Source organism: Lacerta agilis, chromosome 18 (assembly GCF_009819535.1).
Source record: "Lacerta agilis isolate rLacAgi1 chromosome 18, rLacAgi1.pri, whole genome shotgun sequence".
Classification (NCBI taxonomy): Eukaryota; Metazoa; Chordata; class Lepidosauria; order Squamata; family Lacertidae; genus Lacerta; species Lacerta agilis.
Window position 1 is genome coordinate 8801784 of NC_046329.1, and position 252488 is coordinate 9054271.

General features: G+C 48.8%; 11 protein-coding genes across 18 annotated transcripts in view; 9 read left to right on the forward strand and 2 right to left on the reverse strand.

The window, feature by feature from the left end:
* The window catches only part of APC2 (APC regulator of WNT signaling pathway 2), a 31527-nt gene extending 7452 nt beyond the window's left edge, over nt 1-24075 (forward strand). The window contains exons 7-14 of the mRNA XM_033136689.1: nt 5473-5562; nt 8316-8703; nt 10300-10395; nt 11584-11723; nt 12824-12901; nt 14522-14638; nt 16094-16308; nt 18459-24075. Coding sequence (XP_032992580.1) covers nt 5473-5562; nt 8316-8703; nt 10300-10395; nt 11584-11723; nt 12824-12901; nt 14522-14638; nt 16094-16308; nt 18459-24006 — 6672 coding nt within the window. The 3' untranslated portion in view covers nt 24007-24075. The remainder of the gene's footprint in view (nt 1-5472; nt 5563-8315; nt 8704-10299; nt 10396-11583; nt 11724-12823; nt 12902-14521; nt 14639-16093; nt 16309-18458) is intronic.
* Nucleotides 24076-29101: 5026 nt separating this feature from the next.
* On the forward strand, nt 29102-76525 carry TJP3 (tight junction protein 3). The gene is made up of 20 exons (XM_033136911.1): nt 29102-29194; nt 42220-42276; nt 43731-43855; nt 44597-44699; nt 47681-48149; nt 49148-49251; nt 51511-51673; nt 51886-51979; nt 52756-52820; nt 54464-54539; nt 54662-54818; nt 57238-57346; nt 59840-60059; nt 61087-61283; nt 63288-63383; nt 65042-65112; nt 66724-67035; nt 74821-75078; nt 75222-75274; nt 76193-76525. Exons 2-20 carry the CDS (start codon nt 42229-42231, stop codon nt 76299-76301), a joined length of 2829 nt encoding a protein of 942 aa, XP_032992802.1. The 5' UTR covers nt 29102-29194; nt 42220-42228; the 3' UTR covers nt 76302-76525.
* A 1754-nt stretch (nt 76526-78279) lies between these two features.
* APBA3 (amyloid beta precursor protein binding family A member 3) lies at nt 78280-97224 on the reverse strand. Its single transcript, XM_033136912.1, has 12 exons — nt 97005-97224; nt 94136-94509; nt 91199-91992; nt 90537-90656; nt 87894-88039; nt 85739-85825; nt 85425-85583; nt 83547-83744; nt 82487-82699; nt 81195-81314; nt 80349-80489; nt 78280-78512 (listed from the first exon to the last, which is right to left on the reverse strand). Exons 1-12 carry the CDS (start codon nt 97113-97115, stop codon nt 78441-78443), a joined length of 2535 nt encoding a protein of 844 aa, XP_032992803.1. The 5' UTR covers nt 97116-97224; the 3' UTR covers nt 78280-78440.
* A 2930-nt stretch (nt 97225-100154) lies between these two features.
* MRPL54 (mitochondrial ribosomal protein L54) lies at nt 100155-103645 on the forward strand. The gene is made up of 3 exons (XM_033136662.1): nt 100155-100292; nt 101868-102024; nt 103405-103645. The coding sequence occupies exons 1-3, from the start codon at nt 100187-100189 to the stop codon at nt 103535-103537; spliced, it is 396 nt and encodes a 131-aa protein (XP_032992553.1). The 5' UTR covers nt 100155-100186; the 3' UTR covers nt 103538-103645.
* A 4611-nt stretch (nt 103646-108256) lies between these two features.
* Nucleotides 108257-110722, forward strand: C18H19orf25 (chromosome 18 C19orf25 homolog). The gene is given in 3 exon segments (XM_033136823.1): nt 108257-108343; nt 108345-108432; nt 110494-110722. Coding segments are annotated over 3 exon segments (333 nt in total). The 5' UTR covers nt 108257-108295; the 3' UTR covers nt 110691-110722.
* Nucleotides 110723-114330: 3608 nt separating this feature from the next.
* PIP5K1C (phosphatidylinositol-4-phosphate 5-kinase type 1 gamma) lies at nt 114331-154615 on the forward strand. Of its 6 annotated transcripts, XM_033136653.1 has the most exons (19): nt 114331-114557; nt 125621-125652; nt 126473-126565; nt 127469-127599; nt 128987-129104; nt 129281-129433; nt 131493-131792; nt 133623-133828; nt 136072-136155; nt 137752-137800; nt 138154-138238; nt 140061-140222; nt 142098-142236; nt 143161-143193; nt 144949-145053; nt 146694-146826; nt 149940-150014; nt 152623-152709; nt 154495-154584. In XM_033136653.1, exons 1-19 carry the CDS (start codon nt 114416-114418, stop codon nt 154495-154497), a joined length of 2130 nt encoding a protein of 709 aa, XP_032992544.1. In that variant the 5' UTR covers nt 114331-114415; the 3' UTR covers nt 154498-154584. The 6 variants fall into 6 exon arrangements, with proteins under 6 accessions (XP_032992544.1, XP_032992545.1, XP_032992546.1 ...); XM_033136654.1 differs by lacking the exon at nt 149940-150014 and having other exon boundaries at nt 144949-145059; XM_033136655.1 differs by lacking the exon at nt 149940-150014 and having other exon boundaries at nt 144949-145059; nt 152626-152709.
* Nucleotides 154616-160209: 5594 nt separating this feature from the next.
* LOC117039730 (serine protease 57-like) lies at nt 160210-166911 on the forward strand. The gene is made up of 5 exons (XM_033136913.1): nt 160210-160243; nt 163063-163237; nt 164013-164157; nt 165132-165392; nt 166724-166911. Exons 1-5 carry the CDS (start codon nt 160210-160212, stop codon nt 166874-166876), a joined length of 768 nt encoding a protein of 255 aa, XP_032992804.1. The 3' UTR covers nt 166877-166911.
* A 7185-nt stretch (nt 166912-174096) lies between these two features.
* On the forward strand, nt 174097-185694 carry FSTL3 (follistatin like 3). Its single transcript, XM_033136583.1, has 5 exons — nt 174097-174364; nt 180413-180598; nt 183490-183705; nt 184293-184520; nt 185476-185694. Exons 1-5 carry the CDS (start codon nt 174304-174306, stop codon nt 185526-185528), a joined length of 744 nt encoding a protein of 247 aa, XP_032992474.1. The 5' UTR covers nt 174097-174303; the 3' UTR covers nt 185529-185694.
* Nucleotides 185695-190079: 4385 nt separating this feature from the next.
* On the forward strand, nt 190080-195714 carry UBA52 (ubiquitin A-52 residue ribosomal protein fusion product 1). Of its 2 annotated transcripts, none has more exons than XM_033136786.1 (5): nt 190080-190156; nt 191732-191853; nt 193382-193468; nt 193726-193828; nt 195454-195714. In XM_033136786.1, exons 2-5 carry the CDS (start codon nt 191751-191753, stop codon nt 195545-195547), a joined length of 387 nt encoding a protein of 128 aa, XP_032992677.1. In that variant the 5' UTR covers nt 190080-190156; nt 191732-191750; the 3' UTR covers nt 195548-195714. The 2 variants fall into 2 exon arrangements, with proteins under 2 accessions (XP_032992677.1, XP_032992679.1); XM_033136788.1 differs by having other exon boundaries at nt 190080-190128.
* Nucleotides 195715-198515: 2801 nt separating this feature from the next.
* On the forward strand, nt 198516-210714 carry REX1BD (required for excision 1-B domain containing). The gene is made up of 5 exons (XM_033136646.1): nt 198516-198595; nt 205389-205471; nt 207833-208037; nt 208931-209019; nt 210613-210714. Exons 1-5 carry the CDS (start codon nt 198593-198595, stop codon nt 210683-210685), a joined length of 453 nt encoding a protein of 150 aa, XP_032992537.1. The 5' UTR covers nt 198516-198592; the 3' UTR covers nt 210686-210714.
* A 1323-nt stretch (nt 210715-212037) lies between these two features.
* CRLF1 (cytokine receptor like factor 1) lies at nt 212038-240142 on the reverse strand. 2 transcript variants are annotated; one of them, XM_033136832.1, is made up of 8 exons: nt 240055-240142; nt 225220-225501; nt 222565-222694; nt 221268-221437; nt 217892-218049; nt 216923-217091; nt 214636-214811; nt 212038-212117 (listed from the first exon to the last, which is right to left on the reverse strand). In XM_033136832.1, the coding sequence occupies exons 1-8, from the start codon at nt 240122-240124 to the stop codon at nt 212094-212096; spliced, it is 1179 nt and encodes a 392-aa protein (XP_032992723.1). In that variant the 5' UTR covers nt 240125-240142; the 3' UTR covers nt 212038-212093. The 2 variants fall into 2 exon arrangements, with proteins under 2 accessions (XP_032992723.1, XP_032992724.1); XM_033136833.1 differs by having other exon boundaries at nt 214632-214811.
* Nucleotides 240143-252488: the final 12346 nt, after the last annotated feature.

Sequence of the window (252488 nt, forward strand, 5' to 3'; positions counted from 1 at the left end):
GAACAGATTTTCCTGAGCACTTTGGGCTCCAAAGAAAGCGATTTGAAACAACCGCTGTGGAGACACTTCGTTCTGAATCGGCTAGACGGAAACGGACAGAGGAGGGTGGCAGCTGGGTTTCCTGCCCCCCCCAAAAAAATCCTGGGTACACCCATGACCCCTGCACCTTCCCCAAAGCTGCTCTGTTGCAGAGGGAGAGGGTGGGGGTCTCATTGCAACCCCTTCCCCCGTCTTCCCCCTTGTCCCCCGAGGTGGAGATTTGGTGCCGGTGATGCTAAGCTGTCACGGCAGCCATGCGGAGATGTCCACTCGCCGCAACAAACGCTGTGACAGCCACAGCTTGTCCCGCAGAGTGGGGCAGGAGACTTTCCGCTGCCTGTGAATTCGAATCCTCGTATCTGCAGGGCAGGCAGATCAAATCAGCCGTCCCTGCAGCGACTACATCAGACAGTGCCAGATTTATGTATAAGTTAAGCGAGCTATCAAAAGCACGTCAAACCACAGAGCCTCTTGGGCTTGCCGATCAGAAGGTCAGCGGTTCGAATCCCCGCAATGACGGGGCGAGCTCCCGTTGCTCGGTCCCTGCTCCTGCCCACCTAGCAGTTCAAAAGCACGTCAAAGTGCAAGTAGATAAATAGGTACCGCTCCGGCGGGAAGGCAAACGGCATTTCCATGCGCTGCTATGGTTCACCAAAGCGGCTTTGTCATGCTGGCCACATGACCCGGAAGCTGGACGCCGGGTCCCTCGGCCAGTAAAGCGAGATGAGCGCCGCAACCCCAGAGTCAGACACGACCGGACCTAACGGTCAGGGGGTCCCTTTACCTTTATTTTTTTTTTTTTTTAATTTTAAAAATTTTTTATTAAACAACAAAAGACAAAATATACAGTAGTTTCGAAACACACATAAAGAAAAAGATACAGCCCACACATGATTTGATGGTATTTAAAAAGAAAAACTAATCCTAAAAGGGTTCAGAAGACAAACGGAAAAAGATTATAAAGAAAGTAGAAAGAGGGGAAGGGGGAAAGATAGATTGGGAAAAGAACAAAAAGAAGAAAAAGAAAAAGGAGAAAAGAAAAGTAGAAAGTCTAGATTGAGGTTACTATTTACAACATTGTTACAATACAATTACATACGCTTGACTTCCGTTTGCACTCTTTGTTTCTTTATCTTAACCCTTCTTCTCACACAGGTCTTGTTACATCCAACTTGATCTTCTATTACTTTCTAATAATATATTGATATTCAATACGTATATATAGATTTCACCTTTCTATTGCCAGGAAATTTTGATGTTATTGTACTGGTTTAAATAGTCAATAAAGCCTTCCCATTCCTTTTGTGTCTTTTGATTGAATTGACCTCTCATTCTTCCCGTCATTACCGCTAACTGCATATATTCTATCATTAAAGCTTGCCAATCATATATTGTGGGATTATTTTCGTTCTTCCAATTTCTTGCTAAGAGAATTCTGGCCGCTGTAAGGGCATACATTGTTAACGTTCTTTTCTCTGGTTTAATTTCTGGAGGTAGTATTCCCAAGAGGAAGGTTTCTGGTTTCTTCTTAATAGAGATTTTCAAAAGTTTTTTTAATTCATTATGAACCTTTCCCCAATATTCCTTAATTATATCACATTCCCACCACATGTGGAAGTACGTTCCCATGCCACTTTTACATTTCCAACACAAGGGTGACTGGTTTTTAAACATTTTAGATAGTTTAATTGGGCTATAGTGCCACCTATATGTCATTTTCATGACATTTTCCCTTAAGTTGATACAAGCTGTGAATCTCATATCTTCCTTCCACAGCCTCTCCCATTGTGTCATGAAAATATTGTGCCCAATATCTTGGGCCCACTTTATCATGGCACTTTTTACCAGTTCTTCTTTGGTCTCCCACTCTAGTATCAGATCATACATTTTGGAGATATATTTCCCTTTGGATTGAATTAGCTGCGTCTCGAATTTGGATGTTTCGTTGGCTATCCCCTCCTTTCTATCTATCTTAAACCTTTCATTCAACTGGAAGTATTGTAACCATCCTGTCAGCTGGTTGCTTATCTCTTTGTATTCCCTTAATACAATATTTCCATTTTCCTCTTTTATTAGTGTCCTATATCTTGCCCATTTGCCCTGCATATTCTTTCTCTTGGCCGTGATTATTTCAATTGGCGATGTCCATAGTGGGATTTTGGGTTCCAACATCCATCTGTATTTTGTCCAGGTTTTAAACAAAGACTTTCTTATGATATGATTTAAAAATCCTTTATGGGCACTTACCTTCCCATACAACAGGTAGGAGTGCCACCCGAAGCGGTTATCGAACCCCTCCAATTCTAATATTTCAGAGTTCTCCAGATTTATCCATTCTTTTAGCCATGTTAAGGCGGCAGCTGCATGGTATATCTCTAATTCTGGGAGAGCAAAACCACCTCTCTCTTTTTTGTCTATAAGGATCTGGTGTTTTATTCTTGGTTTTCTTCCACTCCAGATGAATTTGGATATATCTCTCCTCCATAATTTAAAACAATCCATTCCTCCTAATATAGGGATGGTTTGAAATAAGTAACACATCTTAGGTAGAATGTTCATTTTTACCACAGCTATCCTCCCTGTTAACGAGAGGTACAGCTTATTCCATGTTTCCATATTGGTTTTTATTTCATTCCATGCCTTGGTGTAATTATCCTGATATAGATTGATGCATTTTGGTGTGATCCACACGCCCAGATATTTAACCTTATTTTTAATTTCCAGACCAGTCAGTGATTGTAATTTTTTGGCTTCTTCTATTCCCATATTTTTAATTAAAAGGTTTGTTTTTTTTTCATTCAACTTAAATCCAGCTAGCTTCCCAAAGATATTAATCGTTTCCAATGCTGCTGGAATGCTCTCTTGAGGTTCTTCTGTAGAAATTATTATATCATCCGCGAATGCCCGGATTTTATGAGGCGTTGCACCTATTTTAATTCCCTTTACCTTTAAACAAACTATAGCTTTCCCCAAAAAATTGAAGGAAAAGAACAACTGGATGTACATTTCCAAAATATAAGATAAAAAAGAACAAAATAAAACCCTATATATAGAAATGAGCAAACCGGTGATATTTTGGGGAGCAGGCTAGCAGGCGGGGCCCATGACTTACATCCTAGGAGCCTACACAACACAAAACACTGTTGCTGTATGTAGGTTTTATTTTAAATCTTATATTTTGGAAATGTACATCCAGGGTTTTTTTCTTTACATTTTTTGGGGGGCTCCCAAGGGAGTGGGGCCCCAAGCTATAGCTTGTTTAGCTTATAGTAAATCCGGCACTAGAGGGGTGTTGAAAAGGAGAGGTTTTTTTGTTTCTGGTTTTTTTTTTTGCAACCTTCTTTTTCCTGTCCTTGTGGGCATCCCTCGAAGGGCAAATGCCACGGCCGTGATTTGGTCCTGCGCCTCGGAGAGAATAAGGATGGATTTCTGCATCGTTTGAGGGACCAAGCTGCCCGTTTCTTCTCCTTTCCCTGCTCTCTTTCCCCAAGGAGGAAGAAAAGAAAGCCTGGCTTTTTGTTCAGGTGCCCCCCCCTTGGAAAAGGGAGGCAGTTGCCGTGGCGACGAGAAGTAGGTCAGCAAAGCGGGGATGGGGGGGGGAGGACCAGGCTGGCCTGGTGGCCGCAAACAGATTCGGCGCAGCTGCCAACTTGTGTGTGTAAATGGGGGAAAGGTTTGGCTGGCAAAAATAGCTGCCTTCTCCCGCCAACCTGGTGCCACCAAAATTTACCGGGGTGCAAGCCAGCTCTGCGTGCCTTTGTGCATCCTAACCTCGCCCCAAAATTCATTTATTGGTGTGTGTGTGCTTTTCTTTTGGCAAATCCTAGCAAAGAATAAAATAAAATAAAATCAGGATTAAGGTAAGGTCAGCAGACGTCACCGTTCCCCGGATTTACAAATCAGTCCCCTGACAAAATCCATCTATTTAGATAGATAATACTTTATTCGGCCATAAGCCCACAAGGTAAAACAAATCAATAGATAAAAACAGCATTTTACATTCTAAAATATCAACTGAAATATTTCAACGCATAATCTAATAAGTAGGATGTTGAAAATTGTCCCCGGATTCATTGAGAAAAAAATCTGGCAACCTTAGATTAAGGTGGTGGAGGGGACACAACCCTTCTCTCCAAGTGCAAGCAAGATTCCAGTCCTCATTGTTCTTGGCTTAAAAAGGGAATTGTGGATTGTGGAGAGGTCATATAATAAATAATAATAATAATAATAATAATAATAATAATAGTAGTAGTAGTAGTAGTAGTAATAGTAATAATAATAATAATTTATTTATACCCCACCCATCTGGCTGGGTTTCCCCAGCCACTCTGGGCAGCTTCCAACAGAACATTATAAACAGAATAAAACATCAAACATTAAAAGCCTTTCCTAAACAGGGCTGCCTTCAGAGGTCTTCTAAAAGTCAAATATTTGTTTATTTCCTTGACATCTGATGGGAGGGCGTTCCACAGGGCGGGCGCCACCACCAAGAAGGCCCTCCGCCTGGTTCCCTGTAACCTCACTTCTCGCAGGGAAGGAACCGCCAGAAGGCCCTCAGAGCTGGACCTCAGTGTCAGGGTGGCGGTTGAAATTGTTCCCTTTTGTATTGATATATTCAGTGCTTTTTTCCTGGGTGGGTGGGATGCATACCCCTAAACATTTTGTAAATCTTAACAGAAGAAACTAAAAAATTTTTTTTTTAAAGTTTCTTATCTAGCACAGTGAATTGTCAGTTCCGTTGCTACCCCCAAATGGCGGCCTTTTGTCCATTTACTGTATTTAATTCCCCTCAATTTGAACTATAAAATGGTGATTTTTTTTTAGTCAAAATGAGAGCACCCCTAAACATATTTTTTTTTAGAAAAAAAAGCACTGGGTATATTTATTTACAGTGCTGCATTTCTATGCCATAATGAGGCACACATTTTATCCTTCTAGGCTGGCTCCAGGTTGATTTATTATGATGGTTATTAACCAGTATACAAATGTAAAATACTACTACTACTACTACTACTACTAATAATAATAATAATAATAATAATAATAATAATAATATACAATCCTTCATCCATTGATTTCATGGCGGTTCACAACATAAACTTGCAACATAATTGATTGATCAATCAATTGCATTTTTTGTTATTGTTATGGTTTTTAAAATTTATATCCCGTCTTCTGGGGAGCTCAAGGCGGCGTATGTGGGCTCTCCTCCTCTCTGTTTTGTTTTCTTTTTCTTTTGGCTCCTCTCGACAACCCTATGAGGTAGGCAACGGCTGCTCCAAAACCATCCCGGTTGTTGCATGGCCGAAGTGGGGATTCGAACCCCGGCCTCCTGGGGATTTCTCTGCCGGCCTGGTGAATCCTGGCAGATTTGGTTTAAGAAAACAAAACAAAACAAAACTATTATTTTAAACATTTTTTCTTTTTCCCTAGCTCTGCGGGAAACTCTCCGGCCTGGAAGAGGATGGTAGCTTTGAGATTCCCACCCACCCTGAAGATGGGAATCACCAGGGCCAAAACAAGGTAAGTTGGTTTTTACCTTGGTTCTCAAGCGCCTTGTTTCTCAGACAACTTGGAACCCAAACACTGCAAACCCGGAAGCAACTGTTCCGGTTTGCAAACTTTAATTCACAGTTATTGCCAACTGATCCCCATATTACTTTTTCTCCTTCTCACATTTCCCCACTCTTTTACTAAATACTCATTCGCCTTGTTGTTGTTGTTCAGTCGTTCAGTCGTGTCCGACTCTTCGTGACCCCATGGACCAGAGCACTCCAGGCACGCCTATCCTTCACTGCCTCTCGCAGTTTGGCCAAACTCATGTTAGTAGCTTCGAGAACACTGTCCCACCATCTCATCCTCTGTCGTCCCCTTCTCCTTGTGCCCTCCATCTTTCCCAACATCAGGGTCTTTTCTAGGGAGTCTTCTCTTCTCATGAGGTGGCCAAAGTACTGGAGCCTCAACTTCAGGATCTGTCCTTCCAGTGAGCACTCAGGGCTGATTTCTTTGAGAATGGATAGCTTTGATCTTCTTGCAGTCCATGGGACTCTCAAGAGTCTCCTCCAGCACCATAATTCAAAAGCATCCATTCTTCGGCGATCAGCCTTCTTTATGGTCCAGCTCTCACTTCCGTACATTACTACTGGGAAAACCATCGCTTTAACTATACGGACCTTTGTCGGCAAGGTGATGTCTCTGCTTTTTAAGATGCTGTCTAGGTTTGTCATTGCTTTTCTCCCAAGAAGCAGGCGTCTTCTAATTTCGTGACTGCTGTCACCATCTGCAGTGATCATGGACCCCAAGAAAGTGAAATCTCTCACTGCCTCCATTTCTTCCCCTTCTATTTGCCAGGAGGTAATGGGACCAGTGGCCATGATCTTAGTTTTTTTAATGTTGAGCTTCAGACCATATCTTGCACTTTCCTCTTTCACCCTCATTAAAAGGTTCTTTAATTCCTCCTCACTTTCTGCCATCAAGGTAGTATCATCAGCATATCTGAGGTTGTTGATATTTTTTCCAGCAATGTTAATTCCGGTTTGGGATTCATCCAGTCCAGCCTTTCGCATGATGAATTCTGCATATAAGTTAAATAAGCAGGGAGACAATATACAGCCTTGTCGTACTCCTTTCCCAATTTTGAACCAATCAGTTGTTCCATATCCAGTTCTAACTGTAGCTTCTTGTCCCCCATAGAGATTTCTCAGGAGACAAATGAGGTGATCCGGCACTCCAATTTCTTTAAGAACTTGCCATAGTTTGCTGTGGTTGACACAGTCAAATGCTTTTGCGTAGTCAATGAAGCAGAAGTAGATGTTTTTCTGGAACTCTCTAGCTTTCTCCATAATCCAGCGCATATTTGCAATTTGGTCTCTGGTTCCTCTGCCCCTTCGAAATCCAGCTTGCACTTCTGGGAGTTCTCGGTCCACATACTGCTTAAGCCTGCCTTGTAGAATTTTAAGCATAACCTTGCTAGCGTGTGAAATGAGTGCAATTGTGCGGTAGTTGGAGCATTCTTTGGCACTGCCCTTCTTTGGGATTGGGATGTAGACTGATCTTCTCCAATCCTCTGGCCACTGCTGAGTTTTCCAAACTTGCTGGCATATTGAGTGTAGCACCTTAACAGCATCATCTTTTAAAATTTTAAATAGTTCAGCTGGTATATCATCACTTCCACTGGCCTTGTTGTTAGCGAGGCTTTCTAAGGCCCATTTGACTTCACTCTCCAGGATGTCTGGCTCAAGGTCAGCAACCACATTACCTGGGGTGTATGAGACCTCCATATCTTTCTGGTATAATTCTTCTGTGTATTCTTGCCACCTCTTCTTGATGTCTTCTGCTTCTGTTAGATCCTTTCCACTTTTGTCCTTAATTGTGGTAATCTTTGTACGAAATGTTCCTTTCATATCTCCAATTTTCTTGAACAAATCTCTGGTTTTTCCCATTCTGTTATTTTCCTCTATTTCTTTGCATTGCTCGTTTAGAAAGGCCCTCTTGTCTCTCCTTGCTATTCTTTGGAAATCTGCATTCAATTTCCTGTATCTTTCACGATCTCCCTCGCATTTTGCTTGCCTTCTCTCCCCCGCTTACACATTTTATTTATCATTTTAACCTATCCTCTGCATTCACTGTATTCCTGAACCTCCCTTACTTAATTCCAAATTTCATTACAACATCCCATTTGAAATTAATTTCATTCAAACTCTTCCCCCCCCTTCCCCTCCTACACTCCCTAAAATTGAATTCTTATTCTATAACCTTTATCCATGACCCAACCCTATGTCTATACCATGACAAAGAGAATTTCCATAAAAAAAATTCTGTTTTTTTTAAAAAATAATTTTTTATTATTTTTCAAAATACATCAAATTACAGCCAATTTAAATCTAACATAAAATACATTCACCATTGCTCTGCCGAGCTGCGACTCCCCTCCATCACGCCAGCAGGTTTTCTAGTCCAATCTCAACACGCAGTTGTTATTATTACTCCTATTAAACTATGTCAAAGGTTTATTCCAATCCTACTAGTGTTTTTTTAAGCTTCCACGATTCAATCTTAAGTATTCCACAAATTTACTCCGGTCTCTCCGAAACCTCGAGTCATCCTGGTTTCTGACCCTACTACCGGTCAGTTTCGCCAATTCTGCATATTCCGCCATCTTCGTCTGCCACTCGTCAATCGTTGGTAATTCCTGTAATTTCCAATTTTGGGCATAAAAAATTTCTGGTGGCTGCCTCTGACACCTGCACCTGATTCTTCCCTTCCCTTTCCTGCAGGTGGAGGTGGTGTTCTGGCTCCTCTCCATGCTTGCCACCCGGGATAAGGAAGACATGTCCCGTACCCTGCTGGCGATGTCCAGCTCCCAGGAGAGCTGCCTGGCCATGCGGAAGTCAGGCTGCCTGCCCCTCCTCGTTCAGATCCTCCACGACACCGACCGGGAGCCGGGGGCCCCTGAGAGCCCCGGAGCCGCCGGCAAGGACTGCCGCATGAGGGCCAACGCAGCCCTGCACAACATCGTCTTCTCGCAGCCCGACGAAGGGCAGGCCAAGAAGGAGATGCGGGTGCTGCACGTTCTGGAGCAGATCCGTTCCTACTCGGAGACCTGCTGGGACTGGCTGAAGGCGCACAGCAAGGAGGGAGCCAAGATCCCCGAGGGGGGAGCAGGTAAAACCAGCCGGGTCTTGCAAACCCCCTTCACGCTCTCCGGGTAAAAGGTAAAGGACCCCCTGCACGGTTAAGTCCAGTCAAAGGCAGCTATGGGGTTGCGGCGCTCATCTCGCTTTCAGGCCGAGGGAGCTGGCGTTTGTCCGCAGACACTTTCCAGGTCATGTGGCCGGCAGGACTAAACCGCTTCTGGCGCATGACGGAAACCAGAGCGCATGGAAACGCCGTCTACCTTCCCGCCACAGTGGTATCTATTTATCTACTTGCCCTGGTGTGCTTTCGAACTGCTAGGTATCTACCGTATTATTCGCTCCATAAGATGCACTTTTTTCCTCCTAAAAAGTAAGGGGAAATATCTGTGCGTCTTATGGAGCGAATGGTGGTCCCTGGAGCTGAATTGCCCAGGGGCCAAAAGAGGACCATGCTTTTTATTTTACAAAGAGAAAAGGGGGTGTTGAAAGGACCCCGCTCAGCAGCTGATCAGCAAGAGATCGGGAGAGAGATAAGAGTCCCGGCTCCCTTTCAGCCCCACCCTCCATTGTTGAATGTGCTGCAGAGGGAGGTTGTTTGTTTTCCCAGCGACATGTGACTGGCTGATTAGATTATCTGTCTGGAAACTGTAGAAAAGGCTCCCTTTCCTTTAGAAGCTGCAGAAATGTGAGTTGAACCCCATTAAAACGAAGCTTTTCCTCTTTGCTTTTCTCCCTTTGCAAAAAAAGCTGCAAAACTTTTAGCTGATCCTCAAAAAAACAGGGCTTTTCCCTTTGGAAAAAAAGCTGCAAAACTTTTAGCTGATCCTCAAAAAAACAGGGCTTTTAGAGGAGGAAAACCAGAAAAAAATTTTTTCTTGTTTCCTCCTCTAAAAACGAGGTGCGCCCTATGGTCCGGTGCGCCCTATGGTGCGAAAAATACGGTATTTTATCTACTTGCCCTGGTCTGCTTTCGAACTGCTAGGTGGGCAGGAGCTGGGGCCGAGCAACGGGAGCTCACCCCGTCATTGCGGGGATTCGATCGGCAAGCCCAAGAGGCTCGGTGGTTTAGACCACAGCGCCACCCGTGTCCCATCAGAGGATGCTCGCCGGCCTGAGCTCTATAGCGCCACCACGGCAGCAGGCCAGAAAGGGTACTGCACAGAGGTTACTTCCAAGGACTGGCAGGGGGGGCCTGACGTTCCTGTGCAGATTGTATTTCTGCTCATAAAGAGTTCGCACCGGAGAGCTTCTGCCGGCCTGTGTGGGTGACACAGACCTAGGCGGAGTGGCGTAGAAAGCTGTTTCCTGTAAACAGCAAGGACTGGAATTGTACTTGATCTTTAGAGGTGGGGCATAGCCTAGGGGGAGAGCATCTGCTTGGTGTGCAGAAGGTTCAGGGAAGGTGGAGAACATTTTCTGCCCCAAACCCTGGAGGGCCTCTACCGGTCAGTGCTGATCGAGATGGCCTGACTCTGCACATAAGCCGATCAACTAGGTTCCTTCGACTGAGTCTCAAGGCAGAGTCCACAGCTGAGAGAGGTCTCTACGCTGTTGTTTTTTTGCAGAGTTGCCCTTCTGAGCGCAACTATCTATAAATACATCTCGTATACGTTTTCCTTGGCAGGGCCCGTCCCCATCGAGCCGCAAATCTGCCAAGCCACATGTGCCATCATGAAACTCTCCTTCGACGAAGACTATCGCCGGGCTATGAACGAGCTGGGTGAGCGGAAATTTAAGTTTCTACCATTCTCCTTCCCTCCCACAAAATATGATAAATAAAATGTGACCGATATCTCCCCCGCCCTGCTTGTCTCTCGCTCTCTGTCCCTTCTCCCCGCTTTTCTGTGATCCCTGCTTTGCCGGGGGTTGAGCTAAATGCCCTTTGGGGTCCCCCTCACTCTTACAATCCCACAGATCTGTTCTAAAAAATTATTCAGGTTTATACATTTCGCTAATTTTACACTCATTCTACCGTCTCCAACCTTGACTTCCTTCCCCCTCTTCCTGCGCGGTTCCTTAAATTCATTTTTAATATCTTCTGCATATCCAAATTGACTTAATTTGCTCATTTATTCATCTAAATATATACTATTATAAAACTGTGGGTCATTGCAATAACCCTGCCAATGTTCTTATCTGCTTACAATTTATCTGTAAATATTCAGTAAACCATTTCCATTCATATATATATGTTTATCATGATTTCTTATTCTTCCGGTAAGTTTTGCGCATTTCTGCGTAGCCCATAAGTTTCTGTATCCGTTCTTCCTTTGCTGGGACTTCTTCTTCCTTCCATTTTTGGGCAAGTAACATTCTTGCCGCTGTGGTCTCATACATCAATAGGTTTCTATAAAGTTTAGGCAGTTCTGGTCCCTAAAATTCCCAAAAGAAAAGCTTCTGGGTTGTTGTTCAATTTCAAACGTTATTTTAAACATCCTTTTCAATTCATTATATATCATTTCCCAGTAAGCTTTAACCTTGCTAGCTAAAGGTAAAGGGACCCCTGACCATTAGGTCCAGTCGCGGACGACTCTGGGGTTGCGGCGCTCATCTCGCTTTACTGGCCAAGGGAGCCGGCGTACAGCTTCCGGGTCATGTGGCCAGCATGACTAAGCCGCTTCTGGCGAACCAGAGCAGCGCACGGAAACGCCGTTTACCTTCCCGCTGGAGCGGGACCTATTTATCTACTTGCACTTTGACGTGCTTTCGAACTGCTAGGTGGGCAGGAGCTGGGACCGAGCAACGGGAGCTCACCCCGTCATTGCGGGGATTCGAACCGCTGACCTTCCGATCGGCAAGCCCTAGGCTCTGTGGTTTAACCTTAAAAAAGAGAGAGAGAGATGCTCTTAAATACGTCCGGGGTCAAACACAGAAGCGCGGTTCGAAGCCTCCCTTTTCTTCTTCCCAGGCGGTCTGCAGGCTGTTGCCGAACTGCTCCAGGTAGACTACGAAATGCACCGAATGACCAGCGACCCCCTCAACCTGGCCCTGCGGCGTTACACTGGCATGGCTCTGACAAACCTCACCTTTGGGGACGTTGTCAACAAGGTATTGTGGGGGGGTAGGAATGGATAAGAAAGCCGGGTTGGAGAGCAGAGGATTCTCCGTTTGCAGAGAATATTTAAAACACGATAAAACACCAAACATTAAAAACTTCCCTAAACAGGTCTGCCTTCAGATATTTTCTAAATGTCATATAGTTTACCTTCCCGCCGCAGCGGTACCTATTTATCTACTTGCCCCGGCATGCTTTCGAACTGCTAGGTTGGCAGGAGCTGGGACAGAGCAACGGGAGCTCAAATAGACATCTGGTGGGAGGGTGCCACCACCGAGAAGGCCCTCCGCCTTCAGATGTCTTCTAAAAGTCAGATAGTTGTTTATTTCCTTGATATCTGATGGGAGGGTGCCACCACCAAGAAGGCCCTCTGCCTGGTTCCCTGTAACCTCGCTTCTCACAGGGAGAGAACCGCCAGAAAACCCTCGGAGCTGGACCTCAGTGTCCGGGCTGGACGATGGGGGTGGAGACGCTCCTTCAGGTCTACAGGGCCGTTTTGGGCTTTCAAGGTCAGCGCCAACACTTTGAATTGTGTTTGGAAACGTCCTGGGAGCCAATGTAGGTCTTTCAGGACCAGTGTAATATGGTCTCCACTCCCAGTCCCCAGTCTGGCTGCCGCATTCTGGATTAGTTGTAGTTTCTGGGTCACCTTGAAAGGCAGCCCCACGGAGAGCGCATTGCAGTAGTCCAAGCGGGAGATAACCAGAGCATGCACCACTCTGGAGAGACAGTCTGCGGGCAGGGAGGGTCTCATCCTGCCTACCAGATTAACCGTCGCTGTTTTGAATTTATGCTTTTCCGCAGTCGGTCTTGCAAACCACTGAACAATGCTCTTTTATATAATGCGGTGGGGGAGCACTGGGGATGAGTTTGTGGGACTGAAGGGGCGCCCCCTGAAAAAGGTTGGGGTACCACCAGTCTACTGTTTATGGGCGGCTCATTGCGCTTTGGAGGCGAAATGCAGAAATGAGGAGCATTTGATGGCAAAGGGGCGAGCTGGTTTTGATGGGAGAGCACAGCAGTTTCTCAGATTTTGACTCTTCTCCCCACCTCTCCTCCCTCGTTTCTCATTTTGCCCCACCCCCCAACCCAGGCGACGCTGTGCTCCCGCCAGAGATGTATGCAGGCCATTGTGGCGCAGTTGGCGTCTGAAAGTGAAGAGCTCCACCAGGTAAGGATGGCTCAAAGGCAAGGGGGGTGTGTGTGTGACCTGCTTGCATCTGCCCACAGCAAGCTTCCCTAGCTGACTTCCACACAGTTCTGTGCAGACTTCCGCAGCAGACTTCCACACTTCCGCAGCAGACCTCTGCAGCAGACTTCCACACACTTCCAGAAAAGACTTTGACACTTCCGCAGCAGACTTTGACACTTCTGCAGAAAACTTCCACATACTTCCACACACTTCCGCAAAAGACTTCCACATACTTCCACACACTTCCGCAAAAGACTTCCACATACTTCAACACACTTCCGCAAAAGACTTCCACACTTCCACAGACTTCGGCAGCAGACTTCCACACTTCCGCAGAAGACTTCCACATACTTCCACACACTTCTGCAAGACTTCCACATACTTCCACACACTTCCGCAAAAGACTTCCACACTTCCACAGACTTTGGCAGCAGACTTCCACACTTCCGCAGAAGACTTCCACACTTCTGCAAAAGACTTCCACATACTTCCACACACTTCCACACTTCTGCAGAAGACTTCCACATACTTCCACACACTTCTGCAGAAGACTTCCACATACTTCTACACACTTCCGCAAAAGACTTCCACACTTCCGTAGAAGACTTCCACACACTTGCGCAAAATACTTCCATACTTCTGCAGAAGACTTCTAATACTTCCACACACTTCCGCAAAAGACTTCCACACACTTCCTCACAGACGTCACCAACCTGGCGCCCCTCTCCAGATGTGTTGGGCTGATGTGCAGGGTTGTCACAATGAGGAACGAGTGTGCAGTCATACCTCATGTTATGGACGCTTCAGGTTACGTGTTTTCAGGTTGCGGACCATGGGAAACCCGGAAGTACCAGAACGGGTTACTTCTGGGTTTCGCCGTTCATGCATGCGCAGAAGCGCTAAATCGTGCCTGCGCAGATGCAGCGCTTCAGGATGCGAATGCTGCGGGTAGTGGACGTGCCTCCATCACGGATTACGTCCGCAACCCGAGGTTCCAATGTATCCGTCCATTTCAACTTTCTCTCCATTTTTGTCAATCCCGCCTCCACTCACCTTCAGTTAACTTCTCCACATTCCCACATTGGTTTTTTTTGGGGGGGGGGAATTATTGGGGGGGGGACATTTGTAGGCATTTAGCATATATTTTCCCCAATTTATATTATTTATTTATCGCATAAGATTTCTACGTCGCCCAGATGCAAAGGCAAAACGACAACACAAAGAATAAAGCGGTGGAATTACCAGCAAAAAGAACCAAACGGCTGGAAAAAAAACCACCGCTGAAAACCTTTAAAAAAAAATGGTAACCTAAAAACCAGATTAAAACACATTCTATACATCTTCTCCGAACGGAGATGTTCTTAGCAGGTGCCGAAAAGAGCTCAGGGAAGGCACCTGCCTGGTGTCAATCGGCAGGGAGTTCCAAAGTTTTGCCCTGGATCAGCAAATCCCTCTGAATTTAGCCAAGTCCCATGAGCACACTGCAGCCTCCTAAAGCCGCTGGCTACCGTCATTTGAACTCTGTGCCCTTCCGAGATCAGTAATCGGCTTCCCTCCCCTCCCTTCCCCTCCTGATCCTCTTCTTCCTCCTCCTCTCAGGTGGTCTCTAGCATTCTCCGCAACCTTTCCTGGCGTGCAGACATGAATAGCAAGAAGGTCCTGAGGGACGTCGGCAGTGTCACGGGCCTGATGCAGTGCGCCCTGCGGGCCAACAAGGTGAGCCGGGAAGCGGCTAATAATAATAATTTATTGTTTGTACCCCGCCCATCTGGCTGGGTCTCCCCAGCCACTCTGGGCAGCTTCCAACACAATATTAAAAACACAGTAAAAGATCAAACATAAAAAAACTTCCCTAAACAGGGCTGCCTTCAGATGTCTTCTAAAAGTCAGACAGTCGCTTATTTCCTTGACATCTGACGGAGGGCGCCACCACCAAGAAGGCCCTCTGCCTGGTTCCCTGTAACATCACATCTCGCAGGGAGGGAACTGCCAGAAGGCCCTCGGAGCTGGACCCCAGTGTCCATGCTAGATGATGAGGATGGAGATACTTCAGGGATACTGGGCCTTTGAGGCCGTTCAGGGATTCCAAGGTCAGCACCAAGACTTTGAATTGTGCTCAGAAACATACTGGGAGCCAATGTAGGTCTTTCAGGACCGGGGTTATGTGGCCTTGGCGGTCCGTTGCCTGTCAATGGCGGAAGCTCGTTGACGCAAATGGGGCAATGGCCTTCCACTCTCTCGGATAATAATAATAATAATTATTATTATAAATCATAATTTATTTGTACCCCGCCCATCTGGCTGGGTTTCCACTCTGGGCAGCTTCCAACAAAGATTAAAATGTCACACATTAAAACCTTCCCTAAACAGGGCTGCCTTCAGATGTCTTCTAAATGTCAGGTAGTTGTTTTATCTCTTTGACATCTGACCGGAGGGCGTTCCACAGGACGGGCGCCACCACCGAGAAGGCCCTCCGCCTGGTTCCCTGTAGCTTTGCTTCTCGCAGCGAGGGAACCGCCAGAAGTCCCTCGGAGCTGAATCTCCGTGTCCGGGCTGAGCGATTGGGGTGGAGACGCTCCTTTAGGGATACTGGGCCATTTAGGGCTTTCAAGGTCAGCGCCAACACTTTGAATTGTGCTTGGAAACGTACTGGGAGCCAATGTAGGTCTTTCAGGACCAGTGTTATATGATCTCTGCAGCCGCTCCCAGTCAACCGTCTTGCAGCCGCATTCTGGATTAGTTGCAGTTTCCGAGTCGCCGAGAAGGCCCCTCTGCCTGGTTCCCTGTAACCTTGCTTCTCGCAGCGAGGGAACCGCCAGAAGGCCCTTGGCGCTGGGCCTCAGTGTCCGGGCAGAACGATGGGGGTGGAGACGTTTCTTCGGGTATACTGGGCCGAGGTCGTTTAGGACAACCCCTTGCCTGCAGCCAAGCAGAAGCCGTGCCTTGGTTTCCGAACGTTTTGGAAGTCGGACGGACTTCCAGAACGGATTCCGTCCGACTTCCGACGTTACTACTGTACTGCCCTTCTTCTGAAGGTCTCAGTGCGTTTCACATCTCCTGGTATCCTCTGGGAGAGGAGCCCACGGTTGCTTTAAAGCGGTCTCTTAGTGCTCCAAACGCCTGGGGTGAACACAGCCTCATTGCCTCCTTCTCTCTGCTGTTTTGCGCCAGGAATCCACCCTCAAGAGCATCCTCAGCGCCCTGTGGAATCTGTCGGCTCACAGTACGGAGAACAAAGCCGCCATCTGCCTGGTGGACGGAGCCCTGGGCTTCCTGGTCAGCACCCTCACCTACAAGTGCCAAAGCAACTCGCTAGCCATCATTGAGAGCGGAGGAGGGATCCTGAGGAATGTCTCCAGCCTCGTGGCTACCAAGGAAGATTACCGGTCAGTGGCTCTCTCCCTCTGCTTTCTCAGCGTCCACTGGGTTCATCTTTCTCTCTCTGTGCCGTTGCAAAACTGAGGGCAGGAGACAGAGACCAGCAGCCCAGATCCTTTTGCACCACACGCAAACCCCTCTCAGAGTCCGCTTGCGTGACCTACCAATTCCAAAATATAGACCTCGCTTTTACCCTCGCAAGATTGAATGTCTCGCCCTCGGCTGTACTCGAAGGGACGATTCCAACAGATTCCACACGAAAAACGCTTACGTCCCTGGGGAGATGGCAGCCCCGAATCTGTGGCGCATGCCCTTCTGGCTTGCCCTCTTGATAAAAGACTTGAGGAACGAGATTATCACCCCTCTTTTATTGTCCATTCCGGGTCGGCCAGCCACTGCCCCAGTGTCCTTTCTCTTTCTCAAACACCTTGGTACTCAAACGCCTTGGTTCCCAAACGCCAAAAACCCGGAAGTAAAGTGTTCCTGTTTTTGAACGTTTTTCGGAAGCCGAATGTCCGATGTGACTGTCGGCTATTGTTTCCGGGTTGCCTTCACCAATCAGAACCTGCGCTTCTGTGCAGCTAAGAAAAAAGTTTAAATTTTAATTTTTATCATCCACAATACTGTCCTATTTATTTTATAGTACAGTACATTGTTTATTGCTTTCGTTTTGTGGATCAAAAGGGTCTCGTTATATAGCAAAATTCATGTTCAATTGCTGTTTTGGGGGTTGTTTTTAAAAGTCCGGAACGGATTAATCCATTTTGCCTTACAGTGGTACCTCTGGTTACGTATTTAATTCGTTCCGGAGGTCCGTTCTTAACCTGAAACTGTTCTTAACCTGAAGCACCACTTTAGCTAATGGGGCCTCCAGCACGATTTTTGTTCTTATCCTGAAGCAAAGTTCTTAACCGGAAGCGTTATTTCTGCGTTAGCGGAGTCTGTAACCTGAAGCATATGTAACCTGAAGCGTACAGGTGAAACTCGAAAAATTAGAATATCGTGGAAAAGTCCATTTATGTAAGCAATTGTCTTCATTAGCTACTGGAGTTTAATGTATGAGATAGACTCATGACATGCAAAGCGAGATACGTCAAGCCTTTCCTTGTTGTAATTGTGATGATTATGGCGTCCAGCGGATGAAAACCCCAAAGTTGAGATTGTTAATTTGGGGTTCTCATCAGCTGTACGCCATAATCATCGCAATTATAACAAATAAAGGCTTGACGTATCTCGCTTTGCATGTCGTGAGTCTATCTCATGTATTAGTTTCACCTTTTAAGTTGAATTACTGAAAGAAACGAACCTTTCCACGATATTCTAATTTTCCGAGTTTCACCTGTATGCAACAACTGCGGCCCATATTTCGTTAGCCCATTTTGCACGACTTTCTATGGGAAAGCACTCCTTGGTTTCGCAACGCTTTGGTATCGGAACGGAATTTCCGGAACGGATTAAGTTTGAGAACCGAGGTACCACTGTACAGTGAAACGCAGGTCCATGCCACTGTTTTTTTTAAAATTTATTCCCCACCCGACTGTCTTTCAGGCAAGTCCTGAGAGACCACAACTGCCTGCAGACCCTCCTCCAGTCTAACAAAAGAGATTAATATTTGTGGTTTTTTTTCCTTTTTCTTTTATTTTCTTCTTTTTTTCTCCTTCTTTTATTACTTTATTATTCTGTCTACTTCTTCTTCCTTTTTTTGTCTCCTCCCCTCTTTCCTTCCCCTCCCCCCTCCCCCCTCTCTTCTTGTTTTTTTTCCTCTTTCCTTCTTTTTTTCCCTTTTTCCCTTCTTTCTTTAGTATTGTATTGTTAAAAAGATATAAAAGAATATATAACATGTGTAGCTTTTACATTTTCATGCTTTTCATTATTAGTAGCATTTTTTTGTCATTATTGTGCACATGAGGAAGCAAGAAAAAACGAGCCAACGAAAGAGAAATTACATATGGGAGAGTACATACATTTTATTCATTTATACAGCGGAATTTAATTTGTAAAACGAGTACAAATGAAAAGTATGTATAAAATGTTTGAGATAATGGCGGATGTAAGAAATCGAAACACAATAAAATATTTATTTATTGAAAGAAAGAAAGAAACGCAGGTCCATGCCACTGTTTTTTTAACATTTATTCCCCGCCCGTCTGTCTTCCAGGCAAGTCCTGAGAGACCACAACTGCCTGCAGACCCTCCTGCAGCACCTCAAGTCACACAGCCTAACCATCGTCAGCAACGCCTGCGGCACCCTCTGGAACCTCTCGGCACGCAGCCCCAAAGACCAGGAGCTCCTGTGGGACCTGGGCGCCGTCAGCATGCTCCGAAACCTCGTGCACTCCAAACACAAGATGATTGCCATGGGCAGTGCAGCGGCCTTGCGGAACCTCCTGGCCAACCGCCCCCCGAAGTACAAAGACGCCCTGGTCATCTCGCCGGGGTCCTGCATGCCGTCGCTGTACATGAGAAAGCAGAAGGCGCTGGAGGCCGAGCTGGACACAAAACACCTGGCCGAGGCCTTTGACAGCCTGGAGAAGCAGACTCTGAAGACGCAGAACGCCAAAAAGCCCATGCGCCACATGGAGAGCTTGGTGAAAGACTACGCCTCCGATTCGGGGTGCTTTGACGACGACGAGGGCCCCAACGCCTCCGAGACGGGGAACCCCTCCGTCCTCTCCGTGTTCCTGAACTCCTCCTTCCTCCAAGGGCAGGCGTTGCCGAGAGCCGGCACACCGCGGAGGTGCCCCGAGCCGGAGAAGGACGGGAGCCGGCAGGCGGAAGCCGCCCAGGTCGCCCCTTCGCGGCTCCGCCCGGACGAGGACGTCTCCGCGGCGGCCGAGGAGCTGGCCAACAAAATCTCCACCGCCGTGGCCAAGATCGACAAGCTGGTGGAGGACATCTCCGTCCTGCACACGTCGTCGGACGACAGCTTCAGCCTCAGCTCCGAGGACCACTGCTTGGACTGGCAACTGGGGCTGGAGGAGGTTCATGAGGCCCGTGCTCAGTCGTGCTCGCCGTGCCGGATGTCGGACGCCAGCGGCTTTGCCAAGAGGGAAGGCCTGTGCCGTGCCCACACCCTCCTGCGGCTCAAGACGGCCTACACCAGCCTGTCCAACGACAGCCTCAACAGCGGGAGCACCAGCGACGGCTATTGCACCAAGGAGCACATGAAACCGTGCACCGGGACGACCTTCTTGGACTTTAAAGACGAGCTCCATCGCTACCAGAAGCGGCCCAGCCGCCTGGACCTGAAAAACATCTTGAGCAACAGGCCAGAGAAAGCGGAGGTGCCGGGGATGAAACGTCAAGGAGCCGGCGAGGTGGCGGAGAAGCCGGAAAACCTCGGGAAGCTCCCGAAAGCAGCTGATGCCGGGGTTCCTGAGAAGGAGCCAGAACCCCAAAAGAAAGTTCCGAGCAATGAGCTAAACGCAGACCCCGAAGTCCACACAATTAAGCTCTCGCCGTCCTACCAGCATGTCCCTCTGGTGGAGAGCATTGGGAAGGGTAGCTCAGCGCCCGAAACGGCAGGGCTGCAGGGAGCCGGTCTTTTCTACCCCAGCTTGTCGCTGAAGGCGATGGAAAACCTGAGCAAAATTCCCGAGAAGCTGTCCGCTCGTCCCCCGGCCCCCACGGGGCAAGAGCAGCTGCAGAAGTACTCCGTGGAAGACACGCCGATCTGCTTCTCCCGCTGCAGCTCGCTCTCGTCGCTCTCCTCGGCCGACAACATCCTGGACGGGCAGAGCCACAGCGAGAACGAGACGGACAGCGACTCCTCGCTGGAGATCATCGAGGTGGAAGAGGTGGCCGAGATGGAGGAGTTGCGGAAGGGAGGGCAAGCGAGGCTGGGAGCGGAGCCTGCCCCAGCCGCCTCGCAGCCCATCGCCATCCCTTTCCCCAAGAAGGAGAAGATCTTCCTCCGCGGAGCTTCGCCCTGCCGGCCGGAAGACCTGACGCCGTCCAGTTCCTCCGAGAACTACATACAGGAGACGCCGCTGGTGATGAGCCGCTGCAGCTCGGTCAGCTCGCTGGGCAGCTTCGAGAGCCCGTCCATCGCCAGCTCTATCCAAAGCGAGCCCTGCAGCGAGATGATCAGCGGCACCATCAGTCCCAGCGAGCTGCCCGACAGTCCCGGGCAGACCATGCCCCCCAGCCGCAGCAAAACGCCCCTGTTCGAGCACAGCGGTCAGCCAGAGAAGGAGGCGAGCCAGTTCAACATCCAGTGGGAGAACAACGTCAAGAAGTTCATGGAGATCACGGATTTCAAGGAGCGGTTCCAGGTGCCCCAAGACCTCGACTCCATGGTCTACTTCACCGTGGAGAAGCCCAACGAGAACTTCTCCTGCGCTTCCAGCTTGAGTGCGCTTCCTCTCCACGAGCACTACGTCCAGAAGGACGTGGAGTTGAAGCTGATGCCACCTTTCCCCGAGAGGAGTGGCGGCGGCCTGGGCTTTGCGGCGCACGAGGAAGAGAGGGCCAACGAGAGCCAGAGGAAGCCGGAGCGCCTCGAGCTGACCTCCGACGAAGACATCGAGATCTTGAAGGAGTGCATCAATTCGGCCATGCCGTCCCGCTTCCGGAAAGTGAGGACGTCTCTCGTCTCCGGGTTTCCGGGCCAGGTTCTGAACCCTCAAACCAAGAAGCCGGTTCACCTCCCAGTTTATATGCTGGTCCCTGCCAGTTCTCACCTGGGTTTCCCTAAGCACAGGCGTACGGCAGCCACCACAAGGCCCAGCAAAGACTATGTCGGCGACGAGGATTCCTTCACTGACTCAGCGGAAGGGACTCCGGTCAACTTCTCCAGCGCGGCTTCCCTGAGCGACGAGACGCTCCAGTACCCGACGAAGGAGGAGGCGGACTTGAGGCGATGCTCTGGGAAGAGGAGGGAGGCTCTGGGCCCACGTGGATTAGGCCTCAAGAGGGAGGTGGCACAGGGTGAGGCGGGAGGCTTCCGGGCCGGAAGGATAACCTCCAGCCATTCCACGCCAACCAGGGTGGCGTCCGCGTACAAGCACAACACGGGTTCGAGCCACACCAGCCCGCTCCGCACAGGCCGGGCCCAGTCGGCCGAGTCCAAGCGAGGACACATCCCCCTCAGGAACCTGGAGCTGACGCTCGTGAGGCAGGGCAGCCTGAGGGCCAGCTCGGAAGGCAGCCGTTCCAGGAAAGATGCCCCTCGGGAAAACGGCAACGGCGACATGGTCTTCCAGTCGCTGTGCCACACCACGCCGACCGAAGAGGCAGTCTATTGCTTCTATGAGAACGACTCAGACGACTTGGCGGAGCTCGGGGCAAGGCGTTCGCCCAGGAGGAAGGCCGGCGCACCCGGCAAAGGCCAAAGAAAGGAAGCTTGGGTCAAGAAAGAGGCCGAGTTTGCTTCCAGGCAGCCGCCGCCGAAAACCAAGATGGCAGCCAAGCTGCGCAGCAACCTCATTGCGGACGAGACACCGCCATGCTATTCCCTCAGCTCCTCCCTGAGTTCCCTGAGTGACGTGGAGCTGTGCCACACAGAAGGGAGGGGGCAGCTATACGGCCGAGCCAAGCTGGCCTTGAGCCGGCGGCAGGAGATGCGGGCAGCGCTGTCCAAGCGGAGGGGCAGCTCGGGGAGCTCCCTCAGCTGCGACTCGGATGACAACTTGCTGCTGCCCAAGGGGGTCGGGTCAGCCGCACCCAAGAGGAGGAGGCACTCCGGGAAAAGGAAGCAGGGCGAGAAGGAGAGGAAGGGGCGGAAGGCCCACGAGCGGAAGTCGGAGGCCACGCCGGACGAAGCCGCCTCCGAAAGAGGCTCAGACCTGGACAGTGTGGACTGGAAGGCAATCCAAGAAGGGGCCGACTCCATTGTCACCTGGCTGCACCAGGCGGCCTCCTCCTTTGCCCGCGACCCGTCCTCGGAATCGGACTCCATCCTCTCTTTCATGTCCGGCCTCTCGTCGGGATCCACGTTGCAGCTGTCTCTGGAGAGGAAGGAGAAGAAGGCGGGCAGGAAGGAGAAGAAAGACCTCCCAAGGGCGTTCCAGGATGGCAAGAAGGTGGTCGCCGCAGGAGGTGCCAGGGCCCAGAACAGCCGGGCGGAGAAAAACATTCAGCAGAAGCCGCTCACCAACTTGCCGGTGGTCTTCCGAGGCCGGACGGTGATCTACATGCCGAACGTGGCAAAGGACTCACAGGCACAGAGCCCCAGAGCCGCCCCAAAGAAGACGGGACCCCCAGCGAAGCAGGAAGCGCCTGTGAAGAACCTCAGCCTGAACCAGCAGAGATCTCGGAGCCTCCACAGGCCGGGGAAGATCTCGGAGATGGTGGACCTCACCTTGCCGAAACGGAGTGCGACTCCGCCGGCCCGGATTACGAAAGCCCCTTCCTCGGGGTCTTCCCGGACGTCCACGCCATCTCAGCCCAACCAGAAGAAGCTGACGTCCCCTTCGCAGCCGCCCGGCCGGCAGATACCGTCTCGGGAAGCTGGGAAGGCAAACGGGAACGCCACATCTCCCGGCCAGAACCCCAAGCCAGTGCAGAAGTCTCCCGTGCCCAAGCAACACAAGACCCAGAAGTCTCCTGTCCGCATCCCCTTCATGCAGAAGCCCGTGAAGAAAACGCTGCCGGCCAGGAGCGCCATGCCTACGTTGGAGGAGCAGGTGGGGAGAGGCAGAGGGACGAGGCCCCAGACCGGCGGGAAGGCCGCCCTGCAAAATAGCCACCTCAGTCTGGTGCGCATGTCCTCGGCGAGGTCCACCGCCAGCGAGTCGGACCGCTCCGGCTTCCTGAGGCAGCTGACGTTCATCAAGGAGTCATCCGGCCTTCTCATGAGGCACCGGGCAGAACTTTCATCAGCACAGCCGAACTCGACGCTCTCCCCAGCCGCTTCGCCTCGGAGAGGCCGCCCCGGCCTTCCGCCCGTTTTCCTCTGCTCCTCCCGGTGCAACGAGCTCAAGGCAGACAAGCCCGTGGGGCTGATGCAGCGGCCTGTCGTCCCGAGGGGGCCTCTGTCGAACCACAGGGTCCCCACGGGCATGAGGCCTCCGAGGCGGACTAGCTCGGAAAGCCCCTGCAGGCTCCCGGTCAAAACGGGCCACGTCCCGCCGGAGCCTTTCAAACGGTACTCGTCGTCCCCTCAGATCAACGTCGTCAAGAGGACGGGCAGCCCGGCCACTCCTGCTTGCCAAGAGCCCGCGAAGAAGAAGAGCGAAGAGGGGCCCAAACTACCCGTGGTGCCTCCTCTGGGAGCTCCAGGAAAGCAGGCCGAAGAGGCACAGCAGGCGATGGTGAGGGGGACTTGGAAGCGTATCCGGGACGAGGACATCCCCCACATCCTAAAGACCACCCTCCCTCCCACGGCCCTGCCGCTGGTCAGCACCTTGGAGGAGGAAGAGGCCCCCCAGGCCCAGAGGAAGACCAGCGACGCTGTCGTGCAGACGGAAGACTTCTCCGCCGCCAAAACCAACTCCAGCACCTCTCCGACGATGGAGACCAAGCCTGCGCTCGCGTTCTCCTCGGAAGCGGGAGAGGCGGCCGGCGGTCCGAATCCAGCCAAGGCCTCCGCGGCGGTGCCCATCTCCTTCACGCACGAAGCGCCCGTCGGCTCCCTCGGGAACTTCCCCCCCAGCAGGCACAGCTCCCCGAGCCGGGCTGCCCGGGTGACCCCTTTCAACTACACGCCCAGCCCCATGGCGGAGCCGGCGGACAACGACAAACAGATCCAAAAAGTGCAGGTCTGAGCAGCCACCGGGCGCGGCCGTCGCACCTCTGTATGAACACAGGAACTTGTCTCCGTTTGCTTTTCTTTCGTTCTTTTTTTCTATTTAAAAAAAAAAGGGAGACTTTGTCCCGGCCTTGCTTCTTAGCAAAGCAAGGATGGATCGGGGAGTGTTTTTTTCCATATTAACTGGCGGAGCTGTTTCTTGGGGCGCAGCTGATTGCTGGGGAGAGATTCCCTTCATGCCCAATGAATCCTCCCTCTCTTTCCAAACGGCTTCTCGGACTTCTTACGCACCAAGAGATGCCCAAAGCCACACCACTCATACTTCGGGGTCGACGTGGCTGTCGGTGGTGGTGCTGCTACGAGGTGGATCGGGGCCCAACCACCCAATCTGCGGGGATGAGGGTGAGCGTTTCGAGAAACGCGAGGCCGGGAGTTCTTCGCCCCCCGTTCGGAATGAAACGTGGCGTTCTCCCGCAGGGGGAAACCCCCCTTCCTGCTTGGATTTACGAGATTACGGGGTCGTCTTTCGGAATAGTATCTCACCGCTTCCTCACGCACCGCCACCCCTTGCCGAATCCGTTATTCCCGGCCTCGTACAGACACGTTTCGAACACAGCTCTTTCCCCCACTCCTGTTCGCCCTTCGCAAGCGGCGTTGTCAAGAGGCGCTTCTGGCTTTCCTTTCGCCAGCGACTTTTTTGGGGGTGGACGGAAAACACCGCTAGACGGATTAGTCCTTCTTTGCCCCCCACCTCTTCGTTCCACGATCCTACCAAGCCGCCTTGGGGGCTAGGGCAGGGGGGGGGGTTGTCTCCTGCCTTCCTTTGCTTTCCTGAAAACCACAGGCGCAAACTTAAGAATCAGATGGCCGGCATATTATTAATTACTGGCCGGGGGTGGCCCAGGTGGTACGCTTGAGATGTTACCTGGGCTCCAGCAACGTACGCCGAATCACAGACCTGGAAAGGGACCCGGAGAGCCATCTAGCCTGACCCCGTGCAATGCAAGAATCGCCGCTCCCCCTGCTGTGCGGGACAACTGTCGCGAGTGAACTCGCCCTGAATGGGACATTGGGCGGTGATTTTTTTGGGGGGGACGACACACACAAAGCGAAGGGGGTTAGGGGAAAGAGAGAGCCTTAACCTCAACTCTCGGTTGCATGTATTAGGCCGCGATCCTGCGCACCTGCTTACCTGGAGGTGAGCATCCATTGGACTCAGTGGGGCTTACGTCGCCCTGCCTAGGACTCCACTTTTAGTCTCCTGTGTTATGGGCACTAATACCGATTGAATTAAAAGCAGAAAAAAACGAGAGAGTTTCCTCTGGTTTATTTGGGGGTGGGGAGACGTTTAAGCAAGGGGAGGGGGGGAAGGATAAGGGGTGGTGGGTGAGAAAATTTTACGTGGCAGAGGGGGTTGAAATAAGCACCCAAGGTCCAAAAAGTGCCCCCCTCTAGTTCTCCCTTACCTGGCCCTTAGGTGCCTCCCCTGGCTACATCCCATTAGCCACGCCCCTTTCCTCGGGCCACGCCCCTTTCCTACAGGCCACACCCCCTTGTCAGCCCTGCTCAGCTCAGTGGTAGAACGTGCGCTCTGGCTGCAAAACTTCCCTGGTATTTCCAGGTAGGGAGAGAGCTGCTGCCTGTCAGTGTGAGTAATACTGAGCAAGATGGGGTGGCTTAGACGCCTTTTTTCATGGAAACTTGAGGACTAGAAACTTGCTTCGTTTCTAAGGAAAGGGCAACAAATCAGCATCATGCAGCAGCTAAAAAAGCCAATGCAATTCTGCATCAATAGGAGTATAGCGTCTAGATCAAGGGAGGTAATAGTACCACTATATTCTGCTCTGGTCAGACCTCACCTGGAATACTGTGTCCAGTTCTGGGCACCCCAGTTCAAGGAGGATACTGACAAGCTGGAACGTGTCCAGAGGAGGGCAACCAAAATGGTCCAAGGCCTGGAAATGATGCCTTAGGAGGAACAGCTTAGGGAGCTGGGTATGTTTAGCCTGGAGAAGAGAAGGTTAAGGGGGGATAGGATAGCCATGTTCAAATATATCAAAGGATTTCATATACAGGAGGGAGAAAGGTTGTTTTCTGCTGCTCCAGAGAAGCGGACGCGGAGCAATGGATTCAAACTACAAGAAAGAAGATTCCACCTAAACGTTAGGAAGAACTTCCTGACAGTGAGAGCTGTTTGGCAGTGGAATTTGCTACCAAGGAGTGTGGTGGAGTCTCCTTCTTTGGAGGTCTTGAAGCGGAGGCTTGACAGCCATCTGTCAGGAATGCTTTGATGGTGTTTCCTGTTTGGCAGGGGGTTGGACTGGATGGCCCTTGGGGTCTCTTCCAACTCTGTGATTCTATGATTCTATGATCATAGGGCTGTAGAGTTTGAGGGCAACCTGAGGGTCATCCAGTCCAACCCCCTGCAAGGCAGGAATCTCAGGACAAGGTCACCCAGGACAAGGTGGCCACAAAACGTCTGCTTAAAAGCCTACAAGGAAGGAGAGTCCGACCGCCACCTTCCATCCCACGGCTGGACAGCTTTGACTGCCAGAAAACCCCTCTTGATGTTGAGTCGGAATCTCCTTTTCTCGCAACTTGAAGCCATGGGTTCGAGTCCTACCCTCCGGAGCAGGAGAAAACCAAGCTCGCTCCCTCTTCCGTTTGACACCCCTTGAGATGGCTTTCATATCTCCTCTTTTCCAGGCGAAACATACCCAGCTCCTTCAACCGTTCCTCATCAGGCTCGGTTTCCAGACCCCCCCCCCCCCCGATAGCAGAGGCAATGCCTTTCCACGCACAGGGCTCCGTTTCAACCCCCCTAAAAAGACCCCCTGCCTGAAACTCCAGAGAGCCGCTGCTGCCGGTCAGTGTACACAAGACTGGGTGGGCCAGGTGGCCGGACAAAGGCCACCCAGCAAGATCCATGTCCAAGTGGCAAGATTTGAACCCTGATCTCCCAAGTCCTAGGAAGGGGACACTCTAATCACTGGCTTTTGCATTTGGAAATTAATGGGGAGGAGAATCCTGTTAGCTGTTCGCAGTCCCCTTCCTAGCCAGCATGACCAATGGTTAGGGAGGATACAAATCAAACTCTGAAATGGCTGGAGAGGGGAAAGCTGACTCCCACAGATAACAGAATTTACTATACCTGGGGGGTGGGGGTGGGCAATGGAAAGGCAAACCTAAGAAAAGGCCTTCCCCCCTCCCCAGCCATTAGTTCCCATGGGAACTTCATTTGCCTTTTACATAACAAAGGCAGGTTTGTTTGCAAGGTTTGAGAGCCATTGTCTGTAAAAGGGAGCCCCTTCTGGGACTCCAGATCCCCTGCCTGTAAGAATTGCCAATAGGGAAGGGGACCTTAACAGGTCATCCAGCTCACCCCCATAATTCCCAGTCTGCAAATTAACCTCCCCCACACACAACCTCTCACACAGCACCGGCCACTTCCTGCGGGGTGGATTTGTTCTCCTTCCTAGCCTGACAACCTCTTCTTCTTTGGGGATCCCTCGTAGCCAAGTAAGATTGTCTTCCATAAACATGGGCTTAACGAAACAAAACAAAATTAAAAATTCCTCCCAGTAGCACCTTAGAGACCAGCTAAGTTTGTTCTTGGTATGAGCTTTCGTGTGCATGCACACTTCTTCAGATACACATACGGTCTTAACAGGGAGTCCGTAAGCGACCGTGGAGGCCAATTCTGGATCCACAAGTCCTTCCACAGTGGGGACATTGGTTTCCGGGCGGGAGTTGATCATGGTGAGGGTTTGCCAAGCATGCCTTCCTCTTAGCACGTTTCTCCCTTGCGTCCTGAGTTCGAGTGTCTCCAAAGCCCACGACACCTTTGGTCAAGGCTGTTCTCGCAGGCCAGTGTTTCCTAGTTGTTGGTGCTGATACTACATTTTTAAAAATATTTGCCCTGAGAGAGTCTTTAAACCTCTTTTGTTGACCACCAGCATTATGCTTTCCATTTTCAAGTTTGGAATAAAGTAGTTGCTTTGGAAGACGATAATCAGGCATCCGCACAACATGACCAGTCCAACGAAGTTGATGTTGAAAAATCATCGCTTTGACACCACGGCGGGGTGAGCTCCCGTTGCTCGGTCCCTGCTCCTGCCCACCTAGCAGTTCGAAAGCACGTCAAAGTGCAAGTAGATAAATAGGTACCGCTCCGGTGGGAAGGTAAACGGCGTTTCTGTGCGCTGCTCTGGTTCGCCAGAAGCGGCTTAGTCCTGCTGGCCACATGACCCGGAAGCTGGACGCTGGCTCCCTCGGCCAGTAAAGCGAGATGAGCGCCGCAACCCCAGAGTCGTCCGCGACTGGACCTAACGGTCAGGGGTCCCTTTACCTTTACCAGCAGAACCCAGGATGATGCCAGCAAGGCTAATGTGCAGCGTCAAGGTGCAAGGTCCGTTTAACAAGGCAGGAGTCACAAAAGAGCACAAGTTATTGCACACAAACCGAAAACCACAAATAAAAATAAAATTAAAAAAGAGCACAAATTCTGACCTAAAAGGCAGCTTGCCAGCTATCGCTTCCCTGGGAGAGACCAGGGTTCGAATCGGCACCAGTCATTCACTCTCAGCCTGGCTAAGTATGAAGTTTCAAAAGGAAGTCAATTGCAAAAGTATATGGTACAGTGAAAGAGTAAATTCCACCATATTCAGCGAGACTTTACTTCTGCCCCATTAAAAAAATGATTTATATGTTTATTTTTTTGGCACTTTTCTCCTACGCCTTTGTTCTGCAAACATGCACTTTCTCAAAGCAGCTCTCCCACTGTCAAACCCTCCCTGCTCCAAACCTGACTTCTTGTGTCTTTCCAGCTGAACTGTGCCGTTTGCTTCGGAGCGGGTGTGCTTACATTTGCTTATTGTTATTCAACTGGATTTATGTACAGCTGTAAGCTCTGGAAAGATGCTGCCAGTCAGTGCAGGCAATACGGAGCTATAGATAGACCAGCGGCCAGACTCCTGCTGCTAACGAGGCTTTTGCGCTCTCCCTGGGCCTGAACAGAAGGGGTTAAAGGCAAGCGGCTCTGCCGCATTCCTGGGCAAAAGGGATTTTACCTGCCTGCCCGGCTTCGAGGAAGGAAGGAAACAGGAGGGGAGGAGGAGGTTGAAAGTCTGCGCTCCGGATCGCCCTGCGCTTCGTTGGGGCTCCTGCGCCCCAGAGCCGTCGCTGAGGAGCCCCCAGCCCGTCAGGTTAGTCTTTTGGGGGGGCAGCAGGGTGCGTCCCCACCTCCCACCCAAACCCGCCTCTCCAGAAAGCGTCTTTGCGCCCTGGGCGCACGCCTTTGGCGAGCGAGCGCAGGTGGCTGAATGCAGAGGGGACGCTGCTTGCGCCCCCCCCCAGCCCGCTTCGGAAAGGATACAGCAAGGAAGGGAGCCCCACCCCCGGGATTGCTTCCCAAGGCCCTGATCCATCAAAGGGTCCTACAGGTGGGGTGAGCCTCTTGCAAGTTTTTCTGGGGTTTTGTTTTGTTTTTTGGAGCGGTTTCGTTTTGGGACTTCGGTGTGCAGTGACTCCTGGGAGGGCGTTCCCTGCTACTCGGGACTTACTCCCGAGTAGCCGAGCACAGTTTCCCGGCTCCTGACTTGCCTCCAACAAAGTTCCTACTCAAGAGTAGACGCGCTGGGATGCATGGGGAAGCGGGGGGAGGGGGCATGACTTTCGCTGGGTTTACTCTGAGAAGGACTTACGTGGAAGACAACCCTATCCGGCGGTGGAAAGGAAAAGGTTTCGGTGTAGCAAAGGCGACTTCCTGGTTTCCTGCACGTGGCTCCTATTTTCGATTCTTTCCCCTCTTTCTCAGCCCTCTCTCACTTTTTAAATTCGCAAATGTGTTTCTTCAACCGCCCCATTTCTCTCCCCCCCCCCCAAACTTGATCGCCGTGGATCTTTGCCAAAGCGCCCGGCAGCGTTTTGTGGAGACGTAAAGTAGATCTTCCTTTATTTTTTGTTCTTTTTGGCGAGATCGCCAAAATCAAAATAATCCCAGTGGCCTCATTTAAATGTCACCCGGCCGCCGGCAGCCTCACTTACCTGGGAGTCAGCGAGAGAAGCCCTATTGAGGGCTGACTCCCGAGTAGGCAGGGATAGGCTTCTTCCGCTGAGTGTTGCACGAATTTCTTCATCCCTGTTGTTGTTTCAAGACACACCTTGCCTCTCCCTCGCGCCCATGCAAGGCCCGAAGGCAATTCAGTTAAATGTATAGCCGCGTTATAAAATCTTCATGCCTTTCATAAGAAACCTCACTTCTCTCTTCACAAAAGCCACTAGGGATTTAACAGAGGTATACTGTATGTGCGTCCCCTTGTATCTTTTTTTAAAAATTGCATTTCTGTCCTACTAGGGTGGCATATTGTCGGTTCTGCCCCCTCGTTTAATATCTGAGAAACTCAAGATATATATCACATTTTTCTGTGTATAAGCAAATGTCTGGGATTTCGCAGTGTAAAGGTAAAGGGACCCCTGACCATTAGGTCCAGTCGCGGATGCTCTGGGGTTGCGGCGCTCATCTCGCTTTACTGGCCGAGGGAGCCGGCGTCCAGCTTCCGGGTCATGTGGCCAGCATGACAAAGCTGCTTTCTGGCGAACCAGAGCAGCGCACGGAAACGCCGTTTACCTTCCCGCCGGAGCGGTCCCTATTTATCTACTTGCACTTTTGACGTGCTTTCAAACTGCTAGGTGGGCAGGAGCAGGGACCGAGCAACGGGAGCTCACCCCGTCATTGCCATTGCGGGGATTCGAACCACCAACCTTCCGATCAGCAAGCCCTAGACTCTGTGGTTTAACCCACAGCGCCACCTGGGTCCCTCAAAGGTAAAGGGACCCCTGACCATTAGGTCCAGTCGTGACCGCCCCCCAAAACAGCTTCCCGCTGCCGCCTCCGATCTTCCGTATTTTCACTTTGGCAACCCTTAAATATTGTTTTCTTAATTTGGGGTTCAAAAAAATAAGGGCCGCCTTATACATTGGGGGTGGGCATCTTATGCCTGGAAAAATACGGTAAGCTAATCGCCAAAATAGCACCTTAAACGTTGGTTAGGGAATGTCTAGGTGCCATTTCCCGACACTGAGATTTAGAAGGCAGGGTGGCGTAGTGGTTAGTCGGACCAGGACTTGGGAGATCAGGGTTCGAATCCCCGCTCCGTCACGAAGCTCATGAAGGATGCTGCTGGACCAGATGGGCGTCCTTTGGCCAGAACCAGCGGACAGGCTCTTCACATGTTCCAATAGAGCCTCCAGGCCCAGAGGCAGTGTATCTGCACTCCGCCATGAAGCGAGTGGCTCCAAGCTTCATGGCCGAGTGAGGATTCGAACCCTGTTCTGCTTAGTACAGTAGTTGGTGTCTGAGACTCTAACCACTACACCACGCTGCCTTTGAATCTGTGCAGGACTGACTCACTGTGCTGGGCCTTGCCTGAGATTCATAATTGGCCAGGATTATGAACCTGGGTTTTGTTTTGTTTTCTTTCAAACTTTGAGCTGTTTGATAATAGTCATCGCACGAAAAACAGGCTTTGGGGACTTTGTGTTGACATTGTTTTGGATGAAGCTGGGCTGGCAGAGTAAGACTAGCTCAGTCGGTAGAGCATGAGACTCCGAACCTTGGGGTTGTGGGTTCGAGCCCCACATTGGGCAAAAAGATCCTTACATTGCAGGGGGTTGGACTAGGGGACCTTTGGGGGTCCCTTCCGACTCTACAGTTCTGTGATGCTGTGAAATCTGTGGGAGGGGATCAGGCTATCGGTGGCAACCACGACCCTGCAGGCAGGCTCTTCACATGGAGCCTCCAGGTTCCAGAGGCAGTCTATCTGAATCCCTCGGTTTGTGGGGAAATTTGGCCCCTGGGAGGACAGGGTGATAGGACCAGACGGGACTCCTTGGGCTAGATCCAGCAGGCAGGCTCTTCACATGTTCCGATGGAGCCTCCAGGTCCAGAGGCAGTCTATCCGAATCCCTCGGTTCGTGGGGAAATTTGGGCCTCCTTTGGCCAGAACCAGCAAACGCTCTTCACATGTTCCGATGGAGCCTCCAGGCCCAGAGGCAGTGTATCTGGACTCCTGGTTTCTTAGGGCTATCCAGCCATTGTGAGAACAGGGTGTTGGACTAGATGTTCCCCCCCACACACACACCCACTTTGGCCAGCATGGACACCTTCCCTTCCAGACTTGAACTCAAGCCCCTCTTCAGCTTCTTGCCCTTCGGGAGCAAACAGACAGCGCTTGCAAGGAGCTCTTTTCCATCTGGGACTGCCAAGGCAAGGGGGACTGTGGCCCATCGGGGTTGGCTTAGGGTGTGGTTGTCCATTTGTGGTTGGCTGTGGTGGTCTTTGTTTTCATGTGTCTGTGGGGTGGGTGGGTGTTTTGGATCAGGTTAGCCATATTGGTGGGTTTTTGTCATTGTCTTTTTGAGCTGTGTGTGTGATGAAGGGGAGCCATACCGGGGTGAAGGAGCGGTCCCTATTTATCTACTTGCACTTTTGACGTGCTTTCGAACTGCTAGGTTGGCAGGAGCAGGGACCGAGCAACGGGAACCCACCCCGTCATCGCGGGGATTCGAACCGCCGACCTTCTGATCGGCTTAGCCCTAGGCTCTGTGGTTTAACCCACAGCACCACCTGTATGGGACAATGTGAAATTGTCCGATTTTTCTTTTAAAGAAGAATAAGGGCCGCCTTATACATTGGGGGGGGGGCATCTTATGCATGGAAAAATACGGTAAGCTAATCGCCAAAATAGCACCTTAAACGTTGGTTAGGGAATGTCTAGGTGCCATTTCCTGACACTGAGATTTAGAAGGCAGGGTGGTGTAGTGGTTAGAGAGTCGGACCAGGACCTGGGAGATCAGGGTTCGAATCCCCGCTCCGTCACGAAGCTCATGAAGGATGCTGGACCAGGTGGGCCTCCTTTGGCCAGAACCAGCGGACAGGCTCTTCACATGTTCCAATGGAGCCTCCAGGCCCAGAGGCAGTCTATCTGGACTCCGCCACGAAGCAAGCCATCTGAGAAAGGTTCAGTCGCATGTGCATTCTCGGGGGAAATGCTTCCCCTGAGGCGTTCCAGAGAGCTGGCTTTTTAAGATCCCTGCCCTGAGGACCTTGCAAATCTGTAAATGGACAGGGACGCCGCCGCCGCCGGGGAAATGAAGGCAGCGGAGCCTAATAGCCCAGGGGGTCAATTTCTGAGCTAGTCCTTTGTTTGTTTGACATCTAGCAGCGATTCTGAGCTCCGAGAAATGGATTTGTAAGATCCTGTGGGATTTTCCTACCCGGCCTGCCCTGGTTCGCTGTTGACCAACCACCGGTCTTGGTGTCTGTTTGAGTTCGCTAACCTCAGATAATCCAGATTTCCCCTTTCGCAGCCGCCTGTCAATATTTGCCGCTTAGAGAAGTGGAATGTGTCTGGGCAAAGGGAGACAGGGAAAGAGGGATAGATGATCGAGGGGCGAAGGTTAACGCTGGATTTTCAGGCTTATGAGAATAAAACTGCTGCATGGAGCCATTGTTTACCTGCTCCTACAGATCCCTTGAGCCCCCGCTGGTGCAGGTTTTGGATTTTATTATTATTGATAATAATAACATTTCTATACACCCTTCGCCCGAGGATCCACAAGGCGGTTTGCAATATAAAACACACAAAAAAATCCATAGCATAATGACAAACAGAACAATAACCCCCCCCCAGCCGACCGGTTTCCAGCTCTCAGACTACAACTCCCATCGTCCACTGCTAAGCTAGCAGTGGACGATGGGCGTTGTAGTCCAAGACGCGTAGAGGGCCCCAAATTGGGGACTACACTCTTGGACCCAAGCCCACGTGTTTTTTAAAATTTATTTTACTCTTTTGTTTTACAAGGGTTCTATTCTGCCTGATTGCAACGGAACCTCAAAGAAGTTCACAAGAAGAAAAAGGCAGGGAAACTATTAAAAAAAGCAGCTTAAAGTGAATATTTAAAACGATCAGAAAACAAAATCAAGGATAAGCTAATAAGCGGATGAAAACACATGCCTACGTTCCGCATGTCTGGATAGGCTTGCCGGAACAAAACAAAACAAAAAAATGTTTTTAGCCAGCTCCGAAAAGGGTGCAGTGAAGGTTCTTCCCTGATATCATGAGGCAGGGAGTTCCAACGGTTTCAAGTAAGAGCGCTGTGCTGATTGAACCATAGGGGGGCAGCTGTACATTCCTGCATTGCAAGGGGTTGGACTAGATGACTTTTGGGGGTCCCTCTAAGATTCTATGCTGACGGGGTTTCACTCCTGTCGGCAACCGTGTCTGCAGCGTCCTGCCCCAAACCTCAGCTTCCCTATCGAGCGGGAGGGAAGCCTAAAAAAAGAGAGCATTGCAGCAGTCCAGCCCGACGGCAGCCGGCGTCTCCCAGCCTTATCTGTTTTCATAGCTCCGTCCTGCAAAATCTCCCGGCCTTGAACCCTGCCCAAGACACCGGCTGCTGGCCTCAAAACCCTGGCCAGCGGCTGCCAGCCAGTGCCGGAAGAGCACACACAGAGAGAGATGGAGCCGACTCCAGATAAGGCCGCTTCCGGTGTCCAGCCCCCGGGTAGGATTTCAGCCTTTGTTCCTTTCTCGGTGTCCTTGCGGTTATCGGAAACCCCCCCCCCCCCGGTCCGTCGCAAGCCGGCCAGAGGCAGATCTAAGTAGGAGATGTGTTCCTTGCGAGAGAGCCGGCCGAGAGATCCCTGTTTCTGGAGTTTCTCTGCACCCAGCGGATTCCCTTGGGGGCCTCTGCCAACCGGCGAGGGAACCGGAGAGTTCTGGCTCCACCTGGAATCTAGGTGTGTCTTTGGGGAGGTTACACCTGTGCGCTGAAAGGAGGTGGCGCCGGGGGGGGGGGGTGCGGAAGAGGAAGGAAAACCAGAGCCGACAAGGGGAGGGGGGGAAGAGAGAGAAAGAGAACCTGGAATATAAATATATATTTTCTGGAAGCCTGGCTTTATTTGGGCCTGAGGAAGTCTCTTTGGGGCGGCGGACAGGTGAGCACACACCTGTTTCCCTCGTTCACCTGCCAAAGATGTGCGGCCCAAGCTGGCTGTGACTGAGCACCATGGCCGTGCGATTTCAGGCAAGTAAGTTTGCGTTGCGCGGTCCCCTTCGCCTCTCGACCTACTTCCAGCGTGCAAAAAAAAATACGGGCTTATCTCTGAGCCAGGGAGAGAAGGAGGCCTGGGATACCCAGCTTAACAACATTCTTGTTTTATTTTTCCCTGGCAAGGCGGTTTGGGCAGGGGGGGGGGCGAACGTGTAACCCGAGCCGCGTTTAGTTGAAAGGGCTGCATTCAAAGCAGAGGCCTGGGAACCGTAGCGTGCCTGTCGCAGGGCCACAGCTGCCGGCACCCTGCGGCACACTACAGTTCCCCAGATTTCCCCCCCGCCCCGGATTGTGTGTGTTTTAAATGTGCACAAGATCCAAGCAGCCTTAATCTCACAGCCGTTTGAGGCAGGTGGGGTGAGGGGCTGGGGCTCTGGACATGCTCTGAGGGTAACCCCCCCTTTTCTTTCCGGGTTAGAGCGTTTAGATTAATGCAGGGGCACGCCGTCCCGCGCTTTTTTGGACACGGGGTTTGAAAGCTGTGCCTCTGGGTGCGTGCAGAGTGCATTTTGCCACGGAGCAAAGAGGACTGGGGTTGTGGGTTTTTTTGGGTGGGGGGGTGGGGGTCCTGGATTTTGAGGATGAAAAAAGCGGGCTGTTTCTTTCTCCTGGGACAAACTGCAGTTTAGGGCATGAGCTATCGTGTGCATGCACACTTCTTCAGATACATGCATGCACACGAAAGCTCATACCAAGAACAAACAAAATAGAAAATTCTTTCCAGTAGCACCTTAGAGACCAACAGAGTTTGTTCTTGGTATGAGCTTTCGTGTGCATGCATGTATCTGAAGAAGTGTGCATGCACACGAAAGCTCATACCAAGAACTACCTTAGTTGGTCTCTTAAGGTGCTACTGGAAGGAATTTTTTTATTTTATTTTGTTTTGACTATGGCAGACCAACAGGGCTACCTACCTGTAACTGCAGTTTAGGGGTCAACCTCTCCCCCCGCCCCAACCTCTGGGGGCAGGTTGGAACCGAAGTTTTCCACCTTGTTTCCTTTTAAAACAGGCAGGAATCCAACAGGTGTGTCTGTCTCCTGGCATGGAGAATCTGCCATGGTAGCCGACTGTGGCCTCTTGGCTCGATATTAACCCTGCTCTGTTTGGGTGTTGGCTACCCTTGAACCATGCCAATCTCTTGGGGACTGGCCTCTCTTGCAAATCGTCCCAGGAATGTGGGCTTGGCCGCCACAATGTGTGCCTTTCTGCGAGAGTGGCTGTTTACCCATTTTTTGGCCTGGCTCCGCAGGTGAGCAATTCAGAATAACCTCTGTTGGCTGCACTCCTCCAGTTACACGGACTTCGAAAGGGACGAGGGGAGTGTCGCCAAGTGGGTAGAGCGCCGGCTTTTGCGAGGTTGCGCCCTCCCCGGTTAAGAACGTGATTGTTGAGGTTGTGATGGTGGTGGTGGTGGAAAGACCCCTCTCTCTGCCAGAGACGCTGGAGAACGGCTGCCGGTCAGAGCAGGCAGTATTGGGGGCAAGGGAGAATGACACATGGGCACCAAAAGAGACCTGTGGATCAGACCACCCAGATACCCCAGTGGCAAACCCGCAAGCTGGATCCGCTCTCCGATCCTTTGTTTCCAGGAACTGGCATTCAGGAGTATTGCTGCCTGCAACCGTAGAAGCCAAACATAGCCATCATGCTTAGTGGTCACCAAAATCCCTCTCCTCCTTTGTGAATTTCCCTCGCCCTCTTTTAAATCTATCCAAATTGAGGACCATCTCCGCCTCCTGCGGCGGGGAGTTCCATAGTTTTAACTACGAGCTGCACGAATCGCAAGAGTCGGAAGGGTGTTGTTGCCTTAGAGTCCTCTGCAAAGAAGGACTTTCTTTTATGGAAGATGCTAGGCCGGGGGGGGGCACGCAGATTAATTTTTGCCCGCGGTTAACCCTCCGCGGAAGTATTTCGTCAACCCTCAGATTGCAACGCTCAGCCGTTAAGAGCGTGAGGCTCTTAATCTCGGGGTCACGAGTTCGAGTTCCGCGTTGGGCGGAAAGATTCCTGCATTGCAGGGGGTTGGTCTAGATGACTCACGGGGGCCCCTTCCAACTCTGCTGTTCTATGATTCTGTTACCTATTTATCGTATTTTTTATATTTTGTTGGGAGCCGCCCAGAGGGTCTGGGGAAACCCAGCCAGATGGGCGGGGGTACAAATAAATTATTATTATTATTATTATTATTATTATTATTAATTACAGATCTTGGGAGGTTTGGACTTACCCTGTTCCCTATCCCTCCAGAGAAAGGAAGAATGCAATGTTAAGCCCCCCACGTTTATTTGTACTCATGGTTTCAGGGGCCATTGGACACAACTTCGCTTTCTGTTTTGCCCCTTGCAAAAGTTCCGGGAGGGCAGGCATACAGCTTCATTTCCAATCAGCAAAAATCACGTAATTTCCTTTCCGGCTAACCCCCCACCCCGCACCCAAAACATGCTCTAACCGCTATACCACACTGCCACTCCACACTGAATGATACTACTTTAAATCTAAAGCGATTGCAGCTGTAATCTTATCGCCCAGCCCTCTGTAAACCCCAGCAGCAGCAGCAGCAGCAGCAGCAGCAGCAGCAGCACCCCCCAGCTGTGGGACTAAATGGCTTGCATGCTCCCCCCTTTTTTGCAAGGCAAAAGGGAACCGCAAATGGGGTGACAAGCTGTTAGATCTCATTGAGGAGCAGGAAAAGGGAAAGAAAAATGAGAGAAACTCATTTTGGGGGGGGGAGTGGGTGTCTGTCTGCTGGGTTGCTCAGCTTGACACACACACGACTTTCTCTCTCTCTCTCCCTCTCTTTTTATCTTTCTCTTTCTTTCTTTCCCTCTCTCTCTTTCTCTCTTTCTTTCCCCCCTCTCTCTTTCTCTCCTCTCTCCCTCTCCCCCCTCTCCTCTCTCCCTCTCTTTCTTTCCCTCTCTCTCTCTCCCCCCCTCTTTCTTTCTCTCCTCTTTTTCTTTCTTTCCCTCTTTCTCTCTCCTCTCTCCCTCTCTTTCTCTCTTTCTTTCCCTCTCTCTTTCTCTCTTTCTTTCCCCCCTCTCTTTCTCTCCTCTCTCCCTCTCTTTCTCCCCCATCTCTCTTTCTCTCCTCTTTCCCTCTCTTTCTTTCCCTCTCTCTCTCCTCTCTCCTCTCTCCCTCTCTTTCTCTCCTCTCTCCCTCTCTTTCTCCCCCATCTCTCTTTCTCTCCTCTCTCCCTCTCTTTCTTTCCCTCTCTCTCTCCTCTCTCCTCTCTCCCTCTCTTTCTCTCCTCTCTCCCTCTCTTTCTCCCCCATCTCTCTTTCTCTCCTCTCTCCCTCTCTTTCTTTCCCTCTCTCTCTTTCTCTCTTTCCCTCTTTCTCTCTCCTCTCTCCCTCTCTTTCTCTCTTTCTTTCCTTCTCTCTCTTTCTCTCTTTCTTTCTTTCTCTCCCTCTCTTTCTCCCCCCTCTCTCTTTCTCTCCTCTTCCCTCTCTTTCTTTCCCTCTCTCTCTCCCTCTCTTTCTCCCCCCCTCTCTCTTTCTCTCCTCTCTCCCCCTCTTTCTTTCCTTCCTTCCCTCTCTCTCTCCCTCTCTTTCTTTCTCCCCCCCCTCCCTCTTCCTCCTCTTTTGGCAACATTCCCCACTTCCTTTCTTCAGCCACCTTGACCTAATTTCACCACGAAGCATCCCCCCCCCCTTCCCAAAACTTCTTGGAATGCTTTATCTGCCTGCCTGCCGGCATTAAGTTATTTCATTCTTTAAAGAGAGTCCGTTTTTTTCAACCAAAAGAGCTTGATCCGCTTATCGAAATACCTCCATGCTTCTGAGTGGCAGATTTGAAGGCGTCCTTATCGCCTTAGACTCCCACCTGAGGTAAGCCAATTATTGCACACCCTATATACCCTCCGGAAAATAAAATAAATTAAATAAATCGGGGCTAGTAAAAAAAAAAAAAAAGCTCGTTTTTAAAAGCAAGCGTAAACAGCTCCCTTCTTCAATTAGAAGTAAAGGGGGTGCTTTAAAAAAAAAAAAAAAAACACCACAATTTTTTTTTTTTTTAAAAAAACCACAATAATCGGTTTGCATCGATTTTGGGGAGGGGGCAGATAGCGTTTTGCTTGCACCCTGCAAGTCAGAAGGATAGTGGTTTGTTTCGCGGCAGCAAATCCCACGCCTAGGGGTCATTTAGGAAAATAAAAAGGGCCGGTTTTATAGAACCCTAGAGTTGGAAAGGGACCCCGAGAGTCATCTTGTCTGACCCCCCGCGATGAAGGCATTGTTACTGCCGTACAAATCTATGGTTGAGGTTGAATCCTGACAAGACGTACTGTTTTTGGGGGGGACGGGGTGGGCAGGTGGGGGGGACGCCCTGGTCCTGAATGGGGTGACTGTGCCCCCGGAGGACCAGGTGTGCAGCCTGGGAGTCATTTTGGACTCCATGGAGGCGCAGGTCCATTCTGTGTCCAGGGCGGCTGTCTCCCAGCTCCGTCTGGTACGCAGGATGAGACCCTCCCTGCCCGCGGACTGTCTGGCCAGAGTGGTGCATGCTCTGGTTATCTCCCGCTTGGACTACTGCCATGCGCTCTCCGTGGGGCTCCCTTTGAAGGTGACCCGGAAACTACAACTAATCCAGAATGCGGCAGCTAGACTGGTGACTGGGAGCGGCCGCTGAGACCACATAATTCCGGTCCTGAAAGACCTACATTGGCTCCCAGTACGTTTCCAAGCACAATTCAAAGTGTTGGTGCTGACCCTGAAAGCCCTAAACGGCCCTGTATCCCTGAAGGAGGGTCTCCACCCTCATCGTTCAGCCCAGACACTGAGGTCCAGCTCCGAGGGCCTTCTGGCGGTTCCCTCCTTGCGAGAAGCGAGGTTACAGGGAACCAGGCAGAAGGCCTTCTCGGTGGTGGCGCCCGCCCATCAGATGTCAAGGAGATAAACAACTACCTGACTTTTAGAGGGCATCTGAAGGCAGCCCTGTTTAGGGAAGTTTTTAGTGTTTGATGTTCTGTTGTGCTTTTAATATTCTGCTGGGAAACCCAGCCAGATGAGCAGGGAATAAATAATAATCTGTTGTTTTTGTGGTGGTGGTGGTGGTGGTTGTCAACGCAGTTGTAGAAATCTATGGTGCATTTGGGTTCTGGTCGCCTCTCCTCAAAGCGGACATTGGAAAAAGTTCAGGAAAGGGGCAACTCAGACGATCGAGGGGATTCAAAGGTTGCGGCGTTCGCGACTATTTAGTTTAAAGAAAAGGGGAGTGAGGAGCAACATGATAGAAGTCTATAAAATTCTGCCTGGCCTGGAGAAAGTGGTGGGAATGTGCCGGCCTTTAGTTATTAGAGTCTGGCTGAGAAAGGAGCAACAAGCAAAATATTTCCTTCCTTGCCACCTCACCTGGTAGCTGCTATTCCCCAGTGCCCAGTGCATCAGCTTGCATAAATAGACAACTCCGAGCTGCGGTTTGCCCTGGAGGGAATCCTCTCAATCCCTTTGCAGGAGAAAAAAAAGCCGCTTTACGGGATTCTAGGCACTGATTGGCTCGTGCTTCTGTGAGGTCACGGAATGCTCCCAAGCGTTCCAAGTTGGCCGGGAAGGCAGAGGAAGAGAAAGAGAGCCGCTGGGAGTTGTTAGTTTGGCTGGGAGCAAACTCTCGTGAACAGGGGGGGGGGGGGTCCCAGGGGGGAGAGCAACTTTGCGGGGGAAATCTTGAGCTTGAGAGGCAACATGATTCCTGCATTGCAAGGGGTTGGACTAGATGACCCTCGTGTTCCTTTCCAACGCTACGATTCTGCGATTCTGTGGCAGAAGGGAAGGGTCGCGGAAGTAAGGTGGCGGTATTGATTATTGATTATATATTTTGTGGTTTTATATTTTGATTTTGATCTGCGAACCGCCCTGAGACCTCCGGGTATAGGATGGTATATAAATAATAATAATAATAATAATAATAATAATAATAATGGCGATGAATTAAGGAAAGGGTATGTGCGGGTGTTTTTTTTTAAAAAAAGATTTAATCTTTATTAAACATCAATCAACATCAATTTACACATAACTCATAATTTTGACTTAGACAGTACTTATAAAACAGACAAAATACACTACCCACATTACAACACTAACACATCTTGGACACTAACTCCCGTTCAGTCGTGTCCGACTCTTCATGACCCTATGGACCAGAGCACGCCAGGCACACCTATCCTCCACTGCCTCCCGCAGTTTGGCCAAACTCATGTTAGTAGCTTTGAGATCACTGTCCAACCATCTCATCCTCTGTCGTCCCCTTCTCCTTGTGCCCTCCATCTTTCCCAACATCAGGGTCTTTTCCAGGGAGTCTTCTCTTCTCATGAGGTGGCCAAAGTACTGGAGCCTCAACTTCAGGATCTGTCCTTCTAGTGAGCACTCAGGGCTGATTTCCTTGAGAATGGATAGGTTTGATCTTCTTGCAGTCCATGGGACTCTCAAGAGTCTCCTCCAGCACCAGAATTCAAAAGCATCCATTCTTCGGCGATCAGCCTTCTTGATGGTCCAGCTCTCACTTCCATCCATCACTACTGGGAAAACCATAGCTTTAACTATATGGACATTTGTCGGCAAGGTGATGTCTCTGCTTTTTAAGATGCTGTCTAGGTTTGTCATTGCTTTTCTCCCAAGAAGCAGGCGTCTTTTAATTTCGTGACTGCTGTCACCGTCTGCAGTGATCATGGAGCCCAAGAAAGTAAATTCTCTCACTGCCTCCGTTTCTTCCCCTTCTATTTGCCAGGAGGTGATGGGATCAGTGGCCAGGATCTTAGTTTTTTTGATGTTGAGCTTCAGACCATATTTCATTATATATGGTACCCCAAAATTCTCGTATTCTCTTACACTTCCACCACATGTGCATAAATGCAGTGGGTGTTAGCTGGCAATGCAGAGTCGAAGGAAAGGGCAGTGCAGATGAGGAAACTGAGGATCATAGAATTATAGAGTTGCAGGGGACCCCCGAGGGGCATCTAGTCCAGCCCCCTCCAATGCATAAAAGGGGCTTTTTAAGGGAGGGGGCAGAAGCTGAATCAGACATTGATTTGACATAAAGGGCTAATTCTCTGGCTGTCTGCCCTCTTTTCTGTTTGCGTATATCCCTGAAGTTGTCTCATAACGTTTTCTCTTTTTCCCCTAGGTTGCAGACATGGAGGAAATGATAATCTGGGAACAGTACACAGTAACGCTAAACAGGGTGAGTGGTTTGAGAAATAAGCAGGAAAAGCCCCAGAAATAAGCAGACGGTTTTCTGATTTTTGTGTGTGTTTTTGCTTTAAAAATAAATAAATAAATAAAAGTTTGAAAGAAGGTAAAGACAGGCAGCAGGCATGTCCAATGTCCGTTTTGGGGAGAGAATCCTGCCCACTGGTAGGTTTAATCCGGCCCCTGCGGCAGATTATCTCAACAATTTTGGTTGGCCCTCACAAATCTGGCCCTCCTTGAAAAAAGTTTGGACACCACAGAAATGAACATCAAATATCAGGCATTTTTTAAACATAGATCACCGGGAGTGATCTGCTGTGCTCATTAGGCATGACTCTCCTGTGCAGATCCTGTTTTTGCTAATAAACTCCAACTTGCACGGTGTCATTTACTGCCAGTTCGCTCCTGACATAAGGTGACCCACTTGTGAAATTGGCCGTTTGCCCTGAGAAGGTTCCCTGCCCTTGGTTTAGCGTGGCCCAAACCCTGGTGAGTTTTCCCTTCCCCTCCCCTGGTACATCCACAAAGAAGTATGTGGAAGCTTCTGCAGCCCTTTTTTTGCTCAACCAACAGACCAACAAACCGTGGTTTGATCTTAAGTCCAGTTTTCTGGAAGCGAGCGAACTTGGAAACCATGGTTGGTGAACCCAGAAACCATGGTTTGATCTTAAGTCCAGTTTTTTTGGAAGCAAGGGAACTAGGAATCATGGTTGGTGAACCCAGAAACCATGGTTTGCTCTTAAGTCCAGTTTTCTGGAAGCGAGAGAACTGGAAACCTTGGTTGGTGAACCCAGAAACCAAGGTTTGATCTTAAGTCCAGTTTTTTGGAAGCAAGGGAACTAGGAACCATGGTTGGTGAACCCACAAACCATGGTTTGCTCTTAAGTCCAGTTTTCTGGAAGCGAGAGAAATGGAAACCATGGTTGGTGAACCCACAAACCATGATTTGATCTGAAGTCAGTTTTCTGGAAACGAGAGAACTGGAAACCTTGGTTGGTGAGCCCACAAACCATTGTTTGATCTTAAGTCCAGTTTGCTGGGAGCAAACAAACAGGAAACCATGGCTGGGCAGACCCAGCATCCTGCCACAGGAGTGTGGGAAGCCTACAAGCGACTCCAAATCTCCCCCCATTGGACCTCCCTGCAGCTGGTGCTCAGGAGCATTTACTGCTTCCGAGTGTGGCGAAGTTGCTGGACTACAACTCCCATCATTCCTGGCATTGTCCGGGGCTGATGGGAGCTGGAATCCAAACAAGTCTGGAGGTCTCCCATTTCCCTGCTTGTGCGACAGGGGACACGTCACTTATTCAAACCCTTCCTGCAGTAACCTCGGAGGCGGACGGCTGACCCCTGTCAGAATCAGGACGCTTGGCTTAGCAGGCCGAATCAAATTAAATTGGAGCGCAGAAGGGAACTGACATCTGCATTGGGTCTCTTTCCGTGCAGGATCCCCGGAGGGGCTTTGGCATTGCAATATCGGGAGGCCGGGATCGCCCCAGCGGCATCGACAGAGACACATCCATCATCATCTCCGACGTGGTGCCTGGGGGCCCTGCTGATGGTCGGCTCCAGTGAGTAGCCTTAAACCAGGCAGCCAGGAAACCATGGTTTGATCCGAAGTCCAGTTTGCTAGAAGCGAGCGAACTGGAAACTGTGGTTGGTGAACTCAGAAACCATGGTTTGATCTTAAGTCCAGTTTGCTGGAAATGAGAGAACTGGAAACCGTGGCTTGGCGAACCCACAAACCATGGTTTGATCTGAAGTCCTGTTTGCTGGAAGCGAGCAAACTGGAAACCGTGGTTGGCGAACCCACAAACCATGGTTTGATCTTAAGTCCAGTTTGCTGGAAGCGAGCAAACTGGAAGATGTGGTTGGTGAACTCAGAAACCATGGTTTGATCTGAAGTCCAGTTTGCTGGAAATGAGAGAACTGGAAACCGTGGCTTGGCGAACCCACAAACCATGGTTTGATCTGAAGTCCTGTTTGCTGGAAGCGAGCAAACTGGAAACCGTGGTTGGCGAACCCACAAACCATGGTTTGATCTTAAGTCCAGTTTGCTGGAAGCGAGCAAACTGGAAGATGTGGTTGGTGAACTCAGAAACCATGGTTTGATCTGAAGTCCAGTTTGCTGGAAGCGAACAAACTGGAAACCGTGGCTTGGCGAACCCACAAACCATGGCAGCCAAGAAAGAGGGAAACGAGGTTTCTATGGAATCCTCGAAAGGTTTTTTTTAATGGTTTGGGAGAGTCGGGATTTTTTTGTTCGCTGATCGCTCTTGGCCCACCTCACAAGGCTTTTGCCTTTTTTTCAGGACCCGGGACAAGATAGCCATGGTGAATGGGATTTCCATGGAGAATGTGTCATCGTCTTTTGCTATCCACACGCTGAAAGGCTGCGGGAAAGTGGCCAATATTGTGAGTAAGAGCAAGTGTCAACTCACTGACGGCAACACTCAGCCAATCACTCCGGAAGAGGCATGCCTTTAAATTAAGTAGTAGCTTAGTGGGTAAAATAGCATGAGACTCTTAATCTCAGGGCCGTGGGTTCGAGTCCCACATGGGGCAAAAGAGTCCTGCTATTGGGTTGTTGTAATGAAATTTGGAATTAGGCAACGGAGGTTCAGGAGTATAGTGAATGCAGAGGATAGGTTAAAATGATAAATAAGATGCTTAAGATGAATAATTATTTAGTAAAAGAATTTAATTAAGGAAAATGTGAGAAGGAGGAAAAGTAATATGGGGATGAATTGGCAATAACTGTGAATTTGGGTCAATCTGGAAATCTACGGGGCGGGGGAATCGGGGAAGTCTGTAAAGGTAAAGATTATATATATATATATATATATATATATATATATATATATATATATATATATATAAAGATGATATGTGCAAAGTAAGTGGTTAAATTCGGAAAGAATTATTGATCACCCCAGTGAGAGGGGGGTTTGTTCTGTATGCTCCCCTTGGTGAGAGAAAGGGGAGTTTGGAAAAATGTAATCATGTATTGTAATTTGGATTTAATTGGGGAAACTCTTAATAAATATTATTTTAAAAAAATAATAATAGAAGGCACCATGGGAAAAAAAGAGTCCTGCTATTTCACAATGGAGTGTTGGAAGGTTGCAGCACCTGTTGTGGTTGTAGAGCATAGAATAATAATAATAATTTTTATTATTATTATTCATTAATTACATTTATAGGCCACCTTTATCTTCCAGGAATCTCAAGGTGGCATTCATGGTTTCCCCATTTCTCATTTAATACCCAACAACAATCCTGCGAGGTAGGTTAGGCTGAGCGACCGGCCCAAGGTCACCCACCGAACTTTGCGGCTGAGTAGGGATTCGAACCCTGCTCTAGCGTCTAGACACCCTAACCATTGCACTGTGCTGCCTCACAGAACCGTGGGGGCCTTTGGTGGGTTTTCTGCAACGGCCCAACTCCAGTTGCGATGTTTCAAGGCGGCCTCCGTCGGGTCGGAGCGACAGCGGCCGCGAGAAGCCCGCAAAAAGTAGAAGTCCCTGAGATTATAAACTTATGTGGGCTTCTCTAGAGACATTTAGCGCAGAAACGGAGGCTTTGGGGAAAATTAGGCCTGTGTTGTCCGAGCTGGGTATTATCAGAAGGAACAGAGTTTCCACTCCTATCTCTGATTCAAGGCTATATAACTCTGACGTTCTCAACACATTCTTAACAAAATCTTGAGTAAGCAGATTCCCCTGACCGCAGTCTGACGCACACTGTTTTTGCGTCTCCTCACAATGTTGGCCAACCGATCGGAGTACCTCGGTTCTCAAACGCAATCCGTTCCAGAAATTCCGTTCCAAAACCAAAGCGATCCAAAACCAAGGCGCGCTTTTCCCATAGAAAGCAATGCAACATGGATTGATCCGCCCCAGACTTTTAAAAACAACAACCTAAAACAGCAAATTTAACATGAATTTTACTATCTCACGAGACCATTGATCCATAAAATGAAAGCTATAATCAATGTACTGTTGTTGTTGTCGTTCAGTCGTGTCCAACTCTTCGTGACCCCATGGACCAGAGCCCGCCAGGCACGCCTATCCTTCACTGCCTCTCGCAGTTTGGCCAAACTCATGCTAGTAGCTTCGAGAACACTGTCCCACCATCTCGTCCTCTGTCGTCCCCTTCTCCTTGTGCCCTCCATCTTTCCCAACATCAGGGTCTTTCCCAGGGAGTCTTCTCTTCTTATGAGGTGGCCAAAGTACTGGAGCCTCAGCTTCAGGATCTGTCCTTCCAGTGAGCATTCAGGGCTGATTTCTTTAAAGATGGATAGGTTTGATCTTCTTGCAGTCCATGGGACTCTCAAGAGTCTCCTCCAGCACCAGAATTCAAAAGCATCAATTCTTCGGCGATCAGCCTTCTTTATGGTCCAGCTCTCACTTCCGTACATTACTACTGGGAAAACCATAGCTTTAACTATACGGACCTTTGTTGGCAAGGTGATGTCTCTGCTTTTGAAGATGCTGTCTAGGTTTGTCATTGCTTTTCTCCCAAGAGGCAGGCGTCTTCTAATTTCGTGACTGCTGTCACCATCTGCAGTGATCATGGAACCCAAGAAAGTGAAATCTCTCACTGCCTCCATTTCTTCCCCTTCTATTTGCCAGGAGGTGATGGGACCAGTGGCCATGATCTTCGTTTTTTTGATGTTGAGCTTCAGACCATATTTTGCGCTCTCTTTATACCAATAAATAAATAAGACAGTATTGCAGATGATAAAAAATTTCCCCCCTCTTCCCTGCACTGATGATAGCCATTGTTTGGATGGGGGGGGGGGCTTTTCTCCATTTCCGCAGTCACACAATCCATCAATCAGTAGCAGAACTGGGTTCCACACGGCCACAAAAACAAAAGAACCGAAAAAGCCTCAAAAACGAAAACGCAAAATATATAGGAAAAACGAAAACGCCAGACTTAATCCGTTCCGGAAGCCCGTTTGACTTCCGAAATGTTCGGAAACCTTGGCGCAGGAGCCCCGGAAACAATAGCCGACAGTCACGTCGGACGTTCGGCTTTTGAAAAACTTCCGAAAACCGGAACACTTACTTCCGGGTTTTCGGTGTTTGGGAACCAAGGCGTTTGAGAACCAAGGGTACCATTGTATTCCAGTGTGGTGTAGTGGTTAAGAGCGGTAGACTTGTAATCTGGTGAACCGTGTTCGCGTCTCCTCTCTTCCACATGCAGCTGCTGGGTGACCTTGGGCTAGTCACACTTCTCTGAAGTCTCTCAGCCCCACTCACCTCACAGAGTGTTTGTTGTGGGGGAGGAAGGGAAAGGAGAATGTGAGCCGCTTTGAGACTCCTTCGGGTAGTGAAAAGCGGGATATCAAATCCAAACTCTTCTTCTTCTTCCACTTTCTCCTCTCGCAGACGATGAAGCGCCCCCGGAAAGTTCACCTCCCCGCGGCCAAGTCCAGCCCGCCCAAAAGTCTCCCGCTCTCCAGCCCCGCTTTACGCAACAGCCGGAATGGCGACTCCGACGATGAGGGTGTCGGCTACCGGGGCGGATTAGCGGCCGGCGGCCGGCGCCAGGCCGAGGCGGAGCACAACCGCGGCTACGACGGCGACTCGTCCAGCGAGAGGAGCTCCGGGCGGTACCGGGACGAGGGAGACGCCCCCCGCAGGCACCCGGTTCGGAGCAGGAGGCGGAGCCAAGACGGCGGGCACCGGAGGCGGAGCCAAGACAGCGGGTCGGACCGGCAGCGCTTCACCAATGGGTACAGCCACAGGGGCAGCGCCAGCGGGCTGACCCTGGTGTCCGGGTTCAAGAGGCTTCCGCAGCAGGACGTGCCGATGAAACCGGTCCGATCCGTTCTGGTAAAGAGCAAGGAGAGCGAAGGTGAGCAGGATTTCCTAACCCCCCCCCCCGATTCCCCCTCTTCTTTTTTCCTTTTATGTAGAGATTTTTCGCTTTTTCAGTAGGATTTTTTAATTAATATTTTTGTTTTACAATTTCAGATAAGCGTTTTGCATCCTTAAGATATATATATATATATATATATATATATATATATATACTTTAAAAATAATTTTTAATTGAGATTTTATTTAATAATACACATAACAATATATTCAATTAACCCAAATTATAAACATAACGTTCATGTATACCATTGGACTTCTTAATTCCTCATTATTGTTTTTTTTCTTATTTAGTAATATTCTTTTATAAAATAAACCATTTTAACACCACAATATCAGCTTTCTTTGTTTAATTTATACGCCTTTGAACTAAAGAAGATATATAAAAGTAGAAAAAACCAATCATTCTTCAGATAATCTGCGAGAATTTTCCACTCTTCCTTAAAAACTCCCATCTTCCACGGTTCCTTATTCCTATTTGTCAATTCTACATGCTCTAAACCACAGAGCCTAGGGCTTGCCGATCGGAAGGTTGGCGGTTCGAATCCCCGCAATGACGGGGTGAGCTCCTGTTGCTCGGTCCCTGCTCCTGCCCACCTAGCAGTCCGAAAGCACGTCAAAAGTGCAAGTAGATAAATAGATACCGCTCCGGCGGGAAGGTAAAGGGCGTTTTCGTGCGCTGCTCTGGTTCGCCAGAAGGGGCTTAGTCATGCTGGCCACGTGACCCGGAAGCTGGACGCCGGCTCCCTCGGCCAGTAAAGCGAGATGAGTGCCGCAACCCCAGAGTCGTCCGCGACTGGACCTAACGGTCAGGGGTCCCTTTACCTTTACATATTCCATTGATTAATCTCCCTTTCCCCCCTTCCCTCCTTCGAAAGCGCTTTAAGAACTCTTCGCAGAATCCGCCGCTCATTTCACTCAAATGTCTTCCTTTTTTTTCTCTCCTCCCTCCCCCAAAACCCGACAACATTGCAGAGTTCGGCTTGAAGCTGGGGAGCCAGATCTTTATAAAACACATCACGGACACAGGATTGGCGGCTAAGGACAGCTCTTTGCAGGAGGGCGACCTCATACTGAAGGTGAGTGGGGCGGGAGGGGTTTTTCCGTACCCCTTCAGTCCACCCTGTTCGAATCACGGAGGAATTGCACCCGTAATTTGTGGGAATGTTCAGGGTGGCAGGAGAGGATATGTTGTTGTTGTTGTTGTTGTTGTTCAGTCGTTCAGTCGTGTCCGACTCTTCGTGACCCCATGGACCAGAGTACGCCAGGCACCCCTATCCTTCACTGCCTCCCGCAGTTTGGCCAAACTCATGCTAGTAGCTTCGAGAACACTGTCCAACCATCTCATCCTCTGTCGTCCCCTTCTCCTTGTGCCCTCCATCTTTCCCAACATCAGGGTCTTTTCCAGGGAGTCTTCTCTTCTCATGAGGTGGCCAAAGTCTTGGAGCCTCAGCTTCAGGATCTGCCCTTCCAGTGAGCACTCAGGGCTGATTTCTTTAAGAATGGATAGGTTTGATCTTCTTGCAGTCCATGGGACTCTCAAGAGTCTCCTCCGGCACCATAATTCAAAAGCATCAATTCTTCAGCGATCAGCCTTCTGAGGATATATTGTTTATTTATATCCTCCGTTTTTATCTTTTTAAATCAAATTTTCATACTACATAAAAATAGCAATCTCAACTTTGGGGTTTTCAAAAGCTGTGCACCATAACCATCACAATTATAACAAGCAAAGGCTTGACGTATCTCGCTTTGCGTGTCATGAGTCTATCTCATATATTAAACTCCAGTAGCTAATGAAAACAATTGCTTACATAAATGGACTTTTCCACGATATTCTAATTTTTTGAGTTTCACCTGTATATAAGCCTATATCCTTCCCACCCCCCCTCGTGAATTCCTACCACTCCACCAAACCTCAATTGTACATTTCCAAAATATAAGATAAAAAAAACACAAATAAAATAAAACCGACATACAGCAACAGTGTTTTGTGTTGTGTAGGCTCCTGTGATGTAAGTTATGGGCCCTGCCTGCTAGCCTGCTCCCTCAAATATCCCTGGTTTGCTCCTTTCTATATATAGGGTGCCTACATTCTGCATGTGCAAATGGCTTCAGATACCTATTGGGTCCATCAAGGACCATATAGCATATATTCAACACAAAAAACAGCAGCAATTTGTTGTTGGCAAAGGATAGCTGGGCATATAAAGGGCCGCATTACCTTCAGTAGCTTAGGGCAGGCATGGGCAAACTCCGGCCCTCCAGATGTTTTTAGACTACAATTCCCATCCTCCCTGACCACTGGTCCTGTTAGCTAGGGATGATGGGAATTGTAGTTCCCAAACATCTGGAGGGCCGGAGTTTGCTTAGGGCCTCATCAAACCTAAATCTGGCATATCTGCACCTAAAATACCTAAAAGAAAGGATTCTGGTCTTTTGACGAAAATTATTTTAAACATTTTTCCCCCAACTCATTATATATTGTTTCCCAGAATTCCGTTATCACTTTACAGTTCCACCACATACGATAAAAAGTAATATACAGGTGAAACTCGAAAAAATTGAATATCGTGGAAAGGTTCATTTCTTTCAGTAATTCAACTTAAAAGGCGTAACTAATATATGAGATGGACTCATGACATGCTTTCAGTTTATGCATCTCGTTTGGTAGTAAAATTCATGTTATAGTGCTGTTTTGCGGGTTGTTTTTAAAAGTCCGGAACGGATTGATCCGTTTTGCCTTACTTTCTATGGGAAAGCGCACCTTGGTTTTGGAACGCTTTGGTTTTGGAACGGGTTCTGTTTGAGAACCAAGGGACCACTGCTTTTACAGGTGAAACTCGAAAAATTAGAATATCGTGGAAAGGTTCGTTTCTTTCAGTAATTCAAGTTAAAAGGTGAAACTAATATGTGAGATAGACTCATGACATGCAAAGCGAGATGTGTGTCAAGCCTTTATTTGTTATAATTGTGATGATTATGGCATACAGCTGATGAGAACCCCAAATTAACAATCTCAATTTTGGGGTTTTCATCGGCTGGACGCCATAATCATCACAATTATAACAAGCAAAGGCTTGACGTATCTCGATTTGCATGTCACGAGTCTATCTCATATATTAAACTCCAGTAGCTAATGAAAACAATTGCTTACATAAATGGACTTTTCTATGATATTCTAATTTTTTGAGTTTCACCTGTATTTCCTTACATTTCCAACAGACGTTTGAGTGAGCCCTATACATTTTCTAACCTTCTAACAACTCTCAGCTCAGTCTGCCGAGCGTGAGATGCCGAATCTCCGGGTTCAAGAGAATACTCTCCTCTCTTTCCAGATCAACGGGGTGTCGAGTGAGAATCTGTCCCTGGAGGAGACTCGGCGGCTGATCGAGCTCTCGGAGGGGAGGTTGACGCTTGTGGTCCTTCGGGATAACAGCCAGTTCCTGGTGAACATCCCCCAAATGAGAGACAGCGAAAGCGAAAGCTCTCATCTGGACGGTGAGTGAAGGCCAGGGAGGCAATGGCACGTCTGGATGCCCTTTGGGGGGCCCGTCATGCGAGGAGCTGGGAAAGATCACTTCCAAACTGCACCCGCAGGCTTGGAGGAAGTGGACCGGCCCCCTGCTGAAAAAGTTTGGTGACCCCTGGCTTAGCACCTGCAGAAGTGACACACCGCAAAATTATTTCTCTTTGTTTTCTTTTTTCCAAAGACATCTCTGACCTCGGCTCGGACATCTCGCCGCCTCCAGCTCCCCCAGTGAGCGTGCCCAACTCCCCAGGGTCTCCAAAGTGGAATCCTGCCCCGTAAGCTTCTCTCCGAGATGCACGTCTAGGTGGCGGGTTTTTCGTTTCCTTTGCCCACCCTGTCCCCCCACCTTCCGTCTCTCTCTCTCTCTCTCTCTCTTTCTATCTCTCTCTCTCTCTCTCTCTCTCTTTATCTCTCTTTCTATCTCTCTCTCTCTCTCTCTCTTTATCTCTCTTTCTATCTCTCTCTCTCTCTCTCCTTCTCTCTCTCTTTATCTCTCTTTCTATCTCTCCTTCTCTTTATCTCTCTTTCTAACTTTCTCTCTCTCTCTCCTTCTCCTTCTCTCTCTCTCTCTCTTTCTCCTCTTTATCTCTCTCTCTCTCTCTTTCTCTTTCACTCTTTCTCTTTCTATCTATCTTTCTATCTCTCCCTCTCCCTCTCCTCTTTCTCTCTCTCTCCTTTCTATCTCTATCTTTATCTCTTTCTATCTCTCTCTCTCTCTCCTCTTTCCCTCTCTCTCCTTTCTATTTCTCTCTCTCTCTCTCTCTCTCTCTTTCACTCTTTCTCTTTCTATCTCTATCTTTATCTCTCTTTCTATCTCTCTATCTCTCTCTTTCTCTCTCTCTTTCACTCTCTCTCTCTCTCTCTCTCTCTCTCTCTTTCACTCTTTCTCTTTCTATCTCTATCTTTCCCACTCCTTTTGGACCACATCGGTTGGTTCATTCCTTAACAATTTCTGTCATTTTTGCAAGTACTCACTTAACTTTAATTCCCATTCTTCTCTAGTGCTTTTTTATTAAAAAAAATAATAATCTCCTTCCCTCCCCCAAAGCAGGACCCTACGGCGCTCCAGCACAGAGCAAACATCACCTGAAAAGTCGATGACGCCCCCACCTCGCGGTGAGCTCCTCTCCTGCCTCTCTGTCAAGGTGGCTGGCTTCTGGTTTCGAAGGCGGGCGATAGGTTTTACGGCAGGGACTCAGGCCCTTGGGGGGGGGGTCGGGGTTCAGATGTGGCCCCCCAGACCTCTCAACCCGGCCCCTGGATCCTTTTCACCTGGCCTTTCCCCGTCAAGTGTTTTTGCCAAGTTGCAAACACGCCCTTGAATCATGACTTTTGTGTGCCTGGGCGGAGGGTTTCGGGGTGTGTGTGTAGATTTTCTATCCAAAGGGGGGGCTTGTTTGTCTATCCCAGTGGTGGAGAACCTCCATTTTGGGGGCTCAATTTCCCCCCCACACACACACACTCCTTTTCGCCCACCTTCCCTGCCCCTGACACCCTCCATAGACATAGCTATGAACTTTCCCCGTTTTTTTAAGGGAAATTCCCTTGTTCCGAATAGGATTCCTCGCGAGAAAAGGGGGGAAAAGTTGACAGCTGTGCTCCATAGAGCAGGTGAAATCTCTGCCTTCCTGTTCTTACTGTGTCTCTCACAGCTACAATAAAACTAAAATTAAAATTATGGACTAGTCATTCCTTTGTCAGAGGGCAAACGGGCAAATTTAGCAGGGGGTCAAATACACCCCCCCTCTGTAATAATAATAATAATAATAATAATAATAATAATAATAATAATAATAATTTTATTATTTGTACCCTGCCCATCTGGCTGCGTTGCCCCAGCCACTCTGGGCGGCTTCCAACAAAGTGTTGGTACTGACCTTGAAAGCCCTAAACGGCCTCGGTCCAGTATCCCTGAAGGAGCGTCTCCACCCCCATCGTCCAGCCCGGACACCAGGGTCCATCTCCGAGGGCCTTCTGGCAGTTCCCTCCCTGCGAGAAGTGAGGTTACAGTGAACCAGGCGGAGGGCCTTCTCGGTAGTGGCACCCTCCCACCAGATGTCAAAGAGAACAACAACTAGCAGACTTTTAGAAGACATCTGAAGGCAGCCCTGTTTAGGGAAGCTTTTAATGTTTAATAGATTATTGTAATGTACGGAAGTGAGAGCTGGACCATAAAGAGGGCTGATCACCGAAGAATTGATGCTTTTGAATTCTGGTGCTGGAGGAGACTCTTGAGAGTCCCATGGACTGCAAGAAGATCAAACCTATCCATTCTCAAAGAAATCAGCCCTGAGTGCTCACTGGAAGGACAGATCCTGAAGCTGAGGCTCCAGTACTTTGGCCACCTCTTGAGAAGGGAAGACTCCCTGGAAAAGACCCTGATGTTGGGAAAGATGGAGGGCGCAAGGAGAAGGGGACGACAGAGGATGAGATGGTTGGACAGTGTTCTCTAAGCGACTAACATGAGTTTGGCCAAACTGCGGGAGGCAGTGGAGGATAGGCGTGCCTGGCGTGCTCTGGTCCATGGGGTCACGAAGAGGCGGACATGACTGAACGACTGAACAACAACAACAGATTATTGCATTTTAATGTTTTGTTGGAAGCTGCCCAGAGTGGCTGGGGAAGCCCAGCCCAGATGGACAGGGTATAAATAAAATTTATTATTATTAGTATTAGTATTAGTATTGGCAGCCTTACCCTAGTCTAGAAATGGAGGTTGTGGTTTTCAGACTCTCCCTGCGTTTCCCCCCCTTTGCCAGAAGTCCAAGGGAGCCCCGAAAACGACTACGATGCCCATGCTGATGCTTTTGCCTCCCAGACCGGCACAAATTATGGGTAAGGAGCATGGCGGGAGTCCTAGCAGCTCCTGTATGTGGCAGCGGGTAAACTCCAGAGTCGGCCACATGCATCCTTGGCGCTGAGAACATCTTCCATCCTCCCCCCCCCCCCCGTTTCAGATACAGCCCCGATTCCAAACTGGTGCGTTTCATAAAAGCCAAGAGCATCGGTCTCCGTCTCGCCGGCGGCAACGATGTCGGCATCTTCGTGGCCGGAGTGCAGGAAGGCAGCCCGGCCGAGATGCAAGGGATCCAGGAAGGAGACCAGATCCTTCAGGTAACCAGATCCTTTGCCCCAAGGACTGCCCGATCCCCGCAAGGTCTTTTGAGGGACGCAGGTGGCACTGTGGTCTAAACCGCTGAACCTCTTGGGCAGGGATAGGCACACTCGGACCTCCAGATGTTTTGAGACTACAATTCCCATCATCCCTGACCACTTGTCCTGTTAGCTAGGGATGATGGGAGCTGTAGTCCCAAAACATCTGGAGGGACGCATTTCCCTATGCCTGCTTGTGGGCTTGCCGATCGGAAGGTGGGCGGTTCGAATCCCCGCAATGACGGAGTGAGCTCCCGTTGCTCCGTCCCAGCTCCTGCCAACCTAGCAGTTCGAAAACACGCCAGGGCAAGTAGATAAATGGGTACCAGAATTCTGCTAGCACAGAAATGGAAATCAATGGATATGCCAACGGTGGAAGAATGGAGAAAGAAATTATGAGAATATTCGGAACTAGCAATATTAACGGGGAGAATAAGAAACCAGAAAGATCAGCAGTTTCAATCTGAGTGGAGTAAATTTGTGGAATATTTAAAAGATTGTAAAAATTTGTAAATCACTTACAGGTGTGACAAAATGCTTGCAGAGTAATAGAAAAATAACGATAGATGGTGACAGTTTGTAAAGGTCAATAAGCATATGAAATTGAGGGAAAGCGCAAGAATGATGAAGGTTAGAAAACTAAGGTAGAGAAGGAAGGAAGTCTGAAAACTCGGCGGAGTTTAGGTTATAATGTAAAAACCATAGTTGACAAATATGTATTTATTTTTATTTGTTGTAGGTTTGTGTTTGTATTTTTGTTCTGTTTTGTTATTTGAAAATAAAAAGCATTAATATATATTAAAAAAAGATAAATAGGTACCGCTCCGGCGGGAAGGTAAACGGCGTTTCCGTGCGTTTCTGGTGCCCCGTTGCGCCAGAAGCGGTTTAGTCCTGCTGGATACATGTCTGCGGACAAACGCCGGCTCCCTCGGCCCTAAAGCGAGATGAGCGCCGCAACCCCAGAGTCGCCTTTGACTGGACTTTAACCGCCCAGGGGTCCTTTACCTTTTTTAACTGTGCGCCGGAAAAGTTGGCACACGGCGAGGGGTTTTTAATTTAGCGAAATTGTATAGATGGCTGAGTTTTGAAAAATAAACCTTTGTGCACCTTCTCTACTGAAGAACAGAATGGGCAATTAAAGAAACATCTGAACTTTTCAGCGTAATGTAGTATAGGACCAAAAGAATAGTTTTTTATTTGCAGAATGTGGATAGGCAGTTTTGCAAATGGATCAGAAACGAAATGGTCAGAACGGAGGAAGGCTTGGTGGGGAGATGAGAGTTTGTTTCTCTCAAATGAGACCTGATATAAATGAGATTTTTTTTGTTTCACACCTCTCCTATGTTAAGGAACATAGGTAAGAGACTCGTTTATTATTGTATTTTGGGAAGGGTCCCTGTTCTTGTGTTGCTGCGTTGTTTTATTGCAGAGTTGGAAGGGACCCGTGGGGTCATCTAGTCCAACCCCCTGCAACGCAGGAGTCACCCAACATGGAGCTTGAACCCACACCCCTGAGATTAAGAGTCTCAAAGTCTCCTGGCCCTGTAAAGTATCTGGGTTCTGTGTTATAAATCAAGAAACGCTAGTTAGTTTTTCTTCTTCTTATCGGTAAAAAAATGTGGTGTGGCACAAGCAGATTTTTATCCTGAAAGTGTGACGCGCAGAGAAAAAAGGGGACCCCGAGGGTCATCTAGCCCAACCCCCTTGCAATGCAGGGAAACTTTTCCCTGTTGCGAGACTCGAACCCACGACCCTGATTTTGAAGACTCTCATGCTGAACTAAGAAGCAGTGCTCAGAGCGGTTTGGAAGAGTCTGTTTCAGAGGTGAAAACTCTTAAGATTTAGTGTCAGAAGTATAACGTATTCCTGGACACCGCAGAGTTAGACGCAGACTTTTCTGGAAGCTTCTGGCTGTTGTGTAATTGACTGGACAGCACAACGCAGGAACTCAGCAACTCACTGCTTAACTATATACAGAATTTATTGAAACAACTAGTATCCATAAAGTTACTATGTACAGACCATACAAATAAAAGAAACAAAACATAAAATCTTTTCCTCTCTGTCTCTCTCTCTCTCTACACTGACCACTTTCTCACACCAACACCTGCACCACACACTAACCACACTAACCACAGAAGTCTCACACAGAGCTCAGTCTTTAGGAACTCATTGACCAATCACAGGTCGTCGCTAAGGGTCTGAGAGAGAGCAGATCTGGGCTTTCTGCCAACTGCTAATTGCTTGGAGATAGACAGCTGAATTTCTGCACGTAGGCAACTCTGAAATCTCTAACGAAAACAAGCGTGCGTACAGACAGAGGTGCGGGATGTTGTTATCTCTGCTTCCTTACTCCTTTCTCCCTGGCTCCTGCCCACAGGTGAACGAGCAAGTTTTTCATAACCTCACCCGCGAAGAGGCCATACAGTACCTCCTGGAGTTGACACCGGGCGAGGAGGTGGCGTTGCACGTTCAGAATAAGCAGGACAGTGAGTATCTCGGCCTTGGCGTGTCCCTCCTTCCCTCATTTGCCATTGCTTAATTTTTATTTTATTTTTTATTTTTAATGGAAGGGAGGAAAAGGGAGCGATAGATCATTGGCAGGACTTTGCAGTCTCGGGGCGCGTCTTTGCAGGCCCTCTAGCCCAGTGTTTTTCAACCACTGTTCCGCAGCACACTAGTGTGCCGCGAGATGTTGCCTGGTGTGCCGTGGGAAAATTTGAAAAATTCGAAAGATTTTTAAAAAACAGCCAAACAGACCCAGGTTGCGCACTGAATAAAGTATTTTATAATTTTTCATATTTCTGTTTACTTACTATTTCATAATAAAGTAATTATAAAATACTTTCTTTGTTTTTATTTGATTCCTATTCAAGAGAATTACTTTATATATAGTCAATATAGGCACAGAGTTAAATTTTTTAACATTTTCTAATGGTGGTGTGCCTCGTGATTTTTTTCATGAAACAAGTGCGCCTTTGCCCAAAAAAGGTTGAAAAACACTGCTCTAGCCTTCCTGAATGCCAACAAGGCTGAACATTGGAGTAACGTGACATCAGTGTTGGAGACTCAGATGTTGTTGTTCAGTCGTTTAGTCGTGTCCGACTCTTCGTGACCCCATGGACCAGAGCACGCCAGGCACGCCTATCCTTGATTTACTGGCTAACCCTTTGGCATAAACTCCCGAACCACTATCTTATTCATTGCATGTGGCGGGATGATTTCACAAATCTGTGGGCTGGAAAAATCCATGCCAAATTGCTGACCTATGAGATCTCACCTTCTGATTTACTCAAATTAGATCTTACAGCAGCAAAAAGGTGTATAAACCAAACTCTGGATGATGTGGAGCTATATCAAAATCTCTTAACTGGTGGGGGAGTTTGTTCGCCGTTAAATATCGGCATTACCCCTATCTACAGAGTCCCATCTTATTTAACATCACTCACGGTTGCTTCACATCGTTATGCCTTCATTAGAGCTAGGTTTAATGTTTTTCCATCGAACGTGCTGAGTCATAGATTTACTAAGGGCCAAGTTTCTCCTATGTGTGCCTGTGAAAACAAATCAACTGAATCTCTACAGCATGTAATGTTCAATTGCCCTATGTACAGATCGATACGTGCCAGTATATTAAATCCGATAATTCAGTCCATTGCTGATAAGCCAGTCGACCTACGTCTTGCTTGGGTTCTCCAAGATGTGGACCCTTATATAACTCTACAGGTTGCTAGATTCCTAACAGCCGTCATCTCGCACAAGAGACAAAATGGGATGTCAGCCGATTACTGATAATTAGATATGTTTTTCAAAAATAGAATTAGACATTGGTTTTAGTTTTGGGTGCCTAAATTTTAACTTTAATTCTTTTTATATATGTTTTATCGAAGTGATAATATTGGTCCCTGTGAGTTGTGTTATTATATCCGCGGCCTGTATTGGGTTATCGTTTTATTTGATTTTATCTGATTTTTGATTGACTGCTTGTTTTGTATTGTATGACTGTATTGTATGACGGGCGCAAATGCCGAATAAACACCTATCTCCCTATCCTCCACTGCCTCCCGCGGTTTGGCCAAACTCATGTTAGTAGCTTCGAGAACACTGTCCAACCATCTCGTCTGGTTTGATCTTAACCACGGTTTGCTGGGAACAAGCAAACCGGAAACTGTGGGTTGGAAAAAAAACAGCTTCCTGGCGGATCGCAAAGGGAAATTGTGTGGGGTGTGATCCATGAGAGGCAGTCAAGTACAACATTCCTTGTAATGCTAGAGAAGACATGCGAGGGAATGTTTGGTCCAGCCAGTCGGAAACCTCCTGTTCCTCCTGGCTGGAGCATCCTTCCTTCTGCATGTGATGGAAGATGAGCACCTGTCCAGGTAACAAAAGGACGAGTCACCCAGCACCCTTCCTTATTTTTTACTTCCTTCTTCGTTTGACCAGCTTTTAGCTAGGACTGCTCTGCTAGATCTCATCTAGCAGAAGCACTGGGATAATTCCCCCATATGGGGTAGATCCGCATGTACTTATTTGTAACTAAGTCTGCCTTCAGGGATCCAGCTGTGAACTGATGTGAGTAAACTTCTTTAATTGACTTTGAATAAGATTGTCGCGTCTTTATTCTTTTAAGAGGGATTCAAGGAAACTTACCTGGAACATACAGTTCAATCTGAGACGGACTGAATTGTATAATAGTGAGAGACTCACACGAGCCTGCAACCAGCTATCTGCTGTGCATGTAAAATAGGGGAATATAACTCTGCTAAGTAAAGGAACTTGCTAGCGTAAGTTAGGAAGGATATTAAGAAACAATCTATCCTCTCCTGCCACCCTGAACATTCCCACACATTGATTGGGCCGGATCCGGCCCCCGGCCCTTAGTTTGCCTACCCATGGGCTACGGAGAGCAGTGTGGCCTGCCTGGGGTTCAAGCCTTTAGTCTGGGAGTGCCACCCCTGTCTCTCTTTCTCTCCTCCTACCAGTCTACAGGAAGATGGTGAAGTCCAATGTGGGCGACTCGTTCTACATCCGCACCCATTTCGATTTCGAGAAGGACGCCCCCTCTGCTCTGAGCTTCACCCGTGGCGAAGTCTTCCACGTCCTGGACACCATGTACCGGGGGAAAGTCGGCAACTGGCTAGCCATTCGGATGGGCAAAGATCTCCAGGAACTCGACAGGGGCATCATCCCAAACCGAAACAGGTATCCTGGGGGGAGATGAGCTGCCTCTGAGTGTCCCTATCGACACCCTCTTTGCCACACATCTATCACGATTTGTGCCCGGGGGTTCACATCCCGGGGGTTTGTGCCCAATCGGTTCACATCCCGTAACTCCCTGCTTAAAAGGTAAAGGGACCCCTGACTGTTAGGTCCAGTCGTGTCCGACTCTGGGGTTGCGGCGCTCATCTCGCTTTACTGGCCGAGGGAGCCGGCGTACAGCTTCCGGGTCATGTGGCCGGCAGGACTAAGCCGCTTCTGGCGAACCAGAGCAGCGCACGGAAACGCCGTTTACCTTCCCGCCGGAGCGGTACCTATTTATCTACTTGCACTTTGACGTGCTTTCGAACTGCTAGGTGGGCAGGAGCAGGGACCGAGCAATGGGAGCTCACCCCATCGTGGGGATTCGAACCTTTACCTTTACCAGTGTGGTGTAGTGGTTAAGAGTGGTAGACTTGTAATCTGGGGAACCGGGTTCGCGTCTCCGCTCCTCCACATGCAGCTGCTGGGTGACCTTGGGCTAGTCACACTTCTCTGAAGTCTCTCAGCCCCACTCACCTCACAGAGTGTTTGTTGTGGGGGAGGAAGGGAAAGGAGAATGTGAGCCGCTTTGAGACTCCATCGGGCGGTGATAAAGCGGGATATCAAATCCAAACTCTTCTTCTTCTTCTTCTTCTTCTTCTTCTTCTTCTTCTTCTTCTTCTTCTTCTTCTACCTTTACTGGGCACCCAAAAGATGCAGCGACAAAACAGCTAGCGCATTTGCAAACCTATGCAGGGCTTGGTGTGGTTTCAAATTGGAGGGGAAACAAAGTGTCGAGATTCCCGAATGTCAGGGGGTTGGTCTAGATGAATTCTGGGGGTCCCTTCGAACTCTACGATTCTGTTGTTGCACCCCACACGGGTCCTGGTTTTTCTTTTTAAGTCTGCTCCCCTTCTGTGGGGGGAAATACAGCTTGGCCTTCCTTTGCCCCCCCACCCAACCCACCCCGTGGTTCCCGTTTGCACCCCAGGGCGGAGCAGATCGCCAGCCTGGAGTCCGTCCTCAAGGCCACGTCGGGAGCCGCCTCTTCGGGGCCGCGGGCCGAGTTCTGGAAACTGCGGGGCCTGCGGGGAGCGAAGAGGAACCTGAGAAAGAGTCGCGAGGACCTGTCCGCCCTCACCAAGCAGGGGCACTATCCACCGTACGAGAGGGTCACTCTGAAGGAAGGTGGGTGGCAGCTTGCCTTGTTTCTGGGGGCTCCGAAAGCGGTGGGCAGTGCCAGATTTACATATAAGCAAAACAAGCTATAGCTTAAAGGGACCCCTGACCGTTGGGTCCAGTCGCGGCTCATCTCGCTTTACTGGCCGAGGGATCCGGCGTACAGCTTCCGGGTCATGTGGCCAGCAGGACTAAGCCGCTTCTGGCGAACCAGAGCAGCGCATGGAAACGCCGTTTACCTTCCCGCCGGAGCGGTCCCTATTTATCTACTTGCACTTTTGACGTGCTTTCGAACTGCTAGGTGGGCAGGAGCTGGGACCGAGCAACGGGAGCTCACCCCGTCATTGCGGGGATTCGAACCGCCGACCTTCCGATCGGCAAGCCCTAGGCTCTGTGGTTTAACCCACAGCGCCACCCGCGTCCCTAAGCTACGGCTTAGGGCCCCACTATTACTATTACTCTATTTATTTATTTATTTATTTATTAACATAACACCGTCAATAATACCAGTTACAGGTAGGTAGCCGTGTTGGTCTGCCATAGTCAAAACAAAATTAAAAATTAAAAAATAAAATCCTTCCAGTAGCACCTTTGTTGTTGTTGTTCAGTCGTGTCCGACTCTTCGTGACCCCATGGACCAGAGCACGCCAGGCACCACTATCCTTCACTGCCTCTCGCAGTTTGGCCAAACTCATGTTAGTAGCTTCGAGAACACTGTCCAACCTTCTCATCCTCTGCCGTCCCCTTCTCCTTGTGCCCTCCATCTTTCCCAACATCAGGGTCTTTTCTAGGGAGTCTTCTCTTCTCATGAGGTGGCCAAAGTACTGGAGCCTTAGAGACCAGCTAAGTTTGTTCTTGGTATGAGCTTTCGTGTGCATGCACACTTATTCAGATACCATGTTAACGACTGCAATCGGTTTTACAGGAAAAAGCAAGGGGTAAGATGGCTAAAGATAGCTTTGCCATGTATAATGAGACAAGAATCCAATGTCTCTATTCAGACTAGGTCTCTCCATAGTTTTCAATTTAGTAATAAGTTGTAATTCAGCAAGTCTATTTCTGAAATTCTTTTGTAATAAGACAGCTGCTTTGAGATCTTGTATAGAATGTCCCGGGAGATTGAAGTGTTCTCCTACTCGTTTCTCTGTCTTGTGATTCCTGATGTCAGATTTATGTCCATTTATCCTTTGGCGCAGGGTTTGGCCTGTTTGCCCAATATAGAGAGCTGAAGGGCACTGTTGGCATTTGATTGCATACATATTTAAGGGTCTGGTGACTTCCGTTTCAGTGTATCTGAAGAAGTGTGCATGCACACGAAAGCTCATAGCTAGAACAAACTTAGTTGGTCTCTAAGGTGCTACTGGAAGGAATTTTTTAATTTTTAATTTTGTTTTAACGCCAATAATAGTATTATCTGGGTATGTTCAGTGCTTTTTGGGGGGGTGGGGGGTACACAGGGGTACACATCTTTGTACTTTTGTTCATTTACTGTACAGTGGACTCTCGGGTAATGTAACTTTCGGGTTGCAAACCCGAAAAGGTGTATTCTTCCGGGTTTCGCCATGCGCACAGGTGCAGAAGCGCTCTATCGCACCGCACTACTTGCGGCTTTTTCAGGGTACGTACGGACCCCTGGAACGAATTACGTTCGTATCCAGAGGTTCCACTGTATTTATTTCCCCCGATTTGAACTATAAAATGGTGGTTTTCTTTAGTCGAAATGAGAGTGCCCCTAAACATTTTATTGTTTTTTAGAAAAACAACAACACTGGGTATGTTTATGCAATGCTATGCACGAGGCTTAACCATTGGCCTTTGAGGACCTGGCGCCTTCCAGTTCTTTTTGGACTACAAGTCCCATGCTGGCCGGCGGTTGATGATGGGATTTGTAGTCCGAAACAGGCACAGAGCATCGCCCTGATCTCCTCCGAGACGGAGGGAGATATGGATGCAATAAATGAGGAAGACCCCTTTGACTTTCCTCCTCTTCCTCTTCCTTCTCCTCCTCGGCAGCAACCTTTAAGCGCCCGGTCGTGATCCTGGGACCCATCGCCGACATTGCCATGCAGAAACTCAGCACCGAATTGCCGGATCAGTTTGAGATTGCAGGTGAGCCTTCTTCCCCTGGGGGAGCAGGGAGGGCACACTGCCAGGTCTTCACATGTCATCCGACTCACTGTGCTTTAACCGACTCTTGTGCGGTCGAAGATGGGAAAACTTTTTTTTAATTTTAATTTTAATTATTCATTTGATTTTTTCAGATTAAAATTTTACATTTGCATAACAACATCGCCAAAAGGAGAGAGGGGTGGGTTTGACGCAGGCTTGCATAAAATTTGAACCGGCTAATTTATATTGTTGTCGGTTTTGGGGTCAGTCTGGATGATGCCCCGAGTCCCCTCCAATTCTATAGATAGATGATAGATAGATAGATAGATAGATAGATAGATAGATAGATAGATAGATAGATATCATAGCTAGATTTAGATAGATAGATAGATGATAGATAGATAGATATAGCTAGATTTAGATAGACAGATAGATATGATAGCTAGATTTAGATAGATAGATAGATAGATAGATAGATAGATAGATATAGCTAGATAGCTAGCTAGCTAGCTAGCTAGATAGATAGATAGATAGATATCATAGCTAGATTTAGATAGATAGATAGATTTAGATAGATAGATAGATATGATAGCTAGATTTAGATAGGTAGATAGATAGATAGATAGACAGACAGATAGATAGATACAGGTGAAACTCGAAAAATTAGAATATCGTGGAAAGGTTCATTTCTTTCAGCAATTCAACTTAAAAGGTGAAACTAATATATGAGATAGACTCACGACATGCAAAGCGAGATATGTCAAGCCTTTATTTGTTATAATTGTGATGATTATGGCGTACAGCTGGTGAGAACCCCAAATTCACAATCTCAACTTTGGGGTTTTCATCAGCCAGAATCATCACAATTATAACAAAAAAGGCTTGACGTATCTCGCTTTGCATGTCATGAGTCTATCTCATATATTAAACTCCAGTAGCTAATGGAAACAATTGCTTACATAAATGGACTTTTCCACGATATTCTAATTTTTCGAGTTTCACCTGTAGATAGGTAGATAGATAGATAGATAGATAGATAGATAGATAGATAGATAGATATTTGATTTTCCAGATTAAAATTTACATTCACGTAACAACGTAATATATAAAAGTGATATTCCGAACAATCTCCTTTGTGGGTTTTCTTGTTAACCCCTTCCTTCTGCACCTTTTATAATAGTCCAAATTTTAAACTCTCCATTATGTCCAAAGTCCATCGTTACACTACAAGCGTTATTCCAATCCCACTAACGACTGTTTACAATGGTTTTTAAGACAGATTATAAATTCCCCCCATTCCTTATTAAAGCTTTGGTCTTCCCGATTTCTGATTCTTCCGGTCATTTCTGCCATTTCGACATAAATCCATCAAACTTCATCTGCCATTCTTCTCTCTGGTCGGGACTTTATCCATCTCCATCAAACCTAAATCTGGCCCTGATTTAAGGGTAGTTAATATTTGTCAGAAAAACACCCAACTTCCTAGACATCTGTCTAAACAAGAATATTTTCAGTAAGTGCGGAAAACAGGGCAGTGTTTTCCGCACTGCCCGGTGTCAATCGGCAGGGAGTTCCAAAGAGGAACTTTTCGTAAATAGGGAAAGCAGTTCCTAAGGAACAATATCCGTCTCTCTCTCCCTTTTCCTCCCCATTTTTAGAGAGCGTGGCGAGAGAAGGAAGCTCGTCCAAGGTCATCAAGCTGGACTCCGTGTGGCATATTGCAAAACAGGTTGGAGGAGTGGGGCGGGTGGGGGGGGGAAACGCCATGAAACTGGGGGTCCAAGGGGGTGGGAAGCAGATGCTCCCTCGGTCTGTAGCCCTTTCCCTTCAAAATAAGATGCTACTCCTCATGGTTCTGAACAGAGGGATTATTTAAACAGGAAGCTGCCCTCTGCCATGATATGATAGCCATGTTCAAATATATAAAAGGATGTCATATAGAGGAGGGAGAAAGGTTGTTTTCTGCTGCTCCAGAGAAGCGGACACGGGGCAATGGATTCAAACTACAAGAAAGAAGATTCCACCTAAACATGAGGAATAACTTCCTGACAGTTAGAGCTGTTCGGCAGTGGAATTTGCTACCAAGGAGTGTGGTGGAGTCTCCTTCTTTGGAGGTCTTGAAGCGGAGGCTTGACAGCCATCTGTCAGGAATGATTTGATGGTGTTTCCTGCTTGGCAGGGGGTTGGACTGGATGGCCCTTGGGGTCTCTTCCAACTCTAGGATTCTATGATTCTATGCCAGGTCAAAGCATCGGTCCCTCTGGCTTAGCATTGTCCACACTGACTGGCAGCAGCTTTCTAGGGAACGTCCCCATCTGTACTCAGAGACACCGGGTGTTGCTCCTTTGCAGCAAAGGGGTCAATTGAGCTTCTTTTGAAACATGTCTTTTAAATCGGATTTAAACATCACACATTATAAATACAGGGTTGCCTTCAGGTGCCCTCTAAAAGTCAGGTAGTTGTTTATCTCCTTGACATCTGCTGGGCGGGCGCCACCACCGAGAAGGCCCCTCTGCGTGGTTCCCTGTAACCTCGCTTTTCGCAGAGGGGGAACTGCCAGAAGGCCCTCGGAGCTGGACCTCAGTGTCCGGGCTGAGCGATTGGGGTGGAGAGGTTCCTTCAGGGATACAGGGCCATTTAGGGCTTTCAAGGTCAGCTCCAACGCTTTGAATTGTGATTGGAAACGTCCTGGGAGCCAATGTAGGTCTTTCAGGACCGGTGTTATATGGTCCCAGCGGCCTCTCCCAGTCCCCAGTCTGGCTGCCGCATTCTGGATTAGTTGTAGTTTCCGGGTCACCTTCAAAGGGAGCCCCACGGAGAGCGCATGGCAGTAGTCTAAGCGGGAGATAACCAGAGCATGCACCACTCTGGCCAGGCAGTCTGCGGGCAGGGAGGGTCTCATCCTGCGTACCAGATGGAGATGGGAGACAGCTGCCCTGGACACAGAATTGACCTGCGCCTCAATGGACAGTTGTGAGTCCAAAATGACTGTGAGTCCCATATCGTCCCGGCGGCCGCTCCCAGTTCGCAGTCTAGCTGCCACATTCTGGATTAGTTGCAGTTTCCGAGTCGCCTTCAAAGGCAGCCCCACGGAGAGCGCATGGCAGTAGTCCAAGCGGGAGATAACCGGAGCGTGGACCACTCTGGCCAGACAGTGCGCAGGCAGGGATGGTCTCAGATGCAGTTGGCAGACAGCTGCCCTGGTTGCAGAATGGACCTGCGCCTCCATGGACAGCTGTGGGTCTCCAAAATGCGCGCCTGGTTTCAGATGGAGCTGATAGACAGCTGCCCCGGATGCACGACTGACGTGCGCCTCGTTTGTTGCTTTCCTGTCTCTCAGGACAAACACGCCCTCTTGGACATCACTCCGGCGGCCGTGGAGAGGCTCAACTACGTCCAGTACTTTCCCATCGTGGTCTTCTGCGAGCCGGACAGCCGGCAGGGCGTCAAAGCCATGCGCCAGTGGCTGGCCCCGGACTCCAAGAAGAGCTCGCGGCGCCTGTACGCCCAGGCTGGAAAGATGAAGAGGGACTGGAGCCACCTCTTCACGGCCACCATCAGCCTGGCCGGGGGTTCCAACACCTGGTACCAGAGCCTCAAGGACATCATCCGGGTGCAGCAAGGCCGACCCGTATGGACGACAGAGGAGCAGGTGGGCATTGTGCATATGTCAGGGGTATCAGAACCTGGATCTCATATCTTACGCTGCGGTTGTGGCACGCTGGCATTTTATTTTTTTATGAAATAATTTTCGTTTGATTTTTTTAAAAACATGAGCTTATAGCAAAATCAGTTTTTTGTTATATATAAAGAGATTGCTCTGAATCTCAAGACTCCCCCACCCCCAAAAAAAATCCCCTCCATGGGTCCCAATGTCAATATTTACAACTGCATATCAATCCGTTATCCACATTTTTTTTAATCCGTCCAAATTGTCCATAGTCTTTGCTACCTAGCAAGCGAGATTAAAATCCTGCTAATGTTTTTAATCTGCTTACAATGATCTCCTAAATAAATTATAAAAATTTCCCATTAGTTATTGTCCTCCTGGTTCCTGAGCTTTCCAGTTAATTTGGCGACTATCTTTGCATACATGAAAAATCCTTTCTGGTCCTTTGGAATCTCGGTACCTATAATTCCTAATTAAAAAACTTTTTTTAAAAAAACTAAAAGTTATTTTAAACATTTTTCCCATTTCATTATATATCATCTCCCAGAATTTTTTTTATTACCTTACACATGATAAAAGGTACCTTGTCTTTTTTTTATAATTTCTGGCAGGTATTTGTTCTTGCTCTATACATTTTTGCTAACTTACTAGGAATCAAATACTACCGACACATCATTTTCATATGCAGTCATACCTCGGAAGTCGAACGGAATCCGTTCCGGAAGTCCGTTCGACTTGCAAAACGTTAGAAAACACATGCAGGAAATTTCCTGTTTTCTTAGATATTTCTCATCTGTGCCCTCAAAGGTCTTACGGCTGAAACTGGTTTTGACTGGGTTTTTAACAAAACGTTATAATTGTTTTTAATCGCTGATGTTTCTCGTTGCGAAATTGCTTCGAGGTGTTTTACGAGAAGCACGTTTCGAACGGAACAAAATAAAACAAGTGCCTGTCTGCTGATTTGCAACAACTTATACCCAAGTGTATACAGTTGGCATGCGTTTTAATAGGTAAATTCTCCTTGTAATGTATATTTTTAACAGCTGGTTTTTATTGTTGTTTTGATTATTATTATTTTTTTAGGTCCGCTTGGTTTTTAACTTCTGGCTTTTAACTGATAATTTTAATGTATCTTCTGTGCAATTTGGACGGCTGCCTGGTCGCTCTGGATTTGAACACCTCTTAGGATATCGTGACCAAACTTTGCATGACAGTTCCTGAGATCTGCTTTTCACCTCTGTTTGGATGCCTAATTTTATCCAGATTTTGCACAATCATTCCTGAGATCAGGGAACTGGTTTTCCTCTATATTTGGATAAAACGGGGGGCTATTTTGAATCAAGATTTTGAACTGAACCTTTTGAAACTGCCCTGATTTTTGTTGGGTGGAAAAGCAAATACATTTCCTTCTTCTGAGCTTCTAGCTAATGCATGAGTTACTTTAAACTACACGAGGGCAATCTAGACATCACCGGGTGCCGAATCATATTCTTCTTCTCTCCCATCGTGTTGAGACAAGAGCTTTGTCTCTTTCATCTTTACTCATCCCATAAATAGTTGTTTCATGAATAAAGTCTCTGAACTCCAGAAACTGTTAAGTGATCAAATAAATCTTTATCGACCCGAGCTGCAAGCACTTCTAACAGGTTATGGGCCCAGGCGTTTATTTGGAACCCCAAAATGGATTTCCCCAAAGTTTCCCTTCCAAAAGCCTTCCCATATCAGCCACATTGCCAGCGAGAAGGGGAGTGGATTTCAAGAGAAGTGAAGAGAAAGGATGGGTGGATTGGACTTAGGAAGAAAGAACCGGCCGCAAGGAACAAAGGAAGGAATCTAAAAAAGCAAAACTCCTAGATGTGCCTCTCCCCAAAGGGTATTGGAAAGCAGAAGGGGAAGGTTTGCATTGCTGAGAACTGGAACATGCAGAGAGATGAACAGTGGCTGGAATGTGGGCAAAGGCAGTAACCCCCAAGTTGAAGGAGCAGATTTTTCTACTGTGGATGTTCAAGATAGAGAATCTCCTAGCCAGCTGCTGATTTTGCGCGATCGGATACCAAAGGGAAGGCAAGCAAAAGGCATTGTCTGTCTTTCGGTGGAAGATTCGCTGGTAATACACATCAGAGGATTGGGGGAAACCGTATTAAAATTAGGCTGAAACAGGATGGAGACATGCAAACTCACCTGAGCGCCACCCTAGAAATTGAGAAATGTCGGTGGTGGTCTTGAGAACAACCGTGCCGTTGCTGTCATGCTATACCGTTCACCGCAATCCTTTCTTCCACTGATGAATGTCCCGGATACCCAAGCAGAAGCAGATTTGACAAGAAGTTGATAAATAAAATTAAAAAATTCCTTCCAGTAGCACCTTAAAGACCAACTAAGTTTGTTCTTGGTATGAGCTTTCGTGTGCGTGCATTCAGATGTGTGTCTCTGAAGAAGTGTGCATGCACACGAAAGCTCATACCAAGAACAAACTTAGTTGCTCTCTAAGGTGCTAATGGAAGGATTTTTTATTTTTTATTTTGTTTTGACTATGGCAGATCAACACGGCTACCTACCTGTAACAGGAATAATGAGAGTTATTGGGGTGGAATGCAGCACAGGCGCTTTGTCGAGCAAAGAGCAAAGAAAGCGTTTTCGTTGTGGGAAAATGGGAATATTCCAAGGGAATATTAGAAGTTTAAATCTACCTGCTACGTTGATTCTGGTGCGGCCAATCACAGGACAAGTTGGGTGAAAGATTCCCGCATTGCAGGGAGCCGGGCTAAATGACCCCCGTGGTCCCTTCCAGCTGGACAGTTCTATGATTCTACAAGTGACACGTCCTCGTTGAACTGCTTGATCCAAACTACAAAGACCGGATTTACTTTGCCGATGGGAACAGCGACATTCCTGAACGGAAAGGCTGAGTCTTTCTCAAGTGCATCCAGCAAAGATCATTCCCCAAGTAACACCCTCCAGCAACGACCACCCCAGTAGAACCGGAACCACCGCAAAGCCGGTGCCACCCACCCCTAGTTTGGAGAGTCGCTCCAGAAAGATACCACGGTCGATGGTATCGAAAGCTGCCAGGAGGTCGGGAAGATTCAACAGGGACATGTTACCCTTGTCTCTCTCTCTTGACAGAGGTCATCAAAGCAGTTTCTGTGCCAAAACCGAGCCTAAACCCCGATTGAAATGGATCCAGAAAATCAGTTTCTTCCAAAAGCGCCCGGATCTGGTCTGCGACCACTCGCTCCAAAACCTTGCCCAGGAAAGGGAGATCAGCAACTGGCCAGTAGTTTAGGTTTTCCAAATCCTGGGAAGAAGAAGAGTTTGGATTTGATATCCCGCTTTATCCCTACCCGAAGGAGTCTCAAAGCGGCTCACATTCTCCTTTTCCCTTCCTCCCCCAACAAACACTCTGTGAGGTGAGTGAAGCTGAGAGACTTCAGAGAAGTGTGACTAGCCCAAAGTCACCCAGCAGCTGCCTGTGGAGGAGAGGAGACGCGAACCCGGTTCACCAGATTACAAGTCTACCACTCTTAACCACTTCACCACACTTGTAGATAGATAGAAAGAAAGAGAGAGAATGAGAGAGAGAGAGAAAGGAGAGAGAAAGAGAAGGATTTCTTAAGAAGTGGTTTTACAGCTGCCTTCTTCAAACAGGCAGGGACCACCCCCTCTCGTAAAAAGGCATTGATCATCTCCCTGGCCCAATCCAGCTGTTCCCTCCCTGCTGGTTTTTCTCAGCCAAGAGTGGCAAATGGTCGCCCTGACCGATCCAAGCTCCTTGTCCACATCCTCCAGCCTTGCCAGCTGAAACTCATCCAACACAACAGGACCAGACTGTGCTCTGGACACCCTGTGAGATTCATCTGCTATCACAGCAGCGTCAAGGTTTTGGCGGCTGCAAGCGATTTCAAGCATAATGCTGAAGGTGGAATTCGCAGATACAGAGCGAGCCTAGTTGCCAAAGGCCGCTTGCAAAGGTTTGGCGAGACCTCGGCGTCCCTTTGCAAAGCGCAAAAGCACCGGTGAAGCAACCGGAAATAAAAACTGCCTTTTGGTATGGTGATCTCAAAGAGGTTTTAAAGAGCCAAACGGCCCCGATCTAGTCTGCCGTGAACTTTGCAAGAGCACCTGTGGTCCTGAGCAAGCTTGCCAGAGCTTGGAGAGACAAAACCAGCAGTGTCTTAACTCGTGGAAGCGTTTTCTCAAAGCAAAGGCGATCCCCGTTTGTACTCCCAAGCTTCGAGGTGACAGGCGGACCTCCCTGCGATATTGTGGCCTGCTAGGACCAAGATGAAGATGCTAGCTCTGTTCTTCACAAACTATCTCAATACCTTGCCAACATCACAAGACCTTGTGTCTTGGGACACAAATCGAGCGTTGAGGCCCCGACGTTTTTCTTCTTAACCCGTCTCAGAAAACTGCAAAAATTGCTTGCTTCTTTGGTGTGTGTTTTTTGAATGCCGGAAGCCAAGGTTTTTGAGACGCCCCTGGTGGTCAAGTTTTTTTGGGGGGAAAATCTTAGTTCTTCTGTTCCTTTACCCAATAAGAAGCAACACAGAAAGGCAATTGGCGTTCTGTTGGGGGCCTTTGTGTTGGCATCCTATGCAGAAAGGCTGTGTTCCCTACTTGAGCTGATTTGAAGTGCTGTCCAGTGACTCATGCACACTTAAAAGGTAAAGGTAAAGGGACCCCTGAACGTTAGGTCCAGTCGCGGACGACTCTGGGGTTGCGGCGCTCATCTCGCTTTACTGGCCGAGGGAGCCGGCGTACAGCTTCCGGGCCATGTGGCCGGCATGACTAAGCCGCTTCTGGCGAACCAGAGCAGCGCACGGAAACGCCGTTTACCTTCCCGCCAGAGCAGTACCTATTTATCTACTTGCGCTTTGACGTGCTTTCGAACTCAATTTATTTATTGCATTAGCCCTATGGCCGTAGCACGTAGTAAAAGACCAGGCAGTGGCCTGGCACGATTATACAAAGAATACAACAGATACAGTTAAAACATTGGCGGTAAAATCGTGATGGAAAATACAAATAAAATAAAAAGCAATAGCAGGGCAAGACGACAGAGTCCATGTCAGGAAGATACATAAGACTAAGGCTAAGGGAAGTTAGCCAAAAAGGTGGTCCTGAGTTTCAGGGCCTGTAATACGCCGATTACCTTCCCGCTGGAGTGGTACCTATTTATCTACTTGCACTTTGATGTGCTTTCGAACTGCTAGGTGGGCAGGAGCTGGGACCAAGCGACGGGAGCTCACCCCGTCATTGCGGGGATTCGAACCGCCGACCTTCTGATCAGCAAGCCCTTGGCTCTGTGGTTTAACCCACAGCTCCACCCGCGTCCCACCTAAAAGGTCTCTTAAACTTCATCTTCGAGCTGACAAGCCAGCTCTGGTTCGGTTACGTTGATGCCCAGTGGGCGGGAGAGGCCACAGGCAGAAAGTCTACCAGCGGTTACCTGTTTCAGTTTGGTCAAGGCACGATCAGCTGGCCAAACAAGAAGCAATCCCCTGTTTCTCCGTCTTCTGCCAACGCTGAATGCCTTATTGCCACCTCTTCCTGCTGAGAAGCACGATGGCTTATTCAACCACTGCGTGGTCCTGGAAACTTCTCCTACCTAGGCTGTTCTCTTTCCACAAGGGCCGACATCGATGCCGAAATCCAGCATCGCCTGAGCTCTGTGAGTGTGGCTTTCTCCCGACTGAAGTGCAGAGTGTTTGAGGACCGGGACATTCGCAGGGAAACCAAAATGCTTGTTTACAAAGCTATTGTACTATCAACCTTACTGTATGCTTGTGAAACATGGACCACGTATAAACGCCATCTCCAAATCCCTGAAAGATTCCATCAACGGTGTCTTCGAAAAATATTACACCTCACTTGGGAAGACAGGCAAACTAACGCCAGTGTACTGGAAGAAGCAAAGATCAGCAGTGTGGAAGCGATGATTCTTCAACATCAACTTTGTTGGACTGGTCATGTTGTGCGGATGCCGTTCTGAAGCAACTACAGTACTCTATTCCGAACTTAAAAATGGAAAGCGTAATGCTAGCGGTCAACAAAAGAGGTTTAAAGACTGTCTCAAGGCAAATCTTAAAAAATGTAGCATAAACACCGACAACTGGGAAACACTGGACTGCGAGCGCTCCAGTTGGAGAACAGCCTTTACCAAAGGTGTCGTGGGCTTTGGAGACACTCGAACTCAGGACGCAAGGGAGAAACGTGCTAAGAGGAAGGCACGCTTGGCAAACCCTCACCGGGATCCACTCCTGCCTGGAAACCTATGCCCCCACTGTGGAAGGACATGTGGATACAGAATTGGTCTCCACAATCACTTACGGACTCACTGTTAAAACCGTGTTTATGGAAGACGATCTTACTCGGCTACGAGGGATCGCCGAAGACAAAAGGCAAGAAGGTCTTGGAAACCGCAGCAGCTAAGCTCTCCGAGGACCGCGGAGGCTGCCACAGCCTGAGAAGATAAACCCAAAGACTAAACACATCGGCGTAAAGTTATCTCCTTTCTCAAGGACGTGCAACGACGAGATGGCGTTGACTGATGGTCTGAACTGTCCACAAATTCCCGCTGCAAATCGCCTGAGAATGCAAATATATTTGAGAAGGCGGCTGGTATTCTTCTGGACTTCTGGCTAATGCATGTGTTGCTTTGAACCCTGCAAAGGTGCTGTTTCGTCTAGAAATGGAGCCGGCACTAGTTTCGTAGACTCTCTGCTTGGCTAAATCCCGCCGTCGCAGGCTCACGGATCCGTTTAGTTGTTCTCTCCCAACGTTTCGAGAGGCAAGAGCTTTCGTCTCTGCTCCATCCTGTAAATAGTTCCCACCCGGAGGAATCATTTCCTGCATAAATAAAAGCCTCTCTGAACTCCGCAAACTGTAAGTGATCGTTTCGGTCTAATTCACCCGAACTGCCATCTCCCCTAACGCTTTTAAAAAACCCCGCTTTCGAAACTGCCCTGATTTTAACAACTGGCTTTGAAACTGCTCTGCGTTTTAAAATGGTTTTTTAAAAAATGGACCGACTTGGGGGTGGGCTCTTAGAATCCCAGTGTGCAATGAGTAAATTTATATTTTGTGTAAACCGCTTTGACGTGGGTTTTTTTATTTTTATTTTTTATAATATTTTATTAATTTCCACATTAAACAACAAATACACAATACATCACACAAATACAATTTAAAAGCACAACAAACACATTAAAAAACAACAAGAAATAAGAAAAAGAAAACTTATACATACCTACACACAAACACTGGAACTATAGATAGTCATTGTTTAATTCTAGTTTCAATCTTCTGGGGGGGGGGGACTTCCCCCGATCTCTCAACTGCGTTCACTATTAATATACTTTGGTAACTTTGTAACTATTTTCTTAACATTCAACACTATTCTTAATAATCTTTAAAATACTAACTAATCATATATAATTCATTACTTAAACAACTTATCCTTAAGCATTTTTTAATATTCTAAACCATTCATAACATTACTTCTTGTATACTATTTTCATCCAACATCAACTAGCAAAAGCCATTTAAACAAGCCAATTCTGCTTCAAATATCTAGCTTTTCACAATTTTTTAAATGGTCCTTAAATTTCTTCCAATCCTGTTGCACCTTCTCCTCCCTCTGGTCTCGGAGTCTCGCGGTCAGTTCGGCGAGTTCCATAAATGACGTGGGTTTTTTTAAATCATTAAGAGATTGATACGCAGGTTATGTTGAAATAAACTCACCCATCTCCCTTTTCCACCCAGGTGGATGTTTCGGCAGAGGAAGGATTGGACTTACTGAACCAGCCCTCGCCCACCAGCCCGGGCTACCTGACCTGCGACAGCCGAGCCAACAGCGACTACGATGAGACGGACGCAGAAGCAGAGGCTTATACCGACCAGGAGCTTGACGAATCCTATCAGGAGCCGGCCCTGGCTCGCTCCTCGGAACCCGCCGAGCAAAGCATGGATCAGGACCTCAGCGAGCGAGTAGCGGCTGCTTTGGCTTACCCGGTTAAGCAGGTAAAGGTAAACGGACCGGCGTTCAGGGATGATGGGAGTTGTAGTCCCAGCAACAGCCGGAGACCCAGCTTTGGGAAACCAACGACAATTTTAAGACCTGCGGTTCTCACCTGCCGACTCCTCTTTGTTCCCCCCCCCCCCAGCACGACAGCGACCAGCAACCTCAAGGGCAATGGAGGGAAGACCACGGAATCAGGTAGCATCTCCGTTTTGTTTTGTTTTTTTGCATTATGGGGTACCGGGAAAGAAGCACACTGACCACCAGGGTGAGAGGGCTGACTCTTGGGTTTCCGAGGGCACGAGATGAAGAGTTTGAGGGTCAAGGAGACGGGTTTAGGGGCTGCAACGAGAAGTTTTAAAAGAGGGCGATTGGCCGGTACAATCCTGTGCACTGGGCTGCGGTTGTAAATGATTGCTTAAGTTACTAGTCCACATTGTCAGTTGTCCGCAGCCCTCTGGCCAGGGCCGGATTTAGGTCTGATTAAGCCTCGAGCTACCGAAGGTAATGGGGCCCTATATATATACAGCTGTCCTTTGTCAACAACAAACTGTCACTTTTTGTGTGTGTGTCGAATATACGCTATATGGTAATTGATGGACCCAATAGGTATCTCAATCCATTTCCACCTGCAGAATGTAGGCACCCTATATATAGAAAGGAGCAAAGCGGTGATATTTTGGGGAGCAGGCTAGCAGGAGGGGACCATGACTTACATCACAGGAGCCTACACAACACAAAACACTCTTGCCGTATGTAGGTTTTATTTTATTCGTTTTTTATCTTATATTTTGGAAATGTACATCCAGGTTTTTTTTCCCTTTACATTTTTTGGGGGAGCCCCCCAAGAGTGCGGGACCCTAAGCTATAGCTTGTGCGTCCAAACGTTTTTCAAAGAGGGCCAGATTTTATGAAGTGAACATGCGTGGGGGCCGGCCAGAGTTGCTGACCTTTTTTTCTAGGATTGAAGTTGTTGAGTTTTTATAAATTGGATTTTACCCCAGGAAATAAACTGCAACAGGGGACGGATTGAACCGACCTAAGGAATGACTTGAAAGAAAGACCCCCTCCTTTGCTTTTAATTTTGCAACCCGGTTTCCCTCCCCCCCCCCACAGGGAATACGAACACGACGCCCTGCGGAAAAAGTTCACCCACGCTCAGACCTATGACTCAGAGTCGGACCAGGACTACGGTTATGACTGGGGGCCTGCCACAGACCTCTAGACTGTTCTCACCCCCCTGCAGAGATTGGGGTTCGCCGACCGGAGGAATACACTGTGTGAATTGTGTTATTTCTCTCCCCCCTCCCCCCGCAATTTGGAAGTTCTGTGCCTTCGACATCCCTGTACGCCCTCTTTCCATCCCTGGGTCCCTGCGGATCAGGGCCTTTCGCCCTCCCCGAGCTCAGGTCCCGATTCCTCGCGGCACCGTCTACCAAGGGTGATTCCCTCTGCTCCGAAAGTCCTGCGATCTGGGGGACGGACGGACGGAGGGTCTGTGCCAATGGCTCACAGCTTTTGAACAAAAGGCCTCAAGGTTCTTTTTTTAAAAAATGAGAAGATGTAAAATAAATAAATTTCCATGCACATCTGCAAAGTTTGGGCCAGTTTTTTTTAATAATAATAATAAACTCCGTTATTGATTTCTCGCTGTCGGAGAAGCACTCAAACACCCCTCTTGGATTTCTGCCTTAATAAATAGCTTGTTTTAAGCTGTGTTTCGCCTGTTTCAGTCCTGGGTTTGTGTGTGTGTGTGTGTGTGTGTCAGGTTTTGGGTTGGGAGTTGGAAACTCCAGACAGCTTTCCTGGAGATCTTTGCTTTACAGAATTCATTTCGTCATTCGTTTCCTAAGACGTTCACATCGTTAAAAAAAACAACAGCACAAATCCAGACGCCTCAACAGAGCTTCGCAGGTCGTTTCTCAGAATAGGGAAATCGGGAAGTTAAAGCAAGTTGTTTGCCGGAATTGTAAATGGAGAAATGAGAATCTCTCAGGTGCTAAGGTAAAGGGACCGCTGACCGTTAGGTCCAGTCGTGTCCGACTCTGGGGTTGCGGCGCTCATCTCGCTTTACTGGCCGAGGGAGCCGGCGTCCAGCTTCCGGGTCATGTGGCCAGCAGGACTAAGCCGCTTCTGGCGAAACCAGAGCAGTGCACGGAAACGCCGTTTACCTTCCCGCCAGAGCGGTACCTATTTATCTACTTGCACTTTGACGTGCTTTCGAACTGCTAGGTGGGCAGGAGCAGGGACCGAGCAACGGGAGCTCACCCCGTCATTGCGGGGATTCGAACCGCCGACCTTCCGATCGGCAAGCCCTAGGCTCAGTGGTTTAACCCACAGGTGCTAAAGGCCATGTTAAAATGAGAAAAATATTTGCATTCTCTCACACCCTTACGAAGTGATAAATCAGTCCAGACATATTTATTCTTCAGCATTTCATCTGGCAACCAGCCAGCAAGGCAGCCCATTCCCCACCTTTTACCCTTTCAAGTTTTGTGGATGCACACCCAGGACAAGGTGTCAAGGAGTGCTCTAGACCAGTTTCTTCTTGTGAAGACCAGTTGCCGAAGTTTTTAACACACAGCAGGACTGTGTGTGTGTGTGTGAGAGAGAGAGAGGGGGTGGTGGTGGTGGAGGAGAAATCTGGTCTATTCAAGAAAGATGATAGAGCAGTCAGCTTGGTGTAGACTGTCCCACTGCAAAGAATTTTGTCTCTTTATCAGATATAATCCAACCTCCCTGCAAGGAGAAATCTAGCACCTCAAGGAAAAAACCTGTTTCCACGCAATCAGGAAATCCAGCACCTCAAGGAAGAAACCGTTCCCACGTAATCCCTTCCCAGCTATGCTCTTTCCCCTTATCTCCAGGACATGCAAATTTTAACAACAAGGGCAGTCTTTATTTCAATATATATATATTTTAAAAATTATTTATCCACCAGCAGTGTGATGGGTCATAGCTTTTCTCCCACTGCTTCTTAGCGGCATCCCATGTCCCAACCCAGAAAACAATTACACACACACACACAAAAACAAACAAACCCACATCTCCGTCACATTCTAGCACCGAAACCGAACTTGCAGGCCCCTGGCTTGAAGACGGACAATTTACCAGCACCCCAAAATAAACCAAGCACACTTCCCAGTTAAAGCAAAATAAAAACCGTTGTTTTTTTCCTACTCCTGTGAGATTCAGGAGGTGGAGGAAAAAGTCCCGATGAGAGGCAGCCGTGCCTGAATTCAGAGAGGAACCCCTTTGGGTGCACAGAGTCTGGTTTGCGAAGCAAGAAGGGGTTGCATGCAACATATTAAACAGATGCAGGAGATTTCCATGCACACACACCTCCCCCCAAAAAATCCTCCCTTCATAGGAAAACGGGTTGCTCCTGGCCAGTCAGAAGACGGTAGGTTGACGCTGGCATGGTTTTGATGTGGACCTGGAATAATAAAGATACGGATTTTTGTGTTAAAGCAATATTCAGCGAGTCCCACCCACCAACAAAAGTTGACTTTGCGAATAAAGGTAAAGGGACCCCTGACCGTTAGGTCCAGTCGCGGACGACTCTGGGGTTGCGGCGCTCATCTCGCTTTACTGGCCAAGGGAGCCGGCGTCCAGCTTCCGGGTCATGTGGCCAGCAGGACTAAGCCGCTTCTGGCGAACCAGAGCAGCGCACGGAAACGCCGTTGACCTTCCCGCCGGAGCAGTACCTATTTATCTACTTGCACTTTGAACGTGCTTTCGAACTGCTAGGTTGGCAGGAGCAGGGACCGAGCGACGGGAGCTCACCCCGTCACTGCGGGGATTCGAACCGCCGACCTTCCGATCGGCAAGCCCTAGGCTCTGTGGTTTAACCCACAGCGCCACCTGCGTCCCTTGACTTTGCGAATAGCCACCTTCAAATATCTGAAAGATGGAGCAAACTCCTTTTCTCCTGCTCCGGAGGGTGGGATTCAAACCCACGGCTTCGAGAGAGAAGGAAGGAGATTCCGACGTCGGGAAGAACTTTCTGGCGGTACTTCCTTGGGGGTTTTTAAGCAGAGGTTGGATGGCCATTGGTTTTGTTGAGATTCCTGCTTTACAAGGGGGTTGGATTAGAGGACCTTCGGGGTGTCCCTCCAAACTTGATGATTCTGAGTCTACTCTTCCAACCCAACGGGCAGGTTCTCGCAACGTGCCAGGGATTGCACCTACAGTCAAAGTTGCACCCAAACTGGCTGTCGTGGTGCCTTCACGTGCTCAAGTCAGGCTTGAGAAAACAAGTTTGCAGGCTGATACCCTCCCTGCCTGAGCACTAAAGGTGTGGGGGACTCCCTTGTCCTGAATGGGGTAACTGTGCCCCCGAAGGACCAGGTGCGCAGCCTGGGAGTCATTTTGGACTCACAGCTGTCCATGGAGGCAAAGGTCAGTTCTGAGTCCAGGGCGGCTGTCTACCAGCTCCATCTGGTACGCAGGATGAGACCCTCCCTGCCCGCAGACTGTCTGGCCAGAGTGGTGCATGCTCTGGTTATCTCCCGCTTGGACTACTGCCATGCCCTCTCCGTGGGGCTCCCTATGAAGGTGACCCGGAAACTACAACTAATCCAGAATGCGGCAGCCAGACTGGGGACTGGGAGGTTGGGACCATATAACACCGGTCCTGAAAGACCTACGTTGGCTCCCAGGATGTTTCCAAGCACAATTCAAAGTGTTGGTGCTGACCTTGAAAGCCCCAAACGGCCCAGTATCCCTGGAGGAGCGTCTCCACCCCCATCGTCCAGCCCGGACACTGAGGTCCAGCTCCGAGGGCCTTCTGGCGGTTCCCTCCCTGCGAGAAGTGAGGTTACAGGGAACCAGGCAGAGGGCCTTCTCGGTGGTGGCGCCCTCCCTGTGGAACGCCCTCCCATCAGATGTCAAGGAGATAAACAACAAGACTTTTATAAGACATCTGGAGACAACCCTGTTTAGGGAAGTTTTAATGTTTGACGTTTTATCGTATTTTTAGTTGTTCTGTTGGGAGCTGCCCAGAGTGGCTGGGGAAAGTCAGCCAGATGGGCGAGGTATTATTATTATTATTATTAATAATAATAATAATAATAATAATAATATTTCCACACAAAAACCCTACACCCCTGCGGATTGCCAAAGTCCCCCACCCCTCCCAGAAGGCCAACAAACTTTTTGCTCTGACCGCGAAGCGAAATGCATGCAATCTTCGGGCTTCCTGTACTTGCGAATTCAGCATCTTGATAAATAATCCGTTGCCGGGGGGGGGGGGGGATGCTTTGATGCCCACCTCGCTGACTGCCTGCGTCAGGATCTGGATGATCTTCTCGTGAGGCATGGCCACCACGCTCTGCCCGTTGATCTCGATGATCCGGTGTCCCACGCGGATCCCGCCCCTCTCGGCGATCCCCCCTCGCATGAGGCTGCAGATCTGGAGCAGGAAGAGGGACAGAGGGACCCTGTTATCAAGAGTTGGGACTTGGCCTCATCCTGCTCCCCTCCAGTGCTTAAAAAAAAAAAAATGTTTAGGGGTATACAGTGGAGTGGGAATTATAGTTTAGCCAGGCAATGGCATGCCACGCATTTATATCAAGATAGAATAATTAATATACAGTGTTGGCAAACCACACTTAATTAGCCAAGCTACAGAGCCTTCAATTGGCACGCCATATGGCTCTGTGGGCACCAAGTTGGGAAACACATGTTTAGGCAGAGCAGGAGAACAAAGGAATAGGTGGGAAAGTACTGGGGGATCATGAGGTGTTCAGCGGGAGGGGGTGAGTAAGTGAGAGGAGAGCACGTATACAATGAAGATGTCATATGGGTGTAGCCAAAGGAGCAACTTCCATATTTGGTATTAGAAGGCACACCATTCCTTATTTGGTCTTTGGAGTTCTCTCTGTATGTTAATGTTTAACCTAGCTGTGAGTTTTCAATAAAAGGAGGAGCCCCCGAGAATGCCTCGTGGTGGCCTTCCCTTCACATCATCCTGTTCATCGCGTCAGTTAATTTCCCACAATCAACAATATCTAATATTAGTTTTAATATCTAATATTTCATAACAACACAGTGGTACCTTGGTTCTCAAACGCCTTGGTACTCAAACAACTTCGCTCCAGCCACCTAAGTTACTCACAATGCCGTTCTCCACGCAGAACCCCAGCGGGTATTTCGCATCAGGTCTCCGCACGATGGCGGTGGTGACGGGCGGGCAGTGGACCACGCTGAGGCTCACCACAGTCTGGCTTTTCAAATCCTGGGAAGGGAGAGCGAGAAAGTTTGAGGAGGTGGCTTACGAAAGCTGGGCACTCGCGGTCCCCACAGGCGAAGAAGAAGAAGAAGAAGAAGAAGAAGAAGAAGAAGAAGAAGAAGAAGAAGAAGAAGAGTTTGGATCTGATATCCCGCTTTTTCACTACCCGAAGGAGTCTCAAAGCGGCTCACATTCTCCTTTCCCTTCCTCCCCCACAACAAACACTCTGTGAGGTGAGTGGGGCTGAGAGACTTCAGAGAAGTGTGACTAGCCCAAGGTCACCCAGCAGCTGCATGTGGAGGAGGGGAGACGCGAACCCGGTTCCCCAGACTATGAGTCCACCACTCTTAACCACTACACCACACTGGCTCTCGCAACGACCTTAGGCCCTTAAAACGACAAGTCCTACTAACGATTTTAACTCTCCTCCGCCCTTTCCATGCCTCTCCTGGTTCTGGGAGACGAGGGAAGAAGGGAGACAGACTCCCATGCCTCTTCCCCAGCCGGACTCCTCTCTGCCTCTGTGCAGTGTGGTTAAAGCGATAAAGCGGGGTATCAAATCCAAACTCTTCTTCTTCTTCTGCCCTGCTTCTGCTTCTGCCTCTGAGTCTGGACTGCTCTCTGCCACAGACTCTCCCCGCTCACTAAGCCCTGTTGCCCCTTCGGTTTCCAAAACCTCCTCCCAGTCTTCTCCCTCTGACCACTCGCCAATCCCCGGGCTCTGAGCCTCTGAGCTTCCCAAACCCCCTCCTCTCCAGGGCTTCCCCCCCAAGCAATCATAGACTGCGCCCGTGTGCAGCCAACCTCCCCTCCGCCCTTTTCATGCCCCTCCTGGTTCTGGGAGACAATGGGATCAGGCTGGAGAGGGAGACCCCCTGTTTTCTTCAGCAGCCTGGCCCCACTGAAAGGAGCTTCCCCTCCTTTGCAGCCTCTGCTTCTGGGTTTCTCTCTGCCACCGACTTCCCCCCGCTCACTAAACCCCGTTACCTCTTCATCTTCTGACAACTCCTCCTCCCAGTCTTCTCCCTCTGAGCCCCTCGTTCCACCACCAATCCCCAGGCTCTGAGCCTTGTTCCCTTGGGGGGGGGGGTCCTCCCAGCCGGCGCTCTGTGTCCCCCCAGTCCGTGACCGGTGTCCTGGGAAGGAAAAAAAGAGTCTTCCCCTCCACCATCGCTCACCCGTATGATGCCCTGGCAGGAAGCCAGCGGTAACCCCACCAGGCTGGTGCCGTTGGCCGACATGATCCGGTCCCCGATGCTCAGCTTGCCCGACCGCTCCGCCGCCCCTTTGTGCATGAGGTTCGCCACCACCACGGTGGGCAGGATGGAACCCCAGCCCGACTCCACGATCACGATGCCCAGGATCTCCCCCTTCTGTTTGTGGATGACGACCTGGAAGGGAAACACAGGGCAGGAATCAGTGCGGCGCCACGTTTGTAGGAACCGGTGATCTTTCAGTGTGTCTATCCAAACATCTTGCCGACAAAGGTCTGTATTGTTAAAGCTATGGTTTTCCCAGTAGTAATGTACGGAAGTGAGAGCCGGACCATAAAGAAGGCTGATTGCCGAAGAATGGATGCTTTTGAATTGTGGTGCTGGAGGAGACTCTTGAGAGTCCCATGGACTGCAAAAAGATCAAACCTATCAATTCTTAAAGAAATCGGCCCTGAGTGCTCACTGGAAGGACAGATCCTGAAGTTGAGGCTCCAGTACTTTGGCCACCTCATGAGAAGAGAAGACTCCCTGGAAAAGACCCTGATGTTGGGAAAGATGGAGGGCACAAGGAGAAGGGGACGACAGAGGATGAGATGGTGGGACAGTGTTCTCGAAGCGACTGGCATGAGTTTGGCCAAACTGCAGAAGGCAGTGGAAGAAAAGGAGGGCCTGGCATGCTGTGGTCCATGGGGTCACGAAGAGTCGGACACGACTGAACGACTGAACAACAACAACAGATTATTGCATTTTAATGTTTTGTTGTGAATCAGTAGTCAAATACAGTAGTCTCTGCTGGTTCTGTTTTCTCGCTCCGAGTTGCAAAAATCCAACCGATGGGAGTCCAACAATGTCTGGACAGCCACTGGCTCCTTGCTTCAAGACGTTAGAGTCGTAGAATCGTAGAAGGGCCCCCCCCCAAGTGTTATCTAGACCAACCCCCTACAACGCAGGTGAGTTGCTCAGCCCGCCAGCTCTCTGCCCGCCCGCCCCCTCCGGGGAGAGGAGGGGAAAGATCCGTCCTTACTTCCTTACAGTTCTCTTGCTTGGAGAAGTGCGCCAAATCGCCATTGTACAGCTCTTCCCCCTGGACGAAGCTTTCGTCGCCCTCGTCGTCGCTGCACCGCCGGGGGTGGAGCTGGTCGGGGTCGATGCCGCTGGCCCTCAGGAACTGCTGGTATGCGACGCTGAAAGCTTGGCCGATAGCTTGGGCTATCAAGGGAGCCTGCGGAAGGAGAAGGCGGGTTTCCGGCGTGGGACTTGAACCCAGGACCCCGGGATTAAGAGTCGCATGCTCTACTGACTCAACAACAATAACATCATCAGCATGGTTGTGGCTACAATTATTATTGTTATACAGAGCGGATAAAAATCAATGATTTTTTTTTTAAATCAGATTTTTAAAATTTGATTTTTTAAAATTTAAATTGTATTTTTTGTTTTAATTTTTTTATTTAAATAGGATTTTTTTATTTATTTAAATCGCATTTTTAAAATAAAATGCTTTTGGAGGAAAAAATCTTTCTAAATATTTTCTGTTTCAGTTACATTGTAGTCCAAAGGCTATTCATCAGGAAATAAGGATTTGCTTTTAAGTTTTCCATGTGTGCCAAAACTCAGTCTGTTTTTTTAAAAAAAATAAAGATTGTTTAACCACATCAGTTAACAAACATGGGATACATATGCTACGATGTCATTGTTTTAGTTAAATATTTTTTTTAAAATTGTTATTAAGGAATAATAATAGTAATAATAATAATTTATTATTTATACCCCGCCCATCTTGAAATGATTGTTTTTCTCCTTCCAATAAAGTACAGCAGAAAAGTTGCCCAAATATAAACAGTTAACTTACTAAACCTCACAATCATTTCATAATTATCTATTTCTAATAGTATTTCTAATAGTAAAACCAAATCAATCATTTTTGATATAGCTAAACTACTCTTCACAATTCATTATTCCAAAAAAAAACCCGAAACCTTCCTCTGGTTGCCAATATTAAGATGATACCAGCAAGAACAAGTCTGTCTGGGGGAGGGGGGGCGAATGATTTGAATCAAGTCTTACCGACTTGTGATTTAAATTGATCTGACTTCCTGTCTTTCCTGATCAGCGTTCATTTTCTACTTGTGAAAGTACTTAACATTTTCATTTATCCTTTATTTGATTCCAAAACCTTCTACAAACCCAAATACAGCTTCATTTTCTGACATACAATATTTTCCTCCAGGATCATTCAAAAGCCGCCACAGATTTTATACCGTTTTTGATGCCTTGCAGGTACTTTCTGTATCTCTCCCATTTTTTCCACAAATACCTGTCTATTGTTTCCTCTCAAACTGTTAGTTAGCTGGGCCATCTCGACATACTCTTGAAATTTATATTGCCAGTCTTTTACTTTTGGAGCGCTCTCCCCTTTCTAATTTGATGCTATCAACATTCGCGCAGCTGCCGTTGCATATAAAAAAATATCTTTTGAACTCTCTGGGATGTCATTCTCGATAATACTTAAAAGGAAGGCCTCTGGCTTTTTAAGGAAATATACTCCTAAAAGTTTCTTAAGTTCTTCATATATTGTATTCCAAAACTCCTTGATCTTTTTGCAAGTCCGCCACATGTGGTACATGTCTCCATTGGCTTCCCCGCATCGCCAACAGTTGTTAGCAAGGTTTTTATACATTTTGGAGAGCCGTGATGGGGTTAGGTACCACCTATACTGCATTTTGAGCATATTTTCTTGAATATTGTAGCATGCAGTGAACTTCATTGTTGGGAAACTTGGTTTCAAAACACAGCTCTCTGCGTTCTCCTTTTCCATTTCTACATGGGACCACACACACACACACACACACACACACGGCCCCGAGGTTCTCCCCCCGGCCCCCAATTTCCCCAAGCTCACATCCGCCGAGTGGAAGACGTGGCAGATCATCTTGTAGAGCTGCTTCTCGGCAGAGGCCTCAGCGCGGCGAGGCAGTTTCCGGCGGGCCATGAGGACCACGATGTTCCCGATGTCGGCGATGTAGGAGATGGTTTGCAGGAGGTGGTCCATCATGGCCTCCTGGTAGCAGAGTGAGGGAAAGGAAGGAGAAGTCACGAGGAACAGGAGCCAGGCTTCGGCCGAGTGTTTTTGGCGCTGCCTCGGAAATTCCTAGCGAACCCTCGAACTCGAGCCCCGCTCCCGTTGGGCTACCCGGAAGCCCGCAAGGGACGCACCTGGGAGTCGGCCGTAAGGACCTTGATCCTCTGCGTGGAGATGAAGAGATCCACCTCCGTCATGGGCTGGGATTCTCCTTCCGGGGCCTGTAGTACGAAGGTAGACGTCTTAAGGCAAGCGATGGCCGGGAAATAAGAGAGACGTGGTGGTCGGGAAATGGAGAGACATGGGGCAAGTGATGGCCGGTAGAGGGAGCAACATGGGGCAAGTGATGGCCGGGAGATTAAGTGACGTGGGGAAATGATGGCCAGCAACATGGGGCAAGTGATGGCTGGGTGATTAAGCGAAGTGGGGCAAGTGATGGCCGGCAGAGGGAGCAACACGGGGCAAGTGAGGGCCGGCAGAGGGAGCAACACGGGGCAAGTGAGGGCCGGCAGAGGGAGCAACACGGGGCAAGTGAGGGCCGGCAGAGGGAGCAACACGGGGCAAGTGAGGGCCGGCAGAGGGAGCAACACGGGGCAAGTGAGGGCCGGCAGAGGGAGCAACACGGGGCAAGTGATGGCTGGCAGAGGGAGCAACACGGGGCAAGTGAGGGCCGGCAGAGGGAGCAACACGGGGCAAGTGATGGCCGGCAGAGGGAGCAACACGGGGCAAGTGAGGGCCGGCAGAGGGAGCAACACGGGGCAAGTGAGGGCCGGCAGAGGGAGCAACACGGGGCAAGTGAGGGCCGGCAGAGGGAGCAACACGGGGCAAGTGAGGGCCGGCAGAGGGAGCAACACGGGGCAAGTGATGGCTGGCAGAGGGAGCAACACGGGGCAAGTGATGGCTGGCAGAGGGAGCAACACGGAGCAAGTGATGGCCGGCAGAGGGAGCAACACGGGGCAAGTGATGGCCGGCAGAGGGAGCAACACGGAGCAAGTGATGGCCGGCAGAGGGAGCAACACGGAGCAAGTGATGGCCGGCAGAGGGAGCAACACGGAGCAAGTGATGGCCGGCAGAGGGAGCAACACGGGGCAAGTGATGGCTGGCAGAGGGAGCAACACGGGGCAAGTGAGGGCCGGCAGAGGGAGCAACACGGGGCAAGTGAGGGCCGGCAGAGGGAGCAACACGGGGCAAGTGATGGCTGGCAGAGGGAGCAACACGGGGCAAGTGAGGGCCGGCAGAGGGAGCAACACGGGGCAAGTGAGGGCCGGCAGAGGGAGCAACACGGGGCAAGTGAGGGCCGGCAGAGGGAGCAACACGGGGCAAGTGAGGGCCGGCAGAGGGAGCAACACGGGGCAAGTGATGGCCAGCAGAGGGAGCAACACGGGGCAAGTGATGGCTGGCAGAGGGAGCAACACGGGGCAAGTGAGGGCCGGCAGAGGGAGCAACACGGAGCAAGTGATGGCCGGCAGAGGGAGCAACACGGGGCAAGTGATGGCTGGCAGAGGGAGCAACACGGGGCAAGTGATGGCTGGCAGAAGGAGCAACATGGGACAAGTGACAGCAAGGAGATTAAGCGAAGTAGGGCAAGTGATGGCTGGCAGAGGGAGCAACACGGAGCAAGTGATGGCCGGCAGAGGGAGCAACATGGGGCAAGTGATGGCTGGCAGAGGGAGCAACACGGGGCAAGTGATGGCTGGCAGAGGGAGCAACACGGGGCAAGTGATGGCTGGCAGAGGGAGCAACACGGGGCAAGTGAGGGCCGGCAGAGGGAGCAACACGGAGCAAGTGATGGCCGGCAGAGGGAGCAACACGGGGCAAGTGAGGGCCGGCAGAGGGAGCAACACGGGGCAAGTGATGGCTGGCAGAGGGAGCAACACGGGGCAAGTGATGGCTGGCAGAAGGAGCAACATGGGACAAGTGACAGCAAGGAGATTAAGCGAAGTAGGGCAAGTGATGGCTGGCATAGGGAGCAACACGGAGCAAGTGATGGCCGGCTAATGGAATAACATGGGGCAAGCAGAGGGAGCAACATGGACCAGACCATAGACCCTTTTAGCCCCCCATCCTGCTTCCAGAGGTGAACAACCAGAGTGCCCCAACGGGAAGGCCACAGAACTCTTTCACTCTGCCCCTGCTGGTAGTTGCCGAGAGAGATATACTGCTCCTGTACCTAGAGGCTCTGCTTAGGCGGAATTAGGAATGCTGCTGGGTCGGACCAAAGCTGCTTCTGCAGCAACACATCGCTGGGGGCAGAGGTTGCAGCAGCTGCCGGCTCCCCTTGGATCTCACCTTGATCCTGTCCACGGCTTTCTGAGCTTGGGCCATGCGGACGTGGGTGGGGGGGTTCCTCTCCGAGACCAGCTGCGTGGAGCCCAGGTACTTGGCCCCGAAGATCACGCCGTCCAGCAGATCTTCGGGCTCGCAGGGGCCTGGGACTGGAGACAACAACGAAAGGGCCGGTTTCTTAACGGAACGTGGAATGGCACAAAGCAAACAAACCTTTCCCTCAGCCCTCAAGTTTCTAGTCCACATGGGGGGAAAGTTCTGCACCTGGAAAAAAGCGACTCCCCTCCTTCCTGTACGAGATCAGTAGGGTTCTCAGAAGCCGAACATGTTATAATTGCGATGATTATGGCGTACAGCTGATGAGAACCCCAAATTAACAATCTCAACTTTGGGGTTTTCATCCGCTGGGCGCCATAATCATCACAATGATAACAAGCAAAGGCTTGGCATATCTCGCTTTGCACGTCATGAGTCTATCTCATCTATTAAACTCCAGTAGCTAATGAAAACGATTGCTTACATAAATGGACTTTTCCACGAGATTCTAATTTTTCGAGTTTCACCTGGACAGCGGTACCTCGGTTCTCAAACGCCTTGGCACTCAAACAACTTGGAACCCAAACACTGCAAAGCGTGCGTTCCGGTTTGCGAACTTTTTTCGGAAGCCGAACGTGCTCCGTTTTGAGTGTTACGCTGAGATCTGCCTGTTTTCGCTATTTATTTCCCGTTCTTGTGGCTCTTTCGTTTTTTTGTGACTGTGTGGAACCCAGCTCAGCTACTGATGGATTGATTGATTGTGTGACTGCATTGTTTGTTGCTTTCATTTTATGGATCAACGGTTTCGTTAGATAGTAAAATCCATGTTCAATTGCTGTTTTAGGGGTTGTTTTTAAAAGTCTGGGTTGGATTAATCCGTTTCGCATTACTTTCTACAGGAAAGCGCGCCTTGGTTTTGGAACGCTTTGGTTTTTCATTGATTTTTAAAAGCAGAGGGTGAGCCCCTCTCCCTGCAGCTGTAGCCGGATCTTTCTTTCTCTTTCCTTCTTTCTTTCTTTCTTTCTTTCTTTCTTTCTTTCTTTCTTTCTTCCCTCTCCTTCCTTCCTTCCTCCCTCTCTCTCCTTCCTTCCTTCCTCCCTCTTCTTTCTTTCTTTCTTTCTTTCTTTCTTTCTTTCTTTCTTTCTTTCTTTCTTTCTTTCTTCACTCCCTCCCTCTCCTTCCTTCCTTCCTTCCTTCCTTCCTCTTCTTTCTTTCTCTTTCTTTATTTCTTTCTTCACTGCCTCCCTCTCCTTCCTTTTCTTTCTTTCTCTTTTTTTCTTTCTTTCTTTCTTCACTCCCTCCCTCCCTCCCTTTCCTTCCTTCCTTCCGTTTTCTCCCTCCCTCCCTTTCCTTCCTTCCTTCCTTCCTCTCCCTCCTTCCGTTTCCTTCCTTCCTTCCCTCCCTCTCCTTCCTTCCTCTCCCTCCTTCCGCTTCCTTCCTTCCTCTTCTTTCTTTCTCTTTCTTTATTTCTTTCTTCACTGCCTCCCTCTCCTTCCTTTTCTTTCTTTCTTCCTTCCTTCCTTCCTTCCCTCCCTCTCCTTCCTCTCTCCCTCCCTCTCCTTCCTTCCTTCCTTCCTTCCTTCCTTCCTCTTCTTTCTTTCTCTTTCTTTATTTCTTTCTTCACTGCCTCCCTCTCCTTCCTTTTCTTTCTTTCTCTTTTTTTCTTTCTTTCTTTCTTCACTCCCTCCCTCCCTCCCTTTCCTTCCTTCCTTCCGTTTTCTCCCTCCCTCCCTTTCCTTCCTTCCTTCCTTCCTCTCCCTCCTTCCGTTTTCTCCCTCCCTCCCTTTCCTTCCTTCCTTCCTTCCTCTCCCTCCTTCCGTTTTCTCCCTCCCTCCCTCCCTTTCCTTCCTTCCTTCCTTCCTTCCTTCCTTCCTTCCTTCCTCTTCTTTCTTTCTCTTTCTTTATTTCTTTCTTCACTGCCTCCCTCTCCTTCCTTTTCTTTCTTTCTTTCTTCCTTCCTTCCTTCCCTCCCTCTCCTTCCTCTCTACCTCCCTCTCCTTCCTTCCTTCCTTCCTTCCTTCCTTCCTTCCTTCCTCTTCTTTCTTTCTCTTTCTTTATTTCTTTCTTCACTGCCTCCCTCTCCTTCCTTTTCTTTCTTTCTCTTTTTTTCTTTCTTTCTTTCTTCACTCCCTCCCTCCCTCCCTTTCCTTCCTTCCTTCCTTCCTTCCTTCCTTCCTTCCTTCCTTCCTCTTCTTTCTTTCTCTTTCTTTATTTCTTTCTTCACTGCCTCCCTCTCCTTCCTTTTCTTTCTTTCTTCCTTCCTTCCTTCCTTCCCTCCCTCTCCTTCCTCTCTCCCTCCCTCTCCTTCCTTCCTTCCTTCCTTCCTTCCTTCCTCTTCTTTCTTTCTCTTTCTTTATTTCTTTCTTCACTGCCTCCCTCTCCTTCCTTTTCTTTCTTTCTCTTTTTTTCTTTCTTTCTTTCTTCACTCCCTCCCTCCCTCCCTTTCCTTCCTTCCTTCCTTCCTCTCCCTCCTTCCGTTTTCTTTCTTCCTTCCTTCCTTCCTTCCTTCCTTTTTTGCACCTGGAGTCCCTATTACCTCCTTGCTACCCCGACCCTTAACACAGAAGCCTCCTCCTGCAAGTGGGACAAAAAAAAACCTCCTTCGCTCACCTTCCTTGTAAGTCGGCAAGGACGACAAATCCGCTTTATCCTGTTCAAAGAGGGAAACAAGAGGGTCGGGGTCGGTTACATCCTCCTTTGAATGTCGCTTTGTAATCCAGAATGCGGCAGCTAGACTGGTGACTGGGATCGGCCGCCGAGACCATATAACACCAGTCCTGAAAGACCTACACTGGCTCCCGGGAAGTTTCCGAGCACAATTCAAAGTGTTGGTGCTGACCTTGAAAGCCCTAAACGGCCCTGTATCCCTGAAGGAGCATCTCCGCCCCCATCGTCCAGCCCGGACACTGAGGTCCAGCTCCAAGGGCCTTCTGGTGGTTCCCTCCCTGCGAGAAGCGAGGTTACAGGGAACCGGGCAGAGGGCCTTCTCGGTGGTGGCACCCGCCCTGTGGAATGCCCTCCCATCAGATGTCAAGGAAATAAACAACTACCTGACTTTTAGAAGACACCTGAAGGCAGCCCTGTTTAGGGAAGCTTTTAATGTTTAATATACTATTGCATTTTAATATTGTGTTGGAAGCTGCCCAGAGTGGCTGGGGAAACCCAGATGGGCGGGGTATAAATAAATTATAATTATTATTATTATTGCTACTAATACGGTGACTGGCGTCGGCGCTTCAACCTGGGACAAGGCGTGCACCCTCGCGAGATACTTACCGCCACATCTGAAGAGCAGGACGCCTCTTCCTCGCGGCCGGATCCCGGTGCCGGCCGCCTCCAGCTCGGCTCCGGGGAAGATCCCCCCAAAACAGAATCAGAGGAGGAGGAGAGGGGCTCCTTGCACCGGCGGGGGCCTTCCCCCTGAGCCCTGTCCGAGGCCAATTCCCCCGGGCCCATTCCCCCGGGGCGGCTGCTCCCGGCCACTGCGTCCGAGCGAGCCAAGGGTGTCTCGGCACCCGCCTCGGCAGGGGGCCCCCGTTCGTAGCGCAGGAGGCTGAGGAGATCTTCGCTCTCGACCTCCACCGACAGCAGCCCTTTTCCCCTCCGCGAGTGCGGCGGGACCCCCAACCCATGCCCTGTGGCGATGTGGAGCGGGCAAGGGGCGCAGGCCCCCGGCGGCCCCCGGCACTCTCCGGGAGACAGAAGAGGGTCACCGTCTCCTTCGGAAACGCGGCCTTCCTCGCCGTCGGAGGCAGGCAGCAGCCCGTCTTCGGAGGTGGGCGACCGGTCCTCGAAACTGGGGCTCAGTCGCTGCAGGCGGGTCAGGAGGCCGTGGAGATGCAGGTGATCGGACTCTCCCTCCTGGGCGATGTCCGCGTCTTCCATTTCTACGAGAAGCTCGGCCGGGTCTGCGCCGGCTGCGGGCTCCGGGTCGCTTCCCCCCAGGGCTTCTTCTTGGGGGCCCGGCGTCCAGCCGGGCTCCCCGGCCACGGGTTCGGGAGACGCCTCCATCAAGCCCCCGCTCTGAGAAACCAGAGGCCTCGTTTCGCAGTCGGTTCTGAACTGTCTGCGGGAAGGAAACGGCCTTTTGAGAGCGGGGCCTTCGGAAACAGACCCCTGCCTAAGTGGCGAGCCCAAATGAATTGAATTGAATTTATTTTTACGGTCACAGACCAGCTCACTAAATCAACAATACAAAAGTAATACGTTAAAATTTGCACAACAAATACCATACACGTATATACACGTATACAGCAGCATTTAAAATATATAGATTAGAATCGGGGCGAGCCCAAATGTATATAAGATCGATTCAAAACATGTGCATAATTACAATGAAAGCATCGAACCCCTAGCACTTTCCTTTAAAAAAAGCCTGTTGTTGTTGTTGTTACTATTATTAAGTGTTTCCATATTTTTAAAAAAAGGGAAAATGCAGACACAAATTTGTTGGTTGGTTGTTGTTTTTTTAACAAAGTTGTTGAGCTTTGTTTTGCAAAATCTCTGAAAGCACTGAAGATTTTTAGCTATTCGCCAAAAAAATCAACACTTCCGTCCAGTGCCGGATTTACGTATAAGCTAAACAAGCTATAGCTTTTTAAAAAATAATAATAATATTTATTAGAAAATTTTTAAACATAACAAATAAAAAAATAACAACAACATACAAACAACAATAACAACTACAAAAATAGGACCCCGCTCTCTTGGGCCCCCCCCCAAAAAAAAATAAGGGGGGGAAAACCACTGGATGTACATTTCCAAAATATAAGATAAAAAAACAAATAAAATACAGCAACAGTGTTTTGTGTTGTGTGGGCTCCTGTGATGTAAGTCATGGGCTCCCTAAAATATCCCTGGTTTGCTCCTTTCTATATATAGGGTGCCTGCATTCTGCATGGACTGGTTGCCTGGCAACATGCGCAAATGGCTTGAGATACCTATTAGGTCCATCAATTACCATATGGCATATATTCAACACACAAAAACAGCCACAATTTGCTGTCGACAAAGGACAGCTGGACATATAAAGGGCCCCATTACCTTCAGTACCCGAGGGCCTCATCAAACCTAAATCCGGCCCCGCTTCCGACATGGGTTGCCCCCAGACATATTTACCGGTTTTGTTTCTGACGGACGGATCCCAGATACGTCTGGGAATTTCCGGTTGTACGGCAACCCTAATTAAACCCTTATACCACCCTTCATCAGAATGTCACAGATAGGTTCCCAAGAGCCTGTTGGTGGAACGGGAAGGTTTCCAGCTGCCGCAGGGAGGACAGCGAGGAGGGAGCCGGCCTGGTTTCCCAAGGCAGGGAGTTCCAAAGTTGCCTGGGAGTTGCCAGCACTGAGACGGCCCTCTCCTGCGTCCCCACCAAACAGGACCGAGAGAGGGGCCTATCTCTTAAGATTTAGTGTCAGGAGTATTCCTGGACACCGCAGAGTTAGACGCAGACTTTTCTGGAAGCTTCTGGCTGTTGTGTAATGGACTGGACAGCACAACGCAGGAACTCAGCAACTCACTTGGATAACTATATACAGTATTTATTGATTGGAACAACTAGCATCCATAAGTTACTATTTGCAGACTTTACAAAATAAAAGAAACAAAACATAAAATCTTTTCCTCTCTCTCTCTCTCTCTCTCTCTCTATACTGACCACTTTCTCACACCAACACATTAACCACACTAACCACAAAGCTCTCACACAGAGCTCAGTTCTTTAGGAACTCATTGACCAATCACAGGTCGTTGCTAAGGGTCTGAGAGAGAGCAGATCTGGGCTTTCTGCCAACTACTAATTGCTTGGAGATAGACAGCTGAATTTCTGCACGTAGGCAACTCTGAAATCTCTAACACTATCCAAAGATCTCCAAACCCCCAGCCTGGTTTCCCTAGGCAGGGAGTTCCAAAGTTGCCTGGGAGTAGCCAGCACCGAGGCGGCCCTCTCCTGCGTCCCCACCAAACAAGACCGAGAGAGGGGCCTCTCCAAAGATCTCCAAACCCAGGCAGGTCCGTATGGTACAATATGAGAACCTGCTCTTGCAGCGTTTTAGGGGCACGGGAGTCTATCCGACTTCTACGGTCCCGGGGGCCCCATGTTTTGCGCCGGAACTGACCCCCCACAGACAGCGCGGTATTTCAGTGAAACGGGAAAGGCAATCCCGATTCCCGGGGACTTGTACGAAGTTTTAAAAACAGTTTTTACCTGCAGCCCTCGTCGACCGCTTGCTTGTAACCTTGGGGGCTGGAATCTGGTGGATTCAAAAGCCAACCGGATCCCTCGGCAATATCTGAGCCGCTCTGGGTCTCGGGCGCCGCCGGATCGCAGATCCTGGAGTCTGCTTTTGGAACGGGGGCTTGCAGACTTCCGGGAGAGGGACTGGGTTGCTCCCAGTCGGAAGGAGTTTCTTTTCGGGGTTTTCCAGGGGCACCCGGGTCTGTCGCCGGGCCCTCCTCTAAGTCCATGGAGAGGGTCTCTGGGGGGTCCGTGCCGGTGCCGGTCACCAAGATCGCCTCCGACTTGAAGTCCATCTCGCTGTCGGTCATGGTGGGTCTTCCGGGGGAAGGAATAGCCCTACACTTGAAGATAAAAGCGAGCATACAGGACCGGCCTCCGGGGGGGAGACCTGAATTCAAATCCCACCACCCACCTGGCCGTGAAGCTCCCTGGGGGTCGGCGCTAGAAATCCCCCAGGTCACCTTGGTAAAATTAGCAAAAGGTCCTCAAATAATAATTTGTTGGAGGTCCCGAGCCACAAGGATGCTGCTAGGTTGGCTTCAACTAGGGCCAGGGCCTTCTCAGTACTGGCCCCGACTTGGTGGAACGGTCTGTCACAAGAGACCAGGGCCCTGCGGGATCTGGCATTTTTTCGCAGGGGCTGCAAGATGGAGCTGTTCCACCTGGCCTTTGGGTTGGTTTCAGTTCAACCCTGATGTTTCGTTCTTTTGGTGTGATTGGTGGGCTACTTAAAAATGAGGCTGCAGTCTAGATTAAATTTTAAATTGCATTTTAATCTGTATTTTAATGAATTGTTCTATGTTTTTGTTGCGATTTTATTGGTGTTAGCCGCCCTGAGCCCGGTTTGGCGGGGAAGGGCGGGGAATAAATAAAAATTATTTATTTATTTATTTATTTATTTATTTATTTATTTATTATTATTATTATTATTATTATTATTATTATTATTATTATTATTATTATTATTAAAAACGTGCAGTGGTCCCTTGGTTCTCAAACGCCTTGGCTCTCAAACAACTTGGAACCCAAACCCTGCAAACCTGGAAGGAAGTGTTCCGTTTTGCGAAATATTTTCGCAAGTCGAACGTGCTTCCGTTTCGAGTGTTTACATGTTTCGAGTGCCCAGACATGTTCACATGTTTTTACTTTTTACTTTACTTCTGATTTTAATTGGTGGGTTTTTTTTGTTTGTTTGTTTTTTGGCCTATTTTAAGAAAGAAAGAAAGAAAGAAAGAAAGAAAGAAAGAAAGAAAGAAAGAAAGAAAGAAAGAAAGAAAGTTGATAGCTAAAAACTGGAAGACAGAAGAATTACTAACGATTGATGAATGGCAGATGAAAATGATGGACTATATGGAGATCGCGGAGATGACCGGAAAACTCTGTGACCTGAGGGAAGACGCGGTGGAAGAAGATTGGGAAGAAATTTAAATCGTACTTAAAAAATTATTGTATGATTGCTAATTAGATATAACTAGGAAGGATAGCTAAACTGTAGGTTTCGAGTAAGATTAAGGGTTTAAGATAGACGAACTGGAGTTAAGAAAATTGGCTAAGTTTTAATAGGTGGATAACTTTTATAGTAAATATGATTTTGCAAAATGTTTAGAAATTACTAAAGATGCTAGACAAGGAACGCAGGAAGAGGGGAAAGGAGGAAGTCTACCGGTAATTGCAATGTGAGAAATAATTACGTCAAGAAACGAGTTATTTATTTTACGTTTTTGGTTTAGGTGTTTTGTTTAGTGTTGTTAGGTTTGTGTTTGTTGTAACTGTGTTTTTGTTTTATAAAATTCAATAAATATATTTTAAAAGAAAGAAAGAAAAAATGTTTCCAATTGTTTTTGAACTCGCCTTTCCAGGCCGTTTCAACCCTTCTCGTAAAACCACTTAGAAGTTTTGCCACGGTGGTCGAATCAATTAAATTCAATTAAATTTGGGAAGTTGCAACTAAAAGAGCAAACACTACGGAACAGAAAGATAATGGTTTTGGGGATGAGAAAAGGAAGGAAACTGCACAGTGCGGTTGCCGTCTGCAGATTTTCTTTCGGACAACAGGATTCGTCTGTTACAGGATTCGATTTAAAATAATATTTGATTTAAGATAATCTATTTGATTTAAAATAATAATAATAATAATAACAACAACAACAACAACAACAACTATGACTTAAATGTTCCCCAGGCATTTGAGAAATTAAGAGATATTTGCAACTATCAATGGTTTTGCAACGCAGAATGCCAAATTCCGGGCATGCTTCACAACGCCAACCCACGCATGTTTACTCCGAAGTAAGTCCCAATGATTCCCACATCCAGTATGCGCCTACAATTGCAGCCTTAGGGTGCAAATCTAACCCTGCCTACTCAGAAGTAAGCCCTACTGAATTCAAGGGCCGAGGGCTTACTCCCAGGTAAATGGAGTCAGAACTGCATTGCAATGCTTTGCAAGCCTTTAAAAAAAAAAAAGCAGTGAATTCTGGGTGTGTGTCATGTGGCTTGTTTACTTAGGAGTAGACAGGGTTATTGTTATTTAAAGTTTTTACAAACCATCCTTGACCCAAAGGACTGAAACGGACAAGGCAGGAAACCCCCCCCCCCAAATTAAACAAAAACACAGAAGTCAACCCGCCCCCCCCTGCACAGCTATAGGAAAGTTGCCAGTGGTTGCCATTAAACCACCCCAAAAAAATTAATTTAATTTTTGCGTGCTTTGATGTGTAACAACAGCTCTATGACTGACAGCTCGCCAGATTATTTCACCCTGTTTTTGTTTCATTTCGGATGGTTTACAAGCAAAACGAAACGGATGCAAACTTTTAAGGGGGTTAAAACTCACTTTCTGGAAAAGTTTTTTGTTGTTGCTGCAGAGGATTAACGACCAGAAGAAGAGGAGCTTTGCAAACTTGCAGGTTTTGGTGCTTTTGCAAGCAGGATCCGGCCCGCTCATTCCGGGTCAGGGCATTGTTTGTTGCTGTTGTTGTTGTCCTACCCCAGCCTGCAAACGTGCAACTTGCAAATCCTTTCTCTGAACTTCTTTTCTTCCTGTTGGGTCCTTTATCTCCCTTTGGATTGAGCATGTGTGGGGAGGAGGGGGGGTGGGGAGGAGGGGAAAAAAAGAGAAAGGAATAAAGGATTCTGGGAGGTGTAGTTTTCTTGGTTGTACGGTGTTCCCATCAGCCCCCAAAACGACTGATCGTCGCTGGGTCAAACAGAGAGCTGAGGTGGCCCTTTTGAGCGCGCTGAAGAATCCTGTGTGACCCAGAAGCTTGCAGATTGCTTTTATCAAAATATATATGCACACACATGCATTTGAAAAGCAAAACCTCCTTGAATCAGCTTGACCCTCCACCGGGTCAAACAAGAGAGCAGTGGAGGCCCTTTTGAGTGTGGAGAAGATTCCTGTGTGACCCAGAAGCTTGCAGATTGCTTTTATTAAAATATATATGCAGACACATGCATTTGAAAAGCAAAACCTCCTTGAATCAGCTTGACCCTCCACCGGGTCAAACACAGAGCAGAGGTGGCCCTTTTGAGCGTGGAGAAGAATCCTGTGTGACCCAGAAGCTTGCAGATTGCTTTGATTAAAATATATATGCGGACACATGCATTTAAAGAGCAAAACCTACTCGGATCAACTTGACCCTCCACCAGGTAAAACAGAGAGCGGTGGTGGCCCTTTTGAGCGCGGAGAAGAATCCTGTGTGACCCAGAAGCTTGCAGATTGCTTTGATTAAAACATATACGCAGGGACATGCATTTGAAAAGCAAAAACCTACCTGGATCAGCTCGACCTTTTTGAAGGGGATAGAAAGATACCCCTACGACGGTTTGGGGTCGAAGAAGCTCCCTCTCTTACGAAATTCCAAACCGGCGAGCGAATCCTCTCTCATGCGCTCTTCCTAGTCGTAATAAGACGCCTCTCCTCTTTAACCTGCTTTCTTTAACTGGGCTTCCGGAAGATCTCTTTGCAAGCAGATCGGGTTGCCTTTTCGGGAGACGGGGGGATCAGGTTCCGTTTAAAAATCCATGACGGGGCATCGTTGTCTTTCATCTGCCCTGGCAGCAAAATGTCGACGAGGGGAAAAAAGCATGGCCGCCTCCTCTCAAACAGGCCTTCCTTTCGGCCGGGATGGAGACCCAGAGCCGAACGTTATCCTTATTATGATTTTTAAAATATTAGAATAAAATGCACCAGACAGGGTCGGGTAGAGGCCCTTTTAAAACCTGAGGGCCAGGTTCCCTTGTTGGAAACTTAATGGGGGGCCGCATGGACCCCTTACCAGGGACGGATTTAGGTTGGATGAGGCCCTCAGCTACTGAAGGTTGTTGTTGTTGTTCAGTCGTTCAGTCGTGTCCGACTCTTCGTGACCCCATGGACCAGAGCACGCCAGGCACGCCTATCATTCACTGCCTCTCGCAGTTTGGCCAAACTCATGCCAGTCGCTTCGAGAACACTGTCCAACCATCTCATCCTCTGTCGTCCCCTTCTCCTTGTGCCCTCCATCTTTCCCAACATCAGGGTCTTTTCTAGGGAGTCTTCTCTTCTCATGAGGTGGCCAAAGTACTGGAGCCTCAACTTCAGGATCTGTCCTTCTAGTGAGCACTCAGGGCTGATTTCTTTGAGAATGGATAGGTTTGATCTTCTTGCAGTCCATGGGACTCTCAAGAGTCTCCTCCAGCACCAGAATTCAAAAGCATCCATTCTTCGGCGATCAGCCTTCTTTTATGGTCCAGCTCTCACTTCCGTACATCACTACTGGGAAAACCATAGCTTTAACTATACGGACCTTTGTCGGCAAGGTGATGTCTCTGCTTTTTAAGATGCTGTCTAGGTTTGTCATTGCTTTTCTCCCAAGAAGCAGGCGTCTTCTAATTTCGTGACTGCTGTCACCATCTGCAGTGATCGTGGAGCCCAAGAAAGTGAAATCTCTCACTGCCTCCATTTCTTCCCCTTCTATTTGCCAGGAGGTGATGGGACCAGTGGCCATGATCTTAGTTTTTTTGGATGTTGAGCTTCGGACCATGTTTTGCGCTCTCCTCTTTCACCCTCATTAAAAGGTTCTTTAATTCTTCCTCACTTTCTGCCATCAAGGTTACTGAAGGTAATGGGGCCCTTTATAGGTCCAGCTGTCCTTTGTCAACAACAAATGGTCTCTGAAGGAAGAAACCTCCGCCAAAGAAGACGAAGAAGATTGGCAAATAAAACTATTGAACTATGCAGGGGGGGAAATTATTTAATTTGAAACCCAAGAAAGGAAGGACTTTAAAGTTTAAGCAAGTGGGCAAATGTTTAATGCATATTTCTTAAGCCTTATGTAATGTATAGATTTCTACATTGGTATAACTCTTAAAAGTCACTTGTCATAAGATGAAGGTGGTTTTAAAATTGGATTGTTAAGAATACGCTATAAGGTGTTTTGAACGTGCATGAACAAGTTCAATATCTGTCAACTTTTCCCTTTTCTTGTGAGGAATCCTATTCGGAGTAAGGGAATTTCCCTTTTAAAAAAAGAGGGAAATTGACAGCTACGGATATAATGAAACCACGATGGGGTGGGGATGGAAGAATGTGGTTTAAAAATTTGTCTATTTGTGTTATCAATAAAATAAGCCCCATCATCAGGAACAGGCGGTCCAACACAACTGCATTCGGCGTTGCAAAAAATAAAATACAGTATAAAAATGTCTTTCTTTTTTAAAAATTTAATTTTTATTAATTCATTTTGTTTAACAAAGAAAGAGAAAAAAAGGTAACCAAGTATTACAACTGCTATTATATAATATTACTGAATAAAATTTAACATCCCACGTAGTCGTATCTGTGTCTTATTGTCTATATCTTAAGAGAAAACTAAAGGTAAAAAAAAAAAAATTAGAAAAAGGAAAAAAAAATTATCACCCAGGCATATATAGCAGTATAAAAATTTCAAAGAGGCAGACTACATTTCCCAGGATGCTCTCCGGCTCCCGCGCAGACTCAGTGCGCCTCCGCGGAGCCCGGGCAGCCTCTCCGCGCTCATGGCTCTCTCCGGTCTGCAGCTGCGGGCCGTGCTCCGCCTTTCCCCGGCCCGCAGCATCCTCTTGCCCGGCCCGGGGCTCCGGAACTACGCTAAGAAGGCCGGGGGTAAGCCAGGCTCCTGGGGGCGGTGGACTGGCAGGGGACGCTTTGCAAAGGGAGGCTGGTGGGGAAAAACTCTGCACATGGTCAGAGGGCAGCGCTTCTCCGGAAAAAATCCCCCAAAGTGGGCCACCCAACCCAGTTTCCTGGCTGGTCAGATCCTCTCCAGGAAGCCCACCTCACCCCCCAAGCTGGCTGGGGGACCCCCCCCCCCAAATCTCCTTGTATTGACCAATCCTGCAGGTAGACTGCACCGCACTGTGGAGGTTCTGCCTCCTTCCTTTTTTTGCTCCCTAGGAAGTACAGGTGAAACTCGAAAAAATTAGCTTTCTTTATTCTCAGGCTGGAACAGAACTGAACAGAAGGGCTCAGCTAGCCTGATTATACAGGTGAAACTCGAAAAATTAGAATATCGCGGAAAGGTTCGTTTCTTTCAGTAGTTCAACTTAAAAGGTGAAACTGATATATGAGATGGACTCATGGCATGCAAATCGAGATATGTGTCAAGCCTTTATTTGTTATAATTGTGATGATTATGGCGCACAGCTGATGAGAACCCCAAATTAACAATCTCAACTTGGGGGTTTTCATCAGCTGTGAGCCATAATCATCACAATTATAACAAGCCAAGGCTTGACATATCTCGCTTTGCATGTCGTGAGTCTATCTCGTATACTAAACTCCAGTAGCTAATGAAAACAATTGCTTACATAAATGGACTTTCCCACGATATTCTAATATTTCGAGTTTCACCTGTAAGCCAGATAAGGGGTGCGTGGGGTGTGTTATAAGAAAAAAAAACCTGCTCCTTTATCCCTTTTAATGCTTGATAGACTATTGTATGTCAGTATTCTGTTGGAAGCTGCCCAGAGTGGCTGGGGAAACCCAGCCAGATGGGTGGGGTATAAATAATAAATTCTAATATTATTATTATTATTTCAACATGGCCAAACTTGGCCCTCCAGCTGTTTTGGGACTACAATTCCCATCATTCGAACCAACGACCTTCTGGTCGGCAAGCCCTAGGCTCTGTGGTTTTAAATACCATATGTAAATCATTTTCTTCTTTTTTTTCTTTTTTCAACATAATCCTTTATTATCAATATTATAAACATTTACATAGTTTACAAATTTACAAGCTTTCCATATCATACCTTTCCATTCCAGATACTAATAAGTCGTTTAAAACCAAAAACAATAATGATAACAATAATAATAACAGTGAATAACAAAATACAAAAAAACTAACATATATATACTAATTAAATAAATAAATAACAAAAAGCAAAAAATAAGAATTAAATTTTCAAGTAGTTCTCCTTCAAGGAATAACATGCTGTAGACTTCAGATCGCTCTTCCAAAGTTCCCCCCTCCCCAGAGATTAAAATCTATATTATATCCTATATCTATTGCCCAGCGTATCATAGACGTCTTTTGTTTCCCAACCAATCTTAAGACCTGTTCCTCTTTGCTCCCTTCCCAGCACGACAGCGACCAGTAACCCCAAGGACAATGGAGGCAACATCTCTCCCCCAATTATAATTACGGATCATTTCCCTTCTCTTGCTGTTTTCACCCAGGTGCAAAGATCAGAGGGAAAGGCGCGGCTAAAGAAAACATGAAGGGTCCCGAAGTCTGCAAAGACGCCACGATTCTCACCACACACGCCGTGGGGGTCAACATCTACAAGGAAGGCCCAGAGGTAGCTTTGAAGCCGGATTCGGAATATCCCGAATGGTGAGTCCGCGGCAGACGAGGAGCCAAAACCTTCTGTAGAAATGTAGACTTAAAAAATAAATAAATTAACAAATCAAGTTTCTAGTCCACAGGATGTGTGCAAAGAGATAGAGATTTGGGGGGCGGTGCATTGTGGAACCTCAGCTCTCCGGTTCCCGTTTTGAATCAGAGGAACAGCTTTTTCGGAAAGGTCTTTTAGACACACACCCCGATGCCTGAAATATATCTGGTAGCCAAAAATATTTTTGACATGAATCCGTAGCATACAAGTAAGGGTTTGGAATCAATAGTCAAAAAGTGGATCTTTTGCTGATTGCCCCACCGAAAAATATTGCAGCCTTTGCTGTCCCCTGCTCATCTTGATCTGCCAAGAGAAAGGACACTGGGGCAGTGGCTGGGCGACCCGGAATGGACAATAAAAGAGGGGTGATAAACTCAGTCCTCAAGTCTTTATAAAGAGTGCAAGCCAGAAGGGCATGTGCCACCAATTTGGGACTGTCATCTCCACAGGGACATTTTTCGTGTGGAATCTGTTGGAATCGTCCTTCAAGTCCAGCCTTCAAGTCCAGCTGAGGGCAAGACATTCAATCTTGCGAGAGTCAATTCCATATTTTGGAATTGCTCGGTTATGCAGATAGGGTGCCAGAGAGTCGAAAGGGGAAGGGGGAAAATAGTTATTCCATGGGCAAAATTTCCTTATTGTGGCCAAGTTGTTCTGGTGCTCGATATCATTTAGGTAAAGGGTAAAGGGACCTCTGACCATTAGGTCCAGTCGCGGACGACTCTGGGGTTGCGGCGCTCATCTTGCTTTACTGGCCGAGGGATCCGGCGTACAGCTTCCCGGTCATGTGGCCAGCATGACAAAGCCGCTTCCGGCGAACCAGAGCAGCGCACGGAAACGCCGTTTGCCTTCCCGCCAGAGCGGTACCTATTTATCTACTTGCACTTTGACGTGCTTTCGAACTGCTAGGTGGGCAGGAGCAGGGTCCGAGCAACGGGAGCTCACCCTGTCATTGCGGGGATTCGAACCACCGATCAGGAAGATATCATTTAGGCGCTGACAAATTAAGACTTGTTTGCTTTACAAAAACCCAAAGTGAGTAGCTGTTGTGGTGACAAGCCACAAGAGTTAAGTGTTTGATAGACAATTTTAGTCCAGGTGATCTTGTGACAATCTTGCAGCGCTAGGGATATTAGACCGGGGAGGATTTGAGTTTAGGCGAAGCCAAGAGTTTAAGTGTCCTGCGCCAGATCCGTAAATTCTGCCGAGGGAAGATTAGCCTCTAGGCGCCATGATGCGCTCTCGACGGTCACACCAGGCTGGCTCTCGCAATTCCCTCTCCCTCTTTCTTGGCTCACCCCTTCGCCTTTCCGTCCCAGGCTTTTCCAGATGTACCTCGGCCCCCCCAAGAAGCTGGAGGAGCTCGACCCGGAGACCCACGAATATTGGCGGAAGCTGCGGAAGCTGAACGTGTGGCAGGAAAACAAACTCAAGAAGGTCCGGTCGTTTTGATGCGGAGAGCTGTGAAAGCATTCGGGTGGCTGCAGGCGAAGGACGTTGTTTTCTATTTTTTATGTCTCGCTTTGGTGTAAAAGTTGGCCAATAAAAACCTCGACCCTGCCGGGTGGTACCTATGATTTTCCACCTCCTCCTCCTCTTTTAAATTATTTTATTTCATTTTTGAGAAATCACAAAAAGGAACATAAATTAATACGTCCAGATATCCATAAATAAAAGAAAAAATACATGGAAAAAGAGAAAATAAAGGTAGGCAAAAAAGAATTTGTCAAATACACTAAGTTAATCAAAATATACAAACACTAATTTAAATATTCCAAAACAAAAGTTGTTTGAGTACCAAGGCGTTTGAGAACCAAGGTATCGCTGTATTTTCTTTCAATTGGGCAGTTGAGATGTAGGGATGTCCGGGACCCAGTTTTTGCACCTACAGACTTTTAATTTTTCTCCGAGATGTGGAAGGGAGAAGAAAAAGGGAAACCGGGAGATTCTGCGATCAGATCAGAAACTCTGTAATCCAGGATCATCCCTGGAAAATCAGGACACTTGGAGGGTAAGCGAGCTCCACGATGGGCAAAAGATCCCTGCATTTCCAGCGGGCTGGACTAGATGATTCTTGGCGGTCCCTTCCAACTCTGCAATTCTAGATGGGGGCGACGATTTGACTGTATAAGGCAGCTTCTAACGTCTGAAACGTTCAGTATATTCTTCTGAACTCATGTTGAGTTAGGCTTGTCGTATTTCAAAAGGTTTGAAGGTGTTGTTTTTTTTTTTTTTTAGGAAATTCGCTCCAAAAATCTTGGCTTTCAACATGGGTTTTCCACAGACATTTCGAATGTGTCAATCAAATATACATATATAGAATACACACGCAGATATACATGCAATATATTTGACATACAGCTGCCATCAAGAATGATCCAAACCCCCGCCCCCCCTTGAAAATCAGGTTTATTATCAAAATGCACAGACTTCCTGCTGTTTGCAAGGAGCAAAGTTGCATTTTCAAGCTGAATTTGGGGGAAACCACATGCGTCGAGCCGTTTCAATTGCTTCTGTTTGATTTGCTGGCTGCAAACAGCTGAAAGTCCGTGCATTTTGATAATAAACCTGATTTGCAATGGATTGCAACTGTACCACAGCAAAGTTCTCATTTGGTCTCCCCGTTCCGCGGTGAGACCTACCCCTCTACACTTTTTCTCTCGTTTCCTATCTCTACGCTCCCGCCTGGCCGCCTTCCGTTCTCAGCTCGCCCGCCCGGCAACAGGCGGTGCGAGAACCATAGAGAGCGACGCCGGAGGAATAGAGCGCCGCTCCATGCCGGCGCTTCGCTCCATAAGGGGAAAATAAAAACACCCAACCACCGGAAGTGAAGCGGCGGCCGGAAAGCGGAAGTCGCTCCCCTCCCCAGGAGGAAGTGGGCGGGGCCCAAAGGAGGGGCGGGGCCAGGAGGGAGGGAGGGAGGGAATCAGGTGAGGAGGAGGAGGGAGGAAGCGCAGGTGAGGAAAGAAGGGGGGCTACCTGGGGGAGGGGGAGGTTTTTGGGGGGGGCTTAACCTGGGGGGGGGTTGAACCTTTGTGGACTTGTGAGGGGGTGGGAGAAAGAGGAAGGAAATGGGTCCTATTTTGGGGGGGGCTATAATATGGTTTTTTGGGGGGTTAAATTATGTGGGGGGTTTAAATTATGTGGGGTGTGGGCTTCTGCCTTGGGGGGGCAGAGAAGGGATGAGGAAAACGGGTCCTATTTGGGGGGAGAGGTAAGTGGGGGTTTTGGGGGGGGAGGCACAAATGTGGGAGTGGTTTTTTGGGGGGGCGCAGGAAAAGTGCTTGGGAACTATTATGGTTATTTGTGTGGGGGGGGGGCGGGACTCGTCTTGGGTGGGGGGTGGGCGACGTGTCAAGTGCCCCCAAAGGGCTACAGGGGTGGAAATTGGTCCTTATGGGGGGGGGGAAGGATAGGCAGAAAACATTTTTTCCCCCTTGTGGGGAGGGCTTTTGTGGTTGCTGCAAATGGTTAGATAACATGGGGGGGTGTTGATAAAAGGAGGGGAAGGATGCTATGGGGTGGAATATTGTTTTTTTGGGGGGGGAGGTGCAAGACGAAATGAACCAGGATAGAAATAACTGAGGTGCTTAGTGATGGTGGGTTGCTTTTTAATTTTTTTAAGGGGGTGTGGAGATGCAGAAAGAGCCCAGAAGATGAAGGGGAGCTTGGAGGGGGGGTTGTATGTGTGCAAAAGGAGGGTGCAGGTGGGACAGTGGAGGAAGAGATCTGTTTGAGGGAAGGTGGGTGGAAACTAATAGGGCCAGGTGTGTGTTTGTTTGTTTTTTAGGTGGGGGGTGCGCACTGAATAAGCTGCAATAGACGTTCCTTGAGAGGCTTAGAGACTGGAGGTGGCGTGTGTGTGTGTGTGTGTGTGTGTGTGTGTGTTTGACGGAGCCTGGGTGGGGTGGCTTGTGTGTATGGGGGGGGGGAGTGGGAGGAATCTGGGGAGAGGGGGAAGAGAAACTTGGAAGGGGGGTCAATTAGGGAGAGAAAATCGGGAGGTAGAAGCAGGAAAAGGTCTTGATGGAGATGGGAGAGGTGAGATGTCATAATCAGGGCTAGGTGGTGGAAATTGAGGGGTTTTTGTGGTAGGTGGGGACCGTTACAGTAAAGAACAGGAAAAATAGCCCCCTGGGGTGTGTGAAGAAAAGCAATGTTGGTTTTTTTTGGGGGGGGGGGTCTTAGTGATGGGGAGGGGGGCGGACAGACGGGCCAGAAAGGAGTCTTGGTTTGTGAAGGACAGAAAAATAGAGGCTGCAATTTTACCCAGAGCTGGAAATTGCAGTAAGGGTGGTGGGTGTGGTATCTGCAGAACTGTTATATTCTCTCTTCTTTTTCTTCCGTGTATATATATATATATATATTCATTCCCCTGATCTCTCCCCCCACCCTGCATGCGTCTTGCATCGAGCCCCTTCTCCGCACAGACGACTGCAGAGCTTAGACTGAATGTTCTCGAACCCCATTCGGATGAATGGCTCTGTCCTTTCTAACCATCCTGTGGGGGGGGGGGACAGGAGTATTTAGAAAAAAGAAAAGAGGATAGGATTTCTCCGTATAACTGTCCTCTCCTTCCTTCCTCCCCCCCCCAAGAAAATCTCTTTCCACCCAAAATATAGCAGCAGGCACAAAGACACACACACACACACCCAACATGAATCCGCAAATTTAATTCAACTGCGGTTCTGCAGAAGGATTATTAGGGCAGCGCGGTGGATTTGCATGCTGAGAGGCTGGTCAGAGAGAAGATAGAGACTGAGAGGAAAGGATTTGCAGGAGGGGAGGGCAGGTTATGGGGAGAAGGTTTGCCAGCGTGAGGATGGGGGGGGGGGCGTGTGATTCGGCAATTTGGTCCAGCTGTTTACCCATCACGCTGATAAGGGGAAAAGTTGAGATTCCTTCAAGTTTTTTTGTTTTTAACGGGCAAGCGCATTGAAATAAAGACCACGGCAGGAAATATTTCTAGGGTTTTTCGTTTGATTTTTCTGGAAACTCTGGTTGACCAGTACAAATTTTGTTGTTTTAATTAAGTGAGCGGGTTATCGGTTATTAAGGGTATGAAAAGCTGACCCCTGCCAAGTCAGACCGTCAACACTGAATGGCAGCGAGATTCTGCACGGTTTCAGGAAGGGGGGTCTCTTTCCCTCTGACCTACAGATGCCATAGCATTTGGGGGGGGGGGTTTAAACCTGCAACTTCCTGCATGTAAAACCGATGTTGTGCCCCCAAGCTATGCATTTTCATTTATTTTTATTTTTTAAAAAAGTAAGATTCCAGTCCTCATGGCTATCCGAATCAGGCGATGGTTTAAACGGGGAGCTGAATCAGATGGTTGATCCTTCTGGCTTGCCTTACACTGACTGGCAGCAGCTCTGCAGCCTTACCTGGAGATCCCGGGCGTGATTTGAATCTGGAACTTTGCAGATGCTCTGCCCCTGAGCTGTAGCCCTTCTAAAAATGAAATAAAAAGAAAAAGAAGCTGGGATAGCTCGGTCGGCAATGCGCCGGACACTGAATTTCAGGGCCGTGGGTTCAAGTTGGGCAAAAGATTCTTGCATTGCAGGGGGTTGGTCTAGATGACCCACGGGTGTCCCTCCGAACTCTGATTCTGTGACTCGGCAGCTCCTGTTCAAATGAGTCCTATTCTATGGCCCTCATGGTTCTCAGTAAAATTAGGACTGTGGGAAGCGGAGAAGAGGCCCTCCCCTCCACCTGCAGCTCCATCTGGAAATACACTACTGGGAGTTGCAGCGCCCAGTTGCTTTAGATTAAATTTGCATTTGATTGAACAATGCAGGGTGACAAAATATCTTTAGATCAGGAATCTGTGGGGCTGTAAATATTGCGGGTGGCGCTGTGGGTTAAATCACAGAGCCTAGGGCTTGCCGATCAGAAGGTCGGCGGTTCGAATCCCCACAATGACTGGGTGAGCTCCCGTTGCTCGGTCCCTGCTCCTTCCAACCTAGCAGTTCGAAAGCACGTCAAAGTACAAGTAGATAAATAGGTACCGCTCCAGCGGGAAGGCAAACGGCCTTGGAGTCTTCCACACCCAAAGGAACAGGTGTTCCACTGGTGAGCTGCGGCCCTGCTCCAACTGGCCATGTGACCCCCTTTTTGACGAAACCCTCGTCCCTCTCCGAGCCCCCCCTCTGATCCCCGTCCCTCCTTTCTCTCCCTCCAGTGCCCCCCGGCACCTGTTTCTGAGCAATGACCTCCAAGGCGAAGAAGCGGGTGGTGCTGCCCACGCGCCCCGACCCCCCCCAGCACGGAGCAGATTCTCGAAGATGTGCAGCGCGCCCAGCCCAACGACCCCGTCTTCGTCCTCCTGGCCGAGCCAAGCGAAGGTAACCAGAGCCCCCTTTCCCCTTTCCTCGTTCACGTGCCTTGCCTCCCCGCTGCCTCCCAGAACCAAGAGAGGCATGAAGCGGTAGGAGCCAAGGCAAGACAACCAGGCTCAGTCTCAGATTGCTTTGGGGGAAACCCGGGAGAGGAGGAGACTTAGACAGCTGTGAGGTGGGCAGCTTTAGTTTTAGCAGCTGATATCGTGGGCATGAAGCCAGTGTGGTGTAGTGGTTAAGAGCAATAGACTCATAATCTGGTGAATCGGGTTCACTTCCCTGCTCCTCCACATGCAGTTGCTGAGTGACCTTGGGCTAGTCACACTTCTCTGAAGTCTCTCAGCCCCACTCACCTCACAGAGTGTTTGTTGTGGGGGAGGAAGGGAAAGGATAATGTGAGCCACTTTGAGACTTCTTCGAGTAGCAATAAAGCGGGATATCAAATCCAAACTCTTCTTCTTCATCATCAGGCCTGACACCCGGCCAAGTCTGGGCAGAACCTCTCCTGGCTAATAAAGAGTTAACTCTTTATTATGCACAGTGTGATTTACAGGTGAATCTCGAAAAATTAGAATATTGTGGAAAGGTTCATTTCTTTCAGTACTTCAGCTTAAAAGGTGAAACTAATATATGAGATAGACTCATGACATGCAAAGCGAGATATGTGAAGCCTTTATTTGTTATAATTGTGATGATTATGGCGTACAGCTGATGAGAACCCTAAATTAACAATCTCAACTTTGGGGTTTTCATCAGCTGCGCGCCATAATCATCACAATTATAACAAGCAAAGGCTTGTCATATCTCGCTTTGCATGTCACGAGTCTATCTCATCTATTAAACTCCAGTAGCTAATGAAAACAATTGCTTACATAAATGGGACTTTTCCACGATATTCTAATTTTTCGAGCTTCACCTGTACTGCCTACACTTGCCGGAAGCAGATCTCCAGGGTTTCAGGTGGGGAGTTCCTGGAGATTGAACCTTGAAGCTTCTGCATGGAAAGCAACAGGTTGGATTTGATTTAAATCACAATTTAAATCACTAGTCTGTAAGACTTAATTTAAATCATTATTATTTTTTTACTGAAAGACTCATTCTAGCTGGTCTAACCTTAATTACTTATAACCAGAGGAAGGTTTTCATTTTTGGAATGATGAATTTTCAGAGTAGTTTTTACAGTTATATCAAAAATTACTGATTTGGTTATACTATTAGAAATGCATAGACCGATAATTACAAAATGATTGTGAGGTTTAATAAGTGAACTGTTTATATTATATAGAACTTTTCTGCTGTACTTTATTAGAAGGAGGGAAAAAATAATTTCCTTAATAACAATTTAAACAATTTATCTAACTATATATTTCAACAATTTATTTAACTATTATTTATTTAATAATAGCATTATAGCATACGTATCCATGTTTGCTAACTGATGTGGTTAAACAATAATAAAAATGACTTTGAGTTTTAGCACACATGAAAAACTTAAATCCTTATTTCCTGATGAGTAGCCTTTGGACTATAATTTGTATCCCGTCTTTCTATCTTACGATACTTAAGTCGGTTTACAAGCTGAAGAAACAAAAAATGTACGCCTTATAACAATCTAATGCAATGCAAAAATGTGATAATAAAGCAAAATTTTAAAATAAATAATATAATGTAACTTAAACAGAAAATCTTCAGAAAGAGTTTTCCTCCAAAAGCCATTTTATTTTAAAAATCCGATTTAAATCCAAAAAAATCTGATTTAAATCCAAAAAAATCTGATTTAAATATTTTTTTTTTTAAAAAAATCATTTTAAATCATTGATTTTTATCTGCCCTGTGTAGCAGGAATAATTGTAGTCACAACCATGCGGATGATATTATTATTGTTGATGGCTCAGTCAGTAGAGCATGTGACTCTTAACCCCAGGGTCGCGGGTTCGAGTCCCACGCAAGAAATCCGCCTTCTCCTTCCTTTCCGTTTTAAAAACCGTTGGATTTTTATCCGCCCTGGAAAAAGCACGCCTCCATTGTTTTATCTCCCCTCCCCTCTCTTTTTCTGCCTGCGCTCAGATTTGCCTTCCCCGACCAAGAACGAAGACCCCGAGGCCAAGCGCGAGCGCCTCTACCGGCTGACCCAATCGTACGTGGAGATGAACCACCGCCTCCAGGTGGCCTGCAGCCTGCTCAAGGAGAAGTGCGAGGAGCTCAAGCTGGCCGGAGCCACCCTCGAGCAGGGCATCCTGGAGATGAAGCAGAGGGCCTTGTGAGATGACGCCCGCTCCGGGAGCCGGGCCAGCGGCGAAGCGCCCCGAGCGGCCGGCCCGTATCGCGCCCCCGCTGCGCACGGCGGCGGCGGCGCCAGCATGCATAAGCTACGCCACTCCAACACTGTCTGTGTGCTCGGTCTTGTGAATGTGTGCCAAAGCAGCAGCCCACTCCGTGCCGCCTCGCCGTGAAATGCCCGACAACGGCGTGGTCTGCCTTCCCAGATTTCATGACATTCGCACTCGCCTCGTTTCTTTCCGTCCGCACAGACTTAAGGCAAGCTGTCCCCGTCAGGCACTCTCACTCCTAAGCTGGGACAGGTGGACTTTTGAGGGTAGGGGCTGGGCGAACAGGGAGGGTTAGCCCGCTTTTTTTTTGGCAATTTTTTATTCGTTTCCCCATGTTTTTGCGTCATTTCGGCCATGACAACCCCCTTGCCCCGTTACGACTTCTCCCTCTGGTACTGCCTGGATGACGACGCCGTCGCCACCGCCATCCGCCAGCTCCTGGAAGACCACGGCTTCCGGGGGTACGTCGAGCACCAGGACCACATGGCGGGGCGGCCGGAGCTCTCCGCGGCGGGCGAGGTCATCCAGGCGAGCCGCGTGGCCATCCTCCTCCTGACGCCCCGCTCGGTGGCCGACCCCTGGTGCCAGCGGGTGGCGGAGTGGAACCTCGCCCACACGGTGCACCAGGAGGGGGCGAAGGTCATCCCTGTCTACGCGGGAGTCTCGCGGGAGGAAATGCCCCTGGCGCTGAGGCACCTGAACGGACTCGAGTACGGCGAGAAGTTCTTCACGCAGAGGCTGCTCTCCAGCCTGCAAAAGGCAGGACCCCGCGGGCGGAACCCGCGCCCCTCCGGTGTGAGCGGCGCGAAGAAGAGGGCCGGCTTCTGACGGACTCGGGGAGGGAGCAGGGTTTGGGGGGGAGCGGTGGCTCGGAGGCTCCGATGCCCAAAACGGCGCCGGATTCATTTTGGTGTTTTGACGTAGCCCCCTTCGTGACTTAGGTTTGGTGACTGTGAGCAGAATTCCCACTAGATTTGTGCCTAGGAAAGTGAAACAGAAGTTGTCCGTGTCTGGGGGTCTGGGTGGGGGGACAGAGAGGAAAGGGAGGGGGGGGATGTCATTCGTTCATTTGTCGGGTTGGGTGTTTCGGTATCGAAAGAGGAAAAGCTAGGTCCCGAGGCTGCTGGTTCTCACCTCTGGTTTAACTTAAGGAACTGTTATTAAAATGCAGTTTTCGGACAACGTTCGGCTCTCTGCGTGTATATACCTAGGCAGTCTCCGTTTTCACAGTGGCTACGCTGTGGTCTAAACCTAATGAGCCTCTTTGGGCTTGCCGATCGGAGGGTCGGCGGTTCAAATCCCTGCGATGGGGTAAGCTCCTGTTGCTCTGTCCCAGCTCCCGCCAACCTAGCAGTTCGAAAGCACGCCAGCGCAAGTAGATAAATAGGTACCGCTGTGGCGGGAAGGTAAACGGCGTTTCCGTGCGCTCTGGTTTCCGTCACGGTGTCCCGTTGCGCCAGAAGCGGTTCAGTCCTGCTGGCCACGTGACCCGGAAAGCTGTCTGCGGACAAATGCCGGCTCCTTCGGCCTGAAAGCGAGATGAGCGCCGCAACCCCATAGTTGCCTTTGACTGGACTTAACCGTCCAGGGCTCCTTTACTTTTTTAAAAAAAACTTTTATGCAGATATCCCTTATAGGAAACCCACAAGCAGGATTTGAGCCCTAGGGCTGCTCCCCTCCTGACATCTCCAGCAGCTGGCATTCAGAAGCACCGCTGGCTCCAACTGTGGAAGGCAGAGCATAGCTAGTAGCTATTGATATTCCTGTCCTCCTCCCATTCATCCCATTTTAAAGCAGTCCGAGATAGCTTGCGAGTGCAAGTTCCGTAGTTTGACTCTTTGCTCCACCAGGAAGTCCTTGGTTTCTTCTTTCCCAAATCTTCACACAATAAGCTTTGTCGGATGCCCAGAAGCTTTTCCGTTACGAGATAATGAGAGAAAAGCTTTTCCCTTGTCATTTTATCACGCTGACTCTCAGTCTCCGTCAGCAGGCAACAGCGGCCACAGCCCCGGAAACGGCTTCGTCTGGACGGGCAAACCAGGTGAGGGGAGCCAATGGGTCTCAGACCCTCGGTAAGTTAGAGGCTTCCCCTGCATATGAAGACAGGCTCCAGCGGATGGAGCGGACGATGCTGTGTGTGTGTGGGGGGGGGGTAGATGGGATTTGTCTACCTGGGAAGGGAGCCCATGAGGGAGAAGGAAAGTTCTGGTCCTAACCTTTGCTGCTTTGCAGGATACACAGTGGTACCTCGGGTTAAGAACTTAATTCATTCCGGAGGTCCGTTCTTAACCTGAAACTGTTCTTAACCTGAAGCACCACTTTAGCTAATAGGGCCTCCCGCTGCGCCGCCAGAGCACCGATTCTTATCCTGATGCAAAGTTCTTAACGTGAAGCGTTATTTCTGGGTTAGCGGAGTACAGGTGAAACTCAAAAAATTAGAATATTGTGGAAAAGTCAATTTATGTAAGCTATTGTTTTCATTAGCTACTGGAGTTTGATATATGAGATAGACCCATGACATGCAAAGCGAGATATGTCAAGCCTTTGCTTGTTATAATTGTGATGATTATGGCGTCCAGCTGATGAAAACCCCAAAGTTGAGATTGTGAATTTGGGGTTCTCATCAGCTGTACGCCATAATCATCACAATCCAGGTGTCGAGGGGAGACACCCCAATTCCTAGCACAAATTAAATTTGTATACCACACTTAACCCGCAGATCTCAGGGCTGTTCACAACTCAAAATTACAACGTAACCCTCCTCCCAACAAAGCACATAATAAAAATAAGAGTGAAGAAAACCCAGTAAAACCCCTTCTTAGAGATTTGCAATGCAGGCAACCAGGTGAGCCTCCCTGGGGATAGCATTCCACAGATGGGGAGCCAGCACCGAAAAGTCCCTGTTCTCCTGTTGCTGCCTCCGGACCTCTAGAGGGGGAGGCACAGGAAGGAGGGCATTGGAAGATGAGTTCAGGGTCTTGGTAGGTTCATATGGGAAGAGGCAGTCCTGGATGAATTGCAGTCCTCAGCTGTTTACGGCTTTATAGTTCAAAACCTGCACTTTCAGTTGGTCCTGGAAACTAATCGGCAGCAAAGATCGGTGTCATCATCATCATCATTATTATTATTATTATTATTACCACCACCCATGCTACGTGCACCCGCTGGCAAGCAGACCAACAACAGCAACAACGATAATGACAATGATAATGAAAATAAAATTTGCACCACGTGCCACAGCAGGCAAGCAGCCTAGGCGCGCATGCGCACAAGGAGCGCCGACGCCGCCAGCGACCCTTCCCAAGCCCTTTCCGAACGTTCCTCTAGCCCCGCCCCTCACGTCCTGCGGCGAGCGCCTGCGCACAAGAAGCGGCCGCCCTTCCGAACATATTCCGCGCCAGCCAGCGATCGGGAACCTCCGGTCGTGCGCCTGCGCAGGAGAACCCGAAGCCGCGAACGAGCGAGCGTGCGGCGGCCAGAGCGGCTCTGTGTCGGGGCCTCCGAGTTTGCGCCTGCGCGTTGCCGCCTCGCTCTTTCTCTCTCTCTCGGCGTCTCCTCAGGAGAGGAAGCGGCGGCGGCTGGTGGGAGCTGAGGAGAGCCGAGGCCCGGCCTGCCTGCCTCCCGGGCTGCCTGCCGCCCTACCTCTCCGCCCGCCGGCCATGGAGCTGGAGGCGCCCGACGAGGCCGGCAGCGCCGCTGGGGCAGAGGCCGGGGCAGGAGCCCTCGACGCCGAGGCAGGAGGAGGAGGAGGGGGCGGCTGGGGGGCGCCGGTGCTGCTGGAGCCTCAGTCGGCCGGAGCAGGTGAGCGGGGCCGGGAGGGGGGAGAGGAAGGGAAGGGCGAGAGGGGGAACACGAAGGGGGGGTTAATAATATTCGGTATTGGTAATTTTATATATATGCACGCAGACACACAAATATATGAAATTTTATGTGTGTGTTTATATATCTATATCTCATAATAGGAGGCGAGGGGGAGGGGGAACCGGGCTCCCCCCTCGGAGTGCATAATAATATTAAATATTCTAAATAATCTAAAGTTTTTTTCTAAAATAATAATAAATATTGGTAATCATTCACACATACATGCACACACAAAATGTGTGTGTGTGTGTATAGATAGATAGTAGGGGGAGGGGGAATCGGGCTCCCGTCCTCAGGGGGATAATCATATACGATATTAGTAATCATTCACACATACATACATATAGACACACAAATATATGTAGAGAGAGAGAGAGAGAAAGTTTAATAATGGGAGGGGAGGGGGAACCTGGGTGATAATCATATTAAATATTGACACACATACACACACACATTTAAATTATATATATAATTTTATTATATATACAATTTATATGTATATAAAGAGAGAGAGAGAGAGAGTTTAATAATAGGAGGGGAGGGGAAATCGAGCTACCCCCTTGTGGGGCTTTCTGCATCGCTATAAACATCGTCCTCCATATTATTATTAAATATTGGGAATATATGTGTATGTCTATCCTCCCTTACTTCATAATATTTTTCATATATATATATATACTGTATTCACACACACATATATCTGTGTGTATATATACATATACATATATATATATATACACAGAGATACAGAGGCACACATGTGCATATACACATACAGAATATTTATGTTTATATATATATAATATAATAATACTACTATAGTGCATGTAGACAATCATAGAATTGTAGAGTGGCAAGGGACCCCGAGGGTCCTCTAGTCCAGCCCCCCCTGCAATGCAGGAATCCTTTGCCTGACGTGCGGCTCGATACTGAGAGTCTTCATTCTCTGCCAACTGAGCTATCCCAGCTATCGAAATGTATACGTTAAAATTTCAATTCTCAATAACCGCGCTGTCGGTATAAATAATACAGTTATCATCGGTATTGTTGTTATTCGCATCGTGACTGTCGTTATCTATTAAAATGCATCAGGGTTGTTAATAATGTTGCCATTGCTCCTCCTATTATTAGTATTAATGTTATATAACGTGCAGTTTATAATATTGTTTATAATGCAGTTTTCAGTCGGCAGGAATCGTGCCTTGGATTAGCCTCATTAATATCGCTATCGTCATTATTGCTATTGACATTATTCTTTTTGGTGTCACTGCTGACGTTAATTGAAATGTATTGGGGTTGTTAATGATAGGAGTTATGGTTGCTGTTGCTTCTGCTGCTGTTACTGGTATTAATATTATTCTCGTTGGCACCAATAAATGAAATGCATTAGGGTTATTAATAATTTGTAGAATCGTAGTGCTGGAAGGCACCCCAGCGGTCATCTAGTCCAGCCCCCTGCAATACAGGAATCTCAGCCATCCTGTTTGAAGCCATACCAGTTATTGATATTGTTGCTGTTGCTGTAATTACTGGTGTTGCTATCGGTATTATTACTGGCGTAGTTAATTGAAATGTATTAGGGTTGTTCTTAATAATATTTTTCCTATTATTATTAGTAGCAGTAGTAGAATCATAGAATCATAGAGTTGGAAGAGACCACAAGGGCCATCCAGTCCAACCCCCTTGCCAAGCAGGAAACAGTAGTAGTAGTATTAATATTTTTATCCATAGCATTAATTAAAATGTATAAGGGGTGTTCTCAATATTGTCAGGCAAGGTGACTGCTAGTTATTAGTCTCAGCTAATGGGTGGGTTTTACCCCAAATTCCCAAAATATTACGGCCTTGCTGCTAATAGTTGTTGTTTTAAACTCCTGTTTAATGCAATGGAAATGATACAACTCCCATCTCCCCAGGGTTGGCACAATCTTTGTTGTCACAGTTGCTACTAATACTATTAATATTGCTTATTATTGTTATTTATTAAAATGTGTTAGGGCCATAGTTCTTATTAATATTATTAACGTTAGTAATGAATATGTGTTGTTATTAATATTAGCCAAGATGATTGCAAATTGTAATGACCAATTACGGATTTAAAAAGTTCCAGTTACAGGTGGGTAGCCGTGTTGGTCTGCCATAGTCAAAACAAAATCGAAAATTCTTTCTAGTAGCACCTTAGAGACCAACTGAATTTGTTCCTGGTATGAGCTTTCGTGTGCATGCACACTTCTTCGGGTATCCGAAGAAGTGTGCATGCACACGAAAGCTCATACCAGGATTAAAAAAGGTAAAGGGACCCCTGACCGTTAGGTCCAATCGCGGACAACTCTGGGGTTGCAGCGCTCATCTTGCTTTGCTGGCCGAGGGATCCGGCGTTTGTCCGCAGACGCTTCCGTGTCATATGGCCAGCATGACTAAGCTGCTTCTGGCGAACCAGAGCAGCGCACGGAAACGCTGTTTACCTTCCCGCCAGAGCGGTACCTATTTATCTACTTGCACTTTGATGTGCTTTTGAACTGCTAGGTGGGCAAGAGCTGGGACCAAGCAACGGGAGCTTACCCTGTTGCGGGGATTCGAACTGCCAGCCTTCTGTTCGGCAAGCCCTAAGCTCTGTGGTTTAACCCACAGCGCCACCTGCTAATTGATGGATTAAGGCACCCAAATACCAGAATTTTGGTTTGTTGCCAGTCGTAGTGGCTAATTATTTTAAAGCACCATAATTCAAAAGCATCCATTCTTCGGTGATCAGCCTTCTTTATGGTCCAGCTCTCACTTCCATACATCACTACTGGGAAAACCATAGCTTTAACTATACGGACCTTTGTCGGCAAGGTGATGTCTCTGCTTTTTAAGATGCTGTCTAGGTTTGTCATTGCTTTCCTCCCAAGAAGCAAGGCATCTTTAAATTTCGTGACTGCTGTCACCATCTGCAGTACCATACTTTTAATTTAATAACATTACTGAGAATATTAATAATAATATGGTGCACTCTGGGTGGCTGAGGGGGAAATCATCCATTATCATAATTCTAGTTTATGCTAACTGTGGATACTAATAAGTAATAGTCATATGGTGTGCTTTGGGGAAGAGGAGGGATGAATCAGCATTGCCAGCCTAATGCTTCGATTCTTGTTTATTAATAATATTATGGGGCCACCCAACGGCTCCTTAAACAAAGGTTGCAGTCACCAAAACGGAACACCTAGTTGCCATTTTTGGGCACAGCAGCTCGTCTCATTTTTCAAATGATGGGCTGACCGTGATTGCTTCTCCGTTAAATTATCTGGCTAGTTCAGATGACAACTTTGAGCTAGGTCAAGAGCATGGGTCGGCAACTGAGGCCCAGGGGCTGGATCCGGCCCAATCGCCTTCAAAATCCGGCCCACAGACGGTCCATGAATCAGCGTGTTTTTACATGACTAGAATGTGTGCTTTTATTTAAAATGCATCTCTGGGTTATTTGTGGGGCATAGGAATTCGTTTAATGCCCCCCCAAAAAATATAGTCCGCCCCCCCACAAGGTCTGAGGGACAGTGGACCGGCCTCCTGCTGAAAAAGTTTGCTGACAACTGGTCAAGAGCTTAGAGAATTTAAAAGACAAAAAGTCGCTAGATCCAGGGACAGTTATATATTTGGCCTATTTTCCAACCTCTTTTCTTTAACTTCTCCTGCTCCTGCATGGAAAAAAGCATTTTGGTTTCTAAAATTCATTGCGATTGTGCAGATAAAAATGCAACTAATTCTACAGGGTTGTGTATTAGTGTGTGGAAACAGTCGAGACCCAATGATCCCCAGATGATGGAGATGCCAGGTCGAAAGTCGCGTGCAAAATGTGTCTGGTCCTTGGCAAATTTCCAACACTGGGTGGGATAGGTTAGAGGGGAATTACCTTCATCATCTTAGGGTGGGAATCAACCCATTGCCTAGCGCATTAGCCGTCATGGGCAGTGTTGAGTTCTTACTCAACGATAGACCCCTTGAAATCTGGATGTTACGGGTCTTAATTATCATTTATTTCACTTGGCCTGCTTGGCCGGTGTGACTCATAGTGGCTGTGACCCAGGTATTACTGACGGGTGACAGGCTGCATCATGCTTGGATTAGAGCCATTAGCCGTCAAGTGTTGCCAAGTCACAGTGCAGGCCAGTAGAGGAGATCGCATCCTTCATGTGTCTACTCAGATGTAAGCCCCATGGAGTCCAATAGGACTGGCACCCAAGTAAAGAGGGTTTGTTCCAGTCCCACCCTTTTCTCTAAGGAGCTGGGGGTGTCGCAACAACACTGAGAGGTAGGCTAGGCTGAGAGGCCATTAACTGGCCCAGGGTCACCCAGTGAGCTTCATGGCTGAGTGGTGGGTTTGAACCCCGGTCATTACTTGATAGCTTCCTATTAGTTTATATTATTTCTTGAAACAAAATAAAATAAAAAATTCCTTCCAGTAGCACCTTAGAGACCAACTAAGTTTGTTCTTGGTATGAGCTTTCGTGTGCATGCACACTTCTATTAATGCTGGCGACTGGGGGTGGTGACCAGGGAAAGGAATGAGCAAATATTATTAACAACGCTTGTTGAGGGGCTATCCCGGAAGCTCTTATTAAGAGCGTTCGTAGAGTCATAGATTTGTAGGGTTGGAAAGGGACCACAAATGTTATCTAGTCCAGCCCCCTGCAATACAGGAATCTCTTGCCCGTGGAGCTTGAACTCATGGGCCCTGAGTTTTAAGAGTCTCATGAGCTTTACCAACTGAGCTATCGAGCTCAGTTTTCATTGGTAAAAGGTAAAGGGACCCCTGACCATTGGGTCCAGTCGTAGCTGACTCTGGGGTTGTGGCGCTTATCTCGCGTTACTGGCCGAGGGAGCCGGCGTACAGCTTCCGGGTCATGCCGTTTGGCAAATAAGATTATATATCTGAGTTTCTGACACTGTCTACTCCTGCTGACTGAGTCTTCAATGGATGCTCTCTCCCCTCCCTCCCTCCTCCCACCCCCGACCGGCCAGGTCAATTTGGAATTATTTTTAAAATCAAGAAAAAAACTAAGCTTGTCCTCTTCCCACCCTCCCCGAGGAGATGTTCCAAAATGCCTGGAGCTCAGAGAACTGTGCATTGATGGCAGCATGCAAGCGTTTTAAAAACCAGGCCCATCAGCAGTTTCAGAAAGATCTCAGCTGCCTCTTGAACCATTTAATCTGGTTGGATTTAAACAAACTTTGAGGCCATCAATACCTCAGTGTAGGGGGCACTTTTTTTTTTTTTGAGTGGAGGGAAGGTATAAATATTTTTTTAAAATATTTTCTTAGATCCAACCCTCATCAGCGGAAAGAAAGCCCATCTTTAATAGCGTCTTGCTTTGCTTTCTCTGTTAACAGCAACACATTAGATGCGAAATATAGCCTCGGGCGATAAAAGAACTCGCAGCAGCCCCCTCCCCAATTAAAAATAGCATGGTTAAAAAGCTGGAAACCCACCCCCCTCCGTGAGTCATTTGTAACACCCTTTAACCAGCATGTGACAAATGAGGCTGTATAAATCAAGATTGTTTATTCTCTTCTCCCCCCACCACCACCTTCACCCTCCTTCAGTCCTTGCGTGTGGGTGATTCTGGGATTCAAATCATGTTCACGGTAATAACAGGATTGGTGTTCGTTACAGGCTTTGAAAACATGCCCTGGTTTGATGTGCACATCTCAAGGCCTCCCCCCCCCCCCCCGGTACACAGATGTCCTTTCGTTCCTCTTCCCCCAGAGCTTTTCCGCTGTGGCACTAACGTTATTTTTTGCTCACCATGAGGTCCCAGGGCCCATTGCCATGCTGGGACACAGTGTTAAAAACAAGTAAGCAACACAAAAAACCATGAAAACCAGGTGGGTCCTCAAGTGTTGAAAGCCAGGGTGAAGAGTTCTCTGAAAGCTGTAGATGCATCTCTGTGCGGAGGGAGTCGCACAGCTTAGGGGGCTGCCACAGAGAAGGCTCTCCTCCCTGGCCCGCCACCCACCTGAGCTTTTGAGGGAGGGTGAGCTACCCAAGAGGGCCCGCTCTGCCAACCTCAGCACCCGAGAGGGTCTTTCAGGAAGTAGGAGGCCTTTCCAGGTGTTTGGGGCCTGAGTCATTTGTGAGCACCGTGAAACAAACTGGTGACCAGCACAGCTTTTTAAAAAATGGGTTGTTTAAGATCCGTGTACCTGAAGGAGCGTCGCCACCCCCATGGTCCAGCCTAGACACTGAGGTCCAGCTCCGAGGGCCTTCTGGTGGTACCCCCTCTGCGAAAAATGAGGTTACAGGGAACCAGGCAGGAGGGCCTTCTCGGTGGTGGCGCCTGCCCTGTGGGACGCCCTTCCGTCAGATGTAAAGGAGATGAAACAACTTTGTGAATTTTAGGAGACGCCATATTTATGTACCCACTTAATCTATAGAGCTGCCCCATAGCAGAAGTACCGGTACTCTAGGAAGGTGTACTAGTTAGAGTGTCGGACGAGGACCCGGGAGATCAGAGTTTGATCGCTGAATGACCTTTGAGTCAGTTGCAGCCTCTTAGCCTACCTCATTGTAGGGATTAACTGAGGAGGGGGTCGAAACATGTTCTCCTTGCGCAAAAAGTTGAGAAATTAATGCAGCGCAAAAGCTCTTCCGCTGAGTAGCTTAAGAAAGCTGGAGGGCCCGGCCAGATGGAGATGTCCGTCGCCAAACTTAGCATCCAGAGATCTCCACATGGTTGCCATCGGACCTGCGCTCGTTGGAGAAATGTGCCTGGCGCCTGGCAGATTTCGGGCACTGGACCTGAGCCTTGGCACCACCTGGTGATGATGGCAGTGGGAGAGCCAAGGTGAAGAGCTCCCTCCATCTGCAGTTCCTTCTATCTGGGAAGGAATTAGATGGCCTTATTTGCCATCACCTCCTGGCAAATAGAAGGGGAAGAAATGGAGGCAGTGAGAGATTTCACTTTCTTGGGCTCCATGATCACTACAGATGGTGACAGCAGTCACGAAATTAGAAGACGCCTGCTTCTTGGGAGGAAACAATGACAAACCTAGACAGCATCTTAAAAAGCAAAGACATCACCTTGCCGACAAAGGTCCGTATAGTTAAAGCTACAGTATGGTTTTCCCAGTAGTAATGTACGGAAGTGAGAGCTGGACCATAAAGAAGGCTGGTTGCCGAAGAATGGATGCTTTTGAATTCTGGTGCTGGAGGAGACTCTTGAGAGTCCCATGGACTGCAAGAAGATCAAACCTATCCATTCTCAAGGAAATCGGCCCTGAGTGCTCACTAGAAGGACAGATCCTAAAGTTGAGGCTCCAGTACTTTGGCCACCTCATGAGAAGAGAAGACTCCCTAGAAAAGACCCTGATGTTGGGAAAGATGGAGGGCACAAGGAGAAGGGGACGACAGAGGATGAGATGGTGGGACAGTGTTCTCGAAGCTACTAACATGAGTTTGGCCAAACTGCGGGAGGCAGTGGAGGATAGGTGTGCCTGGCGTGCTCTGGTCCATGGGGTCACGAAGAGTCAGACACGACTGAACGACTGAACAACAACAACAACAATTTTAATAGATGGTGTGCGTAAGCTGCTCTGGGAACCTTTTTTCTGGCTGAAGAGCCCAGTACAGATGCTCTATTAAAAAAAGAGAAAATGTCCAGGGTTGTCCCCACTCTGCGGGAACACGGCACAGGCTGCTTCAGCGTCTAGGATTAATGGGCAGGGTTTGATGCCCTGGTGGCGCGGCGACATCGTTTAAAGCAGTTGGCCCTAGCCGAGCGAGCACAGTGGGAGCAAATTCTGCTCCAGGCAGGGGAACATCTTCAGCCCACACTGATTCTGGGCCCCGGGGTGGAGTTTGGGACGGTAGGGTGGAACTCTGATCCTTTGCCGCGGTGGTACAGAGGGCTGGGAACGTCAAGCTCCGCCAGCCAGGATGAGTAATGAGAGCGTGATTCAAGGCTGGCCTTACCCTGCGGCAGTGGAGAGCAGTTCCTTTGAGGAGCGGGTTTTGGAGCTTATGCGGAGATATATTTATATGGTGAGAGAGGAAGAGAGAGGTCCATCTAGCCAGTGTTAGGAAACTCAGATATATAAGCCGATCACCAAATTTTAACCTAGGTTAGAGTCACCACAAGGGAATGTCTAGGTGCCACTTTGTTCTCGGCGAAATTTGTTGTTGCTGTTGTCATTTGTTTCGTTTCTATATCGCTTTATATTTTAAAGAAAAACCTCAAAGCGAGGTTTGCAGCACATTGGAACACCCATTGAAACAATCCAGCTTCAAGCAAAACATTTCAGTTCCTTGTCTCAGGGCCATTTTGCTTTCCCCATATTAATTCACCGACCTCGGAGAGGGAGGCAGTCACAGTCTCTTAGCCTAGCCTACTTTGCAGGGCTGTTGTGAAGGCGGGAAGGGGATTGGTGGTGGGGTGAATGACTTGTGCCACCTTGGAAGGAAGGCAGGATGTAAACGCAGTAAGTGGCTATTTAATGATAAATATCGGTAGCTCCACCGCTCGGCAGTAGAAGCGCTACAGATAATGATGGTTTCAGGTTAGAGAAGGTGGGCTGAGTACCCTTTATCCTACGCTTGGAGGAAATGTAGCTTTTAAACATCATAAGCCCTATGCGGCTTAGGACCCTCGTACCTAAGGGACTGCCTCTCCTGGTATGTCCCGTGTAGGACCTTAAGGTCCTCAAATAATAATCTTTTGGAGGTCCTGAGCAACAAGGATGCTAGGTTGGCCTCAACTAGGGCCAGGGCCTTCTCAGTATTGGCCCCGACTTGGTGGAACAGTCTATCACAAGAGACCAGGGCCCTGCGGGATTTGGCATCTTTCCGCAGGGCCTGCAAGACGGAGCTGTTCCACCTGGCCTTTGGGTTGGTTTCTGTTTGATATTTATGCTTCATTCTTTTATTGGTGGGTTATTTGAAAATGAGACTGCCGTTTTAGTATTGAATTTTTAAATTTGTATTTTAATCTGTTATTTTAAATTGATTGTGTTTATGTTTTTTGCTGTGATTTTAATTAGTGTTAGCCGCCCTGAGCCCGGTTTTTTGGCTGGGAAGGGCGGGGTATAAATAAAAATATTATTATTATTATTATTATTATTATTATTATTATTATTATTATTATTATTATTATTATCATCATGGAGGGGAAGGCAGGTTCATGTAAGCCACCCTTTGGCAACCGTTAACCCAGGCCTCAACCCTCCAGGTGTGTGTCCATCTGGGATGCTGGGAATTGCGGCCCCCAACATCTGGAGGGCACCTGGATAGTGACAGGCAAGGTGCTTCTTGGTGCAGTCTTGGGAGACGTGAGCAGGGCTCGATAAGCAAGGCTAGCTTGCAATGGCCCTGGCTTTCCTGGCTCCACAGCATCACCCTAAGGAGTTGTCGTCCTTACTGGCTTCCTCTCTGTATCTTTCAGCAGTCCATCTGTCAGCTGGCTTAAGAGATAAGTGCCCCCTTAATGTTCTGGCAAGTCGCCAGCACAAGGCGTCCCTTTCGGCCCGCGTCGCAAATCGGATTTTTGCCGTTGCGCATTTGAAACGCAATAGCGCGGCGTGGTTTGCGTGTGAGGTTCCTTGGTTTGGTCTCGTCCTCCCAATCCCGCCTCCCAGATTGATTGATTTATTACGCTTATCTATGGGTCTTCTCTCTCCCCCCCTCCCTCTTCCCAACCTGGACTCCGTTCATCCCCGGGGACTTTTTATTAGGTACTTAAATGCGGCAAGGCAAAGCCGATTGTGGTCATTATTGCAAAACTGAAGCTAATCTTCCAGCGCTGGAATTTTGACAGTTGGCAGAGAAGGGATTAGCCAGCCCGGTTTCCCTAGAAGCGGTGTTCTCTGCGGTGTGTTTGTTTGTATGTGTTAAAAGGGTTCGGTTTCCACCCCAGTTTTAAGAGCCCCGCAGCAGCTGAATGAGGCCAAAGGGGGTCCTATCTAGCCCAGATTCCTGTCCCCACAGGATGCCCACTGTGTAAAAGCCCACGCGCAGGAGCTGAGAGCCACAGCTACTCTCTCCCTTACACCCCGTGATTCCCAGCATTTGATACTCAGACTTCCTCCGAAAGAACATAGCCATCACTTCTCTGGAGGGATTTTCCGCCCCAATTTGGCACTGTGAAGTTCCCCACCTGGTATATAAACTGCCTCAGATTGACTGCCTCGATGTGGACTAGGCTCCTGATCAATCCACATAAGGCATTCTTTTTTCCATTTGCTTGGATGTAAATCCCACTGTGTTGAATAGGGGCTTGTTCCCACGTAAATCTGTTCAGCTTCGCAGCAAGTGAAGGAGAACGGAAGGGAAATGTCAGAATACTGGAATACTGTGTCCAGTTCTGGGCACCTCAGTCCAAGAAGGATAAGGACAAGCTGGAACGTGTCCAGAAGAGGGCAACCAAAATGGTCAAAGGCCTGGAAATGATGCCTTATGAGGAACGGCTCAGGGAGCTGGGTATGTTTAGCGTGGAGAAGAGAAGGTTAAGGGGTGATATGATAGCCATGTTCAAATATATAAAAGGATGTCATATAGAGGAGGGAGAAAGGTTGTTTTCTGCTGCTCCAGAGAAGCGGACACGGGGCAGTGGATTCAAACTACAAGAAAGAAGATTCCACCTAAACATTAGGAAGAACTTCCTGACAGTAAGAGCTGTTCGGCAGTGGAATTTGCTACCAAGGAGTGTGGTGGAGTCTCCTCCTTTGGAGGTCTTGAAGCGGAGGCTTGACAGCCATCTGTCAGGAATGCTTTGATGGTGTTTCCTGCTTGGCAGGGGGTTGGACTGGATGGCCCTTGGGGTCTCTTCCAACTCTAGGATTCTATGAAATGTCAATCGGTTTAATTTGGAGGAAGATGGATGGTTTTTTTGTTTTGGCAATGGGGTTAAAGGCCCTGTTCTCTCTGCCAGGGTTAGGTGGGTCCCCCTCCCCACCACGATGGGCTCTGCAGCAGGTACCTGTTGGGGTTCTGAGACATTCCTGCTTACCTTGACTCTCTCCTTCTCTCCTCAGGGCTGGCGGTGAGCAAGGCTGTCCTAACAGAGGTGAGCTCAGGTGCTTTCCTTCTGTTCTGACTTTTTCCTGAGACTCAGGATCAGCATCAGGGGTCCCACTCTGTCTCCCATTGTCATCTGAGCCAAGGGCAGGTGGTTCCAAGAAAGAATCAGGGTACCGGGGGGGGGGCTTCTTGTTCTCTCCATATAGTTTTTGGGGGAGTGATTTGTGGCCTGAGCTCAGCTGCAGGTGAAACTCGAAAAATTAGAATATCGTGGAAAGGTTCATTTCTTTCAGTAATTCAACTTAAAAGGTAAACTAATATATGAGATAGACTCATGACATGCAAAGCGAGATACGTCAAGCCTTTATTTGTTATAATTGTGATGATTATGGCGTACAGCTGATGAGAACCCCAAATTAACAATCTCAACTTTGGGGTTTTCATCAGATGCGCGCCATAACCATCACAATTATAACAAGCAAAGGCTTGACATATCTCGCTTTGCATGTCATGAGTCTATCTCATATATTAAACTCCAGTAGCTAATGAAAACAATTGCTTAACATAAATGGACTTGTTCCACGATATTCTAATTTTTCGAGTTTCACCTGTAAGTGGCTAACAGTCCCAGAGGCTTCGCTCCTGAATCAGCAGAAGGTGTTGTTTTAAAAAATTATTATTTGTTAGATTTCTATGCTGCCCTTCATCAAAATATCTCCGGGGCGGTTTGCAAGATAAAAGCGCAAGATAGAATCAGACAACAGCAAACCCTCGATTTCTTTAGGAAAGGTTCTTAAGGCCCTGGGCCACCTTTCCCCCACCCCTTGGCGATGTTTTGGCTGACCTCGAAATCCTTCCTGCCTCAGGCACCTTCGTTGACAGGGCAGCCAGGAGCCGGCCAGGGGAAGAAGATCGGCCACCGCGGGGTTGATGCATCAGGCGAGACGACCTACAAGAAGGTATCCTTACTTAATAAATTATTATTATAATTGCTGCCCAGAGTGGCTGGGGAAACCCAGCCAGATGGGCGGGGTACAAATAATAAATTATATTATTATTATTACTGTTTCTTTTATGTGTTTCCTGCCCTTCACCTAAGGTCTCCAGGGGTGGGTTGCAGTATTAAAACATGGTATTAGAAGCCGCGTTTCTCAATCTTGGGGTCCCCAGCTTGTTGTTGGACTACAACTCCCATCATCCCTAGCGAGCAGGACCGGTGGTCGGGGATGACGGGAGTTGTACTCCAGCCGGGGACCCAGGTTTGAGAAACGCTGGTTTAAAACAACTTAACAGACGTGAAAATAAGATGAGTCCTAAAATATATGTGCACCTCAAGGGTAAAGAGGAGGTGTGTCTTCAACATTCTCCAGAAGCAGTATAATGAAGGTGCCAAACACAGCTGTGCGATGAGGCGGTTCCGAAACATAGGGGCTGCCACAGAGAAGGCCCCGCTCTCGGGCCACCACATACTCGCGCCCTGAGCCTCTTGAGGGCGGAGGAATTACCAGGACCATGTCAATCTCAGCACCTGAGGGGGCCTGTAGAGAAGGAGGTGATCTTTCAGGTATTTGGGACCTGAGCACGAGCACCTTGAATCAGGCCCGGAAGTGCAGCTGTTTTGAAATAGGAGGTCTAACCTCAGCCAGTAATTTAGCAGCTGCATTTTCGACCAGCTGAAGTTTCAGCTGTCTCCAAGGGCAGCCCCACGTACAGCATGTTAGCAGAGCACCGGGTACGGTGGTGGGTTCTCCTGGCAGATAGATGGTGGGGTGAGCCAGAAACAGATGCCCCCAACCCCGCTTGGGGGGGGGATCATGCCATAACCTCCCCCCCCCCCCCGCTTTGACCCTGTCTGTCCTCAGACCACGTCCACCACGCTCAAGGGAGCCATCCAGCTCGGAATCGGCTACACGGTGGGGAACCTGAGCTCCAAGCCCGAGCGGGATGTCTTGATGCAAGATTTCTACGTAGTGGAGAGCATTTTCTTCCCCAGGTAAGTTGGCTGCTGGCAAATGGGGTGTGGGGGGAGGCGGCAGAGTGAAGCCCAATTTGAACAGCAGCTCTTGGCCACAAACACGACGGGAGGGTTCTCAAAAGAGATGGCTGGAGGAGGTGTAGCAGTGAGAGCAAGGCAAGGGCCTTATTCTCTCCTAGTCAGCTTCCTGGGGGCTGTGTGTCAGTAGTGGCTGGGGCGGGGGCAGTAAGCTACATTCGCCGTTCCCACCCCGCATGCAAAAAACAGTTAATCCCTACAATGACCCTGTGAGGTAGGTTAAGAGGCTGCAACAGACTCCAAGGTCATTCAGCAAGCTTCCTGACTGAGTGGGGACTCGAACCCGGTTCTCCCAGGTCCTTGTCCAACATTCTGACCACTGCACCCCACTGGCTTCCTAGAGTCCTGCTGCTATGGGGCAGCTGTATAAATTAAGTCGGTAAAAAAATATGGGGAAATCAAAATGCCCCTTAGAGAAGGATCTGAGATGTGTTCCTTGAAGCTTGAATTTGTTTTATTCTGGGTTGTTGTATATACAGTGGTACCTTGGTTCTCAAACCCGGAAGTAAGTGTTCCGGTCTGCGAACTTTTTTCAGAAGCCGAACGTGCTCCGTTTTGAGCGTTAGTTACGCTTCTGATTTGAGTGCCACCCTTCCGTTTTGAGTGTTACACTGAGGCCTATCTGCTTTTTTCTATTTATTTTGCATTTTTGTGGCTCTTTTTTTGTTTTTGTGACTGTGTGGAACCCAGTTCAGCTACTTTTTGATCGTGCGACTGCAGCACATTGTTTATTGCTTTCATTTTATGGATCAGTGGCCTCGTTAGGTAGTAAAATTCATGTTAAATTGCTGTTTTAGGGGTTGTTTTTAAAAGACTGGATTGGATTGATGCATTTTGTGTTAATTTCTGTAGGATAGCGCGCCTTGGTTTTGGAACGCTTTGTTTTGGAATAGACTTCCGGAATGGATTAAGTTTGAGAACCAAGGTACCACTGTACATGAAATTAACAACAACAAACACTGTTGGATGGAAAAATACTGCCTAGACATACCTTTATGGTAACTGTAGCCTAGGTTTAAGGTGCCATTGGCCATTAGCTTATAAATCTGAGTTTCTAACACCGGTATTGAGGGCTGGGCAGAGAGGGCTTCCCGGCCCCCCACCTGGCCTAATGTTTACCACCTCTGGGGGTCATTAGGTTTTAAGTACAGACCCGTTTAAGGACAGGTCTGTTTCTGCCACCTCGCACTTCCTAAAGATGGGGACAAACGCTAGCCGGCTCTGCTGCGCTGTAACAAGAGCTCTGTAAGCGGAAACCGTTTTGGGTGAGAGAAGAGGGAGTTTGAGCTGTTCTCTGTGTCTTCTGCTTCTCCCTCCCGTGCCGCAGCGAAGGCAGCAACCTCACCCCAGCTCACCACTACCCCGACTTCAGGTTCAAGACGTACGCTCCCGTCGCTTTCCGATACTTCCGAGAGCTGTTCGGCATCCGCCCGGATGACTACTTGGTGAGGACGGATCCTTTCCCCTCTTCCAAAGGGCAAAAAGAACCAGGCTTGGGCATCTTCGCGGTGGGTCTCAAAAGGCCCCTCGGTTTTGCCCGCCTATTAGTTGCTATTAACACCTGCCGCATCCTTGAACGCCTTTTTCCTTCTCTCTCTCTCTTTCCTCCCCGCCCGCCCAGTATTCCCTGTGCAACGAGCCCCTGATCGAGCTGTCCAACCCCGGGGCCAGCGGCTCCCTCTTCTACGTCACCAGCGACGACGAGTTCATCATCAAGACGGTCATGCACAAGGAGGCGGAGTTCCTCCAGAAGCTGCTTCCTGGCTACTACATGGTACGTCCCAGCAGAAGATGCTCAGCGGGAATCTGCAGATTTGTAGTGACTCGCCTGGGGCAGATGCAGTTGGCCGGAGGGGGCAGAACTTGGGGGCGACCCAGACCTAGGAGTGGCTGGACTTCACGCTTGCGGGATCTACGTGGGGCATGTGGCTGGGGGCTTGGCTTGGGGTTTCCCCCCCCCATAATATTTATTGAAAAGTTTTTACTAAAAACATACAAAAAGAAAACACAACTACATTAATAACAAACATAACAAAAACAACAACTTATACAATTATTAAAACTAATATTCCTTCCTCACATCGTATTGGGACTTCCTCCTGTCTCCTCCTCCTGCGTCCCTTGTAGATATTTTTTTTTGTAACTTCCAAAATTTCCTAAAATACTATTCTATTCCCCAATAACAAAAATCATAGATATTTTATCTCTCTTACTCTATATTATACCATTGCCTAAATAATTCCTCATATGTCATATCTCAATCCTAATCACCCTCTATCTTAATCATTTATCTTCTATTCTACAACCTAACTTATACTCAGATTATATCTACGGTAACTTTCAATCATACAATGATTTTTTAAATACAGTTTAGAATTTTTCCATTCTTTGTCCACTGTGTCGTCCCTCTGGTCACGGAGTTTCCCAGTCATTTCTGCGAGCTCCATATAGTCCATCATTTTCATCTGCCATTCTTCTATATTTGGTGGGGGCTTTGCTTGGGGTTGATGGGGCGGAGCTTGTTCCAACTTGTGTCTGTTCTGAGCATGCTCAACTGGGCTCTTCCATGCCGGACAGGCAGAAGTGGTGTTAGCTCACAGCCTAAAAGCAAGCTGTGGTGTCACTTCCCTGCGGAGAGCATCCCATGCACCACTGAGAAGTCCCGTTCTTGTGTCACAGAATCATAAGTGTTGGAAGGGACCCTGAGTGTCATCTGTTCCATACATCCTGCAAAGCAGGCATCTCAAACTAAAGCATCTCTGACAGGTGGCCACCCAGTTTCTGATTTGAAACCTCCAAGGAAGGCGAGTCCGCCACCTTCCATCCCACGGTCGAACAGCTCTGACCGTCAGAAAGTTCTTCCTGATGTTGAGTCGGAATCTCCTTTCTTGTAACTTGAAGCCATTGGTTTCGGGTCCTACCCTCTAGAGCAGGAGAAGACAAGCTTGCTCCATCTTCCTTTAGATCAGGGGTCCCCAAACTAAGGCCCCGGGGCCGGATCTGGCCCAATCGCCCTCTAAATCCGGCCCACGGACGGTCCCACCCTCTCACTATATATAAGGGTATGGTGACTTCTGTTTCAGTGTACAGTGGTGCCCCGCTAGACGAAAAACTCGCTAGACGAAAAACTCGCTAGACGAAGGCATTCGTCTAGCGCAGGGGTGTCCAACTCCCAAGAGATTGCGGTCTACTCACAGAGTTAAAAACTGGCAGTGATCTACCCCCAGTTCAGGTCAAAGTTGTTGAGCTTTTTTTTTTTTTAAAGAAAAGCAGCAAGGCCCATTTTTGGGGGGTTCAGGTCAAAGTTTCAGGGAGGTGAAATATTCAACTTTTTTTTAGGGGAAACACAGTTGTTCAGTTTGTTTGGGGGGAGTCAGTGATCTACCACAGACGTCCAGTGATCTACTGGTAGATCACGATCTACCTGTTGGACATGCCTGGTCTAGCGGGAGGCTGCCCCGCAAGACGAAAAAGTCTATGGGGCTGCCTCGCAAGACAAATTTTTTCGTCTAGCGAAAACCGCGGTTACATTGCCGCTTTGCTAGACGAAAAACCCGCTAGACGAAAATACTCGCAGAGCGAATTATTTCCATCTAGCGGGGCACCACTGTATCTGAAGAAGTGTGCATGCACGCGAAAGCTCATACCAAGAACAAACTGAGTTGGTCTCTAAGGTGCTACTGGAAGGAATTTTTTCATTTCATTTCGTTTTGTTTTGACTATGGCAGACCAACACGGCTACCTCCCCGGAACCTGACATGCTGTGTCCTGCTTCTCATTTTAAAATTATTATTATTATTATTATTATTATTTATTTTGAAAACCTTCTCTAGAACTTGAACCAGAATCCCCGGACGCTGCTGCCCAAATTCTACGGCCTCTACTGCGTCCAGTCCGGGGGCAAGAACATCCGGGTGGTGGTGATGAACAACATCCTGCCCCGCGTGGTGAAGATGCACCTGAAGTACGACCTGAAGGGCTCGACCTACAAGCGCCGGGCCTCCAAGAAGGAGAAGGAGAAGTCCAGCCCCACCTACAAGGACTTGGACTTCATGCAGGACATGCCCGACGGGATCTTGCTGGACACGGACACCTTCAGCGCTGTGGTCAAGACACTGCAGAGGGACTGCTTGGTAGGTTGTGCGGGGGACGCGGGTGGCACTGTGGTCCAAAACAATGAGCCTCTTGGGATTGCCGATTGGAAGGTCGGCGGTTCGAATCCCCGCAATGACGGGTTGAGCTCCCGTTGCTCAGTCCCTGCTCCTGCCAACCTAACAGTTCGAAAGCACGTCAGAGTGCAAGTAGATAAATAGGTACCTCTCCGGCGGGAAGGTAAAGGGCGTTTCCGTGCACTGCTCTGGTTCGCCAGAAGCGGCTTAGTCATGCTCACCACATGACCCAGAAGGCTGTCTGCGGACAAATGCCGGCTCCCTCGGCCTGAATGCGAAACGAGCGCCGCAACCCCATAGTCGCCTTTGACTGGATTTAACCGTCCAGGGGTCCTTTAGTTTTACCTTGTGCGGAGGCCAGCCAGATCAGGCTGGAAGAACCTTGGAACAGGGGCTGATGATGGACCTCAGGACCTGTCATACCCCTTTTCCGGTTTTACTCTGCACCCTTTTCAAGGGTGTTTGCCTCACTGGCAATGTGGGTGGCTGGGTGGGACCTTATTTCTTTCATTTCCCGGTATTTCCAGCCCTCTCTTCCTTGGGTTTGCAGTAGAAACACACAGCGAAAAATGGAAATGTTATTCATTTTATTTATCCATAGTTCTCGGGGGGGGGGGTAGCTCACAATGTAAAAACACAGCATAAAAACAAGATACAGTGGTACCTCGGGTTACATACGCTTCAGGTTACAGACTCCGTTAACCCAGAAATAACGCTTAAGGTTAAGAACTTTGCTTCAGGATAAGAACAGAAATCGTGCTCTGGTGGCGCAGTAGCAGCAGGAGGCCCATTAGCTAAAGTGGTGCTTCAGGTTAAGAACAGTTTCAGGTTAAGAATGGACGTCCAGAATTAATTAAGTACGTAACCAGAGGTACCACTGTACAGTGGTACCTTGGTTGTCGAACTTAATCCCTTTCGGGGGTCTGTTCGACTCCTGGAACGGTTCAGATACCAAGGTGCTGCTTCTGGTTGGCTTCAGGAGCTTTTGGCACTCAACCGGAAGCAGCATCGGATGTTCGGCTTCCAAAAACCGTTCGCTAACCGGAACACTCGCTTCCGGGTTTGCAGCGTTCGGGAGCCAAAACACCCGAGTAACAAGGTGTTCGACAACCAAGGTATGACTGTACACAATAAAAACAAGAGCAACCCCCACCCACGGACCAGTGAACCCCTCATCCCTTCCCACAAACACAGTTAAAAGAGGTATAAGTTGTTAATCAGCCCAAAGGCCTGGTTGAAAAGGAACATTTCCAACCCTGGCGCCTGAAGGTGTATAATGAAGGTGCCAGGCGAGCTTCCTTGGGGAGAGCGTTCCACAGACGGGGAGCCAGCACAGAAAAGGCCCGTTGCCACCTTTCGGACCTCCTGGAGGAGGCACACAAAGAAGGGCCTCAAGTTGCGATCTCAAAGAGTCCAGGTAGGCCTGAACTGAGAAGCCAAAACCTTGGCTTATGAGCAGTGCCCAAGCAGGGAAAGACACACACACACCCCGTGTGGAGTCTCCTTCTGCCTCTTCCCACTTCAGTCCTCGCCTGGCCCTGGGAGACGGTGCAACAGGAGAGGTGGGGGGGGGCACCTATTCTTCATTCCGCAATCGTGCAGCTTCTCCTGCCCCTGCCTCTCGTCTCCTGGCTGCTGCAGGCTCCCCCGGATCACTGGTCCTTTCCTCCACGTCAGCCACCTGGTGCCAACTCATCGCGTTCCAGCGTCCTGCCAGTTCCTGGTCTTGTATGCTTAGCTTGTGGAGCAAAACCAGGGCCGTGCCACTGGTCAAGCCACCCTCTCCTTTCCCAGGTGCTGGAAAGCTTCAAGATAATGGACTACAGCTTGCTTCTGGGAGTGCACAACATGGACCAGCAAGAGCGGGAGCGGCAAGCGGACGGGGCCCAGAGCACCTCCGACGAGAAGCGGCCCATGGGGCAGAAGGCCCTGTACTCCACCGCTATGGAGTCCATCCAAGGCGGGGCAGCCCGCGGGGAGTCCATCGACACGGACGACACGTGAGTGGAGCAGGGGGTGGGGGTGGGGGTCTGCCTCTGCCCCTCTTCCCTTGCAGGGGGTGTCAGAGAAGCTGTCAGAGCTGCCCGCCTTGAAGAAGGTGCTGAGGATTGATGTATAGGTGGTACTTGACTCCAGTGAAATTGTCAAAAATGTATAGAATGCATGATAAATTGTGTTGGAAATGTAGGCAAGAGGAAGGGGACTTTTATCACACGTGGTGGGCTTGTAATAAGGTCAAGGCGTTTTGGGAATCAATTTACAACGAACTTAAGAAGATGTTTAAATATACTTTTCCCCAAAAAAAGCCTGAGGCCTTTTTGTTGGGTTTGATGGGAGAAGAAATATCTAAGAAGTGAGTGGCAGACGAAGATGGTGGAATATGCTGAACTTGCAAAACTGACCGGCAGGGTCAGAAACCAGGATGACTCGAGGTTTCGAAGAGATTGGAGTAAATTTGTGGAATACTTAAGATTGAACCGAGGAAGTTTAAAAACACTAGTAGGACTGGAATAAACCTTTGACATAGTTTAATAGGGAAATGGTAAAAACTGCGCGATGAGAATGGACTAGAAAACCTGCTGACGAGAGGGAGGGGAGTCGCAGCTCGGCAGAGCAATGGTTGATGTAATTTGTGTTAGATGTTAAATTGGCTGTAATTTGATATATTTGAAAAAATAATAAAAAATGTATTACCAAAAAAAGAAGAAGGTGCTGAGGATTGGCAGGGGGGCACCGCTGCTGTGCCAGGGCTGGGGAGAGGCTCGTCCTGAACCTAGGATTGAGCCAACCTGGGCAGGTCAATGGCTACCAGCCATTATTATTATGGTTATTACTATTTATTAATTGCTTATACCCTGTCCATCTATCTGGGTTGCAACAACAACAACAACAACAACAACAACAACAACTTATTACTCATACCCCGTCCACCTGACTGGGTGGCACAACAAAACATCCAGCATTAAAAAGCTTCCCTATACAGGGCTGCCTGTGTAACTTACTCATCTCCTTGACATCTGATGGTAGGGCGCTACCACCAAGAAGGCCCTCTGCCTGGTTCCTTGTAACTTCACTACTTGCAATGAGGGAACCGCCAGAAGGCCCTTGGAGCTGGACCTCAGTGTCCAGGCTGGGCGATGGGGGTGGAGATGCTGCTTCAGGTATAAGGGGCCGGAGCCGTTTACGGCTTTCAAGGTCAGCACCAACACTTTGAATTCTGTCCGGAAACGTCTTGGGAGCCAATGTAGGTCTTTCAGGACCAGTGTTGTATGGTCCTGGCAGCTGCTCCCAGTCCCCAGTCTAGCTGCCGCATTCTGGATTAATTGCCGTTTCCGGGTCACCTTCAAAGGTAGCCCCACGGAGAGCGCATGGCAGTAGTCCAAGCGGGAGATAACCAGAGCATACGTCACTCTGGCGAGACAGTCTGTGAGCAGGGAGGGTCTCATCCTGCGTACCAGATGGAGCTGGGAGACAGCTGCCCTGGACCCAGAATTGACCTGCGCCTCCATGGACAGCTGTGAGTCCAAAATGACTCCCAGGCTGTGCACCTCGTCCTTCAGGGGCACAGTTACCCCATTCAGAACCAGGGAGTCCCCACAAACAGTACTTTCATCTTGGTAGTATTCAACCTCAATCCGTTAACCACCATCTACAGGTGAAACTCGAAAAATTAGAATATTGTGGAAAAGTCCATTTATGTAAGCAATTGTTTTCATTAGCTACTGGAGTTTAATATATGAGATAGGCTCATGGCATGCAAAGCGAGATATGCCAAGCCTTTGCTTGTTATAATTGTGATGATTATGGGGCAAAGCTGATGAAAACCCCAAAGTTGAAATTGTTAATTTGGGGTTCTCATCAGCTGTGCGCCATAATCATCACAATTATAACAAATAAAGGCTTGACACACATCTCGCTTTGCATGTCATGAGTCTGTCTCATATATTAGTTTCACCTTTTAAGTTGAATTACTGAAAGAAACGAACCTTTCCACGATATTCTAATTTTTCGAGTTTCACCTGTACCTTCCAACTGCCTCCGGACACACACAAGACATTCACTGCCTTCGCTGGTTCTGATCTAAAGGAGAGGTAGAGCTGGGAATCACCCACCTATTAGGGAACCCCCAGCCCAAACCCCCTGATGATCTTCATTATAAATGAACAAAGCATTGAGCGTGTTTCTGGTTGCAGCCAGTGGATGTTGACAGGTCTGGTATCTCTCTCCCTCTTCTCCCCCTTAGAATGGGTGGCATTCCAGCCGTGAACGGCAAAGGCGAACGCCTTCTTCTCCATGTGGGAATCATCGATATCCTCCAGTCCTACAGGTAGGCATCATTATCACCATCAGTATTATTATTATTATTATTATTATTAATTGTATCTGAAGAAGTGTGCATGCACACGAAAGCTCATACCAAGAACAAACTCAGTTGGTCTCTAAGGTGCTACTGGAAAGAATTTTATATTTTGCTTCGATTATTAATTGAATTTATGTACCACCCTATACCCGGGGCGGTTCACAGAACAATTCCCTCCATCTCTCCTCCATTTGTGGGCTATGAAATATTTTGCCACAAAAACTTGCAAACTACCCGCTCAGTTCTTACAGATGCTTGGCTCAGTTTTTTGTTACCTTTATTTTTTAGGTAAGTTCATAAGGATTCCAGAATTAGGTAAGCTCGATGTTATTCACAGTAGTCACGAGGTGCTGTTGAAGTTGTACACAAGACAGGGTGCCGGCGTTCTACCCCTGTTTTGCCCTAGCAGTCCAAGTAATTAATAGGACGCTGTTTCGCCCCAGATGGGGCCAGCTTGCTGGGGTTGGCATATAGCGCACTCCCTAGGTGGTTTTCTGGGCTTCATCAGTGGTCTAGTCTCGAAGCAATCCTAAGAGGCTGGATTGTCCTTCTGTACAACTTCAACAGCACCCCATGATTGGATGATTGGAGAATGAAATTAATGGAGTATTCGGAACTAGCGAGACTGACTGCGAGGATAAGAGACCAGAGAGACCAACAGGTTCAAGCTGATTGGAGTAAATTTCTGAAATATTTAGAAGCCTGTAATTATGTAAATCACTAACAGGTGTGATGAAATACTTGCAACTTGGTAGAAAGAATGACTAAAGATGAAGGTATTGTAATATGGAAAATAGAATTTGGGGCTTAAGGGAAAGCGGATGAATGATGGAATTTAAGAAAACTAAAGTAGAGAAGGAAGGAAGTCAGAAAACTCGGCGGAGTTTAGGTATCATTGTAAAAATTGTATCCGACAAATGCGTGTTAAGTTTTGTTTGTTCTTGGAAAATAAAATATATATTTGCAAAAAAAACAACAGCACCCCATGGCTACTGTGAACAACATCGAACTTACCTAATTCTGGAATCCTTATGAACTTACCTAAAAAATAAAGAAAACAAAAAACTGAGCCAAGCATCTGTAAGAACTGAGCTAAATCAGTCATCTTAGTGTGGGTAGTTTGCAAGTTTTTGTGCCATCTTGCTAGTAATTGTCTCTTGTTTACAAAATTGATAAATGCTGTTAAAGTACTTTTAAACGATTGTACGCGTATATATATTTCTCGCCAATGTGCTGCATGTGTCGTATGACTTGTACGAACAGCACACAAGTTGTATTTTTCTAGTATGGAAATATTTTGGGCGACCACGTAGCTTGCAATCTTGGGGTCCTGGCAGCAGCTGTTTCAGGAAGAAACCATGGCCGGCCACGGTGGCAGGGAGAGATAACGGATTAGAAATGTTCCCATTGGAGAAAATAGAAACGATTGGTTTATTGCACAAACACTCGCCTAACATGCTTTCCTGGGAACGCGTTGTGCTCGGTAAGCAGGACTTGCATGTGTGTATCCGCTCCCCCCCCAAAAAAAATTTCTAACACTCCTTTCTTCCTTTCGCAACCCAGATTCATCAAGAAGCTAGAGCACACGTGGAAGGCTCTCGTCCACGACGGGGTGAGTTTCAGCCCAACAGGCTGCTCGGTTCGCAGAGCTGCTTAGCACTTAACCTGACGAGCTGTGTTTTATGTTAAAAGTTTTTTTAAAAAACTGCTCCCAGCAGTCACTGCCTTAGATCCGAGATGATAATGAAACGGCCAACTGCCAAAACCAAAACAGGAAGCTTTAATCAGGAGTGCAATTAGGCGGGCACCGGAAACAAACCCCATCCCTCCCCCCAAAAAGCGTTTAATTTATAGCTTTGCGAAGGTGAATCGCAGCTGGGACTTGACTCCGGTTTCGTTCCACCTCGGAGGCCCCATTGGCAATTGCGGGTGATGACTCCTCCATCTCCCTCCCTGTTTCCCTAGGACACAGTGTCGGTGCACAGGCCCAGCTTCTATGCAGAGAGGTTCTTCAAATTCATGACCAACACGGTCTTCAGGAAGAGTACCAGTAAGTGAGTGTGTGTGTGCTCTGTTTGCTTTCGCTGGGGAGAAAAACTTCGCGAGCCGAAACCGACTTTGCATCTCCTCCACGTTCCCTTTGGGGTTACAAATGCTAGGAGATTGCTCTCCTTGCATTTATTACATTTGCGTTGTTCCTTGGCCCCGCCGTCCCCAGATATTTCAAGGGCAGCATGCGTTATTTTTATTGCGAAAGCGATTTTAACAATAAAAACACAACGTATATACAGACCGGCTTATCCACACCTTCCCTTGTTCTGCTGCTTCCGTCACTCTCCTGGGGGGAAAACTGCTCTTTAGTGCTCAATGGGAGCTAACAGGAATCTGGGTTTTCCCTAGGATTGACATTCGTTCTGATACATCACTAAAGAGCGGGTTTTCCCTTGGAAAGGAGCAGGGCAAGGGGAAAACGTCTTGGACCCATGCTTAGAAAGTGTGGGCCAGTGGGAAACTGCCAGAACTTGTGCTTTCTAGGCACAGCATTTGCGGAAGTGTGAATGAGCCCAAATTGCAGTCACCTGCGTATGACAGTTATGTACATTTTACAATTTTTAATGTGCTGTACACCGCCCAGAGATGAGTGGGGTATAAATAATAAAATTCTTCTTCTTCTTCTTCTTCTTCTTCTCCTCCTCCCCTTCCCACCCACTTTACCCTCACAAACAACACTGGGGACATTGAGAAACCCTGCCTTAGAAGTTGTATATAGGGACCACTGAGGCTCTTGGGTTTGCCGATCGGATAATAATAATAATAATAATAATAATAATAATAATAATAGTAATAATAATTTATTATTTATATCCCGTCCATCTGGCTGGGTTTCCCTAGCCACTCTGGGCGGCTTCCAATGAAAGTTTAAAAGTACATTAAAACGCCAGTCATTAAAAACTTCCCTAAACAGGACTCACTTCAGATGTCTTCTAAAAGTCAGATAGCTTTTTATTTCCTTGACATCTGACGGGAGGGCGTTCCACAGGGCGGGCGCCACCACCGAGAAGGCCCTCTGCCTGGTTCCCTGTAACTTGGCTTCTCGCAGGAAGGGAACTGCCAGAAGGCCCTCAGAGCTGGACCCCGGTGTCCGGGGTGAAGATGCTCCTTCGGGTATACTGGGCCGAGGCCATTTAGGGCTTTCAATTCAACACTTTGAATTGTGCTCAGAAACGTCCTGGGAGCCAATGTAGGTCTTTCAGAACTGGTGTTATATGGTCTCGGCGGCCACTCCCAGTCACCAGTCTGGCTGGTCTCTAAGGTGCTACTGGAAGGAATTTTTTATTTCATTTTGTTTTGACTATGGCAGACCAACACGGCTACCTACCTGTAACATTCTGGATTAGTTGTCGTTTCCGGGTCACCTTCAAAGGCAGCCCCAAGTAGAGTGCATAAACTGGTGGAGGGAGAGTGGTCCCCCGTTGCTCCAACTGCTTTGTAAACTGAGAACATGGGAATATGTGCCTAGACCAGGCGTCCTCAACCTCCGTCCTCCAGATGCTTTTGGCCTACAACTCCCATGATCCCTAGCTAGCAGGACCAGTGGTTAGGGATGATGGGAGTTGTAGTCTCAAAACATCTGGAGGGCTGAGGTTGAGGAAGCCTGGCCTAGACGCTAAATTGAACCCTGTAGGTCTCCAGAGCTGCAAGTCTTAACTTTTGACAATAAATATCTGCCGTGTGCATTCCTTGGGCTGGGAAACGCTCTTGACACAAGCCAGGGGATCCGTCCCTGCACGTCTTTCCTCTCCAAACGCTGAGCCAAACTGACGTTGCTGTTGCTCTCCATCTCCCCACCCCCACCCCCACCCCAATTGCAGCTCTGAGGGTCTCTCCCTCGAAGAAAGGGCGGAGTGCCTTGCTAGCCATCAAGCCCTCTGGCCCTCTGGCCGCCTTTTCAGCAAGCCAGCTCCCCTCGGAGAAGGATGAAGCCCAGTACGACCTCCGGGGGGCCAGGAGCTACCCCACCCTAGACGACGAAGGTAACGCACGTCGCCTGCTGGCTCTCCTCTGTCCCTCACCTGCAGCTATTCCTTAGCGGTTGACCTGCTCTCTGGCACCCCCGCACCCTATTAGTGCAAATAGCGTCTCTCTCTCTCTCTTTTAATTATTTTCAATTTTTCTAATAATAACATTTTTCTTATACGTAGATATCCAATCCAAATTTACATTGATTGACTTCCTCCCGCCCCCGGTTTCCAATTTTTCCTTTATAATTTTCATTGCATCTACTTATTTTTCCATTTAATTTCCAATTATTTTTCACATCGTGATTCTACCTTCAGTTCATAAACGCTACAACAGCCCTGCTAACGTTTCCATGTTCTTACAGTGTTCTTTAAAATAATCTATAAAGTTTTTTTCCAATCCTGATTAAATTTTCCTTCCTCTTGGTGCCTGATCTTCACGGTTGGTTTTGCCATTTCGGCATAGTCTATCATCTTAGTCCTCTATTCTTCTTTCGTTGGTATAGTCTCTTCTTTCCACTTCTGGGCAGGTAACATTCTAGCAGCTGTAGTTGCATACATAAATAATCGCTTTTGCTTCTTTGGTACTTCATCTCCTAATATTCCAAGTAAAAAGGCCTCTGGGCTTTTTAACAAATGTATTTTTGAACATCTTGTTCATTTCATTATATATCATTTCCCAGAAGCCCTTTACCTTTTTACATGTCCACCACATATGGAAAAAGTACCTTCTTTTTCCTTACATTTCCAACATAAATTAGATGAGTATTTATACATGCGGGTGGCGCTGTGGGTTAAACCACAGAGTCTAGGGCTTGCCAATCAGAAGGTCGGTGGTTCGAATCCCCACAATGGGGTGAGCTCCCATTGCTCGGTCCCTGCTCCTGCCAACCTAGCAGTTCGAAAGCACGTCAAAGTGCAAGTAGATAAATAGGTACCGCTCCGGCGGGAAGGTAAACAGCATTTCCGTGCGCTGCTCTGGTTCGCCAGAAGTGGCTTAGTCGTGCTGGCCACGTGACCCAGAAGCTGTACGCCAGCTGCCTCGGCCAGTAACACAAGATGAGTGCTGCAACCCCAGAGTTGTCTGCGACTGGACCTAATGGTCAGGGGTCCCTTTATACATCTTAGCAAGCTTTACAGGTGTTAAACACCATCTATACATCATTTTCATATAGTTTTCTTTTAATGAGCTGCAGGCTGTAGATTTTAAATTTTCTTTTCACAGCTTTTACCATGATTCAAGTGGTATATTATACCCTATGTATTGTGCCCAGTGTATCATTACTGTATTGGCAAACAGTGTGTCTCAGAATACCAGTACCATCCCACAAATATTTTTTTCTTCTCTCCCTCCTCCTCCAATTTTCTTACTGTGCCATTGCAGGTGCTAACGTTACCCACAGTAGGGAGGAAGGTAAGAATCCTCTTTGCGACACCCTCTCCGATTAGTTAGTAGAAAGTAGTTCTGGAAGGAGTTGAGCTGACCCTTCTTTGTTCTGGGGCCCAGAGATGGCGGTTGCGCTTACGAATGAATTCGTGGCTGAACCAGAACCAGGCTTGCCGCTTCGGTTACCTCTCCACGCGAGGGGATTTGAATACCTCGGATGGCACCCCATCTTCTTCCCGGGAACCTCCCCGCAGCGAGGGGGCTGCTCAACTCCTTACAGAACAACTTCTCGTCCCTGGCGAGACCGACTTCTTCTCCGGAAAGGGGAGAGGACAGCTGTGCTGTCACTTTCACCCTGAGTAGGACTCAGTTTCCCTTGTGTCATTAGAGGGTGTGTGTGTTCGTGTGTGTCGCCAGCCCCCTTCCGTACGCTTATTTACCCTCACCACAACGGACCTACAGCAGCTGAAAACGTCCTCTCCTTTGTCCCCCCCCCCCAACAGGCCGGCCAGACTTGCTCCCTTGCACCCCTCCGTCCTTCGAAGAAGCCACCACCGCCTCCATCGCCACTACCCTCTCGTCCACCTCTCTTTCCGTCCCCGAGAGGTCTCCTTCCGAGTCGTCGGAACAGCCCAGGTACAGGTAAGGGCAACCAGGCACCTCTCTCGATAAGCTTTTTTTCAGATTCCGGGTGGTTTTCGATCACCGTCCTTTGAGTGGGACTTCAAAGGCAGCAAACAGGGTGCCGTTAGCGGGTCTCGTCGGTGTAACTGCCTTTGCGGGAAAACAGAGGGGACTTGTGCATACTTTGAGGGGTGTTGAAAGTCTCTTAATGCAGAGGGCCTTCTTAGTAGTGGCGCCCTGCCTGTGGAACGCTTGCCACCGTTTTTGTATTAATATGTTATTGAAAGAATTTAAAGAAATAAAGTGAGAGGAAAAGGAAAGGAAAATGAGAGAAGAACGAAAATATGTAGAAAGAAACAATATGCAAGAATGCATTGTAATATACTCACGTGCATTCTTATATAAATATATACATACAATGTTATTACCCTGACGCATACCTTGGAAGCCGAACGCCTTGGCACTCAAACATTTTGGCTCCCAAACGCCACAAACCCCGGAAGCGAGTGTTCCGGTTTGCGGACGTTCTTTTGGAACCCAAATGTCCGACGCTGCTTCCGAAATGTTTCAGAAGTCGGAACAGATTTCCAGAACGGCTTCCATTAGGCTTCCAAAGTATTACTTTCTGTAGGTGTTAATCGCCTGCTTCGTTCTGTATAAACTTGATGCCAAACGTAGTCCTGCTTATCCAAACGAAGTCTACATCCATAAGCCGCCCGCCCTTAGGTTGTAAGTGTTGTCATTTTCCCAGCCCGTCGATAAAAGGGGGTAATATTTTTAATTCTCCCGATTCATCAACATCGGTCTCTTGGTCGCCATTAGGGTATGTAGAGTCCATTTCCGTTGTCCTATTGTTCACTTCCATACAATAGGTATATAGATCAAAAGAATATTCAATGCTGAAAGCTTTAGCTTTTTCACTCCCTGCTTATTCCTTCGCAGGCGGCGTACGCAGTCCTCCGGACACGACGGGAGGTGAGTCGAGTGCTTCTGCTCTAACAGTTTGTGTCTCCCAGGAGCGGGTCATCGCGGCCATCTGCAGATCTCGGTGCCTTGTGCATGATACGTGCCCAATAAATTGCAGCCAGTGACCTGGAGCGCCGGGGTTCGAATCCCCACTCAGCCAGGAAGCTCACGGGGTGACCTTGGAGCCCGTCACCATCTCTTAGCTCAGCCTACCTCACAGGGCTGTTGCGAGGGTGAAATGGGGAGGAGAACCGTGTACACCACCAGGCGGGAATACCCCATGACCCCAAACCCTGGGAAGTCAGTGCAGGCAGTACAGTGGTACCTCATGTTGCGAACGGGATCCGTTCCGGAGCCCCGTTCGCAACATGAGCAGAACGCAACATGAAGCGCCACATGTGCGCGGTGCGATTCGGCGCTCCTGCGCATGCGCGAATCGCCAAACCCAGAAGTAACCCGTTCCGGTACTTCTGGGTTCGGCGCATTCGTATCCCATGATGAACGCAACCCGCAGAGGTCATAACTTGAGGTATGACTGTACGACATTCATGGTGGCTCCATCCGAAAGGTTCAACGGAAGGAAAAATTCCTCCCGGAGACCCGCTGCCCGGAGACTGCTTACATTTTAATAAGATTCAGGACAGATCAAAGAAAGTCCTGTTCCAGGTAGTTGGAACTATGGAACTCCCTGCCACAGGAGGCGGTGATGGCCTACATCTTGGGTAGCTTTTAATTGATGGAGGAGGAGGAGGAAACGGTAGGAATCTGGAACCCAACTCTGGTCTCCTGGGTGCTCTTGTGCTTCATCGCTTGGCTGTGAGTCATGAAGGCCGATTCCACCTGGCCTAGGGGGTGGGGACCAGACTCACTCAGCTCTACTAAAGAGGCTCCTGGTAGGACCAGAGGGACATCGCCAGGCCTGACAACAAATCCTAATTACTGGATTCTTTTGCCCCATCTTCTTCTGCCTGCCAAACTGTCGTGTCACGGTTACGATGATATTTTATTCTCTAGTTAATTTTGTGTTTTAGATGTGCATTTTATATTTGACATCACTTAGTAATGTTTTCTTTTGAAATGTTAAGTTGTGGTTTGTTTGTCTTTTTGTTAACTGTTTGTGTTAAATATGTATTCTGCAGTTGACCACCTTTGTAATGTTTTCTTTTGAAATCTGTAAGATAGTATTTTAGGGACGCGGGTGGCGCTGTGGGTTAAACCACAGAGCCTAGGGTTTGCCGATCAGAAGCTCAGCGGTTCGAATCCCCGCAATGACGGGGTGAGCTCCCGTTGCTCGGTCCCAGCTCCTGCCAACCTAGCAGTTCGAAAGCATATCAAAAGTGCAAGTAGATAAATAGGTACCGCTCCGGCGGGAAAGTAAATGGCGTTTCCGTGCGCTGCTCTGGTTCGCCAGAAGCGGCTTAGTCATGCTGGCCACATGACCCGGAAGCTGGACGCCGGCTCCCTCAGCCAGTAAAGAGAGATGAGCGCCGCAACCCCAGGGTCGGACACAACTGGACCTAACGGCCAGGGGTCCCTTTACCTTTTAAGATAGTATTTTAGTTTCCTGTTAACTACGTTACTTTGACTGTATGTTTTATATTTGACTTTCTTCGGAAACGTTTTTTGTTTTTGGATTGTTTTATTGATGTTTTAGTATGCTGTAAACTGCTTTGAGGGTTTTTTTAAAAGTATAAAGCGGCATAGAAAAGAAGGCAATAATAATAATAATACCAATAATAATACCCTTTCCTCCCAAACCCACAGGTCTCGCGAACATCTCCGGGCGGAAGACGACCTCCAGCAAATCACAGTGGAACTCAAGCCCAAGTGTGATGTCGAAATCGTGGTCCCAGACATGGCTGCCGCAGGGTCAGGGCAAGTTGCTGCGCTGGGACGCATGCAAAAGATTTCCGGGCACATGGGGGGGCAGAAGACCTGCCCTGCATGCAGGAAGCATCTCATGTCCTAGTTCCTTGGCATTTCTCTGTTAAAACGGTCAGGAGGGGGCCGGCCAAACCGAATCGCGTCCGGGGTAGTAAAGGGTCTGGAAAACCTAAACAGACCACAGAGAGAGGGTCCGGTTTCTGTTTGAGGGCCCCTCTGCTATGGAATTCTACTCAGTGTTGATCCCGAGCAGATTCCAACGTATAGCTAGCAGAGCAGAAACTTAAAAGATGTTGCAGGATTCCTAAAAATAATTAAGACCAGAGGCAATTAATATTTCACCCAGCAGAGCTTTACTGCTGCTGAAGGCAAAGGAGCATAATGGTCACAAATCCAGTGTATTCAGGATTGGCGCTGTCCATAAGAAATCCAGTTACAGCAGTCTTAACTTAAACTTAGGTAAAGGGACCCCTGACAGTTAAGTCCAGTCGCAAACGACTCCAGGGTTGCGGCGCTCATCTCGCTTTATTGGCCGAGGGAGCCGGCGTTTTTCCGCTTCCGCAGACAGTTTTTCCGGGTCATGTGGCCAGCATGACTAAGACTAAGCCTCACGGAAACACCATTTACCTTCCACTTTCACTGCGTGCTTTCGAACTGCTAGGTTGGCAGGAGCTGGGACAGAGCAACGGGAGCTCACCCCGTCATTGCGGGGATTCGAACCGCCAACCTTTTGATCGGCAAGCCCAAGAGGCTCGGTGGTTTAGACCACAGCGCCGCCTGTGTCCCTTACAATAGCTTATAATAAGTCTAAACCTTAACACCATAGCATACCATGTAGAGAACACCACACCGGAAGAAAAAGAGATAGAGAAAAAGAAAGTGGAAACCCAGGCTCCTTCTGGCCTTGCTTTTATAGTCAGCATGACCTTGACAGAGAAAGATAACAGAAGCAGTTTAAGCCAGCTGGGCTCAGCTTCTCCGAAGGAATAACCCAAACATCACGAACCTTCTGCTTGTTTCTTCCACACAAAGAAGCTTCCAGAACCCTCTTGAATAAATTGGAATAGGAAAGATCTCTGCACATCAGATCAATACTTTCTGCACTTAGAAACTGACAGCCTTCCCTACATTTTTTTGGGTGGGGTGTGAGTGGGGTTAACGCTAGCCAAGTTTAAAAAAAAAAAACGAAAGGCCGCTTCTCTCTTTGATGTGCAAGCTTTCTATTTGTGGGAGTCACGTTTTTGTAATGCATGCGAAACGTCCCAGGGGAGTGTTCAAAAAGCCGCTGTCCCTTTGCAGCCCCCCCGTGCTAGAGCAAGGGTTGAGCAGGCTCTGTTGACAGGTGGACAGGAACTTGGTTTTGGGAAGGGGCCGAGCTCAGCTTTGCAAAGAAGAAAGGCCCTGAACCAGTCCCCAGGCAGGGCTGCTTAGAAACCTCGGCCAGCTGCTGCTGCTACCAGTCCGTGTAAACAGTGCCAGTGGCCCGACTCTGTGCGGCCTTGCGGCTTGGGCGAAACCACCCTGAGGGGTCGCAGTGTGGGGAGGGGGGCTGCTGCTCCTGCATTCAAATAGCCCAGACGCAGGCTGTGCTTTCCATACCCTCTCACCCTCTGGTCCTTTTCCAGGGAGGCGACCTCTCTGGCTTGCGCCACGGTGCTGTCGAAGGCGTCCGCGGAGGTGGAGACAGCCAGCCAGGCCTCCGAGCCCGCCAGCCAAGCTTCGGACGAGGAGGACCTCCCCGTCCCGGATATATATTTTGTAAGTTCCGTTTTATAAATAAAACGAATGGAAACTGCGGGGCGGTTCAGAAAAGCGATTGGCCTCGCTGTGCCTCCTTCTCCCTCTTTTTCTTCCCCCCTCGAGTTCATAAAAACACCAGCCGGACTGTGGCTCGGGGGCACAGCATCTGTTTTTTTTGGGGGGGGCAGGAGGTACCGGATTCAAATCCCAGCATCTTCGGGTAGGGCTGGGAACACCCTGGGCTCGAAACTCCAGAGAGCTGCTTGTGTACAATATTGACCTCTACAGAAAGCAGTTTCCTTGTGCTCCCGTTCAAGCCGGCACTTTATTTCGATCCATGAGGACTAGGATGTTAGCTTTTGCTCGAAATAAAAGTACACAGCTCAGCGGTAGAGAATCTGCTTCCCTCGCAGAAAGTTCAGAGTCCGCAGGCATTTCCAGGAAAGGGGTGCTGCCTGAAACCTCAGGGGGCTGCTACTCGTCATAAGGCAAGCTTGCTGTGCTCCCCTGAGTTGGGTAGACAGCCCAGGAGGCGATGACTCCCAAGAGCTATCGGTGAACCGGCCTCGCTCCTTTTCTCTCCAGCCAGAATCTGGTTCAGAGGACGAAGTCTAGGGAGGCTGAATCAGGGAGAAAGTGAGTCTGGGTGCTTGTGTGTGTGTGTTTGGAGTGGGCGCAGTTTCTCACGCCGAATCCCGTCTGTTCGCTTTTGCCAAACCTGCTAGAACTTAAACCAGACATGCCTCGGCCCTGCCCTGCCCCTCCATGGCACCCTGTTTTTGCATCTTGTTTTTCCAATGCCCACCATAAATAAGTAAGAAAAAAAAAGACTCATTTCCCCAAGGAAGTGGCAAGGTTAAGGGCGGAAGTGGCTTCAGTGAGACAGGAAGTGACGCCATATTTTTTCTTTAAGCAAGACAGGAGATAATCCCTGAGCACCAGTGTCCCAAGTCAAATGGCCTCGACACATTAGGTCGCGTTCTTCCAGTTGTATTCGGCCGTGAGTGTCGGAAGATTCAGGACCAATAAGAGAAAGTCCTTCGCAAACGAATTTGGGCCGCTGAACTCCCTTGCACGTAATTAAAACTGGCATCTCGCTGATGCCCTAGCTTTCTACCAGCAGGGAACTTTAAAGGTGTGTGCGCGGTTAAACGTAGCGCATCGTTAAACTGCGTAATGTCCCGTGGCTTTGAAAGAGGGCCGGGGAAAATTTCGCAGAGGAGGAGGAGCTGCTGTTGAAGGCTCCTAGCCACGAGGGTCCACGGTCAGAGGCTGAATACCGCTTGCTGGAAACCGCAGGAGGGGAGAGTTGGGGCATCTGGTCAGCCCCTGTGAGAGCAGGAAGCCGGACTAGATGGGCCACAGGGGTGATCCAAAAGGCTCTCCTTGGGTTCCCAATCCCTCCTCGTAGACCCGTTGAAAGGAAGACCCCTGGAAGGAAGCAGGAGGAGTTCCACTCCGCTCCCTCTGTGCAGTCCCACCTCGAAGGCCCGTTGTTCTCCAGCTGCCCCCTGTGCCCTTCAAACTCTCAATCTGAACCCCCTGCCCAGCTGAGCAGGGGGAAGATCCTGGGCTATATCCAACCACGGCCACATCCCCGTTACGCATTTATCGCTTTAAACAGTTGTGGCTTCCCCCCTAAGATTGCTGGGAACTGTAGTTCGTCAAGGGTTCTCAGGGGGAAAAACCCCCGCAGAACTACAATTCCCAGCATTCCCTGGGAAGGGGGGGTTGACTGCCGAGCCACTCTGGGGATTGTCGTTCTGCGAGGGGAACGAGGGCTTCTCCTAACAGAGGGCATAGGCAAACTCGGCCTTCCGGATGTTTTGGGACTACAGTGCCCATCATCCCTGACCACTGGTCCTGTTGGCTAGGGATCATGGGAGTTGTAGTCCCAAAACACCTGGAGGGCCGAGTTTGCCTGTGCCTGCCTCACAGCACCCTGAGCAAACTACAGTTCACAGGATCCTTTGGGGGACAGGAAGCCACGGCCACTTGAAGCGACGCTCTAAATGCGTGGTTTGGGTGTACCTAGCGTTCTGCCCACAGCGGGGCTACTCTGAGTAGGACTGGCATTGACTCTGGCCCTCTTCGACGGCTTTAGCTGAACAGTCTCAGCCCCAGAGGGCTGGGTTCGGCCCCTTTCCTTGCTTGTGCCCCTCTGTGAATCCAGCCCCAGCCTTTTCAGCCAAAGGGGGGCAGCAGCACACACCCCTTGCCGGATCCTGCCTCGGATCTGCCTCCCCCCCCCATCCTTTTCTCCTTTGCTTCTGCAGCAGCTTCTCCAAACAGCCGCAGAAGGGAATCAGCTCCGTTTTGATTTTCGTTTTGCTCTTTAAAAAATAAAAATAAAAAATCTGCGCCGTGTGGTTTGAAATGCATGTGAAGTGGAAACGCAATCTGCCTCGGTTGCTTTATTGTAACGTTTGCTGTTTGGGATTGGCCACCTGGCATTTGTGGACTGCTGTGTTTCTGACTTTCCCCGGGTTGTTGGTTGCGATTCGCACCTCGGCTTCTCAGAGGCGCGAGGGCTTGTTAGGGAGAAGGGGAGAGATTTCCTGGCTCGGGCACCAGCACTGACTCCCAGGGCCCCTCTCTTTGGGCTTGTTCGAGCGGGTGTGTGCCTGTCCTTCCGTGAATTTGTCTGGCAACTCGAGCAAAAACCAGCCCCTTCTCGGGGGGGGGGGGGTTCAAGGATCGCCTTCCCTCGGGCGGCTGAAGCAGGTGGCATGGGTGCAGAGCCCTTTTGCCGATTACGAGGAGTGCTTTTTGACCTTGGATTTTTTTTTGGGGGGGGGGTCGACCTGAGTTTCATCCCTGCATGCCTTCCTGCAGTTGGGGGGGGCCTGCCGCAGCAACATCCTCCTTCATGCACCTGAGCTCCAGCAAAACCTTTCCCATGCAGCTGAGCTCCAGCAACAGTCCTCCTCTTCCCCTACAAAAACTATGCCTCCATCAGTTTCATTCATTCTCACCCCTTCCGGCATCATCTTTTTATTTTTCTTTCTTTCTTTCTCCACCTCCCATTCATCCTTTCCCCATCTCCCTCTCCCTGCTTTCTTTCTTTATTTCCCCCACCCCACCCCACCCCCCAAAATCTTCCATCATCTGCCCTCCCGTGCGCCACCCAGTTCACAGACGGAAGGTACTGGATTTACTCCCCCCGCCTGCGCAGGCTCCGAGCGGCCTCTGTTTCCTCTGGGGACGTAAGTGAAATTCGCTGGCGGGGGGGCTTCGAAATGCCCAGGGGCTGTGGTGGCAGAGAGACCCCCTTTTTTTTTTACTTGAGGCCAATGTTGTTCGCAGTGCTAAGCTAGCCGGCCCTAACACAAACAGCTAGTTTATGTAGTCACGTTGCAGTATTTCTACAACCGCCCTGGAAGGTAGGTCTGCATTCTCCCCATATCGTAGATGGGGAAAACTGAGGCCGAGGCAAGACAGAGGAGTGGACAAGCTGATGGCTTCATAGTGAGCTCACAGCAGACTAATTAGTTGTTGGGGTCTCCCCAAGCCGCTATCAAGAGCACGTTGGTCTTTCCCCATGGCAGAAATTCGTTCATTTCTGTTGCAAGGTAGTAGAGAGCGAATTCTTGGTGGTACGCGGGGAGGAAACTCAGGTGAGAGATACGTACATGCACACGCACATAGATGTAGCATCAATACAGTGATGCTAGTGTGGTGTAGTGGTTAAGAGCGGTAGACTTGTAATCTGGTGAACCGGGTTCGCGTCTCCGCTCCTCCACATGCAGCTGCTGGGTGACCTTGGGCTAGTCACACTTCTCTGAAGTCTCTCAGCCCCACTCACCTCACAGAGTGTTTGTTGTGGGGGAGGAAGGGTAAGGAGAATGTGAGCCGCTTTGAGACTCCTTCGGGTAGTGATAAAGCGGGATATCAAATCCAAACTCTTCTTCTTTTTCTTCTTCTCAATATTGGGTCGGGGAGACTCAGAATCCTCCCTTGGAGGCTCAGAGCTTCATTGCCTCTCTAGTAGCACCCGTAGATTTTGGAAGGGGGGGCGCAGATAATCTATGTGGCCCTCCAAGCACTGTTGGACCCCAGCAGAGCATGAGACTCTTCATCTGAGGTTCGTGGGTTCAAGCCCCACGTTGGGCGAGATATTTCATTGCAGGAGTTTGGATGACCCTCAGGGTCCCTTTCAGCCCTACAATCAGGGCTGCTGGGGACTGTATCCCAGCAGCTTCCCATGAGCCGCTGGTCCTCTGCATCCTCTTTGGGTTAGTAGAAGGCCTCTACCGGTTTGCCTGCAAAGCCTTGCATGTAGCTTTGTAGAAGCTAGGGGTGTGTGCTTGCCAGTGTTGAGGGTCGGCCTGGTTTAAAATCGAGTTAGTTGCCTCTCCGGCTTAGTTGCTTGGCCTTCTCTGTCGGCTGCCATTGTTTCCCTGTGTTATCCTTTATAATAAGCTTCGGATGAGTCCCCGGTAATTCCTGGGACACGGCCAGAGCGCTTGGCAGGAGACGGCCACGCTTTTCGGGGCTCCCCCGAGGCCGTTAGAGAGACAGCCGGGCGCTGGACTTCAGCTGGCCACCAGCCTGATACCAAAGGCTCTTACTTTTTGGTTTGCATTTACAGGTGAAACTCGAAAAATTAGAATATCGTGGAAAAGTCCATTTATGTAAGCAATTGTTTTCATTAGCTACTGGAGTTTAGTATATGAGATAGACTCATGACATGCAAAGCGAGATACGTCAAGCCTTTGCTTGTTATAATTGTGGTGATTATGGTGCACAGCTGATGAAAACCCCAAAGCTGAGATTGTTAATTTGGGGTTCTCATCATCTGTATGCCATAATCATCACAATTATAACAAATAAAGGCTTGACATATCTCGCTTTGCATGTCACGAGTCTATCTCGTATATTAGTTTTACCTTTTGAGTTGAATTACTGAAAGAAATGAACCTTTCCACGATATTCTAATTTTTCAGGTTTCACCTGTATAATAAAACGTAATAAAGTGTAAATAACAGGTGCTGAATAAAATAAGAGGGGGGGGGAATCCGGAACTTAAACATACATTGCAAGATTCACAGGTGGGTTTACGTTATCCTGTATCTTATACTCCGGTACTTAATAAAAAGACTCCCTAATAAAGACATCGCCTTGTTGCTGGCCCTCGCCATATACGTTTCCATATTTTTTAGTTATCCATTCTCTCATGGATGGTATTCTCATTCTCTCCTCCCTGCCTCCCCACACCCCTTTAAAAAAACAAAAACAAAACACAAATAAATACAGGTTTTATCGATTTCCACCATATATCAACAATTCCAAATATTTCGGCAAATGATAATTCTGGCGGCAGGTTAAGAGATGCCGCGTGAATTCCCTTGCCCTCTGTTGGCACAGTTTCCCTTAACGTAGCCGAATAGTTAAATTATAGAGGAATGTGCGGCCAGTTAATGCTTCCATGGCTTCCACGGCTAAATCTCCCCAGAATTTTCTGCTGTATCCCAGCTGTTGCACCTCCAGCAGGACTCGAACCCAGTTGTGCTGTATTCCTACTTAAGGCAAAGTAGAAACTTGTACCCAGACTCTTCTTGTGTGTTTTGCAGAAGGGGTGGGGGGCTCCCGTCTCCCCTCTCGAGGCCAGCGGATAGGGAAGCCACAGCCCTGAAATATCTGATAGGCTCCCCTTTGTTTGGAGGAAGGCTGCCCTGTGCTCTGAGCTGTCTCTTTCTCTTTCCTGCTACGCAGTTGTGTTCCTGACTGTCCTTATTCTCATCTGTCTGTCTCTCTCTTTCTCTTTCTCCGTTTTCCTTTCCTGCTTGTTTTTGCTCTTGCTTTGCTGTGCAGCAGCCAACAGACGAAAGGAGCTGGGTTTATTCGCCGCTCCATTATAACACTCAGATTCACTCTGTCTCCGACGAGGAGAGCGATACAGTAAGTCGCCGGGGTGCGTGCATGAGATAACCGTGTGGGTCGCCGGGGGGGGGGAGGCTCCTTCTCGTGATTGTGTCCTGTTGAAACGGACTCGTTGCATGTCCCCAAAAGCTTGCTTCATTTTTCCCAACATTTTTCCTGTATTGCTGTGGGTAGCCACACAAAAGCGGTTTGCACAACAAACCGCTTGGTCGAAACAACAGCGTGCGTGTATACAGGTGAAACGCGAAAAATTAGAATATCGTGGAAAAGTCCATTTATGTAAGCAATTGTTTTCATTAGCTACTGGAGTTTAATATACGAGATAGACTCATGACATGCAAAGCGAGATATGTTAAGCCTTTGCTTGTTATAATTGTGATGATTATGGCGCACAGCTGATGAAAACCCCAAAGTTGAGATTGTTAATTTGGGGTTCTCATCAGCTGTACGCCATAACCATCACAATTATAACAAATAAAGGCTTGGCTTATCTCACTTTGCATGTCATGAGTCTGTCTCATATTAGTTTCACCTTTTAAGTTGAATTACTGAAAGAAACGAACCTTTCCACGATACTCAAATTTTTCGAGTTTCACCTGTATAGTCAAACCTCGTTTCTCAAACGGCTCTGTCTGTTTCGGCTCCCGAACGACGAAAACCTGGAAGGTTTTTTTGAACATTTTATCAGAACCCGAACGTCCGAACACGGCTTCCGCTTTGAGTTTCCCTATTGAATCGAGGCCTCCGCTTTCAGAAGTCGGGCGGTTCTTCCGGAACGGATTACGTTCGGAAACCGATGTTCCACTGTAGCATGCAAAAGCCCCGCGGCGAAACCTTAAGTTTAAAGAACGGGCGTAGCGCGTTTTTGAACTTGATAGCCCTCCCGGAATCCAGTGTCTGACGTTTAGCTGCGAGGGCACCTGTCGGATCTCAGCCAGCAGGGAGTTCCACAGAGTCGGACCCTCAAAATTGACTACGCAGCTCCTGGTGTGGGCTACACAACCATGCCTCTGAGCCATGGGAGGCGGAACCATTGAGAGTGACCTCCCCAAAGATCTCAGCGACCAGGTGGGGATATAAGGGGCCGGGCAGTACTTAAGCTGTTAAGGGTCTTGTAAGTTAATCCAAGAAGCTTAAACTACAGAAATCTCTCCCCATTACCTGTTTACCCCTTCAGGGTTTATATCAATGGACGAAATGGAGAAATTTGCAGTCAGGTGTAACTCCTAAGCGGTTCCAGTCGCCAGTTTGCTAGCGGGTTACCTTACAAATGCGGTATTTCACCTTGCGTTCTGTCTCAGGTGCGAGAGCTTCCACGATCTTGGGTGGGCAGGTTGTTGAAAAACGCAGCGAAACTCCCAAAAAGAATCTTGACCTTTGCGCAGCGACGGGCCCAACGCAAGCTCTAAAAGCAGGGTTTTCCCAAGCTGGGGGCTCTCTCCCGCTGCCGTCGGACTACAACTCCCATCATCCAGCGGTCGGGGATGATGGGAGTTGTAGTCCCAGCAACAGCGGGAGAGCCCCCGGCTTGGGAAAACCCTGCTTTAAATCGACAAGGGTCGTACGCTGGCAGCCGCCTGTCCCCACAATCACTGTGGGATTTACTACACCGCAATACGTGTGTCAATTTGTACGAAGGAGTCTCAGTGGGGCCGGTGTCATGCGACAGTGCCTTTTTCCGAACCCCCCTTTTCGCACCTGCCCCGAGCGTAGATTGCAGGATAGTGATACCTTTTTTTTTTTTGTTCGTTTTGCTCTTCCAGTAACTTCTTTCTCTTTCTTTCTTTTGTCACCCTCCTGCAGTAACTTCTATGCAAAGCCCCCCAACCCCAAGAAACAAATCGTCCTTCTTGCCACCAGTCGCGGAGTCCCCTCTCGCCCGGCCCTGCTGCCGTTCCGCTGGGACGGGAGGGGGGGCGGCGGCAGCGGCGCACCTCCTGGATCCCGACCCAGCCCCGGGGAAGACAGGAAGAAAAACCTCCGTCAACCGTGTCTCGTTCTCTCCCCCCATCCCCACCCCCATATACGTATTTATATCCATCCAAGCAGAGACCTGTAAACAGCTCCTCCCTCTTGGGTGGGGGTGTATCAAGCTGGGAAAGGGCCCCTTATTTCTGGGTAGTGACCAATTTATACATATATATATATATACCCCTCAAAGTGCACTATATTGTAGCTACCTATCTGTATGTGATACTGTGAACTTCCTCTCTTTGTTTTATTTTAAAATCATGTATTTATTTTTTTTCCGTCCTTGCACAGAATTGTAGCACTGTCGTGCTTTTTTTGTTTAAAGAATTGTTATTGAGGAACAGTTTACTGCACTTTTGGGGGCGCGAAGGGGAGCGGGGTCATCGCCGTGAACCGGTTGGTCACCCGGGCGGCCGCGCACCCCCGATTCCCTGGGAGGTGGGGAACGGCTTTTCGCTCAGAAAGTGGGGAGATCGAGGAGCCCCCCAAGGGACTCGGAGCGGTCAGAAAAAAACTGCTGTGCCACGGTTGGCAAGGCCGTCTCCGCGGACGTGGCGCAGGACCCAGAAGCAGTCATTTTGGCTCCCGTGAGCCATTCATTTAAACATTGAGCATTTTGTGCGTGTGTTTGTGTGTCAAGTTTTGGGCCGGACCTTCTCCCCCAAAATCCGCAGTGTGTGAGTCTTTTAAGCGAAGGTTTCTGCCAGGCATATGCGCACAGCTGGCCCGGCCCAGAGATCTCGGCGAGATGGCGTCGCGCCTGGCGGAGAGGTTGAGAGACGGCCCTCTCCTTGCCTCTTGCCATGTTGATCTGCGTTCCTGAAAGAAGTACGGGGGTGGGGGGTGTCCCCTGTTTCGGTGGCCAAAGGCAGCTCGCTTCCACCGAAGCTTTGAGTGGCAATTTTGCACAGCTCCGCATCGTATCGACTCTGCTGTGCCTCCGACTGTTAACCAGAGTTGGTTATCACTCTGGTTACCGAGACCCAGGTAGCACGAATCGCGGTTCCTTCGGATACAGGCGGGATGAGAGGAGGCCTGTTGCATGCCGGAACGGCAGGCGGCGTTACAAATCCGGCCCTCCGATGCTTTGGGCCGCAGCTGCCATCAGCCCCCCCGGCCAGCCAGCTGGTGGGAGTTGCAGTTCAAAGCTTCTTGAAGGTTTTTCGAAGGCCGCCCCGCAGACTTCCCTGAAAAGACGGCGAAGGGTGAGCCATTTCCACAGCAGAGGCTGCATCAGCTTGCCTGTGCGTACGCTCGCTCGCCGTCTGTTTTGTTTGCACAGACAACTGTCCTTTTGGGGAAGCAGTTTCCTTAAATAGCCCTTGAGAAACGAAAAAAGGTCTTTTCTCTCTTGAGTGCAGCCTTCAAGAGAAAGCCCGGCCGTGCCTCTCCGTGTGGCAGAGCCCCAAATCTGCCTTCGAAACACAAAAAAGCTCTCCCTGCCCTCGCTCTGCGTCCTAGCCATCTGCCTCCACGAGCGACCCAGAATCGGAGGGGTGCTTTCTTTGACTTAAGGGGAGAGATCTCCCCCCTCTCTCCTTGCCAAAGAAACCTGCCGCCACCTTCTAGAGTTGTTTGGCTCTGCAATTCAACGACAGGAACGTGTTCGGGGTTGCCTGAGAGCCAGCAAAGCTCCGAACCTGGTGAGAGGACTTGATTCCTTCGCCCACCCTTCCTGCTCACCCTTTCCTCCCGTCTCCTCCCATCTTGACAATCCGACCTCTCCAAGGAAGCTCTTGCCATCCTGGAGCCCTGCCCCTCGTCGCAGGCGATAGGAGCTGCAATCCGAGCTGTCTTGGGGGGGGGCGCCCGGTTGGCCAAGTCTGTCCCGGCGTGAGATCAGCTGCCGTTTCCCGACGTGCTGTGTTTTTACCAGCACCCTTTAAAATTTCCCCACCCACCCGCCACCCCAAAACAGCTGAGCAGGGAGCTACTCCCTCCCACCCCGATCTCGGCAAGAAAGACAAAAATTGGCGTTTCTGGCCAGCAGGGAGCGACATTGGACATATTTTCTTAGAAGTCTACATTAGACCCATGGGGTGTGCGTGTCTGTATGTACTATATATATATATATATCTTCCGATTTTATTTCGTTTTGCAACTTGTTTTCGGAAATTGAGAGCTCACCCCCCCCCTGTTTTGTCGTGCTTGGGGGTGCGCAGGATTTTGGGGAGGGGGGGCAGTGTGAGGCAGGGCGGAAATCCCACAGGGCTTGCTCTCTTACGCCGACGGTCACATATCACTTTCTTCTGTTTGGGATTTCTCCCCGCCCACCCGCTCCAGAAGTGTAAATCGCTGTGTTAAACGATGAACCATTGTAGTTTTGCCGTAAAACCAGAGGCGATTCCCCCCCCCCTCTCCATATATATATATATGCGTATGTCTACAAATGCATCGCGACAGAAACAATTCCTCCCTCTCTCTTGATTTTTAAAGAAAGGTTTATCTCCTACCCCTCCGCACTTTGTAAATAAGTCGTTTTGTTTTGTTTTGTTTTGTTTTTTTGAAGTGTGCGACGATTTCATCCTCCATCCTTTCTGTAGAGACAAAACAGCTTCTCGGCTCTTATGTGGGAGACCCAAAACTTCTTGTATTGAGGGGGGGAGGGCAAAATCCTGTTTTGTTTTGTTTTTTTAAAGGGAGGGGAATGCAACCTCTTTCTACAAAACGGGGGGGGGGCCTTTCTCACTGTTAAATCAGGTTCTTTCCTGGGGGGGGGGGAACGACGACAGGCATTTATTCCACCTTCCCACCTCTTCCTCGGCGTGTTTAAGGGCGGGGAGGGTCTTCTCGCGACCCGGCCGTGCCTGTCGATCCCTTCGGGGGTGTTACCTCTCGTCCCGTTCAGCCCAAATGCTTGGGGCATCGAAGCATATTATTATTATTTTTAATTATTATTTCAGATCCCGCCGTTCGTTTTTAACTGTTGTAATTTATTATTAAAACGCTTTATTTAAGGAGAATATCGGTGGTTTTTTTGTTTTGTTTTGTTTTTTAAAAAATAAGAAGTTCTCTTGCCTGATACAGTAAGTGGACAATCCCTTTACGCTTGCCCTCCGTTCTTTTGGAAAGAGGGGGTGGGCAAACCAGATTTCTGCATCCAGGCGTAGAAGCGCACGGAGACAAGGTGAAATTATTGTATGCAACGTCGTCCGTCTCCGCCTTCTGGCATTCCATTCCTCCCCCCCTCCTTTATTTTTGGAAATATCTAATAAAATAGAATGATAAAAGCACTCCTTTGTTGGGTTGTTCTTTCTTTCTTCCCTCGAGCTGAGCGTTCTTGTCTTCTTACATAACTGCTTCTTTCATTTATAAATTGCTTCCCTGGAGCTTTCCACACTCTTCCCTCCACCACCACCCCCCAAAAAAAGAAACTTGAGAGATAATTAAAAGATTAAGCAGCGCCATGTGTTGAAATGATCTCATGTGTTAAAGAAAACAACAACAACAACAACAGTACAGAGCCATTGTAAAGCCAGCAGGGAGATTCGGGAGTCGTTCCCGGCATTAAACTCTGGAACTCACTGCCACAGGAGGCAGTGAAGGCCAGCTTGGATGGCTTCCAAAAGGAAGGTGGACAAATGTTTTGGGCGGCATATAAATAACAGAAAATATTAACCGAGGGCCTTCTGGCGGTTCCCTCGCTGCGAGAAGCCAAGTTACAGGGAACCAGGCAGAGGGCCTTCTCGGTGGTGGCGCCTGCCCTGTGGAACACCCTCCCACCAGATGTCAAGGAAATAAACAACTACCTGACTTTTAGAAGACATCTGAAGGCAGTCCTGTTTAGGGAAGAATGTTAGATGGATTGCTGTATTTTTTAATAAAAAAAATTCCTTCCAGTAGCACCTTAGAGACCAACTAAGTTAGTTCTTGGTATGAGCTTTTGTGTGCATGCGCACTTGGTATCTGAAGAAGTGTGCATGCACACGAAAGCTCATACCAAGAACTACCTTAGTTGGTCTCCTAAGGTGCTACTGGAAGGAATTTTTTATTTCATTTTGTTTTGACTATGGCAGACCAACACGGCTACCTACCTGTGTAACTGTATTTTTTAATATTTTGCTGGAAGCCACCCAGAGTGGCTGGGGAAACCCAGCCAGATGGGCAGGGTATAAATAAATCATCATCATCATCATCATCATCATCATCATTAATTAACAGCGAGATTGACTTGCGAGGTGGTGTGTTCAATAAGAGATTGATTGTTGGTGGGGAGGGAGGCTTGTTTAATTTCATTGTACCAGGTTGTACAATGACAATAAAGGTATTATTATTATTATTATTATTATTATTATTATTATTATTATTATTTGGAGGATGTAGCAGCTAGTGCATTAGCGTTATTAGTATTGAGCTCCCTGGACCAGGGGTCTGGCTCTGTGTAAGGCAACCATTATTATTATTATTATTATTATTATTATTATTATTATTATTCAATTAATATACCACCCCTTATCAATAGATCCAAAGGCATTGTACAACGTTAAGAACACGTAATAAAAACATGATTTAAGAAAAGCATAACAACAATCAGAATCCTAGAATTGTGGCGTTGGAAGGGCCCCAGGGGTTATCTAGTCCAACCCCTGCGGCGCAGGAGGAAGCGAGGAACGCATTGCAGTAGTCCAAGCGGGAGATAACCAGAGCATGCACCACTCTGGTGAGACAGTCTGCGGGCAGGGAGGATCTCATCCTGCGTACCAGACGGAGCTGGGAGACAGCCGCCCTGGACACAAAACTGACCTGCGCCTCCATGCACAGCTGTGAGTCCAAAATGACCCCCAGGTTGCGCACCTGGTCCTTCGGGGACACGGGGGACCCCATTCAGGACCAGGGAGTCCTCCACACCAGCCTGCCCCCTGTCCCCCAAAAACACCACTTCTGTCTTGTCAGGATTCAACCCCAATCTGTTATTCGCCATCCATCATCCCAGCCGCTTCCAGACACTCACTCAGGACCTTCGTTGGTTCTGATTTAAAAGAGCTGGGCATCGTCCGCATACTGATGAACACCCAGCCCAAACCCCCTGGTGATCTCTCCCAGCGGTTTTATATGTTAAAAAGCATGGGGGAGAGGACGGAGCCCCGAGGCACCCCACAAGCGAGAGCCCAGGGGTCCGAACACTCATGCCCCGACACCACTTTACGGACACGGCTCAGAGAAAGGAGCGGAACCACTGTATAACATATACCAGAGTTATGGCTCCCTTCGCCCCCCACTTTTGAGCCAGGACTCGCTCTTCCTCTTCAGGGGGAGCGGTGGAAAACATTGCCTAATCCCCCCCCAGGATGAGGAAACCATGCTGCCTTGAGCAACGCCTTCCCGGATCCATCCCTTGCGCTGACGAGGGGGAAAGCAAACCACCGACCTCCACTGTTGGGTTAGGCGCCGGTTTATGCTCCGAGCTGCTTCCCTAAAGGAAGGCCGCACAAGACTCCTTTTCCCCCCTCCAAAGATCTATCCTCCCGGTCGAATCCTTTAGCCCAGAGATCTTTCGAATACAGATCCGATTCCTTGAAGATGGCAAAAGCCCCTCGGGCATCGAGAATGCCAAGGTTGCTCCTCGTCCTTCTCCAAGCAGGTAAGATTGGAAGTTTTGGGTATGTTTGGGTTGCAGTCTTTCTACCACCCTGAGGACACTGTCGTCGTCCTCTTTGGCGATCCCTCATAGCCAGGTAAGATTGTCTTCCATGAAAACGGTCTTAACAATGAGTCCATAAGTGACCGTGGAGGCCAATTCTGGATCCCCACATGCTTCCACAGTGGGGACATATGTTTCCGGGCGGGAGGTGAGGGTTTGCCAAGCGTGCCTTCCTCTTAGCACATTTCTCCCCTTGGTCCTGAGTTCGAGTGTCTCCAAAGCCCACGACACCTTTGGGAAAGGCTGTTCTCCAACTGGAGCGCTCGCAGGCCAGTGTTTCCCAGTTGTCGGTGTTTATATTACATTTTTAAAGATTGCCTTGAGAGAGTCTTTGACCCTCTTTTGTTGTCCGCCAGCATTACGCTTTCCATTTTTAAGTTTGGAATAGAGTAGTTGCTTTGGAAGGCAATAATCAGGCATCCGAACAACATGACCAGTCCAACGAAGTTGATGTTTGAAGAATCATCGCTTCGACACTGGTGGCCTTTGCATCTTCCAATACACTGACCAAAAAAGTATAAAGAACTCAGCCGTGACAAATCCCTGAAACGAGATACTATAAGGATATAAACCCAAACTAAACTAAACTCAAATCCAAAAAAATCCGGGGTGCGAACTCTTAAATAGCTATGTGACAAATTAAACAAGAATATATATAACTTATAAATCAAACTGAAAACCCTAACGAGATGCCGGCTCTTTTCTCGTTTCACTGGCTGTAGTCTGTTTCCTCAGAGGGAAATTAATTCTAGAGACTATAGGAAAACGAAAAAGATTTTCAAGGCTGCAAAAACATAAAGGACTCGAGCAGTTGGGGGAATTCCTCCCAAACTGTTTAATATAAATTAAGCTTAGGATAGCTAACCTAAACGGTGTGGGGGAAAACTAACGAAACTCATTAATTTGAAAGGATGAAGCCACACAGGCTCCTACAACAAGCTCCTACAGATACGTGATCAAGACTGCTACTGGTAATTCCTGGTTCCTTTTTATATTAAGGGAAAAATGAGACCTTATATAATTTGGATTGTTGTTATTGCTTATTGTTAGTAATACACTGGCATTAGTTTGCCTGTCTTCCCAGGTGATGTGTGAAAATTTTCGGAGACACTAACAGGACAGGGGCATGAATGCTTTTATCAGTAAATAAATGCAAACAAGTTTTTAGGTCCTAGTGGTCTCTTCCAACTTGACAGTTCGTGATATCACACAGTATATTTCCCCCAAGGCTCCTCTGGCTCCCATCTCCCACCTTCCTTCCTCGTGTAAAACCACATCAGTTCGCACGTATCTCTGGCCTTTCGCCATACGGCTGTTTCAGTTTAATCTGAAGCAACACTTTGGTTTTCCCTTCTCTGCTGCGTGCGAGGGGTAGGGTTTGGCTTCAAAAGGAGACCCAACAGATTCACGGAGATTACTCTGGCTCTGTATTGATGTATATACATTGATAGGGAGAGGGACAGGGGTGGCGCTGTGGGTTAAACCACAGAGCCTAGGGCTTGCCGATCAGAAGGTCAGCGGTTCGAATCCCCGCAATGACGGGGTGAGCTCCCATTGCTCGGTCCCCGTTCCTGCCCACCTAGCAGTTTGAAAGCACGTCAAAAGTGCAAGTAGATAAATAGGTGCCGCTCCGGCGGGAAGGTAAACGGCGTTTCCGTGCGCCGCTCTGGTTCGCCAGAAGCGGCTTACTCATGCTGGCCACATGACCTGGAAGCTGGACGCCGGCTCCCTCGGCCAATAAAGCGAGATGAGCGCCGCAACCCCAGAGTTGTCCGCGACTGGACCTAATGGTCAGGGGTCCCTTTACATTGATTGGGAGCCTTCATAGAATCTACGTAAGAGTTCAAAGGGACCACAAGAGTCATCTATTCCAACCCCCAGCAATGCATGGGGCTCGAACCTACAACCTATTGACCTGCGCCTCCATGGACAGCTATGGGCCCAAAATGACCCCCAGGCTGCGCACCTGGTCCTTCAGGGACACAGTTACCCCATTCAGGACAAGGGAGCCCCCCACACCTATCCACCCCCTGTCCCCTAGAAACAGCACTTCTGTCTTGTCAGGATTCGACCTCAATCCATTAGCCGCCATCCATCCTCCCAACACAAGGAAGTCTTTCTCTTTTCATATCTGTCGGGAGTTGAAAATCCCTGCTCACAACAACACGCCGTGGAGAACCAGAAAAGAACAGGCAATGGCCTTGCTGTCATTTTGAAAACATACCTATCCGTTACTCTGCAAATAAAATTATATCCTTTGGGGCCTCCACTATTCCGTACTCCGCTGAAACGGGATACAGTCGTACCTTTGATCCCGAACGCCTTGGTACTCAAGATGTTTTGGCTCCCGAACGCCGCAAACCCAGAAGTGAGTGTTCCGGTTTGCGAACAGTTCTTTGGAACCCGATTCTGGTTCCGCAGCTCCCGGTCGGCTGCAGGAGTTTCCTGCAGCCGATCGGAAGCCACGATTTGGTTTCTGAATGTTTTGGAAGTCGAATGGGTTTCTGGAACGGATTCTGTTCTACTTCCGAGCTTCCTACAGCTAATCGGAAGCAGTGCTTTGGTTTCCATACGTTTTGGAAGTCGAATGGGCGCCCGGAACGGATTCAGTTTGACTTCCGAGATCCGACTGTAAATGTTCCTTTTATTGTCTCCTTTTGCAACTTTGGAGAACAGCTGCTTTTAAATAGTTCTGCCGCAACCTGCTGCCGTCCGGACGTTTTCTGACCCGATTCATCCGACGGCCTTTTCTCGCGCAGGTCTCTGGTTCTTCGCCCCCAGCGCTTCAGGGAGCTGGGTTATCGGGGGCAAGGAAGTTGTGCCTCATTCCCGGCCCTTCATGGCCTCCATCCAGGTGAATGGGGCACACGTCTGCGGTGGGTTCTTGGTGCGCCGAAAATGGGTCATGACGGCAGCTCACTGCCTGTTGCCCAGGTAAGTTGGAACCAGGTTGGATAAAAATCAATGGTCCTGTTTTTAAATCAGATTTTCTGGATTTAAATCAGATTTTTAAAATAAAATGCCTTTTGGGGGGGGATCTTTCTAAATATAGTTTTCTATTTAGTAAAAAATAAGAAATTCCTTCCAGTAGCACCTTAGAGACCAACTAAGTTTGTTCTTGGTCTCTAAGGTGCTACTGGAAGGAATTTTTTATTTTTTGTTTTGTTTTGACTATGGCAGACCAACACGGCTACCTACCTGTAACTCTTCTATTTAAGTTAGATTATAGTCCAAAGGCTATTCATCAGGAAATAAGGATTTGTTTTAAGTTTTTCATGTGTGGTTCAAATCCACCGCTCGGCCACAATGCTCACTGGGTGACCTTGGGGGGTCCATTCACTGCTTTTCAAAGATTAAAAAATCAGCACTAAACTAAGGAGACAGATTTGAGCGTACATCCACATCCTACATGTCTGGTTAGACTCGTCTAAACAGGAATGTTTTTAGCAGGCACTGAAAGAATGACAGCGGAGGCAACTGCCTGTGTCAAGTGGCAGGGAGTTCCAGAGTTTAGGTGCTGCCAGATTAAAAGATTAACTTCTCACGAATGTGCAATTCTGCAGCACCTGGGGCAATAAGACAGGCAGGTGTCTGTTTCCGCTGTCTGGATTTTCCTTCCTTGGGGAGAGGGGCTGGCCTCTAGATGTCACCCCAGGGCCCCTTCCTGTATCCGCTGGTTTTAACCGCGCTTTCCAAACTGAAACTCCAGGCGGTCGCCGTCCGTCCGGATCGTGCTTGGCACCCACTCCCTCGCGGCCCCCGAGGCCTCGCAGCAGATCTTCGGGGTGCAGGAATCCATCGCTCACCCGCTTTACAACTCTGGGACGGTGAAGAACGACATCCGTTTGCTAAAAGTGAGTGGGGTCCCGTCTCAAAAATCCGACCAGTAGGTGGCAGTGTGATGCTCTGGAAAAAAACCGACCACATGTGAACTACATTTCCTTGGAACGTTTTTCCAAAAGGGGAGGAAGGTTTGGAACTGTCAAGAAATGCAATAGAAATCACTGCCTTAAATATGAAGTTGAGGTTCTAGACCTCATGAATAAAGGGCCAGTTTAAACAGCAAGCTGCCTCAAGCAGCAAAACGTCTTGGGCCAGCTCTGTTTGGAATAAATTTAAGTTTTCCCCACGCCTGGTTTTAAATAATGTAAGTGTTGTTATGGGACGCGGGTGGCGCTGTGGGTTAAACCACAGAGCCTAGGGCTTGCCGATCGGAAGGTCGGCGGTTCGAATCCCCGCAATGACGGGGTGAGCTCCCGTTGCTCGGTCCCTGCTCCTGCCAACCTAGCAGTTTGAAAGCACGTCAAAGTGCAAGTAGATAAATAGGTACCACTCTGGCGGGAAGGGAAACGGCGTTTCCGTGCGCTGCTCTGGTTCGCCAGAAGCGGTTTAGTCCTGCTGGCCACATTGACCCGGAAGCTGGACGCCGGATCCCTCGGCCAGTAAAGCGAGATGAGCGCCTCAACCCCAGAGTCGTCCGCGACTGGACCTAACGGTCAGGGGTCCCTTTACCTTTACACCTGTGGCCCTGCCGCAGTGGTACCTATTTATCTACTTGTACTGGAGTGCTTTCAAACTTCTGGGTTGGCAGGAGCAAGGACAGAGCAACGGGAGCTCACCTCGTCGCGGGGATTCGAACCGCCGACCTTCTGATCAGCAAGCCCAAGAGGCTCGGTGGTGTACACCACAGCGCCACCCGCGAATAGAGGACCTCAAAACGATTTTGAGTCGCAGTTGTCCTTGCTTAAATACCCCGTTCTGCCGCTAGAGGGAGACAAACCTTAGCGCCAGCACTAAACATGCCCCCCCCCCCCGATTCAACTTGCAGCTGAACGGCTCGGCCGTCTTCAACCAGGCCGTTCAACGTGTCGGGATCCCACGAACCAACACCGACCTCCGCCCGGGAGTCATGTGCCATGTGGTGGGCTGGGGGGACACCTCCAATTTTGGGACGATCCCCAGCATACTGATGGAAGCCAACACAACCATTGTCGACCGGAAAGCGTGCAACGTATCGTGGGCTGGCCAGATCCACCGCTGCATGATCTGCGCCGCCAACACTGACCCCACACTCCGCGGATTCTGCTCGGTGAGTGCTGTTTTTTTGGGGGGGGGGTGCCCAAATCATAATTTTCTGAACCGGAAACCCCGGCACCTTCTTGAATTCTGAATGCCAGGTTTTATCTATTTTCGTTTCTGCAAAAGATTTCTTTTTATAATCTATATAAAACAGAGAGAGAGGGCACCTGCTAACGACAGCTCAAAATAAAAATACGCAAAGCGAAACCATATACAGTGACCTTGGTTCTCAAACTTAATCTGTTCCGGAAGTCCGTTCCAAAACCAAAGCTTTCCAAAACCAAGGCGTGCTTTCCCATAGAAAGTAAGGCAGAATGGATTAATCCGTTCCAGACTTTTAAAAACAACCCCTAAAACAGGAATTTAACATGAATTTTACACTCTTTTAACGAGACCATTGATCCATAAAATGAAAGCAATAATCATTGATGATAAAAATTGAAAAATAAATAAATCCTTACCTGCACTGATGATAGTCATTGTTTAGATTGGTGGGCTTTTATCAATTTCCGCAGTCACACAATCAATCAATCAATCAATCAGTAACTGAACTGAGTTCCACATAGTCACAAAAGGAAATTAACCGGAAAAGCCTCAAAAACGAAAACGCAAAATAAATAGCAAAAACGAAAACGCCAAACTTAATCCATTCTGGAAGTCCATTTGACTTCCGAAATGTTCGAAAACCAAAGCACGGCTTCTGATTGGTGCAGGCGCCCCGGAAACAATAGCCGACAGCCGGGTCGGATGTTCGGCTTCCGAAAAACTTCCGAAAACCTGAAAACATACTTCTGGGTTTTCGGCGTTTGAGTACCGAGGTACCACTATAATAAGCACAGTTGCAAATGGGTTAAGTAACGAAGTCTATATCGCGAAAGCAAAAACGGAGACTGAAAGTTGCGTTCACATAAAAGAAAATAAAAATATTCGAGTTGTTTCGTTGCACTGCTGCTGGCTTCCAGCTCTACAGTTGTATGACTCTTAAGTATATTTCCGGAGGAGCCGGTGTACAGCTTCCGGGTCATGTGTCCAGCAGGACTAAGCCGCTTCTGGCGAACCAGAGCGGCGCACGGAAACGCCGTTTACCTTCCCGCCGGAGCGGTACCTATTTATCTCCTTGCACTTTGACGTGCTTTCGAACTGCTAGGTGGGCAGGAGCTGGGACCGAGCAACGGGAGCTCACCCCGTCATTGCGGGGATTCGAACCGCCGACCTTCTGATCGGCAAGCCCTAGGCTCTGTGGTTTAACCCACAGCACCACCCGCGCCCCAACTTTCCCTTTCCCTTCATCATCAAGTGGCTACCGGTGGCACTGACCTTTGTCTCCCCCCCCCATGCCAGGGCGACTCAGGCGGACCCCTGCTTTGCGGTACCAGAGTTCATGGCATCGTCTCTTTCAACGGACGCCGCTGCGGGGACCGGCGGTTCCCAGATGTCTATACCCGCATCTCCAAATATATTGCCTGGATCCGTTACGTGCTACAGACGTTTTGAATAGGAGCAGGTTGTGTGTGTGTCTCTTTGGGGAAGGCCGTGTTGGTTAGAATTTTCTGTGTCCCCCCCCATCAGGAAGGAAGCAATGGAGTTGAATAACAATGCCTTTTTTAAAAAATAAAGTAAACCCTCCAATTTATAAAAAACCAGTGAGTGTCATCCCCAGTGCCAGATTTATGTATAAGCTAAACAAGCTCTAGCTTAGGGCCCCACTCTCTTGGGGGGGGGGCCAAAAAAATTAAAGGGGAAAACAACCTACATGTACATTTCCAAAATATAAGATAAAATTAAAATAAAATAAAAACCTACATACAGCAACAGTGTTTTGTGTTGTGTAGATATGCTGATATGCTGATGATACAACCTTGATGGCAGAAAGTGAGGAGGAATTGAAGAACCTTTTAATGAGGGTGAAAGAGGAGAGCGCAAAATATGGTCTGAAGCTCAGCATCAAAAAAACCAAGATCATGGCCACTGGTCCCATCACCTCCTGGCAAATAGAAGGGGAAGAAATGGAGGCAGTGAGAGATTTCACTTTCTTGGGTTCCATGATCACTGCAGATGGTGACAGCAGTCACGAAATTAGAAGACGCCTGCTTCTTGGGAGAAAAGCAATGACAAACCTAGACAGCATCTTAAAAAGCAAAGACATCACCTTGCCGACAAAGGTCCGTCTACTTAAAGCTATGGTTTTCCCAGTAGTAATGTACGGAAGTGAGAGCTGGACCATAAAGAAGTCTGATCGCCGAAGAATGGATGCTTTTGAATTCTGGTGCTGGAGGAGACTCTAGAGAGTCCCATGGACTGCAAGAAGATCAAACCTATCCATTCTCAAGGAAATCGGCCCTGAGTGCTCACTAGAAGGACAGATCCTGAAGTTGAGGCTCCAGTACTTTGGCCACCTCATGAGAAGAGAAGAATCCCTAGAAAAGACCCTGATGCTGGGAAAGATGGAGGGCACAAGGAGAAGGGGACGACAGAGGAAGAGATGGTCGGACAGTGTTCTCGAAGCTACTAACATGAGTTTGGCCAAACTGTGAGAGGCAGTGAAGGATAGGCGTGCCTGGCGTGCTCTGGTCCATGGGGTCACGAAGAGGCGGACACGACTGAACAACAACAACAACAGGCTGCTATGATCTGATAGAAGTGTACATGCACACGAAAGCTCGTACCAAGAACAAACTTAGTTGGTCTCTAAGGTGCTACTGGAAGGAATTTTTTATTTTGCTCCTATGATGTGAGTCATGGGCCCCACCTGCTCCCTAAAATATCCCTGGTTTGCACCTTTCTATATATAGGGTGCCTACATTCTGCATGGACCAGTTGCAGGGCAACCTGGGCAAATGGCTTGAGATACCTATGAGGTCCATAAATGACCATATATAGCATATATTCAACACACACACAAAAAAAAAAACAGCGACAATTTGTTGTTGACAAAGGACAGCTAGACATATAAAGGGCCCCATTGCCTTCAGGAGCTTAGGGCCTCGTCAAACCTAAATCTGGCCCTGGCTGCCCCAGCTCTGGCGGAAAACGCTTTCCTCCCATTGGCCGAAAGGATCTCCCCATCTGTTTTGACTTTGTGGCGGAGTTTCCCAGCCCAGCCAAGGACAACTGGGAACGAGAGCAAAGAGCCGGGCGAGTGTGAGAGAGAGACAAGCCGACATGGCACCGAAAACAACACGACTTCTAATTGTGTCCTGATGGGCCAGCCTTCCTCGCTCCTTTCTCAGGAAAGAGGCGTCTGGAAAGGGGACAGGGAGGATCAGGGGTTAGGGGCGAGGCCAAGAGGGTTAGGGTGACCTCCTCATGCTACCCAGGCGTGCCATGGTCCGTCCCCCCCAAGTAGTTGCAGGATTGGTTGGGGTTGGAGGAACAACCCATTGCCCCTAGGAAAAGCTGTTCCATTTTTGATCTTCTGCACACATACTTGTTGTTGTTGTTGTTGTTGTTGTTATTGTTTAGTGGTGTCCGACTCTTCGTGACCCCATGGACCACAGCACGCAAGGCACGCCTATCCTTCACTGCCTCTCGCAGATTGGTCAGACTCATGTTGGCAGCTTCGAGAACACTGTCCAACCATCTCGTCCTCTGTCGTCCCCTTCTCCTTTCGCCCTCCATCTTTCCCAACATCAGGGTCTTTTCCAGGGAGTCTTCTCTTTTCATGAGGTGGCCAAAGTCTTGGAGCCTCAGCTTCAGGATCTGTCCTTCCAGCGAGCACTCAGGGCTGATTTCTTTAAGGATGGATAAGTTTGGTCTCCTTGCAGTCCATGGGACTCTCAAGAGTCTCCTCCAGCACCATAATTCCAAAGCATCCATTCTTCGGCGATCAGTCTTCTGTTGAAATTCGTTTTGCCAGCTCGGGCCCATCTCTCCAATCCGTTACGGTCGTTTTGAAGGGAAACATTCACACAAACCCTCCTGTTGGTGTGAATAACGTTGGAGGGGAAATGTGGGGGGCGGAACCACAAGTGGAAATGCATACAAATTTCTGTGTGGATGCGCCCCCCCCCCGCCCCAAATCACAAACTGATGGTCCAGCTCCGAGGGCCTTCTGGCGGTTCCCTCCCTGCGAGAAGTGAGGTTACAGGGAACCAGGCAGGGGGCCTTCTCGGTGGTGGCACCCTCCCTTCAGATGTCAAGGAAATAAACAACTATCTGACTTTTGGGAGACACCTGAAGGCAGCCCTGTTTAGGGAATTTTTTTCATGTTGGATGTTTTATTGTGTTTTTAATATTCTGTTGGGAGCCACCCAGAGCGGCTGGGGAAACCCAGCCAGACGGGTGGGGTATAAATAATAAATTATTATCATTATAATTACTGATGGGGGGGGAGAAGGGATAGCAGAGGGGGGAGAACTAGAAGAGGAGAGGGGAAATTAAATTTACAGACCCATCGTTTGGGAGCCCCCGCTTGACGGGTTCTCGAAAGGCAGTCCCCATAAAAAAGACTTAATCCGATGTACCGCCCTGAGCATCTTTGTTTATCCCCCAAGCCGAGAGAAAGACGCCACCTGACGCGTCCGGCGATGGCGAAACTGCGTCATCTTTTGGAAAAGGAAAAACCTTCGCAAACCCTCTTGGAATGTGACGCTCTGCTTTTCTCCTTTTATAGCCTGCAAAATTCTGCCCGTTTGCTCCACACACTCTCTCTCTCGGTCTGGGTTTTCAATCTCTTGATTCAAGGACTTTAGGGGATTTTGGGGGACGGCAAATCTCCTAAGGACGAACGTAAAGCCTGCCTGGATCACAAAAGTCTAGTCCGGCTGGCTGGCCTGTCTGCCAGATGGCCTCGTGGGAAGTGCTCAAAATGACCCTGCCTCTCAGTGTACCTGCCTGCGTTTTCAAAGGTAGACTGCCCTTGAGGCCTGGAGGCTCCATTTAGCACAGGTTTATCGCTTGGCTTTCGAATCCCCGCAACAACGGGGTTTGCTTCCCGTTGCTCGGTCCCTGCTCCTGCCCACCTAGCAGTTCGAAAGCACGTTAAAGTGCAAGTAGATAAATAGGTACCGCTCCGGCGGGAAGGTAAACGGCGTTTCCGTGCGCTGCTCTGGTTCGCCAGGAGCGGCTTAGTCATGCCGGCCACATGACCCAGAAGCTGGACGCCGGCTCCCTCGGCCAGTAAAGCGAGATGAGCGCCGCAACCCCAGAGTCATCCGTGACTGGACCTAACGGTCAGGGGTCCCTTTACCTTTATCCAATATGTCTAGAAAGACAAAGGGGTTTGAGAGGAAGAAGAGTTTGGATTTGATATCCCGCTTTATCACTACCCAAAGCAGCTAACATTCTCCTTTCCCTTCCTCCCCCCCCCACAACAAACCCTCTGTGAGGTGAGTGGGGCTGAGAGACTTCAGAGAAGTGTGACTAGCCCAAGGTCACCCAGCAGCTGCATGTGGAGGAGCGGAGACGCGAACCCGGTTCACCAGATTACAAGTCTGCCGCTCTTAACCACTACACCACACATCAGGAGATGTAGGCTGTGTGGTGTAGAGCCCTGCAGGTGCTGGCACCAGGCCACCCAGGTCGGCAGGCGTCACTCTGCCTCCTGCGGAAGGGGGTTCCCCAGTTCCTCCCTCCCTCCCTCCATTGCCAAATCCAGTTTCAAACTCTGCGGCACATTTCCTTCTGTACCTGCGCAAACTGATCTGCTAAGGGACTCCTGCTCTTCCCAGTAGAGTCAGCAGCCACCCTGCTGCCTTGAAATCTGGGGGGGAATGGGCCTTGTTTGCAGAGGGGAGGGAAACTGGGTCAGGAGGGATTTCGGTCCAACTTAGCCGCAGCAGAAATTAAATCGGTTCCGGTTTTTCTCTCTGCTGCTGCAGCATCGCCAATGTGTGTTTGGTAGGGTGTGGAATTCTGCAGTTTCTTTCTTGCATTTCACTGGAAACTCCCGCCCGCCCGCCTGCAGGCAGACATAACAAAACCGCCCACCCGAGTTTGGTCTGAACTCGAGGATTTGATGACACAAAGGCAGGCAGGCAGGCAAGCAAGCTATCTCTTATTGCATCTCCAAATCCCTTCCCTCCGTCTCTCTCCAAAAGGCTTGGCTCCTCTTCGAAACATCTGGCACCGAAGCTTTCTTGGGAAACCGGGATGTGGAAATGACCTAATGCAAAGAAGGTTACGAAGATTGCACCCATTGGCCTTGGTTTTGCGGGCTCTCGTGCTCGGATCCTGCCTCCGGGTTTATCGTATAACAGGCAACCTGAGAAGAGGATGCTAGACGGGGTGGTGGGAATGCTTTGGCCTAATCCAGAAGCCAGGGTTTCCCCCCATGCTCTTATCTTCTTCTTTGGAGGCTCCTTCTTTGGAGGTCTTTAAGCAGAGGCTTGACAGCCATCTGTCAGGAATGCTTTGATGGTGTTTCCTGCTTGGCAGGGGGTTGGACTGGATGGCCCTTGGGGTCTCTTCCAACTCTAGGATTCTGTGATCTTATGGAACCTCCAGATACGGAGGCAGTCCATCTGCACTCCGAGGTTCTTAACGGTATTTGGCCAGTGTGAGGACAGGGCACCATTATGGCCTGATCCAGTTCTGCAATGGAACAAAAAGCAACTGCACAACGTGTTTCCAAAACAACAACAACAACCATACAGCCCACATGAAGTCTGCAAGTTTGGTAAACTGCTCTAAAATTTGAACGACTGTTAAAAAGCACGAAGGTAAAGGTAAAGGGACCCCTGACTGTTAGGTCCAGTCATGTCCGACTCTGGGGTTGCGGCGCTCATCTCGGTTACTGACTGAGGAAGCCGGCGTACAGCTTCTGGGTTATTTGGCCAGCATGACTAAGCCGCTTCTGGCGAACCAGAGCAGCGCACAGAAACGCCGTTTACCTTCCCGCCGGAGCGGTACCTATTTATCTACTTGCACTTTTTGACGTGCTTTCGAACTTCTAGGTGGGCAGGAGCAGGGACTGAGAGGGGGAAAAGGTGGAAGATAAATGCCATCAGTCAACCTGATGGAAATGAAAGTCCACAAATCAGCAGGGACCAATCGAATCCCCCTTTGGGGAGTTTCCAAATTGGGACGGGGCCATCGCTGAAAAGTCCCTGTTCTCACGCCAACCAGTGCCTAGGGCTTGCCGATCAGAAGGTCGGCGGTTCGAATCCCCGCAATGACGGGGTGAGCTCCCGTTGCTCGGTCCCTGCTTCTGCCAACCTAGCAGTTTGAAAGCACGTCAAAGTGCAAGTAGATAAATAGGGACCGCTCTGGCGGGAAGGTAAACGGCGTTTCCGTGCGCTGCTCTGGTTCACCAGAAGCGGCTTAGTCATGCTGGCCACATGACCCGGAAGCTGTACGCCGGCTCCCTCGGCCGATAAAGTGAGATGAGCGCCGCAACCCCAGAGTCGTCCGCGGCTGGACCTAACGGTCAGGGGTCGCTTTACCTTTAGCTAAATAGACCTGAGGGGGAGACTGGATATTTGTGTCAAGGCCAAATGAGGGACCAAAGGCCACCCTATTCCCAAGGGGGTAAAGTGCATTTGAGGGAAGGGGGTCAGTTTGCAAATTACCCAATTCCACAGATTCCCTAAACCAAGAGTGCCCAAACCAAGGGCCAGATTTGATTAAGTGAACATGCCTGAGGGCCGACCAAACCAACTTGTGGAGCTTTTATTTAGGGTTTTACCCCAAAGTTGTTGAGCTGTTTACCCCTGAGTTGTTGTGTACGTATGTGCATGTGTGGCTGACAATGTGTTTTCTTTTTGTGTGTGTGTGTGCTGTTTGCTGTTTTTATGGGATGGCATCCAGTTTCGTTGTACAATGACAATAAAGAAATCTTATCTTAAATCTTACCTTATCTTTCTTTGTTTACAATTTCACCCCTAAATTGTTGAGCTTTTTTTAAGGATTGAGCTTTTTAAAAAAGGATTTTACCCCAGGACATATACTGCCAGGGGGGCAGGAATAAATCAACCAGTGGCCGGATTAGCCCCCCCCCCCAAAACGGACTTTGGACATGACTGCCCTAAACGGAGCCTGAGCTTACACACCGTTCCATTTGAAGCAAAACGAGGGCTGCGGCTCGCCCCACATGCGGAGCTACAACTCCCAGCACCACAAAACTACAGTTCCCTGGAGTCTCTGGAGGGGCTGGCTTGGTGGAATCGCGCTTTGGAACTATGCCTCCCGCTCCGTCCTAGCTTCCGGATTGCAAAACCACCACGAGTCGCCACGCTAGAAAGGTTTCAAGAACAATTGCGAGCGGCAGCGGTTTTCTGGTGCGCTCCCAAAACCCCAGACATGAGACCTTTGGAAAGGGAGAGAGGAAAACAGAGAGAGAGAGGAATCTCTGCGGCGCGCGGGGGGACAACGAATTTGGAGAAGCATTTCCAGGAAGGAAAAAATTGGGAATGAGGAGTTGGGCGTGGGGAGGGGGGGGAGAAGAAGGATGCTAATCTTTCCAATCCAGAGGCAGAAAGTTTAGGAGGGGAGAGGAAAGGGGAGCCCCGCCGCGCGTTGCCAGCTGCGCGCCGCCTCTCGCTCCCCAAATGCGCAACTGGGAGCGCACAGGCGGAAGCCACGACCCGGGAAGGGCGCGTTATTGATGCCTCTCTCGCTCGCAACGATCCGGATTTGGCCGCATGCAGGCTGGCCTGGGGCGCAATACACTCCCCAGACACGTTACTGGCTGCCCTCGACACCGCCTCCCTTGCAGCTATGATTCAGACTGTTACAGACACCCTCACACACTTCCAGAGAGAGAGAGGAGACGGCAGGGGGGCGCTTTTAAAAGGGGGAGAAACACCCTCCCGGGAAGGCAGTGCCAAAGAAGACACCGGATTATCCCCAAGCTAGGTGCCTGCCCTCTGCTGAGACTTCGCTCCTGCTTCGGAGAGACAAGGACCTGAACTTTTCCTGCGCGCTCCTCGCTCCTTCCTAATTTCCCTTTTGCCCCTGTGGATTTCTCTCCCTCGCGCCTCGCCATGAAGTTCTGCCTTCTGCTGCTTACGGTGCTGTGCGCTGCCAATGGGGACTCTCTCTCAGGTAAGCGCATTTTTTGGGGGGGGGAGGGAAAGGGGTGCCGTGCTCTCTAAGCAACCCCCTCCTCCCCACTTTTCCTTCCGGGTTCCAGGTTTTAGGAGCCCAAGGAAACCCCGAGGTGGAGTCGTTTCCCAGGCCTCCCCGGTGACACGGGAACGGGGCTGTTCCCCAAGACTCCCTCCCCCCCGGGACGCTTAGGACGTCGGGTGCGATGGGAAAGAGGGCGTCTAAGCATGTGCAGAGTGCGGGACCTCAACCAGAGGTTCCCTGAATTAGTTTTAAAACTTTCAGCCTGAGCTTTCGGAAGTCCCCAACCCAGTTCTGACTCCCTAGTAGAATAGATGCGGGCCGAATTATTATTATTATTATTATTATTAGTAGTAGTAGTATACTGCACTATTACAACATAAAAATTACAATATCAAAAACACAAAATATTAATCAATAACCAGCCCAAGCTTTTCGGGGATTGCAGAAGGGGACTGGATAGCCCTTGTGGTCTCTTCCAACTCTATGATTCTATGACTGTAATAATTTTCAAGGTGATAAGTCAAAGGATATGCTTTTAGTTTTTTTTGGGGGGGAGTTAAACTTATTTTAGTTCTGGTATGGTTACTGTTAACAGGGTTTGAAAAGGAGAGTATAGAATATGCTCTCCACCCATTTAAAATTGTTATAAAAGCGAGAGGTGTTTAGGAATTAAAGGGTGGCTTCTAATGATGCCCCCCTCCCCCGAGTTCTTGATTGTAAAAAAAAAAAAATCAATAAATTATCGATAAGAAAAATAAATGACAACGATTTAAGACTGAATAGACTAAAAACCGAATGAAACTTGCATTGGCTTTCTAAACGTCTGGGTCGGCTCGTCTAGGCAGAAAGTTTGTTCAGCGGGCGGCAGAAAGGGTACGGCGAATGCACCTGCCTGATCTCAAGAGGCAGGGAGTTCCAAAGGTTTTATCTAAAGCGATACAGCAGGAAGGTTTGGAAAGAAGGGATAGAATTGGAAGAGACCGTCACGGTTTGCACACATTTGTCAGTAGACCCTTCAATGCTCATGCGTAAAAAAATCCATGCGCATGACCACTAAGGCACTATTGACAGGGGTAGGCGTTTGATGGTGTGTCAATAGTGCCTTAGTGGTCATGCGCATGGAATTTTTACGCATGAGCATTAAAGGGTCTACTGCCTTTTTTTTTTTTTTTTACACGCCAGACGGATCTGAACCCTTGACAAAGGTCATCCAGTCCTACCACCCCTGCAATACAGGAATCTTTTGCCCAATTTGGGGCTCGAAACCGCAACCCTGAGATTAGGAGCCTCTTGTATTTTTGCTGTTGCAAACCGCCCTGAGATCTGCAAACGAAGTATGCAAATCTAATAAATAAATTAAATGAACGAGCCCAAAGGCCCGGGATGATGTAATTTTGCCTGGCGGGTCAGACTAGAAGACCCTCGGGGGGCCCCTTCCGATGCTGCGGCTCTATGATTTGAATGAAAACGAGGGTTGCCGACGATGGATCGGAGGGTTCCGAGCGGTTGGATCCGCGCGCCGATTTCCCCGTTTGCAAATTATGGGATGTTTTAAGCGAAAACTTAACTTGCCTCCCCTCGGTGGGTGGGGAGGGTGGGGACCCACACGTGGCAGGACTGGAATCCGAGTTCCCGAACCAGGTGGGGTTTTTCAAAAAAAGGAGAAGCTTCCTTTGAAGTGGGGAACTTAATCTTTCAACAGGGCTTACCTGCGGTTGAGACTCTTCTTCGGGTGAAATTGCACAAGACGTCTCTCTTTGATGGGAAGAGAGGCAGACAGACCTGCAGGCCAAATGCCTAATTTTATTTCATTCCCCACCATCCCACCCCCAGCAAAACGTCTAGAGTTTCAATCTCTCTTTGGGGCCGAGAGTTTCCTGCAGCAGAGAGAGGGCTTCCTATTCTTGCTCTTCGGTTGAACTGTTAGCACATTCTGTTCCTGCCCTTTCCTGAATTCAAGGGAGTTAGAATTTGGGGAAACAGAAGTCCCCAGTGCGGATGATGCGGGCCAAATCCTATCGCAGAATCGTAGAATCGAAAGGGTTGGAAGAGAACCCAGGGATCATCCAGTCCAGCCCCCTTGCAATGCAGGATTTTTTTTCGCCCCGTGTGGGACTTGAACCCGCAACCCTGAGATTAAGAGTCCCAGGCTCTGCCGACTGAGCTACCCATGCTGGAGGAGGAAGGCAGGGGTTTGGGAGGGGGTCTGTGCAGCAGGGAGATGATCATTGCGGTTATACAGCCCCCCCAAGCACTGGGTGCTCTGCAAAGCCACCGGCTATCTTAACATGCCCAGAGGCCCACTTTTCATCCCATGCCCTTAAACACCTAAGAAACCCCTCTCCATGGCGGACAGGAACCCAGACAGATGGTCAGGGTAATTAATAATAATAATAATAATAATCTCTGCCAAAAAATCTCCAAGGAAGGAGAGCCCACCACCTCCCGAGGGCGTCCATTTCACCGTCAAACAGCTTTTGCTATCAGAAAGCAATGTTGACGTTGAGACAGAAGCTTCCTCCTCGTAACTTGGAGCCGTGGGTTCGAGTCCAACCCTCCTCAAGAGCAGGAGAAAACAAGCTCGCTGCCTTCTTCCACGGCACAGCTCTGCAGTTGCTTGAGATGGAAAGGAATCATAAAATAATAGAATCGTAGAGTTGGAATGTGGTCCCAAGGGTCATCTTGCTAGCTTAACCCCTTCTGTAATTCCGGGACTGTCCTGGGAAAACCGGGACACTTGGAGCGTACGTCGTGGCAGGGGGTTGGGCTGGATGACCTTTGGGTGCAAAAATTCCAACTCTTTGATGCTATGAATCTGCCGAGACCCTGGCAAGTTAGCAGACCCAGCCGGGCGTGTTCTTCCGCCTGCAGAACCATGAGGACCAAATAAAACAGCTCTTCAATTAAAGAAGGTGTCCTCGCTGCTGATTGTTATAGGAATTCTAAGGTTATATATATATATATATATATATATATATATATAAAATCAATGTTCATAAACGTACAAGGCAAACACATACATAAGTATATAAACCACGTGTCTGCAATAGCACAGGAGAGCAATCCTGAAGCCGTTTTGACTCTCCCAAATTGACCTCAAATATTTCTCTGCAAGGAGGAAGGAAATGGGGAAAGCTTTCCAAGTGCCTTTGGACTGTAGGGGCTGACACACCTCCCTGTAAATACAGCCTGGAAAGTATCTTGTGAAGCTGAGCAAAGTTATCAATATGCCTAAGAGATTCAGGAACTACAGTGTTTACCATCTCCAACGAATGTCCAGGCTACCCAGAAAAGGCAATTGATAAGGTATCATCAGGTATCCTGGCAGTCAGGAGAGAAGCAACACACTCCAATTTCTGCTGGGGACCACCTCTTTCTGTGATGCATGGATGGTGTTTTTTGGGGGTGGTCTTGAGCTGCAGGGGAGGCAATTTCAAAAGTCTATATAGGGGCTTGCACACCAATGTTTGGGGTTCCTCTCCTCCCTCCCTGCGTGGGGTGAGCGGGAGACCCTGTTGCAACAGTTTAATAAACATCAGGCTTCCTAGCCGATTTGCTTCTCAATATTCGCAGCTTGGCCTCTGTTGTTTTCTCCTACCGAAAAAAAAGCCTACATAAGGACTCTGTACGGGCTCTTGGGTACCCCTTAAGGGGAAAAGGAGCAGTATTTCATTATAACAAGCAGAATGAGACTTTTCACACCAGTTTGGCCAAACTGGAAGGAGGCGTACAAAACGCCATCCATCTTGGGATTTGTGCAAGATTTACTCCTGAGCCGCCTTCTTCTCTTGAAGATATCTCGCAAGGCAGCGGAGGTTTAGGGTCAGGGTTTCCCCACTCCTAGACGGAATTAAGATTGCCGGAAAAAATATCAACAACCTCAGATATGCTGATGATACAACCTTGATGGCAGAAAGTGAGGAGGAATTAAAGAACCTTTTAATGAGGGTGAAAGAGGAGAGCGCAAAATATGGTCTGAAGCTCAACATCAAAAAAACTAAGATCATGGCCACTGGTCCCATCACCTCCTGGCAAATAGAAGGGGAAGAAATGGAGGCAGTGAGAGATTTCACTTTCTTGGGCTCCATGATCACTGCAGATGGTGACAGCAGTCACGAAATTAGAAGACGCCTGCTTCTTGGGAGGAAAGCGATGACAAACCTAGACAGCATCTTCAAAAGCAAAGACATCACCTTGCCGACTAAGGTCCATATAGTTAAAGCTATGGTTTTCCCAGTAGTGATGTACGGAAGTGAGAGCTGGACCATCAAGAAGGCTGATCGCCGAAGAATGGATGCTTTTGAATTCTGGTGCTGGAGGAGACTCTTGAGAGTCCCATGGACTGCAAGAAGATCAAACCTATCCATTCTTAAAGAAATCAGCCCTGAGTGCTCACTAGAAGGACAGATCCTGAAGTTGAGGCTCCAGTACTTTGGCCACCTCATGAGAAGAGAAGACTCCCTAGAAAAGACCCTGATGTTGGGAAAGATGGACGGCACAAGGAGAAGGGGACGACAGAGGATGAGATGGTTAGACAGTGTTCTCAGAGCTACTAACATGAGTTTGGCCAAACTACGAGAGGCAGTGAAGGATAGGCGTGCCTGGCGTGCTCTGGTCCATGGGGTCACGAAGAGTCGGACACGACTGAACGACTGAACAACAACAACAAGACGGGATGGAGAGTCCCATGGACTGCTAGAAGATCAAACCGATTAAAAAAACCTACATAAGGACTCTATATGGGCTCTTGGATACCACATAAGGGGAAAAGGAGCAGTTTTTTTCTTGAAAAACTGAGAAAGGGCACCTCTCCTGAATTGATGAGCCTGGGGGGGGGAAGCTACCCCCCTCTCCCTCCTGAAACGTGGGAGCGTCTGGGGCACCCCAGACAGGAATGGCTCGGGGGCCCTGCTCTCCAAAAAAAAATGAACGATTCGTTCACCAGATTAAGGAACAAACAGCCTTTTGAATCGACTGCCAGCTGGCTGACTGCTTCGCCGCCGGCTGTCTTGGGTAGTACTTTTTTTTTCAGGGGGGGAATTAGGTTTGAGGATGCCATGGGCACTGGGGGTGGGGGGCAGATCAGAAGTCCCAGACAGACCTCACACGCTCTCAGGGCCTCTTCCCGGCCCGATCTTTCACTCCAAGAGCCAAACAAAGCACAGTTTGTCTGTCCAGGGGGGTTGGTGGGGTGAGGAAGAGATCAGGCTTGTTGTGGGTGGGGGGGAAGAATGAGGGGGGTCAGCCCTGGCCAGCTTGTTTTGAAGGGCCTGCGGCGAGCGAGGTCCTGGCAGGGTCATCCAACCCCCTTGCAATGTTCCCCAAGGCAGGACTTGAACCCGGGACCCTGAGATTCGGAGTCTTAACGGGCGGCGCTGTGGTCTGAACCACAGAGCCTAGGGCTTGCCGATCAGAAGGTCGGCGGTTCGAATCCCCGCAATGACGGGGTGAGCTCCCGTTGCTGGGTCCCTGCTCCTGCCCACCTAGCAGTTCGAACGCACGCCAAAGCGCAAGGAGATAAATAGGTACCGCTCCGGCGGGAAGGTAAACAGCGTTTCCGTGCGCTGCTCTGGTTCGCCAGAAGCGGCTTAGTCATGCTGGCCACATGACCCGGAAGCTGTACGCCGGCTCCCTCGGCCAGTAAAGCGAGATGAGCACCGCAACCCCAGAGTCGTCCGCGACTGGACCTAACGGTCAGGGGTCCCTTTACCTTTACCTTAAGTTCAATAACTCCCAGACTATAATTGCAACCTGTTGCCACTTACCCTAAATTTATTGTTTTATATCATATCACCTTTTTTTCTAGTGTTGAAGTATGACTACGAATAGCCAGTAATTCTTTTTTTTTAAAATCATTTGTTCTGTGCATAAATACGCTTAGATTTCGCTTCCCGGCTAGCTCTTCCACCCTTAACGCCTAACCATGTTTCCGGTCCTCATTGCCGAGAAATAAAAGGCAGGTGAGCTAACCTATCTCCAAGAGCCGGTACTCCGTTCTCACGGCCCCTTTTCCCCAAACAGGCGGTATCTGCTGGCTACAGCAGGGGCGTGAGGCAAAGTGTACCATGATCATCCGGACCGGAGTGACTTGGGAGGAGTGTTGTGCCAACGGCAGCACGGACATGGCCTGGTCGAACGCCTCGCACCCGGACAACAAGATCAGCCTCCTCCGGATCCTGGGGCTCGTGACCTGTCACCCTTGCAAAGGTAGGTGGCGTTCTTCTTCTTCTTCTTCTTCTTCTTCTTCTTCTTCTTCTTCTTCTTCTTCTTCTTCTTCTTCTTCTTCTTCATCATCATTTTATTGCGAGGGGCCACCACTAGGAAGGCGCCGTGCAAGCTGGGAGCCAGCAGTAGGTGGCGCCAGAGCAAAGGGGGAAAGGCAGGCAGGTGGCGCTGTTTGGCAAAGGGCAGACTAGAATCATAGAATCATAGAGTCAGAAGAGGCCACAAGGGCCATCTAGACTACAGCTGCAAATAAAACGTTTCAACTGTCTTTCATATTTTTAGGATTATTTCCATTTGGTTTTACAAAACAAAAAACAACAACAATGCCAACTGCATAACTGTCTATTGAGATTCCTCTGAATCTCCCAGCTTCCCACCGGCGCCTCTTCGACTGCATATTATTTCATAATCCACATATTATAGCTCTCCATATTATCCATGGGACACGGGGTGGCGCTGTGGGTTAAACCACTGAGCCTAGGGCTTGCCGATCAGAAGGTCGGCGGTTCGAATCCCTGCAATGACGGGGTGAGCTCCTGTTGCTCAGTCCCTGCTCCTGCCCACCTAGCAGTTCGAAAGCACGTCAAAGTGCAAGTAGATAAATAGGTACCGCTCCGACGGGAAGGTAAAGGGCGTTTCCGTGCGCTGCTCTGGTTCGCCAGAAGCGGCTTAGTCATGCTGGCCACATGACCCGGAAGCTGGACGCCGGCTCCCTCGGCCAGTAAAGCGAGATGAGCGCCACAACTCCAGAGTCGTCTGCGACTGGACCTAACGGTCAGGGATCCCTTTACCTTCACCTTTATATTATCCATAGCATTTGCTCTTAACAGTCGTCTACATGTTTTCCACACCTATCAGCCGATCACCCACTCCCACCACCCCTTCTGAGTAATACCCCTCCCCACTCCCTCACTATATTTAAGGGTCTGGTGTCAGGAGGGGGAAACCCCCACCCGGGGGGGGGTGGAATCTCAATAACTTTTGTTTCCTGATTATCACAGTTTGAAATATGCCAGCCCTATATTTGGGGAGGCCCTTCCTGGGCAGCAGCCTACCTCTTTGCGCCCTCCTTGCGGGGCAGGACCCTGCCGGGAAAACCGGGACTGCTTTTCCCCCACCCCCAGACTTGCCTTGCGGGCCAACATTCTCCCAGACAGCCGGAGAGAGCCCACCCACGTCTCCAAGGGGGGGACACCAAATGTCTCGCCCCTCTCCCCTCTCCGCCAGACTTTTTGCCCCGGGGTGACCCTCCGACATAATGCACCCGTCTGTCTCCCAAGACCCAAGGGGCTCCCCCCCACCCCGGCTGCCTCCCCCAGACAGATCCTTCCCTCTCTCTGACTTGTTGTTTTCATGTCACAGAAGCCTGAGGAGGAACAGGGGCGTCTATTGTTCAAGAAAAAGCTTTCCGTGGAAATTCTTGGGGGGGGGGAATGAAATGAAATTTTGCCCTTCCTGCAAAACCCAAGTTTTCGGGCTTGTCGCAAACACAGCACATCGTTGCAAACCTTGGTTTTGCAGACTCTCCAACTCGCCCCTATGTCCCAAGGGTGTCATGAGGACTGCAATCTTGCGTCGTTTTTTTAAGAGAAGCGTAGAATTTCAGGGTTGGAAGGGAATCCTTGGGTCTTTAACCCAATGCAATGCAGGAATCACAGCTGAAAAATCCTGGACCGTTGGCCATCTGACCTCTGCTTAAATACCAGACCCTCCAAGTGTCCCTATTTTCAAGGGACAGTCCCCGACTTAGAGAAGCCGTCCTGGTTTCTGATTTGACCCCGGAATGTCCCGCTTTTCCTTAGAATGTCCCTATTTTCAGGGGAGGAACATTGGAGGGGATGGAATAGGACGCCCCTATTTTCACAGGAGAAATGTTGGAGGGGATGGAATAGGACGTCCCTATTTTCAGGGGCCCCTTCATGGATCACTGCCTTGTCGTGGCGAAGGGGCTTGAATACCTCAGGGAAGCTATGAGCTATGCCATGCAGGGCCAACCAAGATGGACAGGTCATAGTGGAGAGTTTGGACCAAACGTGATCCACCTGGAGTAGGAACTGGCAAGCCACTCCAGTACCCCTGCCAAGAAAACTCCATGGACAAAGACAACAGGCATATAAAAGATATGACGCTGGAAGATGAGCCCCTCAGGTCGGAAGGCGTCCAACATGCTACTGGGGAAGAGCGGAGGACAAGTACAAGTAGATCCAGAGCTGATGAAGCGGCTGGGCCAAAGCCGAAAGGACGCTCAGTTGCGGATATGCCTGGAAGCGAAAGGAAAGTCCAATGCTGTAAAGAAAAGTATTGCATAGGAACCTGGAATGTAAGAACCGTGAACCTTGGAAAGCTGGATGTGGTAACATGAGTTTGGCCAAACTGTGAGAGGCAGTGAAGGATAGGCGTGCCTGGCGTGCTCTGGTCCATGGGGTCACGAAGAGTCGGACACGACTGAACGACTGAACAACAACAACAACATTTTCAGGGGAGAAATGTTGGAGGGGATGGAATAGGATGTCCCTATTTTCATAGGATAAACGTTGGAGGGGATGGAGTTATCTGACCCCTGAGCCACCTGAAGGCAATCCTGTATGGGGAAGATTTTTTTAAAAAAAATGTTTAATGTTTTGTTACTTTTTTTATATATGTTGGAAGCCGCCCAGAGTGGCTGGGGCAACCAAGTAAGATGTGTCGGGTATAAATAGTAAAATTATAATTATGAATCGGGATGCCCCTATTGTCATCGGAGAAATGTTGGAGGGGACGGTTTTGCATCTATCCGTTTCCTTTCGCTTGCTGCGGCTTTTAATTCAAGCGCCCCGCCGTGCTTCGGATGAATAATAACAATAACAATAACTTCTCGATTCCTCCTTCCTCAGAGAGCTGCGAAGGTGTGGACTGTGGTCCGGGAAAAGTGTGCAAAATGAAATACGGGCGTCCCCACTGCAGCTGCGCCCCAGATTGCTCCAACCTCTCCCGGAAACTTCAGGTGTGCGGGTCCGATGGCTTCACCTACCGAGACGAATGTGAGCTTCTGACGGCAAAATGCCGAGGGCACCCCGATTTGGAAGTCATGTATCAAGGCCGTTGCAAAAGTAAGCCGGGTCACACACACCCCGAACTCCCACCACTGGTATCTTCCAAAGTTCGACTAACAAAAAAACACAAGCGCTGGAGTAACTATGGTTTGTTAAACCGAACCACAAGTGGTCCGCCGGGTTATTGAACAAACCGTGGCCTGGAAGCTGTACGCCGGCTCCCTCGGCCAGTAAAGCGAGATGAGCGCCGCAACCCCAGAGTCGTCCGCGACTCACTTTACTGGCCTAGGGAGCCAGCGTACAGCTTTCGGGTCATGTGGCCGGCATGACAAAGCCGCTTCTGGCGAACCAGAGCAGCGCACGGGAACGCCGTTTACCTTCCCGCCGGAGTGGTACCTATTTATCTACTTGCACTTTGACGTGCTTTTGAACTGCTAGGTTGGCAGGAGCAGGGACCGAGCAACGGGAGCTCACCCCGTCATTGCGGGGATTCGAACCGCCGACCTTCTGATCGGCAAGCCCAAGAGGCTCGGTGGTTTAGACCACAGCGCAAACCCGCTTCCCTTGTCACACACAAACACACACGTAAATTCCAGCTGATCTTGATCCTCGCGTTTCTCCGATATGTGTGTGTCCTTGTGCAGAATCGTGCTCCGCTGTGGTGTGTCCCGGGACCCACACGTGTGTCGTGGACCAGACCGCCAGCGCCCACTGCGTCATGTGCCGGGCCGCCCCTTGCCCGGACCCCACCGACATCGACCACACGATCTGCGGGAACAACAACGTCACCTACCCTTCCACTTGCCACCTCCGGAGAGCCACTTGCTTCTTGGGGAGATCCATCGGCGTCCGACATTACGGGAGCTGCGCAGGTAGGTTTCCCCCCCGGGATCGGGACCTGGAACTCTGTTTGGCACGGCTTCAGCCTTGTATCTTCCCAGTGTGCCTAGGGTCTCAAACCTCAGTGAGTTAGGGACTTCCTCTGCAGGGCCGAGCGGAGAGGGCCAAGACTGGATCCAACGGACCAGGAGGCAATTTCTGCCCATGCCGTGGAGGGATGCAAGAGGCGCTTGGGGCTCGTCCCCCTGGGAAGGGAGACCGTCTAGGAGAAGGAAAACTCTGACCCTAAACCTTCCCCTGCCTTGCCCCCCACAAAAAATTTAAAGGGGGAAAAAAACCTGGATGTACATTTCCAAAATATAAAAAAACCAAATGAAATAAAACCTACATACAGCAACGGTGTTTTGTGTTGTGTAGGCTCCTAGGGTGTAAGTCATGGACCCCGCCTGCTAGCCTGCTCCCTAAAATATCACGGGTTTGCTCCTTTCTATATATAGGGTGCCTACATTCTGCATGTGCGAATGGCTTGAGATACCTATTGGGTCCATCAACCACCGTATAGCATATATTCAACACAAAAAACAGTGACAATTTGTTGCTGACAAAGGACAGCTGGACATTACCTTCAGTAGCCGAGGGCCTCATCAAACCTAAATCCGGCCCTGCTTGTGGGATATTTTTGGGAGAAGGTTCACCCTACACAGATCCAGAGTCCCTAAGGTGGTTGGATGGCCTCTTTCTGGCAACTCCTCTGCTTTCCTTCGGACCCCCCTGAGCAATTCCCCCGACCGGGAATTGTAGTTCTGGGAGGGGCAAACTACAGTTCCCATAATTCTGTTGGGTGTTGAGGGAAATCTGGCCCCTGGGCCCAACGCGTTCAGATTGTAAGTTCTTTGCGGGCAGAGAGACCTGACTTCTGCATTTGTCACCCTCGCTGGTGTGCGAATACTGAATTTTGCCCTTCTCCTCCTTCGATTTCTCCCTTAGTCCCGAACCGATACTCGCTGGACACAGATGAAGCCGAGGAGAACTACATCTGAACCTGCCTTTGGGATCTATCCGACTCCTGACACGCTGGGGCATTATCTGTTAGCGATGTACAGACCGTATATATCTGATATTTATTAAGACCAAAAGAAGACGGCAGCCTTATTTATATATATATATATAGACAGATAGATAGATATCTCGGCTGATGTAACCTAGGCATATGCTCCAGTTTTTCCTCCTCCTTCTTTTGGAAACCCCCTCTGCAGGATTCTCCTCCAAAAGTGTGGTGGGAGATCTACTCCACATTGCGAGAGCGAGAGCGAGGGGGAAGCCGGGACTGCAGTTCTTGAGGTCTAGCAGCTTAGCTCAGATCAGGATTGGGTTCTCTGCTCTCCGCTTGCCTCTCGGTGACACCCCGTCCCTGCCCTACGATCCTCCGGGAGGCTTTTCTCTGTGCTGAGCGGGGAATTCAGGCCCCGCCCCAGCTCCCGAAGCTGCGCCGTTCGTTAACACCCCATGGCTGACTCTTCCCACGAACATTCCACGACATCACAGAGATCAAGCCAATAGGCGCACATCGGGGCGGGAACTCAGCCGGACAGATTACCAGTTGTTAGCCTTTAAAAATATATAGACTTATATATCTCTCTCTAATTTAAATTCACCACTATGGTCACACCGAGTGCCTCATAAGCTGGGTGTTGTTGTTGTTGTTGTTTTTAAAAAAAGATGTTTCTTGCTCTCTTTCTACATTTTTTTTTAAAAAGCCTATTTTCTATAAAAACAAAAACAAACAAAAAAATACCTTTGTGTCCTGATCTCTTTACATGCTTCTTTTACCTGTCAACACCTGTCAGTGTGGTGTAGTGGCTAAAAGTGGTAGACTCGTAATCTGGGGAACCGGGTTCGCGTCTCCTCTCCTCCAAATGCAGCTGCTGGGTGACCTTGGGCTAGTCACACTTCTCTGAAGTCTCTCAGCCCCACTCACCTCACAGAGACCATAGCTGTCAACTTTCAGATTTGAAAATAAGGGACCAGCAGCCTCACCTATGACAGTCACATGGCAGTGGTGGGCGGAGCCAGAAGCAAAAGTGGGCGGAGCAGCCAGAACGCGGCGTCCGCGCTCTTCCCTAGATCAAGCAGCTTTGGGCCTCAGCTGCGCCGCCGCCTCCGGTCGGTATACAGCCCAGCCGGCCGGCCCGCCTCGCCTCTCCCACAGCAGCCCCAACAGTCGCCTCTGTCAGGTTCGCTATCGCTTAAGCTTGGCGGCGTCCGGCGACCGGGCTCGCCCATTGGCCGACGCGTCCGCGCGGAGCCCGGCGTCTCCGGGCTCTCATTGGTCTCCGTGGCTGCGTGCACACAATCGGCGGCGCCACTCGGAAGCGGACGGGCAAGAGGGAAGGGGCGGGGCTCAAGTTCTGGAACGGGCCTTAAGGCAACTTGTGGGGCGGGGGGCAGAGAGAAGGGGGGGCGTGTCGCCGGAAGCCGATGGCGGCGGCCGCGACTCCTCGCCGCCCACAAGCCCCGCTTAAACAGCAGGCAAAGAACGGGGGAGATGGGGAAGGAAGGGAGTCCTTTGACAACCCGGGAATATACGGGTTTTTGAGTAATCCGGGGGAGCAGCGGGAAACGCGTTTAAAATCGGGGGAATCCCGGCCAATACGGGATAGTTGACAGCTATGTTTGAGACTCCTTTGGGTAGTGATAAAGCGGGATATCAAATCCAAATTCTTCTTCTTCTTCTTCTTTTCTCTCTATCTGTATCTCTATCTCCTTCTTTCTATCTCTATCTTTCTCTTTCTCTCTTTCTATCTCTCTATCTCTTTTTTTTGATAATAATTTATTATTTTTTCAAATACATCAAATTACAGCCAATTTAGCATCTAACACAAATTACATCAACCATTGCTCTGCCGAGCTACGACTCCCCTCCCTCTCGTCAGCAGGTTTTCTAGTCCATTCTCATGGCGCAGTTTTTACCATTTCCCTATTAAACTATGTCAAAGGTTTATTCCAGTCCTACTAGTGTTTTTAAACTTCCTCGGTTCAATCTTAAGTATTCCACAAATTTACTCCAATCTCTTCGAAACCTCGAGTCGTCCTGGTTTCTGGCCCTGCCGGTCAGTTTTGAAAGTTCAGCATATTCCACCATCTTCGTCTGCCACTCATCAATCGTTGGTAATTCTATCTCTCTATCTCTTTGTCTCTCCCCTCCTCCTTGAAACCCTCCTCCTTGAAGCAACACAGCATAGCTGTCATCTTCCCCCTTTTCTTGCGAGGAATCCTATTCGGAATAAGGGAATTTCCCTTAAAAAAGGGGGGGGGAATTGACAACTATGCAACACAGCCTCCTCACCTCTGACTCCAGTTTACCCTCCCTTGTGATGTTGTGTCTTGCCATCGACCTTGGTGTGTTTTTTCCAAGGGTCCTGGGTTCGAGTCCTAATCTGAATTCCCTCTGACTTGACCTTGGGCTGTTCTGCGCCAGAGACGTCCTTGGCTGCCGGGAAAATTTTTTGCATGGAGCCCCAAAATATCTGCAGCTGGGGCCTGAGACTCCTCAGAAGCGATTCCCCTGGAGCCTGACATTTGGGCTCAGACGAGGGGCTCCCTTTATGCATTTCTAGGCGGGCTGCAGTGTGAATCACCGAATTGGGGTCATCTAGTACAAACCCCCCTGCGATGCAAAAAATCAGAGAGAGGGAATCCCTGGCAAGATTGCCACCCAACCTCCAGGGTACAGGTAAAACTCGAAAAATCAGAATATCGTGGAAAGGTTCGTTTCTTTCAGTAATTCAACTTAAAAGGTGAAACTAATATATGAGATAGACTCATGACATTCAAAGCGAGATACATCAAACCTTTATTTGTTATAATTGTGATGGTTGTGGCGTCCAGCTGATGAGAACCCCAAATTAACAATCTCAACTTTGGGGTTTTCATCAGCTGTACGCCATAATCATCACAATGATAACAAGCAAAGGCTCGGCGTATCTCGCTTTGCATGTCATGAGTCTATCTCATATATTAAACTCCAGTAGCTAATGAAGACAATTGCTTACATAAATGGACTTTTCCACGATATTCTGATTTTTCGAGTTTCACCTGTAAACCCAGTGGTTTTATTTTTCCTATTAAAATTTTTTGGGGGTCCCCAAGAGAGTGGGGCCCTAAGCGATAGCTTGTTTAGCTTATATGTAAATCTGGCACTGGGTGATGATGATGATGGCTGGCCGGTCATTCATTTCTGAGGCTGCACCGACCCCTGGTGGGAAAAAGACACACACAGCCACCTTGCTGGACATAGGCAACATCTGTCCTGCAACCAAATGCTTAGAATCACAGAACTGTTTAGTTGGATGGGGCTACCAAGAGTCATCTAGACCAACCCACTGCGTTTTCTTTCAATCCAATCTTGGTAGGCTTTAACTTTCTGCGTGTTTCAAATTACGGCTGTAATTTTTTTTTTCCTATTTGTTTCCTTCTCCCCCCCCCCCATTCATTTTTAATTGATTTCCCATATTGGTTACTTATTATTTTTTCAAAAAAAACAAAAAAACCCAACCCCAAAACAAACCCCCACTGGCTTCCCACTTCTCATTCTTAGCGGTAGTTTTACCATTTTTAAAAAATCATTTCTTGTAAGCCGCTTTGAGCTGTTTCCCTCCCCTTACAGTCAAGCGGGGTATATATATTTGATGAAATAAATTAAGCAAAAAGGTAGAACCGCAGGGTTCAAGCGCCCTCTACCAGGCAATTGAAAAAATAAAGTAACAACAGCAACTGCAACAATAATACTAATACTAATAATAAGAATGTGAACTCCCGGTATAGGGCAGTATATAAAGAAGCAGAAGAAGAATCGCGGATATAGGGCAGTATATAAATGCAAATAATAATGATGATGATAATAATAATAATAATATTTGAACTGTGGGTATAGGGCAGTATATAAATGCAAATAATAATAATAATAATAATAATAATAATAATAATAATAATAGAACTGCGGGTATAGGGAGGTATATAAATGCAATTTATAATAAGAATACTAATAATAATAATAATGCTGAACTGGGGGTATAGGGCATGATATAACAGCTAATAATAATAATTATAATAGGAAGAAGAAGAAGAAGAGGAGGAGGAGGAGGAGGAGAAATCGCGTGTATAGGGCGGTATCTAAATGCGATTAATAAAAATAAAATTAAAAATAACAATTAAATGTGTGCTGCTTTGTGTGTGGGGGGGGTGTTTTAAGAAATATATATATATATAAAACCGTGCATGTTGAACCCGGAAACTTCCCACCGAAAGGAGAGGCCTCCGCTCTTGACTTTCCATACCTCTGCGGCGCCAGAGGGGAGAGAGAGAGAGAGAGAGAGAGAGAGAGAGAGAGGCGCGCGCATGCGTGCTGCGCGCGGCGTCGCTTGGATCCGGGAGGTGGGAGGGTGGGTGGTGGCGACGTCTGTGACGCCTGGCCGGAGGTGGGCGTGGCTTAGCGGGGGGGGGAGGGAGAGAGTGGGAGGAGCAAAAAAAGGAGGCGGCGGAAGTCGACGCGCCGTGGGAGCTTCGCTTCCGCTTCCGCCCTGGGCTCTTCCCTCCCTCCCTCTCTCTCTCTCTCTCTCTTTCCGTTCGGCGAGGCAGAAGGTGGAGGAGCAGGAGGGCCGCGTGGAGGGTGGGTGGCCTGGCCTCGGACGCCTGGGTCCCGTCCCCCCCCCGCCCTTCCACCCCTTTCGTTTCGGGAGGGGGAGGGCGAGGCGGGAGACGTTTGTGTATTTAATTACTTTTTAAATAATAATTATTATTATTTACTTTTGAATTCTTGTTTACTCGCGTGTCGGGCAGCCCTTTTAGACTGCCTGTGTCTTCGTGGATAATCTCATTTCTCTATCTCTCTCTCTCTCCCCTCCCTTTAGAGGGCTTTGTATCTGTGGCCGTTTCTGGCCGTTTATGTCATGTTCGTAATTTATGCTGTATTTATAATTATGCGTTTTATTACGTAGAGAGAAAATGTAACCTAAATTGTGAATGTGACATAAAACCCAGAAACAGACATGGATATACTATAAACGTATATGTGTGTGTATGTGTATATGTATATATATGTATGAATGTATATATTACCGTGTCTGTTTCTGTTATATTTATATTTCTGTGTTTTATTTTATATATATATATATATATATAACCTTTTCCGTTTCTGGGTTTTATGTCATATTCGTAATTTATGCTGTATTTATAATTATGTGTTTTATTACATAGAGAGGAAGAGAGAAAATATAACATAAATTGTGAATGTGACATAAAACCCAGAAACAGACAAGGATATACTATATGTGTATGTGTATATGTATATATGTATGAATGTATTATATTACCTTGTCTGTTTATGGGTTTTATGTTATACTCATAATTTATGTTATATTTATATTTCTGTGTTTTATTATATATATATATATATATATATATATAACCTTTTCCGTTTATGGGTTTTATGTTATATTCATAACTTACGTTACATTTATAGTTTTGAATTTTATTATCTATCATCTATCTATTACCATGTCCATTTCTGGGATATATATATAATAAGAATATGACATAAAACCCTTGTGTGTCACCTCTTCATACGATACACACATAGTATCAAGAAACACTCTCGATACAGCAGGTTTTCTGCATTCTGTTTTGTTTTATTCATGTCTGTAAATTTTATATTTCTTCATTTTATACCCATCCACACCCTCTATGCACACACACACAAAAACACACCCATTTTTGGGGACACACACACACACACAGATATAACCTAACGTGTTTGCGCTGTGTTTTTTATACATTGCCATCGGGGACTCAAATGGTTTGAACGGCTGGTGGTTAAATCTTATAAGGGTAATGGATTTGGTTTGTCCAATGGGGGATTACTCCCAGGTAAGCAAGCAGGGGGGATCTCAGCCTTTAAAACAGTTTGGTTTGGTTCAGGCCCTCCCCCAATATTGCTCACAGCCATTATTGTGTCATTATTTGGCAGGGGGCATGACATTGTAATATTCAATATATATAGGTTCCCATCTCTGCCTGAAGACACAAATGCCATGCATATATTTGCTTCAGCGGTGAGATTCGTGTGCCTCTGAATTTACCAGGAGGGTTTAAGGAAGCACATCTCTGTTTCACTTCTCCACATCTGTGAAGTGGCGATCCTGATAATGATTTGGTTTAACCAATGCATCTTCCCTCCCCCTTTCAGGTGACGCTCAACTGCCAGGATGCAGATTTTTGTGAAGACCCTGACGGGCAAGACCATCACCCTTGAGGTGGAGCCCAGCGACACTATCGAGAACGTCAAGGCGAAAATACAGGATAAGGAAGGTGAGAGTGGTTGACTCTGTCGGGGGGACGCCAGAGCGCCCCAGAGACTGCTGCTTTTTTCAGAGTGTTGGCAACCCAAAAGGGCTCGCAAAAGATTCAGTTAAAAGCAAGACCATCTCTGCCCATAGGCAGAAAAAACATGCAAAGGGGGAGGACTCGAACTCAGGCACCAATTCGTAAAACACTTCTTCTCATCTCATAATCACCAGCTGGAATAGTTCAGGGGAGGAGATGCCTTTTGGAGCTTAGCTGCTGCAGCAGAACTGATGGAGTGAGGAGAGCTTGGTTTTTTTTGGGGGGGGGGGTTGGCATTTTATAGAGTAGTTCAGATATATTGATATTTGTCAGTACGCAAAGGGGGAAGACCTAGATCGGTGCAATCCCAACTTTTCATACCAAGCTGGGCCACAAAAGTACAGTGGCACCTCAGAAGTCAAACGGAATCCGTTCCGGAAGTCCGTTCAGCTTGCAAAACGTTCTGCTACCCAATTGGCTGCAGGGAAGCCCCCTGCGGCCAATCGGAAGCCCCGCCGGATGTTCGGGTTGCAAAGAACGCTCGCAAACCGGAACACTCACTTCCGGATTTACGGCGTTCGGGAGCCAAAACGTTCGACTCGCAAGGTGTTCGGGAGCCAAGGTACGACTGTGCTGTGATCCAGAACCCATGGGCCACAAACAGAATAAAATTTCCTTACCATAAATTAAAAGTTCACCATGTACTTAATGTACCAAATAATTAATATATTTAATGTATTTAATGTATAATTAAACACACAATAGATGTAATATACTTAGTTGCTAAGCGAATTGAATACACAAACAGATCTGTGCGCTTTCGTTAACTACGCATGACACAGAAAATTATTATCTTATTATATCTTACTATAAAAAGATAATTATTATCTCTCCCCACCCCCCTTGAATGTTGCTGAGGGCTGCCAAAAAGGGCAGGTTAAGCTACCCTAATACAGATAGATAGATAGATAGATAGATAGATAGATAGATAGATAGATGATAGATATAGTAAAGCTTTTTAAAAAAATTATATATATATCTAATGTATATAAAAGAACAATTACAGCGGGGAAGAATTTAAAAAGCGATAAACCAAACTGTAAAGTAGGCATGCAGAATGAGTACAGTGGCACATGGGTTAAAATAACAAAGCGCTGGTAAAATACTGTTAACACGTAGGAATATGTTTCCAGCCAGGGAAGGGTAGCAGGACATCTGCTCTGCATGCAGAATGTCCCAGTTTCAACCTCCCCAACGGCTTCTGAAATCCTGGGGAGTTTCTGCCAGTCAAGGCAGACAGTAGCAAGCTAGTTGGACCAGTAGCATGCTAGTTGAATCATGAGGACTAGAATCTCACTTTGTTAATATATAGAGGAAGAGCCTGAAACCTCAGAGAGCCTCTGCCAGCCAGTGTGGACGATCCCGGACTGGGTGGGCCGGTGGGCCTGACTCTGCCGTAGGGCTCTCCTACATTCCCGCGGGTGGGGTTTTCATACCGACTCCTTTTTGCCAGGTATCCCTCCCGACCAGCAGCGTCTGATCTTCGCGGGGAAGCAGCTGGAAGACGGCCGCACGCTCTCTGACTACAACATCCAGAAAGGTACGCTTCTGGGGTGGGGAGAACACCCCCCAGCCCAGCCCAGCCCCCTTTTGCCACGCAAGGCGGCAGCCTCATTGTGCTCCATCCTGCGGGACTCACCACAGTTCCTGGGGACTCCGATTTCGAATTCCTGGAGTCCCCGCGAAGCTGGTTTTCCAGGCTGGATGCCCACAGTCTCTCCCCCCACCCAAAAAAACACCCCGAAACACCAGTATAGGACCTGCTAATCTTGCTTCCCCCCCCCTTCCCCTGCTCAGAGTCCACTCTTCACCTCGTCCTTCGTCTCCGCGGTGGGATCATCGAGCCCTCTCTCCGCCAGCTCGCCCAGAAATACAACTGCGACAAGATGATTTGCCGCAAGTGAGTTGTCTTTGAGACGTCTGGGTGGGTCGGTGCTTGCCGGGGCGGATCCTTACCCTCTAATCCGGGGCCAGGCAGGGAGTGTGTGTGTGTGTGTGTGAGTGAGTGTGCAGGTTGGTTGACATCGAAACTTTTGGCGGCCAGCGTTTTGTGGCGAGAAGACTTTCCAAACCTAAAGTTTGCTGAGCCGCAAAGGCTGCCTTCGCCAATCTAGTGCCACCCGGGTCCTTTGGAATACAACTCCCATCATCCACTGGGGGTTGCCAGGGAGGTCTTGGCCAAAACGCCTGGTAGTTGCGCCGCAGTGCAGGAGGCAGTGTAGAATTGGAAGGGTCCCTCAAAGGGCATCCAGTCCACCCCCCCCTCCCAGCCAAGGCAAGAGAACAGTTTTTTGTAGGTTCGAACCAGTAAGGCCGGCCATCGGGGTGTTTAGAAGCAGTGGGCCTGGATGTTGGAGGAGGATTCAGGGCAGATTAAACGCCAGGTGGCATGCAGTCGCCTCGCGCATCTTGGGTTCAAATGATCTCCAGTCGCAGGTGTTTTGCAAAGGATCCTTCTCTCTGGGCCTGAGACCCAGATTAAATCTGGGTGGGGGGTCCTGTGGCTTTCCAGATGTTGGAGCCCCTCATCCCTGACGGGCTCCTGAGGCTGGTGGCGAGTCCCAAGAGCATCACCCCATCCTTGGGTTGGGCAATCAGGAGCGGCCCTTGAAATAATTCACACCCTCTTTACCGGGGTCAGATTTCCACGGTGTCCCGTGCCCCACTGAAAATCTTCATTAACGTGTGTGTGAGCATCTGGCCCTGCTGTTGGACCACAATTCCCATCATCCCTTGAGCTGATGCCTGGGGCTGATGGGATTTGAGCGTCCGACAGGACCCAGACTCCATCCTTGGGTTTGCTTTCCCATCATACCTAGGGAGCTGGCAGTTTTAAAGGGGGTGTCATGGGCTGGTTGGAGGCAGAGGAACGGTGGGAGGAACCAGCTGGGTGACCCCCCAAAGGGAAGAAGGCTCAGAACCAGGGGGATGGGTGGGGTGACCATGAGTGGTCAGAGGGAGAAGACTGGGAGAAGGTGGTGTTGGAAACTGAAGAGGCAGCAGGGCTTAGTGAGCAGGGAGAGTCTGTGGCAGACAGAAGTCCAGAAACAGGAGAGGAGGGAGTCCAGGAGACAGATAGAAGTCTGGCTGGTGAAGAAGTCAGGGTCTCTCTCCCTCCTGTTGCAACCAGCTCCACTCCTCCCTGGTCTCCCAGAACCAGAAGGGGCATGAAGAGGGTAGAGGAGAGGCTGGCTGCACGGCGGCGCAGTCTCGGACTGCTTGGGGGAAAGCCCTAGAGAGGAGGAGACTTGGGCAGCTGTGGGGAGGCGGTTTCAGCAACTGCTTCATGGGAGCAAGACCGGCCTGAGGCTCCCGTGCAGATCCTGGTATCTCCTAATACAGAGTTGCTTCCAACTCGCACGGCGTGATTGACTGCCGGCTCTCTCGCTCTCGTCAGCTGGGCGGTTTTGACGGCCCAGGCGTGCCCCAGAAACCCTCTAGGGCCGGGCAAGGAAGCCCCTATGCAGAGCAAGGCCACGGAAGCAGTCCCGGAGCCTCACTGTTTTTGCGCTGTTCCCCTTCCAGGTGTTACGCCCGCCTGCACCCCCGTGCCGTCAACTGCCGCAAGAAGAAGTGCGGCCACACCAACAACCTGCGCCCCAAGAAGAAGGTCAAGTAGACAGAGAGATACAGAGAGAGAGAGAGCGCGCACGCGACGGGGGGCTCTCTTCTCCCTCCCCCCTAAAATCTGGGTATCGTGCTACTTTGCTGAAACCTGCTACCACCTGTTCAGTTTGGGCATTTCTGTTTCTTGCCCGCTAGAATAAAACTTCCCATTGCACCAAGCAAAGAGTGTGTTATGTCTCTTAAATTGTTTGCTTGGACCAGTTGCCGAGCCCACATCCTGTTCATTCCTGAGAGTTGCAGGCATGTGTGAATGCTGTCAGAACCAGGGGTAGGGGGAACCTCTGGCCCACCAAGGTGTCCAATTTGGGGGGTGTTTCCCCCCAAAAAACTCCAGCCACTCGCTGATCTGAGTGCGAAGTTCGATTCTGTGTTGGCTGTGGAAACGGAGAAACTTTCTGTGTTGGGTGTTTGCGACTGTTTGCGGGAGCAACCGTATTTGTGATACTCCCTTAGCAAACTGAGCTAGTTTAAAAAAAGAAAGGAAATAACGCTTTCTTACGGGTTCCAGCATGACAGGAAGGCAAAAGTAAGATCCAAATTTAGCAGTACACACAGACGCCAGTTCTGTGAAACTGATTTCTCTTAACATTAGGGAATACAAACATGAAATAAATCAAATCTGCAACTTGTGTATCAGAAACGCTCTGGAAACGTGCTCAATTTTTTCTTTTTTCTTTTTCATAAAATTTATTGGTACTTCCACAAACAACAACAAATAAAAACATACATTCTACATATAAAAACAAACACAACACAAAATACAGATAACAATCAAATAAAAACCAATACATACCTCTCACTCTACAAAAACACAGGAACACACCAATCTACTTATTATACTCTTACTTCAAATCTTATTTGGGGGACTTCCTCCGTTCTCTCTTCTGCGTTCAGTTCTAATTTACTTTAGTAACTTTATAGCTATTTTAACAATCATTCACCATCGTTCTTGCTCTTCAAATAACATCTTATCTCTATCAACTTATTCATAACCATAACTTCTAATCTAAAAAAACAAATTCTTAACTTCTTAGAAACTATTTTCACCTAACATTGTTTATCAGTTTTTCCAACTTGACCGCTGGATCTCACATAACTGAATAATTCCCTCCCGTCTCTGATTTTTTCATGAACAGATCATGCCTTCATCCTTCCTTGCTCTTTAAATATTGCAAGTTGTTTTTCCAGAACTAGAGGGGGTTTAAAGAGTATTTTAGGGCCTTCAGAATCTTGTTTTCTTACTCCTAAATGTAACCCCATGATGTCCTTATAATCCTATGCCCTCAAGCTTCGCAGGGAGAATAAGGGGAAGATATTCATGGGAGTTTGCGTTCAGGTTGGGTTCCAGTCTTGCTTGCAGGGAGAAATTTCGTTTATGTGGGGCTTAAGCCACATTGGGGAAAGAGAGGCAGATTGGGAGAAAGGATTTGAAGGCAGTCAGCATTCCTGTCCCAGGTTCAGGCAAGGGATGGTTGGTTAGAAATGGGTTGGGAGTAATGCATGACCCACGCCCAGTGAACTACAACTCCCAAGCTTTCCCCACGCAGATCGCTGGGTGCACCAACAACTGGAGTCGGCTCCTGGAATGAATGGTCAACTTGTGTGATCGGGTGTTAGGGGAGGAGGGGTACCTCTGCTGGGGGACATGCCATGCTCCTTCCTGGGGTAGTTTGCCCACCTTTGGTCCTCATCCTGCGCTCAGATCTCACCTGCGGATCCCATGGACCAGAGCACGCCAGGCACTCCTGTCTTCCACTGCCTCCCGCAATTTGATCAGACTCATGTTGGCAGCTTCGAGAACATTGTGCCACCATCGCGTCCTCTCGTCCCCTTCTCCTTGTGCCCTCCATCTTTCCCAACATCAGGGTCTTTTCCAGGGAGACTTCTCTTCTCATGAGGTGGCCAAAGTACTGGAGTGAGCACTCTGTCCTTCCAGTGAGCACTCAGGGCTGATTTCTTTAAGGATGGATAAGTTTGATCTTTTTGCAGTCCATGGGACTCTCAAGAGTCTCCTCCAGCACCAGAATTCAAAAGCATCCATTCTTCGGCGATCAGCCTTCTTGATGGTCCAGCTCTCACTTCCGTACATTACTACTGGGAAAACCATGGCTTGAACTATACGGACCTTTGTCGGCAAAGTGACGTCTCTGCTTTTTAAGATGCTATTTAGGTTTGCCATTGCTTTCCTCCCAAGAAGCAGGCGTCTTTTAATTTCGTGACTGCTGTCACCATCTGCAGTGATCATGGAGCCCAAGAAAGTGAAATCTCTCACTGCCTCCATTTCTTCCCCTTCTATTTGCCAGGAGGTGATGGGACCAGTGGCCATGATCTTAGTTTTTTTGATGTTGAGCTTCAGACCATATTTTGCGGTCTAACCGGTTTTAATTTCACACCCGAAAACGCACTCCATTGTCTGTCTAGTGCTTTTTCCAAAGGCACCCTCCTGAAACAAAAGAAAATAAAAAATAAAAAAATTCCTTCCAGTAGCACCTTAGAGACCAACTAAGTTTGTTCTTGGTATGAGCTTTCGTGTGCATGCACACTTCTTCAGATACACTGAAACAGAAGTATGTATGTATATGCGGTACAGGTATAGCTTATACAGTTATGGAGGTAAACCTTGGGTTGCAGTGACTTTGCCAAGCCTGCAGAGGGCAGCAGAGGACCTTGTGCCACAGCCACGTGGGTGCAGCAGGAAGTGCCGGGTTGACTATAGAGGTGTTGAATATAGATGTAAGAAAATGTAGAGGAGCCTGAATTTTCTCCACCCCCACAGCATCACTTTCAAGCGCGCTTTGTTGGAGAAGTAATCAGATCAAAAACCCCAACATTAAATCAAGGAGAGGGATTAATGATTGCATTGGTCTCTGAGTGGGGGAGGGGCACATATTTTTTTTGGTGGGTGGGTGGGGGGAAAGGCTTTTTATAGTGATCCAGGAAATGCCATGCCCAGGTCGAGGGAAGGGTCATCTCTACAACTTTCGTGCCTCTACGGTGTCGGTGGAGGTGAGCCTGGGAAGAAATCTGCATTGCTGCAATGGTGAGCAAAAAAGGACCCCTTTAAATGAGGCTGGGGGCTTCCCTCTGCTTGCACGGGAGGGCCAAGGGCGCTGCAAAATGTGCAATGGGCAGTAATTGCGGGTGGGGGGAACAGAGCCCAAAATTTAAGAGCCTTTTGCTGCAAACTGTGCAAAAAACCCGACTAAATACAGTAAAAGGAAATTTGGAATTAAAAGTGCGCAGAGCGCGGCGATACCAGCAGCGGCCACCGGAGGGCGCGCGCGCACTTTTAAGCTTTCTTGTTCTATTCATTCCTGTCCCATTTAGGTTAGTATTGCCGGCACTGACCGGCAGCAGAGCTTTCAGACAAGTTTTTTTTTGTTTTGTTTCTTGGACAGCTTTTCTGCGGGAATTGGAGGTGGAGAGCCGGGAAAGGGTTGCGCACCCGGGAAGGGACGTATGGAAACATTTAAGGCGCAAATAGAATTGGAAAGGGAACAAACCGTGGGCCTCGAACCTGCGACCCTGAGATTTAAGAGTCGAATGCTGTACTGACATGTAGGCCAGATCTCCCGCTTGAGCGGAGTGTTTCTGGGCGGTAGAGCTCGAATCCTTGAGGACCGGAACCTCAGTTCGTTTTTATTTGAAGCCGGCGATTTCTGCATTGCAGGGGGTGGGGCTAGATGACCCTCAGGGGTCCCTTCCAACCCTACGATTCCACGATTTCTACGAGTCTATTCCAGGTCCCAGGTCCAACCCCCAGTATCACGTCTGAAACCCCGGTGCGCCACTGACTCGGTCAAAAGCTGTTTCTTCCTATTTAAAACGGGGTCTTTTAATTCGGAACAACGAGGACTAGAAACTTGACTTCATTTTGCTGGGGGAAGCAGACTTCAGCTCGGCAACAAGGCTCCACCCCAGGCTTGGCCCGTCCTCCCGGCTCCTCTGTCGAGACGACAGCTCGGCGGGAACCGATTCAGCCTGGGCTTGGTCCGGTCTCAGGGAGCAGTTCCGATGTTCTCGGGTTTGGCTAATTAATTGCGAGGAGAATTAGCCTTCCCACTGTTAGGTCTGACTCTGGAGTGGGGGGCGAAATCTGCGTCTCCCGACCCATGAAACCCCAGCCAGCGCGGTTGATGGCTGGCCGGGAGTCATAACTGGAATGGAGCCTCCAGGGACAGGAGCAGTCTACCTCGGCTTAATAGTCGCTTCGAGCAGAGAACATGGTGGACCGTTCCTTCTGGGCCTTTTCCTCTGATCCAGGCGATAAAGAAAGAGCCCGGTTGGAGATTGGCATGGGGGGAAAAAAGGACCTTTATGTTGCAGGTGTGCTGGACGTGAACGTAGGGCCCATTAATTCCAGCAGGTCTACTCTTGAGTAGAGCTCGGCTGCCCTAAACCGCAGCCAGCGGCACGATTTTATACCCGCGTGCGAGAGAGGGGGATGCCAGCGTGGCGTAACCCCGGGGGAGTGGCTGGCATGAATGTTAATAATTCGCCTTTGCACTGTTGTCGTTATTATCTGTTTCGTTTATTAAATTTGTCCAGCTCCCTCGGCCCGTCGATTTCGGCATCAGACAACCCTATCTCAGAATCGCAAAAAAAGAAGAAGATAAAAATAAGAACGGAAACTAGCCAATAATCCCTGCCTGCTTCTGCAGCGCATGCGAAATCCCTCTCGGGAATCGTGATGATAAAAAGGTTTAAGGAGCGCTGGAAAATATTTATAGAATGCGTGAAAAATCATTCTAGACAAATAATCAGTTTAGCAGGCTGGGAGCAAGTTGCGGAGAGTGTTTAAGTTGGAATAAGAAAGCAGGAGGTGAGGAAATGAAGGGAGAGGGAAATAAAAGGAAGGGAAGGGAAGTCTTGCATTTTCCTTTTTTTCTGGATATGTAAGATTTTTGAAATGTAATAGAAATGCAAATAAACGAAGAAGAAGAAGAAGAAGAAGAAGAAGAAGAAGAAGAAGACGACGAAGAAGTTTTCCCCGGCGTTTCAGAAGCGCTGCATCCCAGCCGGATGGGCAGGGTATAAATAAATTATTATTATTATTATTATTATTATTATTATTATTATTATTACACGGCCACAACGACAGCCCTGTTAAGGCCGGCGGGCGTTGTTTAAACCCATATTCCAGACTTGAGGGGAAACAGAACTCGAATGCTGGGGCTGTTCCTTCTCCTCGCCCCGCACTAAAGGGTTGGTGTCGGGAGGCGAGACTCGAACCCGGCACCCGACAGCTCCAATCATCCGGCGGGACGGGGAAGAGGGGGGAAACATTAGCTTGTCTGAGATGGGACACACAGAAACCCCAAATGCCGCCCCAGGCTGGATGTTTTTTTCGGCGGGGATGGATGTTTTGGCGGTTTGGGCGGCATGCCACGAATGCGTTTCAGAGCCCGGTGGCCTTGGAAAGCGCATGGAAACTGTCGGATTTAATTGGGTGGGGGAACGGAAACCCCCCAGCTGCCCTTGGGCCTGGGGGGGGGGGGTTCGGCGCAGACTGCTGTCAATTCCTCCTGCAACCCACCCACACCCTTTCTTTGCAACAGGAGATATGGGGGGGAAATTTGTCTGTGCATGCCAAAACTTCGTCCTGGAGGTGTCTGGGAATTGATGCCGTCTGCCGCGAGTTTTTTTTCCCGGAGAAGCGGGACAGAGACTAGGAAGCTGGAGGGTTCAGTGTATAGAAAATTTTCATTTTCTAATTAATATTCAACGAGAGGATCCTCCTGTCCGCGACTCCGCAATCCTACGAGGCAGCAGCCGGGCGAGACGCAAAAGGCTTGTTCTTCCAAGGCAGGCATGTCTAACGAGTAGATCGTGATCTACGGGTAGATCCCTAGCTGATCCTGGATGATCACAGGACCCTTATCAATTGTGGGATTAAATACATTTTACCAAAAATTAACAAATAAAAGCTGAAGAATTTACCCCAAAAAAAGCTCAACTACTCTGGGCAATCCACACACACTCCTCCCTCCCTCCAATGACAAAGGGTAGATCGCTGCCAGTTGTTTTTTTTTATACCGGGAGTAGATCCCAATCTCTTTGGAGTTGGATGTGCCTGTTTTAAGGATTGTAGAGTTGGAAGGGACCCCTGAGGGTCATCCAGTCCAACCCCCTTGCAAGGCAGGAATCTCGGCTAAAGCATTCTTGACAGAGGGCCGCCCAAACTCTGCTTCAAAACCTCCGAGGAAGGAGCATCCGCCGCCTTCGTACCCCACGGCCAGACGGCTCTTACTGTCGGAAATTTCTTTCCGACGTGGAGTCGGAATCTCCTTCCTTGCGCCTGGAAGCCACGGGTTCGAGTCCTGCTCTCCGGATCAGGAGAAAAACGAGCTTGCTCCGTCTTCCTTGCGACGGCCCTTGAGATTATTGGGAGGTGGGTCTCCTGTCTCCTCTTTCCCAGGCAGGCTCCTTCGACCGTTCCTCATCAGGCTTGGTTTCCAGACCCCATGAAAATCTCGGTCGCCCTCCACCTTCCGGCTTGTCAGCCTCCTTCTTAAGCCCGGGGGCTCTTGACCTCGGGGTCGTGGGTTCGAGCCCCACTTCGGGCAAAAGGTGGCGATTATTATCTCCTCCCAAGGCGACTGTTATATTCCCAGCTTAAGAACGGAAAGCAAAACACAGCTGGTACTCAAACAACTTGGAACCCAAACACTGCAAAACCCGGAAATAAGTGTTCCGGTTTGCGAACGTTTTTCGGAAGCCGAACGTGCTCCGTTTTGAGTGCTGCGCTGAGGCCTGTCTGTTTTGGCTATTTATTTTGCGTTTTCGTTTTTGTGGCTCTTGTTTTGTTTTGTTTTTGTGACTATGCGGAACCCGGTTCAGCTACCGATGGATGGATGGGTTGTGTGACTGCAGTACATGGTTTTATTGTTTTCATTTTATGGATCAATGGTCTCGTTAGATAGTAAAATCCGTGTTAAATTGCTGTTTTAGGAGTTGTTTTTAAAAGTCTGGAACGGTTTCATCCGTTTTGCAGTACTTTCTATGGGAAAGAAGCGAGCCTTGGTTTTGGAGCGCTTTGGTTTTGGGATGGATTAAGTTTGAGAAGCAAGGTATCACTGTAAAGTTAAAGGTAAAGGGACCCCTGACCGTTAGGCCCAGTCGCAGACGACTCTGGGGTTGCGGCGCTCATCTCGCTTTACTGGCCAAGGGAGCCGGCGTACAGCTTCCGGGTCATGTGGCCAGCAAGACAAAGCTGCTTCTGGCAAACCAGAGCAGCGCACGGAAAAACCGTTTACCTTCCCGCCGGAGTGGAACCTATTTATCTACTTGCACTTTTGACGTGCTTCTGAACTGCTAGGTGGGCAGGAGCAGGGACCGAGCGACGGGAGCTCACCCCGTCATTGCGGGGATTCGAACCGCCGACCTTCCGATCGGCAAGCCCTAGGCTCTGTGCTTTAACCCACAGCGCCACCTGCATCAGTTGGAGATTAGCCTCCACTCAAAGGCGTCGTGGACATTGGAGGCGCCCGAACGAAAGGGGGAAATGATCCGAGTGGAAGGCACGCTTGGCAGATTCTCAACTTCCACCCGCAAACCACCATTAAGACCATCATGGAAGACCATCCTCCTCGCCATAGAAGGAGAGAAGGAACACAGCTACGGTTTTCGCCTGCGATTCCTGCCTGCGTCGCAAGGGGGTTGGACTGGATGACCCTTAGGGGTCCCCCAGCCGCTCAGTTCTGTGCCGCCAGCGTGCTCCTTTGTCCCAGGCCTGCCGGCAGCAAACTTCAAAACAGCCCAGTGGAAACTTCCTAATGGAGTGCGATCGAAAGCCGGTCTTGGCACGGGAGCCAAACCGGACGCCGTCCGTTCCAAGCTCAGGTATTGGAGAGTGGGGGCAGGATTTTTAGGTTTGTGGCCTTGCCAGCTCAGAGGGGGCTTCGTAACCCATCTCCCCAACTCCTTCCAGCCCACGATTTGCACGTAATAATATATTTATATTTCTCGAAGCGGAATGCACCCCGCCGTCGCCGAAGGTTCCTCGTTTTGCACACATGCAAAAGGGGGGGGGGAGAGAGACTTTTAAAAAAATTATTATTTATTCTCCTTCTATTTTCTTCCATCGCTTTGTTTTCTGCGACGGAGACTCTTTTAATAAAATGTAAATAAAAGAGAGAGAGAGACTTTTAATGTACCGAAGAATATACAGAGCCAAGGTCTGGACGCCGGCAAGAGCCGATTTTGGCAGGAGAGCGTGGCATGAAGATTTAAAGAAACATTTAAGTATTCCATTGTAGTAGAGAACCGAAATGATTTTTTTTATCTGTTTGCAGAATACGGGCAGATATTCGAGACCTGTTGGCTGCTCTGCTATACGTTTCCCTGCGACGTCTTGTTGTGTTTTCAACGAAAATGAAAGGCTCTTTGTTCTGTTTGTTAGTCCAAAATTAGACCTGATATAAATTAAACCCGATGCCTCTCACTGTGAGTTCCTGTACATATTTAAGATACATATGCAAGGGGCTAATTTATACACCGTATTTTTCGCTCCATAAGACGCACTTTTTTCCCTCCTGAAAAGTAAGGGGAAATATCTGTGCGTCTTATGGAGCGAATGGTGGTCCCTGGAGCTGAATTGCCCAGGGGCCAAAAGAGGACCGTGCTTTTTATTTTACAAAGAGAAAAGGGGGTGTTGAAAGGACCCCGCTCAGCAGCTGATCAGAAAGAGATCGGGAGGGAGATAAGAGTCCCGGCTCCCTTTCAGCCCTGCCCTCCATTGTTGAATGTGCTGCAGAGGGAGGTTGTTTGTTTCCCCAGCCTACATGTGACTGGCTGATTAGATTATCTGTCTGGAAACTGTAGAAATGGCTCCCTTTCCTTTAGAAGCTGCAGAAATGTGAGTTGAACCCCATAAAAACAGAGCTTTTCCTCTTTGCTTTTCCCCCTTTGCAAAAGGAGCTTTGCTTTTCCCCCTTTGCAAAAAAAGCTGCAAAACTTTTAGCTGATCCTCAAAAAAACCAGGGCTTTTCCCTTTGCAAAAAAAGCTGCAAAACTTTTAGCTGATCCTCAAAAAAAACCCCAGGGCTTTTAAAGGAGGAAACCCAGAAAAATATTTTTTTTCTTGTTTCCTCCTCTAAAAACGAGGTGTGCCCTATGGAGCGAAAAATACGGTAATCGTATTTTGGGAATCACTCATGTTCTAATGGGGCTGCATGGTTTTATACTTTCTGGGTCACCCATGCCCACATTATCGTAGAATTTTGGAACGCAGTACAGGAATCCTTTTCCTAGTGAGCTTCGTGACAGAGACAGGATTTGAACCCTGATCTCCCAGGCCCTAGTCCGAAACTCTAACCACTACCCCCTCCCACTATCTTCCTAGACTTCTTCTGCTATGGGGAAGCTCTATAAATTATGTAGGTCGGTAAATACAGGTGGGGGGGAGCCAAACGTCCCTTAGAGAAGGATCTGAAATATTATCAATCAACCAGTTCTTTATCGCAGTCCAAAGACCCGCAAACGGAACCCGGTACCAAAAAAATATTCTTATCGAAGCTTGTTTTATTTGATGTTTTATCCGCTTCGATATTTCGAAAGCGATAAAGAAATGAAACGATAACAATGGCGAACGTCGCCGCGGGAAAAAAAAAATGCAGTTCGCGGACATTAATTTGAGTTTCTAACGCTGAGTAGACCTGGAGGAAGACAAGACGGCCGGCGACCGTGTATGGAGGCAGCGGTGCTGGGAACCGCAGGAGAGGAAACCCCGCTCTTGTGTTCGAATCCTGACACAGTACCGAGAGCACCGGCCCCTCGCTCCACCGAAACGCATCACCCAAGATTAATTCCCGTTCCCCCCCCCCCGTTTGCAGTTGGAAGCGGACGTCCAGACCCTCGTCCACCGCTTCTATGCCCTCCAGACCGAACGGGTCGAAGCCTACCACCTCTTCGAAGAGTGAGTGTCGCCCACCGGTTGGGGTTTTATTTTATTTTTTGGGGGTGGGTGGGGGACACACGTAGCCAGGTTTCCAGAGGAAGGGTGGCTTTCGTGTCCCGCACGTGGGCTTCCCGTTGAGGCGCCCCATTGAGGCCTCTGATCCGTGTTGTGGGACTACAAAGCCCATCGCCCACTGCCGGCTCGGCCAGTAGCAGTGGACGATGGGAGTTGTAGTCCAACTGCTGATTATGATTATCTGAAGAAATAGGGTATCTGAAGAAGTGTGCATGCACTCAAAACCTCACACCAATAACAAATTCTTTCCAGTAGCACCTTAGAGACCGACTGAGTTTGTTCTTGGTATGAGCTTTCGTGTGCATGCACACTTCTTCAGATACACTGAAACAGAAGTCACCAGATCCTTAAATATAGTGAGGGAGTGGGGAGGGGTATTACTCATAAGGGTGGTGGGAATGGGTGATCAGCTGATAGGTGTGGAAAACCTGTTGACGACTCTTAACGGCTGCAATTAGTCACCAAACTTAGAACCATGGAGAAACCTGGTCTGAACAAAGACATTGGATTCTTATCTCATTATACTTAACAAAGCTATCTTTAGCCATCTCACCCCTTGCCTTTCCCTGCAGCCGATCACCCATTCCCACCACCCTCTGAGCAATACCCCTCCCCACTCCCTCACTATATTTAAGGATCTGGTGACTTCTGTTTCAGTGTATCTGTTTCAGGCCCGGTTCCCGGCGACCCAAGTTCACCGTTGGCCGGTCGCCGGGACCGCAGAAAGGTGGCTTGTGAGACCCCCGGGGAACCCAACTCCATCCCTTTCGTGCTCCCCCCAATTTCCGCGCCTCTCCGTCCAAGGAGGCCCAGAAGGGGGGGGGCGCGGTTCCCTCCCCGCTTTCCGGCCGCACCCACGGCTTTTTTTGGCTCGGGTGCCCCTTATGAACTCCAGATGAGCTGGGCGGGCGGGCGGGGGGGGGGAAAGCTTCCATCCCTAGACACCTGTCTTCGATTTGCGCATTGGAGCCAGGACTCTGGGCGGCAGGGGGGTGGGATAATTGACTTCTGGGGAATCAAGACCCTCCGGCAACCCCCCACGACTCCGACCAAGCGAGCCTGGCTTCCCACCCAGCCCCCCCCCCGGCCGTCGCCCCACTCTGCAGGGGTGACACCCCCCCCTTGCCAGGCAGGCTGGTGGGTGGGGGGGCGGTTCCTAATTCAGTCATGCTTCTTGCAAACCCAGCCCAGCAAGGTCGCGACAAAGGGGTGGGTTGGGGCTTTTCGTAGAATCGTAGATTTGGGAGGTACCCCCCAAAAGGGCATCTTGCCCAACCCCCTGCAATGCAGGATTTATGTATTTATTTTTTAAAATCCCCGTACAGGGCTGCCTTCAGATGCCTTCTAAAAGTCAGGTAGTTGTTTATTTCCTTGACATCTGATGGGAGGGTGCCACCACTGAGAAGGCCCTCTGCCGGGTTCCCTGTAAACTCATTTCTCACAAGGAGGGAACCGCCAGAAGGCCCTCGGAGCTGGACCTCAATGTCCGGGCTGGACGATGGGGGTGGAGACGCTCCTTCAGGTCTACTGGGCCATTTAGGGCTTTCAAGGTCAGCACCAACACTTTGAATTGTGCTCGGAAACGTCCTGGGAGCCAATGTTGGTCTTTCAGGACCGGTGTTATGTGGTCTCAGCGGCCGCTCCCAGTCCCCAGTCTAGCTGCCGCATTCTGGATTAGTTGTAGTTTCCGGGTCACCTTCAAAGGCAGCCCCACAGAGAGCGCATGGCAGTAGTCCAAGCGAGAGATAACCAGAGCATGCACCACTCTGGCCAGACAGTCTGCGGGCAGGGAGGGTCTCATCCTGCGTACCAGATGGAGCTGGTAGACAGCCGGCCTGGACACAGAATTGACCTGCGCCTCCATGGACAGCTGTGAGTCCAAAATGACTCCCAGGCTGCGCACCTGGTCCTTCGGGGGCACAGTTACCCCATTCAGAACCAGGGAGTCCTCCACACCTGCCCGCCCCCCGTCCCCCCAAAACAGTCCCTCTGTCTTGTCAGGATTCAACCTCAATCTGTTAGCCGCCATCCGTCCTCTGACCGCCTCCAGGCACTCACACAGGACCTCCACTGGTTCTGATTTAAAAGACACCCTTCAGATCCTTTCCGACTCTGCGATTCTGTGCCAAGAGGCACGAAGCCGGGACGTTCTGTGTGCAAAGCAGACGCCCCGCTGCTGAGTTTCGGTCCAGACCTCGGTCTTCCGGTCCAGGCAGTGGGTACACCGAGGGAGCAGGCGACCCCGCTGCTTCCCTTTCCCGTCTCTCTACCGTTTCCTCCCCCCCCTCCCCTCTTTCCCGTCAGGGGCCACCGGGCGTACCTCCGAAGCGGCCCCGACTACGACTTCTCCCGCTACCGCCAGCTGGTGCACGAGATCACCCAGGCCTTCAGTGGGATCTCGCGGGAGATCCTGCAGATCAAGGAGCAGCTGGAGGGACCCGGCGGGAGGCCCGACCTCGCCCAGCACCTGGGGCGCCTCCAGGAGAAGGAGAAGGAGAAGCTCGAGCTGGTGAGAGAGAAAAGGGGCGCGCGGAGGCCGGTCTCAGGTTTGCGCCCATTTTACAGGCGCAAAGCTGATCCCCTTCCGGTTTTTGTGCCGGAAGAGTGTTTCGATCATGTTTTGAGATCTTGTGATCAGGATCGGTGGTGTCCGGAATTCCAGGTGCAGACGTCCCTTGAGAGCTTTCGGTTTTTTTGGGGGGGGGGTGGGCTTTGGAATCATGGCTTTGGAAGGGGCCCTGGGGGTCATCCAGCTCGGGGGTTGGACTAGATGGCTCTGGGGGTCCCTTTCCAATTCTGTAATTCTACCGCGCTGTAACCAACTGAGCTGCCCAGCTCGCAAAAAGCCAGAACGCCCCTTGTTTAATGTTTCTTCGCTTTCGTTTCAACCGCTTCCTATCATTAATCGTTTTGCGAACCGACCTGATCTCTGAACGAACGAACGAACAAATATTATTTATAGCAAAAACATTATTTTGTAAATCCTAAAACACTGGCTTACTTCTGTTGTGTACCTAGTCCACAACAATTTCGTTCTATAATAAAACATTTATTTAAAAAATAAAACAAAAAATTATTTATAAATGAATATTATTGCATTTATAGCCTGCCTTTGATCTCAGGGGCTCGGGGGTTCCTCTCTACCCCCCCCCCGCCGCCTTTCCATTTCATCCTCACAACAATCCTGCAAGGTTGGTTAGCGACCAGCTGGAGGTTGGATTCGAACCCAGGTCTCTTCCTGCCATTCGGGTCCGGATCTCTAACCACTGCACGGCACTGTCCCTCTTGCAAATCGCTGTCCCAGCAAACTGGGGAGAGGGGGGAGCTGGCGATTTCTGTGCGCGCGCCCCCACTTGTCTCTGCCAAGAGGGTCTCACCTCCTCGTTTCTCCCCCTTTTCCAGACAGCTCAGCTGCAGCTAGCCAAACAAAACGCTCAAGACCACCCCGGCGTCATAGCCCACCCTCAAGAGGTTCAGGAACTGAAGCAGAAGTAAGTGGGTGGGTGGGGGATCCCTGTGGTTGCAAATTGGAAACAAGGGTGCAACACGATTTGCTTAAAAAAAACAACAACAACCCAGATTGCATCGAGGCCGGGCGAAGGTCTTGAGCTTGGGGGGCGGGGCGGGGGCAATGCATTTATTTTTATTTCCAAAAACTTGACCGCAACTCTCAAAAGTGTCTGCATGCAGAGACGCCTTTCAATCCTTATTTTAAGAGGGGAGTCCTGTTGGTTTTGGGACGCGGGCTGCAACCTCCCACAATCCCCCTTGGCTGCAACCTCCCACAATCCCCCTTGGCTGCAACCTCCCACAATCCCCCTTGGCTGCAACCTCCCACAATCCCCCTTGGCTGCAATCTCCCACAATCCCCCTTGATTGCGATCTCCCACAATCCCCCTTGGCTGCAACCTCCCACAACCCCCCTTGGCTGCAACCTCCCACAATCCCCCTTGGTTGCAACCTCCCACAATCCCCCTTGGTTGCAATCTCCCACAATCCCCCTTGGTTGCAACCTCCCACAATCCCCCTTGGTTGCAATCTCCCACAATCCCCCTTGGTTGCAACCTCCCACAATCCCCCTTGGTTGCAACCTCCCACAATCCCCCTTGGCTGCAACCTCCCACAATCCCCCTTGGTTGCAACCTCCCACAATCCCCCTTGGTTGCAACCTCCCACAATCCCCCTTGGTTGCAATCTCCCACAATCCCCCTTGGTTGCAATCTCCCACAATCCCCCTTGGTTGCAACCTCCCACAATCCCCCTTGGTTGCAACCTCCCACAATCCCCCTTGGCTGCAACCTCCCACAACCCCCCTTGGTTGCAACCTCCCACAATCCCCCTTGGCTGCAATCTCCCACAACCCCCCTTGGCTTCAATCTCCCACAACCCCCCTTGGCTTCAACCTCCCACAATCCCCCTTGGCTTCAATCTCCCACAACCCCCCTTGGCTTCAACCTCCCACAACCCCCCTTGGCTTCAATCTCCCACAACCCCCCTTGGCTTCAATCTCCCACAACCCCCCTTGGCTTCAATCTCCCACAACCCCCCTTGGCTGCAACCTCCCACAATCCCCCTTGGCTTCAACCTCCCACAACCCCCCTTGGCTTCAATCTCCCACAACCCCCCTTGGCTTCAATCGCCCACAATCCCCCTTGGTTGACATTTCCCACAATCCCCCTTGGTTGCAACCTCCCACAATCCCCCTTGGCTGCGATCTCCCACAATGCCTTGGGTGGAGGGGCACCTTGGAAAGGCGGAGAGAGTGTAGGAGAGGGCAGGACTACTCTCTCTCAAGCGACCCACATCCCTTTGCAGGACAGATTGTGCAGATTCGAGACCTGGGGAAAAAACAACCCTTTGCTCCCTCCTTTTTGGAGAGGTTTCGCCCCCCATATTGCTCTGCTTTGGCTCTCGGGATTTTTGGCTCCGCACGGGCGCTTCGATTGCCTCCTTTCGCTGCATTTCATAAACAAGCGTTCGAGGGCCCGGGAGGGAGGCGGGCAGGGCCGGGACGCCCCAGCCAGAGCGTGCCTAATCGCCTCCATATGCTCGTTTATTTATCGTTTCCATCCGGCCCAAAACAGGCTAATTCAAACCATCGAGGCAATCAGCGAAATTCTCCAGGATTTCAAGTACGATTCCGAAGAAAGCACTTGATGGGACGTCCCGGAGGAGGAGGAGGAGGAGGAGGAGGAGGAGGAGGAGGAAGGATATTTTTCGGCGGGGTGGTGGTGGGGTGAGGAACACCCCCTGCAAGCAAGCAATGTTCGGCTCTCTCTCTCTCTCCCCCCCAAACCCCCCGCCCCTCTGCCCGCTTCCTTACCCGGTCTGGGTTCTGACCTGCCTCGCACGCAGGCCCCGGCCGAGGGGGCTCAGCCGGACGTGCCTTGGCCCCCCGCCCGGCACGAAAGGCTCCAGACCCGCGCCGAACAAGCCCAATAAAGACTTCTCTCTAGACTTGGGGGGGGGGGGGTTGGCTGTGCCGGAGGTGGAGATGTGGGGCAAGGAGGATGCGGAGACGAGGAACGTTCTTCTCGCCGTCAATAAAAAGCCAGCCTCTCGTTTCCTCGACAATGTGTGGGACCCTTTTCTCCAAACCCAAATCCGTGCCGCGGATGGGTGGGGAGTTGGGCGAAATTTGCCGGCCATTCGCATGCCTCCGTTGTTAGAGGTTTGTTGGCATCTGTGCGTCTCGAGACGCAATGGAGTGCACCTCCGGGGGTCAGGCCAAAATGGACGGAAGAAGAAGAAGAAGAAGAAAGAGGAGTTTGGATTTGATACTCCGCTTTATCGCTACCCGACGGAGTCTCAAAGCGGCTCACGTTCTCCTTTTCCCTTCCTCCTCTGTGGGGTGAGTGGGGCTGAGAGACTTCAGAGAGAAGTGTGACTAGCCCAAGGTCACCCAGCAGCTGCGTGTGGAGGAGCGGGGAATCGAACCCGGTTCACCGGATTGCAAGTCCACCGCTCTTAAACACTACACCACACTGGCTCATTCCTGGCCTCACCAGCTAGATCATTTCGTACGCCCAGATTCCTGCGGTCTTGGTAAGACCCTCTCGGTATAAGGAAGGAGAGCTTTGGGCTCCGGCGGAGCCTGGGTAGATTACGGGGTTTGGGGAAAAAATAACCAAGAGACGCGCAGAAAAAACTTGGGGAAACTCGGCGGTGGGGACAAACACACACACGCCGTAAAATTTATTTGGAGAACAAGTTTGCGGGACAAGGCGGCTGCGGAATCCCAGAATTCCAGGTTGGGTTTTATCCCCGTCCCTCAAGGGCTTCTTCGCCGTGGGATACCGGCCCCCCAAATTTCAGTGGTACCTAAAACCTCCTTGCGGCATATATGCAGGGGGAAAACCGGGGACATTTGTAGCTGTCCTTTTTTTTTACGGATCTCGAAAGCGAAGCCTGGGGGTGGTTTGCGGTGGGTTCGGGTGCCGACGCGGCTCCACGCGGTTATACCCGCCGCCCCCCCTCCGGCGACGCTGCCCGTCTCCTCGGCTCGCCGCCCGGAAAACCGGCCGCCCAGCTGCCTTTACTCCTCTTGGGCGCCTTTTGGGCGTCGCTAGGATTTATCGCCGGAGAGGACCTGGGAATAAAAAGGGCACAAAACAGTCAGGTTGCTCCGCCGACCTCGCTCCTTGGTGGGCTGCATCAAATCGCGGAACTGTAGAATTGCAGAGTTGGGAGGGGGTCCCCCGAGGGTCATCTAGTCCAACCCCCCAATGTGAGACTCGAACCCGCGACCCAGGGGTTAAGAGTCTCGTGCTCTATCGACGGAGCCATCCCGTCATCGTTTTTATTTCTTGCCTTTCTCCCAAGATGGGAGGATTCCGACATTTGAAAACATGATCAAGGAGATAAACAACTATCTGACTTTTAGAAGAAATCTGAAGGTAGATTTTCCTGTTTGTGGTTTTATAATTTGCTGGAAGCTGCCCAGAGTGGATGGAGCAATTTAAATAATAATAACATTGGTATTATTAGTATTAGGACTATTTTTGGGGGAAATTTTTTTAATTAATTTTCAATTGCAAAAATCCAATATATGCCACATTGCGAAAATACCAAACTACCATTCCAATTCAAGTTATCAGTCAATTAAAAAGCCAGTTACACATTTTAGATGGCCAGATTTCAAGGGAAGGTAATTTCATTTAATCCTGCTTCCAGAGTCTTATTTAATGCAATTACATTTCAACCTCCATCATAATCCCTTGTACAACAGCTACAATGTTTTTTTTTTAAATTAAACTCCCATTCGTATGAACGCGTTTGATCATTTGTATTCCTGCAAGCGAAGTTCTATATCCTTTATTGTTCCCGTGTGTGACATTTATTTACCATTGGCGTTTGTTTATTTTGCCCATATTGTTCATATTTTTTTTTTGTCCTTATAAAACATCATATCTTCATTCTTACTGGTCTCCATCGTGCCCTTTTTATTCCTGGACAGAAGCGCAACAGAACACTTAAAGCGAGTGAAAGAAAACAGAGAAACAGAACTGCAAGATAGAGCGCCAGTCGTATGGGCAGAACATTAATTAATTAATGAGTTAATTAACAATTAAATTTTAATTAATCAATTAATAATTACAAATAATTAAATAGTAATAGTAATAGTAATAATAATAATAATAAATGGAGTAACTTGCTACAACTTTATTATTTAATCGAGCTATCAGGGATGCAGTTCCTGCTCCTTGTTTTATTTCCACCTATTGTTTAAAAGTTCGATTTGACCTCATTTAGGCCTAGCATTTTCCATTGTAACCAAATCTGTATTGTCGCGAGAGAGCTATATTGAACTTTTGCCTATCTTTGCTTTAAAAAGAAAAATCGATACGCATTATAATAGATAATAACTGCATAATAATAATAATAATAATAATAATAATAATAATAATATGTTGTTTGTTTTTTTATATACAGGTGAAACTCAAAAAATTAGAATATCGTGGAAAGCTTCATTTCTTTCAGTAATTCAACTTAAAAGGTGAAACTAACATATGTGATAGACTCATGACATGCAAAGCGAGATATGTCAAGCCTTTATTTGTTATAATTGTGATGATTATGGCGTACAGCTGATGAGAACCCCAAATTAACAATCTCAACTTTGGGGTTTTCATCAGCCATAATCATCACAATTATAACAAGCAAAGGCTTGACGTATCTCGCTTTGCATGTCATGAGCCTATCTCATATATTAAACTCCAGTAGCTAATGAAAACAATCGCTTACATAAATGGACTTTCCCACGATATTCTAATTTTTCGAGTTTCACCTATATACCCTGCCAATCTGGTTGGGTTTCCCCAGCCACTCTGGGCGGCTCCCAACAGATGATTAGAAGCACAATAAAGCATCAAACATTAAAATCTTCCCTAAACAGGGCTGCCTTCATACGTCTTCTAAAAGTCAGATAGTTTTTTATTTCCTTGACATCTGACGGGAGGGCGCCACCACCGAGGAGGCCCTCTGCCTGGTTCCCTGTAACTTGGCTTCTCGCAGGGAGGGAACCGCCAGAAGGCCCTCGGAGCTGGACCTCAGCGTCCGGGCTGGACGATGGAGGTGGAGACGCTCCTTCAGGGATACTGCGACGAGGCCGTTTAGTAATTAAAAACCAGCTCATTAAAAACAATAATTAAAACGCACCAAAGCATTTAGAGCCAGCAATTAAAACGACCTGAACGTAGCCGAACGGTCTCCCTCGGGAGGTGGTGGACTCTCCTTCCTTGGAGGTTTTTTAGGCAGAGCTTGGATGGCCATCTGTCCGGGATGCTTTGGCCCAGATTCCTGCATTGCAGGGGGTCGGACTAGATGACCGTTGGGGGTCCCTTCCAACTGAGCATCTGTTGGAAGCAAGCTCCGCAGCAGAAGTTACTAAGTCCTCAACCGTTTCTGCCCTTGCATGCCGCCGAGGAGCTTTGTCTTCCTCCGCGCCTGTTCGCCGGCGGCATGAGCCGACTCGCCATAGGCGAGCGGCTGTTTTGGTTCGTTTTTAACAGTGCCAAATTAGCCGCACGGATCCTCCCTCCTTGCTGCAAGGACAACTTGGGGGTGGGGTGGGGGTGGACGGACGGGGAGTTGTTTTCCTTACCTACCTGGTTCCGTGTTTTGTGGGACTTCTGGAGCGAGACCCTCCACTGGTCGTACATTTTGATGCTCAGGCTGGCGCAGCTTCCGTGTTTGCGCATCCAGCCGAAGAACTGCTTCAGTTCCCGGCGCAGCGTGTTGTTGTGCTCGCCGCTTTTGGGTTCGCAGATCCCCGGCGCCCGCCCTGGGAGGGTTGGAGGAGAGGGAGGGGAGAGGCGTGAGGAAGGCGGGAAGGAAACTCGAGTCGGTAGAACGCGAGACTCCCGAATGTGAGGGTCGTGGGTTCGAGACCCACGTCCAGGTGCCGGATCACACACACCTTCTGGGGTCAAGGGTGCATGTGTGTCTTAACGGGGGGGGGGGCTGCAGAACTTTGCAGATCCCGGTAAAAACGGGGCTTGCACTAGACACCTGAAGGACGTTGGAAAAGTGTGCGGCTCTCCCCCCAAAGAACCTTGGGAACTGTAGTTTTCCTATCGTGGTGCTACAGTTCCCAGAAGGGAGTGCCTTGCATCAAATATCAGCAGGGCCAGATTTAGGTTTGACGAAGCCCTAAGCTACTGAAGGTAACGGGACCCTTTATGTGCCCAGCAAGAACAAATTGCCGCTGGTTTTTTTGTGTTGAATATATGCTATATATGGTAATTTATGGACCTTACAGGTATCTAATGCAGGCACCCTATACATAGAAATGAGCAAACCAGTGATATTTTAGGGAGCAGGCTAGCAGGCGGGGTCCCTTACTTACATCATAGGAGCCTACACAACACAAAACACTATTGCTGGATGTAGGTCTCATTTTATTTGTTTTTATTCTACCCCTGCAGTTGGCCAGATTGTGGCAGGCAGCTTTGGCATACAAACAGAAATAGAATCATCTATGCCAACCCCCTGAAATACAGGAATCTTTTTGCCCAAAGGTGGGACTCGAACCCACGACCCAGGAATATGCAGCTGCCCCGTAACTGGGGCCGAACCTGCAACCTTGACGTTATCAAGCACCACGCCCTAACCAACTGAGCTCTCCAGGCTGACCTGAAGTCTCCTACAGATGACTTGCTCATGGAGCAATCTTCCTGATTTGCTTGCACAAAGCTTATGCGGAGGTTAGACAATGAGTTGTCTTCATCATCATTATCATTTATAACCCGTCCATCTGGCCGGGTTTCCCCAGCCACTCTGGGTGGCTCCCAACAGAATTAAAAGCACAACAAAACACCTAACATTAAAAACTTCCCTAAACAGGGCTGCCTTCAGATGCCTTCTAAAAGTCAGGTAGTTGTTTATTTCCTTGACATCTGAAGGGCAGGTGCCAACACCGAGAAGGCCCTCTGCCTGGTTCCCTGCAACCTCGCTTCTCGCAGGGAGGGAACCGCCAGAAGGCCCTCGGAGCTGAACCTCCGTGTCCGGGCTGGACGATGGGGGTGGAGACGCTCCTTCAGGTATACTGGGCCGCTTAGGGCTTGAAAGGTCAACACCAACACTTTGAATTATGAAAACAAAATAAAAAATTCCTTCCAGTAGTACCTTAGAGACCAACTAAGTTTGTTCTTGGTATGAGCTTTCCTGTGCATGCACACTTCTTCAGATACTTTGAATTGTGCTCAGCTAAGGACCCGGCCTGCTGCGATGCAGGAAATATTTTGCCCAACGCAACCCTGAGATTAAGAGCCTCGCGTTCTTACCGACGGAGAGTTTTATCAGTAAGGAATTCGGTGCGGCTCGAGCAAATTTTCATTCGGAAAGCGTGGCCCGAGAGGAAAAAGGTCTGGGAACGGCTACTCAGAACCAGAAAGGGCCAGACATTTCAACCTGTTCTTTGTAGGGGAAGCTGTTCCTTCCCCCTTGAGCCATCCGGCTGCCCTCCGGACCTTTCACTTTCCCCGCCTTGTGGCGAAAATCAGGTGTGTGTCCGTCGGTCCCCAGTATCCAGGAAAAGGAGAATGACGTCATATGTGAAAGTCTGGGCTGGAAAGGGTGTGAGCTTTTGGGGACTGCCGGATTCCTAGCTGGGAAATAATAACAAGACCTCCAGCCTGGCCCCAGAACAAAATATCCAGGTGCCGGGCATACGAGGAGGCTGGGATTTCTCTGGAGAAGATTCCTCCCCATCCCTGAAGTCCGCACAGGCCTGGGTTTGGCGCAGGTCTGGTTCTCCGGACGCCTGCTCGGGTTTCCGGGGAAGGGGGAAAGGCGGCCGGGGCCGGGGAAGGACCCCCCGAGCGAGGGGATCGCGGATGCAGCTGCGAGCCCCAAATCTCCGGGGGCCGCCGGCGAGGGACTGGGGCCACTCACCGTTCCGAGGGGTCGAGGCGGCCGTCGGGTTGCTCCATTCGCTCCAGATGCCGGCCTTCTTGGAGCCGTAGATGCCAAAGGGGTTGCAGCGCACCTGGACGAAGTAGACGGTGCCGGGCCTCAGCCCCGCGAGACGGCACGAGGTCTGGTTGCCCACGTTGTCGACCACCTGCGGAGGGGCAGAAAGAGGCGTCGGAAAGGGTCGTTCTTTTTCAGGACGGAGACATGGCCAGTCTTACCTGGAAATGTCGGGGGTTGAGCTCTGGAAGCAGGCATGCCCATCCCCTCCAACGTTTCTCCCCTGAAAATAGGGACGTCCTATTCCATCCCCTCCAACATTTCTCTGATGAAAATAGGGGTGTCCAGTGCTTTTTTTCATAAAAAAAATGTGTAGGGGTACTCTCATTTTCCTACTCATATTGAAATACTGCCCCTCAATGAGTCCAAACTTAGAGTCACAAAATGTTTAGGGGTATGTGTACCCCCATGTCCCCACAGAAAAGAAAGCACAGGGGACGTCCCGTTCCATAATGGTATTTTGACTATTTATACCACAGCCACTCTTGGTGACTTACAACATATATGAAAACATAAGACTGTAAAACATTTTTTTTAAAACCTTCCCTATACCAGATTGCCTTTGGACGGCTTGGGGGTCGGACAACGCCATAACCTCCAACATTTCTCCGATGAAAATAGGGACGTCCTAAGGAATAGCGGGACATTCCGGGATCAAATCAGAAACCGGGGCGGCTTCTCTAAATCAGGGACGTCCCTGGAGAATCGGGACACTTGGAGGGTATGCTTTTGCCCCCAAACATTTTGGGTTTAGCTGGCGTTGCCCGCCATTGGCTCTTGTCTCTGCAAGTCACAGCCTCTGGCTCCGCCTCCCATTCGGGTGCCCCTCCTGCCGCCCCCCAAGGAGTTCCCCGTGGGCGCTAGGCCCCCGCCGGCGGGAGAGAGCCTCACCTTCCACTCGGTGCTGTCCTCTACGCGGTACTGAATCTGGTACTTGGCTTGGAAGAGGAAGTCCTTCAGAGCCGGGGGGGCACTCCAGCGGACACTCAGCTGGTCCTCGAGGTCGCCGACGCGGTTGACGTGGACGTCCGAGGGTGGGTCGGTCGTGACTGTCGGGGGAGACCAACAGGTAGTACTGGATTTAAAGGTAAAGGGACCCCTGACAGTTAGGTCCAGTCGCGGACGACTCTGGGGTTGCGGCGCTCATCTCGCTTTACTGGCCGAGGGAGCCGGCGTCCAGCTTCCGGGTCATGTGGCCAGCAGGACTAAGCCGCTTCTGGCGAACCAGAGCAGCGCACGGAAACGCCGTTCACCTTCCCGCCGGAGCGGTACCTATTTATCTACTTGCGCTTTGACACGCTTCCGAACTGCTAGGTGGGCAGGAGCAGGGACCGAGCAACGGGAGCTCACCCCGTCATTGCGGGGATTCGAACCGCCGACCTTCTGACCGGCAAGCCCTAGGCTCTGTGGTTTAACCCACAGCGCCACCCGGGTCCCTAGTGCTGCGTTTACGTATAAGCTAAACAAGCGATAGCTTAGGGCCCCACTCTCTTGGGGGCCCCCAAAAATATTTAAAGGGGGGAAAAACCTGGATGTACAAAATATAACCTATCTATATCTATTCCAGAACACTTTGGTTTTGCAACGGACTTCCGGAACGGATAAAGTTTGAGAACCAAGGTGCCACTGAAATCTTGGAACAGTTCATCTCGCTGCATTGCCGTTAAAGTTTCCATTGCGCAAAAAGTGCTCAAATGGTTCCGTTCCGTCGTGTAAATAATATCTTTATTTTCTAATAAATGCAAATTCTCTCTCCCCCCCCCAAAAAAAAATTATAATTGTTGCAGATGGAACCAAGGTATCTCCAGAACAGGCTTCCTTTTCCTTTTAAGGGAATTAACCTTGCTTCTCGCAGACTTGGGACCTACATATCTCCCCCGCCTATGGGGCAGCCGTTACTCATCGCAGCCCGCAGGCATCTCCCGGCGAGCGCACGTGCGGGATTTGACCTCGGCGGGGGTCCAGGCACAAAGGGAAAGGGTTAAGGAGAAGCAGATGTCTTGGAAGGAGCCAAAAAGGGAGAGCGAGATCCAGGAGAGAGGTCCTAATTAAATTAAGAGACCAATTCCGCTCACATACTTCCTGCTTTCTCCTCTCCGGGACGCCCCAGACAATCCCTGTTTCTCCCCCCCCCGCGCGCGTTTCCTGGCTCTGCTAATGAGGTCATCGCCTCCCCTCCGCGTGACGTCACAGGTGCCCGGCGGTGACATCATCGCTCCGCAGAGCGCGGCAGAAGTGGGTTTTCACGGGCTTGGGAATCGGCGGGAAAGCCAGGCATCAAAATGACATTTTGCCTCCGGCGGCGTTTGGCCGGGATTATTGGCGTGCGATTTCCACATGGAGAAGAGGGAGGCCGAGAGGCGATATGGGAGTCCATCTTCAAATATCTGAAAGCTTGTCTCCAGCCAGCTGCTCCAGAGGGTGGTTGTTCTAATAGAACTGGGTTTCCTCCGTTGGCTCTGGGCAGCTTCCAGCAAAATATTAATAAAATAAAATAAAATGACAAACATTTTTGTTGTTGTTCAGTCGTGTCCGACTCTTCGTGACCCCATGGACCAGATGGCAGAATCTGAGGTTCTTGATGGCAGTATCTGAGGTTGTTGATATTTTTTCCAGCAATCTTAATTCCGGTTTGGGATTCATCCAGCCCAGCCTTTCGCATGATGAATTCAGTGTATAAGTTAAATAAGCAGGGAGACAATATACAGCCTTGTCGTACTCCTTTCCCAATTTTGAACCAATCAGTTGTTCCATATCCAGTTCTAACTGCAGCTTCTTGTCCCACATACAGATTTCTCAGGAGACAAATGAGATGATCCGGCACTCCCATAATAATGGGGCTGTCTTCTTCAGATGTTGTTGTTGTTCAGTCGTGTCCGACTCTTCGTGACCCCATGGACCAGAGCATGCCAGGCCCTCCTGTCTTCCACTGCCTCCTGCAGTTTGGTCAGACTCAGCTTGGTAGCTTCGAGAACACTGTCCCACCATCTCACCCTCTGTCGTCCCCTTCTCCTTGTGCCCTCCATCGTTCCCAAACATCAGGGTCTTTTCCAGGGAGTCTTCTCTTCTTATGAGGTGGCCAAAGTCTTGGAGCCTCAACTTCAGGATCTGTCCTTCCAGTGAGCACTCAGGGCTGATTTCCTTAAGGATGGAGAGGTTTGATCTTCTTGCAGTCCATGGGACTCTCAAGAGTCTCCTCCAGCACCAGAATTCAAAAGCATCAATTCTTTGGCAATCAGCCTTCTTGATGGTCCAGCTCTCACTTCCATCCATCACTACTGGGAAAACCATAGCTTTAACTATACGGACCTTTGTCGGCAAGGTGACGTCTCTGCTTTTTAAGATGCTGTCTAGGTTTGTCATTGCTTTCCTCCCAAGAAGCAGGCGTCTTTTAATTTCGTGACTGCTGTCACCATCTCCAGTGATCATGGAGCCCAAGAACATGAGGAAGAACTTTCTGACCGTAACAGCTTGTTTGGCGATCGTAGGAAGTGGTGGAACTTTCCTTCCTTGAAAAGTCTCGGGCAGACAGGTCAGGGACTCTCCAGCTATGATCCTGGCATTCCAGAAGGTTGGACTAGATTTCCTCCAGGGGTCCCCTCCCACCCCCTGCTGATCTCCACTCCCCATAACCTGATATCCCAGTTATGACATTTGAACCAGTGGAGGATTCACAAGCGATTCCCCACTTTCGCCAGCAACAGAACTTGCAGATTTCTGTGAAAATGTTTTATCTTTCTTTAAAAAAAAAAAACTTTAGAAAAGTTCCGCTCCAATTCTCCTTCGCTAGTATTATATATACTCCTTTAAAAGAAAACTCTCTCTCTCTCTCCATAAAAAAGTATAATATACAGAGCTGCCTGTTCCTGATAGGGGAAAAACCACACATTTTTTTTACATGCAGAAACTCACTAAGACTGTTTTCTGAGAACGACCGACCGATACCCCCAACATGCATATTTCTGCGAAAATGTTTTACCTTTCTTTTTAAAAATCTTTCAACGAGAAAGATCCGTTCTAATTCTCCTCCACCAGCTATATAAAAACGAGCCAGTGTCTGGGGGTGGGGGGGAAATGTTCCTCCTTTAAAATAAAATTCTCTCTCTCTCTTTATAAAAAAAGTATGATATACAGAGCTGCCCGTTCCTGATAGGGGGTGGGGAAATACACATTTTTAAGTGCAGAAACTCGCTAAGAGGTTTTTTTTTGAGAACAAACGACCGATACCCCCAACAGAAGCATCGTCTCTGGAGAAAGACTTCCTTACCCACGTCCACAATGTCTAGCATGACCACGTCGGAAGTGGATTTCCCCAGCCGGTTGGTGGCCACAACCCAAATCTCGTAGGGCGTGAAGAGGGCCAGGTCCTTTGGGATGTGGCAGGTGTAGGGCCCGGCCGTGTGATATTCCCGGCAGACGTTGTCTCGACCGTACCACCTAGGATGGAAGCGGAAGGATACGGTCGCCGTGGGGTGTGATACAGAAGTAGCAGCCAAGTACAACATTTCCTAGAGCGGACATGCAGGGGAATGTTTGGTCCAGCCAGTCGAAAACTTCCTGTTTCCTCCTTTGCATGTGGCTACAGGTGGGCGTGACCTTACCTGTCCAGGTAACAAAAAGACACACTCTCTTTTTTTTTTTACTTTCTCCATTGTTGCAGCAATTATTATTATTATTATTAGGAATAATTAGGAATTAGGAATAATTTATTCTTGGCCAAGTACATTTTCCAACATACTTGGAATTTGTTTCGGCTACATTGCAATGTAAACATACAGACACTTGTTCCTCTCACAACACAAAGAAGCAGAGAAACACCACCCATATTTTACCTCCCCTTAAGCTATACAACTATGAATTTAACAATTTAATGGCACAAGGGAAAAAAACTATTCTTGTGCCTGGCCGATTTTGTATATGAAGTCCTGTAGCGACGTCCAGATGGAAGTAAATCAAGCAGGTCTGTTGGAAGTACAATATTTAATATTTTTATAAGATGCCTTGGACTAGCTTTTGGATGTGCCATTTAATGTTTCTGTTTTGCTGGGAGTAGAGTTCCACAAGGAAAGCTTTGAACGATATATAACAGGTCTGGAGAACGTTCCGAAAAGTCCCATTTTTATATGCACCTGGTCGCTTCGAACTGCAAAATAATACCTGCAGTGGACGCAGCATAAAAGGAACGTGGTTTGGGAGGGGAGAGGAAAACGAGCTTTCAGACGGCCCCTGAACCTAGAGGCTGCATTCAGCATCAAGTCCATTTTTATATGCATGCAGTCGCTTCAAAATACAAAATGTTAATACCTGCGACGGGCACAGCATGAAAGGAGCGTGGTTTGGGAGGGAAGAGGAAGTAAGAAAGCTCGGGCACTTCAGAGATAGACTGCCCCTGAACCTGGAGGCTGCATTTACATCCTGGCCAACAGACATGGATAGAGCGACTCCATTTATCTAACTAATCCCTGGATTTTGTCTCACCTAGGAGGCATCTGCACCCTGCCAGGCTTAAAGAGAGCTTCCGGTCCTCTGATAGGCCTAGCCGCCTCCTCATCTCAGGACCTTACCTCAATTTGTACTTCAGGGTGTAATTTGTGTGCAGGTAAGTCTCTCCCTCTGTCCCAGGGGTCCACCTGCATGTGAGGTCCTTTAGATTTTTGGACCAGCAGGAGATGTTTGTCGGTTTCTCTGGCGGCACTAGAGGATGAAAATATAGAATCATCATCATCATCATCATCATCATCATCATCATCTATTCATACCCTGCCCATCTGGCTGTGTTTCCCCAGCCACTCTGGACAGCTCCCAATAGAATATTAAAATCACCATAAAACATCAAGCACTTCCCTAAACAGGGCTGCCTTCAGATGTCTTCTAAAAGTCAGATAGTTGTTTATTTCCTTGACATCTGGCGGGAGGGCGTTCCACAGGACGGGCGCCACCACCGAGAAGGCCCTCTGCCTGGTTCCCTGTAACCTCGCTTCTTGCAGGGAGGGAACCGCCAGAAGGCCCTTGGAGCTGGACCTCCTTGTCCGGGCTGGACGATGGGGGTGGAGACGCTCCTCCAGGGATACAGGGCCGTTTTGGGCTTTCAAGGTCAGCACCAACACTTTGAATTGTGCTCGGAAACGTACTGGGAGCCAATGTAGGTCTTTCAGGACTGGTGTTATATGGTCTCGGCAGTCCCCAGTCTGGCTGCCGCATTCTGGATTAATTGGAGTTTCTGGGTCACCTTCAAAGGTAGCCCCATGTAGAGCGCATTGCAGTAGTCCAAGCAGGAGATAACCAGAGCATGCACCACTCTGGCCAGACAGTCTGCAGGCAGGGAGGGTCTCATCCTGCGTACCAGATGGAGCTGCCCTGGACACAGAACTGACCTACGCCTCCATGGACAGATGTGAGTCCAAAACGACTCCCAGGCTGCGCACCTGGTCCTTCGGGGGCACAGTGACCCCATTCAGGACCAGGGAGAGAGAAAATTCTCTCTCTCTCTCTCTTTATAAAAAGTATAATATACAGAGCTGCCCGCTCCTGATAGGGGTTAAATACACATTTTTAAGTGCAGTGTTAACATCGCACTCTAATGACTTGTAACAGGGAAACAAACATGAAGAAGAACAGCCCGTTTTTTGGGTGGGGGACGGACAGAAACTCTTCTGTTGCTTGGCACCAGTGCAATGTTTAAACCTTGTCCTCTGGGTAGCAACGATTTGGACCGGGGCGTTTGTGTGCCACCGCAGCAGGGTGGAGGGAGGGCAAAATCTTTTCCTTTTCCCAGCCGCAGGTTCCCATCTTTCCGAGAGGAGTATCTTAAAAATAGCTTGCGATAGAAATCTTACGAATATTGATTTGGACAACTGCAATTTGGCAGCGCCTCGCCAAAATAGCTCCCCGCTCCTTTTTCCCGGGGAAAGAGCCCTTAGTTGGCTAACTATGGCAAGCCTTGCTATCAAACTCCCGAGACCAGAAAGCGTTTTTTATTACCGAAAGGGTCTGGGAATAAATGGCCGGGTGCATGTTAGCGTGGGAAATGCTAGAGTCAGGAGAAAAGGGGAGCGTGTATCTGGACGTAGCCGTGTGACGATATTGCCGCAGGGGACAGAATCGGGATTCAAAATGGAGACTGGAGAACTGGGTCCAAGCTGGCAAAATGAATTTCAACAGGGACGAATGTCAGGTTCTGCAGTTACCGTGTTTCTCATAAAATAAGACACCGTCTTATATTTTTTCCCCCTCAACAAAACACAGTATGGCTTATTTTCAGGGGATGTGTTATTTTAACCGCATTGCATCAGTATGCTGCATAGCCACGCCTCTCCAGGCTGTTTTAATGGGAGGTGCCGCGTCACTATGGCTTATTTTCGGGGTATGGCTTATTTTCGGGGAACGGCTTATATTTCGCAAATGCATAGAAATCCTGCTATGGCTTATTTTATGGCCATGTCTTATTTTAGGAGAAACACGGTAGGTAAATGTAAAGGTAAAGGGACCCCTGACCATTAGGTCCAGTCGCGGACGACTCTGGGGTTGCGGCGCTCATCTCGCTTTGTTGGCCGAGGGAGCCGGCGTACAGCTCCCGGGTCATGTGGGTCACAACCCACCCATTTGCAAGCCATTTGCAAGACTCAGCCATTGAAGATCCTGTTGGACGGTGAAACGGAACGGAGTTGCCCAGAAATGGGCAAGGCTGGCTGGCTGGCTATACTACAAAATTTTGTTGCTGGAGAAGAGAGTTTTTTCCCCCCAGACGTACATCCTACATAGAGAGGTGGAACGGAATGGAGTTGCCTAGAAATGGGCAAGGCCGGCCGGCTGGCTGTACTACAAAATTTTGTTGCTGGAGAGGGGAGATTTTTTTTTCAGACGTACATCCTACATAGAGAGATGGAATGGAATGGAGTTGCCTAGAAATGGGCAAGGCCGGCTGGCTGGCTGTACTACAAAATTTTGTTGCAGGAGAGGGGAGATTTTTTTTCAGACGTACATCCTACATAGAGAGATGGAATGGAATGGAGTTGCCTAGAAATGGGCAAGGCTGGACGGCTGGCTATACTACAAATTTTTGTTGCAGGAGAGGGGATATTTTTTTCCAGACGTACATCCTACATAGAGAGGTGGAACGGAATGGAGTTGCCTAGAAATGGGCAAGGCCGGCTGGCTGGTTGGCTATACTACAAAAAAAATTTGCAGGAGAGGGGAGATTTTTTTCCCCCCAGACGTACATCCTACGTAGAGACACGATCCGGCCAAAATGCCTCCGCCTTCCTTGCTGTGGCAGACCAGGTTGTCCCCCGACTGCTGCTGCGATCCGTTCAGGTTAGAGATCGTGACGCCCAGGGTGTTGGCGCCGAGGACCTTGTACGTCTGTGCCGGGAGCCGCCGGCCGTTCAGAGTCCAGTAAAGGTCCTCGGCTCGCAGGCTCGAGTCGGCGGCAACCGAACAGTTGGCCGTGAGCGAGGAGCCGATACGGAGAGTCGGGTCTTGGGGGAGGATGACGGCCGGGTCTGCAAGGGAAAGGAGGGGAGAGAGAGAGAGAGAAGAAAAAGTGGGCAAGGAAGATCAGGACCAGGTAAGCAACCTGGGAGTCATTTTGGACCCACAGCTGTCCATGGAGGCGCAGGTCAATTCTGTGTCCAGGGCGGCTGTCTCCCAGCTCCATCTGGGATACAGGATGACACCCTCCCTGCCGCACGACAGTAGGTATGTGTTTGTGGGGGACTCCCTGGTCCTGAATGGGGTCACCGTGCCCCCGAAGGACCAGGAGCGCAGCCTGGGAGTCATTTTGGACCCACAGATGTCCGTGGAGGCGCAGGTCAATTCTGTGTCCAGGGCGGCTGTCTACCAGCTGCATCTGGTACGCAGGATGAGACCCTCCCTGCCCGCAGAATGTCTGGCCAGAGTGGTGCATGCTCTGGTTATCTCCCGCTTGGACTACTGCAATGCGCTCTCCGTGGGGCTCCCTTTGAAGGTGACCCAGAAACTGCAACTAATCCAGAATGCGGCAGCTAGACTGGGGACTGGGAGCGGCCGCCGAGACCACATAACACCAGTCCTGAAAGACCAACATTGTCTCCCAGGATGTTTCCGAGCGCAATTCAAAGTGTTGGTGCTGACCTTTCAAGCCCTAAACGGCCCAGTATACCTGTAGGAGCCTCTCCACCTCCATCCTGGACCCTGAGGTCCAGCTCCGAGGGCCTTCTGGCGGTTCCCTCCCTGCGAGTTGCGAGATTACAGGGAACCGGGCAGAGGGCCTTCTCAGTGGTGGCACCCTCCCATCAGATGTCAAGGAAATAAGCAACTCTCTGACTTTTAGAAGACATCTGAAGGCAGCCCTGTTTAGGGAAGTTTTTTTTAATGTTGGGTGTTTTGTCGTGTTTTTAATATCCCGTTGGGAGCCGCCCAGAGTGGCTGGGGAAAGTGGCTGGGTATAAATAATAAATTATTATTATTGATCAGCTCCCAAGCCACATCCCAGAACATTCTTGGACGTCACTCGCTTTGCAGATTGTTTTCTTTTTCTTTTTCTTTTTTTTTAAACAGAATTTATTAGCATTTTCATAATATAACACAAACCCAACCCCACACCTACAAATACAAAAACAAATACAAATACACATAATGTCAGGATTCTTCTTCTTATTTATATACCTTGCAAAAAAAAAAAATTCTAGTTCTGAATCTTGACGTTTGACTTCCCCCGCCTATACACCTTCGGTTTTAAATCAATATACTATTTCCTTAACAACTTTTCTCTATAAAAAAATTTAACTTTACTTAAAAAGAAAAAACACAATTGTCTTAATCTTTGCATTATAACCTAGATCATAACCAAGTATTCTTATAGCTAAACTTATTTCTTCTATCCTTTGCAGATTCTTTTCATTGCTTTTCCACCGTACGGATCTCCTTCGTGAGACTCGTTCCCCGCCGGATTGCCAGAACGAAACGAGAACCTCAGAGCGGTTTACGGAGAGGAGATCTCTTGACCGAAAGCTCAGGAGACACCCTATTCCTGCGGCTGCAATTTGTTCTTTAATTCTGGATTTCGGGAGGTCAACCAGATGTTTTTTCAACATCTGCCGCTGGCAGATGTCGACAAATGCATCGGGTTATATTTGCACTATGGGCAAGAAAGATCGGGGCAACCTTTTGGGGCAGTGCTAGTCCCATCACCTCCTGGCAAATAGAAGGGGAAGAAATGGAGGCAGTGAGAGATTTCACTTTCTGGGGTTCCATGATCACTGCAGATGGTGACAGCAGTCACGAAATTAGAAGACGCCTGCTTCTTGGGAGGAAAGCGATGACAAACCCAGACAGCATCTTAAAAAGCAGAGACATCACCTTGCCGACAAAGGTCCGTATAGTTAAAGCTATGGTTTTCCCAGTAGTAATGTACGGAAGTGAGAGCTGGACCATCAAGAAGGCTGATTGCAGAAGAATGGATGCTTTTGAATTCTGGTGCTGGAGGAGTCTCTTGAGAGTCCCATGGACTGCAAGAAGATCAAACCTATCCATTCTCAAGGAAATCGGCCCTGAGTGCTCACTAGAAGGACAGATCCTGAAGTTGAGGCTCCAGTACTTTGGCCACCTCATGAGAAGAGAAGACTCCCTAGAAAAGACCCTGATGTTGGGAAAGATGGAGGGCACAAGGAGAAGGGGACGACAGAGGATGAGATGGTTGGACAGTGTTCTCGAAGCTACTAACATGAGTTTGGCCAAACTGCGGGAGGCAGTGAAGGATAGGCATGCCTGGCGTGCTCTGGTCCATGGGGTCACGAAGAGTCGGACACGACTGAACGACTGAACAACAAAAGTGCCAAACCCCAGGGATGCTGACCAGGAGGAATGTTTTTTAGAAATTCTGGACATTGTAGATTTGTCTTGGTCCGCTGCATGCAAAGCCTTTTGTTGTGTAGCTGGGTGATTTCTGCTTATATGGTCTCGCCGTGGCCATTGGCTATAAACAATTAAAAAGGGGGGGGGGGAAACTGCCGGTATTGAAATTTTAAAATGTTGCAACCCACCTTGGGACCAGCTGGCAAAGGGTGAGTCATTTTGGAGCTGGAAGGGACCCTGTGGATCATCTAGCCCAACCCCCCCTGAAATGCAGGAATCTTTTACCCAATGTGGGGCTCGAACCCACGACCCAGAGATTAAGAGTCTCATGCTCCACCGAATAAATGAATTAATGCTACTACTCTTTCATTACGTTTATTATACGCACTTTAAATGTACAGTTTGGATAAAGAATAATAAATAAACAAATATTAGCAGTAGTAAATATTCCAAACCGTACATTGAAAGTGAGTTCCCCCCTTTCATATATATATATATATATATATATATATATATATATATATATGTAACTTTTAATTAGATTTTATAATTTACATTTCAAAATATTTATTTAAACATCCTTAAGTCAATGGCTTTCCTTCTTCTCTGCATTTCATCCATCCCCGCATATTTTACATGAACTAAACCATTCAGTTATCCATTGTTACACCCATCAAAACTTATTTACACTGCTGAGTTTATCTTAGTGCTAAATGAACACAATTTTCACCCAGTCAATGTCTCCCAGCCGTCTTTAAATGTGCTTTCTTCTTGTTCGTTGATTTAAGGTTGTTTAAATGAATATTGGAAAACCGAATAAATTATATATGGAGGAACTAAGTTTCCCCCTTAAAGAACCCTGGGAACTGTATCTGGAGCTGGGAACCGTAGCGCCAGGAGGGGTAAACTACACTTCCCAGGATCCTCTGGGGAAAGCTGGGCAATTCCAATGTACGGTCTTCCGGCAACCCTTGGCCCATTCATAGTTGCCCTTTATTCTGGTGCCACTAGGTAGCGCTGTTTGGCGTTTTTCGTGCCAGATTCAAGATATCCCAGCTGCCCCACACAAGGGCCGGCACACCGTCAGGCGGCAGGATTCACGGGGGCAGCAGATCCCGACGCAGATCTTTATTCCTTCGCCTTGTCCCCGGTGAAGATCTTCGCTCAGTCCTTTTTCTCTGGGGAAAGCATCGCTTGCCTCCGACCGCAGAGGGCGGATCGCGGCCATCCTGAATCCCCCCCACCCCCAAAAAAATCCCTCTTTCAAAGCCATCCAAGTGGGTGGAACCTCGCTGCCTCCTGTGGCTGGGAGTTCCACAGGTTAACCACACACCGCCTGAAGAATACGGAGCTGGATGGAACCATTGGAACAACTCAGGAGGAAGCTTTCCCCTCTGCCGCTACGGACGCCGAGCAGAATTCGTCTTGGCTCTCCGCAGACGGAACCAATTACCTCAATATTTGGTTGCCCTTTTGCTGAGTGGGTCCAGATGTTGCGGGCCGTATTCCCACCAAAGGATCAATTAGCCTTGCAAAGGATCAGGGCATGGGGTTTTTTGGGGGGGGAGGGAGGAATCGGCGCTTTCCCTCCAGATGTTGCCGGACTCTGATTGGCAGGGGTGGCGGAAGCTGGCACCCCACGAGATCGAGAGAAAACCTCTGTATGGTTACATCCTGCCGTCTCCTCCGAAAAAGCTCAAAAAATCTTATTGTTCTGGCCTGGAGCTCAAGGAGGGCTGTGCGTTGCTCCCCCCCTCATTTAAACCCTCCCAACAACCCTGCAAAGTAGGTTGGGCCAAGAGGCAGTGACTGGCCTCCAAAAACACCCACGTGAGTTGGATTTGAACACAGGTCTCTCCCCGGTCCTAGTCCGACATGCCAAACCATTTTGCCCTCCAGATGTTGGTGACTGCAGCTCCCACCCCACATTTGCAGGAGTCATAGCTCGGGAACATCGCGAGGGCCAAAGGCTCCCCACTTTTTATCTAGGGGGGCGGCCATCTTCAGCTGAGATTCCTGCACTGCAGAGGGTTGGACTAGATGACCCTGGGTGTCCCTTCCGAATCTACAATTCTATGATACTGTTGTCTCATTTTTGGGTGTCCTAGTATTAAGATTGCCGGAAGAAATATCAACAACCTCAGATATGCTGATGACACAACCTTGATGGCAGAAAGTGAGGAGGAATTAAAGAACCTTTTAATGAGGGTGAAAGAGGAGAGCGCAAAATATGGTCTGAAGCTCAACATGAAAAAAAACTAAGATCATGGCCACCGGTCCCATCACCTCCTGGCAAATAGAAGGGGAAGAAATGGAGGCAGGGAGAGATTTTACTTTCTTGGGCTCCATGGTCACTGCAGATGGTGACAGCAGTCACGAAATTAAAAGACGCCTGCTTCTTGGGAGGAAAGCAATGACAAACCTAGACAGCATCTTAAAAAGCAGAGACATCACCTTGCCGACAAAGGTCCGTATAGTTAAAGCTATGGTTTTCCCAGCAGTGATGGATGGAAGTGAGAGCTGGACCATAAAGAAGGCTGATTGCAGAAGAATGGATGCTTTTGAATTCTGGTGCTGGAGGAGACTCTTGAGAGTCCCATGGACTGCAAGAAGATCAAACCTATCCATTCTCAAAGAAATCAGCCCTGAGTGCTCACTGGAAGGACAGATCCTGAAGTTGAGGCTCCAGTACTTTGGCCACCTCATGAGAAGAGAAGACTCCCTGGAAAAGACCCTGATGTTGGGAAAGATGGAGGGCACAAGGAGAAGGGGACGACAGAGGATGAGATGGTGGGACAGTGTTCTCGAAGCGACTGGCATGAGTTTGGCCAAACTGCGGGAGGCAGTGAAAGACAGGAGGGCCTGGCATGCTCTGGTCCATGGGGTCACGAAGAGTCGGACACAACAACAACAACAACAACAGAGTACAGGATGTCCCCAAAACACAGCAATTACCAAAGGATGTCAGGTTTTTTCCCCCGCGACGAAGAAGGGGAGGGATGGGGCAGGAAGACGGCTGAGTCTACACAAATCTGCAATGCAGGCCAAAATCTTTCCAGGATCTGTTCTGGAGGGATTTCAAGGCCAGCGGAGATGGGGAGCCCCTATGCATGGGACCCCAAATTTTCCATCCACCGTTCTAAATGCTAGCAAAAACCAAAAGCCAACCCCCCCCCCAACAGTGGTCCAGAGGACGCCTGCTGTTTTCCTCCAATAGTCCTCCTTCCTCCCCCCCTCCCTCCTTTCCCCCAGATGCAAGAACCCCCAAAAACATGTGTTTTAAAAGGGAAAGGTGTGAGATTTTCACACTGGGAGAGGGAAATCTTGGAGGGGCGCTGCGGAGTTTCAGTCCCACTATACCTGTGAGGGATTTTATCACTTTCCCGTTCTATTTTTATTTATTTTCTCCTACTGATCAGGTGTTAAGTTATGCTGGAAAGTGAAACCAGATTTCCAAGGTGTCGGAGACATTTATTTCTTTTTCTTTTTTTCCGAATGGCTGGCTTTTACGGCACATCTCCCCCCCCCTCTCTTTCATTATTGGTACTTTTTAAAACAGCTGGAGGAGACCAGAATGCAGCAATTGAAATTGCAAACTCCCCCCATAACTCCTTGTATTAATAATAATAATAATAATAATAATAATAATAATAATAATAATAATAATAATAATCCTATCCTGCCCTTTCCCCCGAGACCCAGAAGCCAAAGTCTGCTTGCAACAAAACAACACGGCACGGATAAAACGCCAAAAGCTAAAAACGTAAGCAATATCGTCGTTGGCAAGTAATCAAACGATAACAGAATCCGAGCAATATCGCAAAAATCTACTGAAAATGCAGATAACGGAGGCAGCAAAAACATCGCCGCGTTTTTATTTCCTTAAAAGCAGTTGGGTTGGAACAAGAAGGTCTTCAACTGCCAGCAAAAAGGACAGCAAGGAAGGAGCCAGCCTGGCTTCCCTAAGCAGGGAGTTCCAAAGTTTCCTGAGAGGTGCCACCACGAAGAAGGCCCTGCCCACATTCGCTGTGAGCGTAAAGCAGCCTTTTCTATTCCGTCTGTGTTTTTGTATTTTATCTGCAAGCAGCCTTGAGTCCTGGCCTGGAGAAAAGGGCAGGATATTTATTATTATTATTATTATTATTATTATTATTATTATTATTATTATTATTATTATTAGTGTGGTTTCCCCTGTTCTGGCACCTGCAATCCACAATCTCAAGGCATTTTTGTCCCGGTGGGATTTCCCAGTTTGGATAAATGGGTCTTTTTACCACGAGTGTCTTATTTGCAATGGCTTCCGTTTGGTTTTACACTGATGCCTTGGTTCTCAAACGCCTTGGTACTCAAACAACTTGGAACCCAAACGCTGCAAACCCGGAAGTAAGTGTTCCGGTTTGTGAACTTTTTTCGGAAGCCGAACGTGCTCCGTTTTGAGTGCCACACTTTGGTTCTGAGTGTTACGCTGAGGTCGGTCTTGTTTTCGCTATTTATTTCGCGTTTCTGTTTTTGCGGCTCTTGTTTTTTGTTTTTTTGTGGCTGTGTGGAACCCGGTCCAGCTACCGATTGACTCATTGTGTGACTGCAGTACGTTGTGGATTTTCGCTTCCTGAAATACGGCGACCCTAACTCTAAGTATAACCGGACTGGATTGAGGGACCGAGAATTCGCAACGTTAAAAAATTGCAAGCATTTAAAAGCGGTGTGTTTCCTCCCCCCTTTTAAGAACAGGAAACGAAGAGGGTTAATGTCACTTTTCAAACAAAAATCTCTCAGAAGCTGCACCAGAGGCAACAGTAGAGAATAATAATAATAATAATAATAATAATAATAATAATAATAATAATAATATTTGTATTATTCTCAAGGCGGTTCACAGACAAAAACAAGATCCCCTAAAACCAGTCTTTTAAAACATTGATGGGATTAAAACTATATGCATCTATAAAAACTTCCAAGTTCCAAGCACTTTCCTCGCCACATATATTTAACCCTGCGTTTATTTGAACGGAAATGTCCCCTAATCCCTGGACGTTTATAGTTCTATAAAACATGACGGACATTCATTTTATTATTTCGGATTTTATTGCACCGGAGTAGTCCTTTAAAAGGGGGGGGGGAGAAGCGGCCAGATTTGGAACCAACAAATACACGTTTTGGGGAAAATATTCTTATTTTATTATCTACGAGCTTGACGGGTGGAAGGAAGGAGGACGGATTGCAGCCGGTTTGCCAGTTCCAATCCAAATAACTTTACTGTGCTAGCCAAACTGGCTTACCAGAGTATGAATGAACCGCTTGCGTTTTTTAAGAGTGCATTTCAAGTATTGATCTGGCACACTTATTGATTTAAAACTGCATGCGTCACCCCAAAGCCATTTGCACATAACAAACAGGAGCCTACACAACACAAAACACTGTTGCTACATGTAATTTTATTTTATTTTAATCCTATATTTTGGAAATGTACGTCCAGGTTTTTTATTTCCTTTAAAAAAAATTGGGGGGGGCCCAAGAGAGTGGGGCCCTAAGCTATAGCTTGTTTAGATTATACGTAAACCCGGCACTGAGAACCACGTTGGGCGAAAGATTCCTGCCTTGCCGGCGGGGTCAGATTGGATGACCCTCGGGGTCCCTTCCAAAGCTACGATTTTATAATTCTGTAAAAAAAAGGGGGGGAAGGAATAAGGTCTCCTTCCGGTACTCGGCCCTCGAGAAACACAAGATAGGCAGGTTTCCGCTCCCAAATTGCAGTCCCCAGGGATTGCACGACAGCCTGACAAGGTATGCCATGCCAGACTTGGCACAGGTTTGGCCGGGGAGTTAATGTGGCTCATTTCATGGGCTCGGTTAAGTCGGAGAATTTCTCCGCTGCAAGCCCAGGTGTTTGGCAGCCGAATCCTAGAATGTGGGATTTAAGGGGGCATGGGGGTCATTATTTTTTGGGGGGGGTGGAAGGGGGGGTTCCCTAACGTTTGACGTCTCCAATTCCCCGCCTGGCAAAAAAACGGCGACGCCGCAGAAACCTAATCACCAACGGAAGCTCGTTTGGACGTTTCGCTAATTGAAGTCAGGAGGTGGAAGGGCGGCTGAAGACATCGAGGTTACGGCCTCAGAGAGAGAGAGAGATTTCAAGACGTTGTGCATTTTGCAATTTGGGAGCGGAGACGTTTTAACCTCTGGAACTCCCCGCCACTTGATATCAGGCTTCATCCTCTGTGCTCTTTTTGGCGCCCCCACTTGAAACATTTTCATTGTTTGCTAGCCTCTGGTTATATCAACCCTTCTTACTTTTTCTTTGTGGTAATCTTATTGTCCTGGCCTGGAGAAAATGCACTATTATTATTATTATTATTATTAATTAATTAAATTTGATGCACGTTTCAATCTGTTTCCTAGTCCATTGTTATTTCAACTTTCCGGAAGCCATAAATTATTGATTTTTCATAGGGGTAATTAATTAATTGATTAATTAATTGAATTTGATGCAAGTTTTAATCTGTTTCTTAGTCCGTCGTTATTTCAGCTTTCCGGAAGACATAAATTATTGATTTTTCATAGGGGTTATTATTAATTAATTAATTAATTAATTGAATTTGATGCAAGTTTTAATCTGTTTCTTAGTCCGTCGTTATTTCAACTTTCTGGAAGCCATAAATTATTGATTTTATTATTGTTGTTGTTGTTGTTATTGTTGTTGTTGTTGTTATTATCATTAAAATGTGTATACCGCCCTTCATCCACAGATCTCACCAACTAAAATTACAATTCCACCCCCCCCCCACACACAAAATACATCCTGGAGAGAGATTCTACAAATGGGGTCCCACCACAGAAAAGGCCCTGTCTTTCCCAGCTCTTTCAGCTAAGAATCTGGAGACAGCAGGGATTGAAACCGGCGTCTTCTGCGTGCAAAACAGGTCTTCCTCCACCTGCCTCAAGGCCTTAAAAATAAGGATTCTAGTCCTCATGTTTCTGGATAAAACAGGAACACGGGCACTGCTTATACCAAGTCAGACTGCTGCACTGAAGCTCAGTATTGCCTGCACTGGCTGGTAGCATCTGTCCAGGGATGCAGGCTGGGAGATGCTCTTCCAACATGCAAAAAAGACCTGGAGACTGAACCCAGAGCCTTCTGCATGCCTAACAGATGTCCGCCCACTTGCCCTTCCTTTAAAACTAAGTGTCCAGGCCTCAAGGGAATGAATGCTTTCAAATGGAGACCTTTCCCGCCCCTACCTGAAGTCTCCAGGGATCGAACCTGGGGCCTTCGACATGCCAAGCAGCTGTCCTCCCACTTGCCCTTCCTTCAAAATGAACCAAGTCTCCAGTCCTCAAGGGAATAAATGCTTTCGAACAGAGGCCTTTCCCCGGCCCGACCTGAAGACGCCAGAGATCGAACCTGGAGCGTTCTGCACGCCAAGCAGCTGTCCTCCCACTTGCCCTTCCTTCAAAACGAACCAAGTCTCCAGTCCTCAAGGGAATAAACGCTTTCGAACGGAGGCCTTTTCCCGGCCCGACCTGAAGACGCCAGAGATCGAACCTGGGGCCTTCGACAGGCCAAGCAGGTGCTCTCCCACCGAGCCACCCAGAGGGGATCAAGAAAGGGAGCCTTCGGCCGAAATCCCCCACAGTGGGGCCCAGCTGCAGACGGACACAGGTGTACCTCTGAGCCGGCACGGTCGCGTCGTTCAGTTCCACTCCAGATGCTCGCTTTGTACGTGTGCAGAAACTGTGTTCCCCCACCCCAAAAAAACAAGCTTTTCAGCCCTGCGTATGTGTGTATCTGTGTACATATGGGTGTCCGACTGTCCCACCGGCGACAAGGAGTTTTTATTGGCATTGCACACTTTTTTTCCCCCAGGGGCTTGGGAAAACCCCACCACCTCCTTGGACAAATCTCTCACCCTGAAGAGGAAATGTAAACTTCCTGCATCAGGAGTGGAGCGTTTTCGTGCCTCCCTGAACCTCCAACAAGCATCACCTCCTGTCTTTTCGGGGGGGGGGGGGAACGGACGAGATTCGTTCCAAGAACGAAAGCTGAATTTTGCGTTTACAACCCTCGAGGGTCTGGTGTGTGGTGTCTGTGTGTGTGTGTGCAGGAGAATCCACTTTCTCCTTTTCTGGTCTCGGCAGACGCACAACCACACACCAAACATTCCTCCTCAAGCTGGAGAGAGTTCGGAGGACCAAAACACCAAATTTCGACGGCCGGAAAAGTCCTCCTTGTGGAAATTTAATAGGCCCATCCAACCAACTAAGGCCTTTTAAAAAAAAGAGTGGGAGAATGAATTAAAATAAGGCTTTTAAAGCAATTTTTTTCCCTGTTTGGAGAGATTTCTGGCAAAGATCCGAGCGATCTGGCAACGGGCCACAGTTGGAGGATGAGAGCAAGGCCACCCTCATGAGTTTCTAACATTAATTATTGGGATTAAAAAGAAGGAAGAACTCACTGCAGAGAATTTACTTTGATCAAGATTTCTCGTTGTTCTTAAGACAAAGGAGCAGGGTGGTTTTTTTTGTGAGGCTACGGGAGAGATTTGCCCTTGTTTTCGGCGTATGAGAATATCTCTCGCCGTTTCCAACTTTGCAAGACTCACACACGTAGTCTTTCATTCTCAAACTTCCATTTCCCCCCCCTCTATTGTTTCCCGGCGATCATAAACTCCAATCAATGTGGGACAGAGCAGAGACCTGGCCTTTTCTTAGGGAAAAACAGATATATATATATATACTACTGTAAATCATTGTGTACGTACACTGATGACCCCCCCAACAAACAAACAAACAAACAATAAGTATATATGTTTCATGGACAGCAAAGAGCAGGCAGAGATTCTCCACCATTTTGAACCTAGGGGATCCAGTGGATTACCTCCGCTATGCAGTAAGAAGACTGATTCTCTAGCTTTATCCGGAAAATTATGTTATTATTTTGGAAGCAAAGAACTGCCCTCTCTCTGGGGTGAGATCTTCACCCTACAGAAAGGTGAGGTGTGTGGATTGCTTCAGAAAGGCATGGGGAGGTCAGGTGGCACCCGGTGCGGAAAATTCCTTTTTAATCCCCCCATTGATCCCCCCCCCCCGGTGCAAAAATGGTTTTACATTATTTCATATTTTCTTACAAAGGAATAATAACAAGTAATAATAATAATAATAAACTTTTATTTATATCCCGCCCTCCCCGGCCGAAGTCGGGCTCAGGGTGGCTAACATCAGGTACATAACATTGGTATAAAACCGAACAATAATTAAATTACCTCCTTAAAAAAAATCAGAATCAAATTAAAGTCTAATGAGATGGCTTTCCACAGGGTTAGGGTTGGGAACGGTAAGTGCTCCGCTGAGCTGAAATTTCAGCCTTCACGATGTAGGAAAACAGCTATTTTGGTGGAGGAGGGTCAAGATATTAACCGATATGCATGAAATTTCATATATAGCTATATAATCCCTAGTATAGTAAGATAAGACCTTTGGAGCAGGCATTTTCAAAAAAAAAAAAAAATAATGAACCGCCCTAGTAGGGCAGTAATTGTTCCTTGATAATTTGTCATTATGGAACATGGGGCGGCCTGCCCCCTTGCTACGCCCCTGGATTGCTTTTATTCTTATTATTGTTAAAGTGAGGTGCGGAATATACATTGTTGTTGTTCAGTCGTTCAGTTGTGTCCGACTCTTCGTGACCCCATGGACTAGAGCAAATATATATATATTTAAACAGGACATTTTTTGCTACAAAGTTTGGCCTCGGGGATCTGCGAGGTTTGACGAAAGGTCTATTTATAAGCGCACAACGCTGAAAATAAAAGTGTTTCAGGTCTAAAACAGTAAATCAAGAGTTGAACAGCAGGTTGTCTGCTGCCCCTAGAGATATGTCTGGGGGATTATATGAGAGATACAGCAAGCGAGAGATCACAGTCCTGTGGGATTCTCTGGGGTTTCGAATTCTTTGGAGGGTGGGTAGATTTTTTTTCTTACGCTCTAAGGCTTATGGAGGGTGTACGGTAAACTGCAAGATAATATTGGCCCAGGATTTAATGTGCATTAGTCATTATCGCTTTGTGAAGTTCTGCGTTTTGGAGAGGAAATTGTTTTCTTCCGACGGACTGCGGTAAAATTATCCATGAGCGTTTTGATTCGGCTGCAAGATTTGATGCCAATTTCCACCTTCAGTTCCAAGATCTTGCCCCCCACCGCCCCCCAAAAATATTGTTTTTGCAGGTACTATTATATGGAATAAAGAACAGTTCCTGGGGGCGTGCTTTTTGCAGGTTTTTTTTTTTATGAAACTACATATGAAGGTTGCACGAAGGAGTTTCATTCTTACTGTTAAAGGGGGAAGAGGGGGAAAAATGAATCGCAAAGTGGGACGCGATTGCTTAAAAACAGCAGGTTTAAGAAAAAAAAAAAGAAGAAGAATATTCAATATTTCTGGGATTGGGTTTCGGGTTTTTAGATACTCTTCCACCCCCAAAAACAAAGCAGGGAGAGAAATTTATCTTCAATACTCCATGTATATGAGGACCGAGGTCTTTGTTTGGTACATGCAAGAGGTTTGATTCTGAGGTTCGGGGCATCAGCTTGGGGGTCCCTAGCCTGACACTTTCTGGCCGTGCGTGTGTGGAAAAACAGACAATTTTCTTCACCTGATTTAAGAGGAAGGCTTAACAGGATATCCAACCAACCCAACTCCCTCTGTTGTCTGACTTTTACACAGAGACACACACAATTTTTGGTGCTATCCTGTCTCCCTCCACCTCCTCTCCCGAGGATTAAAAATAATGAATAAAACTTTTTGTGTGTATACACACAACAACAAAACACACACACACACACACAAAAACCCTGGCCTTTCTTGCCCACCCACAGCCTGCACAGCTAAATTAAGGAAGATCTCACTTTCCTTTCCTCTTAATGCAAGTTTATTTCCTTAAGAGGACAAAGGGGGCATTTAAAAGAAGAGGGGGGTGTCTTTCAAAATGTCCCCCTCCCTACCGGTTCTTTCCCAACCACTCTGGCATGCTTAGATTTATTTATTTTTTTAATGCATTATTTTGGCGGTGGGGGGGAAGCGTGGGAAGAGAGGATTCCGAGCTAGTAAATAAATTAATAATAATAATAATAATAATAATAATAATAAACCAGAAAGCAAACTCTGCTGGAACAGCGGTGATGTGTGTGAAGCCTTTAAGTGATGAAGATCAAATTCAGCATTGAGGGGGGCTCTTGCGGAAGAGATGGGGGGAGAGGAAGGTGGTCCCGGTTTTGGCCGACCCCCCCTCCCCAAATTGCAACACACCACCAGCCCTTCTTTTCCTAAATCAATCGCCACCCACCGCAAAAAAATAAATAAAATGCACGCCTAGGTTTGCCACGCGCAAACTACCCTGAAAGGTGGTTTATAATTTTGGAGAGAGTGAGTGAAGAAGGAGGAGGGAGGGAGGGAGATTCGGAGCCGGGGTGGGGAAGGAATGAATCCCTAGAGGCGTTTTAAAGGAGAGAGAGGGAGAAGATCTTTAAAAATTGCGCTCTCTTGCTCTCTCTCTCTGTTTTGTTCACACGCAGAGAGGAAAAAAATCACAGCGCTTTGAAACTCCCGGTGCGTGGCGCTTTTCCCCTTCCAATCTCTTATTTATGGTACTTTTTGCCTGGCGCGGCTACGATAATACCTCCAGCCCCCCCCCCCCCCCAACCAAAATAAAAATAATCAATTCTCTTGTTCCCTTTTTTTTTTTTTTTAAATGGAAATTCCTTTATCCCGGATAGGATTCCTCGCAAGAAAAGGAGAAAGAAAGCTGACAGCTATGGGCTGGTATTATTAGCCTTTCCCCCCCCCTCTCCTTCCCAAGCTGGACAACGCAGCGTCCCTCTTAAAAATAAGGACACCCCCCACAAACAAACAAACAAAGAAGACCCTTGGGCATCTATTTGATTTTTTCAAAGTGGAAGAGACTGCTTTTTAAAAAATATATATGTATATTTAAATAGCCACGGGTTTCCTGTGCCCCCGCTGCGCAAAGAAAAGCAAATAAACGCGCCCATCACCGTCGCCTCCGGGCGCCCAAATCTTATCCCACCCACCCACCCACCCCCACCCACAAAAAGCATCTATTGCAATTCCGGCTGCGCCAGGCGCCCATCTGCCCACCAAAAATAAAAACAAACGAACAGATAGATAGATTAGAAATTACGGAGGAGAGATTCCGGAGAGCTGTACTCACACATCAGGGAATCCACTCGGAGGAGAATCCACAGGCACAGAACGAATACTTTGCTCATGATGCAGAACATGGGAGGGAATTATTATAATTTTTTAAACTATATATAAAATGAAATGGGGAGGGAAAAAATCAATTCTTCTTCTTAAAAAAAAAAAGCAGCTAGATAGATAAGGGGTTGTTTTTTTTCCTGCCCCCAAAGCTTCCCCTACCCTTTTCCTCCAAAAATAAAAAAAGGAGACAATTATGGAGAGAGACAAACAAGAGATTTCCTAAGCAAGTCTGAACAGTTCAACTTGACAAGTTCCTTAATGCGCTTTTTACACCCCGCCCATCCCCGCCCCTCTGGACTTTTTTTTTTATAATTTCTTGGGTGGTGGTGATGAGAGTATATGAAGTCGGAATTGGCAAGTCTTTTTCTGAAATGGACCTGCAGGCGAGAGACCCTCCTGGCGAGGCGTCCCATCCTTTTGCAGGAGAGGGGCGTCTCTCTCTTTCTCTCTCTCTCTCTCTCTCTCTCTCTCTCTCTCTCCAGGCTGGGAGTCAAAACCTCCCCACCCTAAAACCCCACTTCTCTCCTCCCGCAAAAAAAACAACAACCAACTATTCTCCCCCCCCTTTTTTTTAAAAAAAAAATCCTGCTTGTTGCTCAATCCGCAGAACTTTAAAGATCATTTCTGACTCAGAGCAGTAAATACCTACTTAACTCTCTCTCTCTCTCCCCACCCCTCTCCTTTTGGCTCATCTATTGAAGACTGCTTTCAGGAAGGTTATTTCTTTCTTGGGGAGGGGGAAAAAAAGAAAGAAATCTCGCGGGGGGGAGGAAGGTCTCTCTCTCTCTCTCTCTCTCTCTCTCTCTCTCTCTCTCTCTCTCTCTCTCTCTCTCTCTCTGTCTCATGCGCAAACATCCCCCGTTGTGTTCTCCGCGTAATGGCTGAGGTGAGTAATACGGGGTGGGGGTGGGGGGGCGTGTGGGTGTCATGCAACCCCCTGCAACCCCCCAACCCCTTCTGACCTCAACAAGACAGAGGAACCGGACGCCTGGGTTTATTTCGCGTGCCAATGATGAATAAGCTTTACACAGGGCAGGGCGACAAAGAGCGCGCGCGTTTCTTTTTTTTGGGGGGGGGAGGTACGTCTAACTTGATTTTTCTTTTCATGGGGCTGGCTCGACCGTGCCAGCTTCGGAGTTGCGCAGGGCTCCGCCACAGGCGTCGCTGAAGAGCTCTGTGTAGCTTTAAAAGCTTGCAAACTGGTTCGGCTTCCTTCCTCATTTCCTCACCCCCCCCAATCCCTTCTTCTGCTCCCATATGGCTAACCTCAAGGACCTGTCCATCAACAAGCACGCCCAAAATTGATAGGTAAAGAAAAAGAATCTCTCAGGGTTAAATGGGTGGTTTTTTTTTTTTCCAGTATTCGGGACAATTCTATGTCGAACTTGAAATCTACCCCCACCCCAGAGGTTCCCGGAATGGGGTGGCTCCTCCTCCATCTCTCTCTCTCTCTCTCTCTCTCTCTCTCTCTTTATCTATCTATCTATAATTAGGGCCGATTCAACTTTGTCAGCTTTTGAGTAACACAGGGCTGGATGAAGAGTTCTGAGTAAGTTAGAAGCTTGCAAATTGCTTCGGTTTTCCTCCCTCCCTGAAAACCTTTCTGCCTCTGCAAAAACAAAAAACAAAAAAAGCAGATGAACTTGGCTTTTTGAATCACACAAAGAGATCTGTCATTGAGTCAGTAGAGCACGAGACACTTAATCTCAAGGTCGTGGGTTCAAGTCCTACGATTCCTGCATCGCCAGGGGTTGGGCTAGATGACCCAGGGGTCTCTTCCAACTCTACAGTTCTATGAGGCCTGGGATATGCCTTCTGTTTGTGACAAGAAACTTAACTGCTCCGCAAGGAATTTCCTATACAGTGATACCTCTGGTTACGTACTTAATTCGTTTCGGAGGTCTGTTCTTAACCTGAAACTGTTCTTAACCTGAAGCACCACTTTAGCTAATGGGGCCTCCCGCTGCCGCTGCGTCGCCAGAGCACGATTTCTGTTCTTATCCTGAAGCAAAGTTCTTAACCTGAAGCGTTATTTCTGGGTTAGCGGAGTCTGTAACCTGAAGCGCCTGTAACCTTAGGTACCACTGTATAACGTTTTAAGTGCGTTGTAAATGTATTATACAAATGTGACACTAGATGGCGCTGGTGAGCTAATGCAAATTCCATATATATTTTTTCAAACGGTGGTTTTTGTTTTGTTTTGTTTTGTTTGTTTCAAAGAAAGCTACACTGCTTCCAAATCTCGGTTGCTGCAATCCGCGGGCTCTCGTTTCAAATCCTGCTTTTGGTTTTCCTGTTGGGGCAACTAGTTGGCCACTGTGAGAACTTGCGGCAGCTAGACTGGTGACTGGGAGCGGCCGTCGAGGCCACGTAACCCCAGCCCTGAAAAACCTACACTGGCTCCCAGGACATTTCCGAGCACAACCCAAAGCACTGCTGCTGAAAGCCCTAAACAGCCCTGAAGGAGCGTCTCCACCCCCCATCGTCCAGCCCGGACACCGAGGTCCAGCTCTGAGGGCCTTCTGGCGGTTCCCACCCTGCAAGAAGCAAGGTTACCTGGAACCAGGCAGAGGGCCTTCTCGGTGGTGGCACTATCCCGTCAGATGTCAAGGAGATAAATGACTATCTGACTTTTAGAAGACAACTGAAGGCAGCCCTGTTTAGCGAAGTTTTTAATGACTGGTGTTTCTTTCTTTTTTTAATCTTTTGTTGGAAGCCGCCCAGAGTGGCTGGGGAAACACAGCCAGATGGGTGGGGTATAAATACATTACTATTATTATTATTATTATTATTATTATTATTATTAAACTTACCTGAGACCCAGCCCCTTTCTGGGGAAGAGGCTTGTAAGAACCTTGCTTATATCGAGACAGACTAGCGGCCCATCAAGCTCAGGATTGTCTGCACTGACCAGGAACATCTCTCCAGGGTTTCTGGCAGATAGAGGCACTCCATACTTGCAGCTTAGGGTCAAGCAAGCAGCAGATTATGAATTCTGGTGCTGGAGGAGACTCTTGAGAGTCCCATGGACTGCAAGAAGATCAAACCTCTCCATTCTGAAGGAAATCAGCCCTGAGTGCTCACTGGAAGGACAGATCCTGAAGCTGAGGCTCCAAGACTTTGGCCACCTCATGAGAAGAGAAGACTCCCTGGAAAAGACCCTGATGCTGGGAAAGATGGAGGGTGCAAGGCGAAGGGGATGACAGAGGACGAGGTGGTGAGACAGTGTTCTCGAAGCTGCCAACATGAGTCTGACCAAACTGCTGGAGGCAGTGGAAGACAGGAGGGCCTGGTGTGCTCTGGTCCATGGGGTCACGAAGAGGCGGACACGACTGAACAACTAAACAACAACAACAATAAAAGTCCTCATGATTCTGAATGAAGGACTGATGTAACTAGGAATTTTGCCTTCCACCGAATAATATCTTCGGTCCACCTGTCTCAAACTTCCAGACAAGGGTCTCTCTCGTCCCCTTAAACCTGGGATCCTCCACAGGCCAAAGCAGGTGATCTGCCTCTGAGCGACAGCCCTTCCCCAGCCACACTTTCTGGGGTGCTTCTGAGCACGAGCAGAGTTCTGCACACACCCACCCCGCTGCTGAGTCAACGCAGCCGGGCCAGAAAGCATGAAGGACAACGAGCAAATTTCCAGGAAGAAAAGGGAGTAAGATTTGGTGGGAGGCGGGCAGACAATTGTTTGTAAAGAAAGGCAATGACAATCTTCCCCCTTTCCTGCAAAAACCGCTTATCCTGGGGGGCCGGTTTGGTGCCTCAAACACCCACTGAGTCACCCAGCTGCCGGGAATGTGTCTTAGTGGTTATTCTCTCCCTCCCCTCGACCTTTCGCGGGATGAATCACCCATCCCACACCAAGAGGGAGAAATCTCGGACTAGGAAAGACTCCCAGCGGATTTACTCTTTTTAGCCCAGGCCTCAAAGAGGGACCCTACCCCACAAGCCCCGCTTCCAAAATAAAAATTTAAAAATCCCTTCTTTGGGCACTGAGGGACTCCACCTCTGCCCAAGGTTTTGGTTAGTGTAACTGAGATCCATATAGTTCAAGTATAGTTCAAGTATAGTTAAGGTCAGTATAGTTAAAACGATGGTTTCCCCAGTAGTGATGTGTGGAAGTGAGAGCTGGACCATCAAGAAGACTGATCGCCGAAGAATGGATGCTTTTGAATTCTGGTGCTGGAGGAGACTCTTGAGAGTCCCATGGACTGCAAGAAGATTAAACTTATCCATCCTTAAAGAAATCAACCCTGAGTGCTCACTGGAAGGGCAGATCCTGAAGCTGAGGCTCCAAGACTTTGGTCACCTCATGAGAAGAGAAGACTCCTTGGAAAAGACCCTGATGTTGGGAAAGATGGAGGGCACAAGGAGAAGGGGACGACAGAGGATGAGATGGTGGGACAGTGTTCTCGAAGCTCCCATGAGTCTGACAAAACTGCGGGAGGCAGTGGAAGACAGGAGGGCCTGGCGCGCTCTGGTCCATGGGGTCACGAAGAGTCGGACACGACTAAACAACAACAACATATCATTACAACATCCCGATAAGGTCGGCCAGTCCGATTATTCTGCAGATTATTCTGCCACTCTGCATTGCCCCCATTCCGTTGTCTTCTTTTAGCAAACTGGAACCGGAAATACTTAGCTTCTGTCTGATGCCTCTGGAGTGTTTAAAGTGCCGCTCATAGAACCCCTTGTAAAGTCGGAAGGGGCACTGCGGGTCATCTAGTCCAACCCCCTTGAAATTCAGGAATCTCAGCTAAGGCATTCATGACAGATGACCGTCCAGCCTCTGCCGAAAAACCTCCAAGAATCAGATCTGATTCTGTTAGCCAAGCTGAATAAAATCGCTATACATTTAAAGCATATCCAATGCACATGACTTTCCCCCCCAAAAAAGTTCCTGGAACTGAAGTTCCGCCCTGCACCCTTAAACTACAGTTCCCAGAATTCTTCGGAGGGGGTGTCTTTGCATAGTGTGGGTCTGCCCCAATTGTTCCCTGGCTGCGTGCAGAACATGCATTGAAAGCACCAGCACCCACGAACTCTGGGAGTTATAGTTCCCCCTTGCAGCGCTACAACTCCCAGCGCCCTTAGCAAACTACAGTACCCGGGATTCTTCGGGATGGGGTGGGAAAATGTGCTTGGAAGGCGCGGTTCTTCGCTCACATTGCGACGTCCCTGGAGCCACGTTTACTCAGGAGTAAGACCCGTTGAGTTCGATGAGACACACACACCCGCTCCTAGGTAACCACGTGCCAGGAATCGCGGCCCTCACAAAACTCTTGGATATTGGAAAGAAAAGAAACATCTGACTTCGTGGCGTGACAACTCAGCCAAGCTCTCTCTTGTTTGCTACATCCTTTCTTTCTCTTAAAGGACTTTTGGGGCAAATAAAAGAGGAAGAAATGAGAAGAATCCCGCAGACTAGCCTGTTTCCCACTTGAAATCTTTGCTCACTAACTTTGCCAGATTAATAGCTCATTTATTAACCCTCCTTTAACTCCTTTCTCTCCAAGTAGGGGATGAAAAATAACTTTTCTCTTTGTGAATGCAGGGGAAAAACCCCTTTCTTCCCACAATGCAAAGGGGCAGCACCTGGGGGGTGAAAGGGGAGGTGCCTGGAAGGGTTCAGGGGGTGGAGCTAGGCAGTTTGGGGTGGGTGGGGCCTGGTAGACGCAGATCCGTCGCAGGTGATACAAAATTCAAGGATTATTAGATATATAGAGTCGCTCTCTCCATGTCCGTTGGCCAGGATGCTAAATGCAGCCTCCCAGTTCAGAGGCAGTCTATCTCTGAAGTGCCTGAGCTTTCTTATTTCCTCTTCCCTCCCAAATCACATTCCTTTTATGCTGTGTCTCTTGTAGTTATCAATACTGCACGGCAGGCATAAAAACTGGCTCCTTTTGGAAATGAAGCATTGCCGGACCCCATTAGATATTATTCAAAACTTTACTTACAGAATGTCCTTCGAAACAGACTATCAACTGATGCATCCAAATGGTTCCGTATTAAGACATATGCCAGTCCGAGGCATAGGCTCAGCATCTTATGAAATATGAAATAATTCCAATAAACTGAGAAACAGAGGAGAAAGAGGAGGAGCTTCCCTCTAACGTTTTCTGTGTCAATAAGTAATGGTTAAGGAGACCCCTGACCATTAGGTCTAGTCGCGGACGACTCTGGGGTTGCGGCGCTCATCTCGCTTTACTGGCCGAGGGAGCCGGCGTACAGCTTCTGGGTCATGTGGCCAGCAGGACTAAGCCGCTTCTGGCGAACCAGAGCAGCGCACGGAAACGCCGTTTACCTTCCCGCCAGAGCCGTACCTATTTATCTACTTGCACTTTGACATGCTTTCGAACTGCTAGGTTGGTAGGAGCAGGGACCAAGCAGTGAGAGCTCACCCCATCGCGGGGATTCGAACCGCCGACCTTCTGATTGGCAAGCCCTAGGCTCTGTGGTTTAGACCACAGCGCCACCCACATCCCTTGTCCTATTCCATCCCCTCCAACATTTCTCAAGTGAAAATTGTTGTTCAGTCGTTCAGTCGTGTCCGACTCTTCGTGACCCCATGGACCAGAGCACGCCAGGCACGCCTATCCTTCACTGCCTCTCGCAGTTTGGCCAAACTCATGCCAGTCGCTTTGAGAACTCTGTCCCACCATCTCGTCCTCTGCCGTCCCCTTCTCCTTGTGCCCTCCATCTTTCCCAACACCAGGGTCTTTCCCAGGGAGTCTTCTCTTCTCATGAGGAGGCCAAAGTACTGGAGCCTCAACTTGAGGATCTGTCCTTCCAGTGAGCACTCAGGGCTGATTTCTTTAAGGATGGATAGGTTTGATCTTCTTGCAGTCCATGGGACTCTCAAGTGTCTCCTCCAGCACCATAATTCAAAAGCATCAAGTGAAAATAGGGATGTCCTATTCCATCCCCTCCAACGTTTCTCCCTTGAAAATAGGAACGTCCTATTCCATCCCCTCCAACCTTCTGTAAAACCGGGACTGTCCCAGGAAAACAGGGACAGTGGAAAAGCCAGCCCTATTGTGGTCATACTTATTTTGGGAGAGTGGCAAGAGAGGAGATATGAGATGACAGAGCGAAATAAAACAAAACTGGCCTTCCCGGTCTTGACAGAAGGCCTTCAAGGAAGTGGCGGTTGGCAAGGAGAAAGAGAAAGAGACAGGAGAAGTTTTTGTTTTGTTTGCTAGCGCGCAGTGCGGGGGCGATGTGGAAAATTACTTTATCCCTTTCGAAGGAGCTGTTGTGTTTGCATTTGCCTGCAAGCCGAAACGGTCTGTCCCCCCCCCCCCAATCCCTCCGAGACAAACTAGACTTTGCAATTGGCAAGCAGGTGGGTCTGGATAGGGGCCAGAGTGGAAGAACAGGGCTTGGTTTTTTTTGGGGGGGGACTGTACATTTTATTTTCATTTTCATTTCATTTTTAATTTGTATCCCGTCTTTCTACCTTACAATACTCAAGGCGGTTTGCAAGCTGCAGGAACAAAAAATTCTACGCCTTATAACAATCCAATGCAATACGAAAATGTGATAATAAAGCAAAACTTTATTTATTTTTTAATAAGAAATTTATTAAATTTTCCAATAAAACAGACAATACATAATACAATAACACAACAACCAACAAAAAACTACAAAAACTACAAAGAATACAAAAATACAAAACTACAAACTACAAAAAAATACAAAAATCTAACTATCTTTTTCATATTCCTCACATTATATTGGGACCTCCTCACAGCCTCTCTTCTGCATTCATTTCTAATCTTCTTTAGTAACTTTGTAACATTGTAAAATCTTCTTTCTCACATAATCTTAACAATTTAAACCTTAAAGCAAAACTTTGAAATAAGTAGCATTCGACAATTATTAGAACAGTATAAAATAATATCAACATATAAAAGTTAAACAGAAATCCACTCTCAACAGTTGCAATAAATAAGTTCTAAACTATAATCAAAAAAACAATGGCAAGCCACATGACATAAAATAATACCATACAAACTGAGAAGCAGAGACTAGAGGATGAACTGCTTCTTCGTCCTCTTAATTCCCCTTTTTACCTCCTGTGCCGAAGAGCCTTGATGGATCGGGGCTTGTGGCCCACTTCAACAGTGTGATGCAGCAGCTAAAAAAGCCAATGCAATTCTGGGCTGCATCAAGAGGAGTATAGCGTCTAGATCAAGGGAAGTAATAGTACCACTGTATTCCGCTCTGGTCAGACCTCACCTGGAAGACTGTGTCCAGTTCTGGGCACCCCAGTTCAAGAAGGATACTGACAAGCTGGAACGTGTCCAGAGGAGGGCAACCAAAATGGTCCAAGGCCTGGAAACGATGCCTTAGGAGGAACGGCTTAGGGAGCTGGGTATGTTTAGCCTGGAGAAGAGAAGGTTAAGGGGTGAGATGATAGCCATGTTCAAATATATAAAAGGATGTCCTATAGAGGAGGGAGAAAGGTTGTTTTCTGCTGCTCCAGAGAAGCGGACACGGAGCAATGGATTCAAACTACAACAAAGAAGATTCCACCTAAACATTAGGAAGAACTTCCTGACAGTAAGAGCTGTTGGACAGTGGAATTTGGTGCCAAGGAGTGTGGTGGAGTCTCCTTCTTTGGAGGTCTTTAAGCGGAGGCTTGACAGCCATCTGTCAGGAATGCTTTGATGGTGTTTCCTGCTTGGCAGGGGGTTGGACTGGATGGCCCTTGGGGTCTCTTCCAACCCTAAGATTCTATGATTCACTTAGCTGGGCACCCTGTTCTCACGATGCCCAGAGAGAACGGAGGGCTCAAGATAGACTGCCCCTGGCCCTGGAAGTTCCATGAAAACATGAGTCGACCCTTCCATCTTGAATCTCCCAGTGTTCAGCTTCCCCCTCGGATTTCCATGCCTTTTAGCGTAATGAGACAAGGAAATTATGCAAAACCCTGTTTTCCTCCAGGGTTTTGCATAATTCCCACAAACTCCCTATTCGCCTTTCCTTTCCACGGGGAAATTCCCAAACGCCTGCCGTCTTTCCTCCTCGGAGTGTCTCTCCATCCCCAAGAGGAGCCTTTCGGGACAAAATTGCCAAGTTACATCCTGGCCAAATCTCCCCATTGTGCAATTAAAATGGGTTTTTAACTCTCTTAGGTAATAAAACCAGCTTCTCTCTCTCTCTCTCTCTCTCTCTCTCTCTCTCTCTCTCTCACACACACACACACACACACACACACACCAAACTTGTAGTAATAAGGAAATTGACAGCACTGCGCCGAAAGGTGTGGCGGAAACCTTTTATTGACAAAATGTTGCCTAACTTCAACTCAAAGATATCAAGAACGAATGCTTGTTCAAACAGCAAACGTCACTAAACTTCGCTGCAAACTTTCTGCCAGCCTGGCTCCATACTTCCTTCCCTGACTGGCAGCAGCAGTGGGTCTCTATGGTTTCAGGCAGTGGACATTCCTAGCCCTACCTGAAAATCATAGGAGTGCAGAGATGGAAGGGAACCCGGGGGTCATCGGCCCAACCCTTCCCAATCCAGGAATCTCAATTCAGTATTGATCAGTATTGACCGAAAGCTGCTTTTTGGGCGTTCAGACGGCGAGTCTTCCACAGCCCTACCTCGAGATCTTCTTCTGCAAATGCTCCAGCACAGGTTCCTCCTTTTAAAAATAAGCTAAGATGCTGGTCCTCATGGTTCTGGAATAAACGTCTTCGAGTAGAGGTCTCCCCTGGCTCTACCCGAAGATGGCGGGAAATTGAACCCTGGCAGCTGCCCTATTCGTGAGAATGAGATGGTAATAATATTTAATTCCTGAAAAGGAAAGCTGCAAAAACCGAGCCATCTTGCCTGGAGAAAGAGGGGAAGCAGAGAGATGGACAGCCTATAGAATATTAGCCTGTTGCAAAGAGACAGGAAGGTTTTTCCTATTAAAAACTGGGCAGATTTACTAGTTCTGGAGCTGAAGAAGCTGGCAGCCCAGTCCTGCGAGCCTTGCATATTGTGAGCAGGTGCGCAGAGAGGTTTTCTTGCCAGGCTGCATAAATCTCAATTCCTCTCATCTTCACCGATCGTCCCCCCCCCCCACAAATGGCCAGGGTAGCATTAAAGGTTGCCAACTGACCTGCAAGCGTCTAAAACCACCCTGCTCCTTTGCTTTTCAAGCCTGCGTGGAAAATGGACAGGGCTTTGCTCTTTAATAAAGAACCATAAAGAAGGTCGATCGCCGGAGAATGGATGCTTTTGAATTCTGAATTCCTGAATGTCCCAGGAACTCCTTTAAGGGGTTCCAAATAATATTCACGTCAGTATTATCTTGCGGCATATCACGAAATTAGAAGACGCCTGCTTCTTGGGAGGAAAGCAATGACAAACCTAGACAGCATCTTAAAAAGCAGAGACATCACCTTGCCGACAAAGGTCCATCTAGTTAAAGCTATGGTTTTCCCAGTAATGATGTATGGAAGTGAGAGCTGGACCATAAAGAAGGCTGATCGCCGAAGAATGGATGCTTTTGAATTCTGGTGCTGGAGGAGACTCTTGAGAGTCCCATGGACTGCAAGAAGATCAAACCTATCCATTCTGAAGGAAATCAGCCCTGAGTGCTCACTGGAAGGACAGATCCTGAAGCTGAGGCTCCAGTACTTTGGCCACCTCATGAGAAGAGAAGACTCCCTAGAAAAGACCCTGATGTTGGGAAAGATGGAGGGCACAAGGAGAAGGGGACGACGGAGGATGAGATGGTGGGACAGTGTTCTCGAAGCTACTAACATGAGTCTGACCAAAGTGCGGGAGGCAGGGGAAGACAGGAGGGCATGGCGTGCTCTGGTCCAAGGGGTTACGAAGAGTCGGACATGACTTAAAACTTCCCTAAAGAGAGCTGCCTTCAGATGTCTTCTAAAAGTTAGATAGTTGTTTATCTCCTTCACATCTGATGGGAGGGCGCCACCACTGAGAAGGCCCTCTGCCTTGGTTCCCTGTAACCTCACTTCTCGCAGGGAGAGAACTGCCAGAAGGCCCTCGGAGCTGGACCTCAGTGTCCGGTCTGGACGATGGGGGTGGAGAAGCTCCTTCAGGTCGGCGGTTCGAATCTCCGAAACAGAGTGAACACCCGTTGCTCGGTCCCTGCTCCTGCCCACCTAGCAGTTCAAAAGCACATCAAAGTGCAAGTAGATAAATAGGTACCGCTCCGGCGGGAAGGCAAACGGCGTTTCCGTGCGCTGCTCTGGTTTGCCAGAAGTGGCTTAGTCATGCTGGCCACGTGACCCGGAAGCTGGACGCCGGATCCCTCCACCAGTAAAGCGAGATGAGCGCCGCAACCCCAGAGTCATCCGCGACTGGACCTAACGGTCAGGGGTCCCTTTACCTTTACCTACCAATTGCTGGAAACCAGCTGAGCGGCTCTCGCACTCAGGACAACGCTTGTGGGCTTCCCAGGTCGGCCACTGCGAGAACAGGACACCGGACATACGATGGGGTCGCCTTGGGCCTCATCCAGCTGCAGGGCTCTTCGGTGTACGACTTAACGCTTCACATTTCATGTCTGAAGCGGAGCGGAAAGTGCAGGATCGCCCCTCCCTTCCCCAAAAGAAGACTTATTCAGAACTGGAACCCACGAGAATTGCAAAACTACATCGCAAACCCTCCTTCTCCTCGGGCCATTGCAATTTTCTTAACCCCCCCATGTGTTCCCCATTAAGCTGCGGGGGGGGGGGGGAGAGAGAGGGGTTTGTGCAAGGCAATAAATTACGTTAATGAGGGTTGGTGAAGAAAGGGTGGTATCCGCAGCGGGGGTGTGGGGTGGAGATGAAAGGGAAAGCGGGGTTGGAGTGGGGAGGACGCTGAGGGGGGGGAGGCGGGTTGGCGCAGGTGGGAAGAGAGATGGTCTTGTTCCCCCGTTCACATGTGTTGCGGAACCGGAGTCATAAATCACACACCTTCTGGGGGTCAAGGGTGCATGTGTGTCTTAACGGGGGGGGGGGGGGGGGCTGCAGAACTTTGCAGATCCCGGTAAAAACGGGGCTTGCACCAGACATCTGAAGCACGTTGGGAAAGTGTGCGGAGCTCCCCCCCAAAGAACCTTGGGAACTGTAGTTTTCCTATCGTGGTGCTACAGTTCCCAGAAGGGAGTGCCTTGCATTAAATATCAGCAGGGCTAGATTTAGGTTTGATGGGGCCCTCAGCCACTGAAGGCAATGGGGCCCTTTATACGTCCAGCTGTCCTTTGCCAGCAACAAATTGTCACAGTTTTTTGTGTGTTGAATATATGCTATATGGTCATTTATGGACCTCATAGGTACCGGTATCTCAAGCCATTTGTACATGCAGAATGTAGGCACCCTATATATAGAAATGAGCAAATCAGTGATATTTTAGGGA

What these genes read in the sequence shown, in the direction of transcription:
- REX1BD (XM_033136646.1), top strand. An exon ending in GCCTACCACCTCTTCGAAGA is followed by an intron (nt 205,472 to 207,832) that starts GTGAGTGTCGCC and finishes CTTTCCCGTCAG; the next exon opens with GGGCCACCGGGCGTACCTCC. An exon ending in AGAAGGAGAAGCTCGAGCTG is followed by an intron (nt 208,038 to 208,930) that starts GTGAGAGAGAAA and finishes CCCCTTTTCCAG; the next exon opens with ACAGCTCAGCTGCAGCTAGC.
- PIP5K1C (XM_033136653.1), top strand. Translation starts at nt 114,416, where the DNA reads ATGGAGCTGGAGGCGCCCGACGAGGCCGGCAGCGCCGCTGGGGCAGAG. An exon ending in CACTGCAGAGGGACTGCTTG is followed by an intron (nt 131,793 to 133,622) that starts GTAGGTTGTGCG and finishes CTCCTTTCCCAG; the next exon opens with GTGCTGGAAAGCTTCAAGAT. An exon ending in TCCTCCGGACACGACGGGAG is followed by an intron (nt 143,194 to 144,948) that starts GTGAGTCGAGTG and finishes CCAAACCCACAG; the next exon opens with GTCTCGCGAACATCTCCGGG.
- TJP3 (XM_033136911.1), top strand. Translation starts at nt 42,229, where the DNA reads ATGGAGGAAATGATAATCTGGGAACAGTACACAGTAACGCTAAACAGG. An exon ending in AGGGCGACCTCATACTGAAG is followed by an intron (nt 49,252 to 51,510) that starts GTGAGTGGGGCG and finishes CTCTCTTTCCAG; the next exon opens with ATCAACGGGGTGTCGAGTGA. An exon ending in CGAAAGCTCTCATCTGGACG is followed by an intron (nt 51,674 to 51,885) that starts GTGAGTGAAGGC and finishes TTTTTTCCAAAG; the next exon opens with ACATCTCTGACCTCGGCTCG.
- UBA52 (XM_033136786.1), top strand. Translation starts at nt 191,751, where the DNA reads ATGCAGATTTTTGTGAAGACCCTGACGGGCAAGACCATCACCCTTGAG. An exon ending in GAAAATACAGGATAAGGAAG is followed by an intron (nt 191,854 to 193,381) that starts GTGAGAGTGGTT and finishes CCTTTTTGCCAG; the next exon opens with GTATCCCTCCCGACCAGCAG. An exon ending in GACAAGATGATTTGCCGCAA is followed by an intron (nt 193,829 to 195,453) that starts GTGAGTTGTCTT and finishes TTCCCCTTCCAG; the next exon opens with GTGTTACGCCCGCCTGCACC.
- APBA3 (XM_033136912.1), bottom strand. Translation starts at nt 97,115, where the DNA reads ATGAGCGGGCCGGATCCTGCTTGCAAAAGCACCAAAACCTGCAAGTTT. An exon ending in GCGGTCGACGAGGGCTGCAG is followed by an intron (nt 91,993 to 94,135) that starts GTAAAAACTGTT and finishes TCCTTCCCGCAG; the next exon opens with ACAGTTCAGAACCGACTGCG. An exon ending in TCTGCGTGGAGAACGGCATT is followed by an intron (nt 80,490 to 81,194) that starts GTGAGTAACTTA and finishes TTCCTGCTCCAG; the next exon opens with ATCTGCAGCCTCATGCGAGG.
- MRPL54 (XM_033136662.1), top strand. Translation starts at nt 100,187, where the DNA reads ATGGCTCTCTCCGGTCTGCAGCTGCGGGCCGTGCTCCGCCTTTCCCCG. An exon ending in CTACGCTAAGAAGGCCGGGG is followed by an intron (nt 100,293 to 101,867) that starts GTAAGCCAGGCT and finishes GTTTTCACCCAG; the next exon opens with GTGCAAAGATCAGAGGGAAA. An exon ending in GATTCGGAATATCCCGAATG is followed by an intron (nt 102,025 to 103,404) that starts GTGAGTCCGCGG and finishes TTTCCGTCCCAG; the next exon opens with GCTTTTCCAGATGTACCTCG.
- FSTL3 (XM_033136583.1), top strand. Translation starts at nt 174,304, where the DNA reads ATGAAGTTCTGCCTTCTGCTGCTTACGGTGCTGTGCGCTGCCAATGGG. An exon ending in GACCTGTCACCCTTGCAAAG is followed by an intron (nt 180,599 to 183,489) that starts GTAGGTGGCGTT and finishes CTCCTTCCTCAG; the next exon opens with AGAGCTGCGAAGGTGTGGAC. An exon ending in GTATCAAGGCCGTTGCAAAA is followed by an intron (nt 183,706 to 184,292) that starts GTAAGCCGGGTC and finishes GTCCTTGTGCAG; the next exon opens with AATCGTGCTCCGCTGTGGTG.
- LOC117039730 (XM_033136913.1), top strand. Translation starts at nt 160,210, where the DNA reads ATGCCAAGGTTGCTCCTCGTCCTTCTCCAAGCAG. An exon ending in CCTCGTCCTTCTCCAAGCAG is followed by an intron (nt 160,244 to 163,062) that starts GTAAGATTGGAA and finishes TTTCTCGCGCAG; the next exon opens with GTCTCTGGTTCTTCGCCCCC. An exon ending in GCTCACTGCCTGTTGCCCAG is followed by an intron (nt 163,238 to 164,012) that starts GTAAGTTGGAAC and finishes CTGAAACTCCAG; the next exon opens with GCGGTCGCCGTCCGTCCGGA.
- CRLF1 (XM_033136832.1), bottom strand. Translation starts at nt 240,124, where the DNA reads ATGTTCTGCATCATGAGCAAAGTATTCGTTCTGTGCCTGTGGATTCTC. An exon ending in CCGAGTGGATTCCCTGATGT is followed by an intron (nt 225,502 to 240,054) that starts GTGAGTACAGCT and finishes TTTCCCTTGCAG; the next exon opens with ACCCGGCCGTCATCCTCCCC. An exon ending in ACCCTGAAGTACAAATTGAG is followed by an intron (nt 221,438 to 222,564) that starts GTAAGGTCCTGA and finishes CTTCCATCCTAG; the next exon opens with GTGGTACGGTCGAGACAACG.